Genomic DNA, 288,358 nt, shown 5'->3' on the forward strand with positions numbered 1-288,358 from the left:
CATGAAGCCGCCCGGCGCCATTATTAAATGACGGCTAGTTCGAACCCCGTGATGCGCGGCTACACGCGGCGCGGAGTAGCTAGTTCGGATTAGGCTTCCTAATCTGAACTAGCTGTACACCTCGTTCCGCGCGGCATGGTCGTGGACGAGGTCCACGATGTCCGCACTAGCCCAGGCGGGTGCCCGCCTCTTGCGGTCCCAGGCAAGCTCCCGGGAGCCGCCAGCCTGGTCCCGGGAAGAGGGGGAGGGCTGGGAGGCATCAGGTGGGTGGCTCGATCCGTGCCAGGTGCAGGGTCTGCTGGCTGGGTGCTGGCAGGCTTGCACCCGGCACGGGCACCGTAGCCAGCCCGTGCCCCTTTAAGCGGTCCGGGCCAGGAGGGGGGCAGACGAGTTTCCCTGGTGTTGGCCAGAGTGTCCACCAGGGAAACCTGGGGAGGGCTAGCCTCACACTAGTTCGAATTAAGGGGCTACACACCCCTTAATTCGAACTAGCTAGTTCGAACTAGGCTTAATCCTCATAAAATGAGGTTTTCCTAGTTCGAACTAAGTGCTCCGCTAGTTCGTATTAAATTCGAACTAGCGGAGCGCTAGTGTAGCACCTATTAAAGTTAGTTCGAACTAAAGTCTGTTAGTTCGAACTAACTTTGTAGTGTAGACATACCCTCAGTCTCTCTTGTTGGAGCTGTTCCACTGTGGATAAAATAATGAAATAGTTATTGGGTCAGAGAGAGAGCAAGCATGAGAATGACTCTATTAAAGGGGTGAACAACCTCTGGCTTAGGGGCAATGTTCAGTGTGTGATCCACAAGACATTTTGTTAACCATTGCCTGTGTGCAGAGCTGCCAGATTCTGCTGCTTTCGATCCATGTAGGGTTTTTTTTCCTACCAGTTTGACGAAAAGGACACACATTTAAAGCAAGGGCATCTGAAGTAAAGTGCATGCTGATTTCACACAGCATTGACTATGAGAGCCTCTGCTCCGGTTCAATTGGCACACTGCGCAAATTCTAGGTTTGCAAGTGCAGCTAGCAGAACTAGCCTGTCTCAGGAGACCATCTTGGATATGACCATCTTGCTGTCCACTGAGATAAAGGAGGGCCACTTGGATGGCCCACTCACTAGCCTAAGTTGTCCAACGCTGCTCTATTGTCTGGCGGTTACATCACTTACCAAGGGTGTGGGAACCCCAAGGACCAGTCCTCCTGCTCCAATGAATTGTTATTCCAAAATGAAACAGCTTAGACAGGAAAAACTGCGGTTGCCCCATAAAAGAATAACCCAATGCTTATGGTGCTCACCCGAGAGGGGACAGATTCCTGTTCAACTCCCATATCCCCCCAAAAGTAGAAAATACGTCTCTTTTCATTATAACCAATTGTTTCACATATTCTGCCCCTCTTTGTCCTCAGTGCCTGCCTTGTCATCATTGTCTTCTGAGGCACCAGGCAGGTGGACAATATGAGCTACGGTGCAACAATTGTATAATGTTGACTGTGTAACATGATGCAGTGCTAGAAATATAAACTTTACAGGCTAATGTTTAACACAAGACTTCCCAAGTCCTAAGGCTAGACCGTGATATAACCTCCTGTGAGCATGTGCCTTCCTCTTAGCAATAAAAAGGGGAGGGGGGGTGTAACATGAGTTAAGAGCTAGAAGACAGGAAGTTGCGGAATGGCCACAAGAGAGATGTTTGCTTCCAAAACTTTAAAATACTATCTCCAGAAAGGCACACTGGGGGAAAAAACGTCTATATGAAAGACACTGGGGAGAGCTAGTAAGGATCAACACGCCTCTGTGGGAGATATGCAAAATGCAGAAGCAGTCTGTCAGCATTATACGGCACCACCTGCATAGTAGAACATCCATCCTGAATACATGATGATGGCATAAAGGGGGGGATAATAAAGCTCTTTGGCTGGCTGCAGAGCTGACAGGTTAATGTTTTCTATGGTGTTGTGTGAATGACATGTAATCCATCATGTGAGCACCGGCCCAATTCCCCTGCCGTGATACAAACATGGCCTTCAACTTGCTGAAGAGCTCACATTGTGCTCCTCAGAGCACACAGTTAAAGAGTTTAGTGCACAGTGGGTGTGGACAGGCAGAACCAGCCTCGATTGAAGTGCAGTTTGCTCCCTTGTCAGGATGGGGACAAGAAAGTGAGGCCATTATCAAGCCTAATTCCATCCCATCCCATCCCATCCCTGTCATTGATGATGCATGACTCCTATGGTACTTAGAGGGAGCAGGGCTCCTCCTTACCTTCAGTGCCTGGAATCAGATGTGACCTGTCAGTGCACAAGTTTTCCCAGACACTGTGTGCCCTCCCCTTCCTTCGCTCTGCCCCACACCCACATAAGGGTCAGTAACAATCTGGCCCTTCTTCATTTCCTGAGACCCACACACAATGAGAACATGAATCCACAAAGCATCTGATCTGAATGAATGTTTATTTGTGAGATGAGGCAGGTGAGGTAATATCTTTCATTGGGCCAGCTTCTGTGGGTGAAAGAGAGATGCTTTTGAGTGACACAGAGGTCTTTTTTCAGAGCTTACTTAACATTGCATTATTACTCTTTACTGAAGAGCCATGTGACTTGGTCTCTCCCCTTCCCCCAGTCTGCTATTCTACCCCTTCTTCCCCAACTACAGAAAGCCCATATGGTGCCACAAAAAATAAAATCAAATAAATGTAAACTGTTGCTAACTGTTGGGACTTGTGCCATCCATATGTAACGTGTGATTAAGCCTTGGGACAACATACAGAAAAAATCCAGGTTTTTTAGTTGGAGCCACTTTGTGAGGCCTTACATGGAAGGGGGATAAATTAGACATTCAAGGAATCTCTCAGACTTCAATATGCTGCTTGTGTGACTACAAGGTTCGCAACCGGGCTCTTAACTTGACTCTTTCTACTTCCATCTCCAGCTTCTTTTCCATACAAGTTTATTGTTTCCATAGCTTTTTTATAATTGACTCGTATATCCCTTCTCAAAGATATTTCAATATGGATATTCATTGACCTTTCCTGGCTTTAAATCTACATAGTGAAGAAAACTATCTTAGATAGCTTATGCTGGATCAGTATACAAAATACAAAGAAGAGAATGCTGCCATAGGCCCCAATTCTGCAAACACTCAAATGAGCAGTTCCAGTAAAGTCAAAGACACTACTCATTGAAAAACAGTTAAGAACATGAGAAATTTTGTGCATGTCTAGCATTTATTTTGAATTGTGTGTGTTCTTGCTATAACCATTATTTTGCCTTGCTTAGCTTCTTGATACATGCTGTATCTACAACACAGATTCTGGAGTCTTATTTCCAGATTTTATTTCCTCATACATGCTATATCTACAAAACAGATTCTTGAGACTTATTTCAAGATTTTATTTCCTCAGTGGCTGTTTCCTTCTCTTCTTGACTTGACTGCCATGACCGAGATCTAGCTGTGGTAACCTCTTCCTGGTTTTGAATAGCTGTCCACACCTTACTGTGTGATTTTTTTTTTTTGGCTGGAGTTGAAATGGATCAGGTGCTACTGCAAACAACACAACTGCATGCAATTTTTACAATACTTGTAATGGATTTCTACAGTAGACCTTGAGTTTTCTGATGGATATTCAGCACCAGGAGATAAAGGTGAAGGTAGATGCTAGTCAAAATATTTAATTACATAGCATATCACAATAGCTACTCACCTAATAAAACACATTTCATCAATGATTTATGTAAGTATACAAATCATGTGGATGCTTACTGGACAAATCCTTAGCTGGTGTAAATTCGTGCAGATCCAACTCTGGGTCTGGCTGTTGGCACAGAGAAAGAACAGCACAGCACTCACTGAATGTTGATTATAAAACCTGCAGATCTTGCATATTCGGTGAAACTGGGAATCGTCAATTGCTTGGTGACATTTTTACCTTATGATTGACTTTTTTCCAGACTGAGCTTCATTTCAAAACTATTTGCAAATGGCAATGGTGAGATTTTATGGAAATATTGACCATACCGAGCAATAAAAAGAATACACTGCATATCAGAAATAAAATAGTTGAGGTCCTTTTGGTGTAGCCATACCTGACAATGAAGGAATTGAGGTATCATCTTCTAATTTAATAGGTTGCCACTCTGAAATTAAAAACAACTAATAAAAATAAGCTTCTCCTCTCTTTTCTCCTTTAATTTGTGCTAAGGACCTTCAAGTCTGACATGGGTGGATTGCAGTGAATCAAAATATGTCACTTCTGCGTGTGAGTGTGGCTGTTGCATCTTTATTCTCACTCCACTGGAGCACATGATTGTAAGTCTTTTCCTCTCTATTATGTTATTGAAAAAAGTGTAACTCTCATTACATTGGAATATGGATAATACTAACAAAACTTTGAATGCCCTTGATGCCTTCCTGAAAGGTTAATACTAGTTATTATATTTCTACCTGTATTCATATTTGCATTGAAGGCTCTCTGAGTTTATGCAGCTGGAAAATGTGTTAGAAAACTCTTGAATTCCTCCTGTTAAAGTGAAGTAGCTGAAAACCCATTGAGGAGAAAATAACAAGTGAGAATTTTGCTTTCACTGAGCCGATAAATTTATAACACAGATTAATGTGTAGAGTATTATCTCAAATATTATGATGAATATCCTGTGACTATTCATTTTAAGCAATTTATTAATCTTTTTGGTCATGAAATCTGTCATTGTTAATGAACAGATTTATTTTAATTGGTTTATTATTTATAAATGTTTGACAAATCAGTTGTACATTAATATTAAAGCCAATTAGTTTTTTTGCCAGCTGTTAGTAATTAGCACTCTTGAGTATCTACTAGTTGGAGTTTGCTATTTAAGGTGTGTAATTATCTAACTCAGGTCACATAGTACATTTTTGGCCTCAGACTGGATGGCCTAGTCTATTTGAGGAGGAATAATTGAAGAAGCCACTCTACACTGAATCTTTAAAGAAAAGGGCAGGGATAACTTTATGGAATGATTCAGAACAGAAGAGAATCAAGCATGGGAAATTTTAGGAGACATCTTTTCTGCCCAGATCCCCAAAGGTATTTAGGCTCTTGATTTCCCTTTTTAGGAGACTGAATACCCTTGTGGAACTGGGTCTTCCTGTCCTCTTTTGCAAAGAAAGATCATTCATTTTATTTGGCTTTGTATACGGACCTCAGACTTTAGAATATCTAGGTCTTTTCCTGATTAAACAATACAAAGATTTCAAAAATAACTATTGGGTGTCTTATGGACTTTTACAATAAACTTTCTTTTAAACGTTTGCAGAAATATTTGTGCCGGTGTATAATCCTAGGGTTGTCAGGCACCTGGTTTTGACCAGAACATCTGGTCAAAAAGGGACCCTGGTGGCTCTGTTTGGCACTGCCCACTGGGACATTGAAAGTCCAATCAGTGGTGCAGCTCAGACTTAGGACTAAGACAGGCTCCCTTCCTGCCCTGGCTCAACACGGTTCCCAGTAGTGGCCAGCAGGTCCCTATGGCCCTTAGTTGCATGGGAGGAAGGGACTAGGAGTTTTCATGCACTGACCGGGAACTACAACCCATGGGCGCTGCAAAGGTGTGGTGCCTGTGAGCATGAGGGCAGCAGGAGGAGCTTTCCCAATCACCCATGCACTAGGGACTGCAGAAACCTGGCAGCTGCTTCCTGGAAGCCTTAGTAAGTGCCACAAGGATCTCGCATCCCAACTCTCTGCTCCCACTCAGAACACCCCCTCATCCCCAGCCTTTCAACCTTAGCATACGCCCAGAGCCCTAACCCCCAAATGGAGCCCTTGCCCCACCCCACCGCACCCAACCCGGAATGCTTTCCTACACCTTGAACCTCTTGTTTCTGGCTCCACCTGAACTTTTACTCCCAATCTAGAGCCCATACTCTCTCCTGCACCCTAACCACTGCCCCATGGTGAAAGCCACAGGAGGGGGGGCAATAGAATGAACAGTGGTGGGGCCTCAGAGAAGGGGTGTAGTGTGGATGGTGCTTTGGGAAAGGGATGTTCACTTTTGTGCAATTAGAAAGTTGGCAGCCCTACGTGGTCCTAGAGCATGTCTACACTAGGAAATTATTTCAAAATAACTCCTGAAATAACTATTTCAAAATAGCATGTCCTCACTACAGGGAAAACCTCAAAATTAAGGCAGGTTCCCTTAATATGGACATGCTACTTTGAGTTAGATTCCCAGGAAGCACTGGGGAGTAATTACTTTGACTCTGGGGAACAGTTACTTTGAAATAGCAGCAGCGGCACATCCATATTTCTGCTATTTCAAAATAGTTATTTCAAAATAAGCGTTGTTCCTCATGGAAAGCAGGAGTTATTATTTTGAAATAACAAGCCCTTTATTTCGAAATAACGGGCTTAGTAGTGTGGATGCTCCGCATGTTATTTTGAAATAACTCCCTAGTGTAGACCAGGGCCTAATGAATTTTGTTTTAGTATTGTGGAACGTGGCCCATTCAGTCTACCTCTATTCCACCAATTCTGTCTGGATAAAATATTCTTTTCTTTCTTGTGTATGTCTGACATGTTCTTTTAAACAGCTAGAGATACTAGAGATGAATGTATTTCTGTGCTTGGTAAAATTACATTTCAAGTAGTTGGCTCACCACTTTGTTAAATTTATAAGTGCTTTGAGGGACATGTAACTTTGGCTATATGATGCATGAAACTATTAAGATATATTATTTATATGTGCTAAATTTATTTATTGATTTCTCAATACTTTGTGAAAACCATTCCTGAATTTGCATTATGAATTAAATGAACACATTGAAGATCCGGAGTGAATAGATATGCTTTTTTCTGATTCACGTTCACGTCCAGCTTTGCAAAGCTCACCCGTGGAATTAGTGGAAGATACAGGTATTGAGCACCTCATGAAATTAGTCTCAAGATGAGAAGACAGAAATTAGGCCCCAGATGAGAAGACAGCCTATGTGCTGGAAGCTAAGAATTAACGGCTTTATCTCTCCATACCACATGCCTCTTTGCTCTGTTCATTTTTAGTGCTTTTGAAAACACATATCTGTTTGTTCAAGAACTTCTCCCAGACAGTAAGAGCTTGGACCACCAAATTAGACATATCACTTCCTCTTATTATAACATTAAGCAAGGAAAGGGATTGGGGATTGTCTGTGCCAGGAAAATGGGATGTGTCAGAAATGGGACTGCTTCTTATAAAACCAAAGAGAAGAGATACTCACCAGACAGGTAAAAGGAGCTGGCTGGGGTCATGACCCCTCCCCTTTGACCCCCCACCCCCTGCCCATCTGGGACTACCTCAGCTCAAGCCTGCCAACCCCACGTGCTCTCTAGTGAGAGAGAGGGCTGAAGTGCCTCCCCAGCAGATCTGTATGGGAACATTGCTGGCTGTTCCCCTTCATCAGGGAGCAAGGAGAAAGTGCAGTTTGCTGCATTCTTCACTCTGACTGGGGAGTAGCAGGAGGCAGACAAACCTGAACCTGTCCCAGCCAGGGAACATCCACCCCTCCCCAGCTGTGCCCACTGGAGCTGCAGCAGACATGGAGAGGTGCTTTGCACTTGGCCCAATGTGCTGTGATGATGGAGGTCTGAGGTAGTTCTCTCTCCCTGGGGCAACCTGCATACTAAACCTCGCATCCCCACCTCAGAGCAATGATTTAAATGAAGCATGGATATTTCCATATTATCTTCCAAAGAAAAACCCACCAAAATTAATTGAGTTAAGGACCCGAGCAATGACCTGTACATTTTCCAGTACTTTATAATGAACAGTAGCAATTAGGTACAGTTCTGACTTTTTTATTGCCTCTTGTTGAAACATTCATTGTTTTCCCTGGCTTGGATGCCTATGTTCAATTGTATCAATTCGATAGACTTCCAGAGCCTTTTCCTCAGCTGGCATAATTTGCTCCCCTGAAGCTAATACAACTACCTCACCTTCCACCAGCTGAGAAGGTGGCCTTAATTTAAAATCAAATTAGAATTGATGACAAAGAAGTGCAAGAGCAAAAAATAAATGGTCCACTCACAAGTTAGGCATTTGAAGAATACATCAAGTCAAACTTTTATTAGCAAAGTTGAATTCCATGTATAATGAAAATATCTTTTAAAACCATACATGTACATAGGCATGATACAAACAACAACTACAGTACAAACACCTTTTTCTAAACCTTAATAAATTTACATTAACATTCACCTAGTAAAAAAAAAAAGTGTGAACTGTGTGAACTTAGTACCATGTTTGTCTTGATCTTTTTGCATGAAGTAACAAAATATTGTGTAAAATTTTAAAAATACAGTATGCTTTGGCTCATACCCATAGATTGGTTCCTGCATGAAAGCTAAACAAATTACTGCGGATTACAAGGCTTGATATGATAGTCAAAACTTTTCCATGAAAGATATGGTGCTGAAGTGTAAACATGTACTAATAGTCAGGAGATCAATGGAAAACATTAGGTATATGTTTTATTCTGAAACTCTAAACATTGAGGCTGCATCTAGACTGGCATGATTTTCCGGAAATGCTTTTAACGGAAAAGTTTTCCGTTAAAAGCATTTTCGGAACAGATCATCTAGATTGGCACAGATGCTTTTCCGCAAAAGCACTTTTTGCGGAAAAGTGTCCGTGCCAATCTAAACGCACTTTTCTGCAAAAAAGCCCCGATCTCCATTTTTGTGATAGGGACTTTTTTGCGGAAAACAAATCTGAGCTGTCTACAGTGGCCCTTTCGTGCAAAATCTTTGTGCAAAAGGGACTTTTGCCCGAACGGGAGCAGAATAGTATTTCCACAAGAAGCACTGATTTCTTACAGTAGAAAGTCAGTGCATTTGAGGAAATTCAAGCAGGCAGTGTAGACAGCTGGCAAGTTTTTCTGGAAAAGCGGCTGATTTTCCGGAAAAACTGGCCACTCTAGACACAGCCTGAGCATATGCCTACAAAGCAGTGTTATTCCAAAGTAACTAAGGGTATGTCTACACTACCCCGCTAGTTCGAACTAGCGGGGTAATGTATGCATACCGCACTTGCTAATGAAGCCCGGGATTTGAATTTCCCGGGCTTCATTAGCATAAGCGGGGAGCCGCCATTTTTAAATCCCCGCTGCTTCGAACCCCGTGTAGCGCGGCTACACGGGGCTCGAACTAGGTAGTTCGGACTAGGGTCCTATTCCGAACTACCGGTACTCCTCGTGAAACGAGGTGTACCGGTAGTTCGGAATAGGCACCCTAGTCCGAACTACCTAGTTCGAGCCCCGTGTAGCCGCGCTACACGGGGTTCGAAGCAGCGGGGATTTAAAAATGGCGGCTCCCCGCTTATGCTAATGAAGCCCGGGAAATTCAAATCCCGGGCTTCATTAGCAAGTGCGGTATGCATACATTACCCCGCTAGTTCGAACTAGCGGGGTAGTGTAGACATACCCAAAGAGCTAGACTGCAAGCCATTATTTCAAAATAATGGTGAGCTGGAGAACTTCTTACTCTGACTTCCCTTACTCCTTGTGAAATGAGGGTGACAGGAGTCAAAGGAAGAGTATTCTACCTTTGGCTTCCTGTTGTGTAAACAGCACCAAAAGCTGAATTAAGCTATTTCGACTTCAGCTACTCAATTGACGTAGCTGAAGTTCCATAGCTTAATTTGACCTTTGCCATGCTGTGTAAACGTGCCCTTAAAAAAAAGGTTTTGAGGGCATGATCTTTTGTAAGTTAATGGAATTTCTACCAGCAAGCCCTAACAATGATTACCCTTAATTGACCTATTTTTACATGGTTGTTATTTAAAATAATTGAGATACACTATCTAGAACACATCTAAATATCCTATTTATTTGTATAACTGTGACCGCATGATTGAAATGACAATGAAACGCCTCTTCAGATGTATACAAGGCTTAGAATAAACATACCCAATTAACTAACATTGTTTTCCAAAGCTATGTATAAAATTATTGTCCAAAGTCATTTTGTATAGAAAGATCCATACTGCTGGGAATATTTTTTAATTCACTGAGGAAAAAATCCTTATCCTGCAAACTTTTATTTACATGCGGATCATTGGCTCACATGGTTTGTCCCATTAGGTTGATGGAAGAAGGGGTAATCAAAAAGGCTTGTATGATCAGGCTAAAACAAAGTGACAATCATTGAACATCTGCATCATGTAGGTATGTTGAAAGTTTACCTACAGAAAATATGATCTCCTATGATAGATACTTTTTCTAGTATGTATACTAAACAACCTAGCTACTGTATTTCAATAAATGTATCACTGAAATTACATGATGTGGGTTGCTGAACTGAGAACTATGAGCCAGGAGGTCCCTTTTTGCCCATTTTCCAATGTGTACTGATTGATTAGCAGGGGGAAAGAACATTCCGATTTTAAACAATTTTGCTCTTGGTGAAGGCAGTGGGAGCTTCTCTATTATTTTAACAGGGAGCAAACATACGGTGAAGACATGTACCCAGTAACAAAGACTCCTGTGGAAACCCACAAATGTCAGTAGGAGAATGGACAGAGACAATTTCCTTATCCATGTGGAATGGGCCATATTTCATAAGTAAGGAGTACTAAAGTAAATGTGAATACTACTGGAGGCTTGGAATATCTAATATGAGTAAAGTGTTTGGTCCCTATTACTAGAGAGTTGTTGTGACCCTCCCCACTCCATATTTTGGTTTCCTAAGACTTTGCATTGTAAAAAATGTTTGCAATCTTTTCTGTGAGCAGCTCTATCGCTTGCATTGTTTAAAGAGGGCCTTTGATGAAATTCATGAGGGAGAAACCCCTGGGAGCAGAGACGTGCCTTTTCATTGTCACAGGAAATTCCGTTCAGCTGTGGCTGAGAAATAAGCTTCTGAAAATCACAACTACTCTTCTATGACTTGTGCTGTCAGTAAAATGTGGACAGCATGCCAAAATAATAATAGAATTAACTTTCTAATATAGGCTCGATCCCATGTCATGACCAAAGCAGCAGCAGATAGAACAGGAGTGAGGGGAGAGAGAACCCAACTTTTCTCCTTTCTAAAACCCCTTCCTTCTTCTTCTCCCAGCATTACCACATGAGCAAGGTGTTTCCTTCACCCCCTGAAGGTTGAAAAGATAACAGTTGTTCCATGCTCATTGCAATTGCTTCATTTTCCTTAGCACATGACTCTTTATTTCATGGTGGATATTATTTGATAAAGGGAATATCAATCACTACTGAAAAATATGAGAAATGCTTTTTGTCTTAATTATTGTAGTGCATTTATGGTGCTAATATTGTAACTACCTCTCTCTTTACACTGAAATGTATGAATCTGGCCTGCTAGTGAATGAAGGGAAAAACTGGTTCCAAAACTATAAACTAGCTTGCTGTTTTGCTTTTAAAGAGACATCTCTTTTGGAAACATATTTTAATCTTCTGCACATTCCAGAATATATAGTAGAGATAAAGGTGCCTTAAAACCATCACTGCTAAAAATAATTAATCAAGAGAGATAATGGAGTTATAGAAGAATCTTAGGGAATTTCAGACATTTCAGACATTGGACAGATAACTAAAAAATTCATTGCACGACTTTTTTGTCACAGTGTGATTTTTAGGCCTTGAGGCATGAAGATTTAAAAGTCTGAATAAAAAAAGGTAAAAAAGCGCTCATTCTGACATCATAGAAATGTCATAAGCAACTCTGAGCTAAAAATGAGCAAAGGATATCACCGGATTTTTATTAATTAATTAATTTGGACCCTGTCAGAGGTTCAAAACCTTTACACAGGGGAGTTGTTTAACAGCTATGGGGAGCAGCAGGAGGAGGCAGACTCCTGTAACTGAACTTTTATTTAATATAGTCTAATGCCCTAGTCTGGACCTTTCCCACCTTCACTAGTCAGATTTCTCTCTCAAGACTCTGTGATAGCTGCAGAAGTTGGCACAGCAGTAGGGAAGAAGAGACAAGGTTCTGGCTACTCAATGGACTGCTAAAATCAAACTAGAAAGGCCCATAGTTAGAATTTGGCGTTTGGGCACTTCTTATTCCAGCTTGCTGGATAACACTGGCTAGGGGCTCTCCCTGTCCTACTATGAGCTTCCTTAGATGACAGGAAGAGACAGGGTGAAGAAATTACATTTAATGTTTACAAAATCCAAGGCAATAGAAAAATTTCAATTAGTTTTTTTTTTTAAGAATACAGTATCAAGTGGAATAATGGAGAAAGTAAGGAAACTTGCCCCTGCAGGTCAAACCATGGGCTAGTGCAGAGCTCCTTAAAAGTGAAATGGAGTAGGAACAGATTAGCAACAAATTGACAATTATAAACACAAGTCATCATAAGTCTGGTCAATTTTCATCAGTTTCACATTTAGCTTCTCATGCTCTAGCATCTGTGGATAATCATCCTGTTGGGTAGTTTGTCTCGAGTCCTGAAAAGAGTCAGTTTATGTGACTTAGGACAGGATGTAAGCTTTCAGTTTCCAGACTCCCGTGTGTGAGTACCTCGCCTCCCCCAAAGCTGACCATCCCTTTTCAGTGATTAAGTTGAACTAACTGTACAGGCAGTCCCCAGGTTACATGGATCCGACTTACATAGGATCCCTACTTACAAACGGGGTGAGGCAACCCCGCACTAGCTGCTTCCCCCCAGCAGACCAGGGATACGCGAAGCTAGTGCTCCGCCCCCAGGAGACCAGGGAGACGCGGAGTGGCTTTTCTCAGCAGATACCTCAGCTTGAGAATAAAGGACTGAGGGAAGTGAGGTGTGGGAGAATAAAACTGAGCTCTGGAGAAATGTTTGGCTAGTGTTTCCCCTACAATATGTACCAGTTCCGACTTACATACAAATTCAACTTAAGAACAAACCTACAGTCCCTATCTTGTACGTAACCCGGGGACTGCCTGTATTACAAAGAGTACAAATAGTGAGAAATTTGTCTAATTCCCCAATTTTAGTGATCTGAGGTGCTAGTAACACCTCAAATGGTGTGCTTTTTTAAACCACAGCCATATCATGCTCCTCCAAGTCACATAAGTAGTCCCACTGGCTTTTATTACAAATAGATAGTAGAGAGAATTGACTGAATTAGGATAAAAGATTTAAGGCCAAGTTTTCAAAAGGATTCAGGATTCCCTGGTTGTTGAACACTTTTGAAACTGTAGGCACTTCATTAAAGTATATGAATAGGAGCTTAGCTGAATACAAAATGTGATCCTGTAGGTACTGTATAAAATTAAAACCATTGTTATAATTATTTAACAATGTGCATCATGCAGCTCATAAAGTTGAAATTCTGGGTCATATTCTGCATACCTTAATGGAGCTATTTGCCTAAGGACTACTCGTATGAAAAAGATTTTGCAGGAATTGGCATCTATATAGTAAGAATTCTTTCAGTGGTGACAGAAATGTATTGTAATTGCAGATACAACAAATTAAAAAGAACACAGAACTTTAAGGAACATTTGCATTGAACTGTGGTTAGGAAAGAACTTCTCAAAGTATCAAACAATAATCATCATCATCATTCAGAGACCAAATATAAACAGGACAAAAGTGTACTACGCAGCTTTGCTGAGTTTGTAATGGGAATGACTAGCAAAGAAAGGAGCGACTGCAGATTAAGCCTTCTGTATCAGTAAACAATATAGAAAAGAAACTATTGTAATCCATTTTTAAAAATGTAACAATGCAGAATATGAAAATAAAAATTTAAAAAATCCCTAAATATTCAAGGTTTATTTTTTGGAGAGAGAAGCAATTATTTTAAGTTATCACCCAAAAGAAAGAGGAAAAGCAAATATGACAGTTTTATATCCAACTTGTCCCTCTATTACTACAAAGAAATACAGACTCATGCTAGGATCATTTCTCACTTCAAATTAAAACCAATCTGTATTTTCAGTTATGTAAATATGTATAAGAGACTAAGGTGGATGTCTTTTACTAGACCAACTTCTTCTGAAGAACTCTGCATATTTCAAAAGTTAGTCTGTTTCCTCTACAGAAACTAGTATAAAACAAAGATATTACTTCACCCATCATATGTCTCTCATATCCTGAAACTAACATCACTACAGCAACATTGCAAATAATATATACAAGGCATTCCTGAAATATATGCTAGCATATAAATATACAGACAAAAGGCAGACCAAAATAGTTGTTTAGAAATGCAGCTTTCAAGGAGATTGGGAGTCAGAATCAGGTGGCTGTTTTAGTAGTCTAAAACCCTGGCTGGGATGATTTAGTTGGGATTAGTCCTGCTTTTTGCAGGGGGTTGGACTAGATGGCCTCCTGAGATCTCTTCCAACCCTAGGATTCTGTGACCTGATCCTGGTTCCTTGACACATACAAGAACTGTAGGATAAGCTTAATTAAACTCTGCCAAAGGAAAGCTAGTACGTCTGAACTTTTTAAAGGAAAGAGTGACAGCTATTGGAGAGACGACATAGATACCAGATTGGAAACTATTTCTTTTAAGAACACATTTGAGATCAAATAACATTTGGATAAAGCTGCATCTCTAAGTAATTGCAATCAGCTCTAGCCACTTATTCTAGAATTACTTAAACAGATGTTCTTTTTCTCCGTGAAAATTAAATAATATATTGAATGTATATCTATGGTGTTTTCTTTTTTTTTCTTGGTGTTAATTTTTAAAGTAATTTTTGCCTTCTCCCACCCCCACTATCTGCTGACCTCCACAAGGCTAAGGTCATTATATATTAGGGAATACTGGAGGTAAATATATATACAAAGTGATAAAGCATACAAGAGAAAGTAATACAGAGAAACATGTAGGCTAGCAACTATCTTTATACATATGTAACACTGAGAGGCTATGGTTTTGGTCAGACTGAGTGGTATATATTGTATGTGAGAGTATTATTCACCTTTTCTTTATTACATAAAAACACCCAAACTATCAGGACTGAAAAGTGTCAAAAATCATTTGTTGATAGCAGCGACTAATTCCCATATTAATTGGAGGTTGGGGTCCTCTCCTGACTGATTCATTCTGCAACCTACTGATCACACATGGCAATAGTTGGTTACTAGTAAAGATAAATATGGCAATCTGAAATTAATAATGTATGTTAATATCTTATGCGTGAAGAGGAAAAGTTGCTGTAGAACTTCCAGTGCTTTCGACTGACCCTTTTTCCTTAGATCCAACATAAGCACCAATAAATGAACCATCTTCATTAAACATCCCTTGGTCCCCTTCTCCATAATCTACCAAACTATCAGCACTTTCCGTAGCTTTAATGTCCCCGTTAAGTGACTGCAGGCTGCCTTTGAGTGGCTTCTCATCGCTGTCACTATGAAATAAAGAAAAATCTTCCCAAAATCTAGTTTTGTATTACAACAGCAATTATTCATTTCCTTTATCAAATAAACAGATATATTGAAGAAAGAGGGAACTGGATACATTTTGATTGGGATAGTTTCAGAACATTGCTCACAACACAGTATTCCCTTGTTTCCAAGTCAAGTCAATAAATATGGTGAACCTGGTGTACCCAGCTCTGTGCATTGTTTGCACTTTGCAATTTTTGTTATTTTGAATTTAATGGAATAGGTAAAAAACAAAACAAAAATTGCAAACACTATTGAAAAGAATGCATTGCGAACAGTTTTTGTTTTGCCTTTTTTTCCCCCCCTTCCTGTCCTTTTTTCTTCTCTTGCCATTTAAAATGGAGGCAGGGGCTACGGATCAAAAGGAGGAGGAAGGAGGAAAAAATAAAAGCTGAAAACCAGCTGTACTGATTCATCATTGCATCTTTCTTTGTTCCTTAAAAAGAGGCATTAAGAGTCGGATTTTACAAAGCACAAACCCAGTTGTGGGGTCCATTTGTTTCACCTGGTCTATGGAGTAGAATAGATAGATTGAAGTAAAGGCTGATGTTTGGGGGTATTGGTATTTTATTGTGCCCTGATCTTTGGTGGAAGGGGAGAACACTTATCTATCTTTAAATGATTGGTCTGGTGCTAGGTAAGCACTTTTATTTTTTATGAGTAATAAATACAATAACTAAAAATACACTTGTGCATATCTATCTATTTGACACTTGCTCATACATAATCCACATTCATTCATTGTGACACTATGTTCCCATCTAGGGACACCTGGACTGATGAGCCTATTAGCAGCTTTGGATAAGAGAGTTGGTTCTCTTTTGCTTTCAGATGTAGAAGTGCCAGATTTGACTTCAGTGCTAAAGACCCATCTGGGGCACAGAATTACATAAAGCGGGTAATTGTATATGTGCAAACAGGTAGGCCTCTAGACAGCTGCGCTCCACAAACACTAATCTGTGCACACAATTGCAGTTACTGCACTTGCCATAATGGATGTGGATCTTGACTCATCAATAATATATTGGGCCCAAACTTCAAATATATTGTATCATTTGTATTCAGTAAAAAGAGACCATAATTTCCTTTACACTAGAGTTATTTGGGAAGATTCTTGTGTTTGGCTGCTCTGGCTTCTCACTTAATTCACCACTTAGTATTCCCTGGTCCCATGTAGGGTTTGTGGCGGGATTACACCCACAGATGCAGGGATGTTGGCAAACCACACTCTCATCAGATGCACTTCAGGATTAGGGAGCCACAAAGGACCCACACACTGCATTTGTGCCAAAGGCACCCTAAGCAGATCAGAGCTCTCGGCCTTTACCTTTGCAGCAGAGCTGGTTGAAAGATATCTCCCTTTTTCCATGAAAAGGGGGACACTTATTTTGCAATATTTTTCACAAAGGATCTGTTCCATTTTTCAACTAACTCCATCTTTATAAAATGATGGCACCAATTCTGAGTGTATCCAAGGAAAGTCGTATTTATTAACATGACAGGAAAGCAAAGTCTTGTCTAGGGGAATCTATCAGCATTAGTGCATTGGTTACATTGTAACATCTCTAGCAACAAACTCTTAATATATATGAAAGAATGATTCAATTAAGTATTACAAGATGCCTCGTATTATTTGGAAAAAGCTATTTTTAATAAATGTAAGCTAATCTATATTAATTAAAATCCTTTTTTATTAGACATGCCAAAATAGTAAATAAGACAACACTAAATAACTAAGAAACAGTCAAAAGAGGCAATTTACAATGGGAACCTGTACAAAGCTGCTACAAAAAAAAAGTGCTTGAAACAGAGAAGTTCTAAAGAAAATGGTATCTTCTGACTAAGGTATTCAAGTGGAAATGGCATGGGACATCCCATGAGATCTTGCAATGAGCTTGTCATTGTATATTCTGGAAAGCCCAGCATTTCCTGTCTCAACAAAGCTGGGAATTTGTCACAGAAGTTTCCCATCTGCCACAAGATATAAGTAATATTACCAGAAACTCTTATACTATGAAAAATGGACAAAGAAGTACAGGTAATAGCATTTTTAGCCAAATGTTATGAGTTTAACTGGAATCCCTGAGTCTTTAGACAACTGGGCCATATTCCTGCTCTCATTTATGCCAATGAGATCAATGGAGTTTCACTGACTTACAGTGAAGAAAGTGACATCAGAATATGTCCATGTATATCTATAGGATATTTACGTCTCCTGAAAAGACATTTATGTCCAGTAAAGTAAATAATCTGATGTACATATGCAAACACATAATGGTCAAGACTGACTATACTCAATTATATGGTTCTCTTACAGTGTGTTTAGGAGAACCAATAAACAAATCCAACTTACCATGGCTGCACATAAAAATTGGGTAACTTGTGCACAACTTCACCCAACTATCTCTCAAGATGTGAATGCAATGGCACTGTGTGCTGGTCACCTCCTTGTACTGCAGCCTCAAGAACTCAGCTATCTTCTCCCTCTAGCTCCATTTAAATGCTATATAGAGACTGTCACACATTGCTCTGTTCCAAGTTCAGATATTCAGGATTGGCATAAAACTACACATTTGCCTCTCTCAGACCAATGGGTTGAAGTGTTAAGCATCTCCTCCAAGCTGGGATCAGTATTTTTTAATTCAATTTACATCAATGGGAGCTGAAGTTGGTAGGCACCTCACGGGAGGTGCTCATACTGCCACAAGATTACTTACTATATTTTTGTAAGATACTAACCTATTAGTTTACATTAATCAGTCCCACTCTGTTGAAGTCAGTGGAACTGAAGGTCATTAGAATCACAAAATACAAAGCTCTTGCAAGTATGTTGTCATCCTTCATGGAAAAAAATAACCAAAGAAAAATGGAAAGTGGTTGTAGATGCTATAAAAATCTTCCCAATTGTTGGACCAGAGTTGGGCCCCTAACATAAAAGTTCAACTCTGCCACCCTCCCTTAGCTCAAATTCTTACTAAAGTTATTAGTAACATTGACTGAATAAAGATTCCAGTATCTGGCCCCCAAATTTGTCTTTTCACACTCTGTATACAAGAAATTTTGTTGCTCTTTTCCCCCATATATAATATTTGTATTTCTAGAAAACAGAAGCTGAAATTGGGGGGTAAAAGTTGCTAACCACATGGCGTTCGTACCTTTCTAAATATCTGTCCCATTAGAAGGCATTAAAAATTAAATAAAGATGAAATTATGCAGGAAAAACCCTTATTCTTTGTAAATAATCCACTGTACATATTGGATTTAGCCAGTAATTTTTGTGTTTGAATGCTAATAAGTATGCCAATATGGCTTCACACAAGGATGTATTTTTCATATAACAATGTAAATATAATATAAATTAATAATATAAATATATAATGCAATTAATTAACCTTTTTAGTCTTGAATGCAGCCAATCTTGTAAACTACTGTACTATTTATTACTTATTTGCTATTTTTTATCCTTTTAATTCTCTCTTTTTCTGCAGATGAACCTCCATGTTACAAAAGTCCCAATCAAAATCCATTGGAATCAATGAGAGCCTTTCCATTGACTTCAATGGACTTTGGATCAGGCTCAATATTAACATTATTTTTATAGTGCTAAATGAGTAACAGATGGACAAATAGGGCTACTCCATCAAAAAAATACCTATGTCCAAACTTGGGTGGATTAAAATGTTCTGGATATATCTTTACATTCATATTATCATCCACTCCCATGGGGTTTGCTTTGAAAATGAAAAAAATAGTGTTAGTAGTATGATATAATAAAACACATTCAAGAAATACTTGTGAAGATATTTTTAAAAACATGTTCTGTAGTAGATCATATTTACCTATATTCTCCAAAGATCTCATCTTTTATTGATTGAGCTTCAGGATCTGGATGCAAATCCTCTTTTTCTTTCACTGTACAAATGAAAGAGAATAGATCTGTTTACCAGGATGTTTCCTGTATCATTTTTATTCCTGGCAGGTTCTGTTGGAAAACTTCCCATTCTTATCAAGATCTGGAGGGCAACAACTTTAGTTATATGTTTGCATTGCGCAAAGTAGAATGTTTTCAAGAGGTGTAGAAGAAGGTAGCTGACTAATTCCCAAGAATCTTAGTAAGAGTTTTGCAGCTAACTCCTTGTATGTTGCTATGAAAATGCAGCTCTTACACTTTGTTTCACTAAGACACATTTCTTTCTTTCAAGTAGGAATAAGAGATCCTCTGGAAAAGGCTTTATTTTCCGGAGAATAACGTCTAGACTGGCGCTTTTCTCTGTCTTTTCCCCAAGCCGGAAAAAAGCGGCAGCCATGTTAATGCAAATGCCGTGGGGGATATTTAAATCCCCCGCGGATTTTCCTATTCCAAAGTCTACATTAGCATCCCTTTTCCGGAAGGGATGCCAGTGTAGACACAGCCAAGGTGTGTGGGTTACATATGGACATGCTCTTTTAAGGAATTTTGGTCCCAAATGCCCATTTAAATCAATGGGAAATAGGCATCTTAATTACCTTTATAAAAATCTGGCCCTGTATGTACAAGAAAGGGCCACACTCATGCAACTGGATCCCCTAGCTTGGTTCCCTGCTTTTATGTACTGCTCAGTGAATTAAAAAAAATATCACAACTACTGTGAAAAAACATAGGGTTTTTGTCTATACTTACCAGAGGGTCAATGCTCTGGAGATAGATCATCAAGAGTTTGATTTAGTGGGTCTAATAAAGACCCGCTAAATTGAATGCTGAGAGTGCCCCTGCTGACTATGGTACTCCTTGCAATCACGAGAAGTAACATACATCAACTCCAGCTATGCAACTGTTGTAGCTGTAATTGTGTATCTTACACCAATTTCCTCCACCAGTGTAGATTTGGCCATATAGGGTTGCATTGTAACCCTGCTTGAGTAAGGGGCAATGTACAACATTTTAATATTAGCCTGTGGGTATAATGAAAATTATTGTAGTGTCTAATATTCCCATGGCACTTAAATTTCATTTCCATGTCTCTTCTCATATCTAATATTCCCATTGTTTAATTGTATTAATTGTTTAATACAAAATCTGGAGGAAAGTGGAACGGAGATTTCTAATGGTGCAGCTCGGACAACCAATTAATGCAATGCTGGATGTACTCGGAGGACATTAAAAAAGGCAAAATTCACATCAAATTACTGACAACTGAGTGGGCCTGCCAGGACATAATCTCAAAATTACCATGTGTAAGACACTGGATCAAAAGTGACCATCTATCAACTTGGAGACCCATTCACTTCTATTATACAGATTCAGGGCCTAAACAGAAATTGCTTTCTGAATCACATGTAAAATATCCTCACTAATGAAAATGAAATCCATAGGGACACTCTGGGGCATGAAATCACTTATATTTCTAAGCAGAGAAAAGTTATTCAGATATTAGCCAATGACAAGATTGATAAAAGAACAAAAGAATTGACCAGAAATGTGGAGATCTATTCGATGAGATCCCTCTTTCATCCCTAAAAGGGCCAAGAGTGGTGCAAAAGCTTTCTAAAAGCCCTGGTGCTGCTTTGAAGATAATCGCTAGTGCAATCAGAAGAGAGAACAGCAATAAATCTGCCTCCCAGTGACCCCCTCACAAGACATGGATCATTTTGGGAACAGAACCACCATGTGATGGGCTGTATCACACAGCACCATGGATATCCTGAGTAGTGTAACAGCATTCTAGGGTAGCCAACTTTCTAACTGCACAAAACTGAACACACTTGCCCAATCTCCTGCCCCCCCTTCTCAAGAAACCCAGCCTACTACTCACTCCTTCTCCAATCTCACAATTGTTTGCTCTCCCCTATCCTTACTCACTTTAAATGGGCTGAGGCAATGCCTGGCTTGCAGGAGGGGATGAGGGCTCTGACTGGGGAAAGGCGGTGGGCTCTGTGGTGGGAACAGAAATGATGGGTTCAGAGTATGGGATGGGTCTTAGGGCTGAGGCAAAAGGGGGTGTGGCCTCCTGCAAAGAGCTTGGGTGTGAGAGGAGGCTCAGGGCTGGGGCAGCAGATTGGGGTGTGGGGTTCAGGCTCTAGAAAGAAGTTTCAATGTAGGAGGGAGCTTGGGGCCAGGGCATGGGGTTGGGCTCCAGATGAGCATTTCTTATCAAGGTGGTTTCGTCTGGCCCCTAGAAGCAACTGGCATGTCTGGCTCTTAGATGAAGGTGTGGTTCCCAGGCAATGGGATCAGCAGAGCCAGCATTCAGGGAAAGAGCAGGTGTCACTAGGCCAGACACTTCTGGGAGCTGCACAGAGTCAGGGACTGCCTTAGGCCGGCTACACTACTGACTGCACTTTTAATGGCCTGATTAGTAGTGTTGACCAAAGCCGCCAGGGTCCCTTTTCAACTGGGTGTTCTGGCCAAAACCAGATGCCAGGAAATCTTACATCACACAGGGCAGCATGGGTTGTAACTAAGGTAAGACCTCTGGATGTCTCAGTTAAATGGAGGGATCCTGGAATAGCCCGTAATCAAGAAGTTTCAAAGGTGGCTTAAAGCCATCTTAGCACCACCTTCTCTGAGGTGAGTGTTCTGTGCTGCACCTCCTACAAATAGAGCACAGAATCTCATCAATTGAGTAGAGGTGTATTAATGTATATTTAATTTCACTCAAGGTTATACTTATTAAAAGCCACAAAATACAAACTTTGTATTTCAGTTGGTATAAGTTTGGCCTTTGGGACTGAAGGCAAAATATTGAGGCATATTCACTTTAAGTTATTTGTGTGAAGAATGACAGGTACATAAATATCTTTAAAAGTATTACAGCATCATTTACCTGAGTATTTTCCACCTTTATTTCTTTTGACAAAGCACATAGTTAGCATCAACAAAGTAAGCAAAGCGATGGCACACATCAATCCAATAAACCAGCCTTGGGTGGAGATTCCCTCATAAATACCAGCATACGCTTTGTAAAAAGAGAGATGTAAAAACATGTAACAATAAAACAGAATATTTTAGCCATAAAAAAAATTTAACACTTTTGGAACTAAACCTGAATTGCACCAAACTATTGCTATTTACTGCTTTGCTGATTTCAGTGTAGCATAAATAAAGGATAAATACTAGCTTTAATAAATAATGTTCACATTTAAGGGAAATAAAGTGTGTGCAACACAACAGATATAAAGTAATTCCAAAGCAGTGTTTGATTCAGAGGATTAACGCCAAACAGGAAAGTTGGATAGAAAATTGATAGCCTCTCATGCAAGCAGTTTTGCAACAGATATAGAGTTAAAGGTGTTTAGGATACATGCAAACTGCTCAGCTAGCCACACTGATGAGGTAAAATGTAATAATGCCTACCTAATTAAAATAGCATAGTTGTTAAAACCTGTAAATAATATGTATTAGAAATTATTTGAGTCATTATTTACTATTGGGAAGATAAAATACAAGTCTGAATTTAAAAATTATGGATTCATTCTTGCACCTATTGAAATAAATGGCAAGAGTCTAAGATTTCAGTATTTAACTGTTAAACTCTAATTATACAATGTAACATTTAATATCATTATGTCTTGAAAAATAAAATAAAATAATCTTGTTTTATCACAGTGGAGTTATCCCCCAAAGGGTTTCGTTTCTCACCTCTCTCCCTTGTCTCAATTACATCTTCAAAAATGCTATTGTTATCAACCCAATTCTTAGTCACTAGACGAACTGTATATTCAGTTCCAGGCTCAAGTGCCTCAATGGGGTGAAACTTTTGGGTGGGATTTACTGCTTCTGAAATCTTCCCGATCCCTTTACCTATGAAACGTACATAGTCAAATCACATTGATTAATTCTGTTCATTGAGTAGCAGGATTCCGAAATGCACAGTTACAAATGATTTAAGTAACAAGTGGTAATACGTTACTCTAATACAGCATACATGTTTAGCAATTGCCTTTGGATAGCATATCTTATTTTTTTAAAGGCAGACAAGAAAATAAAGTAGAAAAGCATTTTCTGTGTTTGCTCTTTGATGTTATGCAAGATAAAATCAGCATCAAACTGAAATAATTCTGAGATGTATGGTTTTTTTAAATTTAAGAATGAAAATAAATTGTTCGAATGAGACATATAGGATTATAGACCTGCTTTAACTAATGAATGCTTAATTTAAAAAACACACCTGAATATGATTTTGGTTTATTTAAATGAACTGTTGCTTGATCCATCTCATTAAATTGGAATAAAGGAGATAAGACTAAGGCTACGGTTACCAATTTTGGCTGGACACACTCTTGGAGGTTTCATAACATGATATAATCTTTAGTTGTTGGAGACTCCAGGACAATCCAGGAGAGTTGGCAACACTGAGGCCCCTGCTATCCTGAAGCAGATAATGCTCTTTCTCACAGGAAAAATCATATTGCAATTTATACTCAAATTTTCCTTACTACAATAAATCTCCATGTCCCCATTTATTTGACAATTGTACTAAAACTATAAGTAAGCGCTTCTTTAGGTAAACATGAAGGGTTTTTAAAATTGTATTTCTATATACAATCTTTACGTATTCTAACTGATATTTAATTTATATAGAAAGTATTTTCAATCTTTTTTTTTGGGGGGGGAGGGGGACGGTTCCAACAAAATCTGTCTTGCACTCCTTTTGCTTTCAAAACTCTCACTGACTTGAACAGAATGTTTTTTCTTGGATCCAGGACTGTGGTTTATTAAGTGTACTTTACAAGAAATTCATGCTAATTGCAAAATGAAGCAACTATTATTCACTACACTGAAGAGAGCAGGATTTGCCCCCATCATGGGCTCAGTATAGTATAAGTCATATATGGTATCAGCCTAATCCAAAGTCCATTAATTCTAAAGGCTGTCATTGATGTCAATGGACTTTCAAATCAGGCCTTGGTAGAACAGTTTCCAGGTCTAGTGTTAGACACCAAACTTTGGTGAAAAATATTAAAATATTTGCCTTTTTACTTCTGTTTGTTTCCTTAATTTAACTGATCAACATTCTAAAGCCAGCTAAACAAAGGGATGTTTTTATGGTTATGTATACATACAGCATAACTCAAAAACTGCTTGACCAATTTGTGCTTATAATATGGACAGTAAAGCAATGTGGAATACTGCTGAAACCGGTAAGCAAGCAAACAAAAAGCTCTGAGCGATTAGCCCTTGGTTGATAACTGAAGGAAAAGAAAAAAGAGATTTAAGAATAGAATAGACATGGTTAAAGAATCTGTTGAGGATAAGTTTTCCAAGACAAATATACATACATCACAGTAAGCGGTTAAATTAGTAGGCCACTGGGAATCAGACAGAACATGTTCAATTGGAATAATGCTGATAGAAAAGCACAGCATATTAGCATCACATTATCTAGTGGTAGGTTTTACAAAATGAGCTACATGAAGGTAAGCTATACTTGTTAATCAAACTGCAAATTAAACAAGACATTGCAGGTACATTTTCATTACATTTTGTAAAATCAGGATGTCTTTTGTAAAATCAGAACACTGTGATTCAAAGAAAAGCTAACCATAAAGTAACAAGAAATAAAGCTCTGCTAGGAAAACTGTAACTCTGTTGGTAAATAAACACCATAAAACATTTAAAAGACATCGGCAGACAAGGTAATCATAAACACCAGTTGGTATGCATCATAGGTCTGATCTTGTATCTCTACTCACTGAGAACCTGAGGCAGCAAAGCACTTAAACTTGTCCTTAACTTTAAACATACGAGTTATCCCACTGAAACCATTTATTTAATGCCATGACTCTCATATTTAAAGTTAAAATGCTTTGTGGGATCAGGGACTAGGTGTATAGCTTATAAGGCTGGCCAGATTGGGAACAAAATTGTACATCATGAGTTCTGCAGGACTTTTCATATTTGGCATCACAACGTTGTATAAAGGATTTTCTGTATCCTAATATGTAACATAGGAGTCCAATGGGGACTGTGGGGGTGTGGGTGATTTCTTTCCATGTAAATCTGGTCTGCATTATAAAACTAAATGCTATACATGGCCTATGGAAAAGAAATAAGGTGTAACCAAGGGCATGTCTACACTACAGAGTTATTTCGAAGTAACTCCTGTTATTTTGAAATAACAGGGCGAGCCTCCACACAGCAAGCCCATTATTTCAAGATTATTTCAAAATAATAACCTCTCGTTCTATGAGGAACAACATCTATTTTGAAATTGCTACTTCAAAATAGTGGTAGTGTGGATGCTCAGCTGCTGTTCTTTCAAAATAACTACTCCCCAGAGTCGTTCAAAGTAATTACTTCCCAGTGCTTCCTGGTGCTGTAAGTCAAGATAGCACATCCACATTAAGGGAGCCTGCCTCGGACTAATTTCAAGGCTTCCCTGTACTGTGGAGATGCTATTTTGAAATCGTTATTTGGGGAGTTATTATTTCGAAATAACTTATTTTGAAATAACCTTGTAGTGTGGACATAGCCTGAGGGAAGATTGGTAGAGGAAATAGAACAAAATAATATAAAATTCCCTGGGGTGGGGAGCAGGGCAAAGACATACAAGGAAGGAAATGTTTACTCAATATACTGCAAGGTCAGTAAACTACAGAAATTGGCTTCAGAAAACTGAAAGCAGTTAGGTTAGGTTTTAAGCTACAATACAGTAAAATAAACTTTAGTAATAAAAATTTATCGCCAGCATTTGTCATCTCTCCTCTACTATTTATCATCCATATCATGGGATTCACATGAACATTAAACACTGAACTGCAATTTTACAATATTCCTATTGGATTTAGAGATTTATGAGAACAATGGAACATACTTTCTTTTTTTATTGAAGCCTATAGAATAATGGGAAAACAAGATAAACCTCCCCCAAAGACTTACTATAGTGTTGGTTCTCCAAAAGTTAGCACATCTGTTATGAAGCTTACTTATTAAAAACAAAAAGATTGGCAATCTTGCACCTGAATTATAATTGTAGGTAATATTTTAATTTATAACAACACCTGTCTGAATACATCTGCTTGGAATAAATGGAAATATCCTTTCATCAGGTTTCCTCCACAGAATGGCTATTAAAAACTTATAAATATGCATCATAATTACACTCTACCTTCTGGGCTTTTGTATTCTAGGAGGTAGTTCATGCTGATTGGTAGGGATCTTTTATTTTTTAACTGATAGTTTACAATTAGTGTCATGTCCCTAGAATTCATTAGATGAAAATTATTAGGTCATCCTGCTTAGCTTGACACTCAAACTATCTGTCTTGACTCTTGGGTTGTTGGTCTTTTGAATATTGCACAGAAAAGAGGGTTGCTCATTTTACCTTACTACCATTTGTAGCTGATTTAATTGTAGCAAGAATTCACTAGATAATGTTTAGAATAGCAGTGCCCTGGTTAAGGAAAAGCAGGTATGTACACCGGGGCTTGCAGAGTAGCTCCCAGAATATGTGCAGATCAGCAGTGTGGCTTGCGAGGGCAGGTTTTGTTGATGTGGAGAAAGCTCCTTGAGGAGCTGAATAAATGTTGGGGTGTGGGAGCTGTTAACCAAATTGGTCACCACTCAAGAAATGATTGCATTAGGATGTTATTCTGTTTGGCTAAGAATGCTGTGGTTTTTATCCCTCAAAATATCCTATGGCAAAGGAGAACTGAGTAGTATCTTATTTCATGTGATGACAGGCTACTCCCCTAAGATTAAAATGCATCAATTCAATGTTTTTCAGGTATAATAGAAAACAAGCAAGCATAATAATATACCTTTAATATATATTATAATGTCAGATCAAATATGCCATGTGCCAAACATGACTAAATCCATACCCACAAGCCTCCTAGACAGCTATATTTCTCTGGGACAGTGCATTTTCCAAAACATACAACACAGTATGTAACAGTTGAGTACTAGACTAATGGGAGCTTTAGAAGCCCTAAAAGACATACAAAGGTAGATTTTTTTTCTTTTGAAAATGGAGCACATTGTAGGCTCTGGTTGTTTGGTATTCAATGTAATTTTATAGAGTCTCATTCCATAGTAGAATCACATTTTAAATGTTCCACTTTAAATCTGGGCAACTGTAACTGATATGCCTTGACTATGCTCCCTTTTTTGACAGACTATATAACTTATTTAAATGATACAGCTACAAATTTTATCAGCCTCTTTGCATTGTGAGCACAGTGGGCAAAATAAAAAATGTGTAGCTGGATTCAGCTTAATTTAAATTGAGCTGCCACAGTGTCTACACTGCGGGAGCCTATGGGAGCATATGCTCCCATCAGCATCCCTTACTCCTCACAGAATGAGGAGTACAGGACACCAGTGGGGGGTTGCACCCAATGTTCAATTTAGGGGCCTACTCTAGACCCACTAAACTGAATGCTAGCAGATCGACTTCTGGAGGGTCGATTTTCTCCGTAGTGTAGACAAGCCCTTAGAGTTTATTGAGATTATGCTGTTCTATTTGTTGTGCAATATGCCACTCTTACTTTCAATAGAATCTCTTGCTGCCATTGCAATTGAAACAAAATCCTTTGAAAGAAAAGAAAGCAAACAAGGGGAAAATTCCTATTTGTTTATCATGTTTCTTAGCCACATATTACTGATAGCATTACCAAGATTCTTTTAAAACCTAGAGTTACACATAGTTCTGCAAATTAACAACATCCTAAATGACCAAATGTAGGACTCCTGATCTCAGCAAAGAATAAATGCCAAATGAAGAAGCACTGTATTTTACTAGGCTTAGATAGAATATAAAATACATTTTTAAATTATGTTATCATGGACAAAACTCTGATATCTAAAATTATCTTTTTTTAATTTAGCCATTAATATCATATATCAGTAAACATCTCACACTTCCCTTAATAGTATACGAAACAGGGAGAACAGAAAGGATACTGGAAATAGAGGCCCCTTATTAATATAGTGCCAGATTTTCCATGGCTCTGAAAAGGATACACTGTACAGTAGATTTGGAGGACATATGCAATGTATGGTGGGACTGATTTACGTCAGTGAAAAGGCATTAATTCAACCTTATGACCAGTATAATATACAGTTACCTAAGGGAAAGAATGTGGCAGAATAGCCCAGCCTAAAGGCTTGTTTAAGTGAAATCAAAACTGGTCTGTGATAGTTTTTCTATCAGGTATTGAATCTGGAAGGAGATCGTTACATTCAAGTGGCTTTGATGATGGGAAACAACATGAACTACCAAAGGTGGAATAACAGAATATTTCACACCTTGTTATCTATTGGTATCCTAAGACTTTCCTAAATAATTTCCTGAGCAAGAGCATATGTTATGTGTGGATTTAATTAGACATGGAGTCCTGGATCAAGATTTGGATGCATTAGTCTGGTCTGGGTAGGTTGATTCCTGGAAATAATATTGCACAAACTGCAGGTCTGACTGGAAACTTTCTGAAGTCCAAGGAGAACATGAGAGGGTGTGTATTTATTTGTGTGTGCATGTGTGTGTGTGTGCGCGCACAACTGAGTTCATCATAGGGTAGGCAATCTTTGACAATTTGTATAGGGTGAAAATTGGGAAATTTGTCTTTAGATCTATTCATGGATTTGGAAAGATACTGAAATGCATCACATGAACAACCAGGTCTTTATGCACAAACATTCATTAAGGATAATAAGAATTAAATAATGTGGAAGATGACAAAATGAGATGGGTGTGTCTGTTTCACAGATGAGACTTTAAATGCTCCTTAATGATTAGATCCTGAAATCAGGAGTGGTACATGAACTGGATTAAGAATCTTTTTTTTTTTTTTTTTTTTTTTTTGCCAGGAACTGTGCTTTGGCTTCAGCACCTGAAGAGACTATGCAGGATGAAAGCCAGCTAGGATATGAAGTTACATGGCTACCATATGTTATAAGTGTTAAAAATTATGAGGTCAGGCCATTTCTGCTGATCACATTCGTTTAATCTTTTTCTGTGGTATGTCACCAGCAATTATTGTTGATTAATAGCTAGGAACTTGTTCATTGGTACTGTAGAACTTTCAGAGTTGCTGAGCACAGTATATTTTATTTCAGCTAAATGAGACAGACTGGCTTGTTCTTTTAATTTTCTTGCAAATCACTGGACGTTAAAGCTGTAGGATAGCAAGTAGCCTATAAATGTATTTCACTGTGTAAGTTTATGGAATAATAATGCTATGCATGAGCAAACACACTATTGCTAGCCTTATGCTAATCTTGATTTGTGGGTTACCAAATTCTGCCCTCAAATGACAACATATGGCTTCCATTAATACCTCTCAGAATCCAAAATGGCCATTCCACAGCAGAATATGGTCTTATAATATTATCAAAGACAGGCTTTTGTGTTCTCCAGCGTCCTGTTCATGGTTACTAAAGGCAAATTGCTAGTTTTAATAATATCAGATGAGTTAATTGTTTGGTTGATGTTGCTGCACAGTGACACAAAATAACTAAACCATTTTTGAAGGATCCAGGTTCCAACATTTAAAATTTCACTGACTGTGCTAAGGCAAAGCAGATTTTAAAAGCAAACAATTCCTTCTAATCAGAGAGGAACATGTCAAAACTGGAACAATCTCAATAGATTTACCATTATTACAACCTCTCGTCATTAAATTATACCTCCTGTTAACTTACTCCCTTCAGTTATTGTTAATCCTTCTTCTGTGATTGGTTTCCCACAGCCTTTTATAGTACAGGCCTTCACGTAGAATTTATACTTAGTGCTGGAGCTCAGATTAGAAAACCTCCAGCTGAAAGTTGAAGGGTTTGTAATATTGACATCATTTAGTGGTCCAATCTCATTGGTTTCATTTACTGAAAGAGAAACAATAGAGTTCATTCAGGCATGGAAGCTAAATGTTACCAAAATGTGAGTGTATCAAAACAGCTGATAGAAAAATGTGGTTTATAGTAAGTAGGAAGGATGATATTTTAAATAATTGTATATCTTACTATGCTGATGTATTTGTGAGTCTTCAAATGGGATTTACCATGTCTAAATCAATCAATTGTATGATTGGATATTATGTAATGGAAAAGATTCTGTGATTCTAGAGGTCTCTTTACTGAAAAAAGAGAAAGGCCTGACTGTTAGGGCTATACAAAATGGTGGTCTAGAACCCTCATAAATGCTCATTAATTTAGAATGCTCAAGAATTTTCCTTTTGCTTCCAAATATCAGTCTGGGTTCTTAAACTTTGACAGGCCTGAAGCCATGATGCAAGTTTCTGGGGTGCTTGCAGGAAGTCTAGCAGCTGACTGGTGTATACGTAATGGCCATTTGAACACCCTTACTTGGCCCTCTCCAAAACTGGAAAGCATCCAACCATTACCCTTACCAAAGTACTGCATTACAAAAATAAGAGTGCAGTTTCCTTATGAAGGATAAATACTGAGTGACAAGTTCATAACAAGCATGTCCTTTGGCAACACGTGTTGAACATCCATTCCATTCCAACAGAGTATGATAAATTACCCTACAAACTTACCCCCAGTGTTTGACTGTACTGGTAAATTAAAATTGATAATGCAACACAAACTTTCCTCCCTCAACTTGGTGGCTCCTGGACTATATCTCTTCTATCTCCTTCGCTTCTTTTGCCCCCCACAAGACATGCTTTATTTTTATTTCCTTGATATCCTAGTTACACTCCATTGGACCCACCCAATTGTATGACTCAGCAGTAATTTTCTGACTCTAAAATACAGGGTTTTTACAAATGGGCAGAGCATTTGCTGAAATGAAATCAATAAATAAAATGGATAAATGGTCACAAAAATTTTGCATTATTTGCCCAGCTGTAGCAAGTATGCATGTTTAAAGATTCTAAGCCAATGCACATGAGTCATGCATTATTATCACAAATTATTTCTTCTTTGAAAAATCAGGTGCATTTCTAAAAACAGCTATGTATTTTCTCAGTACTGTTTAACTATTGGGTTAACCGTTTGTGAATTTGAAAACATTTATTACATGATTTCATTAATTTGTAAGAGTCTCTCAATGTACCATGATTGCACGATGAGCTTATCTAGGCAGAAAAAGAAAATGCTGAAAACCTCTTCCCTTGGAAAATGGAATTGGCCTGCCCCCAGCAGGCTAAACTAACATCTGTAATTTTAGAATATTTTTTCTGTGCTGAACAAATTGTGACTTACAGTTGAAAAGGATTACTTTGCAGTTACTATATGTTTTAAATAACATTGTATTTAAAATACTGTTTGATATAAATATGACCTATTTGCTAAAACTCTACATCAAAGCAGAACATGTACTTACTTATCTGGTATTGCAAAATGTAGCCAGTAAGAAAGCCATTTGGTTTTCTTGGAAGTCCCCATGACAGAGTGACAGAATCCTTATCAAATGATAGTATTCTTAGAAAGCGTGGCTGTTCAGGGACTGGAAAACATAGGAACTGACTTAGTTTCAATGAATGTAGGTATTATCTTAGCTGCTCAGACTCCATACACTCCAGTTAGTTTGACACTTCATCCAATATGCACGGTTCTCCATTCTTCGTCAACATATGATAAATGCTTAGACCTGATCCAGCAAGATGCTTGCTGACTATCTCTTGAAAGTTCTCGTTAACTCCCATTTACTGAGTTGATTTGGACTTTTCTATTGGATAATTGCATGAAACTCTTTTTTTTATGCTAGCATAATAATATACATAATATATCGATGAATGTTTGTTTAACTTCCTCCATCCCATTATTTAGTTTTTTCTTACCTCCTTCTGGAGTTTGGAATATGGTTGGAGAGCTTTCAGGTCCAGCTCCTTTTGCATTGAAAGCCAAAACAGCTAAGTGAAATTCACTAAATGGCTCTAGACCAGGAATCATTCCATAATTTCTGTCTCCTGTAAATGTTAGGAAGTGTTTGTCTGGGTGATGTTGTTTTCCATCCATCAAACTCCTTGTTTTCCACCAAATGACCTGTATGAAGAAGGGCAATTCTGTAAGAATATATTGATACAGTGGCTCTATTTCAGGATACTTCCGGTATCCTGTAATTGCTATTCTGCGTCTTGACAAATAGCTACATATCTTTCAAAATAATGGGTGTACTATTCCGATGTTCCTGTAAACTTCATTCCATGAGGGTTAAGAGATGTTTTGGAATACCAGCTTATTTTGAAATTGTTGCAAAATAAGCTATTGCGAAATTAACTTGAAATAAGCTTGTTTTGAGATAAGGGTGCAGTGTAAACACACCTTAACTGATTAAGTTCTGAAGAGATGAACACTGCTATGATATCCCTCGACTTCACAACAACTGTTTTAAGCTGAGACACAGGATTTATCTAACACAGCATGAAAAGGCATCTGATAATTTGAAGAATAAATTATGATAACCTTATGTCCTTTTAAGTGTCCACGAACTCGGTCTCTTGGAATGCTGGACCAGATCGCTTTAACTAGTGTGCTATTCATCACTTCCACCATTACACTTGAAGGAGCAGCATCTGGAACTGTAAATATGTAGGTGTTATATATACTGAGCATACTCCTTGGGAGTTATTTTCAAAGAGTAGCTCTAAATGTATAGATACTGCATGCCCAGCTAGCATGGGTACAAACAGCAGCATAGATAGTGAGGCACTGGTCAGGTGAGTAGAGGGTCCTGCGCATCTAATCATTAGGAAATATCCCTTATATGGGTCTCTACATGCCAAAGAAGCACCTCTGATGCCTACAGTGCTATTTTTAGTACAGTAGCATCCCTGTTGTCCTGCTGGAGCCTTTCCCTACCACAGAAGAAGGCTGCTCTAGCTTCAGGGAGTGCCGGAATCTTTCTCTGCCATAGCTGGACAGTCTCTGGCAGTGGAACGAGTCTATGGCAGCTCCCTGAGTCCTTTCACATTAACAGGAGGGAGGGAGAGTCTTTTGTTGTCCTGTGTAGCTACACAGTGCAGTGAATGTGGATGTAGTCTTCCTTTCACTGAGATGTGTAGTTATATGCATCCCACATGCCATAGCAAAGGTAGGCAATTGAGCAGGCCAGCTGACAGGGGAGACAAAGGCAGCAGTTGCCCAGGGGCCTGGCGATTCAAAGGGGCCCGGAGCTCCCAGCCACCACGGGTGTTCCTATGGCAGTGGCTGGAACCTCAGGCCCCTTTGAATTGCCACCAGAGCACTGCTCTGCATGGTTCTGAGAGCTTGGGGGCGGAGTGTGTCACAATCTAGACAGTGCTAATGGCTGACTGTCCTCGGCCCTGCCCCTTCTGCCAGAGGGCCCAGCCTGTCTGGGGGTGAACACCTGGGGCCACCACACACCTTGACCCTGCATCTGGATGCTGGCCCCACTGCAAGTGACGAAGAGATCACAATTCCCCCAAGCTACTCCGCCTGGTTCAGGTTATAGAGGCTCATGCTTTTAAGGCGAGCTCTACACTATGGCCTTTTTTCGGAAAAAGCTACACAGATTACGCTCCACAATTTGCGTAGCTTTTTCCATTTGCTTTTCCGGAAGAGGCTTTTCTACCATTTGGCCCCGTCTAGACTAGAACGAGGTATGCAGGGTTCCCTGAAAGAGCACGTTTTCTCTTCTGAAAAGTAGAAGAGAAAACGTGTTCCCTGGATGCAGCGGATCAGGTCCATAAAAAGCAAATTGCAAGTGGAATTGAACACAAACAGTGAAATTTTACTTTTTTACTTAACTTTCACTATCTATGGGATGATTTGTTGTCCTGTATTAATATGGAGACCGTGAAAAACCTTGTCCCTCGCCTCACACTCACAATCAGGGAACAAGAGCTCTTACTGCTATGAGACTCTCAGTAGTAAGGGTTTGCTGGCTCAGGCCTTAAATTAGCAAACTATCAGAGAAATTGTAGATACATCTATAAATCTAATACAAAGATTTATCAAAATCATTTTATAATATAGGAACTTTGTAAGTCTTTTAACTTTGTATTATGTCTTTTCATAATGGCTTATAGAAACTTTGTATTAGCCTGATAATGTAGTCTCCTTATAATGCTTCATATTGTAGAAACTTTGTATTAAGTCCTTTCATAATTTGTATTAAGTCTTTTCATATTGTAGAAATGTTATATTAAGTCTTTTTATAATGTAGAAACTTTTTATAATGTTATAGTCCTTAGGAATAATTAAGGTAAAAAAATGCCTTTGTATTACAAGTAGAATAGAACTTTCCCCTTTTACTTGATTGCCCCATTGAATGAATGAGGCATGGAAGGCAAGCACCTCCAAACAACTGCAACTGTTGGAGAGGGGAATAGGATCAGATCCAAGGATACTAAGACCTGTCAAGTGGACAATAAGGCCTGTCAAGTGAGAAAGATCAGACTTACTAAGTCAGAAGCAAGTACCTTGGGAGTCAGAAGCAAGCACCTTCTTTGGAAGAAAATTAAAAAACCCTCTTTGAAGATGAATGTTGTAGCATTGAAGACAACACCCAGAAGAAGGCACCATAAATGACTAACATCGCAGCTAAAGATGACTAATAGATCTGCATGAGAGGGAAGCTACTATAAATGTAAGATGTCTTGCAGGGGACCCCAGGACTCGTCTTGTCAACACTGAAGCATTATCCGGATTAGCAGAAGCCCAGCTCCTGTTCCCCGCATCTAACTCACCTGGCCAGTGAAGTTAAGGGGAGCAACAAGTTGATAACAACAACAAAACCGAGTGTGTTTGCATGTGAATGAGTGTGGTATATCATATGCATATGATACATATATAATGTGTGTGTATATATATATATATATATATATATATATATATATATATATATATATATAATGTGTGTATATAAACCCAATAAATGTGGCATTTTGCCTTATCCTCCTGAAAAAGATCCGGTGTAGTTCTTTAAGCACCACAAAATGAAATACAACAATCATTGCCCATTGAAAGCAGCTACTTTCCAACCAATAATTTAGCTAATTCTAACAGGTCATTCAATGGAATTTCAAAACAAAACCTGAGGGTTAGTTTCTTTCTATCACATCCAGAACAGTTTCTTTGTTAAGCTATTGTTTGATTTTTATGATAATATCATGATGTTTTTTATAGCACCTACTGGGAATAGACATAGACTGAGCTCATGTCAAGAAGGAGCCACAATAGAGAGGCTGGAGGAATGGCCCTGGAGTAACATCTGTAAAACAGTGCCTTTCAGCAATGGCTAATGCACAGCATGATGTATTAAAGACAGATTTTGGTTGTCTGTCCATTTTAATAAGTAATACAATAAACAGTTACGTCAGTTAGCTAATCTCTTAAAGGCTTTTTTTGTAGGCCATTCAAGCTGTCCAAGTTGTTTTCCTAATAGCAAAATAGATGAATGTTTCAGACAGGGGATGCAAACTGCCTGACTTTACATAATAAGGTTAATCTGCAAAATCTGAAAGATGTACAATTTGTAGACACTTCTGACCCTGGCTTGTGAGCTGTCCTCAGCCCTGCTGCTAATGACTAATGCACTGGACATTTGTCATTTGTATCAGGGAATCTTGGCTCCCCATGCTAGCTGGTTACACTGGTATTTATTTATTTATTTGAATGTTTTTAGCCCGCCTCACTATTTAAAATATTTGAGGCGACTTACAAAATGTTTTAAACAAAATACATATATATATATATAAATTTAAAATACGAGACCCCAGAGGGACATAAAACCCTCATTGATTTAAATCCCTAAATCCTAAAAAGATTTGCTGATGTTGCTTAACTGGGTTGCCCACTGCAGAAAATCTTGGTTTGTCATCATTGCATCTGGGGATTATACAATCCTCCCGTGTCTTTTTAAACAACATGGGAGAGAAAAAAAATCACATAGTGTTAAGAGGAATTGGAAGGGATTTCCCAATCATATAGTAGCCAGAAGCATGTTTGTATTAACTCCATCAGCTGTGATGCAGCATTAGTGCTGTCACTTTTGCATTAAATGCTCACTGGAGGAACATGATTACTAACAAGCACTATGGTGTGAGAAATTGGCAGGTACAGGTAGATTGCTAGTATCACAGACTGATGCTCATATTACAAAAGGAATAGCAAACATGATTATGTAAGAAACTGGGGCAAACAAGTTCCTTGAGGGCTTAAAATCTATGAACAGAGATTTATGATACGAGCACACAATGCTTATATCAAGGCAGTCATTTAAGAAGAAAGAACGATGCAGTTTGGACACCGGAAAGTGATGCCTCACTTTGAGAAGTGGCCTCCAATTATGACAGGAACACCATGAGATCCGCAGTTATTTGAAAGATCAAACTAGCACTTACAGAATTAGAATGTGTGTCTAGTAAGTGGAGTTTCTATCAAAAGCAATAATACTGAGTGAAATTTGGGGTGGCTGTGAAGCATACATATTAAGAGCGGCACAAATGGATCCAGTTTGAAAGAGATGATTGTGAAGGTCATTTCATGAGAAAGTACGCTATTCCTAGCACAATACACAATGGATAGCTGTGTCAGTATCATGGACAAAACTATGCTTAAAATATGTAATGTTAAAATATACTAAGATGCTTTCTGCCCATGCAAGGCTCTGATATTACTTGGTAAACGCAACAGATCTAGTGCTGATACATTCTTCAGTATTCAGAGGAGAGCCTTCATGATAGTGACACCTGTGTTCCCTTGTGTGGCTGGTTCATCATGTAAATGGGCATCAAGAAACCAGACCCATCCTCTTTTTTGCCCCTTTTGGATACCCTGCATTTGTTGGGTGCATGGAAGGGGCACGCATCACTTCTTTTTTTGCAACATTCTGCATTCTTTTTCGGCATGCAATGGCTGTATGATATATGTTTTCTGTTTTCATTGTAAAATGCAATTGTAAAATACCTACTAACTGAATATGTGCACCTATCTAGGGATATAAGCGACCAGTCAACTACCCAATAAGAATTGGTTTATTGGGTAGTAGAGTTGACTAGTTGTTTCCACCCACCCATGCTGGCTCTGTATCAGAGGCAGCAAGAGGGGGGGGGGGGAGCAGGAGCCAGTATTGGGGTGAGACAGCTTAAAAACACCATCTCCATGGGAGGGAGCTGGTAGCAAGGGAGGCAGAGGTGCAATGGGAAACAGCATGAGCGGGGACTGCTTGAGTCCCTGTTCACTCCAGGTTCCCGGGGGGATCTTGCTACATTAAAAAGGTAGAGGTGGCAGCAGGGAATCCATGGCGATCAGGGACTCAAGCAGTCCCCACTCATCTGGGGTTCTCCGCTGTGCCACCTCTGCCTTTTAAATGAAGTAAGAGCCACAGGCAGCTCTTACTACATTTAAAAGGCAGAGGCACAGCCGGGATAATCAGTTCCCTGCCCCACTCCTTATCGACTAACCGAGTACTCAATAGAAATTCCATTGACTACTTGATTAGCTGATTAATCAAAACTTAACATCCCTACACCTACCTGTAGGATATTTTACTCCCTACAGATAGAGGTGAATGGGTTAGGACCCAGTCCAGGAAAGTGCATAATTTTAAGCATGTAGATAATCCTTCTGATTTTAATGGGACCATTAAAATACTTAATATTAAACATGTGTTGGATTGGGGCCATCATTAGCTGCACAACTCAAGCAAACTTGTTTTTGTAAGGATAGCTAAACTTTGTGAAATTGAAGACCTCAATAGTAAGGAAACTCACAAAGAAAACTTGTTCCTTTTAGTATTCCAACATGCTGATCAATGTGACATTTAAGCATTTTTCATTACAAGCTGGTCTAATAAAACTTATTATCCACTTATATTGCAATGTGAGAATCATCTACAATATATACTTTTACAAAAATGTTTAAGTTACTTACTGTCCTCTCCTGAATAACCAGTGGTCACATTAGGTTCAGGACCAGATCCAAAATTGTTTACTGCTTGGACTTTGATATCATAAGGCACAAATGTGGGAGTATTCCTCAATGTCAAGGAATGTTTTTTCACAGTTTCCTCATTCCAATCTGTTTCTACTCCCTGCTGTCGCCAGCTGACTTTGTACTCCAGTCCTGGTCCATTTTGCTCCATGGGTTTCAATGGCTACAAAAAGATGTAAAAAATATACTAAGCTGCCTTTGTTGCTATAATCTGCTATAATCATACAAGGCAGCTTCCGCAGGGAATAATTTTGAAGCAGTATCAACATTATTTAGAAAGAAAAAAAATCTTCTCTACCATATTGCTTTTAGGATAGAAAAATGCTAGGGTTCTTAAAACAGCATGGGGGAATGAGAGCTAGATTTTTAACAGGTTAATTATTAAAGCACAGTATAGAATGCAGTCACCAAGTTTTTTTCTCCAGTTTTATGGTAACAAAAATATGTAATCTTCATTAAAAGTAAAGTTCAAATTATGCCAAATATTTATGTGGCACAGCAAGTTGGGTCCTTAAAATTTAGATTATCCTGTACAAACCATAAGTGTGCACAACCACTAGACCCCCCTCACACACACTCTCCACCCAATTAGATCTGGAAACTTAATAGGAAATTGGTATACTCTTTATCCCCCTGCTTGGTTAAGGAAGCTCTTAGTGATGTAACCCTTCTGCCAGGTAGCATCAGCAGCAGCAAAGACTGGGTTCAATATCTAGGTGTTCCTCTTCATCCTTCCAACACTGAACTGGCTCAAGCTCCCCACCCAGTAACCTGGGAAATTCACACAACACCTCTGGGCACTTCTGGGAGACAATGCTTCCCCACTTGCAAGCATAGAGCCTGAGTGTGGAAAAGGAACTTTTAATAAAAGGGGAGAGAAGTAACATGACATTAATTTGGGAAAACACCAGAAATAAAGTTCATAACCAAAACCACGAGTAAATGTAGCAGCGCAATTAGGTTGGGCAATGTCCTTTGCCTTTCAGGCTCTCAAGTCCAGAAATGTAAATGTCCCCTTCATGTGCCCACTCACAGTCATTGTCCTTGGTTAGGGCAGACCAGAGTTCAGAGGTGATCTGCAGAGTTCACCTCCCATCTTGAGGGAAGGAAGGTCACTTGGCATCCATCTGTTCACTGCTCTTTGGTGCTGTTCTGCTGGCCATTTGTCACCTCTCGCTGCCGCTGCTCTGCTAGCTGCTCCTCAAGCCTCTCCATCAGTCACCCCTCACTGCCACTTCTCCATTGCTACCCTGTTGGCTGTTCATGCTGCTTGTCGCATCTTCTACTGGCTTGTGGTGGATTTGGCTTTAGGCCAAACCTAGTGATTTTAGTTCTCTGTGATTTCAGCTTCTCAGTGATTTCAGCTCTTGACCCAAAGTACAATGCAGCCCCCTCCCCCCGCAAAAAAAATCCACCATCCACTGGAATAACTTTAAAAATAATATCTATCATTAGAATGGCATGTGTGTGGGGGGATGAGAAACAGGCTGAACCAGTCTCGCACCTCATGCCTGAAGGACTTGCAGCCTGCTGATTCAAAGTTCTACACCGCCAGGTCAATTCCAGAGTTCTGGCAGAGGAAGCCTTGTTCAGCCGAGATTCTTTACACTGACAGTTTCTCTCCTTTGAACTGAGATACACACAGTCTGACTTTTCTGGGCATATCTTACAATTCCTGCATTTAGTGTTAGCAGTTTGTCACCCTACAACAGCCAAATTGGTAACAATGGGCAAAACACCATTCTAACAGATGAATATATAGCAGGCCTAAACAAATGGAATGAACGGTATTTACATAACCACACCCAGGATTCCTTTCCCATTCCAGACAATTGTAATGGAAGCACTGATTTATACCCTGATTATAGTGATAAACCTCTCCATGGATCATCACCTTGTAGTGGTGGAGAGGCTTGGGTGTTCCAATGATCCCTGAGAGGAATGCTGCTTGGAGTCATGTACTCCCTTAGGATCACTGATGACAGAATGGTCAAGGATAAGGTTCCAGACAAAGTGTGATGCAAGAAGACCTCAAAAGCAGAGCAGATGGAGGACAACTGCACAATGGAATTTAAACTGTTGTATAACATTACTGTGGCTGTCAAGGCAGATGTAGGCTGCAGCAGATAGAGGATCTCCAATCGTTGTGGTGTCCATGCCATTGGTTACAAGCCCTCTATCTGTCAAGGACACTATGGTGTCTGTTGTTCACCAGTCTCCCCACTTTAAAAGGAGTCCCATACAGGTATCTTCCAGTTTTGGGGAAAACAACACCTACGCAAGTCAGAAGTCTGGTGGTGATCAGCAAGTGGTGACAGGAACAGGACAATGAGTTCTGGAAGTTCCTAGTTACAGACCGACACACAGCCGGTGGGTATGTGATTCAGTCATCTTGCTCGAGGACTGAGGCAGGTCCAGAATCTCAGCTGCTCCACCCATGACTGAGCAGTCCTCTTTAGGGCCCACTCTTCTTGCCCCACATGAAAAAGTGCCCTAAAAATAGTCTTGCCCTCTCTTCCTCCTGGCTGGATAGCCACATATAGCAGGATCACCAGCCCAGTGGTTGAAAACATAAGAAACTTTTCAAACTTTGGAACCTGGAATGTACTGTCTGATGGACAACTCAGACAGTGACCGACCAGAGTGACATACAGCTATCATTACTTGTGAACTGAATGGGTTTAACATTGATATTGCTGATTTGTTTGAAACTAAAAGAGCTGATGAAGGACAGGTGAGGGAGGAGAAAGGAGGATTCACTTCTGGAGGGGAAAATCTTTAGATAAACCTCAATTGTATGGAGTAGGCTTTGCTATTAAGAACAAGGTCATAAGGTGCCTCTCTGAACTGCCAGTAAGCATCAATGAGCTGCTTATGACACTCCAATTGAGGCTCAACAAAAACCAACAGGTAACTATTGTGAGCACCTATGTGCCAACAATGGACACTGTTGAGAATGTAAAGGAAGATTTCTACTCTCAGCAGGAAATCATTTTATCAGAAACCCCTATAGAAGATAAGATCATTCTTCTGGGGGTTTTCAATGCATGCGTTGGAAGAGACTCAGACCTGTGGAAAGGAATAATAGAGAAAGAAGGAGCAACTCAAATGGAATCCTGCTTCTGACCAAGTGTGCTGAACATGAACTTACCACACACACCCTTTTTTGACAAAAGGACAAGTTCAAAACATCTTGGAGACACCCACATTCAAAGCACAGCTATCTTCTCAACTATGTCACAGTTCGTGCTCGAGATCATAGTGACATCCTTCTTACAAAAGCAATGACAAGTGCTGATGACTGCTGGACTGATCACCAATTATAATTTCCTTTTTGAATTTTTGAGGCAAATTAGGTAAAAAAATTAAAAAATAATTTGAAATTAAACAAAAAATGTAATTCAATTAAAATATTTTAAAATGTTTTTGAGAGGAAAATTCATTCTGACCTAAACATCAAAATGGTTTTTTTGAAAATTCAAATAAAAACATTTATATTTTTTTCAAGATTCTTTTAAAGTTATCTATTCAACCAAAACAATTTGGCTAAATTCATGGAACTCATGAATGTTTCAGTGTGACAAAAATTTGCATTTTTTGTCAAAAAGGAGTTGCATGTAAAACAATTTTGCCTAGATCTTGATTTTAACAATATATTTTTATAAACTATTTTTAGAATTTAATTGTAATGTATATAAGCAACAAAATATTAATAATTCAAGCATCGTATTTTTTTAACACATAAACATAAAAACCCCTATAGCTCTAATCCAATAAATCATGTGAACTCTATATTTAAGGATTTTGCTGGATTATATCTTAAATTGATTTAATTAGGATAACTATTTAATTACCTGAATTAATAATCAGGGGTCTCAAACTCAGCTGACCTTAGGGTCAGCTCAGTCCCCAAATCCTACTAGCAGGCCAATGGGCACCGCCCTCTGGCATGGCTCCGAGAAGAAGGGGCTCCATAAATTTTCTCCCCATGCTTCTCACAGTCCCTCCTGCCACCCCCAGGCAGTTTAAAAGCCACCAGGTGCCCGAGCTGCTACCACCGACAGTGCAGCAGTGCAAGCGTGGGTTCCTGCTACCAGCTCCTTGCCACTGCCAGCATAGCCCTGTGGCCTGGGGGAAGCATATGTAATACTGTCTGGTCCATAGGTGTAAGCTGTGAAACTATTAACTCATTTTGTGCATCTGACTAGATATCAGTGATGCCAACTCTCCTGATCAGATTACAAGATTCCTGATAATTGGTTTCATTTTTGTTTTCCGTAGAAAGCCCTAGCCACGTTATTAGAAATAAGCCAGATTGGGGAACTTCACTGTCTGATGCCTCATGCACTGCTATCAACTATGACTTAGTATATTAGTATCACTTAGTATCACTCTGACTTAGTATATTATTATGCTTTTTTGTTGGCATCTGGTATCAGAAGAAAATCTCAGCCTTTTTCTTTTTTTAAAAAAAGAAGACTAATATTAAGACTAACAGGAAGACTAAAATATTCAAGGAAGACTTTAGATCTCATGGTTTATGGAGAAATGCTAGAAAACCTGTCCCAAGTTCAGAGGAAGACCTCAAACACTACCTGCCAAATAAAAAGATCCCCAAGACTATTTTTATCTATGGTTTTAAGATGCTAGTCTCTTATTGGGAAGTTGGGGAAGGAGGCTGATTTATGAATTTTTAATGCTTCGGTTTGGCAATATAGTAGTTGCAAGTTAATAGTGTTCCCCCCTATATCCAGGAGTCCAGACAGATACATGAAACTGAGTCCACACTCTGACCCCCTCATAACCTCACAAGGGATGTGATAGTGTGCACAGGCTCATCAGTTAACTCAAGGTTACACACAAGGCCCTCCTCCCACCCTGAGCTGCGGTATCACAGGCGGCAGCACGGGGGAAGAGGAGGTAGATAGCTCCATAGGAGCTGGTGCCCATAAGGAGCTGACTTAAAAGTCGGTTCCCCAAACTCACCGGCTCCCACGGAGCCGACTCCCCCCTGCATGTAAAAATGTAACAGATGAAAATTTCAGCAGTTACACATTTACGAAAAAATAAAATAAAAACCCATCCCTAGTCCCACACTGGAATCCCCCACTAACATCCACACTTCCTCCCCCCACTAACTGCATGGCCTCATGCTGGGATCTCCCATCTCTGCCTGGGGAATCTAAAAATGAAACCTACCAGTCCTGCTCTGCTGCCTGCAGAAGAGTGTCAGTTTGGGTAGCTCCCTGGCCAGTGTGGTTTGCATCTTGGCACAGGCAGCTAGCGCAACTTCCTGGACTAAGCAGCACCCTCTGTGACTGGGATAATGTGGGCACCAGGGGCCAGTGTATTGCTGGGAGCTCTGTGTGAGGGTGAACTCTTGTGTGCCACCCTTTTCTCCCTGCCCTCACCCCTTGGCTAGCAGCTGCATGAGCCTGATTAAATAACTTTGTTAAAATATTTCTCAGGCTGGATAGGGGAGGTGCTCTGGCCACCCACTGGGCCTGTATTACGTACATTTCCTAAATGAAACCTGAACAAAATTTTGAAAATTAATCATGTAATAACACAACATAAAGAAAATTACTACTGCAAAATAAATTCCACTTTAGGGTTAAATCTCAGACCCACTCAACTATTATTTTAATCTTCTTAATGCTGCAAAGCCTTGGCTGAAAATCCTATTGCTAATGCTCATCTGATTTGTTAATCCAAACTAGGCAGATTAACATCATTTTTCAGAATCAGTATGTGTATCTCCTTGGTCATTGTCTGCTAGAAATAAAGCATTTAGTATGTAGAAGGTATAGGAAATCTACTGTAAAGCCTACAAGCAAACTAAATAAACTGTGCATTCACAAAATAGTCTAAATGAACCTTTAGAATCCCCTGTATGTTCATATTTATGTAAACATATCCAATCCCACTCTATTCTCACCTTTTTATTGTTGTGCTACAACTGAATTGTAGATTGTGAGATTTTTGGGGCAGAGATTAAGTTTAGCTAGCAGTAAAAATAATTAACAGCAACATATGGGCTGTGTCTACATTGGCAAGAATTTCCGGAAATGCTTAAAACAGAATACTATTCCGTTTTCAGTTTTTCCGGAAAAGGAGCGTCTACATTGGCAGGCAGTGTTCTGGAATAAGGATTTATGCCCGAGCGGGAGCAGAATAGTTTTTCCAGAATAGTGGCTGATTTTGTACAGTAGAGCATCGTTGCTTTTCCGGAAATTCAAGGGCCAGTGTAGACAGCTCGCAGCTTATTCCGGAAATGCGGCTGATTTTCTGGAATAAGTGGCCCAGTGTAGACGCAGCCATGCTGTCTGTGTTGGTAGCTACCTCTATGTAACCTCTTATAAAAATAGAATTGTGCTCACTGACTATGGAATATTTTGTAGAATGACGTTTCACAATAAAGTAATAGTCAATAGAGGCTTCAATTCTAGGCTACATCCAACCTAAAATGAAAATTCAGATTGCAAAAATCTTTTTTGCTAGAACCAGAGTGGAAAATAATCTTTCCACATACAATGTAAAATGTGTTTTACTCCAATTACACAACATTACTTTTACAATTATTAAAACTTGGGTTGAATTAAAGAAAAACTATATCCCTCTCAAGATAAATTGGCATATAAATTACAAACCGTCTAGAAATCTGAAGGCTGGAATTCTGTCCTCAGTACTTTAACAGATTTCTCTAACACATGCACTAATGACCTTCTCCTGCCCTTGTATTTGGGATGTATTCTCTCCACTATACATTCATGTAATACAGGCCTTCTTACATTTTTCCACAGCATTTGTGACATAGGTGTTAAAAATACATTTTTGAACAGTAAATCAAGGAAAGAAATCCTTGCCACATTGAAGTGAATAGGAACTTTGCCTTTGACATGGCCCTTGGATTTCACCCATGGAGTTCACTAACTATGGAAAGAGAGAGCAAGAAGAAACTCATGAAATCCATATTGAAAATATAGGTACTTTCTTAACATGATCCTAATAACGTCAGTAATGCTTCAGGATCTTCAGCTTGAAAGGAGAAACCATTTCACATACTGTATCAATGATAGGAACTTTTTAAATTACCTCCCATTTCATAACCATTTCATTTGGTTCAGAAGCTTCAACTCGGATGTTATCTGGGTTCTTGTCTGGAGCTAGAACAGTAGAAGGAATACAGTTAGTTTACATCCTCTCTCCTTTATTAATCTCATCTTTCCCCCCTCTCCTGAATGTCCTACATCTTCACAAAACAACCAGGTAGGTGTGAAAAGTGCTAGGTTAATTTCCTTTCTTGAAATGATTTGACTTTGCGCAACTAATCAACATGTAAGCAAAGACCACTTGACTAAACATAATTACTTGGCACAACAGAGTGTTAGTGAACAAATATGTAGTTTACATGATTTGATCTTGAGCAGCCTTGCTGGTTAATTTTAGTAGATATCTCTAAACTGACTTTTTTGGATTTCAGAGCAGCAGATGTAGGGGTATTATTCTGAAGAGACATTTTCCCTGTTGGAGATGGAAAAACAGAAAGTGCATCATTTGTGTATGATGCAGAGCTGAAAAGCTTTGGAAGAAGCTCAGACAAGTAAAAAAAAAAAGAAAAAAAGCTAAAGCAAAAATAAAGCTAAGGCAATGCAAATTATACAATGCTGAATAGCTGGGCTATGCAATACTTTCAGGAACCAGTCATTTTGTGTTCCAATGAGAACTGTGTTGTGAATGAAGATTTGTGACAAGTTCAGAGCTGCTGGGAAGCTCACTATAAATCTTGCTAAAGACCCTATCTAGCAACTGCTTGTATATGAAAGGGCTTTGAGGAACAGAACCAGCTGTAGCCCCAGAAGCATGGTGTCAGACTTAGTTTGCTTTCCTCCAGAGCTTCAGGAGATGCAGCAGAGCACTGCTGCTGTGCCAGACTTGGCAAATATGTGACATATGCTCCCCTTTGCAGGCTACCAGCCTTTCTGGCTGGTGTGGCTCAGCGCTCCGGTGTCTCTGTTTCAGAGATAATAGAGCACAACTTCAGAGAGCCCCATTTGGCTTCACTGGGATGAATCATGGAATAGCTATTGCTCGGTGTTTGCAAAGGTATGAAAATCTGGTCCTGATCACTTGATCACTAAAATGGGCTGATAGAAATCCTCATGGAACAAAGCTGATTGAATGTTATTCTAGAAAATAGACAGAGAACCAAGATGACAGCATGTACCAGTGGGAGGAGTTTCGTAGTGTGCTGATGGTGCGCTAGCCTTGCTTCTTCCAACACCATTAACGGATATAACACGGAACTGGTAATTTATATAAGGGGCCAATGATAAAACAACAGTTGTGTTGTTCCCTGGGATTCTTGTGAGTTCCCGCCACTTCCCAGGCTCCCAACGATTCATTTCAAATTCTACGATGGACTCTGGAAAGAGAAAAATAAAAATGAGAGAAATAATATGAAAAGCATCTCTCTAAATTAAAGCCCCTATAAATTCAATGTCAAGCACAGAACAAATTTATGACAAAGTTGTTTCAAAAATAAAACCAATTAGGTATGTCTATGCCTATTTGCTTATTCTAATAGAAATGACGCATTGTAATGCTCAAACATGTCACTAGAGTCCTTCATACCATAAATGGGACTGTTGTGACTGCTTCCTGCTCTCCAGGATAATCTAACACTTCTGTTTTGTTTTTCTGAGAGAAGTAAATCTTCAGGTGGGTCAGGAACATCTGAGAACAAAAGGAAATAGCAGAAAGATGGTGACTTGTATGTAGGGTAAGATTTCAAAAGTGCTGTGCATTGGCCTAAATGCTCCAACTGAAGGCTTTGGTAAAACTTCCACAAAGTGGATCCTCTGATTTTCTGGTCTCCCTTATAATTGCTGTATTAATTGTGAGGGAAATTTCTATGTACTCTTAGCATAGTAACCAGTGCAATAAATTTCTTTTTTCACAATCAATATAAAGTCTATATCACAATGAGTAAGTCTCAGAGCTGTGTTTAACAGAAAGCTTGGATTTACTGTGATCCAAATCACAGTGATGGGGGAAGAAGAATGAACTTCAGCAGATATTAAACCTACACCCCTACCATGTTAGTGGGAGGAGAACGATCCCTTGTGAAGTCCCCATCCAACCCTGTACTATGTGAGGGGAGAAGGAAGTTCATCACCCACCTTCTCAATTCATTATCTGTCCACAAGTCAGGACAAAAGGCAACTGGGTGCTTAAATGCCTTGGTGGTGGGTGTGAAGTAACGATCTGGCTACATCTCTCCTCCATGGACAATGGAGATGACTTTTAAGCACTCAGCGGTTATTCCAACTCCACTTACAACTCCATCTGTGCCAGAGCTGATTTTCTGACATACAGGAGCTCATAATCTGACTTGTAAAGTTTTAATACAGCACAGACTGAGTTGGATTAACCAGCAGGAGAGCAGGAAAATACCATGGGAGGACAGACATTTTTGCAGAACAACCTACGTTTCTCAACAAATGTATAAGATGCAATAAAAATGATCTACGGTTTGGGATAGCATGTATTTGTGAAAAAATATATAGTGAATGCTTTTAATACAGGTTCATTCTAACTGACTGATGATTATCTTTATCAGTTATTGAGACTTGTTTAGTCAATTTTGCCATTCATTTTATTATATGTATATGACTTGAGGAAAAAGAACAGTTTTTTCATAACAGTACTGTAGTAGAGTATGTTTGTTTCAATTAACATCTAAATACAAACAAAAACCCCACCAAAGAAATCCCAAAAATTCCTATTAAAAACTATGTTCATTATAAAAATATTTTTTAAACCTCAAAGTAGAAATGATTCCATCATTACTCTAATCTATGGCAATGTGACATAGTAATTAAACAAGTTACTTGAGCCCTGTCTTTGACCTTCTTGTGTCTCAATCAAGTTACCTGGATAACTGTCTAAAACTAGGAGTGACACTCCATTTTTTTAAAATACTATATAGGTGACGGCATGGGATTTTTTTTTTAAATGAGGCCGAGCCTTCTTATCATGTTTATAATATGTAAAGAATGCAAGAAAGATTCTTCACCACACACCAGCCCTTCACTTTTCCCCACTTGTATTATCCATTTGAAATAAGAAATACCCAGTATGGTCTCTCTAAGTTTTGCTAGTGATACTCAGAGTCTCAGAGAACATTCATTGCGAGTTCTCAGATCTTATTTGGTGAGATAGTGGTCTTCTATTTTTAACAGAGATATTCTCCAGTATGTCCATTAGTCATTGAAGGGTGTTAACAAAACCAGAGTTTTAAACAGTCCAAATAAAAATTCCTTCCAGCTCAAATTGTGGTACTTTGCTTTTAGTGAAGTTAATTGTCTAGTCACTATAGAGATTTAAAAAACAGAAAAGGCTTGAATTTTTAGTTTGAAAAAACACAGATTGGTTTTTTTTAATCCCCTCGGGATTTTTATATATATCATAATAAAAACAAACAAACAAACAAACAAACAAACAAACAAACAAACAACGATTGTGACTATTTTTTGCCCCTAAGTAGTCCAACTTCAGAAAGGGAATATAGCCCTTCATGCAATTTTCATATGTCGTGTAACAAATAGTCAACAGATATCACTCATCTGCATGATTTTACAATTACTTCATGCATTAATGATAAATATTGGTTTTCAATAGAAAGCAAATTAACAGTATGACATGCCATTTATTTACAGTTTTGTGCTTGTATACTACTGTGTAATTCAAATCCTGTTACACCCTCTGCCAAGAAAATAAATTGATGTAATTTAAACAAAAAATTGCCCTTAAAATAACATTCCTGTTAATATCCAGTTCCTTTAGAGTAAATCTACACTTGCTCCCTATCTTGAGATAGGGATGCAAATGTAGGTGACCAAAATTGCTAATGAAGCGGGGATTTAAATATTCCACACTTCGTTAGCATAATCTCACCTGCGTGCTATTCCAATCACCGAGGGCATGTCTACACTACCCCGCTAGTTCGAACTAGCAGGGTAATGTAGGCATACCGCACTTGCAAATGAAGCCCGGGATTTGAATTTCCCGGGCTTCATTTGCATAAGCGGGGCGTCGCCATTTTTAAAACCCCGCTTGTTCGAACCCCGTACAGCGCGGCTACACGGGGCACGAACTAGGTAGTTCGAACTACCTAGTTTGTGCCCCGTGTAGCCGCGCTGCACGGGGTTCGAACAAGCGGGGTTTTAAAAATGGCGACACCCTGCTTATGCAAATGAAGCCCGGGAAATTCAAATCCCAGCTTCATTTGCAAGTGCGGTATGCCTACATTACCCTGCTAGTTCGAACTAGGAGGGTAGTGTAGACATACCCCATCTGACTCAAACCAGGAAGTGCGCTCCGGGCTGTGTTAGTTCGAATCAAACCCCTTGGATTTTTTTTTTGAGGAGTAATGTTAGTTCGAACCAAGGGGTTTGATTCAAACTAACGCGGCCCGGAGCGCACTTCCTGGTTCGACTCAGCTGGCGATCAGAATAGCGCATGGGCAAGATTATGCTAATGAAGTGCAGGATATTTAAATCCCCGCTTCATTAGCAATTTCGGTCGGCTACATTTGCATCCTTAGTTTAACTAGGGTGCAAGTGTAGGCGTACCGTTAGATAGCTACTTAGGCTTGGATTCTGCAATGGATTGTATGTCCATGCACCAGTTCGCCTACCCAAGACTTCAACAAGTCTTCACATGGGCGGAGCAGCATGCAGTCCATAGCAGGGTCAGAAGAAAAGGCGGCTGGTCCTATGGTTACTGTGCCAGTGTAGGACTTGGGTGAACTGGGTTTCAAGGCTCAGCTCTGCCACTAGCTTCCTGTATGACACTGGGCAGTGCCAGATCTTGGCTCTCTCATCAAGGACACTGGGCAAATAATTTATTCTTTCCATGCCTTAGGCCTGGGTGACATGAAGAACTTGGGTTGAAAAACCCACATCATCAATCATCTCTCAGGAGGTGAATTAATTACACTGATGTGAGAGAACCACTCCAGTTGGCATATATTGTGCTACTGCAGCACTTGACGTGTAAACAAGCCTCTGGTTCCTGTTCTGTAAAATGGGAGGGGCCGGAACTGTAGCCATTCCATATGCTGCTCTGTCCTTCTAGTGGTGGCTGTGTCATGTATAGGGTATGTCTAGACTATAAGCCTCTGGCGACAGAGGCATGTAGATTAGGCTACCTGGCATAGGAAAATGAAGTGGCGATTTAAATAATTGCCGCTTCATTTAAATTTAAATGGATGCCACGCTGAGCCGATCAGCTGTTTGTCGGCTCAGCGCGCTAGTCTGGATGCTCCGCAGTCGACATCAAAGGCATTTGTTGACCGTCCCGTTATGCCTCAAGGGATGAGGTTTACTGGGGTGGTCAACAAATGCCTTTGATGTCGACCGCAGAGCGTCCAGACTAGCGCGCTGAGCCGACAAACAGCTGATCGGCTCAGCGCGGCAGCCATTTAAATTTAAATGAAGTGGCGATTATTTAAATCACCGCCTCATTTTCCTATGCCAGATAGCCTAATCTACATGCCTCTGTCACCAGAGGCATGTAGTCTAGACATTTCTAGAGAATGATAAGTCTGCTGCAGGCGAAAAAGCCTAAAGTTGTCAAATGCAAGGACTGAACCTGGGACTTCAGGCTCTTCAAGCATGCATCTCAAATGTATAAACTAAAAGATTCTATTTGCCATAGCAAATAAAACAATAGCCTTTAGTAACTGACTATAGGTTGAACCTCTCTAATCCAGCACTCTCTGCTACAGCGTGATTTGAATTAGCCAGATATCCACTTATCGTGAGTGTGGTCAAGTTTCCCCCTGGTTCCATAAAGTTTGTTTAAAGCCACCAGTCTTAGCTTCCAGCATTCTGTGCTGTTATTTAGCTCTAATTTACCTCTAAATGTCTTCTAAGGGTATGTCTACACTACCCCGCTAGTTCGAACTAGCGGGGTAATGTATGCATACCGCACTTGCTAATGAAGCCCGGGATTTGAATTTCCCGGGCTTCATTAGCATAAGCGGGGAGCCGCCATTTTTAAATCCCCGCTGCTTCGAACCCCGTGTAGCGCGGCTACACGGGGCTCGAACTAGGTAGTTCGGACTAGGGTCCTATTCCGAACTACCGGTACTCCTCGTGAAACGAGGTGTACCGGTAGTTCGGAATAGGCACCCTAGTCCGAACTACCTAGTTCGAGCCCCGTGTAGCCGCGCTACACGGGGTTCGAAGCAGCGGGGATTTAAAAATGGCGGCTCCCCGCTTATGCTAATGAAGCCCGGGAAATTCAAATCCCGGGCTTCATTAGCAAGTGCGGTATGCATACATTACCCCGCTAGTTCGAACTAGCGGGGTAGTGTAGACATACCCTAAGAGCCTAGTAAGTAGTGGAAGTGTTGGCAATGCTGCTAGACAATACTGACCTCCCATGGTCTAGCAAATTCTCTGGTTCGGCACTGGTCAGGTTCTGAGGGTGCCAGACTTGGGAGGTTCAACCTGCAGTACATAGATAATAGTACTTCCGTACTTTGCAGAGGGTTTTGTGAGGATAACTACATTAAAGATTTCAAGTTCAGTTACTATTGTAGTGGGGAACATAGAAGTACCTTGGACTTTAGATAACAAAACTGCCTCACTATTTTTGCAAGAAAAGTATTCCCAATCCTAACTGCAGGGCTGCCTTGGGTTCATTCAAATAGCAAGGTATATTTATGTATTGATCTTAGTACAAATTTGTAAGACTTCATAGGTTGCCCACTGTAGGACTGCACTGCTCCATGAGATAGTCTAAGTGGCTAGGCCATATGCTGGAGAGCTCTATGCTATTAGAGCCTCCAGGGTTCAGGAGCTCCTTCGGCTGGTGCGACTGCCACTTTCACAAGAGAAAATTATGGATGGCACTGCCAGATCTTGGCTCTCTCAACAAGGACATGATTGTGTGCATTATTGTATCAGAATATTAGGTTTGGGAGCCCACTTTCCAGAGGTGTGGAGGAAGCATAATCCTAACCAAAGCTAATACATGTGGCAGGTGCTCTCCATCTCTGATAATCAGGTCACTGATGCGTGGCTTGATGTGAACTCAGTGTGTAGGAACCCTGGTCTGAATCACAACACTGTTTAACTTTTTCTGCAAAGCTAGGGGAAAAAATGACTTACCAAGGACAATTAATTGGGATTCAGCTGTGACACTGTCCAGAGATGTACTAGCCACACAGGTGTAAGTGCCCTGATCCTCTAATGTCACGCTTGATATGAACAATGTATCCGTTTCAATAATTATCCTTCGGGACAAAACAGAAATTGCATAATCATGAGAGACAGAATTGGAAGGGAAGAATAATATTGACAGGCTTTTTTCCCCCTGAAGACCTGTTCGTGCATGCTGTTGTAACAGTGGCACTTGGAAGAATGCAGTGGTAGGATATGTCTGTTACTTAAAATTATATCTTTGATGCAGACATTATATACTGTACTGTATACATTATATACTGTACTTTAAAATATCGTCATTTGTAGCAATTTAAAGCTTGAACGTTAGCTCATCAGCTGGGATAAATGTCATGGCTTCATAGAACTATGCTGCTCAATAAGAATCTGGCCCTCCTCAGTCTTTTATGCATGTGCATACTCATGTTATGACCTGCAAGGCAGTGATAGGATGTGGGGAAGAGGAAGCGTGTACCTCTTCTGTAACTTAAAAATAAAAGGAATTTAATCCTCAGGAATTGTCCATTCCAAACACTTAACAAGGATTCAGGGCCTGATCCCTGTCCTATCAAATTCAATGGCAAAATTCAAATTCAATGTCTCCATGAAACATAGTTAAGCCCTCATTTGACTCACTCATATGCTTAGAACACCATCACTTAAAACACACTGGTTTTAACATATACTATTTAAACTAAAGTGTCTAGCTATTGCTAATCCAAGTGTGAAAGGCTGGCTCCCCTGATGTGAATGACAAAACACCCAGTGGCTTCAGTGGAGCAGCATTTCACGTTTAGATTAAGTGCAGCCACCTAAGTTTGGTACTTCTCTGTGCATCATACCTGCTAAATGAGACATATAGAGCACTACAGGATAGCAAGTCAATATGAACCTAGCTAGGTATCTTGAGGCATGTCCTACACTAGGAAATTATTTCAAAATAGTTATTTTGGAAGTTATTACTTCCAAAATAAGGTGTTTTGAAATACCATGTCCACAACACAGGGAAGCCTTGAAATTAGTCCGAGGCAGGCTCCATTAATTTGGAGGCACTACCATGACTTAGAGTTCCAAGAAGCACTGGGCAGTAATTATTTTGAATGACTCTGGGGAATAGTTAGTTTGAAATAGCAACAGTGGAGCATCCACACTACCACTCTTTTGAAACAACTATTTCAAAATACGTGTTATTCCTCATGGAAAGCAGGAGTACAGATTTCGAAATAATACATTTTGTAATGTGGACACTCTGCTTGTTATTTCAGAATTAGGGGAGTTATTTTGAAATAACTCCCTAGTGTAGACCAAGGCTTGATTTAAAAAAATCAAAGTTTTAAAATATTTGAAAGAACACTGTTGCGTCCACAAAAAATGTGCTGCATGAACAGCTGTGATAGCCACAGATTTGGCTTAAAGTTATGAAGAAATCATAGATCTAGGACACGAAGTTAACCATGCTACATGTAATACAATATTGCTTCAGAGTCAAAAGAAGGAGAGGCTTTTTCCCCCATAAGGTTACCTGCCATCTTCTGTGCCATTGATTTGAAACTCATCTCCATCCTTCTTCCAGGATAATTTTAAACTTTGTTTCAAGTGTGCATCATATTCAGACTGACATTTCAATAAAACTGAATGTGATTTCAAAATGTGAGGGTTCTCAGGAGTAACGATAAGTTTTGTAGCATCTGGTTGTTCACAGAAAGGTATTTTGATTAGTAATATGCATGTTCGCCAAGCAATTTGAATGCAGAAAATAATCATAGTTTTTCTATAGTCAAAATAAGGAGACATATTTTTTATTTGAAGTTTTGCTAGCAATAAAAGCATCTTCCTTTGAGTTCAGTTCATATGAAAGAGGCTCATACAACCAATCACAAATTTATAGGAAAATATCACAGGTGAATATCCTAGCTAACGGTCTGTGACAGTATATGACAAAATAAATGAGATAGAAAAACCTGACTATGATTTTTATGTTCAATGCTATTTCAAATAGACTTTGGCAAATGACCCAGAGAAAATTACAAGCTAATTAAAGTCAAGTAGGAACAATATCACAGTGATGTTTGTTATTTTAAAATCAGACTGAATGAAGAAATATAAGAGTAAGTAACCAAAAGTAATAGCTATTTTATCATATACAGTGAAAAGTAGCTTTATGAACATTTTATTGCATGTTCCCACATTTATTGACTCAATTTCTAAACAAACATGTCCAGAAAAAAAGAGGGTTTTTTTGTTTTTGTTTTCTCCCCTAATTATAAACACTGCAAATCAGCTTTGGCTCAGAGTCAAACTGTAGTCTTTTCTATTTTAGACAGCTCCTAAAGAAATGGGAAGAACAGTAGGGTGGGATGTTCCCAATGTCTGGTACAGCAAAAACCCAATTTCCCTGCCCTCAAGTCTCAAAAAGAGAAAAAGGCAGCAGGTTTGCAGAAATGCTGCTGGGACCAGGTTACTGGTATAAAAGGAAAAGGACTGAGAGAAGTCCTCCCCAAGGTAGTATGTATTACAATACTGTACAAAGTTTGATCTGCACTGGGCAAGTGATTGCTAGATAGTTCCCAGATAAATTACTTAATAAATCTGTGATCTAGTTAAGCCATATTTCTTCGTGTTCTTGTCATTTTGTTTGCAGTGCCCTGGACAATGTGAGGGTCATGCACAAAATATGCAAGAGTGCATATCTTGTCTTGATTCTTGCACATTTCTTGCATTAAACTTTGCATAGTTGTCCACTGAATTATCCACACATGATACAGGATGCTAGACTGGGTCTTTCTGAATCAAGCACTGTTCATAAGCCATGTAACAAGTTTTGAGGCAATTACAAGAAGCAGAATACACCTCTGTTTGGGAATATATTTTCTCTAAAGCCTTAACAGGTTTCAGGTGCCTATTCATAAAATGAGGAGTTACCTCTGATACCCAGATTGGCAATGATTGCACTTTTTCCAACCGAATTTGTCACCCAACAAGTATACGACCCAGAATCTTCTTTCTTTGTCTCTCTGATCTCCAAAGTGCCATTTTTATATTTTTCGTATTGCGGACCTTCAAGTGGCATTGTGCTGTCATCCCTGAACCTAACAGCATAATAATGGTTACCAATTATTTTCAAGAGTCTTGGAAACCAGGCTTTCACATCAGGAAAAATTTAAATGAGGCAGTTATTGAAAAGGACAAAAATAACACTTCAGGGTTTTGAGTGACTGAATATCTCTAAAGTAAGTCACTTTAGCCACACTATCTCAGTTTACCAGCCTATAGGATATTACAAGATCTTCCTTAAACATATGGTATGGGGTTTTATTAATTTTTATATCAAATAGTGCCTTGAGATCCTTGGATAAAAGACTAGTTCAAGCTTGCAGAACTGATCTTATCTTATTCGTTATTTGTTATTAAATTTAACTCCAAACGTGAGGACTGTGAAAGATTTTCATGTGTTTCTACAGCCAAATAACATGTTTCAGATAAAACCAGTGATTTAAAACAAGCAGCAGACAAATTGTTATAAATGGCTTACCAACTAATGTCAGCAGGAGGGGAAGAAAAAACTTGACAATGCAAGAAAGCACTGTAACCAACAACTGTGGCATAGTCTTCACTGTCTGAGGTTAGCACTAATGGAGCAATATCTGCAAAACAGAATGTTAATCATGTTATTTCTCAGGTCCTTTTTCCAGTCCCCCTCCGCCACTGAATTCAAGTACTTGGACTGGTACAAGAGGGAACTACACAATGAGGAATCATTCCAACTCTGGACCTTCCCGCTGACCTTTCACTGCTTGGTGCAGCTGCAGCTCAGATGCTAATGCAACTACTGTACTGCTGCCAGCTCATGAGGATCAATGCCTGGTGTACTATTTAATGAGAAAACCACTACCATATCTCCCTTTACAGCATGCTCCTTTGTCATAGCTAGTCCTTTTCTTTACACCATCCTCCTTCAACGTAACTAGCCCTTGGCTTCCTTCTCAACCCCCACTATGTAAACAAAGCAAGAAAGCCTGTTGTGAAAGACAACAGCAGGTTAGTTCTCTGACATGCAGCACCTCAGGGCTTACTCCAGTAGCTCTGGGTGAAGGAACTATACTAGCTCTACTGCCTTGGGGACGGATTCCACTAATCATTTCCCAGCACTAGGATTGTTTCTTAAACAAACTAACTGATAATAAAAAATGAAGTTCCAGATTAATGATGTAAAGTTAAGGGCACAATCTACACCATCAACCCTAACTCAGCAATCAGTTATTGTTTTATTTAATGGAAGTCTTTGAGCTAGGCAAAATTCTTAAAATAGAGTCTCCACACAAGCCCTGGTGTGATGACACTAAATATATAAATATTTGTAGCGCCCCCTCCACCAGATTACCTTCTTTAATGCCAATCTGCCTACAGGTTTTGGTGAACAGGTCTGGGTTCTTCTGGATCCCACCACACACTCAGCAGGGTGCATCTTCTTTATTTTTTCCTATGAATTTATTTGGCAGTGCCTCCACTCCCCTCCCTACTTCCTGGCAGGGTCACCAGGGCAGTTTGGGAGGAAAATTCTAACAACAGGGTAATCCCCACTTACTTGCCAAATAGTTGGATACATCAAAAAATAACACAAACACATACAATTTCAACACAATAATTATATTAAACAGGAAACAGTTATAACATAACAGGGTAAAACACTATTTTTAGGTTCACCGGTGCCCACGCTGCTAATACCTGTGACTTGCCCCAGTCACGTGACTTAATGTAGCAAATGTAAGATTAGTGTCTCTTTGGTACACTTACTTTGTTGGGGCTCTTGATTACTTATGACCACAAAATTCTTCTCTGCAGTGGTTTAGCAGTGTGGCTGACTGGGTTCAGTACTTCCCAAAGGACTCACAAGCGGGAGAAGGTGGTAAATCCCTCCACAGGTTTAATATGCAGCAGGTTATAAAATCCCCAAATCCTTACTTCCTGGCTTGAGGACACAGTTCAGGGTGTAGGGGGTCCCCAAAACAAATTCCCTGACTGACTAACTAAAAGATGGTGCACTCACAAACTCCATGAATGATCCTCCGGTTCAGAGATGACTCTGGACTCCTCAGTCACTGCAGAGGGACTGATCTCTGCTAGCAGGGATCCTATTCAGGCAGGAATCAGGCTGCTTCAGTCCCAGGATTTCCCCTCACCACAAAGGGGTGCAGGGCTCAACGTGCAGATTACACAATTGTACTAAAATCCAAACTGTAGTCTCCTAGCCCAGCACCCAGAAATACACACAGCAGGCAGCAGTCCTGCCAGCCCTGAACTAGCAGGAAGATCAGAGCTGACCATGTGGTGATTGGTCTCACCTAGGGAGCTAGAAGTCTAATTCAGCCTGGCTGGGGAAGTTTCCCAACAAACTCTACAAACTGGGAATCATCAGTGGGGAAAGAAAACCCAGCAGCGGGCTCTTGCTTTCAGGTCCCTAGAGGCCAGTCCTCAGGGGGGACCCTGCATGCAGGCCTGGGGCTTACCAGCTTCCCACACAGCCAGTCTTGCTTTTGCCCTGACTGGCTCCAGACTAACTCATAAAAAAACAATGGCCTTTCCCCTTCCCTGAACTTCCTGGGAGGGGCATCTCACTCCTTATTTGTTGCCGGGGGGGACTCTGAGTTTGCGTTGGCTCCCCCTCCCTACCAGGGACAGTTTGCCTCTCCCTGAGCTGCCAGCAGACAGAGCCCCAGGGATCCTGGTTAATCTCCTTGGGGGTTACATATTGTACATGTGATACAAGGCTCTTTCAATCAGACTGCCCAATGAACAGTAACTCTTCAAATTCTTTCCTGATTTAAAGTTCCAAGGAACATGTTAGAATCCTGATATTATCACAGAACAATTGCCAGCTTTGGCAAAACCAAACCATTAACCACTGTGGGCAAACCACACAAACTTTTACTCCCATGATTTATCCTCAAGTAATGATGGGTTAGCAGGATAGGGCCCCTCAGCAGCATCACCCTTTCCATTAACAATCTAATGTTGTCGAAGTACTTACTTAAAACATTAACATTAGCAGTGGCAAGGATGGTGCCATGCTTGTTAGTTGCCTCACACTGATACACTGCACTGTCCTGCACTTGTAGGTTGGTAATGCTGATCTCTCCAGCAGAGACTCTGCCTCTGAAGGTCCTTTCTGAAAGAAATCAAATCATGTCAGTAGGATGAGGAACGTTCATTACTTTAACAAATTCGCAGAGCATCTCTGAGCTGCTTCCATTTCAGATGCAAGCCAATAGGGCAGGTTGCATACTCAGTCTCAGGCTAACAGGTCCCCGATCACCAGAAAGTTGCTGGAAAGCATTGCCCATGTTAGCATTCTTATGGAGTAAAATAAGTGTCCTGGATAGCTTGGCTTGCAGTACAATGCAAGACATTTTACTTTGGATGGAAACAGCATGGCTTATATTTGTATTTGTAGGTGCTGATTTCCAGAAGCACCTGCAGCTTCTAACTATCTGGTTCCCATTCAAAAGAATGTCCAATGCCACTAAGAAACTCTGAGTTTCAGCAATACTATATGTTCTTTACACCAGTGTTCAGTATGATGGGCTTAGACAGGTGTGCTGGGTACTGATGCGGAATGAGAATGGAGGGGGCACACTGCAGATTGGGTCCCTGGGAGAGAAGAGGGCTTCTACTCTTCAGACACATTGTGGTTTCTCTCTGTGTTGGGCACAAAGTAGGTCAGTGGGGTGCTAGTATTGTAGGAGTCTGATCCCAGTTCCTAAAGATAAGAAAAATACACTATCTGGCTGCGGGCTTTAAATAGTAAACTGCCATATTATTGTTGCTTTAATTCTGCTCCCCTACTTATCACTGTGAAGTAGTTGCTTTGCCTACACCAGACAAATCAACTATCATATGATGCATTTGGATCCATGCACCAACTTTTGTGCTGAGTGTACAGTACATGCTAATCTTGTCCAGCTGTCTGAGCAAATTATTTTGTACCCTGTACTTACTATCAATAGGCATCCCATTACGTTTCCACTTTATAGTTGGCTCAGGCTTGCCAGCAGCTTCACACAATAGCAAAACAGATGACTCATTGTTGTAAACACCACTTGTAGGCCTCTTTATCCAGCGGGGAGGTTCTGATAAGAAGGAAAATGACATTTCAGCAGAGGTTATAACTACAGGATGAACGTCTCTAGTCTGACACTCTCTGGTCCTACAACATCTGTGGTCTGGCATGATTTTAGTTAGCCAGATGTCCACTTATCATGGGTGTGGCCAAGTTACCCCCAAACCCATAAAGTTTGTTTATAACCACCAGTCCTGACTCTCAGTATTCTGTGCTGTTATTTAGCTCTAATTTACTCTTAAATGTCTTCTAAGAGCCCAGTAAGCAGTGGAAGTGTTGGTAATGCTGCTAGACAAGATTGACCTCCTGTGGTTAGGAAAATTCTCTGGTTAGGCACCAGTTGGGTCCCCAGGGTGTCAGACTATAGAGGTACGACCTGAATTAGTAATAAACGCTCACAGAGATGCTGCTGTCACTGAGGTCTTCCAGCAGATGGCGCACACAGTCAACTATTGAAGAACAGGTTCTCCTTTAAAGGACAAATCCGTTCTCATTTTATTTTGACTTATAAAATGATTCTGCCAGAGAAATTAAAATGATATATACACATTCTCCACTGTTTACATGGCATTTAATTTCCACAAACACTAAGGAGAGGCTGTGGGAAGTGGACAGTGTTTGACAATGCCCAGCTCTAAGCAAAATGCAGGACAATGTAGCACTTTAAAGACTAACAAGATGGTTTATTAGATGATGAGCTTTCGTGGGCCAGACCCACTTCCTCAGATCAAATAGTGGAAGAAAGTAGTCACAACCATATATACCAAAGGATACAATTTAAAAAAATGAACAAATATGAAAAGGACAAATCACATTGCAGAACAGAAGGGGGATGCGGGGGGGGGGTGGGAAGGGGGAGGAAGGAAGGTAAGTGTCTGTGAATTGCTGATATTAAAGGTAGGGAGAGTGGGATGTTGGTGAGCTCTAAGCACAGAGCTAAATGTTTGCATTTGGAAAGGGTGGTGAAACTGGCAAGGTTGTTTGGTTTCATATTTTCAGAAAAAACCTCTCAATATGGAGCTCCTATTTCTGAAATGAAGAATAAGCATCTCAGCAATGAACCCAAGCCGCAAATATCTCTTCAACCCAAATCCTCCCCTTGGAAGCAAGACCATGTGGCTTCTACTGTCTTCAGTGGGAGCTGGATATAATTGCAGATGGAAGAACCTGCAGTGTTGAGAATATTTTGGTTTCTGAGGGAATGCAGGGGCTGTTCCCATTCTTGTCTCTTTGCATGGGCCAAAGAGGTTTCCTGTGCATCCAACACCTTTGCATCATCCTCGCATTAGCCAGACAACTGGGATCCCAGGGGCCTGGTCTAAAGATCAGTGAAGTAAATGGGAGTCTTTCTATGACTGCAGTGGTCTTGGAATCAGGCCCTAAATGTTTAAGACAGAGCAGTCATCACTCACAAGTCAACAATGCTAAAAGTTGCCCACATGGTGGAACCACAGATGCAGTGCTGCTGTGCCATATTTCCTTGGTCTTAGAACAGGAAGTAAATACTTTGTCTATATTAATAAGGATAATTGAGTGGGTAGCGTAGTGTTTGTTTTGATAGGCTTTTCCTTTTCTTTCTTAAATATGTAAACAATGCTGTGGCATTCACATTACAGAAGGTCAAAGCATCACATCTTGCACATGGAGCAGAAGATGGAGAAGTCTGATAGCCCTTGGTTTTTATGAGAATTTTTTCCCACATGGTATGGACCCAGTCAAAGTTCTGTTTCTTTCATGGATGAGGTAGAAAGTTCCATTGTGACTGAGAAGTGAAGTGGTTAATCGCAGACCTCACCCTGGAGCTTTAGGCATTCTTCTAGATTGATGCTGTGCCCAGGTCACTAAGAATCTTGAAGATAAGGACCAAGACAGAAATGAGATGGTGACAACACTCTAATAAAAAGGTTTCTAAAATGTACCCCAAGATCACCTGTTCTCGATGGAGAATTGCTGGCAGTTCAAAGAGGCTGCCCCCCACGTGGTGCTACCTCCTTATGTCCAGCTGCTCAGAAGAATTAGAGAAGAGCTAAAAATACCCAGCCTAAGTACTTTCCTAATGATATTTTTTTAAGTAAGAAACTGCTAGAATTGCCTCATCAATCTTGTGAGTCTATAGGTGTCCCTGAGACAATCTATATTAAAATATAGTCTACACTGTGAAAACACTAGAGAAGCCCCTCTCTATGAGGAAGCAGTGCTGTGCTGCTTATTAGTATATTAAATGCAATGAATGCAGCATCAAAACACAAATACAGGTAACTTGTATCTGCAAAATCCCACATTTATGCCAGCAAGTTGCTGATGTGTGAGCAAGATGAGGAAAGGCAGAAACTTGAATGGGGAATTCACCCCTTTTAACAGAGCTGTAAATGTGGGCATTGTGATTAAAATTGGTATGTGGTTTGGTGTTGGGCTTTTTTGGAAAATGATGTCCCTTCCCATATTATTATTATTAATTACTATTATTATTGTTACAGTAAAGATTAGACATGCCCAACCAAAATTATGATGCCAGGTACTGTGCTAGTTAAAAACTTCAGAGGCTAGAAGAATTGCAAATGGGGGGTAATTATATGCAATAAATTAAAGTCTTTGAAATCATGACAATTTGTTTTTTTAAAGAACCTAACCCTGCTACAATGGCATTAATAGGGTTTTGTGTCCCCATTCCAATGTTCTAGGCTACATCGCTTTTCAAAGAGAGATTAAAATGTTCAAGCAGTCATACAATTTGCTGGCTGAACATTTTTGTATGCTTTATCATAATTGCTCGCAACTTGGCCCTCACACTATTGTAGGATTAGTAAACGGGCTGCATGCAAATGCCATCACTTAAGAATGCTGTTTCAAAGACTGAGATTGTGTTTTAACATGTTTGAATAACAACAAGAGGAATTGCAGGTCTGACACACTGAGGAATGAGAGTTAGATTCTGATTGATACAAGAGCAACAGGAGAGGGAATGGACAGAACAGCAGTGCTAGTTAATAGCATGGAAAGCAATTTTTTCTCTTCCTGTACACATTCCCAGAGAGAAACCATCACACCTTAGATGCCACAAAGAGGCATGACTTCACCAAGGCCAATAGAGCTACACTCACTTACACCAACTGAGGTGCTGACCCTGTCACGTGCACAGAGAGAGAATGAGACTAAATATGTGGCTCTGTGATGGAAACTCGTGACATTTACTGATTTCTAGGAAAGGAATTCTAGGAAAGGAAAATGTTTGGGCCTAGTTGTGCCTAATATTTTGCATGGGAGGAGACTACTAATAAATTAAATTCCTATTAAAGACAGCAACCTATTTTAGTTATATGCAAGAGAGAGGGGCTTTACCTCTCAGAAAAAGTATTCTCTCTATGGCAAAAGAGTAGTTTTTGGGTACTAGCTGGTTAATGAATAGAAAATTATTCATCACAAAGCTTTTGTCCCTGTAGAGATCTGTGGTCAACATACTGAACAACTTAATTAATGTTATTCCCTTTGTATGCTACTTTTTGAAACTTGTGCGATTGCTTTGATGGCTTCAATTTTTACAGTCGAGAAAACCATGACCAGATTGTTAAAATATTCAGCTACTGCAGAGACGTTCCATACCATCTGGAGTGATTTCTAAGCGTCAGCAACTTTCACAACTGGCACATTTAAAAACTCCAGGCCATGGTGTCCCATTCCTCACCACTTGCAGGAAGAGAATAAATAATATCTTAGTGTGTCACATGACAGGGTATGATGAGTCACATTACGTTACAAAACACTGTGTAGATGCCTGAAAGGATGCTTTTCCTCTCTGGTTTCCTGTCTATGGAGGAGTGAAGAGAGATGGAGAAGTGAAGAGTAAAATCGAGCAGCTGGCTGCTGTAGATGGCTTAATAGCCCACAAGCACATCTCTCTCACTACAGTGCGGGTCTCTCTTTTGCTCATGGCAAGTGAAAAATGTTTTCACCGAGTCTTTCAGTTATGTTTCAGATTCTTCATTCCATAGCTAATTTGGGTGTCTGACCCAAACCAGCAGCCGTTGGCCTGACTGAAATAGTAACATTAACAAATGACAGCATCACTCAGTGTTGTACTCTGTTGGGGAATCTTGAGCCCAGCTCTGTGCCTGGACACAGCAATACAGGGGAGTAATTAAAGATCCACCACATGCTCCAGCATAAGCTCCCCACATCCCTGCTGCATTTAGAGTGATGGAGGGAAGAAGATGCCACCAGGCTGCTACTCCCCCTGCTGAGCAGGTGGTGAGTGGCTGGAGCCAAGTTTCCACCAAGTTAGCCAATGGATACTTGGAGACATAACCTTATGCAAAAAGAGGAATGGTGCACATCCCTGTGCTCCAGAGCACTGGGGAACAAATCACATTGCAACTTTCACACTCTGTTCTGACTCTGTTACTGAAGCAACACAATTACATGCTGCTTGGCAACATTCCCTCTCACCTTTTCCATCCATGTGTGAAATAATTTTTGTATGTGCACCAAGGCATGTGAGGATGAGCACCACAAGTACAAAAAAACCCTAGCTGTGGGCATTCTGCTAATCTGCTGGGCGGCATCTGAATCTCTCCTGAGTGACCACACAAGCATACAGCTTACAGGGAATACTGATGCCTGGTCCTGGGGCTGGATTGCCCTGTTAACTTTGAAGAAGAGGCATTTATCTGCAAATTCACTTTATTACTCCTGCTGGTCTAGGCATTGGTTTCCCTCCAGATGTTTTCTCACTTTTGATTCACAATTGGCAGTGATTTGTACTGTTGTATAGCCCACCTATTGACTATTGTAAGATACTATATTGACTGGTTTTACCACTCAATATCCTTACACTAATAATAATAGACAAGAAAATGTGCAAACTCCATTGATTTCAAACCAAGTTCTGGTCATTGGGATAGAACACTGGACATGTTGGTCTAAAAGCAGGTGCCTCTAGGGACTACACTGAAAGATCTGGGTCTCACAGCCAAAGGCTGAAGCAGATTCATAAAAACCTTCCTGTGGTCCAGCCACTATAGGTCGACATAGACATCCAGAGGAAGCATGGGTGACACTAACAGAGCAATTTTTCACCAATGTATTATTTAATTACTGGAGACAGAAATTTGTGATGGCATCTTATGACCTGGGCTGGTCTTTCTAGCCTTTGCAGAGGAAGAGATACAGTTTGCATATCCAGGCTAATGTACACGGATAGTACAGGAGTAACAACAACATTAATGATTGAGGCTGTCAATAGACTAGTAGGGGGTTACAAAACAGAGGAAGTGTGGAAAAGTGAGTCAATGGCGAGGTCCCTAGCTCTTGCTAGGCAATTTGCTTTTACAGTCAGAATTACAGTCACTTATATTGTCATGTTGTGGTAACTCTGTGAGCATTTTATTAAACTTTCACAAACTGTAATATGTGAAACACTGGCTAAGTGTGAGTGATCGTGTAACCTCTTCTACTTCCATCCGCTAATTAAGTTACTCTTTTATGCTTGTGCTTTTGAGGCTGAAGATCCTGGACACTCCATCCCTGTTAATGAATCCAAGGTAAGTTAATTCAGGGATGAGAGTTGCCAGAGGATGTGGTGAAGGCTAGAACTTTAACAGGGTTCAAAAATGAGCTAGATAGATTCATGGAGGTTAGGTCCATCAATGGCTATTAGCCAGGATGGGTAGGAATGGTGTCCCTGGCCTCTGTTTCTCTGGAAGTGGGTGACAGGGGAGAGATCATGTGAGGATTACCTGTTGTGATCCCTCCCTCTGGGGCATCTGGTAGTAGCCTCTGTTGGCAGACAGGAAACTGGGCTAGATGGGCCTTTGGTCTGACATAGTATGGCCATTCTCATGTTCAAAGGCAGGTGCTCTAGAGAAGATTGGTTGTCAGGAAAAAAGTAGGGAGAGGTGAGGGATGAAAAAGGAGAATGATGTCACTGGGCGCATTGGATGGTAAGGAGTGATTCCAGATGTGTGGGGTAGTGTGAAAGTGGAATTTGTATTTTGAAGATGAGGCCAAGGGATCACAAAGATAAGCAGAATCAGCAGAGTAAAAGATGATCATTGGCATATATTAGAGCAGCAGCAGAGTCCTGCAAGTGAGGTTGAGAAGTTTCAACAGAATGTAAGATGGGCCAAAGAAAGGATCAGAGAGTCATGTGGTAGGAAATAGTGAAGATTGTTCATCTGTGGCATTTTGGGCAACCTGGAGGGGACATAGGTAAGGAAATTGAAGTAATCTAGCTGAGAAATCACTGGCAACTTTCAAATGGTGGCAAATATAATTAAAAGCAGGTAGATTACTCTTTGTGACTGTGTTATATTCCCATTATTGAGGAGAAGACTGGTTCTCCTAATTTCTCTTTCTATCACGGATGCTTTGGATTTAACAGATAGACTTTCCAGCTTAGGAGTTATGTTTGACTAAAGAGTGCAAGATCTGGTCAAAGATATTGCATTTCTCACATTTAAAACTAACTAAATATGTAAATTATACCTCTCATAGTTTCATAGATTTTAAAGCCACCAGGGAATATTAAATTGTCTAATCTGACTTCCTGCATAACACATGCCACAGAATTTAATCCACTAATCTTGCTTCACTAAACCATATCTAATTTATAGTACTGTTTTTGTATATAGTGCCATTTTATCTTCCCGTGCTACAAAATCTTCAGGGCTTGTGAAAAGAGTATCATTTTACAGGAAATGTAAGGTTAAGCCATACAAATATAAAATCAGGGCCAGAGCTTCAGCTGGTATAAATTAATGCAGCTCCATGGACTTCAATGGAATCATGCTGATTTATGCCAGCAGAGATGGTGACACCCCTCTTTGTTTATTATTCAAAATATAAAACCCATTAAAATGTACACGGCACCTTCCACGTGGACGTGAAACTCATGTTTTGCTCTTCCCACAGAGTTGCTTGCTGTGCATTCATACGTTCCTTCATCTGCTGCAGAAACTTGTTCTATCTTCAAAATCTTTCCAAAACTTTCTGTCATTGCTCTATCCTTTGGCAAATCTCTACCAACCTTAATCCAGTTAAGATGCGGAGTTGGGCTAGGAGAAAAATGAAAGATATTGAATTAAAAAACAAGAGATAACATTTCAGTTCAATATAACTACAGAAGGTAGGAATGTTTGCATTTCCCTTTGCAAGATCATGATTCCAGAACTCTCCCAATGGCCCTTCTCTGTGTGTAATGTTTTACCCATTAAAACATCCTAAATGAAGGTTCGATATTGTCCATAGTTTGTACTGCCTGTGGGGGAAAAGGGGCTTGTATACAAAAAAACCCTTTATAGCTGACACTATGCCACAAAACAGGCATGCATTCCTTGTAAACATATTGGCATGAACTGTAGTAGAGGCACTGAAGCTTGTTTTGTTCTGTTCCTCAGGGACTTCTTGTAGACAGACAAGGGGGTAAAGACTTCATTAAAATAACTCTGCCCTGTACTCTGCCTGATTAGACAGGGCTAACTGCCTGTCGCAGATGGCTGAAAAAGCTACTTTATAGGTTTAGAAAGTTAGGAGCGCACTCAAAGCAGAGACACAGAAGTACAGGACAGATTGCTGTCTGAGCATTCCCAGCTGGGTTTCCTGACCCCAGCACCACACATGATGCATAGACACAGTGTCATATCTGCTTACTCTTGTGTCCATCTGTTAAGATGGCAAAATTCCCAGGCACAAGTTACTCAAAGCCCCAGGTACCAAGAAATTATGTTCTTTTATGAATAGCATGGATAATAGTGCAAGTGTCATATTTTCTGCAAGAGAGTTCATCCCTGGTATAGTATTGTAACAACGACAGTAAGGCAACCCCTATGTTTCATCAGCACTTGTGTAGATCATTGTACCAAGTACAGGAGTCGCCTGCCATTTTCAAGATTTGGATAAAACCTTCAGAGATCTCAAAGTGGCAATATAGTTACTGCTGTTAATTATTATTTGATTGACAGGTCCTAGTCTTCAGACTTCAATACTTGTCTCAATCTAGCTAATCTAGTTCCTGATTGACATGGGCTCATTGCATAAAACAGCTACAGGCATGAACTGCAAGGGGAGGCAAACTGGAGGAATATAGTTAGAACCTACTGAAAATTTCCATTATTAGTTTTCCGAAGGAAAATATCTTTTTGATTATCCTTTTTTTTTTAAATTTTGGCATCATTCAATCATGTTTTGATTAGATATGTTAAAACAGTTATTTAACCATTTATCTCTGGGCTCAATGCCAGACTGGTCCCTCAGCCCTGTCTGAGATGGGGTTCCCACCACCTTTCCCACCAGTCTCTGCACAGCCAGAACTGCCACGGTGAATCACGATGGGGGGGGGGGGGGGAGGACAGTTAACCAGTTAAACCTTAAGTATACCAATAAGCTTAATAGTATACTTAATGATTAACCATTTTAACATCCTTTGTTTTGATGCACTACTTAAAATCACAAAAATAGTTTTTAAAAAAATATATTCATTTTGTTTCAGTAAGGATAATGCCCATCCTCCTCCTCCCCATGCCCACATTTTGTAATTCATTACCATCCCAACTCTTTCTTTTAGATTTGAAAGAGGAAGTAATTTTTCTTTTGTGAAAATCTCATTTCAATTAGGGTTTTTTTGTACACAAAAAATAAACATGCCATGGAAAATGTTGAATGAATGGGTAAAGTGTTCATTCCTTTTTGAACATTTTTATGGAGTATACTTTCCTTTCCCCTCCTTGTTTAATTATATTTAGAGTATCGCTAGATTTACAGCCATGAAAAATGCATCATGGACCATGAAATCTTGTCATTTACCCCATACTATGCCAATTTCAGGGGAAGTGTTTCTTGAATTGAGGGTCCTAATCCAAAAGTGTTTTGCAGGGCAGGGTGCAAGATTATTTTAGGAGAGCTGCAGTTTTGCCATCCTTACTTCTGTGCTGCCTTCAGAGCTGGGCAGCTGGAAAGTGGCAGCTGTGGCCAGACTCTCAGTTCTGACAGCAGCCTGCTGACAGCAGCAGTGCAGAAGTAATCATAGCAATTCCATACCATGCCATCCTTCTGCACTGCTGCCTTCAGAGCTGGGTGGCTGGGAGCGACAGCTGCTGACTGATGGCCCAGTTCTGCAGACAATAACACAAAAGTAATGGTGGCAATACCATAGCATGCCACCCTTATTTCTATGCTGCTGCTGTTGGTGGGTTTGCCATCAGAGCTGGGTTATTGACCAGCAGCCACCATTCTCCAGCTGCCCTGCTCTGAAGGCAATTCCCCCACCAGCAGCTACACAGGTGTAAAAATAGCAGTAATGAAACCGTCTCTACAATAACCTTGCAAACACTCCCCATCCCCAACCCTTTTGGGGTCAGGTACCCTACAATTACAACACCATGAAATTTCAGATTTAAATAGCTGAGAACATGAAATATATGATTTAAAAAATCCTATGAGCCTGGAATTGGCCAAAATGGACAGTGAATTGGGTAGAGCCCTAATTATATAGCACATGGGGAAAGTTTTATAAGGAAATTTGAAGAACATGTCCCATACTGTCTTTGTTTGAACCAACATGATCACTTCCTTGCATTCCTGAGCATAACACTTGCACATTTAAACAAATAATCTATCTACTGGATAAAAAGGAAGTTCACAGGCACAGGTAACAATGAACTAGGGCTTGGACGTACTGCAAAAAGGAATTACTTGTAATTAATGCAGTTACTTGGAATTAAGTCAACAGAGATGAGTTGATCACTTGCTCTCAGAAAATGGTAACCAACTGCAAAGTCATAATCTTGTATATCCTAAGGGTGAGTGATGCCCTTTCAAACAAGCATGTACAAGCAAGATGCCCTGAACATATTTGCTCAAGCAGATAAACACTCTGATTTTGAGATTTATATTGGGAGATAATTGTGCATGGATCATTTATCTGTTAACCACGGTGAGAACATAGGGACATGGAGTTCAATAATCAGGGCTCGCTGAACCGCAGCGAGCCCTGCTCGCCAGTGGCGCTATCCGGCAATCTGAGCATGTGCAAATCGTTCTGTGCATGCGCAGATTGCCCGAACCCGACTCTTCCAGGTTGCAATCTACTCGCCATGGATGAGTACCTTGCATTATTTGTCGAGCCCTGTCAATAATACAGGTTGGAAACATGATGATTTCAACACCCATTCAACATGGAGCTCTATCACACAACAGCCAGAAGCAAATGTGTTTTCCCTACTAACTTTAATGGGTAGAGAGGTTTTAGGCTTTACCTTCTAGTTTCTTTACAACAACTTTTTTGGGGTAGAAAGTTGCACGCATAAATACAAGTTGAAAACTGGTGATCAAGAAAGACGGTATAAGTAAACCTAATCCAGTTTTGATGAAAGTGCTTCTGCCTGGCTATCAAACTACCTCTGTCCACTAGGAGGAGTTGGGCTTAGAGGAGTATTCACAGCTAAGCACCACATCATCATCAAGAAGCAACGGGCTTAAACTGCAGCAAAGGAGCTTTAGGTTGAACTTTAGGAAAAACTTCCTGTCAGGGTGGTTAAACACTGGAATAAATTGTCTAGGGAAGTTGTGGAATCTCCATCTCTGGAGATATATAAGAGCAGCTTAGATAGACATCTATCAGGGATGGCCTAGATGGTGCTGTGAGGACAGGGGACTGGACTTGATGACCTCTCAAGGTCCCTTCCAGTTCTCGTGATCTATGATTCTATGATCATGAAGGTTGCACTTCAATCAGGTCTGCTTATATTTTCCCATTTGCCATGCATTTTTCATCCTCTGTGTATGGCAATAAAGATGAAATCTCACTGTCTATCTGTTTGTTGCATCGTGTCTTAGGTTATAAGTTTTTGGGGCCAGAGATGCTCTTTTTGTACAGTGACGAGCACAACAGGAAGGACTAGGGCTCTGTGGCATGATGGTATTACCAATACTAATAAAGATGGGATTTGAGATTTCCATTCAATGCAGAGAGCTAATCCTAGGCCTGGGGACTAGCTATTCCAGCACCCATTGAAATTGGTCCAAACTAAACCCTGAACATTCCCAAATGTGAATCCATATCTAATTTTGCAGGTGGAGCCTTATCTTCATCATGGGAAAAACCAAAACCCTGATTCAAACTCTCCTTATCTTTTACTCAGTTGTTGGACTTGTTTCTGAATGGGCATCATGGAAAGCATGAAACCTTGTAAGAGGGTACTCAAGAAATTGTACTGCAATCTCACTGAAGGTGGAAAAGCCAGGGCTGGCCTTACCATGAGGTGAACTGAGGTGGCCGCCTCAGGTGCCAGACTGTGGGGAGGGGAGGGAAGGGTGCCACTAGGACCCAGAGAATTGAGTTTCCTAAACTCAAAACTCCGGTCATCTGAAGAAGTGGGCTGTGCCCACGAAAGCTCATGATACCATCTACATGTTTGTTAGTCTATAAAGTGCTACCAGACCATGTGTTGTTTTTTAAGTTTATCCTGTACAGGCTAACTTGGCTACCCCCTGAAGCTTCTTTAGATATACTTGTCTATAATCTGTATGTTACTCTCTCGTCAACATAAAACTTTCTCCATTGTAACTCTACACTAGTTTTCAACAAGTATAATGTATTTATAGAGAAACTGCATGAAGTTTTGGTGTAAAATTATACACTTAGTTGGAGATTTTTTAAAAGTACTTCCTTAAATTTTATTCCACAAGTTTGTTAAGTGCGTGCAATACTCACAGCCCTTCAGCAATGCATTCAAGTAGTAGAACTCCTCCTTTGATGACGGTAACTGATGAGCTGCTACCAGATGGTTCGTGTGGTATCAGTATTTTGGGTTTTCTTTCCTTGATGAAATTAGCTACAAAAAAAGATAAATGAAGAGGGTCATTAAGGTGCTGTCCCTGAATCATCCTGTACCCTCTAACCATCTTAAAAATATTGCTTTGGACAGAAGTTTTCTGGAATATTCATTCATTGAGTTATTTTCATTATATTTATACTGGTGGTATTTTTTCTAAAGGCCCTACCCAGGGCTTTGTTTTATTACTTACATTCCAAACACAGGAATAAAATTAAAACCTTCTCTCCCCCAAAACCAGAACCCTGAATCTGCAAACCCCTTAAGAAGATACACAACTCTGCTCTCATGAGCAGTTCATTTTCAGCCAGCTTTCAGGGATGGAGTCATACAATTGTGGGGGCCTCTTTCTCTGGCTGCTACTGTTGGTGTCATAAAGAGGCAGACCTGCCCAGAAGATTTTCAGGGGGAGGCTAGTGCTGAATTATGCTGCTACAAGAGCTCCTGGTTGCTGACGATGCTGGTGGTTGGGGGATAGCAGTCTTAAAGGGGCCAGAGTTATAACTACATCCGTATGACTCCCAGGGTTTGTCTAGACTTATGTTGACATAGAGCGTCTAGACTACATCCAGTTCTGTCGACAAAGCAAGCCGCTTTGTCGACATAACAGTGTGGACGCAAAGGACAGTGTAGATGCAATAATGCCTTCTATTGACAGAACTCTGTCGACAAAAGGCTTTATTCCTTGTAGAATGAGGTTTACATACGTCGACAAAACTGCTGAGTTTTGTCAACGTTATGTCGACATAACTCAAAGGCAGTGTGGACTCAGGTATAGTTTTGTCGACAAAAGTCCACTTTTGTCGACAAAACCCTGTAGTCTAGACACACCCCCAAATTGTATATGGTGAAGGGGTGTGCACTGGGGAGCTGGTCCCCATGAGTAGAACTGAGCCAAACTCCCTTGGGTCAGAGCAGGTGAACCCAATCCATCCATTAAAGTAGTGTGGATACCCCTGTGCCTAGTAAGGATTAACAGAGGGCAAGGCATGGGAGATGGAAGAGAATGATTGGGACAGGCCATGCCTAGGGAAGGGAAGGGAAGGGAAGGGAAGGGAAACAATGGTGCAGTACTGGTGACTCCTATGATGGGGTTCCTGGAGCAAGCATTCCAGGACTCCAGAAAGCAACCCTGGGGCTAGTACTCGAGAGAGGGAGCAAAGCTGTAAAGAACTGGGATGTTTCCAGGAAGAGGAACACCAGGGACTCATGTGAGTCTGGCTCTGAAGCCTGAGAGAAAAGGAGAGTTAAAACTCTGTTATCTGTTGTTTTACTTGCCTATGTTAAGAGATTCCAGTCCCTCCAAACTAAGATCTAAGCCCTATTCCTCCAAGCAACAGCCTAAGAAAAATTCGGCTTCCTGCCTCCAATGCCCTAAGAAGTGTGCCTTATCCTCAACCTCCCTCCCTGGTTCCCAGGCAAATTTAAGACTCTGTTCAGAATGTCCTGCCATGCCTCAAAAAAAAAAATCTCTCCTGAGAATTTGCTGCAGACTCTCTCCTAGATCTCCCCCCTCCCTTTTTCAGGACTGATCAATCTGCTTAGCTACCACTTATCTTCTCTCTGCTTCCTTATTTCCGCGCTGCACCACACACACTGCCCTATGATGGTGAATGAATCTTTCCCTCATCTGTTCTTGGCATCTGAAAGAGTCTTCCTCATACATTTCCCCTCCACTAAATCTATATGGTCTTTGAAATCTCAGCTGATATCAAATCGTTTCTTCTTTGCCAGTTGCAAAGAATTCTCCTTCCCTCTACATTTGCCGAATTTACAATAACCCAGGAAAGCATTTGGAAGTACAGCTTGAAAGCAAGACACTGTTCATAACAAAACTCACTCTTACTCTACTGGGTTTCAGATAACCATTTATGCTAGACTGCCAACAAAAAAAAATCAATTGTTTCTTTGACAATGCAGTTTAACAATTCATATTGTTAAATGGTTATTCAATAACAATTAATAGCCAATATGTCATTAAAATGTTTACTGCTTCTTCAACAGAAACGGTTTACTGACAGTTTCCGAATATATCATTTCTACCTTATAAGCCAGCTTTTTTCATTTTTTTTGCCTTCTTTAATTGCTTTGTGTCTCTTGGTATAGCGTGTACTACATGTACCAATGAGTACATGTTCTGTACACAGATGTTTAAGCCCTGCATATCTGCAGAAATCCACGGACAATTTTTGCAGCTAATGGAGCGGATAAGGACACTTGTGCGGGGCACAGAGAAAGGTGCTGGTCAGAGCTCCCAGTGCAGGCAGCACAGGGGAACAACAGGTTCCCCTTGGTCAATCCAAATGCCCCTCCTTGCAGGAGGGGACTGCCTCAGGGGGATACGCTGCCCACTGTTCCAGTGCTGCTGGCTCTTGCAGCTGAGGCATGCATGGGGAAAGTGACTCATTTCTGGGAGAAGAGGAGGAGAGTGCCAGATTCCAGAAATGCAGCAGGCTGCCCTGTTATGATGAGGGAGGGCTCAGCTTTGCAGGGCTGGAGCTATGGGGGAAGTGGAGCTGGCACCTGGGGCAGGTGGTGGCATGGCCAGGGGCATCTGCCCCTAGACCTCCCAGCCTCTGTGTGCACTGAGCTCACTCCTGGGGTGCTGGAATGCCCCCAGGAGCCTCCTGCAGGGCAGATGGTCTGATGCCAACAACAGTAGAGCTTGGCCTATGGTGTTCAGCTGGGACAGGCCTTGGGGCACAGCACACTCAGGGCCAGGAGCCTGTGGCTGGGGCTGAATGGCAGGTCACAGTCAGGGCTGTCCACCACCAGTTCCTTGTGCAACTTCCCGGCCAGCAGCTTGGACCCCTTACACAGCATCAATGTCCTTACCATGGCCCAGCCTGGCAGTGCAGGCTGCACTGCCAGCTTTCAAGTTCCTGCCTTTCTGTCCTGCTAATCCTGATCCTCAGTCCCTCCTTTCCTGCTGCCTCTTCCTGAAAGACCCCACCCCTTTGCTCATCTGTGCACTCTCCCTCCTCCCCTCCAGATGGCTTGCTGCTGCCAGTTCAGATGAATGTAAAATCTGACTAGCAGATTGGATGAAGGGTTGAGCCTGTGCAGACTCACATTTTTGTATCTGCACAGTACTCTACAAATATTCATGCACATGTGACAAGGTTTTCAGACATGACCAGAAAACTTAGACATGCAGCCTGAGATACCTGAAAAGGGCCTGATTTTCAGAAACTGTCCAGCCTTAGTCCTGTGAAAAATCAAGTTCCTTCCAGGTGTTGTTGCTTGGGTACTCCAAAAACTGAGGCACTCAGAATTACTAATTTTTGAAAAAGATTATTTTAAAATATATTTCCTTTATATTCAATGACTGATAACTGTGTTTTAAGGGGAAATAAAGTATTTGATAGAACTCAGTGGAAAACAGATTTTCCACCTTATGGAAGTATTTCTTTTGAATCCAAACTGTAACAAAAAGCCATAATTGTGAAATTTTTCATGAAGTGAAATACCTCTCCAAAATGCCATTAAGTCACTTGAACTATTTTGTTTCACTAAACTCAGTCCTTTCTTTTTACTGACCATTTAGTGTTCTATTTGGAAAAAAAACCCTGAAGAGGTGGAAATCTTATGATACAATAAAAAAAATAAAAACTTGTAGATCCAGAGATATCAAAATATAACATTTAAATATTTTATTAGTTTTTTTCTTTTTAAAAAATCCTGAAAATCCATCCTTTTTGTCAAAACAGCATTTTCCAACAGAAATCTTTCACCTAAAATCATCCAACACATTCTAGAATTTAGGTTGAGAATCCAGATATATTCTGTTAGCTACACACCCTTCTCAATCCTATCCATATTTTCTGCTATTGTAACATTAAACATGGTAGCATATTTTAACATTAGCTAGTCACCAGAGATGATTTTTTTCCATCTATCTTAGAGCTCCTTCCCTTTTAATCACTGTCTTGATCAGGAAAACTGGCAACTCTGGAAAATAGTTTCTGTCAGGTCCACTTCTCGGAGTTCTTTATTTCACATGGCAAAAGCACTGCAGTAATGTTAAAAATCCCTCGGACCTCAGTCAAGATAGTAAAGACTGAGTAAATACTGATGCATGCTCTGCTTATACTCTGTAGACACATTAAAAGCTTTTCTAAAACAGTAACAGTATTTTATCTAAGCTGATATACTACTTCATATTACTAAAATTTCAGATTACCCAATACAGTGAGTGTTCTCATTGTGAACTCACTCAAAGGCAAAGGAACAGGTGCATTCAACTCACCCTTAGTAACAGCAGCATTAGGTGAGCTTGAGTCATTGGTATGTTTAACTGAAATAAACAAACATGAAAACCAAATGCAAACGAAATAGTTGATATAGATTAAAAGGTCAAACAGAAACAAAACAACTAAAGTAATCACACACACAATGCTTCCTTAAAGGAAATATAAATATATTTTATATGAAACAACCAAAATAAATTAATGCAAATCAACACAGACATTGAATTTCTGTATGTATAAAGAAAACTTTTAAAAGATGTAAAGCTCTGAAAAAGATTCACTAGAAAGTAATTTTATCATAGTTATATCTATAAAATTAGTAGGTTAGTAGCATTAGTTAAAAGATTCTATCCTTAACATTCTTTTCTTTGTCATTTATTGGTCTTCTTCTTGCTCTCATATTCAATGCACTCTGGCCCTGATCCCACAAAGCACTTGCACACGTTAAGTACATACATAGTCCCATTGGTTTGAACAGTAATGTGGATATAACATTTAAATGGTTTCTTGCCCTGAAGCCAAAGTGTTCCAAACCCTGCAGGCTGAAACCTCTCTAATGTGGAGACATTTGAGCATCTATAGAGTTCTGATAGTTTATGTACAATTAATAGCCTAAAACATAGAACCACAGATTATAGAAAAATAGGTTTAGAAGGAACCTGGAGAGGTCATTTAGTCCACCCCAACTTGCTGAGGTAGAATCAAGTATATTTAGATCAGCAGCTCTCAACCTTTCCAATATACTGTACCACTTTCAAGAGTCTTATTTGTCCTGCATACTCGTAAGTTTCATCTCACCTACAAATGATTTACTTACATAAATAAGACAAACAAATAGGTCACAGGTCACTATTACTGAAAAATGTGCTTATTTTCTTATTTTTATCATATTATTATAAAATAAATCAAATGGAATATAAATATGCTTTCATTTCAGTGTACAGTATATAGAGAGTAGTATAAACAAGTCACTGTATGAAATTTTAGTTTCTACTATAGGGATGTAAACATTTGGTTAAAAAGATAATTGTATAACCACTGAAAATCTTAGTGGTTACACAGCTGCACACGCTGCAGGCTCTGAAGTATAAAGCTCAAATAAGTTTTATATTGCAGAGCCTCCAGCGAAGCCTCCCCAGTGTAACCTATAACATTAATCAATAAGCATCAGTTTATCAATTAACTGGTTAATCTCTAATATCCCTAGTACCTAAGTATACTTTCTGAGAGTTTCTCCTAATAGCTAAATCTCCCTTGCTTCAGATTAAGCCAAATGTTTGCCTTATGTTTAGTGGATATGCAGAAAAATAATACACCATCTTCTTTATAAAAGCCTTTAACAAATTTATACTGTTATCGAGTCTCCTCTCAGTCTTCATTTCTCAAGGCTAAACATGCCTAGCTTTTCTTTTTTTAATCTTTCCTCACTGGTCAGGTTTTGTAAAACCTTTGTTATTTTTGTTGATCTCCTCTAGACTCTCTCTAATTTGTCCATGTTTTTTTTTTTCAAGTGTGGCACTCAGAACTGGAAACAGTCCTCTAGCTCAGGGCTCAAGCATTAAGGTACATGGATTTAATATTAATAATTGTTTATCCATTTACCACAAGAAGAAAATATATGATTTTTAAGTTAAATATGGAGGCTTTCAGTTGAGAAGAAAATATCCTTGATATTATAGGAAATGTAAATCCCCAAAAGTCAGATATTAAGGAAACCAAAAGGGTGACTTAAAGGGCACAGCCAATCTAATCTAATATATACAATCAATTTATTTTAATATATTATTCTTGAAAGTGACACTTAAAATTACTGTAACTGAATGAGGCAAGTGAAAGAGCTTCAGCTTGTGTACACTGTCATAGCTCCACTGAGGTCAATGAAGCTTTGATTACCATAGCCTGAGAGAATGTACCCTACTATATTTTTCTTTCTTTTGTTTGACTTTTCAAAAGCACACTGTTTCCTGTACATTCTGTTTATTGAGTCAATTTGTTTCCTTTGTTGTTTGGGCTGCAGTTTGATAAAGCAAAAACTCAGAACTGGAAACAGTCCTCTGAGCAAGACATAATACATATATAAGGAAATGTAATTGTAAAACCATAAAATGGGCAGTAGGACTCAGAATTTTGCCTTCCAGACGAGAAGACTCAGGTGCAGGTGTAGTATGTGAAGCTACCTTTTTCTCATTTTTGGAAAGCAAACAGATTCAAAGAAGCTAGTGTTCTTTTAATCTGCAGGGAAAAAATGGCAGCTACACTGCCAGCCACTCAGAACACAAACACCCCCCTGTTTCTTAGTTGCCCTTTCACTCGGTAAATGCAAAGCTCCTTTCATGCCATATTATGCTAAATTCCTCTGTGCTTTTTACTTCTTACTAGAGGAAGTCATGCCAACAAGATTTCTGCTTGCTCTATATGGGTATGTCTACACTACCCTCCTAGTTCGAACTAGGAGGGTAATGTAGGCATACCGCACTTGCAAATGAAGCCCGGGATTTGAATTTCCCGGGCTTCATTTGCATAAGCGGGGCGCCGCCATTTTTAAAACCCCGCTCGTTCGAACCCCGTGCAGCGTGGTTACACGGGGCACGAACTAGGTAGTTCGAACTAGGCTTCCTAGTTCGAACTACCGTTACTCCTCATTCCACGAGGAGTAACGGTAGTTCGAACTAGGAAGCCTAGTTCGAACTACCTAGTTCGTGCCCCGTGTAGCCACGCTGCACGGGGTTCGAACGAGCGGGGTTTTAAAAATGGCGGCGCCCCGCTTATGCAAATGAAGCCCGGGAAATTCAAATCCCGGGCTTCATTTGCAAGCGCGGTATGCCTACATTACCCCGCTAGTTCGAACTAGCGGGGTAGTGTAGACATACCCTATATGATTACAGACAGTTCTCCACTCCTCCAAGACTATAAAAGTTGATGCTTATGGACCGTACCTTACAAAGTAATGCAATTTGCATGGCTTTTTTCTTAGACAGGTGATTTTGAACTTCGGAGTAGGGGGCGCCATTCGTGACTTCTATTGATTTCTACCTTCTCTGAAGCACTTAGCAAAAGTGGATAGGGATCATCTACTACTATTTTTTCTGTTCTTCTCACAATGGGATGTCATACTTGACTGTTATTTTGGCACTATTGTAATATAGGCAGTCCCTGGGTTACGTACAAGATAGGGACTGTAGGTTTGTTCTTAAGTTGAATCTGTATGTAAGTCGGAACTGGCATCCAGATTCAGCCGCTGTTGAAACTGATCAGTTTCAACAGCGGCTGAATCTGGACGCCAGTTCTGACTTACATACAGATTCAACTTAAGAACCCCAGGCATCCCCAAGTCCGCTGCTGCTGAAACTGATCAGCAGCTGATTCCAGGAAGCCCGGGGCAGGGGCTTCCTGTAGTCAGCCACTGGTAAGTTTCAGCAGTGGCTGACTTGGGGACGCCTGGGGTAGAGCAGCTGGGGTGCTGCTCGGTTGGTCCAGTAGCGCCGCTGCTCCTCGGCGCTACTGGACCAACCCAGCAGCACCCCAGCTGCTCTGCCCCAGGTGTCCTGATTCAGCCGCTGCTGAAACTGATCAGCAGCGGCTGAATCAGGACTCCTGGGACAGAGCAGCTGGGGTGCTGCCGGGTTGGTCCAGTAGCGCCAAGGAGCGGTGCTGCGGGACCAACCGGCAGCACCCCCACCTGCTCTACCACAGGCCCGGGGCTTTGCTCCACGTCTCCCTGGTCTGCTGGGGGGGGGGGGCACTAGCTGTGCCCCCCCCCCAGCAGACCAGGGACATGGGGGCAAAGCTGCAGCGGCGGCGGGGTGCCGCGCCTCTGAGGCTTTGCTCTGGCAAATCCTCAGAGGCGTGGGACTCCTCCGCCTCCTGGCTTTGCTCCAGGTGTCCCTGGTCTGCTGGAGACGGTCCCCAGCAGACCAGGGGCACCGGGAGCAAAGCAGCAGCGGCGGCGGAGTCCCGTGCCTCCCCGGCTTTGCCAGAGCAAAGCCTCAGAGGCGCGGGACCTCTCCGCCTCCCCGGCTTTGCTCCAGGTGTCCCTGGTCTGCTGGAGACGGTACCCAGCAGACCAGGGGCACCCGGAGCAGCTTTTCTCGCCCCGGAGGTCGAGGTGGCGGGACCACTGCACTCTGGGTGGTCCCGCTGCCTGCTAGCTCCGGGGCGAGAAAGCCCCGTTTGTAAGTGCGGATCCGACATAAGTCGGATCTGCATAACTCGGGGACTGCCTGTATACATGATTATTACTGATAGAAGCGAAGGCAGATGGTACCATTGGCTCTCCATAGCTGAGCTCAGGGAAAGACTTGTCAGGTATGAATCAAGAATTCTAAGCTATGGTCTCTTTGACATTCTCTAATATTCAGTCAGCCAAGCAGGAAACTTACTGCACAATAGGACACCTGGACTATTCCCTGATCATGCTAACTGTAGCTCCCTAATGTTGTTCTCCAAAGCCTTACTGCCAAATCGAGGCAAACCCAGCCCCAGGGGGAAGGAGGCAGTATGGGAATGCCTAATGATTATCTACTCAGTGGCTGAGAAGAGAGTTGATTTCCCAATGCATCATGATTAGATTTTATAACAGTGTAGAACAGAAGGACAATAGTGCTTTTGCAGCCCAAGAGCCCAAAAGTTGGATCTAGCTCTCAGAGTAAGGCTTATCATGTAGGAGTAAGCACATTTACATGCATTTTCTTCGGAGAGAATCATGTTAAACACGTGGCAGATATTTTTATTCTGTGACAAGTGGGAGTTAAAAAAAAGTAAAAGACTTACTACGTGTAACCCTCAGTGTCATTGGCATTTTCTGTACAATTGTTCGCAGCCTTGGAAATGCCGCAAAGCAACAATAATCGCTTCGACTGTCATTTTCTTCAACATTTGCAAAGTAAAGATCTCCCTTAAGGCTCATGGAGACTCTTTCGTCTTGCGGAATGTGTTGTAAATCTAGCAAGAAAAAGTAATTATGAGATGGTAATGATATGCAGCCATCCCCCCACATGACTATTTACACTTCCCATCATATGTTTGCTTTTTGATGCAAAAGAGGAACCATAATCACTGTGTCCTTTTACATCCATGGGAATGAGAGGTTATGAAACAAGAACCTAAGTAAACTTTTTACAGAAAAAAAGTCATGAATTCTCTGGAAAGGCAGTTTTGTCCGTATATTTAAATTCTGTAATTACTAAGGATGATGCAGTGAAAATCCCCCAAAGTGATAGTGCTACAAAGGCTGACACCGCTGCCATGAATGCCTGATTTCTAGGTTTCCATTGTACAGAACCGAAACTCATCTTCCCTGTAACTACACCTTGCATGCAAACTCATCTTCCCTGTAACTACACAGCATGCAATTCCTAGACCAGATTGAGATTGTGTCATCTCATTGTCAATCCAGCCAAATACAGATAAGAGCAATTGTATATCTAGTCTGGAATCCTGTGTCTGATGAGACTCTGATTTCACCCTAGGACCTAAACACTATCAAAGTCCATTGGTGTTTGTCATTTACGTCTCCTTGGGCAAGATGATACCCTAAATATGTAAAGAATGTGACAGAATCCCCAAAACAGACAATGATGCAATAACCAGACAATAGAGAAAGATTATTTCTAATCTTGTGAGTGAAAAGTCTGCTATGTGTTGTTTACTGTAACTTACCAATATTCATCCAATAGATATGCAAAGGTGGAATTCCTCTGGGAGGATTACAGTGCAAAACCATAGAATCACCATACTCTACCTCCATTGGTTCAATGTTTTCTTTTGGGAATTTTGGTACACCTATGACAAAAACAAACAGTTTTGATCATTTTCTTTGCCCTCTAGTCCTAATAACCCACCTACCTCATATCCTTCTTTTTTTGCTCTCTGTATTAACTACTATGATGTACATAAAAGCACAAATTGGCTAAGCACATTTTTTTTAAAAGGTATGAAAAGAAGATCCCAAAAACAGAGTTTTTATTACACAAAGAACTCTCTGCTCCTCTGAGGAAGTTGGTTTTGCCCATGAAAGCCCATGATACCATGTATATTTTTTGTCTTTAAAGTGCTACAAGACTACTCATCATCATCGTTCTGAGACTTTTAGACAAAGAACAAAGGAATTGTAATGGAAATCAATGAAATGGTCATGTGAAGGGGAAGTCAGGCATATAATCTGCTTGAATGATTATCGTAGTGCACACTCCTCCTCAATCCTCCACCACTCAGGGGGCATACTGGAGAGGAGTGAGAGCAAGACTGTGTTTTGATGATCCTCTCTGGCATAATGGCTCCCAACAAACTATAAGGCAATGCAAGTGAGAGCAGCATTCAGATGGCTACTATAACTTGTGCAAGGGGCTTGGCCCTCAGCCACTCCCTGAGGGTATGTCTATACTACCCTCCTAGTTCGAACTAGGAGGGTAATGTATGCATACCGCACTTGCTAATGAAGCCCGGGATTTGAATTTCCCGGGCTTCATTAGCATAAGCGGGGAGCCGCCATTTTTAAATCCCCGCTGCTTCGAACCCCGTGCAGCGCGGCTACACGGGGCTTGAACTAGGTAGTTCGGACTAGGTGCCTATTCCGAACTACCGGTACACCTCGTGAAACGAGGAGTACCGGTAGTTCGGAATAGGCACCTAGTCCGAACTACCTAGTTCGAGCCCCGTGTAGCCGCGCTGCACGGGGTTCGAAGCAGCGGGGATTTAAAAATGGCGGCTCCCCGCTTATGCTAATGAAGCCCGGGAAATTCAAATCCCGGGCTTCATTAGCAAGTGCGGTATGCATACATTACCCCGCTAGTTCGAACTAGCGGGGTAGTGTAGACATACCCTGAATTAGAAGCAGTAGAAAAGTAGCTATAGAGTTCTCTTTGCTTCCCCCTTTCTCAGGTATGTAAGCTTTGCTTTGGAATGGCTGCACATGGACCCTACATCATTTTAGCGGTCTGATCTTGCTTTCTTTGAACAGATAAGTGGACCAGGGCTATCCCTAGGCATATGCAGAATATGCAGCTGTGTGCTGCATATTTGGCAGTGCTGTTCTGGCAGCCAGCCCCTGTGGGCTGCCCCTAGTTACCACTTACCAGCTGTTTCCCCTTCTGGCAGAACGGGAAATTGCCGCTTGTTTCTGACCAGCTGCATGGCAACCTCCTGCTCTACTTCTGGCTGGCAGCTCAAGTCACAGACTGGTATCTGCACCTCCTGTATACTCCTCCACCAGCCTCCTTGCCCATCTGCAGCCCTGGCCCTGGTCCCCACAGCCCCAAAGAATAGCCCCATTCCTCCCAGGATGCTCAGACTGCATAGGGCACCATGATTTGTAAGGACAGCTCTAAAGCAGACCTTGTGACAGACATGCACGCCAGCTTATGGATCTGGCTATGATTATTAAATACAGACCAGTTGATCCAATAGCTTAGGACCTGATCCAATGACCAGAATTCACTGAAGTCAATGGAAACCCACAAGAATTGTGTATAAAGGTCAGGAAAAGCAACCACCCCAACTTCAAACCAGCCAGCTGCAAACAGTAACAAAGATCCAGTCTCATGTACGCATCCCCAAAGGCAACAGTATTACATCCACAAGTAAGGTGAGCCAGCTGTGATCCTGGAATGAGCACAGAGAAGCCACAATGCAACAAACAAATTCATTTGTTAAAACGTAACTGCTCTTCAAACAAACCAATCTGAGACTGTTGCAGGGCAGGCGCTGACTCCTGCTTATGTTCAAGGCAAGTTAAAACTGGTTCAAGGTGCAGTTGTGTCAGTTCAGTGTGTCATTAGGCAAAAGTAAAAGAATGAAATAATCGTGGCTCTTAATAGCCACAGGGAAACACTACAAAGTGCCAGTTTTGCACATGAGTCCTTAGCGTGAACTCCAGTACAGAGCAATTGCCTGCTATAAACACTTCTTAAATGTCAAAAAGTGTCTGTGCCACATCCTCTGCTGATGTAAATCAGTATAATCCCACCAAAGTCACTGGAACTGTGGTGATTTACACCAGCTGATAAACTGGCCCTTAATGTAGGAGTTGAGGAACTGAAGGATTATGGAGGATTTTGCATACACATATTGAGAGCGAGATTGAGATTGTGGTTGTGTAGTTGCATAGGGAAGCAACTTGCATCTTAAGCTTGGGTGCAGAGGGAAAAACGGGCTGAGTGCCTCATACCTCCTGCTCCACTGTGAGTAGGTAGCTGGGGAGGAATTAGGAGAGAGAAGGGGGCAAATTATGTGCCCATCCCAACATGTCTGCCAGTAGATGTGGCATATTGTGACTATGAGAAGTTTTTCTGAGTTTCAGTTTCTTCTTACATTTCCTTCTTGTGTGACACTAGCTAGTGAGCTTTGGGAAATGTCTCCATAACAGGCAGAATGCAGGTGGGCAATTTTTCATCTTGTGGCTCTTTTTTTCCCTGACAGTGGATTATCTGTTTCAAACAATTGCAACATGATGTTGATTACTTAAGTAAGAACTGTGTAAGGGAAGATATTACACTGGCCTAAGGGAAGATATTACTCTACAGTACAAGACAAAATGGAAGGAAAGTTCTCATGCCTACCATGGTTCATGAACATTTATACCAGTCTTATCTGGAAAGAGAGATACGCAATTTTTAAAATCTCCAGTTAATAAGTAGAGTAGGGGTCCATAATAAGCAGTAAAATGGTGATCCCATGAATCTCACCCACAGCACAAGGGACAACAGAGGGAATACTACAGAACAACCAATAGCTTCCTCACTACTCAAGTCCTGCCAGGTACACCCTGTCACAATTCCGTGAAGTCATTCTGCCGCTCTACTCTGCACTAGTTAGGCCTCAGCTGGAGTACTGTGTCCAGTTCTGGGCGCCACATTTCAAGAAAGATGTGGAGAAATTGGAAAGGGTACAGAGAAGAGCGACAAGAATGATTAAAGGTCTAGAGAACATGACCTATGAAGCCAGGCTTCATGAACTGGGCTTGTTTAGTTTGGAAAAAAGAAGATTAAGGGGGGACATGATAGCGGTTTTCAAATATCTAAAAGGGTGTCACAAGGAGGAAGGCGAAAATTTGTTCCTCTTGGTTTCTGAGGACAGGACAAGGAGTAATGGGCTTAAAGTGCAGCAGGGGAGGTTTAGATTGGACATTAGGAAAAAATTCCTAACTGTCAGGGTGGTCAAATATTGGAATAAATTGCCAAGGGAGGTGGTGGAATCTCCCTCTCTGGAGATATTTAAGAACAGGTTAGATAGACATCTGTCAGGGATGGTGTAGACGGAGCTTGATCCTGCCTTGAGGGCGGGGGGCTGGACTCGATGACCTCTCGAGGTCCCTTCCAGTCCTATTATTCTATGATTCTATGATTCTATGCTTGAGCCAACCAGTCAGGCAAGCATATGAAATCGAAATTTAGGTAAGCTTCCAATTGATTCTCTTGCTGAGGCACAATCTGTCTTCTCATTTGGAAGGCAAAATTTTCTTACATTCTGTGAAAAGGGAGCTATTAAAAATCCAAGGAAGCTAATAATTGTTACCCCTTTCTGACCCAAGTCACTTCTCACATTTGTGACACTGTGGGTTGTTTTTAATCAAGAGAAACTGTTTATAGCCAGTTATTTCTTTGATGCAATCCAGACACAAGAAGAAAACAATAGGAGTTAGTTCTCTGATTGCAATTCTAAGTCGTTTTCAGCCAGCTCTTAACTTAGAAACTCTTTTATCTGTTCTTCACGGTCACACTTATGAGTTTTTTTTTCTTTCTGGTGAATGCACATGTGCACACCCCTACCTATCACTGTCCTGTCCCTGTGTTTGTTTTCAGCTTTAATCAGCATAGCCAGACCACACCCTGGGATTGCTATGGTGGTACAAGACCCATAGCATTGGTTTCCATTATTTCAGTTATTGGTATATCATGGTATTGAATGGTTCTCACATTTAGCCTGAACAGAAGGTGCTCAATGCACCCATCAACCCAACCAGCTTTGTGATCTATGCAGCCAACAGTACTCAGTGCATAACATTATCATAAGCATAACGTTATCACTAGCTGTGATATTGCTCATAAGTGCATATATGTATGTAACCTTTTTTTCCATTATCCATCATGTTACGTCTTGAGTATTATGTAAGCAATTGCTACTAATTTGTGGCTGATCACAGAATCTATAATAATTGAGTTTAATTGATACATGGTACCAAGTTCTGTACAAGATGTACTGTTTGATGGCAGGTTTTGAAATTGCATGGAGTGATTCATACAGCATGTGGACAATGTGACATTTGAAATCAATTCATCTAATTGCCATGACATCCTCCAAAAAGGTCACGTCAATCTTACATGTAACTCCCCACATTCGGCCATAAAGAGAAGGACCAGAAAATCTTCATAGTTCAAGGTATTCCATCTCATATTTTCATTACACAAGGGAAGAACAAGCTTATATAAGGGCTTCAAAATGACCTGTTGAAATGCCAGCAGATGGATTCTATCTAGGCATAGACAATATATTGACAGGGAGTAAAAAAGGAGTCACAAGATGAAAAATGTCCCATCGCATTCTGCCTGTTATGGAGACATTTCCCCAAGCTCACTGTGATATATTACATACATAGAACAGTCTTAAGAAAGGTTCCTTGCACCACATTTTAACTCCTGCCACAGTAATAATTGGTGTTCTCTAATACCACAGTGTCATTAAACTATGGGCCACATAAAGATAAAAATGATGTTGGCTTGTGCCCAAGTTCTCAACTTGTGACTGATGTTGACCTAAGGAGTGACAGATGCCCTCATACTGTTGTGAACCTGGGTTTATCCAATCCTTAAAGTGGCTTACAATTTAATGACCAAACACTACTGGAAAGATTATAGTTAAATGAATTAACTCAAGATTAGAGTAAAATATTTTAAAACACCACTGAAAAAAGGTGCAGAGGAGAGGAAAAAATTCAACAAATATTTGGGAATCCCTTCTCCTATTTTCCTATTTACAGAAAATTCAAAATCACAATGAAAAAATAAGGAGGAAGTGGGAATTATGTAATTACTTTTTTTTTTTAGTATAAGCAGCAGGCCACAATCAGTTCACTGATTAAAAAAACCCCTGAAGTGACATAGGTCACTTCACTAAACTCCAGTTTTTAGTGGGATTAGTCTAGATTTACTCACACTTACAACAACATTTTTTCAGTAAGGAGTGTGAAACATCCACCTTCTCCCCCAGCGATATATCTATGCTGACAAAATCCCCAGCAATGGAGCAGTTATTTTGTCAGAACAATGCTTCTGTCAACATAGCTAATGCTATACAGAATTGTGGTGTTCCAACACACACACACACACACACACACACACACACACACACACACACACACACACACACACACACACCAGTCCTGTTGGTGTGAGCTGTGTCTAAACTAGGAGCTATGCAGGCATCACTATACTGACATACACGCTATGGTGTAGACAAATCCTCAGGCTATGTCTACACTGCCAGCTTTTGCAGGCCAAGAGTATGCAAATGAAGCACTGATTAGCATTTTGTCGCACTTAATTTGCATAATCTATTCCAAGCTGTTTTTGCACAAGAGGTTTTTGCACAAAAAGGAAATGGCTACCCTGCTTGTTCTTGTGCAAAACCAGCTCGGAATAGATTATGCAAATGAAGCACAACAAAATGCTAATCAGCACTTCATTTGCATAATCTACTCTCACTGGTTTTACATGGTTGTAACTCCATTAACTTTGTGGATTTACACCAGTGTAAAGTGGAAGAGAATTAGTCTCATTGCTTGGTTTTTAGATTTGAAGCCTGTGTGGAGTAGAGGAAGCTAGCATTGGGAAGCTGTGCTAGGAAAGCATAGAATCATAGAATCATAAAATCATAGGACTGGAAGGGACCTCGAGAGGTCATCAAGTCCAGCCCCCCGCCCTCAAGGCAGGACCAAGCTCCGTCTACACCATCCCTGACAGATGTCTATCTAACCTGTTCTTAAATATCTCCAGAGAGGGAGATTCCACCACCTCCCTTGGCAATTCATTCCAATATTTGACCACCCTGACAGTTAGGAATTTTTTCCTAATGTCCAATCTAAACCTCCCCTGCTGCACTTTAAGCCCATTACTCCTTGTCCTGTCTTCAGAAACCAAGAGGAACAAATTTTCTCCTTCCTCCTTGTGACACCCTTTTAGATATTTGAAAACCGCTATCATGTCCCCCCTTAATCTTCTTTTTTCCAAACTAAACAAGCCCAGTTCATGAAGCCTGGCTTCATAGGTCATGTTCTCTAGACCTTTAATCATTCTTGTCGCTCTTCTCTGTACCCTTTCCAATTTCTCCACATCTTTCTTGAAATGTGGCGCCCAGAACTGGACACAGTACTCCAGCTGAGGCCTAACTAGTGCAGAGTAGAGCGGCAGAATGACTTCACGAGTTTTGCTTACAACACACCTGTTGATACAACCTAGAATCATATTTGCTTTTTTTGCAACAGCATCACACTGTTGACTCATATTCAACTTGTGGTCCACTATGACCCCTAGATCCCTTTCCGCCATGCTCCTTCCTAGACAGTCACTTCCCATCTTGTATGTATGGAACTGATTGTTCCTTCCTAAGTGGAGCATGCTGTGAAGAGATTCTCAGATGCAATTCAGCCAATGGAGGAACCACCCTTCTATGCGGGTATAGGAATGTATATATTCCTTACACAGAAGGAATCATTCATTGGCTGACTCATAAACCTGCATAGAAGAACTAATACATTGGCTGACTCCAGTAGATTTATACCTACTTTGCACCAAACTAGCAAGACAGAGTACACACAAACTGTTGTTGCCCAGTCTTGAATAAGAATGGCTCAGAGGACCATGGCCAAGTGATCTCTATTTCCTGACAATCTCCAGTCCCCAGAACTCTCCTTGGCCACTGATAACCAGCAGTAAGCAGAGCCACCATAAGGCTGATTTTCTATATGCCAGGGATCAATCCATTGGCCAGCAAACCAGAGTCACACAAATGGTACTTACAACATCCTTCCACCTGCCCTGCACTAAGCATAGGCTGGAATCTGTCTCAGTGTATCCATTTCACTTCTGGCTTGTCCAGCTTGAAGTTAGTAATTCTCATTCTAGTCTGTCTTTGAAATGTTTACAAAGGATGATTCTGCTTATTTATGGAATGGTTTCTAATTGCCACTTTAAACTGAATAATGTAATGGTTGTCTGTCAGTTTAGTAAGGCATCTTGCTATGGGATAGATGCCAGTCCTTGCCCTACATTGAAAATTTTCTCTACAACCCATTCCCAAGGACTTTTATCCCCATAAATGACTTGGATGGTCAGAATAATCACAATGAACTGATTGGTAAACTGGGTGACAAATCAGATAGGGCACTGGACTGTGTTCTGTTCCTAGCTTGTGTACAACCTGCTGTGTGGTTTTGCTCCATCACTTAGCCACTCTGTTTTCTCATCTGTAAAATGGGGATAATATTGCTCATCAACCTTTGTAAAGTGCTTCAAAGCTAGCTATTAGTTTAAACCAATTCAAAAATTATTTTAGCGTCTTTACCACAGAATAGAGTATGCACATCTATGTGCCTTTTCAGATATCAGATAAAGCTTCCTTTTCCAAGTGGACTTTGCAATCAATAATGTAATACACTCTCAGTGAATTTATTTTTTGGTCAATTTATTTTCATGGTGTACTTTCCTCCTGTAATTTTAAGAAATTAAGGAAAGTAATAAAGATACTGTAAATAAATCTTGTAAATCAAAGAGGCAGTGTTACCTTTTGATCAATTGTAAACAAGGTTTAAATTTCTAGTCCTAATACAATTTCTCCTTTTAGCACTGGGCACATTAAATAACTAAACTAACAGATCTCTAGGTTCAATAGTACAGTGGCTGATAAATAACATGCCCTGCCTCTACTCAGGCTCAAAAAATTCAATAAACAGGCATCGACTAAGGAAAGTTTTATGATTTTGTTTATTTAAGTAGTTCTACTTTTGGAATCAATGGATCATCAAAATATCAGAAGACTTTTTATTACTGAAGGTCACATACTGTAGAAGGGACATAAAACTGAGGTCCTGACCAGTTTGGAAAATTAAAGGCTCCCAGCACTTTTCTTGTGAGTAGTGGTGCCAACACCAGTGCCCTAGCCAGATTTCAAAGCTAATAAATTATGTTCTGCCTAGAGCTTTGAATGGCAATGTTGCTCTTTTTCACCTTGTCTAAAATTGCTGGATGACATTAAACAACTATTGTGTCCCCTCCAGTAATGACTGGATCATTCAGTTCAATTCAACTGAAAACACAAGCTCCTGTCAAACTGTTGTGCACTGCTGATGAGTTACATCCTTTCAGGCAGCTTGCAATTCCTATATATACACACCTGACCTTTGTGGCCAGGTGGTGTCATGAGGCTTATCTGGCTAGCTAGTATATACAGCACACCTCTCAAGACATCCATAAAAAGCTGGTCAATAGACAGGAAGATCCTGGGAGATTCCTCTTGTGGAGTATTTAATTTCAGAATATTCTATCAGGAAAGAATCTTCCTGAAAAGGAAGACGTTCCACAGACTCCACCATAGACTTCACTGATGCTTCTAATTTAATGCAGAAGGTGCTCTGGTATTAAGGGCAGCAGCATAAATGAAAGATAGATAAAGATCAAGATAGAGAGAAAGAAAAATATTTTGTCCATTCAGAGCAAAGATAGAGAGGCTCTTCCCCTGTGCAAAGTGCACCAACAAAAATCAATTTATTTGGATTCTCTGTCCTAGCTCTGGGGCCCCTTCCCAGACTTTTCTCTCTTCTGTGACTAAACAGCTCCAATACTGCCCCGTTACCAGGGTTTTCCTTATTTATGACCACCCTTAGAAAACTTTCCAGGAGCTGTTCCTTGGTACAGAGGAAGGGACCCATGGGCTTTGGCATCTGTCAAGTGCTTTGGCATCCTTTGATAAGAGGAAGCTCTAGAATGCAAAGTACAATGACTCGTGGCACTGAATGAGTACAACCGCAGTTTTAAATACAAAACAAAACAAAATGCCTGCCATGAGTTTTATGAAAAATGCAAAAGAAAAGGCTTTAGAGTGGCATTTATTTTCATAGCCTCCATAGAGAAATAGAGAAAATGAGCAAATCATTTTCTGCCACAGAACACTCAATTCTCCTGAGGATGCCAGTAAAAACAAAACATGCTGACTTATTCTTTAGAGAAAAAGCATGGTGAATGATATTCTGCATGTATCAGTAAATAATAAATGTTCTTAAAATTAATATAGCTGGAAAACTATGTTACCTAGTTCCCTTTAATTTAAAAGTGTTTGGGGGATGTTCTTTAGCATTTGTCATAGAAAACTTAGAAGGTGTTCATGGCTCAGATAGTAATGTCTTGAACTTCTATGCTGTTTACTCAGATTTGGTGATTAATTCCAAGCAAACAGCAGCTAAGACTGCTCTGGTGCAAACTTAGTGAGCGAGTCAGTGAGAGCAACAGAAGTGCTGCATACTTATTGGAGTGATTACAAAGTAGCTAGGAATATGCTGGTCTCCCACATCAGGCTTCCCAGATCATAGCTGTGATTTTTTTTAGATGACCCACTATTCAAAAAGTCTGAAATCAGTTCTGAGTCCCGTGGAAAGTCATCACATCGGGACATTACAACTCAAGGGGATCACAGTTTAGCACACTGTCATTATGCTGTAACATGATGGTGCCTTGACATTATATGACACCACTACCACTTTACAATGTCATTGCAAGCTGCCTGTCAAATTGACTCACAAGTGTGGCAAACAGCTCCACCAGAAGTCTTGTCCAGAAAGATAGTCATTTCTCATACACAAGGATTTAAGGATATTATGATTAAATGCAGAAAAACCCTGAAGGTTTCTCAGGGATCCCTAAGACATATGAAGGATGCCAGGGAAAATATATGTCATTCAGAAAATATCTATATCTTTCAACTTTTTAGGCTGATACCATCATAACACACTACAATAAATACATACAATAGCATGCAGTATATGACATAACCTTCACTTTTCTTATATTGAGATAACATCAAATACTCCCTCCCATCATTACAATTTTGACTAATATCTGCTGGTTATAAAAAAATCAATCAAATAAAGTACCAACAACATTAACCAAAATTATTTCAAAAGTGATGTAGCCAACCTAGCCTATATCAAAATCCTGTTCATTTATGCTAAGAATCACATAGCAGCTTGTATTTGCTCATGTAAGTGCCCGGCACAAGCAGATAAGAAATGTGTCATTTGTTCTATGTCTTAGTATAAGCTAGGGAAAGACCTTCATGGATCAGTACCTGGAATGTTAGTAACACCCCCCACGCCCCAAAAAACATATGGAAGGAACAGAACAGGTTACAGAAGTGGTACAAACTGGCTTGTTAGTGACAACTAATGCTAGCTGAAATGTTAACACCTGCTTTAGGTGAATAGAACACCACTGCATAGCCAACTGTTCTTTAGAGATTGGAATCATATCAACTCTTTTTCCTGTACAATATTAATAAACATGACTGACATTGATTACTTGGTCTTTTCAATATATTTCATACAGACTATGCAATTTATCAACAAATTTATCAATTTTTCAGGATCCTGACCAAAGGAAGAAAAGAGAGTAGTAAAATATACACCTTGGACTTCAAAAAAGCAGATTTTGACTCCCTCAGAGATCTGATGGGCAGAATCCCCTGGGATGTTAACATGAAGGGGAAAGGAGTCCAGGACAGCTGGCAGTATTTTAAAGAAGCCTTACTGAAGGCACAGAAAGAAACCATCCCGATGCATAGCAAGAGAGGCAAACATGGTAGGAGAACAGATTGGCTTACAGGGGAAATCCTTGGGGAACTTAAGCACAAAAAGGAAGCTTACAAAAAGTGGAAACTTGGACAAATGACCAGGGAGGGGTTTAAATGTATAGCTCGAGAATGCCGGGGGGTTATCAGGAAGGCGAAAGTGCAAATGGAATTGCGACTGGTTAAGGATGTGAAGGATAACAAGAAAGATTTCTACAGGCATGTTAACAAGAAGAAGGTGATCAGAGAGGGTGTGCGGCCCCTATTGGATGAAGAAGGTAACCTAGTGACAGATGATGTGGGGAAAGCTGAAGTACTCAATGCTTTCTTTGTCTCTGTATTCGTGGACAAGGTTGGCTCCCAGACTAATGCACTGAGTGATGCAAGATGGGATGAAGATGGACAGCCCTTGGTGAGTAAAGAACAGGTTAGGAACTATTTAGAAAAGCTAAAGGTACGCAAATCCATGGGTCCGGACTTAATGCATCCGAGGGTACTGAGGGAGTTGGCAAATGTCATTGAGGAGCCTTTGGCCATTATCTCTGAAAAGTCGTGGAGATCAGGAGAAATCCAGGATGATTGGAAAAAGGCAAATGTAGTGTCCATCTTCAAAAAAGGGAAGAAGGACGATCCAGGGAACTATAGGCTGGTTAGTCTTACCTCGGTTCCTGGAAAAATCATTGAAGGGATCCTTAAGGAATCCATTTTGAGACACTTGGAAGAGAGGAAAGTGATTAGGAATAGTCAGCATGGATTCACAAAGGGAAAGTCATGCCTGACCAATCTGATTAGCTTCTATGATGAGGTAACTGGCTCTGTGGACGTGGGAAAGTCAGCAGATGTGATATACCTTGACTTTAGCAAGGCTTTTCATACGGTCTTCCACAATATTCTTGCCAGCAGGTTAAGGGAATGTGGATTGGATAAATGGACAGTAAGATGGATAGAAAGATGACTAGAAGGCCAGGCCCAGCAGGTAGTGCTCAAAGGAAGAATGGCTCGATGTCAGGATGGCGGTCGGTTTCTAGCGGAATGCCCCAAGGTTCAGTTCTAGGACCGGTTTTGTTCAATATCTTTATTAATGACCTGGATGAGGGGATGGATTGCACCCTCAGCAAGTTTGCGGATGACACTAAGCTAGGGGGAGAGGTAGATACGCTTAAGGGAAGAGATAGGGTCCAGAGTGACTTAGACAAATTGGAGGATTGGGCCACAAGTAATCTGATGAGGTTCAAAAAGGACAAGTGCAGAGTCCTGCACTTGGGACAGAAGAATCCCAAGCATTGTTACAAGCTGGGGACCAACCAGCTAAGTAGTAGTTCTGCAGAAAAGGACCTGGGGGTTACAGTGGATGAGAAGCTGGATATGAGTCAACAGTGTGCCCTTGTAGCCAAGAAGGCTAATGGCATATTAGGTTGCATTAAGAGGAGCATTGTCAGCAGATCCAGAGATGTCATTATGCCCCTTTATTCAGCTCTGGTGAGGCCACATCTGTAGTATTGTGTTCAGTTCCGGGCCCCCCATTACAAAAAGGATGTGGACGCATTGGAGAGGGTCCAGCAGAGGGCAACCAAAATGATTAGGGGGCTGGAGCATATGACTTATGAGGAGAGGCTGAGGGAGTTGGGTCTGTTTAGTCTGCACAAGCGAAGAGTGAGGAGGGATTTGATAGCAGCCTTCATCTTCCTGAAGTGAGGTTCCAAAGAGGATGGAGAAAGGCTGTTCTCAGTAGTGACAGATGGCAGAACAAGGAGCAATGGTCTCAAGTTGTGGTGGGAGACATCCAGGTTGGATATTAGGAAAAACTATTTCACTGGGAGGGTAGTGAAGCACTGGAATGGGTTACCTAGGGAAGTAGTGGAGTCTCCATCCCTAGAGGTATTTAAGTCTCGGCTTGACAAAGCCCTGGCTGGATTGATTTAGTTGGGATTGGTCCTGCCTAGAGCAGGGGGCTGGACTTGATGACCTTCTGAGGTCTCTTCCAGCTGTATGGTTCTATGATTCTATGAACAAAAAAGAAACACAGAATTTAATTTGAGAAACTTACTTGGAACTATGAGTTCGATTTCTTCAGACATGGCAGTTCCCAGTTCATTTGAAGCATAACAACGATATTTCCCTTGAAAATCAGCTATGATACCCTGATTTTGGATCACAAAGTTTCCTGAATTTTTGAATGTAATTATCCTGGGGTCAGATAGTAGATTGAATGGTTTCTCATCTCTAGTCCAGTTAAAACTGAAAGGTAATACAAACATTAAACACAGGATCTTAGAAAACAATGTGCTGTAGTATAAACATAACAGTAATCAAGGACTCATTTCTGATTCATCACAGGGAATGGCAAAATTCCTTTGACTTTTATGGTATCAGATCAGGTCTCGACAGAAATGTAGCTAGTATTAGCTATTGGGCATATGTCTCGTATTGAACACGTTGTTATGAGATAAGTGGCTTACTCTCCAAATATTAATCCAGTGCTGAAAACAATAAATGAAAGTCAGTCTCAAAATACTGGCCACAATTAAGGGAATTAGAACTTAGTGCTGTTTATTGGAAGGGCTTCATGCAAGTAAATCCTTTCATTGGTTGTGGCTTTTGTACATTTGAAAAATTTAGTTACATCCAATGAGTTTCCTTCAGTTTGGAGCATACACATGAGATGTTTCTAATGGTCTTTGGTTTTGACACAAAAGCTCAATTTTTGTGAGATTTTGATACAAGCTCAATAAATAAAGTTTTACCTACTTTATTTACTCATAACTCAGTTCAAATTGGCTTGAAACTAGACTAGATTCATTCAGAAGTAAAGCTGGCTGAAAATTTCCTAATTGCAATGTTTTTTTAATTGGAGAATGAAGTTTATTGGAATCTAAACATTCTGCATAAGCATGTTCATTTTGAAGAAACTGATGAATCTCTCGTTTTGTTTCAATAGTGTCAAGAACTAACTGAAGTTAAAAGTGTTTAGTTTCCACATTGTATCAAAATAAAAAAAAGTTTCATTTTGATTTTTTATATAATATCAGAAATCTTACCCTGCATTACCCAGGTCCAGCCTGAGGGCAGGCGTAGGGCCTGCATAGGCCTCCCACCAGTGCGCCCCCGACCTAGCCCAGGGCTGAAGGGGGAACCTGGCCCAGGGTCAGAGAGGAATATGAAAGGGATGGGCAGGCCTCCTGATGGCTCCCAGGGACTCTCCTCTCCCCTGATCCAGTGCTGAGGCTCAGGGGCAGAGACTGGGGGCAGGCAGGCCACTTACCTCAGCTGGTGGCAGGCAAGATGGCCCGCTGTGTCCCGAGCTGGCCACTCCCATGGTGATGTGGCTGCCCCCAGTGGTCACTCTGCAGTACAGTTGTTCCCTGCACTCGCTACTCCCAGTGCTGACAGTAAGTATGGTGTCCCTCCGCTCAGCCCCTCCCTTTCCAAATTCCAGGCACATCTCATTTTTCTGATACAACGAAACACTGACCTTGCTTTAAGTTAGGATAAGAGGAAGCTGCCTACCACATTTGGTGGTCCTAGCTCTTATGGTTTAGGAGAAGTCCTTGAAAAAAATGGATCAGCAGACAGATGGACTCATAGACAGAAAGTACAAATCTCTAAATATATGTGTGTGTGTGTGTATGTGTGTGCACATGTGCAGTTGTGTGTACACATGCATCTCTACACATAATATTATATATACTATGTTTTGACATTATTGAAACAAAAGTTTTGATCGTCCCAAATAATTTTTTTTCATTTGAACTTGTGAGAAATGTTGACGTTTTACTTTAATTCAGAATGAGAAAAAAAATGTTCTCAATGAGTATTCAGTTTTCCGACCTGCCCTATTCAGAAGATTAGCAACTCTTGGCAAACTTTTCAGTGAACCCACACTGACCTTTCAGTCAGTAACAAAATGAAAGAGAACAAGTTGTTACCAAACTGCACAGCTCCAGTCTGAAGCATCTTGAAAATGACTGTGTCTTCTTTAATATTAAAATGAAAGTTGTATTAAATTCACCACATTTTAAACTTGGTTTGCTTTGTGGAATAATGAATATCAAAACTCTACAGTCACAATCACACATACAGCTAGTGAATAAATAATTTAATCCACATTGAACACACCTTCAGAAAGTATATTACCAAAACCACAAATGTATATTAAAATAAGTGATGCAAAATATTATCCTGTGCTTATATTTGAGAAAGCTTTTGTGATATTAAGCACATATAAAATATTAAATTCATTTTCAATGTGAGCATTTGATACTTAATGGGTCTGGTATTTTCACTGGGGATAGGAGGCTAAGCAGTGTGAAAAGGAAGTGGATACTGGTACCCTTTGACTTCCATTACACCATTACACTCCTCATATCTTTTGTAATTCTGATGAATCAGCCTTATGTAACTGTGGGGGAAAATCTGAGAAATAAAACCTTTCAAAACAAGAAAAGTCATGTTAATCTCCATTCATAGAGTGAGTGGAAGAGATCAAGCAACAAAAGTTGGGTGGCCTAACAGAGAATACAAAACTTAACCTTTCCCCCAGGTTATGAGCACATTGGAATGCATCATTTTTTTCCTTTCCCTGCAAAGTAAGAACCATGTTTAGACAACGGCTAACAGAGGTAGAAAAGAAAACAAACTTTTGATTAGTCCTCTAGTTTAAAGAAACACCTACATGGGTTGTGGATTTCCTTTTGCTTCACATTTCATTGTAAAGTCTTCATCAAAAGGGTATGCAACTAGGGTCCTTGACTGCTCTGTAATTGTTGGAACCTGTGCAACTGAACAGAGAACATCTGATTAGATCAACTGCTAGTCAAACAAAGCTAAGTGGAGTTCAGATTATTTACAAGGATAATGAGTAGGATGTCAAGGTTGTCAGACCCAAATACATTATCCCTGCAAACATTTTGGAAGTGTCTTTATAAATATTTTCCTGATGATGAAAACACTGTCAACATTGCGAAATGAATGTTTCAGGAGTCTGAGCACCAAAAGAGAGGTTTAGCGGCACTTGACTAAAGCCTTCCAGGAGACATAGGAAGTATATTCCAATGAAGTAATAATATGGCTCTTGCCCTACCCTCCTCATACATTGATCCTTGCCTGGAGGGTGATCCAAAGGCCACTGGAGTCAGTCAATGTTTTTTCATTGATATCAATGGGCTTTGGCTCACACTGCTTTAGAACAGTGATGGCAGCTGCATGAACAGAAAAGATTCTGCTCCGCCATTCCTACGTTCACCCCACAAAGGCATCATAACTTGTTCTCCTGTCTGAAATCATAATGCATCAAGAGGCTGCAATATAGCCGGTGTTTTTGCTTCCATTTCCCTGAATGGCTCTGGCTCATAAAGCCACAAGAGTGATCACAGTCTCTTCCAACATATGCTACAGGTAGCAAAAAGGGGAGGTTGACTTTCTAATGCTCATGTCTGTACAGGAAACCCCCGCCTCACAATGGCCCGAGTTGCGATCCTCCGCACTTATGGCCATTTCTGTAAGTGTGGAAGGGATGGAAACCCCCTGATTTATGTCATCGGTCCGCATTTATGACAGTGTATGACACCTATCATAAATGCAGGTTCAAGTTACGACACCCCTGACTTGCAACACTTCCCCAGGAACCGATCACGTCGCAGGTCGGGGACTGTCTGTATTGAGCTCTAATTTGTCATCTGTGAGTTTGTGAGCAATGTTTTTAAAAGCCAGGTGACTAGAAGATACTTTCCCCTTAATTACTAATCTGTCAAGGAGGCAAATCTGCAGAAAAAGCCAATATGTGCAAAATACATATGAGCTTCAATAAAATGGAAGATGGAGAATTATATACTTCCCATATTATTTTTATTTGAGATATATATATATATATATATATTTCTATTGTTAGTCATAGCTGATCATTATGAAATGATGAGCTGTGACTCAGAATAGAAATATTCCCATAAAAGTCAGTCATTACCTATGTCTTGCTTGCTAGAGCATTAATCTATTTCATGTTGGACTGAATTTAATAATTTTAAGGAGATTAAATTATTAGCCTGATGTGTTTTTTTTCTCTCTCTCTGTATATATACATACCTATACAAGTATCATATATATCACACACATATACATATATTATACACATATACACTACATGGTAAATCATTCTCTCTTTAACATTGGGTCCACTATAGAAAGATTATACCATTTTCATTCATTTGTGGAAGGAATATGCATCATTACTATGCATAAAGCAAACCAATGATGTTTCACTACATTTTCTACGGGATTTAAAGTGCTGAGTAACAGAGACACATAAGAGAGACTGTACTCTGCACTGTAAACTGGGATAACAGATCATCACATTTTTTACACACAGCCAGAATATTTTCTGGTTTCCCTTTTAAGTCAAACTAGCCATGAAGCTCATACATGGCTCAAATACAACGTAGCATCTTGCTGTACCATGTGTTATCAAACGCATTGCATCTCTACTGAGTCCATCCTTTCCCACTAGCTTATAAATATTCATACATAATTCCATTTGATTAACATATAAACATTTAATTCAAACAATTAAGGGATAGATGGTTCCCCAGAGTTTGTGGTTACATTTAGGTGAATGCCCAAGGAACCTGTCACACCCTTGGCTAAAAATCCCATCTGGTACATACTTGAGGGCATGGAATTCTCCTGGCTATCCAAGTACTAGCCACTTCCAAAAGAAAGGGTCACTCACAGTTCTTGCTTGGAGCCACAGTGCCTTAAAACTGCAATGGAATCCTAACAATTTTTTAAACTTCTTATAAGCCCCTCATGGTTGCAGTGTCTGAGACACAGACACTCAACAGTCCTTAGGGGTCCAGACCCCAAAATATATTTGAAGATCAGGCCCTGAATGTCTAGAAAAATAATCCATGTTTCTGAGACAATTCATCTAACAATGTTTACGGGATAAGATTTTTTTCCAAAACAAAACTAGTATGCAATCAGAGTTATTTAGTTGCCTGCATAAAATGTAGTTTGGGGGATAAACCTTCCTCCCTTTGCTCCTTCAGCCAGCGGCACTGATCTCAGTGGGATTGGCCTTTCATGAAGTGCATTACATTTTTTACACATGAACTGAAGAACTAGCCTTGTAAAATATGCCGTTTGATGTGTACCATGGCCAGGCATGGGTAAAGTAGGTGCTCCAGCAAGCAGCATTCAAGTGATGGAAATATTGTCCTGGGATAAAACTCTTCCTAGAGAGCCACACATGTTCTCTTTTGAAAATCTAGTTGCAGGTTGCAAGGCAAATAAATAAATGGATAGGTATAACAGACAAGCTGCAGTAAGACTCATAGCCAAAAAGAGAGAGATTTATGTATAGGAGAGAACTGAAATTTCTGACCCGACTAGAGGGTAGGATCTCAAAGGTCAGTGATGCGCTAACTCGATCAGTTTACTCTAGCGTCTAAAAGGGTCTGAAGAAAATAACTTAAGGTTTTACAATGCATAAATTCCCAGAAGGCCATGGTAAGGCAGAATAAAATTTAAAAGCAAACACCTAAAATGGGGATAGGAAGCAACGTGTTTTTCAGGGGAGGAAGAAAGCAGAGTATTCAGTGAATAGCTTCAGCTCACCTGATAATGGTATTTCAATAGCTGCTGTCAAATTTAATCCAAAAAAAAGCAGATATACGTTGATCCTTTTTGTGCTTAATAATGTCTCCATGCCGCTTCTGAAAACAGGGATTCCAAGCAGAATGAAAGAATGTTTTTCTCCTACCTTCAGTTCAACTCAGATGTAAGGATATGAACTTGCAAATCTAGTTAAGAGGAGAAAGAGCAATATTCATTCACATTATTAACTTGGTTTTAATGAGGTTAGTAAATTAAAGCAATGCTCAAGGGTTCAGAGCTAAAGCAAAAAATGAAGCATATTAAAGGTGTATTAAATTGTACTGTCCCCTCTTTGATTTTGAAAGGTACAACAGTAAAAATATAGCAACAGAAAAATATAAGACAAGTAATTATACCACAGAAATCTGATCACTTTCTGCATTGCTTTTAAGACCAGGGATGGGTATATTTATAATCATTCCAGTTCATAAATTTTTCTAATTGAGAATAGTGCTAGCTGGAAAACAATGTAACAGACATAATGATAGATATTCTGTACTCCAGTGACCCTGCTCACAAATATCATACATTCTTTATCTTTTATTTATGCTTAAAACAGGGTATTTAAATGAACGTGATTAATTAGTGAGAACCATCCTATGAAACCTTCACTTTTCTTTCATAAAACGAATACTGATACAGTATATGCAAGTTTTACACCTCTCCATTATACATCTTACATTTATGTATACATTGTGAGACAAAAATATCAAGAGTCTACCAAAAGGAGAAAATGTTCCTCTCTAATTAGTATTTAATTGCTATTCACAGAGGAGTACAAAGACAGATCTAAAAAGGCAGGGGTATAAAAAAATTCTTACTGTCAGCAGTGTTGTGTTATTTCAGTTAAATATTAACCAAAAAGGCAGATATGTTTTTCAGCTTTCTATGTATTACTATCCGTGGAATGTATAGGATGCCAGTTATCTCTATATGACAGATATCAATGTCAACATTACCTAGACAGGACAATTTTCAGGCAAGAGATGATAAAAAATGAAGTAAAAGCCTGGTCAGATACAAGCAGCATCTGACTGCCAAATGGAAATAAAGACAGACGGCTTGTTTTCCCCTACAGAAGTTTCCTCCGTGTGGAAATAGTTGACTTAATCTGTTTTCCCCCTTACCCAAAGATAGAAAAAGAAATTAAAAACAGTAACTAGTAGAAAATAGTGAAGCAAACAACCAGCCAGCCCTAAAGAGTCCAAGAGGAAAAAAAGGAACAGCTGACTGACCTACAGACAGGAACCCCCTGTAACATCCATCTTTGCTTGCCTGGAACATTCAGGGCACACAGAGCAGTAAAAGCCTTGGAGCAGGAAGTCCGGATATGGCCGGCTGCTGTGACCGTGAATGGGTGTAAAGAGAGATATGCCAATTGCTGACCAAAGGGCTGCCGAGGAGTGCCCTTGACTAAAACCCATATTGATACGAACACACAGCCGTCCGCGGGGAGAGAAATCTCTCGCCCAGTAAAAAAATGTCTAGTATTCACAATTTAGTTATCTCTCTTGCAAGTGTAAATTAAGTTGAAACTTGCTTGTAAGAACTGGTGCCACAAAACGGACCAGTACAATTGGCATCTTAGATAAGAAAGAGGATACGGGCCCCCAGGGGTATATAGATGGGTCCAGCAGCACATTTACTCTGAGAGTCAATCTACCATTTATCTGCTGGTCAGGTTAGGTGTTTGACCTCCTGAGGTTCCATGGGGACGCCCACCTCGTATCCGTCTTTCCTAGAAATTGAGGGACTGGCCCTGGCCTGACATGCTGGGACCGAGAGGCACAGAAGGGGGTAAAACTTGTACCTGGATGTGGTCCTTTGTCTTAAGTGTACACATAGACTTAGAGCTCTTTAAAGATTAAGCTGTCACTTGGTGTTACTTCTATTTTCTATCTTTATTTTCTTTGTAACCATTTTTAAGATCTGTATTTGCTAGCAGTTAAGAAAGAGAGCAATAGCCATTGTAACCATATGCTTTTATAAGTCTTTTTAATAAACCTGTAACTGTTTAAGTTTTAACCCGACTCCTTCAGTTGCTGTAACAGAACCAAGCACAATTTAAAAGAACTTCAGCTGGTCATAAGGGACAGATATAGGAAGAGCTTGGGCATTTTGGATCATGTCACTCCCAGGTGACAGATCCGTTGGGGCATCTCTCAGTCTTTCCCAGACTGCCTGCTGCGAAGGGATCCTGTATCCTAGCAGCTAAAATCTGAGATGTAATAAGCTCTTCCTATAAACTCTGGGGCGTTTGTCAGCCTGGGTATGTCTACACTACAGTGCTAATTCGAACTAACTTAGTTCGAATTAGTTAATTCGAACTAAGCTAATTCGAACTAACGCATCCAGACTAAAAAACTAGTTCGAATTAGCGTTCTTCTAATTCGAACTAGCATGTCCACACAGAGTGGACACTGAACCGGGGTTAAGGATGGCCGGAAGCAGTGCCGGCAGGGCATCAGATGAGGACTTAGAGCGTGGAGCTGCTGTCTCAGGCTAGCCAAGGGCTGTGCTTAAAGGGACCCGACTCCCACCCCAGACAGACAGTTCTCAGGGGTGCCCCGCTTGCAAAGCAGTCCTGGCTTGGATTGCCCAGAGTACCCACACTGGGCACATCACAGCACTCGGTCATCAGACCGGCTGCACTTGCCGCAGGCTGCCATCTGGGGAGAGGAGGCAATTGGGGGACTGCAGGAGAGGTTCCACCCCCAGAAGCCCGCAGAGCCAGCCCAGTCCTCCCCATCGGGGGCTCATACCCCATTCCTCCCTAACCTCCTTCCACTTACCCCTCCCTAGCCCCCCTTCCTGATGTACAAAATAAAGGACAATTGTGTTCAAAAATAGAATCTCTCTTTATTGAACAAAACTGGGGGAGACTGGGAAAAGGAGGTGGGAGAGGGGAAGAGAGAGGCTGGGAGAGGGGAGGGCAACTACAATGATGAGGGGTTTGGAACAGGTCCCATATGAAGAGAGGCTAAACAGACTGGGACTTTTCAGCATAGAAAAGAGGAGATGGAGGGGGGATATGATAGAGGTCTATAAAAGCAGGAGTTGGGTGGAGAGGGTGCATTCAGAAAAGTTCTTCATTAGTTCCCATAATAGAAGTACTAGAGGACACCAAAGGAAAGGAATGGGTATCAGGCTTCAAACTAATAACAGAAAGTTCTTCTTCACAAAGCAAAGAGTCAACCTGTGGAACTCCTTGCTGCAGGAGGCTGTGAAGGCTAGAACTAGAACAGAGTTTAAAGAGAAGTGAGATCAATTCATGGAGGTTGGGTTTATGGAGTGGTATTAGCCAGGGGGTAGGAGTGGTGTCCCTGCCTGAAGTCTGTGGAAGGCTGGAGAGGGATGGCACGAGACAAATGGCTTGGTCACTGTCTTTGGTCCATCCCCTCCAGGGTCCCTAGGGTTGGCCGCTGTCAGCAGACAGGCTACTGGGCTAGATGGACCTTTGGTCTGACCCAGTACGGACATTCTAAGCTCAGGGCTCAGGGTCGGGGGTCTCAGTGGACCACCTTGATTTCATGAAAACCTGCTCCTGGGTGGCGAGGCTGACAGCTCTCCTGCCCTAGACGGCTGCTTTCCTGTGCCTAGTGCGGAGGTCGTGGACTAGGTGGCTGGCTTGAGCCGTGCCAGGTGCAGGGTCTGCTGGCTGGGTGCTGGCAGGCTTGCACCTGGCACGGGCACCGTAGCCAGCCCGTGCCCCTTTAAGGGGTCCGGGGCCAGGAGGGGGGGCAATAGAGTTTCCCTGGTGTTGGCCAGAGTGGCCACCAGGGAAAGCTGGGGAGGGCTAGCCTCCCACTAGTTCGAATTAAGGGGCTACACACCCCTTAATTCGAACTAGTAAGTTCAAACTAGGCGTTAGTCCTCGTAGAATGAGGTTTACCTAGTTCGAACTAAGCGCTCCACTAGTTCGAATTAAGTTCGAACTAGCGGAGCGCTAGTGTAGCGCCTATCAAAGTTAATTTGAACTAACGTCCGTTAGTTCGAATTAACTTTGTAGTGTAGACATACCCCCTGTTGGCTGCCCTCCGCGACGGGACCCCAGTCCTAGTGGTAAAGACACGGATGTTAAACCTTTTCTCGGTAACACACACACACACACACACACACACACACACACACACACACACACACACACACACTGTCCTGACCGTCGGCTGACAAGCATTTGTGGGCAGGTGTCACAAGCCATTAGTTTGTAACAGGGTGGAAATTGTACCAAATTCAGCAGGTTTGTAGGGTTCTGACTCAAAACCAGTTTGAGGGTAGAAATGTCGACTGTTTTTCCCCTCCATAAACCTCTAAACAGAATGCAATCTATCAGTGAAAGCCAGAGGGTTTGAACTCTATTAAAATGAAAGTGAAAACAAGATTTACAAAATACTTGTTCTGAAATTCAGAAGTGCTGTTTCAGAGTTGAAATAATAACTGAGAACTCTCTAATTTATCCATGGTAGGGGAGAGAAAAAGGAAGAGGTTGCCTATTAAATCTCATACCGAAATCCCATCTTACTCTTCTGCAGGAGAGATGCAGAAGACCTTTCAGTGGGTGAGTGTTGTGCACCAGAAGTGCCAACACCCAAGGACCAGAATATCTGTAAGAAGCTGTCCTGAATCCCCCAGAAAGTATGAGAACAGTAATCCAGATTATTCCAGCAGGATTTAAGCACAGCCACTTTTCAATATTTATATGACAAGGGTTTATATTACATCCACTGACTGGTCTTTCCACGGACTTATTCTGTCAGCCCAAATCATTGAGAAGATATGACAAACTACATATTTTAATTCAACATACCACAGAAATGTGTATTTCTTCTCTCAAATGTGGAATTTTAGCTCATATTAAAGTGGCTTTAGCTCAGCAAGGGCATTATTAATTCTTGTGTTAGCAGGTGTAACATTGGATCACTCATTGTCCATTGCAGCTAGGAACAAAATCTTTAAATCAATAGAAAGAGGAGATTCCCATCTTCACATTAGGGCCTGTAGCACAAGTCTTTAGATGGGAGACTCAAAAATATTGGATGTTGAAGTTCAACACCTTATGCACAGAAAGTTATTTTAGCAATATTTGAGAGGTGTATTAAATGCGTTATTTCTGATTTTCATCTCACACTGGTATAAAACCAGTGTAACTCCTTTGAATTCAAAAGAGGTACTCTTCACTTACACATAAGTAGGTGTAAGGGAAGTCAGGGTTATTGTGCATCTCTCTTTGTGGTACTGTTAATCTTGCTGTAGCAATGGTGCAGTGCTTGTCTTTACCCGTGAAGAACACACTTGTTTGAGATTAATGCACAGTTCCAGGCTTGCCATCTGTGCTCATCCCAAACTCAGTCTGATAAGCCCTTTTATACTAGGGATGTGAATGACCAGACAACACACTAGTCAACTACTCTCTTTCCTCCTCTTTGCTGTCTCTATCAAAAAGTGGCAGCAGGGGAGGGAGGAGTGCTTCAAAGTGGCAATGCCACATGAAGCCCAGGGTCTTGCCCTGGGTTCCATGTGGTTCTGCTGCTTTGAAATGCCATGTGGAGCCCAGGGTCAGCTGGGGACTCCCCCACTAACTCCAGGTTCCATGTGATGCAGCCACTTTGAAATGCCGTGTGGAGTCTGATGCTGCGCTCCCCATGGTATTTCAAAGTGGCAGCTCTGCATGGAGCCCGGGGGGTCAGCTGGGGACTCAGAGACCCTAGCTGACCCCCCAGGCTTCATGTAGCGCTGCCTATTTGAAACACCGGGGAGCACAGGGCTAGTGGGGAACTGCTTGAGTCTCCTGTTGGCCCTGTGCTTCTTGCAACGCTTTCGCCTTAGAAATGTAGCAACAGCCCTGGGGATGTTTCTATACTTCAAACGCAGAGGTGCCTTTATTGAATATCGAATAGTCAATGCAAATTTCATCGACAATTTGATTATCCAATTAATCTAAATTTAACATCCCTATTTTATACCTCACATATATCCTGCATATGTAACCCACGCAGCTGCAAAATGTAATTCTCGGTCCTATGTAATGGCATGTAGACCACCTACAGACAGAAAGAATGGCCTTGCTCTATAGCCTTAGCTGTGAGCCAGCTGGTTTTTAGCTCAAGTGGTAGAGGCTCATGCACTAAGCTCCATAAATTCCAGGTTTGGTTCCTCCTGTTGACATTACACATATACAAAGTACGTAGTCATTTTCTAATAGTCACTAGGGTTGTCAAGTTTGACTGAAGCTATTTCAACATGATATAATGTAATTTTCTTTAAATACCCTATTAAAATCTCCTGGATTTCTTTCAGTTGTCACTGGGAGAGCTATGCTGATTCCAGCAGACTCTAGGCCAATTCTGGAGGGACGGCAAACCTAACAATCATGCAATGGCTGCCCATCACTTGTTAATGCAGTGGCCATGTTCCTGCCCTGCTCATCACTGTCTGACTTGTGCCTACAGGTAATACAATTAAGTCCTTAATCATTTCTATTTATAACTAATATATGCCCTGTATTCAACTTCATGGTCAGAGGGACTGCAGATTATGCTGTGACAAGGCACCTCCTTTGCCTTATGAGACTCAGAGATGGGAAGGAAGGAGCTAGAGGGAATTGCAGTAAATCAGTTCCACTCTAAAGAGATTTTATTTCTCACTCAAGTTTACTTTTTAATATAGTAGCCCATTGTCTGTGAGTCTATAACGCTGACGTATATGGCCACGCCCCCTGTCCGTGTACATCAGTGCCCCGCCCCCCTTCCCCTCCCTTGGTGGCTGTTCAGCCCAGAGCTGCGCTGCTTAGCTGGGCCCGGCGGGAGTGCCGCTCAGCTGGGCCCAGGGTGGCAAGCAGCCATTGGGGATCCGTGGTCCACATGCGTGGGGAGCGTGGACCCCAAAGGGCCGCTTGCCGCCGCTTGCTCCCAGCTCAGAGGCGCAGCACACCACAGAGGGAGGGGAAGAGGGGCAGACGCCACGCAGGGAAGGGGAGGGAGTGGGGCTTGCCAGAAGAGGGGTGGGAAGCAGAGCTGGGGGCTGTGGGGCTGGAGGGGAGGATGGGGGGGCCCGGAGGAAGGGGGGAGGGAAGCAGCACTGGTGGGGGGGGAGGTGTCCGCGGGGCCATGGGGCTGGCCAGCAGGAAGAGGGGGTGGGAAACAGATCTGGGGGGGGATCGGGGGCTGTGGGGCTGGATGAAAGGAGGGGGGCAGGAAGCAGACCTGGTGGGGGGGGTGCAGCCACTGGCCACAGCCGGAGTCCTTGTGTACGTCACTGCCCCCCCTTCCTCCTCCCGCCGTGGGGCTGAGTGGTGCACCCCTCAGCCGGGCCGCCGCAAGAGAATGGAAGGGGGGGCGGTGACATACACAGCCCCTCCCCCTGGCTGTGTACGTTACCACCCTGCCCCTCCTCCCCCGCAGCGGCCCGGCTGAGCGTACAGCACTCAGCCGAGCTGCCATGGAGGGAGGGGAAGAGGGTGGGGCGGTGACATACGTGGCCAGAGGGCGGGGTCATGTACGTCACCGCCCCCCTTCCCCTCCCGCTGTGGCACTCAGCTGAGTGCTCCGCCCCTCAGTCAGGCCACCGGGTGAGCCAGTACTGCAGGGGGCTGTTTGGGCTCCCCCGGTGTGGGAGGGGAAGGGACGGCAGTGACGTACATGGCTCCGCGCCCTGGCAATGTATATCACCGCACTGCCCCCTCCCTCGCGGCAGCCCAGCTGAACAGGCAGCACTCAGTCAAGCACCACGATGGGAGGGAAGGAGAAGGGGAAGAGCAAGGGGAAGGGGGGTGGGGAGAGACGGAGGGGAGAGAGACGCAGGAGGAGGAAGAAAAGAGAAAGGGAGAGTGAGAGGTAGGAGGGGGAGAAGAGAAATAAAGAGACGAAGAGAGAGGCAAGAGGCAGAGGAGAGTTGAGAGGGGGGAGGGAGGCAGTAGGAGGAGAGAAAGAGAGGCAGAGACAGAGCGAGAGAGCTCAGGAGAGAAGACCTGAAAATCTCGTCTTATGATGGGCTAATTGGCTAGTTTTTTAACATTTATAAAGTAGGTGGGGCCAGATTAAGCTCTTTGTAGGCCCTAGGTGAATTCATAATTGTAGGCCCTTAAATAAGACTATATAGAAATATATAAGGGAGCACCATGTGAAAAGATCATGTACTTCATTGTAAAATAACAGCCATTTTGTTGTATACTACAGTTGTATACTTAGGATTTACCTGATAGTTAACTGGCTGATAAAGAGAAAAATAAGGTGATGTTGCTGCCACTAGGACTGTAAAATCCATGGAGCAATGCAGTGTGCCGCAGAGCTGATAACCTGGCAACACTGTGTCTCAAGATCGTTCAATATCATTTACAAAATAACAGTACATTGTGTAGCCAGCATCAGCCATTTCTGCCAGAAAGAGTGTTTAGTAGTATCCTAGAGATTCTAAATTAGAGCTGTGAAATGCAAACACTGTAGTAATAAGCAGTGCTCCCTCTAACATTTTCCATCCTTTTGGCACATTGAATTTTCTTATGTGCACCACCAGTACAAACCAAAAACCTTAATATAAATATATATTTTAAACAGCTCTTAGGTACCTAAGACAAAACTTTTAAAACAAGGAGTAGTTAATAAGGAGCAATGCTTATAATGTATATTTAATGTCAAATATAAAGAAAATTAACACTATCCTGGTACTACCTGTGTTTTATCATCCTAACAACTCAAGCTAGTAAATACACCAAAATGTCTATTATCCATACATAGCTCAGCTTTAAGATGCTAAAGCAATCTATGGATCAACTGGAAACAGTTATGCTCTCCTTGCAAATATTAATACAATATTTATTTATACTGGAAAGGAGAGAAAAAGGCATACACTCATCTTTGGGATGCCAACTCTTAATTTGATTAATAGTGCACAAACATAGAACAGTAAAAATAAGTAAAAAAAAAAACAACACAGAAAGCAAATAAAGCCACAAACATGAAAATAGGAAGGAAAGTAAGACATCAGGTGGTTGATGATGGGTGTTTTAAATGAATGTTTAGGATCACTATGCAAGTGAAACAGAGACCCGTAAACATAGTTAAAAGTTATCTTTGTTTGAAACTTTCACACTGTGTGTGTGCCAGCAAATGAAAGAGTAGATGTTCCAGAGCAGCACTTTAACATGTGGCTTCAGACTTTGTAGGCAGATCCATTTTTTTGAAGAGGTTGCAAATACAGTCTTCATCCTACAGCACACCTAGCATCACACCTAGTATGCCCATTGACTCATAAAATTCGGAACTGTATCATACCGAAAAGATCTAGCCTTAATGCCCCTCTCCAAACACATTCTAAAATTGAATGGAAATTGCTAGTCTGAAATCCAACTCTACTTGAAAGGCCAAACAAATAAACAGGTTCCCCTGCAAAGTTCTTCCAGTTTTAACAATTTACCAGTATTAATTGGTAACACAGGATATTTTAAAAAATAAAGATCAGAGTCTCCAGATCTCTACAGCACTCAAACAAAAATCTGTTAAAAAGAATCCTTTTCTTTACGTAATTTAAGCCATTAATTCCTATGTAAACTTTCTTCTGAGCAAGGTATATCCACATAATTCTTATCTACAAAAGGAACTTAATTGCTTTACAATAGAAAATACCAATACAGGTGAAGTCAGATCCTGCATTAAGATCTGCTAATGCAATATCTCTCCACCCTCTTTATTTGTCTGCTCTGGATCTGCCTGATCCAAACAAATTAATTTTTAGTTCAGGGTAACATCTCCAGGCATATTGCATCTTATTAACAAACTCAACTTGGCCAAAAGCAAGCTCTTTATCTTTCCCTCCTGAAAGTAAGTGAAAAATATTTTGGTCTAGTGCTTCTGAGGCGTCACTGTTCTGTGTTTGCTCTACAAGTCTAAGAGTGGGTGCTACATTATTCTTTCCCCCGTAATATCTTCCTGGCATATTTAAGATCTTGTAATTATATCACCAATCAGTTGGTAATTAATACCAATCCCTCCTTACTCCAGCCTCAACACGAAAAGGGAAGATATATTTGACTAAGCTCCGTCTGATGCATTAATGAGACAACGAAGTTTCCACTGCAGCATCCCCATCTCCCACATAGCCACATTCCTCCATACTCCAGCATATCAGCATACCATGCTTGCCTCCCCCCCGCCCTCCTTACCTTGTTACCTTTCTGACATATAACCCTCTTACGTTGGCCAGCCCTTTCCTAGACTGTTCATTAGCTCATTTGATTACAGTGAGGAAGGCAACCTTCCTCTCAGGAAAAGCCTTTCTCCCAGCAGTCACTAGCCCTTCTGCAGCGTATCTTTCATTTCTCCTTCCTCTCTGAAGAGGGGAATTTTAAAGGTCATAGACCAGTGTTTCTTAAACTGTGTTTTGGGCACACCAGTGTGCCACAGAGAACAACAGAGTTCAAAATGGTCACCCTTAAAAGGACTGGAGACTTTTTCCCCTCCGACCCTATTTTTCTTTTTCTTTTTTTTTGCTCAACAAAAGTCCTTGGTGTTCTTCCGTTTTAAAAAGTTTAAGAAACACTGTCATAGACAGCCCTTAATTGAAATAACTTCTTTGCTTTGCCATTCAAGGACTGATATATTTGCCCTCCACCATTGTGTGGTGGCTCTCCAGTCTGAGGGTCACAGTACTTACAAAAATCTGACCAGAAAGGTGCTGCTGGTTGTATGTTACTGATAACAAAGCAGACCAACTTTTACATAGGCCATCTTTTGCATGGAATGCTGTTGAGGTCCAGCAGCCATATAGACAGACTCATTGTCATCTGGGAGAACATTGAAAATGTAGAGAAGCCAAAGTTGCAAAAAGAAGTAGCTGCAGTAGCATGTTGTGAGAGACACATGGAAAGGAGGAGTCCCTTAACTGAACCACACCAAATCTAATTGACCTTCTGGTTAAATCCAAGGAAGATGTGAAGGTCCAGGTGGCTTCCTTTAGCTAGTCCATTAGCCCATCCATGCTACATTTTTAGAGAGAGACAGAAATGTTTAGAGTAGAGGCATGATCTTTTATCGTGTGGTGTGTGTAACTTGTCTTTGCAGATCACTATAATTAATTAGCTCATGTAGCTCTCTCTTTCTCTTTCCCTGTTTTGAATACTAATGCAGAAGAGCTGCATGAACCAGCATTGGGAACGAGTGAGCACATTGAGCACATGATGGAGGGATGATGCTACACTTTCTTGAGGTAATAGCCACTTGCAGCTGTGTCAAGCCCATTGTCATTTTGTTTTGTTTTATGAGGTAAAACCGAGCTGAACTATGATTTAAGCAACTGCATCTTTCACGAGGATTAACCAAGTGATAAGTAGCTGGTGAGATACTAAAGGGGTAGTAAGTGAAACACATCAAGGTTACATCTACACTGCAGGCTTTTTGTGCAAGAAGCTTTTTGCGGAAGAGATCTTCTGCAAAAACGTCTTGAGCAAAAGCGCGTCCACACTACAAAAGCACATTGCAAAAGTGATGTGCTTTTGCACAAGAGAGCGTCCACACTGCACGGACACTCTGGCACAAGAAAGCTCTAATTGCCATTAACAGAATGGCCATCAGAGCACCTGTGCTTTTTCTGATAGTCTCCTTTTGTGCAAGAAACCCCTATTGAGCATCCACACACACTTTTTTGGGTAAGAACTCTTGCGCATAAAGGAGTTATTCCTCACAGAAAGAGGTATACCTACACCGCAAAAAGCCCTCTGTTCTGCTGTTCTACTGTAAAATTTCTTGTGCAAAAACACACTTGAGGTGTGGAAGTTCCACAGGTTTTTGTGCAAAAATGGCCATTCTAGCGCAAAAACTCTGTAGGGTAGCCCAAGAGGCACAGTAACAGTGATATAATTTTCATTGTGCTGTGTATAATCAAACTGCTTCCTGCCCATATATACTAAATTCTGATTTTGGTCTGGGAGTGTGTCAGACTTTCAAGGCTTATCACACTCTCCTGAGACATATAGGAAGAAGAACAGTCAGCAAGACTATCACTATCTTTACACTCACGCATGGGAATAAAAGTGCATAAAGTGTCCCCTGCTACTTTTTCAGAGAAGCTACCCACACTACAGGTTGCAGAGAAGGACACAAAGATGCTGCTTCATGGCCCTGCACAATTTGGATGGGGAGGAGTCAGAGGGGCTTAGAAAAGCGCACAGCTTAAATGTACTGGCTCATGTATCTGAGCCCACATGCTGAATAATGGCCTAGAAGAGGTTACTTCTTTCCCAGAGCAAGCTGGGCAAGACTGGGAGGCAGATTGTGACACTTCAGGTAACAGCAGGATTCCTGGGCTGCTCCTGGAGCAATGCAGTTGTTTCCTCAAGGCAGATTTCAAAAAACATGGCCTAGCCCTGTGAGAGTTTCTCCTTTGGGATGAAGAATATGACTTTGTTCAGCTGCCTACTGACAGCCACTCTTGCACAGTAGCAGGTGTCAAGTCTAAGAAAGGAGCAAGAGTTAAATACCTCAGTATGACAGGCCTAGCTCTTAAAAGCATTTCCTCTCAGACATGCTCTTCTCTATCTTTGCCTGCCCCCTTTCTGCACTGAGCTCTGAACAGTAAGGCAGTGGTCAAGCAGGAGGTTAAGACTCAGTGGGGAAGGGAGACTGATTATTCTCACTAAAACTGACAACTAGACATGGGAGGGCTGACAGGTATTAGGCAATTTGTATGGATGTCACATAGTAGCCAGCCCTGTCATGTCTCAGTACCACAGCTAAGCTAGATATCATCTGCCCTCTCACCTACCCAAATACTTTAAAATCCCTCCTCCTAGCTTAGCAATCCCTGAAAATCTCCAGGTCATAGAACACCCGGAGAAATGCTCCAGCTTATCTACAAGTTTTGTGTAGCAGTGTCTTACCCCACCATAACATGGATCCGATGTTTATGTCATATGCAAATTATTTGTTAATGTGCAGATTAGCTCATTAAATAATTTGCATATCATTTCTCACATATAGCTGCACAATCCTGGCAGCTATGAGCAGGATTTTGGTCACACTTGTGCTGAAGTACAACAGTCTCATGTGGTCTGCTATGTGCTAAGCAAGGATGTGCAAAATCTAGGTTTTGGTAAATGTAACAGGTCAAATCACCAGGTTGGTAAATAGATGAACCCCAAGTGCTTACTTTGGAAATGTGTTCTTTTCAAAGCAGCTTTTCTACAGAGGAGTCTGCACTGAAGGGACTGACTTGGAGGAACAGGAACCCAATATGTTACAAAGGCAAAAGGGCTAAATCCACTGGAACTACTTTTCTTCACAACAAAATAATATACATTCTCTGTATTCTATATGTAGTGGTAGAAATGTAGCCATGTTAGTCTGGTGCAGCTGAAACAAAAAACAGGACTGTGTAGCACTTTAAAGACTAACAAGATCATGTGCTGAAAGTGTCCATCTGCTATGTACATTGGACAAACGTCTCAGACACTTCGCCAAAGGATCAATGCCCACAAAACAGATATCAGACAGGATCACAAAGAAATAACAGTTTCTTGCAATTTCAACCAGAAAGGACATTGTCTCAACGACTTGATTACCTACATCCTGCTTCAAAGACCTTTTAAGACTTCACTTCAAAGAGAATCCTCTGAACTGTCATTCATGCTTAAATTCGACACTTTACACTCAAATTTGAATAAAGACGTTAATTATCTTACCCATTACAAAGATAGCTTCCCCAATTATCACCTCTAATATCATTAGCTCACAGACATTTACCTCCCCACCTCCATCCCCCTTCTGTTCTGAAATTTGATTTGTCCTTTTCATATGTGTTCATTTTTTTAAATTGTATCCTTTGGTATATATGGCTGTGACAACTTTCTTCTACTATTTGATCTGAGGAAGTGGGTCTGGCCCACTGTGACGGAGCACCGGTCCCGGCCGCACCAGAACCGACGGCACCCCGCACTCCTGAGCCCGGGAGGGGCAAGAGGAAGGCCGGCACTGCTGCGTGAGTGCAACCCGCGGCGTCTGGTCGCCCCGGAAACCGCGAGCGTGGACGCTCGCAGATGGCGCCCCGGCTCACGTGCCCCGTCTGCACGGGGATAGCCAGGGACACAGATGGCACCCGGAGGGGATTCCCCTCCCCGGGTGACGTCATCGCTCCGTGCCCGGATGAGAGGGGCGGGGCCAACGGAGGCTGGAATTTTAAAAGATGCCCAGGGAGAGCAAGAGGGGAGAGGATGCTCCGGCCGGGAGAGAGGGAAGTCGGATGCGGAGGGAGCGAGGAGCGGTATCCGCTGGCTCAGGGGAGACCTTTGCCAAGGCGGATCAGACAGTGAGAAGGAGGAAGTGACCCAGGACGGGAACGGCAAGTGGCGTCAGCGCCTTGACCCTACCTGGGCGGTTGGTGAGTTACAGGGGAGCCCCCACCAACCGGGCAGCAACCTAGCGCTGCTGCCTTTAGGGTCCTGGGTCGAGACCCGGAGCGAGGGCAGGCCCGGGTCCCCCTCCTTCCTTACGGGCGTTCCATAGTGCCCCGGGAGACCGAGACTATAGGAGCCCCTGAACAAGCTCCAGACCTTGCATAGTGACATGGAACGGTGGGGATTTGGTTAAAAGGACTCGGGTGAAGGAGAGGGGCAGACAGGTATGCCCCGATGATGACAGGGCTGTAAGCCTGAGGGGCGGCCTGACCCATGACACCCACGAAAGCTCATCACCTATTAAACCATCTTGCTAGTCTTTAAAGTGCTACACAGTCCTGCTTTTTATGCTATATATACTATGCCTTATCCATTTTTCTTGATCTCTCTTTATTTTCTGTTTTTTTTTTCTGCCTGAGGTTTAAAGCAGGTAAATTGAATTCACTTCAGATAATTATCCATAGATACTTACCTGCAGTTATTTATTTATTATGCTGTTCAGTTAAAGTAAATACTGATTGCTTTCAGGATAGTTCATTTGTTTGCTTAATGAGTTGTCCTTAACTTACAGTGAATAAATCTTTCAGCATACAAGTTTTATAAAGGAACCATGCAGTGTCAGGTTCCAGTATTGTATATGACCCTTTTCAAATGCATGTAGTAAAAATATTGGGCAATCAAACAGGAAAAAAAATATTAAATTCCCATTTGTCTCTCAAACCTAGTGAGCAATTTTTGCTGCATGTAATTACTATATTAAAATAACTCATGAATTCTAACAAGAGTGACAGCAAAAAAACTCAGCTTACTGCTCTACAGCTATCAAATGAAATTGCCCTGTACAGCTAAATACATCATCAGCCCAGCAATTTTGTTTCCTTCTAAAATATTTAAGTCTCCATCTCTGAGTAAGTTATGTATAGTACAGCAAATATTAAGGAAACCATTGGATTTCCTAAACCTAATAATTATTAATTTCAGAGATGACCTTTTTGTTAGCTATGTTTAGATGTAATGTTCCAGTAATTTATATGGTAAACAGTTTTTACACAAAAGTTATTGGTAATTAGAAAGTAAAGCTATCAAGAATTCCCCCAGAAATGAGATGGGAGAGTAATTCCTTCCCTCTCTCCCTCCTTTCCTATATCTCACACACCCAAAAAGGAAGGAAGTTGATTATTTAATTATACAACATGTAGAATGATAAGGGAACTATATAACACCATGGCTCAATGAGATATTACTACTCTCTCAGACATGACCACAGACAGAAAAGAGAAAAATACTGCTTCAACCAACATTTGTTCATACTCCCCAAAAAATAGAAGTTTCAGCTCAACAAATTTCAGTTATGGCAAATACAGTATTACAGCTGTGCTGGGAAATCATACACAGGCCTTGCTCACACTATGGCTAGTTATAGAAGATGTTTCTTGTGTCTTTTGCACATCTATTTGTGACCCCATCAATGTAGGGATCCTCTTTCCAGGGCCCTCACTATGATTTTATTCAAATCTCGTATGCTTAAGAAGAATAGTCCCAGAACACACAATAGTCCCCTTGGCTTGAATCTTCAGAGTCCTCCCCTCTTATCACTTGCAAAGTTGTTTCAATGGTTATTTACTCTGTTAAAAATGTACACCTTATTTTCAGTCTAAATTTGTGTAACTTTAACATTCAGCCATTGGATCCTGCTGTATCTTTCTCTGCTATACCAAAGAACACACTATTAAATATTTGTTCTTTGCGTAAGTACTTATACACTATAATCAAGGGACCCTTTAAACATCTCTTTGTTATAATAATTACATTTAGCTCCTTAAGCCATTTACTCTAAAGACATGCTTTCTAATCCTTTAATCATTCCCATAACTCTTTCTCTGAACACTCTTCAATTTATGAACATCTTTTTGAGTTGTGGACACCAGAACAGGACACAGAATTCTAGCCATGGTTACACTTGTGTGAAATACATAAAAATTAACCTCACTACTCCTACTCAAGATTTTACCCTGATTAAGCACTAATCATTTTGGCCATTGAATCACCCTGGAAACTTATGTTCATCTGACTAACCCCCACAATTGCCAAATCTTTTTCAGAGTCACTGCTTCTCAAGATAAAGTACCCCATCTAAGTGTGGCCTACTCTTTTGCTTCCTGGATATATACAGTTACATTTAGTCATAAAATAACATATGGTGTGCTTGCACCCAGATTACCAAACAAGCCAGTTTGCTCTGTGTTACTGACCACTCACCTTTTTTGGTGTTACTTGCAGACTTTAGCAGTGATGATTTTATGTTTTCTTCCTTGCGTAATTTATACAGATGTAAGCAGGGTCACGATAAGCCCTACCCTGACACCTGGTGGTGAACTGTGGCAAGTGGTGCAAAAAGACTTCAGGGGCTGATCTTGTTTGCATAGGCATACCCACCCCACCTAGTATGAGCTCAAAGCAGCCCAAATGGTCACTTTGGATGCTGTGGGATCCCCAGTCTCTCTGTTATTGAGGCAGGGGGGATAAAGTGTTGTTACCCTGATTATGTGAATCAAGGAGAGTGGAACAGTGGAACTGTTTTATGACAGAGGGATTCGCCATCAACTAAGTAGCACTTGCTAGACAAGGGGCATGGGTTCCAAACCCAGTGAAGTGAGAGAAGCTGGGGACAGGTATTTGTACCTGGTGGTGGGGCCCCTGTCTAAGGGCCTGAAACACCAACTGCACCCCCTCCTCTCTCCATTGTGGAATATCAGAGCTAATTTGGATTCCATTAGGGATCTAGTTACAGGCTGCTGAGATGACTTCACTTTGGGCCAATGGTGCACTAGCACTGAGGCCCCCCTACTACGAGCTGAAATTACTAGCGTGCTGAAATCAACTATGAGTTGAAATCACTGAATGCTAAATTCCTGAGCTGCTAGCAGAGCAGTTTGCAGGATGGCTGGCAGAGCAGTTGGTGGGAACGACCCATCAGAGCAGCTGGTGGGAACAACCGGCGGACGGCTGATAGGAGCGGTGGCAGGCGGACTGCAGAGTGGCTGGTGGGAACGACCGGCAGGTGGCCAGTGGAGCAGCTGTGGGAATGACCAGTGGGCAGCCGGTGGAGTGGAACGAGACAGAGAGGCAGAGCAATGCAGTTTGTGGGATGGCTGGAGCAGCTCATGGGACAGCAGGTGGAGTGTGGCAGAGTGATTCATATTAAATGGGGCAGCAGAACCCTGCAGAGAGGCAGGGCCGTTGGCAGACCATGTAAGGTGTATCAACACCCCGCCCCATCCGTTTCACCCAGGTTGGAAGGTAAAAATCCTGCAGGTAAACTTTTGAACCCTGGGGCAGCACTGAGCTGGGACAGAGACTTTTGGGGTGTCAGACTTTGGGTGATTTTTGGGCTGCTGGACTCGAGACTCTTGGGATATTGGATTCTTGGGGACTTGGGTGGTTCTTGGCTGGGGGTGGGTCTTTGCTCATGGTTGGGTCTATGAATCCTAATTGTGGTGTTTTCCCAATTTAATGCTGAAAGTCAGTTACCTCTTGTTATTAAAGATTTGCTGCTATACTGAGGCTCTGTGCTTGCGAGAGGGGAAGAATTGCCTCTTTGAGGCGCCCAAGGGTGTGTGTAAGATTTCCCAGGTCACTGGGTGGGGGCTTGAGCTGGTGTTGCATTACTTTGTTGGGAAGGGACCTCTAGGTACTGAACCCGGCCCTTGCTGCTATTAACTTGGACTTGCAGAAGGGTTACACAAATGTTAAATAGCATTTGGCCAAAGGACTAAACCCTGCAAGACCTCATTAGAAACAGACTAGTTCAATGATGATTACCTATTTACAATTTTGAGATCTATTGTTCAGACAGCTTTTAATCAATTTAAGATATGCCATGTTAATTTTATATCTTTCTATATTTTAATCAATATATATGGTAGCAAATCAAATGCCTTATAGAAGTCTAGATATATTACATCAACACTATTACCATTATCAAAGTTAATATCATGCAAAAGTTATCAAGTTATTTTCCATAAACTCATGTCACTTGGTATAATTTATATTACTCTACTTTAATTCATTAGTAATTGAATCCCATATCACCTTCTCCATTAATTTCCTGGGATTAATGTCAGCCTGACATGCCTGTAATTACCCAGGTCATCTCATTTACTGTCTTTAAGTATTGGCACATGAGCTTTCTTCCAGTCATGTGGCACTTCCACAATGTACCAAGTCTTATTGAAAAATCAACATTAACAACCCAGCAGATTCCTCAACCAGATCATTAATAATTTATTCATTCAAAGTACAAATGAGAAGCTAGACAAATACTGGGGAAGATATTCAAAAGAAGTATAGTAGAGCAGAACATTTGCTTTAATTAAAAGAAGGAGTAATTTAATTTTCTAATGTAGACCAAGGTGTTAAAAAATGGCTAGTGATTCCTTGTGGCCAGTCATAAAGGGGCCTGTTTTCCACAGAGTGGATAACCATCATTTAATGGAAAATTTAAGTTGTGCCAGGATCTACATTAAAAAATTGTACACCATTATTGTCTTTTGAAAATATTGGTCTTAAATTGCCACTCACCTGACTAGCATGCACCCTTCCCATCTGAGAGAAATTCTACCATCAAAGGCCTTTGCCCTCCATCCACCAATGTCCAGTGAAACTGACAAGGTTTGCAACATACTCAGACAACCAATGACTTGGGGACTTTCAGACCAAGGAGAGAGAGCATTCCAAAGGGAAGGGGCTGTCATAGAAAATGCTTTAGAAGCAAACTTCTCTCTTTCATATCATCCCAACTCATTTTGCTGATCTTAGCTCAAGTAGAGTGGCATAGAGAGAAAGAAGGTCTCCAACGTAGGAGGAACCTAAGGGCTATGTTTACACTGGTGGGTTCTTGTGCCAGAAATATGCAAATGAGGCTAAGCGTGGAATATCGCCAAGTCTCATTTGCATACCTAATAAGCTGCCATTTTGCGGAAAAGGCTCTGAAAATAAATGCTGATTATTTTCAGGAATAACAGCATTCCACAAGAGGGTTTTTCTTGCTCAAGAAGGGGCAGAGTAGACAGCACAGTGTGTAGTAAACCTGTGGTACTCTTCACAGGAGGCTGTGAAGGCTAGGACTATAACAGAGTTTAAAGAGAAGCTAGATAATTTCATGGAGGTTGGGTCCATAAAAGGCTATTAGCCAGGGGATAGAAATGGTGTCCCTGGCCTCTGTTTGTCAGAGGCTGGAGAAAGATGGCAGGAGAGAAATCGCTTGATCATTGTCTTCGGACCACCCTCTCTGGGACACCTGGTGCTGGCCACTGTCGGCAGACAGGATGCAGGGCTAGATGGACCTTTGGTCTGATCCAGTACGGCCATTCTTATGTTCTAATCCTAAAACACAGTCTTATTAAAGGTTTACAGTATACTGCAACCTGTGGTTTCAATCTGCTTAAAAGCTGTCTATAGTTGTTGATATTTCACTGTTGTCACTCTTTTGCCTTTATGATTGTGTCTGACAGTCTGATTTAATTTATTTTGGACATCTATGAGCTGAATCACTACACTGCTAAATTACAACATACAAGGGCCCCTTTTAAAGGTTTTTCATGCTTTTTAGACCCCCATGGAGACTGAAAACTAAAAAAAGACTCCAAAAACATGAATTCTAATTGCTTCTAATGGACTGATTTTTCATATTTTCAATAACTGATAATGCATAGTATTTTCATGAGCAACTAGGAAAGAGGAGCCAAAAGAACATTCAACCTTCGTTTTTGCCAAAATAACATTTTTTCTTTATGGGCTCTGTTCAAATCCCACTACAATTCTTTATATCAACTGTAGTTAGGTTTGGATCAGATCTTACATTACAAAGGTTTTTAATATTTCCCCAGCAGCTGAAGTTATGTCTTCAGTGGCAAATCGTCACCTTATTTTCAGCTTGCTTACTTCTTCAGTGGTGCTATGTTCTCTTCTAAGTCAATGATGTTTTTTGTCCCTAAGAACTACAGCATTAGACAACATTCCTAGCAACAGATAGCATGTGGTCACTGCTCACATGATAATTTTATAAAGAAACCGGACAATATTGATTTGGGCCTCTCTGTCTTCTTGACTAAACAATGCTATGTGTATTGCAATTGGATCTGAGTCAATATTGCTAGGAATAATTAATAAGTGTCATTCAATTTGATTTTAAATAAATTCCCCTGCTTTTATGTTTACTTTCCATGAATATACTTGTGAGCAAGGTTAGACAATGAAATGTTTGACAAAGCAGTCCATTTTAACCACATGCTCCATACTCATGAAAGCAAATGTCAAATATTCAATCTTGGACATTCACACTGGAAACCTAATTCTATGGATAAACAACTTTTGACTTACTGGGTCCAGTCACAGTAGTTTGAATTTGAAGCATCAACTAGTAAAAGGTATACACACCATGCATACACATTCAATCCATTCACTTAAACACATACGTGCTTGAACTACAGAGAATGTACTGAACCAGGTCAATGTCATCTAGCAGCATTACCAACATTAAGGGGTAAATTAAAGCTAAACAACAGCATAGAACACTGAGAGCCAGGACTGGTGGCTATAAATAAACTTTATGGCCTCTTGCGGCCCCGGGCAGGCTCCTGGGAGCCGCCAGGCTGGTCCCGGGAAGAGGGGGAGGGCTGGGTGGCATCGGGTGGCTGGCTCATGGGTGTCAGCTGCAGGGTGTACTGGCATGGGTGCTGGCAGCCTTGCAACTGGCACAAACTGTGTAGCCAGCCCGTGGCCCTTCAAGGGCTTCAGGGCCGGGAGGGGGGCAGACAAGTTTGCCTGGTGTTGGCCAGAGTGGCCACCAGGGCAAGCTGGGAAGGGCTAGCCTCCCACTAGTTTGAATTAAGGGTCTACACAGCCCTTAATTCGAACTAGCTAGTTCGAACTAGGCTTAATCCTCATAAAATGAGGTTTACCTAGTTCGAACTAAGCACTCCATTAGTTCGAATTAAGTTCGAATTAACGGAGTGCTAGTGTAGTGCCTATGAAAGTTATTTCGAACTAACGTCTGTTAGTTCGAACTAACTTTGTAGTGTAGACATACCCTTTGTGAATAACTATCTCTAATAGCCACAGGGAGAATTTGGCTGCAAAGCATTTTTATGTTTCAGTATAATTTTACTACTTTAGTCTCTTCCTCAGTGGAGGTAACTATTTATGCCATATACCAGATGACCTACTGTGTCATAACAAGTACTAGATGAAATATTAATGTATTTCACAAGTTTTACCATCATTTCTGTCTGAACTGTCCTAATACAAATCCTGATTTCCATGTGTTTTGCTCTTTTTTTGAAATTGTTCAGAGAATGTTTTATGTTGATATGTTTAAGCGGGGGGCTGGAGCAATTATTATACTTTGTGTATGGGGAGGGGAGAGGGTGCTGAGAGGAACTGAACCAAACTATAAATCCTGTGTACAGTGGAAACCATTTCAAACCAGGGGGTGCTGTAGAACCCCCTGAACCTCCACAGGTTGAACCTCTCTTGTCCAGCACTCTCTGGTCCAGCAACATCCATAGTCTGGCATGATTTTAATTAGCTGGATGTCCACTGATCATGGGTGTCACCAAGTTTTCTGTGGCCCGAGCGCCCACGTGGTCTAGTGTGGAGATCGTGGACCTCATCGAGGTTTGGGGAAGCCTCCAATGTCCACGATCTCCACACTAGCCACAGGAACGTGGCAGTCTATGGCCGCATGGCTGCCAGCCTGGCCGCCAGGGGCCACCAGCGCAGCCAGGAGCAGGTGCGCTGCAAAATCCTGGGCCCCTGGGGTAATTGACCGCTGTTCTTGTTGCACCACAGCCGCAGCACCTGGGCCTGCAGGGCACACCACCCCGCTTGCAGCAGCTGCCCGTGCCGGGGAAGCAGGAGAGCCAGGAACCAGGAGGACTACCAGAGGCGGCACCTCCAGTTCCTGGAGCAACAGTTCCGTCTCCAGGACCACTGGGTCCAGGAGGACCTGAGGCTGTGCCGGAGGAGTTTGGAGGCCCTGGAGGAGTAGGGCCGTGCCCTGCGAGGCCACCTCCAGAGCCTGCTTGACTGCTTCCCAATTCCTCCTGCTCCCCCTGCTCCCCCAGCTCCCCCTCCTGCTCCCGCTCCTGCTTCCTCCACACCCCCCGTCCCTCCTGCCCCACCCTCCACAACCATTCCCCACCGACGCCCCCGGACCCGCAGTGTGGCAAGATGGGAGAGGCAACCGGACTCCTACCCCTGAGCTTTCCTTTCCCTTCCTCCCTTCCCTCCCCTTCCAGCTCCTCCTCCCAGGTTTCCCCCTCCCCTCTCCCACCCTCATTCCTCCCTCCCCCCACCCCAGTTATGTGAAATAAACAGACGTTTTTGTTTGAAAAACAGGTGTCTTTATTTTGCAGTAGGTAGGGAGGGGAAAGGGGAAGGGGGGTAGGGTGGAGGAAGGCCCCAGTGGGGAATGCAAGGGAGAGGTCAGTCCTCCTCCACCACCTGGAAGCTCTCCCGCAGGGCTTCCCGGATCCGGACGGCCCCCCCGCTGGGCTTCCCGGATGGCGGCGGTGCGGGGTTGACCGTAGTGTCCAGCCATGCGGTCAGCCTCAGCCATCCAGGCTGGCAGGAAAGCCTCCCCCTTTCGCTCACACAAATTGTGGAGCACACAGCATGCTGCCACCACGGGAGGGATGTTGTGCTCGGCCAGGTCCAGACGGGTGAGGAGGCATCGAAAGCGGGCTTTCAGTCGCCCAAAGGCCCCCTCCACCACGATGCGGGCTCTGGTCAGCCTGGCATTGAAGGCCTGGCGGGAGGGATTGAGGTGCCCCATGTAGGGCTTCATCAGTCATGGCTGCAGTGGGTAGGCAGCATCCCCCACCAGGCACACGGGCATGTCCACGTCCCCGACCCTGATGTGGCGGTCGGGGAAGAAGGTCCCATCCTGCAGCTGCTGGCACACGGGGGAGTTGTGGTACACATGGGCATCGTGTGCTTTGGCGGACCAGCCCACATTAATGTCCGTGAACTGTCCCCGGTGGTCACACACGGCCTGCAGGATCACGGAAAAGTACCCCTTGCGGTTGACATACCGGGAGGCCTGGTGTTCCAGGGCACGGATGGGGATGTGCGTCCCATCGATGGCCCCCCCCGCAGTTGGGGAAGCCGAGGGCGCAGAATCCCCGGATGACGGCATCCGGGTCGGCGAGGCAGACCACCCTACGGAGCAGCACTCGGTTGATGGCCTTGACCACCTGCAGAGAGAGACACAGCAAAGCGCCAATCAGTGGGGCGCCCGGGTGGCTGGGAGCATTTGTGCCCTGGCAGTGCCCCGCACCCCACTCCCGGAAGCAACCCCCCTGGCGGCATGTAGTACGGCCGGGACAGACCGACCCCTCCAGTGCGGGGCGCGTTCACCTCTTCCCGCCCCCCCTTTGTCCCTGGGGCGGCCCATACCCTCCTTGCAGCCCCCCTCCTCCCCGGCACGGTGGCCGACGAGTGCCATACCTGCATGAGCACCACTCCGACGGTGGATGTCCCCACGCCGAACTGGTTCCCGACGGATCGGTAGCTGTCCGGTGTGGAGAGCTTCCAGAGGGCGATGGCCACCCGCTTCTGGAGGGGGATGGCAGGCCTCATGCGAGTGTCCCTTCTGTGCAGGGCAGGGGTGAGCCACTCGCAGAGCTCCAGGAAGGTGTCCCTCTTCATCCTGAAGTTCTGGGTCCACTGTCGGTCCTCCCAGTGCTCCAGGACGATGCGGTCCCACCAGTCGGTGCTAGTGTCCAGACGCCAGACGCGGCGGGGCACGCCGGTGCCGGGGCACGCCGGTGCCGGGGCGCCGCCACGGCTCCTCCACGGCCCCCAGGGCGGCCAGGTGGAGAGGCAGGGGGCTGACATGCACCAGGAGGTGCCAGGCAGCCTAGAGCCATTGGTGGCAGGCTTGCAGCAGCAAGTCCAGAAAGTGCACCAGAAGGTGCAGGGCGAGCTCTGGCTCCATGTTGCCACCTGCGGCTGCGTCCCCGAAGGGAAGCACCGACACAGACAGGCACAGAGACCAACGTTTTGCTGTCCCTCGGCGAGGTTGGCAAGGAAGCAGGAAAAGCTGAGAACTGGCTGTCTGGGGGGGGTCCCTTTAAGCACGAACCTCAGATAGCCTCAGACAGCAGCCATACAAAGCAACTACTGACCTGATGCCCTGCCAGAACTGGTTTCAGCCGCCCTTAAATGCCCCCTTGCATCCAATAAGTGTGGACGCGCTAGTTCGAATTAGCAAAACGCTAATTCGAACTAGTTTTTAGTTCTAGATGCATTAGTTCGAATTAGCTTAGTTCAAATTAACTAATTAGAACTAAGTTAGTTCGAATTAGCGCTGTAGTGTCAACATACCCAAAAGTACTTAAGTGTGTGCATGAACTTTAGTGACTAAATCATCCCATTTAAATCGAGTCATTGAGTAAATGGGATCCATTTCTCTGTTGCAGCTTCTGATAGAAGTATTTATAGCTGATTTGTAACTGATTAACTCTTCTGTTATGAAGTCCCAGAGGGGTAGTCATGTTAGTCTGTATCTTTAAAACAATGAGTTGTCCTGTGGCATCTTAAGACTAACAAATATATAAAATCATGAACTTCTGATAAAGTGAGTTTTACCCATGAAAGCTCATGATTTCATATATTTGGTAGTGTCTAAAGTGCCATGGGACTACTCTTATGTTATGGTACCAGAAGCCAGTTCAAACAAAGACATAATGTACTGTAATTGTAGGATATTTTAAATTATAGGATGGAGGCACAATGTACATTTTATCTGCACTTACACAAACTACTCCATGGCAAATATATGCATGATTACAAATAAAATTCTCAAATGTAAATTAAATTATACTATACACAGTATATCTGTTGTATCAAATTGTTTTAAAAATATTGAGAATGTTTCTTTTTTGGTGTAGCTGTTGAAATCAGTGCAACCCTCCAGAGAAGAATTTGGCCCAATATATTTAAATTTATGAGAATGGAGTTTTAAATGTTGTTTGAAAAATACAACAGGTGATCGGACAACATTTGTTGAAAAGGAATGTTATCAACCTGGCTTTTTCACATGCTTACAAATAATGAACAGTTAGATTGTGCTGCTGGGGATATCAAGGTAGGATTAATTAGAGCTATGTGAGTGTAACTGAAAGCTCATCAGGCCTTTTAAAACATACATGTGTTCGATTACTCTCTAGCTACTACTTTTTGATTTACAATACAACATCAAGGAAGTGAGCTGACATTATTTCTGGATAAAACTAGTTTTATGTTGATTGAAATTTTCAGCAGTGATTAGCATTTTATCTCATAGGTCAACTGTGAAGTATAATACAAAGCAACGTATCAACAGGGAACAATGATTAGAAATGATGGAATGCCAACAGCACACAGACAATAAAAGCAGTTTGCAGTTTATTTCCGATGGACATGGTTAACAGAATTTCCCAAATGAAACTGATGCAAAATCTCATGATCTGAAAATGAATTTCTGTCAAGGGGATTTTCACTTATTGTCCCCTCCCAGACTCCAGTTTCTCTGCTTTAAAACTCAATACATTTTGTTGTATTGAATTATGATAATGCAACCTTTCCAAGATGAAAAATAAATATATTAAATTCAAGTGACATCCTGCTTTAGTTGGAGCTGTACATGAGTAAGAGGAGCAGGTTTTAAGATGCCACAAAGGTTTTTTTTTTTTTAGCCATTAAGACCCAGCCCCAACAAAATGTTCACTAGGCAGAAAGACATGGAGTATCCCAGTGTCTTCAGACCACTGAAAAACACAGACACCAACTCTGCAGAATGATGCTTCAGGTCTCGAAGCACCCATGTGAAAAAAATGATGAGTGCTCAGCATTCACCAGCAGCCCCACTATCATCATTCCCCCTCCCCCACTAGTGTTTCTTACCTGCCAGCACCAATCAATACCTTCCCCTTCTACCCAGCACTTCCTGCCTAAAGTGGATCAGCTGTTTAGCAGCACACAGGAGGGACTAGGTGGAGGGCAGAGTGTGGAAGGAAGATGCATGACTAGGGTGGAGCCTTGGGGGGAAGAGGTGGAATGAGGGTCCAGCACACCCCAGGAAAAATCAAAATTAGTGCCTGTGAGAAAAAGGGTCTACATATGCATAACTCCTTGCAGGACTGAAGTCAGATTTAATTGTTCATTCAATATAAAACTGGTTTAAGATAGCACACTTTCTCCTCCTATACGCATACATATCATGCACTTTAAGTTCATTACAACATGCATATGGTACTTTATCAAGTAGTAAATGAGAAAAATAAAATAGCAAAGCCCAATATATAAGCTTCCATTTAAAATACATAGTGACTCACAGTAGGGAAGTAATTCTCCTGCCATGAAAATCATTTGCCTCCAGCAATGGTAACCACTTTACAGCACTGAGGTTTCCATTCTGTGTAGTGATTTTCACAGCATGGGGCTTGTGTTCACTGAGGCTATGTCTACACAGCAGTGTTATTTCAGAACAACATCAGTTATTCTGAAATAATGTAGTGTGCGTCTACACAGCAAGCCCATTATTTCAAAATAAAATCAAAATAACAGGCTTCTTAGTCCAATGTTTTTAAACCTCATTGTATGAGAAGTAAGGGAAGTCAGGATGAAGAATGCTCTATTTGAAATAACTGTTGTGTAGACAGCACCAAAAGTCAAAATAAACTATTTCTACTTAAGCTACGCAATTAGCGTTGCTCAAGTTGTGTAGCATATTTCGAGTTTAGCCCTGGTGTGTAGACGTGCCCTGAGAGTCCCCTGCACTTGCAACTAGATGACATTGACTATAAAAAAAAAGGTATTTAATTATAAATTAATTACTTTTTTAAACGTAGAAAATAGCTATTAATTCCCATGTGATCCATTGATATTAGTTGTTTCTGATGTTACAGAAGAAGGAAAATTCATTTGAAAGATGTATCGCTCTCGGGTGGCAGGTTTTGTTTACTGTCTTTTATATCAGTTTTGGGTCTGAATTAACTGTCTTGTGATATGAAAGTAGCTTTTACAACATTTCTTTCACTCTGCCACAAACCACATTTATTTATAAGTAAGCTCAGAACATTCTCCAAGAATTTAGAGAGGAAAATGCTGGTTGTTTCTAGTTTTTAACACATTAAAACAAAGCAGACATTAACATAAAAAATTGGCACAAATTTCCACTTATACATGTACCATTTTTGTATCTAAGGAAAGAGCAGTTACTAGAAAGGAATATCCAACAGGATACTATGTGGATCTACTTTAAATTGCATTCACTCACTCATGACAATTGAAGGTTTTATGACAACAGTCTTGTTTATTTGCTCCTTTCCTCTGATTTTTCCCCTCCCTATTTAATGAAAGATTGCCTTTTCCAGCTTCATAGAGGTTTTAAGAGTGCTTACATTTCCTGATAACTGAAATCCATCAACCTTCCATCATTTCTTATACTAAAAGGCATAGGAGAGATTATTCAACAAAATCAAGTGGAAATTAATAATTTAACAATATAAATAACATAAACAATATTCTAAGGTTGTGTTAAATTTCAGCTATATCCCATTGAGCCAGGAGCTGCACTCCTTATTCTTTCCTTATTAGGATAATCCCATTGAATTTTGTGTGAATGAGGAGCAACACAAAGCTATCATCACTTTACCCTCCCCTATCAACCCTGCCACCAGCCCCAAATAGTATGTCACATCCCAACTCAGGCATTCTTGTTCTCTTTTATGTGTAGATCTCCCATTCACCGCAATGGAATGGGCACATTTGTCTAAGTGGTTTCAACTTCATAGGTAAGGAGTGTTTAATACCTACATGTAACATTGTACTGCCACCTATGTACTGAATGAAGGCTGGATTTCTAGGCTTAGCGTTTTCTTGCTTACGGTTGTAATTTAGATACTTACGTTATTTTCCAAATCAAAGAGCAGCTTAAAAATAAAGGATAGAAATTAAAAATAAAGGATAAGAAATAAAAAAAAAACATACTTATGGGAAGGCATGACACTATTATATTTCATTTTTCTTCTTCTGTGGCATTATGATCTCAGAGGAGGTAGATGAACAAGTGTTATGGTACAACTGACGTCTCAGCAGAGTACAGGTTATGTATAATCTTAGTGGAAAATATTCTATTAAGTAGCATAATATTACAATTTATCAGGCCATCATCTTGTTTCAATAGTTGGTATTAATGGAAATACTTTGTTTTGAGGCTTTCAGGGAAATGGAATAGCTGATAAGATTAAAATTAGTTCTAAACGTGAGTGGTAGTAACTATTTATGTAGGGTTTTTTCAACATTTCAATGTTGAAGGTGTCTTCCAAAAATTACTCTGATTTACCCACTGCCACCAACATTGCTCTGCATGAATACCTTTAACCTCAGAGTAGAATCATAGAACACTCGCACTGTAAGGGACTGTGAGAAGTCATCAAGTCCAGCCCCCTAAACTCACGGCAGCACCGTATCAATGGGTGAAGCTGAAGAAGTCTGGCTGACTTTCATGCAATATGAATACAGTATCTTTCAGAGGAAGGAAAGTGACTTGTTCATTATTCTACTTCTCTAAATAAATAATTTGACTGCATTGCTATCATTCACCCTTTTCCATGAAGAGTGGGAAGTGAAACGTTTTCACTGACTGATTTGTTTTCTTGTGCTATTATCGTGTAGACATGAGTGTATATATGAATATTCACGTACAAAGTTTTTTATACTATTTATTAAATTTACTTTGAGGGTCTCACTCAGACCACTCAACCTCATGAAGGACTGGAAGGAAATCAAAATGCACTACAACAAATGCACATCGGTATATCTCCTTTTTGGAAGCATAAGAATCTTGCGCAACAAGGGGTGTTTGCGCAAAAAGGAAATGTCTACACTGCCTGTTTTTGTGCAAAAACCCGTAGAGCAAAAATGGATAGGAAGAGAATATGCAAATTAAGTGTGAGAAAATGCTAATCCATGCTTCATTTGCATTGCCTCTTCCGGCAAAACTCAAAGTGTGGATGTAGCCTAGGTGAATGCCACTAACAGTGATGCACTTGACTCCAGCTAGAGGTGGGGGTAGGGAGGGGGGAGAATGGAGGAACAGCAGTATGCAAAGCCACTTCTCACCCTCCCTCGGTAGGCAGAGCTGCAGCATGCAGGGGCTTCAGTGGTTGCATTCTTAGAGCCCATTACAACATATGTTCTTTGAGATTTTCTATCTATACTCTCTTTTTCCTCCTTTTATTTAACTGAAGTTATTTAAAAGACAAATCTCTGTTTAAGCAGCTGCTGCCATGACACATCAGCCCAGGCAGCAATTTTAATTAAACATTTGCTGCTGTGCAGGGTATTCTTTCTCTCTCTCTCTCTCTCATTTCCCCGCCCCCTTCTCCCACTTCCCCATCTTCCTTGGAAACAGCATTTGTTCTTGTGAAGATAACAGGTCTATTAAGTGCCCTCTGGTTTTGCCTTAAAGATCTCCCTCTGATGATATGCAGTGTGTCAATTGCTACCCGAGAAACCTATCAACACGGAGGAAAAACAAAACTCATCTGAACTTAATAATGATAAATGCCACTTGCATAATTAAACTTTACTTAATTATTACTACAAATCATTTCTACAGTAATATAAACTTTCACAGCCCTTCACAAACAAAATAAGACGTATTCCTTTCCCCCGGGAACTTACAATATAAAACAAACCAGACAACCAATTCAAGGCAATACATGGAGACATGATAGTGCAGGGAGCAGGATGCTGAAGAGAGGAGCATAAGGATGTGAGAAGAACAAGAGGGCAAGCATTCCTGGGAGAAGTGGATTTCAAATATGATTCCACTCCTGAAAAATGACAAAGGAGAAATAGCTGATGCTCGGGGAAACCAACAGGAATGATGGGCTCCTGGGCAATATGGACGGGGGCATAGCTCTGCACTCTGGAAAGTAGTGGGGCCTCAGGTAAAAGGGATAGAGCTGGGGGAGCCAGCCCTCAGCACCTCCCAGAGATAGGCTGGCATCCCACTCAGAGCTAGCCAGAGCGTGCGACACGGGCGTTCTGGTGGGGATTGTAACGGGATTTGACTGCCATGAGTCCCAGGTCCCTTACAATCACCAGGTTGCAAAGCAATTGTCCTCTTTCTCTCCCCACCCCCCAGTGACAGGCCTGATTTTGCAATAATAAAATTGTTAAGTCTTTAATGAGCCACCAGACTCCTTGTTGTTTAAGCAGAAATAGCTCACTCTTGCTCAGCAGATCAGCTCCCTTTCTGTATTCAAAATCGCATCTGGCTAAGTTGTAGACAAACAGAGATTTGCACTTTCTTGTGTTCCTGTTACGCCTGCAGAACTAACTCAAATACAAGGGTATGTCTACACTACATGGCTCCGTTGACAGAGCCATGTAGATGAGCTTTGTAGACATAGCAAAAGAAGCGGCGATTTAAATAATCACCACTTCATTTACATCAAAATGGCTGCTGCGCTGTGCCGATCAGCTGTTTTTTGGCACAGCGCAGTAGTCTGGACGCTCGGCGGTCAACATCAAAAGCCTTTGGCGACCGCTCCGGTAAACCTCACCCCACAAGGCATAACGGGGCAGTCGACAAAGGCTTTTGATGTCAACCGCTGAGCATCCAGATCACCTCACTGTGCCGACAAACAGCTGATTGGCACAGAGCGGCAGCCATTTTGATGTAAATGAAGCGGCAATTATTTAAATCACCGCTTCATTTTGCTATATCTACAAAGCTCATCTACATGGCTCTGTCAACGAGCCATTTAGTGTAGACATACCCTAAATGACTGAGCTGTAGATTCTAGTCTACCATGTACATTAGCAGAATTGTGTACTATATTTCAGTCAAAGTTATACCTCTGAAGGCAACTTGATTGACCAGGTGTTGATCTGGTCCTAACTTGTCCTGCAGAGCCTTCATTCCTACTGATGCATGGGAGAAAGAAGGAAAAACCTTATCTTGTCTCTTAGGGGTTGGAGAAGATCTTGACTTATCTCTAGACTATAGAGAAGATCAGTCCTCCAGAGGTCGATCTTCTAGTGTTCGATTAAGCAGGTCTAGTGTAGACCCCCCCAAATCAAATGTTGAGGGGAGGCCCCATCGGCATTATGTACTCCTCATTCTGTTCCCATTGGCCTCCCACAGTGTAGATGCTGTGGTGGCTCAGTTTAAGGTAAGACAAATCCAGCTATGCATTTTGCATAACTGGATGGCATACCGTAAGACATTCTGCCTTGTCTAGTGTGGACAAGTTCTTAGAGCCCAGACTGTCTGCAATATGGACAGTTAGGATGTTTTCTTGTATTCTGTTTTTTGGTCTTTTTGCTGGAAGAATGACTAGTTATGGACTCAGAAAACTAGCAATCCATGATTCCATTTATCAGAGGAATCAGAAAGCATGGAAGAGGATATGTGGCACACTGAAGTATGGGAGGTATTCCCAAGCAACAGATCAGCTTTAATGAGCGCATGATTCAGAATGGGAAAAGGAGGTGAAGTTAAAGTGCAAGCCAGATGGCACATAGGAGGAAATGAGAGCAGAGACCACAGAGGTGGCTTCTACTCCATCGGGCTTTGAAACAGCTTTAATTAGATGAGGAAAGACAGGGAGCTGGTGAACAGATCCCCAAAGATGACTGAAGTAGTCAAAATGGCAGGAGAGGCAGTTTAATTTGGAAGCAAAGGGTTGTATAGTCTGCGTGGGGAGAGAGAGAAGCAGTGAGGTCAGATCAGTGGCAGGGGGAGAAGGGACAACATCAATCATTTGGAGTTGAACTAAAAGGAAATTATAAGGCATTGAGAAGCCATGGGCTCAAAGTAACAGGTAAGGCTGATGTATATATATTCAGACTCCATAAAAAACCACAAATGCATACAAAATTCAAACAGACAGAACAGAATCTCAACTACTCCAGGTGTACATCAGCCCATGTCCTTTGACTTCAAAGTAGATTGACACCATTGTGAGAGTCTGATCCAGTACTTCAATAAGACACCTATATTTTTGCATCATAACAACTACCATCTCCCACCAGTAAATGTCATCAGGTGTCAAATCACATTTCAGAATGAAAACTGCATCAGCAAGTAATGAAAATATACTGTTTCATCTATTTATATTGTTTAGAATTAATACTAGTCTTGGTGCATTTAATACTAATTTAGACAAATATTTATACTTTTTTAGACTTACTGGACTTGCCATATAAATAACAATAAAACTATAAATCGCTTTTCATTGGAAAGGATTCTAGCACATGTTAAAAAAGGCACACCATCAAGGTATTTCAGAGAGGTAGCTGAGAGAGTCTGTAACTGGACAAACTTAAAAAACAACGAATAGTATAGCAGCACCTTAAAGATTAACAAAACATGTAGATGGTATCATGAGGGTACAGCCCACTTCATCAGATAACTCCATAACTCCATTCATCTGAAAAAGTGGGTTGTACCCACGAAAGCTCATGATACCTTCTACATGTTTTGTTAGTCTTTAAGGTGCTACCATCAAGGAATAAAATTTAAACATGACAACTGGTTAGCAGCACACAGCAATGATTCACTAAACAGGACAAAGAAAGCAGAACAGATATTGACCTGTCATGGAATTTGGCCAGAACTCTCCTTAATCACCATACTTACAAAGCATGTCACATGTTCCTTAATTACACCCAGTCAGGACCTTGGTCTTAAGTTCATTCAGAAAGATAGTCTTATCTTTGTCCCCAAACTTCTCACTGGAACACTTATTCAGAATTGACTCTCAGGGAAGAATGAGGCCTAGTGAATTGCAAAACCACTTCACGAAACACCTGGGTTTTCCTTATAGATCTGCCATCCAGGCATCAAGCCCAAGGTCACGCAGCTCCTGAAGCTGAGTGGATCACAGCATGAAGTGGTATGGCTGCAAGCCTTCATGCTCTTCATCTGAGCATGTTTTCCAGTTAATGTTTTCTTAATCCTAAAGCACAAAAAAAAGGCTTAAAATATGTGTCAATCATGCTCTCTTCCTACCGTTCTCCTCCTAGCATATTCAACCTCATTGGGAAAATTGCTATTCAGACAACTGACATACTGAATGTAACACTGTCAATGTTTGGAGAAGAAGAATTAAATCTCCTGTGTGAAACAACTACGACAAAACAAAGAATCAGCAGGAGACAGAATAAATGCCTATAAACAAACCTTTACAAAATGTCAGGAAATATCCCATTAACATAGCTTCCCATTTGTTATTGATTTAAAAATGCTTATTTTTGCAGGAAGAAGATCATTAATATTTTGTTGCTTTGAAGTTTTCTTCTGTAACCACTGTGCCATTATTTTATTAGTCTCAAGTATCCATGCATTATCTACACGTGACACCAACATTATGTGATGAAGTCAAGTAAAACTTTGTTTTAATTACATGCCCAAAATTTTTCATAATGTTCTAGAATTAGCAAGTAGTTCACTAAATTATATATCACTTAATCTGCAATTATTACATCTCAGGGAAACAATGCACTTTAAATTACAACAATGATCACATTGCACATCACTGTATATTGCAAACCTGTAGAGTGATTGTTCTGCCTTGAAATTAGCTACCATGTAATCTACTAATTGTTCTTTGTGAAAGATTCAAAGGGCAGGAAAACATTCTCATAAGTTTATTTCAACAGGGCAGTTTTCAAAATTCTGATCTGACTATTTGCTAATTTAAGAGGATTCATTAATGAATGCAATAAAAAACTATTCAAATTATTTAAAAAAAAGAGGCAGTTTACTCGTGTCACACAATTTGCACTAGAAATCACTTCAATTTTTTCTTCGGTACAGAACAGATATTTAAATGGACTAGCTCAATTCAAGGGTGATTAAATCCTAACTTGAAATAGATAGCTTGAAACATTTAAAGGTTAAATTTATAAGCTAAGTAAGGAGATACTACTTTCATGCTGAGAAGTACTATATGGCCAGCCAGCATGAGTAAGATTTTTTTTCTTGAAACATATGTTATTAAAGCTCTTGGTCTGGCACAAAGCTCATTAAACTCCCTGACAATCATTTTGACAAAGCATAAGCTAAGAGCTACTGCATATTCTTCATCTGCTGTCAAAATATTAAGCAAATAGAAGGGGTTTAGAAGGTTTTATATGCAGCAAATGTTGGCGTTAAGAGTATTACTCTAAAGAATAGCTTTATGAACACAATGTAATCAGGAAGATCTCTTATTAATGATCTATTTGATTAGATTGATAGGCACTGCAAAGTGCTATTAACACAACTACTGTATTTCACCTCAGAGGTGGCTGCACTTAAGCATTGGGTAAAGTGATTTCCTACAAACTGTACATAGTCAAGTCAGTTGATTAAGCATTTTGACACTAGCCAAGAAGTAAAGAACAATTAAAACGAGACAGAAAGAAATCTGCTCCAGATTTAAGACAGAGATAATAGAGCAGATTTTCTCTGACGCTGGAATGCCAGTAGGCACAGAAGGTGGCCAGGGCATCAGGAAGCTGTTTCTCAGAGCTAGATTGTCCCTGATGTGACCCAGAACAGCTGGTGCGCTGCTCTAAGATGCACTACTTCTTTAATGTCCATTAAGGAGCTTGGCTATGCCCACCCCACCCACCCACCCACCCACCCACCCACCTGAAATTGAAAAACAATAATGCAGAGATGTGACCTGGAGGAGGCACTCAGAAACACCAGGAGAGAGGTTCCATTCTGAGAAGGGAATTTTTGCTGGAAATTTGCAGCCACAATCCAGCCCTTTTATGTCATCAGAGTGATGCATAGGAGCTGAATCTCAGAAGAGAATTTTCAGCTCTCTGGTTTCTTTTTTCTCCTAAATTAGTTTAAATTCCTTGTTTTATACAGAGCTCTGTGTGTGCAATGTCTTATCATTTCAAACCACGTAAGCCTAAAACAAGGTGTAAAAATAATATGTTGTCACCCATGTTCCCCCTAAACTGCTGCAGCACAGCTTCACAGGTGATTAATCAGCCCCAGCCAGTCAGAGGCTCAGGGCTCCATATGCTGCTTCCCAGCTTGGAGGGAACACTGGTTGTCACTTAAGGCCTTACCAGTCATGCAACTGCTGACTTGGAAAATCAGCAAGAAATAGCACATACATGCCTTGCCCCTTTACTATACATCCCAAAGCAGTGACCAGAAGACAAACAGGATGAGTGACAAATTTGTACAAAAAGTGCACTGATGCCCTAGCGCTACTCAACATGCAGCCCACAGCCCGTTTATTTGCAGCCCACGGTGCGGTTTGGGTTTACATGGGACTTACACATGGTTCGCGGGTGGGATCCTTTGAACATGGCCTCCACTGGAAACACTCTCCACAATGGTGAGGCATCTCCCAGGCAGGGTGAGCATTGAAAGATGCAAGCAGATGAGTTGGCTGGAACAGATGGGTACAGGGTGTCAGCGTTTCTAGCTCCGAGGGAGGAGGTGCTGGAAGTGCTGTGTGAACGAAGCTATTTGCATATATTTGCATATATATTTGCATGTATACGCATCTACAGTTAAGTTGTGGCCCTTGGCATGTGCTGTGAGTATCATTGTGGCTCCCGGGGCTTCCAAAGTTGAATAGTCCTACTCTAGCATATAACAATCTGGAGTGGTTAACACCAGCTCAAGAATATAAAAGCATGCAGGTAGTGAATCAAGCAGTGGAATATGGAAGTAGAACTTTGAAGAGCAGCAAAGCACCTGATGATGTTATTAGAGTCAGGGTCAGCAAGGTGGAATGCATGTCAAGACGCTCTAATCTAATTGGCCAATATAGTGCTTTCTTTTGTAGTGTTCAGAGAAGGCTTCCATGTTTAGTCTGAAGTTCTGGGTATGCCGTTGGGTCCTAGAGCTTCAATTCAGCAAGACTTAAGGCTAGGAACATATTTACATATCTTGTTGAACCAGATTCTTCTCCCCTTGAAATCAACAGCAAAACTCCTGTTGACATCAATGGGAGCTAATAGCAGGCTCTAAAGGATTTTTTCCAGGGTGACCAAGTCTGCCAGATGTGTGATGAGGGAGGCCTGATATTGATAGGCTTAGCCACCCAGTGCTTGCTCTCATAATTAAAATTAAGCTCAACATTGATGACTTGTTTCAGAAGTTTCAGCATAAGAGCCCATCTTCTCTTCAAGCAGAATGTTTGATCAATGAATCCAGTAAGCTGGTTTAGGTGGATCTTTATACATTACAGTTAATCTTGTTTCACACAGTGACTAGCAATAAGATTCCACAGGGAGGATATTTCATAGTGACTTGGGACCCAGTTCCTGCAAGTGCAGCCCTGTGTTGACTTCTCATTCGAGTAACACAAGAGTGGTAGGGAGAGATTCTGCTGGTAGACAGTGCTCAAAATGGGATGCCCACACACAATTGCTGACTAGCAAGATGGGACTAGCTACTAAATTACATTGTTGATTAAGAAAACTTTTCTGAGAATGAGTTGGCTGCAGTTAAGGGGAGCTAATAGCTTTAAAAAATACATAACCGAAGGTCAAATTCCACCCTGCTTTAAGATCTTGCAACTATACTGAAGTCATTTGGAAATTGCAGGGAATGAGATGAAAAGGGAGGTAGAGCACAGTACAACCTAAGATGCTTCTATCTCAAGGCAGTGTTAACATATGCACTTTTCGCTTTGCAACTGTCCTAAATTTTGCAGAGGGGTATGAATACTTACTGTACATTAGTACACACATACACCAATTTTTCTCCAAGTTATTTTTGCTTGTGTACTAGCTGGCTTCATACTACTTCATATCTTCATAAGAAGATACTACTCTTTTTATTAGAAAGACTCATATCACTCCAAAGTCATACAAAACCTCTAGAGAAAAAATACAGTCTTTAGAAATAAGCCTCTGTATTTTAGCCTTGCCCAATTACAAAGATTGTCTTAGTTGACTTTGATACAAAACTCTGGCTAGCTTTAGTGGGAGGGTGACCAGGACAAGTCTTGATGTTTTACAGTTAGTGCTAAAATACAAATCCATCTGTGGAAAAAAAAAACCCTATGGTTGCAATATATGTTTAGCTAGCTCATGCAGGATATGTCATTACAAGGCAAATTAACTCAGAATGTGCAGAAAATCTAATGTCAATTTATACAAAGCATACAATTTTATTTGTATTTCGTGGTTTGGTGAGTAAATGTACTGCTTACTAAAGTGAGAGGATTAATAGTAAGCTTTTAGGCATGCATACATAAAGTCATTGTACAGGCTATCATTTGCACTTGTGAACAAAATTAAGGCTTGATCTCAACTTTCAAAAGATAAAAGGGATACGACACTAATGCATGTTGCTACTTCACCCTAGCCCTCATGTAGTACACAACTGCTATATTGGAGATATGATTTAGTTTATCTGAAATATATGAAAGTTCAAAGAAACTAAAGAATGTATAATCTGGCACATTTTAGCACACACATCATGGCCTGTTCAAGGAAAAAGACTGCTGATCACAGAACAGACATGTAATGTACAATAAGAGAGTTAATTTCTATGAGTTTTCCTGCCAACAGCATATTGTTCTTTATCTGACTGGCAGCTCCTACTATAGCACTAACATAGTATGGGATTCCTTAAACTGCTCTATCCTGATAAGATATTTCACTGATCTCTTCCTATCTAAATGTCAAATATGAATGTTCTTGTAGCAATCTGGGTACAGTCAGGAGAAACTTGACATGTGAGTGAAAAGCACAGCCTGCTTTTTTATAAAACAAAACCCACAACCAAAAAGTGATACATAATTCAATGTGCCATTGTCCTCAGAATAACCTTGTATGCTATTCAAAATGTCAAAACTTTGTTTGATGAAATTCCAAGTTACTGACATTCCAGACCGAACAGAAGACAATTTTGATAAGAAAAAAAAAAGGGTATTTTCACCAAAAGCTCAACAGTAAACCCATTGGGACTTTGCAGGACTGGATGGAGATTTTCCTTGACTAATAAAGAGAAATATAATAATATAATAAATAATATTATATTATTGACTTGTGTTTGAATAAATGATACTTGGATGTTTGTGATTTGTCTCATCGTTAAATAAGTGAGCTCTTGCCTTCTGTGCCATATATTAAAAATACAGAAATAATTCCATTTAAAAAAATAAAGAAAAAAATAGCTCCTCCACTAATCCCTCCCATCAGCTCTCCTCTGGACACCTACAGAAATCTCTTTGCAGTGCTGTTAAATGAATAATTGCTTTCCAGTGAGGAATTGTGAGTGCTCCATTTGTTCAAAGGGGATTGGGAAATTTGCCCCATGTGTTTGTTTCTACCTTAGAAAGAAACTTGATTAGAACTAGTTATATTTTTTTACAGAAAGGGGATGAACAAGTTTTATACTGTTTCATGCTATTAGCTATGTATGACTCTGCCTCTCTACATCTATTGAGTAGTAGCATAAAAATTCTGAATTACTTTTTTTGAATATTCCAATTGTAAAAATACTTTTGAATTCAAATGCGATAGCAAGCAGACAGGCAACAAACAATAACAAAACCCTCAAGCTTTGGGACTGTGCCACTAGCCTCCAGACAAGTTCCTTAATAAAAGAAGAGATAAGAATGTTGACCTCAAAGAAAATGTTCTTGATTTCTTTTCTTTTTGCCTGTAATAACTCCAACTCTTGTTTTCACCCTATCTCAACATGATCTGTAACGAAGGCTGTTGCCTGGTTTTGAAATTCTTCCAAATGCAAAGCATAAATTTTACTAAATGGCAGAAATGATAATGAGATTTCATTAATCTAATTGCTATTTAAACCTAATTCTTCATATTATACATCCAATTCTTCATATCATATTGTACAACTATTCCATTAATGTTCTAGCATGTAAACCATTACAAATCAAAGATAGGAGTAATTGCTTATCTTTATCTGTTTATGTATGCATAGGCATGTAATTTAAAAATAAATTAGCTGGTCAGATATCCAGTTATATTAATACTGCATTGCATCTGAGTAATCTAGTAGGTACGTCTAGACTACATGCCTCTGTCGCCAGAGTAATGTAGATTAGGCTACCAGACATAAGAAAATGAAGCGGCGATTTAAATAATAGCCGCTTCATTTAAATTTACATGGCTGCCATGCTGAGCCGACAAACAGCTGATCAGCTGTTTGTCGGCTCAGCGCGATAGTCTGGACACTCAGGTGTCGACATCAAAGGTATTTGTTGATCACCCAGGTATACCTCCTGGGATGAGGTTTACCTGGGTGGTCGACAAATACCTTTGATGTTGACACCCGCGCGTCCAGACTATCGCGCTGAGCCGACAAACAGCTGATCAGCTGTTTGTCGGCTCAGCGTGGCAGCCATGTAAATTTAAATGAAGCGGCGATTATTTAAATCGCCGCTTCATTTTCCTATGTCTGGTAGCCTAATCTACATGCCTCTGGCGACAGAGGCATGTAGTCTAGACGTACCCTAAGGCTTCATCTAGACCTTGAGCTGGGGTGTGATTCCTTTGCCCGTGTACACATACTCACACTAGTTGAGCTAGTGCAAGTATAAATAGCAGTATGAGGCTGTAACACAGGCAATGGCGAACCATGCCGGATACAAACCTGCCTGTGAAACCAGTGGGCATGGCTCAGCCATGCATCTGCTGCCACTACTAGGTAGCATGGAAATGTATACACAAGCAAGGAAACCACACCCCTGTCATAGTGCAGATGTGCCGTACTGTGCTTTATCAGGCTACATGCTTCCACTTTCTCCATCATTCAGAGTTTAAAAAAAAAATCTAACACTGCAGGATTCTCTTGCAAGAAACTCTGACAGAACTCTAATACTGAACAAGGAATTTTATTAAAATAAGAAAAATCTCTATTATCATCCACAGCCATTTCTGTTTCACTGCATTTTCTTCCTCAAACCATCTCCACCTCCCAGTGTTCTGATACCCTGCCACAGTTAAAAGAAAAAGTACTTATAACTAAAGATCTCATTTCTACATTATGGAATATTAGATGTGAGCATGTAGATTTACAGTGATTCATTGTGTGTTTTACAAATGATATATGATAACTGATTGCAACAAGAGTCGCAACAAACAACATACCAGTCTCGTACTCCCATGACCAAGCTGCAATAGAAGACAATAAAATAAAGCATGAAACATTTGATGCCAGCAATCAGTGGCGTTTAAAAACAAGCAAAACACTGCCATCTCTTTGGATCTTCTCATGAGTCCAAATTTTCTTCCTGGCCTGTTTTCAGGAATGTTAGTGGAATTGCAGAATAAAAGACTCAGTGTTGCATCTAAAATGTTGAAGCTCTTCATTAGAGCTAAAATAAGGTAGCAGTGTGCATGTGGACTGGAGGAGAAGGAGTCCGTGTGAATGAGTGGAGCATAAAAGCCATGTTTTCAAAACCCAAAGTATCTGCACTGATATGAAAATAGATTTAATGTGGGAAAGGATTGAAATATTGTAAACTGATGGCTTTGAAGCAGCCTGGCTCAAATAAAATAGGTTTTTTTTCTCTTTTTATTTCTTAGATTATTATTGCATTTCCATGCAGACACACTAACCAGGACAGTATGAACATATATCATGGTGATATACATTTACCAAAAGAGCTGAGATATTATTTCTACTTAATCAGCCAAATACTACCTCAGGGATATTCCTCATCTAGGAGCCCAGGAATGCCCCACATGCATAAACTGGGAAATCTCAAAAAGGAGTAGATAGACTATTTTTGCCTCTGTATTTGACACCAGTGCAACTGGCTCTGGAATACTATGCCCAGTTGTAGCAACCACAATTCAAGAAGGATGTTGATAAACTGAAGAAGGTTCAGGGAACAGCCACCTGAATGGTTAGAATATTAGAAAATATGTGATACCAACAAGGAACTCATTCTATTTAGCTTAACGAAGATAAGAGTAAGGGGTGACTTATTTTTATAGTTTTTAATTACTTAGATGGAGAACAAATATTTAATAGTGTGCTCTTCAATCTAGTAGAGAAAGGTAGAATATGGTAGAAGAGCTGGAAGTAAAGCTAGAGAAATCCATACTGAGAATAAGGTATAAATGTTTAACTGTGAATGTAATTAAACCTTGAAGCAACCTCCAATGGTCATGGCAGAGTCTCCATCATGGAAAATTTTAAAATCGAGATTGGATTTCCACCACCCCACCCCCACCCCAAGACATCTTCTAGAAATAGATAAGTTCTTTCAAAACAATACAAGTAAGTGAATAAGTCAAAGCTTCCTATAGTATATGCATTATAGTTAACCATCAATCCTCAGTCTTACAGTAGTTTTTATTAGTGCTCACTATTTACAATAATGAGCTATGCAATGCTCTGAAAAGCAGATGATTAGATAAAAGACAGAGGAATGTAGTGTTTGAAAGCATGGACACTGTTGCCTTCAAAATATTTAACTTGTATGCACAGAGAGCAGCTTAGTGTATTTTTACTTTTTTTCTTGTTTAATCTATTGAATACTACAACCAGTCTGGCTAGATATGACTTAACTGTGATAGCAAACATGAAAGTCCAAATCAAAGTATTCAAAGGTCTTACTTTAAATTTTAATAGAGGGGTTTAAATGGTGTTGGAAGAGCTATCTATTACTTTGGAGAAATAATATTTTAGCACATTATAAAAATTTTCAAAGTCACTCTACCACACAGCTTTCTCAAGTACATTTGCAAATTTTAAGGCTCTGCATATTGCCTGTCATACACAAAGATTACAAACCAAAATGATACTGTACCTTAAAATCTCAGAATATTTTCTTCATATTATATTTCATTGTTGATATTTAAAAAGCACTCTTCATGCTATTATTTTTTTTAAAAACAGGTTTGTGATAACTGATATGAGTTACAATAATTTCAAGCCAAAAAAAAGCTAGACTCAGCAGCTATCATACCTCAAGAGTATTGATAATATTAATTCTCCACCTCTAAGAACCCTTACTACTTGATTATTGGTGTATTGCATTTTCTCATGAAATGATATAACTTATTTCAAGAAGTATTGTTATTATGGCTGAGAACTAAGCATAATGTTGTCAATAGCACTACTTGTGGTGGTAAATACTATTTGCTGGTTCAGGACTATGTTGGAAATGTAGACTTCAGTGGATGGTCAATTTACTTGGAAAGAATATATCCTTCATTTGACACAAAAGAAAAGTCTAAGGATATATCAATACTGACAACTTAATTAATTTTACCACTTGATTTACCAGTATGTAGAGAAACACGTCAGACCATTGGGCTAAAGCAATCAATTGCCTAGTTAAGTGTCCACAGTACTGCGTCTAAGTCATTGTATGAAGCCTAATAGTTTTCTCTAGAGTAGTGAAATATTTCACTGCAGCAAGTAATATGTGCAATCTCCCTACATGGAGATCAAAAAACTAATATGAATTCTCTTTTAGTGAGACATGAGGAAAGTGGAGATTGATATACTTAGAAATGCATACAAATGTTGTAAGACCAATGTTTATAATGTGATAGTTCCAGGGCAACAAGTTGGAATTAGATGGATCATTTGAATGATAATGTGATCTTCGTTTATTTAGAGCCAGCTCCTCAGAACCAATGCACCCAGCAGCGCAAAATGAATGAAAAGCTGACCTAAAGTGAGATAATTTTTCTCTCTTAGAATCCGGGAATTACACAAGAGGTGTAAAGCTAGAACAGCTGACTTAACCATTCCCACCATACAAGGATGTTTAGAGGCCAGAGATAAGTCGGGACAGAGCTAGAGTTCATGGTGCTCGAGTTAATCTCCTCAGGGTTGGAGAGCAAAATAGTGGTTGGTATGGAGAGGTTACACAGCATCCCCATCTTCACCTTGCTGCCACTGAAGTTCCAAGTCTCAAAATGTGTATCTTGCATGACATGCAGTCCTGATTGCAAGCAGAATCCTTATGTTATATCAAAGCAAAATGAGAATATACAATGTAAATCAAAACATTTTCAGGAATTAATGTTTAATTATTTCTTGCATGGAACCAATGGACAAATTCCCCCCCTAACTATCCATCTTTGGATCAAAGGATGATGTCTTTACTCAGTTTTTATTCAGCCCTTTCTCTAGAATAATTCCCACTGAACTAATGCTGGACAAAGGGTTAAAAAAATCTGAATTAGAACTTCAAGTTTTTTCCCTTTGTATATGTTTACACGACAGAGGAAGATCAAAGCTGCGCCTGTCGATCTTCCAGGACTTATATCAGCGGGTCTAGTGAAGACAGCTAATTTGAACTGAGAGGGTTGCTCCAATCAATACCAGCAGTCCTGTTTCCATGAGGAGTAAGGGAAGTTGAAGGGAGAGGGTACTCCCTTTGACATCCTACTGTGTGTACAGTGCCAAAAGTCAAGGTAAGCTACTTAGACTTCAGCTATGCAATTAACGTAACTGAAGTTGCATATCTTAAATGCACTTTGTCCTGTAGTGTAGACATACTCTTTGAGTATCTAAGGGAAATAGCCCTCTGTTTATGCACACAAGGTTTACTTGTGTGTAATGTCACCTATTTCAATGGAGTTACTGCTGATTTACAGCAGTATAACTAAGAACACGTATAATACAAGATGTGACAGCTCAAGAAATGAACCACCATGCTATTTTACTCTCAAACTGCCAAGAACTAGTTATGAGTGCATTCTGAGTTAGGTTATTACAAACATAAGACTGATGCATGTGATTATATGTTTTTTGCTTACATCTTGTAGAACCACACGTCAGAATTGTAGGTGGCATTTGATTATGCTGTGTAGTGCAAACCACTATGTACAGACATGAACTGTGTTGTGTATGACACAATGGGGCAATCTGATCTCCTGCACTCACTAGAGACAAACATGAATACTTCAAATTAAAATACATTCACAATCTGGAGGGAAGTATTTAAGATGAAATGTTACATGTAATATGGTTATGATAGATGAAGGACTGAGAAAACTGACCCTAGAGAATTAAAAGGTATGGAAAGTCATTAAGGCACTGCACTGTTTTCCCATCCAAAGCCATGATCATTTCTACCCCATCTACATATAAGTTTAACCCACTGGTTAATATGCAACATGACCCAATCACATAAGACAAACTGGTTATATATGTACATACAAATTATGATATGTCCTATTATGCCAGATTATCTGTTCACTTTCAAATGCCACCAGACTTGCCGCTGGAAGTCCCTTCATATAATTCATTAAATTTAAGATGGGAATAGTTCTCAAAGATATATCGAAGGGCACAGCTCTACAGTTGGAGGAGATTTTACTGATGTGGCCATGTGACACAGTCCTCTACATCTAGACTCCAATGTATGCACAAACTACATGTTCATATATAAGCATATAATTGTTTATGAATGACTTTGATGAGAAAGTAGGGGACTGAATAGACCAGAAATGGTACTTATCAGACCTTTAACTTTTAAATGCAAGTCAGAGAAATGTGATGCAGAAAGAGGGTTTTTCAACTTACTACATATTAATAGCTTACTGCTATTAATAAAAAAAATTAATGTGAGATAGAAAATTGAATATTCATTATTTCCAATCCATTTAATGTTTCATTATACAGTCTATAATGAAATAAGAAATTGGCCTAATAATTCCTGATCACTTGAATGGGTGTGTGAGCAAAAAGGTTTCCAACTAGACCCACAAAAATGTTCTTCTTCGATTGGGTAACTGTATATGGTCACTTGCAAGTACAATTATCCAACATGCATGTATAGTCATCAGACATGCATACACAAATAAATGGGTACACAATTTCCTTTGCTTTCTCGGTGAAACGTGCTTCTATCCTCAAGAATAGTGTAGAAAATGATCTTGGTTTAAATTTTCAAAAGCACCTAGTTGGTATTTAGATTCCTAAGCCACAAGAGGCAAAATCTTCAAAAACACCTAAGGCACAGTCTGTGATTCAGGAAGACTGAATTCAATTCCCTGCTCTGGCACACAGAATTCCTATGTGATCTTAGGATCTTGGGAGCCGATATTATCTCCTAGTGCCTCCGTTTCCTGTTTTCTGCTTGTGTGTAGTAGTGCTTTCTCCCACCTTTTGTTTGTTTTGTTTATCCACACTGATTGCTCTTCAGGGCATGTCCCGTCTCATACTACAGGCATGTCTACACTGAAGTGAGAAGGGATAATTTCTAGCTTAAGGAAATGTACATATGCTAGCTATGATAAAAGTAGCCCTTTTAAAATATCAGTGTGGCCATTGTGGCACAGATGGTGGCTCAAGCTAGCCAACTGAGTCCAATTGCATCCAAGATGCTAGGCATGTACTTGAGCAGGTAGCCTGAGCTACTGTGACCACGCCGATGATCAAGTTATACATCTGCAAGCTGCAGATTATACCTCTCATCTGCAGAGTAGTCATACCCCATGTATATGTACAGTGCCTGACATCATCCTTATACATCAAGACATCATCCTTATCACAGGCACTTAATGCTACAAGTAGATTTTTAAAAAAGATGGTTAATGTCTGTGTGGGGTTTTTTTGGTCAAGACGCAACTGTACAATCATGATAGTGCTGCATTCTGTGGGCACTAAACAGGGAGTAGTTTCTGAAACTGCATGACTGTTCTAGGCCAGTAATAGATATGTAGCCATGTTAGTCCGGTCTAGCTAAAACAAAAGACAAAGTGCTGCATAGTCCTGTCTTTTGTCCTAAGCCAGGAGCCTTGATTTTGGACTGGTTCTCTCCTGCAGCAAATGTGGTTGTAGGTACTTATCAAAAATCACTGAAAAACAAGATGTACATGACCCTCCACTTAGCAACAATAAGTTAGGAGCCTAAGTGGTCACTATGAATCCACAAGTAGCACAGCACTGCTTCACTGAAAGTCTTGAGGGTTCTGATTTCTAAAGGAGACCCATAGTGAGGAGATAGGAGGGAAATGCAGAAAATCAGGTAGATGGCAAGAGTGTGGATTTTCCCTACCTCCCTTGTTCTCTCAGGGTATGTCTACACTACAGCGCTAATTCGAACTAACTTAGTTTGAATTAGTTAATTCGAACTAAGCTAATTCGAACTAGTGCATCTAGAACTAAAAACTAGTTCGAATTAGCGTTTTAGTTCACGGGACAGTCCTCCTGCAGGCTGTGTGTGACCACCGGGGACAGTTCACAGACATTAATGTGGGCTGGTCCGGCAAGGCACATGACGCCAGGGTGTACCGGAACTCCTCCGTGTGCCAGAGGCTGCACGCCGGGACCTTCTTCCCCGACCGCCACATCAGGGTTGGGGACGTGGACATGCCCGTCTGCCTGGTGGGGGATACAGCCTACCCCCTACAGCCCTAGCTCATGAAGCCCTACACGGGGCACCTCAACTCCTCCCGCCAGGCCTTCAATGTGAGGCTGACCAGGGCCCGCATCATCATTGAGGGGGCCTTCAGGCGACTGAAAGCCCGATTTAGGTGCCTCCTCACCCGCTTCGACCTCGCCGAGCACAACATCCCTCCCGTGGTGGCAGCATGTTCTGTGCTGCACAATTTGTGCAAGAGGAAGGGGAAGGCTTTCCTGCCAGCCTGGATGGCTGAGGCTGACCTCGTGGGATGAGGTTTACCGGGGCTGCCGACAAAGGGCTTTGATGTCGGCAGGGGAGTGTCCAGACTAGTGCGCTGAGCGGACAAACAGCTGATCAGCTGTTTGTCGGCTCAGCGCGGCAGCCATGTAAATTTAAATGAAGCCGCGATCATTTAAATCGCGGCTTCATTTGACTTTGCCAAAACAACAAATCTACATGTCTCCGTCGACGGAGCCATATAGTTTAGATGTACCAAGGGGAGCATGATGGTACTCACAGGTGGAGGCCGCCCTGACCTCGGACGACACAGGAGATGTTGTCTGTGGGGTTCCTCGGGGGTGCTGGCTCCTGGGCAGGCTCCTGGCAGGCTCCTGACTCACAGCGTCCTCCGGCTCCTCCTCTTCGGTGTCCAGGACCGGTCCCTCTGCCCCGGGGTCGATGACCACCCGGGGGGCATGGACGGCGTGAGCCCCCAGGATGCGGTCCAGGGCCTGAAAGTGGGGACAGGCCTCTGGGTCGGCCCCTGGCAGGCAGGCCCGGGAGTAAGACTGCCGCGGGTCCTTTATTTTGCAGCGGACCTGCTCCCAGGTCCGCTGGTGGCCTCTGGCGGCCAGGCTGTCAGCCATGCGGCCGTAGACAGCCACGTTCCTGTGGCTAGTGTGGAGATCGTGGACATTGGAGGCTTCCCCCCAAATCTCGATGAGGTCCACGATCTCCGCACTAGACCAAGCGGGCGCCCACCTCTTGTGGCCCCGGGCAGGCTCCTGGGAGCCGCCAGAGTGGCCACCAGGGCAAGCTGGGAAGGGTTAGCCTCCCACTAGTTCGAATTAAGGGTCTACACAGCCATTAATTCGAACTAGCTAATTCGAACTAGGCGTTAGTCCTCGTAGAATGAGGTTTACCTAGTTCGAATTAAGCGCTCCTCTAGTTCGAATTAAGTTTGAACTAGCGGTTTGCCTGTTTAGCGCCTATCAAAGTTAATTCGAACTAACGTCTGTTAGTTCAAATTCACTTTGTAGTGTTGACATACCCTCAGAGCTACAGGACAGTACTCAGACTGACAGACATCTTACTCATGGTTAAGACCCATTCATGTCAACACGGGGATGAGGGTGCAAATGCACAAACACATACACACACACACACAAGTTGCCCCAGCCTCCCTCCGCTGTGTTCCAGCTGGCCGGGAGGAAGGCTGGGGTAGCATGTTACCCAAGCCTCCCCCCTCCAAGTTCCAGCCAGCCGGGGGAAGGCTAGGACTAATTCCCCCACACCCATGCCCCAGGAGCGAGGCCAGAGCAGGGCTGGGTTGCCATGGCAGGAGCAGGGCAGCCATCAGCCCCTTCCTTGTCTTGGGCTGAACTGCCATAGCTGTGCCCCACCCAGCCAAGAGATGATTCTGCCCCAGCCCTCCCAGGCAGCTTTGTGATCCACTGGATGACCACGATCTATGTCTTTGGCATCCTAGATATAGGATATAATTGGGCTATAATTGGGCTTGCCGGAAGTCCCACAGGTTTCAGGTGATTAACACTGCTTGGTAGCAGACTGTTGTTCTTTCATTGCAAAGATTAGGAAACCAGTTAGGAAACCAATATAAAGAAACAGGAGACAAACTGACGAAAGAAATGCATGCGTTAGCTTTTCATCACTAACCGTTTATTTTGAAATGGCTGTATACAGGAAATTTCACTGCAACTGGGCTGATTCCGTCTATTAATATTATTCTAGTTTAAATTAGTATTTATTTTTGAAATTGGTTTTTAGGCACAACTGGAATAACTGGAAAATAAGGGACCATTTTAAATTTAAATGAAAATTATTTAAAAATAAAATCCTTTATAAAAAATGGTCCTTTATATTCCAGTTGTGCTGCTCTTTATTCAAAGCAGATTTAAATATTGCTCTGGGGAGAAAAGGGCAGCAGAAAAATGTATATTGAAAATGTATTAAAAAGATGTTGGTCCACATTTACAAAAAAAAGCACAAGCACCCCCAGAAATTTCTGCATACGGACCTGTCAACAGACCTATTCATGGAGCAAAGTGACAAAGGATTTCACTTTCTGGCTCTCTGAATATAGGAATCTAGATAACAGAGCAATTCCTCACTAATTCCCTCCCCCCAATCCTGAGCTCTGACAATTAAGCAAAGCAAAGATTTTTTGCTGTTCCTCAGTTCTTCAACCTTTTCTCTGCCCTTCTACCCGGACCCCCAGCATCAAAAACGATGCATACTTGATCCAAAGACCATTCAAAAAGCAGAGGTTGTGCTGATAAGCAAGCCTTTTGGGATGTAAATCAATTTCAGATTAGGAAGAATTTTAGTAACTTTGGTTCAGATAATCAAGGTTGTATATAACTGTACTTTCATTCAGTTAGATTTCTTGATCATTTATCATGTGGAATTATCTGGGAGTGTGGATCTATTTTGCATATATCATTAAATACGAGAGCATTTAGTTATAAAAACCTCTGGAGAGAATATTACCAGAGATTATGGACTAATTTGGCCAAAGATGTCCCTTGCGAGTTTCCTTGCTTCAGAGGAGACAGGCATGATAAGCATTAGGCATAATAATACTGTACCAGAATTCAAGAAAACTTTCTACATTTGGATTCTATACTTACTAAACTGGCCTCTAACCTCCAATTTTTTTATTTGTATTAACAGACTATTTAAAGAATGCTTTCTTTTTGGGCTATTGCATAACATTTTGTTAGTGTTTCTTTTAAATTAGTGATAGAAATGTTGCCGTGTTAGTCTGGTGTAGTAGAAACAAAATACAGGACTATGTAGCACTTTAAAGACTAACAAGATGGTTTATTAGGTGATGAGTTTTCGTGGGCCAGACCCACTTCCTCAGATCAAAGATCTTTGGTATATATGATTGTGACAATTTTCTTCCACTATTTGATCTGAGGAAGTGGGTCTGGCCCACGAAAGCTCATCACCTAATAAACCATCTTGTTAGTCTTTAAAGTGCTACATAATCCTGTATTTTCTTTTAAATTAGTTTACATTTTATTTCTTAATGCTTACATCTTTATTTTTTCCCTTAGAAATACTTCTTAATACACGAATAGCATAATTAACATATTTAGACCTAGGTCCTGCAGTCCATACACCAATAAAACTGCAAGAGGTCATACAGGTTTGAGTCTTTAATCTCTTTTTCAAATGGATAGATACCTAGATCATATTTCACTTAATCATATGAGTATTTATATTTATATTTTAAGTGGTTTCAAAATTCACTATCAAAGTGACAACAGCAGCATATTTTAGAGAAAATTCAGCACTGTCTCTGGAAAAAATAGATGTGTAATTATACTTCATAAAAAGGCCAAAGAACATAATCTTCTAGTTTACGAAACCAAGAGGAAAAAAATAATTTTTAGTGTATAAAATCTTTGAGGGTACGTCTACACTACAACGTTAATACGAAATAACTTAGTTTGAATTAGTTAATTCGAACTAAGCTAATTCGAAGTAACACATCTACAACTAAAAACTAGTTCGAATTAGCGTTTTGCTAATTCGAACTAGCGCATCCACATTAAGTGGACCCTGAAGCGGGGTTAAGGATGGCCGGAAGCAGTGCCAGCAGGGCATCAGAGGAGGACATAGAGTGTGGAGATGCTGTCTCAGGCTAGCCGAGGGCTGTGCTTAAAGGGTCCCGAACCCCACCCCGGACAGACAGTTCTCAGGGGTGCCCCGCTTGCAAAGCAGTCCTGGCTTGGAGTGCCCACACTGGGCACATCACAGCACTCGGCCATCAGACTGGCTGCACTTGCCGCAGGCTGCCATCTGGGGAGAGGGGGCAATTGGAGGGCTGCAGGAGAGCTTCCACCCCCAGAAGCCCGCAGAGCCAGCCCAGACCTCCCCATCGGGGGCTCGTGCCCCATTCCTCCCTCACCTCCTTCCACTTACCCTTCCCTAGCCCCTCTTCTTGATGTACAAAATAAAGATAACGTGTCTTCCAAAATGGAATCTGTCTTTATTGAACAAAACTGGGGGAGACTGGGAAAAGGAGGTGGGAGAGGGGAAGAGAGAGGCTGGGAGAGGGGAGGGCAACTAAAATGATCAGGGGTTGGGAACAGGTCCCATATGAAGAGAGGCTAAAGAGACTGGGACTTTTCAGCTTAGAAAAGAGGAGACGGAGGGGGGACAGAATAGAGGTCTCTAAAAGCAGGAGTTGGGTGGAGACGGTGCATACAGAAAATTCTTCATTAGTTCCCATAAAGAAGGACTAGAGGACACCAAAGGAAAGGAATACGTAGCAGGCTTCAAACTAGTAACAGAAAGTTGTTCTTCACAAAGCAAAGAGTCAACCTGTGGAACTTCTTGCTGCAGGAGGTTGTGAAGGCTAGAACTGGAACAGAGTTTAAAGGGAAGTGAGATCAAGTCATGGAGGTTGGGTCCAGGGAGTGGTATTAGCCAGGGGGTAGGAGTGGTGTCCCTGCCCAAGGTTTGTGGAAGGCTGGAGAGGGATGGCACGAGACAAATGGCTTGGTCACTGTCTTCGGTCCATCCCCTCCAGGATCCCTAGGGTTGGCCACTGTCGGCAGACAGGCTACTGGGCTAGATGGACCTTTGGTCTGACCCAGGACGGCCATTGTAAGTTCAGGGCTCAGGGTCGGGGGTCCCAGTGGACCCCCTTGATTCTCTTGTACACCTGCTCCTGGGTGGCCAGGCTGGCAGCTCTCCTGCCCAAGCCCGCCACTTTCCTGTGCCTAGTGCGGAGATCTTGGACGAGGTCCACAATGTCCGCACTAGCCCAGGCGGGTGCCCGCCTCTTGTGGTCCCGGGCAAGCTGCCAGGAGCCGCCAGCCTGGTCCCGGGAAGAGGGGGAGGGGTGGGGGCATCGGGTGGGAGGCTCGATCCGTGCCAGGTGCAGGGTCTTCTGGCTGGGTGCTGGAAGGCTTGCACCTGGCACGGGCACCGTAGCCAGCCCGTGCCCCTTTAAGGGGTCCGGGGCCAGGAGGGGGGCATTAGAGTTTCCCTGGTGTTGGCCAGAGTGGCCACCAGGGAAACCTGGGGAGGGCTAGCCTCCCACTAGTTCAAATTAAGGGGCTACACACCCCTTAATTCGAACTAGCTAGTTCGAACTAGGCTTAATCCTCGTGGAATGAGGATTACCTAGTTCGACTAAGCGCTCCGTTAGTTCGAATTAAATTCGAACTAACGGAGCGCTAGCTTAGCGCCTATGAAAGTTAGTTCGAACTAACGTCCGTTAGTTCCAACTAACTTTGTAGTGTAGACATACCCTGATAGAGTACTATTGAAAATCTAGTTAGATAAACAATCATTTAATATAAAAATAATAAATGATATATAGTATATATTTTCTTTTCAGTGGATGTGTGTCTAGCTGCATTTGTAACATAACTCTACCAAAGTCTTAATTAAATATTTTTCCCTATTATCCTCAGAGAGGAATGTTTCTGGAAATGGAGGCTCAACCCAAATCTTGATATCAGGAACACTAAAGCACACCCTGAGAGCTTTTGTGATCTAGCTAGACATGATCCATTCCTGCGTATCTTAGGGTATGTCTACACTAGCCCCCTAGTTCGAACTAGGGAGACTAATGTAGGCATTCAAAGTTGCAAATGAAGCCCGGGATTTAAATATCCTGGGCTTTATTTGCATCTTCCCACCTGGGCGCCATTTTTAAATCCCCTAGTCCGAACTAACTGCCCGCGGCTAAACACGGCAATCCAATGTTAACTCGAACTAAGTCCTTAGTTCAAGTTAACTGTTACACCTCGTGGAATGAGGTATAACAGTTAATTCAAACTAAGGACTTCGTTTAAGTTAACATCTGACTGACGCGTGTAGCCGCGGGCAGTTAGTTCGGACTAGGGGGATTTAAAAATGGCACCCAGACGGGAAGATGCAAATAAAGCCCGGGATATTTAAATCCCGGGCTTCATTTGCAACTTCAAATGCCTACATTAGCCTCCGTAGTTCAAACTAGGGGGCTCGTGTAGACATATCCCCCAAGTGAAGCTGGTTCACACACTAGCCTTCCACAACCTTCTAAGGAAGGTAGTTGTCAAGACAAAGACAAGGATCCACCTTGTTCAGCAATGGGCAAGCACATGCTGAGGAACATTAGTGTCAGTGTTGTGGACATCAGTGATGGCCCTTGTGTACTGTAGCCAAGTACCATGCACCAACATAGATGTGAAATAGCCATACTCGACTTGTTGATTTTCAACTAAATATGGCACCATTGTTCATCCCTTGGAACCCTCAAATCAATCCCAACATCTTGATTAAACACTGCTCTAACATATTGCAACCCCATCTGTTCACTACAATCCTGGAACTCTTCGGAGCTTAACAAGCTCCCTCACCACTGCTTGAAGTCATGTAAGCCCTTTTGGAAACCAGGTTCCATACGCGTCATCCAATTTCAAAAGAATTCATGTCAGATTTTTCAGGAGAAAACAAAGGGGAAAATACATATTTAGTGTCAAAGAGGACTCTGCATTATTCATCATCATACGTGCACTGACAGATCCAAAATAATTAGTATTACTCACATTAATTAAGTTAGGCAATTCCCCTGCCTAAAAGAGAAACACAAAGAAATGCAAACTAATTATGCACTGATCACACATTCTTCTGTTGATCTGTATCTGTAACCTCAAATTTATCTCTATGAATGTTGCATAAGAAAAATCAATGTCATCCAGGTGCCTAGTTTGCTAGAATGCATCATTATGCTTTACATCTAGTAAGTTGGACTTCACAAAGAGCTATTGCATCTCAAAATGTTAATGCAGAGAAATAGGTGATTGTTTTCCTAGATAGGATTTGAGTCTGTCCACTGAAAATGTCACAGAAACATCCAATCCCTAGGTCCCCTGAACAGTACTAGAGATATACTACATGGTCTAATCGGGAAGATCAAAGATAATTTATAGTGTACTAGAATTACCCAGAATTATTTGGGTCCTTAATTCAAATGAGTTATATTTGTTCATTGAAATCCTTGCTCTGGGGTGGAGCTAGGGATGAGGTGTTCAGTATGCAGACTGCGTTGGGAAGAGAGAACAACCCTCTGTCACTACAGCAGTTGGGGCCAGGTGAGAAGCACCTCCAGGACTACTGCAGATGCAGTGGGCACAGCTGGGGGAGGAGTGCCTGTCCCCTCAGTTGGGGGACAGACACCAGCAGACAAGTTCTGACCTATATAGTAGATAGTGATTAAAATTGCAGCTGGCAAATTAAATGAAACTCATGAAGATTTTCTCTGATAATTTACAGCTAATCCAAACCTTAGAACCTGCAGAAATCACTTCACTTCTTCCTTCTCTTACAGACTCCCCACAATCCCTGCACGCTTTGGGAAGCCAAACATGACCCCAGTGTACACAGAACCTCTCTCACACACAAAACCATTATCATGCACACATCTCTTCCTTCCAGTGCCATACCCTATAATGCCACTCACATTTACCCAGTACATTACTTAATGTCTGAGATCCAAAGAGGGGTATAAACACCAGTCACAAGATTCTGACATAACAGCTACATGAGAGTAGTTTGCACTGCAATATTCAAGGAAATCCACAGAATACCTAAGATTTCCCAGCTGGCATCACGGCATGGCAGTTATGTCTTGGCACGTAGAAAGTTACAGTAAGTATTCTGCAGTATTTTGGCCAGGAGTCAAGCCTCCAGACATGGTCTTGTTCCCAATCTTATGATGCCAAAGGTAAAAGGAATGAGACTTAAGGAGAGGGTGTGAGATGGTGCTAAACTTTAGATCTGGGAGAAAGATACATGGGGGAGGGAAGAGAAGAAATCAGGAAATAAACAGTGAGTGGGAGGTAATCCATAGAGATTAGGTGGAAGGTCAAGCAATTACTGGATAGGATGTGATCCACATATCTGGGGTCTATTCAGAAAATTGGAGGTCTAGTCAGACACTACTTTTGCCCAATCTAGCAAAATAATGCAGAATATTTTGTGTATAAATGTTCTTAGGTTGTCCTCTCTCCAGTTTCCTGTGAAATGAAGTTAAAGAGAAGCTAGATAATTTCATGGAGGTTAGGTCCATAAAAGGCTATTAGCCAGGGGATAAAATGGTGTCCTTGGCCTCTGTTTGTCAGAGGCTGGAGAGGGATGTCAGGAGACAAATCGCTTGATCATTGTCTTCGGTCCACCCTCTCTGGGGCACCTGGTGCTGGCCACTGTCGGTAGACAGGATACTGGGCTAGATGGACCTTTGGTCTGACCCAGTACGGCCATTCTTATGTTCTATGTTCTTATGTTCTTATGTTCTATGTTCTTATGTAGTTGTCATAAGACATGAAAATCTACTGACATCTAACCTTTCAAAAAGACAATTTATCTGGAGATTAAGGCCCTGATTCATCACTTAATGGGTTTTCCATGAAAAAAAATGCATCTGAGGCTATTTGCTTGGCTTGTAGATGCGATTTAATAAATGAAAATATAAAGAATTCTACAATTCCTATTGAAATTCCTTCTTTCCCTCCCTAAATCAGGACCAAATTGGTCACTCTCAAAGAATTTTTTTTCCTGTTCAAACATGTTGGTATAGTTTCTATTATCACATGCCTTGTGTTACACGCTGCATAAAAATCCCAATGACTTGAAGATAAAGCTATATCCACTTAGATTTCTTTAATTATAACAAAGTATGGTGGGTTCTGGTCAATACTCAAATGAATTACCTACAAACAAACCCAAAGATACTGATAGAACTGTTGACACTGATTCAATAGTTGTCGCCCATCCAGCTGAGTCCCTATTGTTAGAGACTTCACAATAACTTGCAATATCCTGAATGAACTTTACTGAATTAAGTTTAACATATCAGGAGCCCACTGTATTAAAATGCAATTGTGTAGTGCATTCAATCTGGAAGCAATTAGGAACTTCAAAGGGCTTTTGGGAAATATACCCATGAAGTCAATCTCCTAGGAAATATCTGGGGAATGTAACAGTACATCTACACAGTAGCGCATAGCTTGAAATAAGTTACGCAATTTGAGCTACATAAAATGTGTAGCTTATTTCAAGATAGCCTATTTCAAAAATTGGCTCTGTCTAAACAGTGCTAATTTCGAAATAGAGCACTATTCAGATGAGTCCCTTAATCCTCATGCAATGAGGTTTACGGGACATCGGAATAACAAGCCTGTTATGTCAAATGTATTTCAAAATAATAGGCTTGCTGTTAAGACACTCAGAATGCTATTTCAGGATAATGGACATTATCTCAAAATAGCATTGCTATGTAAATGTACCCTAAGTTACCCACTTCAAATCCTCCCTTTTCAAGCTAGCAACAGGAGAGGAAGTAAACATAAAGGGTGGAGTAAACATGAGCCTGTGTTTATCAGGTCAGAGCTTGCTTCAGACTATGAAACGGGGCTGGACGAAATGCAATGTTATCCCAAACCAATCTTTTGTTTATTGATAGTCCATACACAGTTGTCAAAAGACACCTTTAATGTCTGTCAAACCACTGAATACCAGGTATTATTTGGCCCTGTAACCTCTTATAACCTAACCCTTTTACTCTTTGTGTCACTACTAGCTTGAAGTGAAAATATCTATCATACTTGCACAAACAGACCAAAAGCCCTATATAAATTCAATTTCTTCAACCTTTCCTCTTCAAACATATTCTCCGGAGTTTATTACTGTGGCTGAGTACGGACTCTTTTTTGTATATTTTATAGAGTGAAGGCACAATATTTATGTGCTTCCTCAGGGCACCATCTTGCTCTCACTGAAGGCAACTGGATGTTGGTCACTAACTTCACTGGGAATGAACTCAGGCTTATTCATTCATTCAAACTCCCTGCTTAGAAAGACAGTTTAGTTGTTTTCAAAGTACGAGAATCACTTCAAATACAAAATGAACCCGAGTGAAGAGAAAATTAAGCTCAAATTAAATTAAATGCCCCTCCCTCCATTTTAATACTTTTTAACAGTACCTGCCCAAGCCTACACACACACACACATACACACTTTAATAGTTTTTGCACACAATAAAAATAAAGTTTCAGGTCTATGAATTTACAGTAAACTACAAGGAGTCCACCAGCTACAGTTCTACATGGAACAAAAAAAATATGTCAAAAGCATTAGCATTACAGAAGGAGATGAATGGCTATGCTTGTCTTCAAGTCAATTTGCTAAAGAAAGCATTTAATAATGACTGGCATCTAGACTTGGTTTCATTGTGAACAGTAGCATACTGTGCAATAAACAAAAAAAGTGTTGGAAGTGCTTTCTTAATGTTGCCATCTTATGCCTCTTAATGTTTCCTGTGTCATAAGAACTATATTACTTACACTATGCAAAATATTATTTTAAATAGTAAAGGATCTTAATCCTACTCCCATTGAAATCAAAAGCAAAACTCTCATTGTATTAGTAAAAGCAGGACTGAGCTCAAAAGCTTTACTGCCCAACCCCTTTAAACCAATAACTAATTGAAAAAAAAAACCCTTGTAGATTTTTGAACAGCCAGACAATCCTTTCTCTCTTCAATTAATTACTTGTGTGGGCTATCAAAAGCAGCAAATTCCTAATAAATAAAATCACTGAAGGAAACTTATTTTCAGATATGATGGCAATTTAAAATAGAACACATTGGGAAGGATTTACAAGGCATTAAACACAATACTTTATTAAAAAGCAAGGGCCAGATTATATTCTCTGTTGCCCCCTGTGAAAATCCAGAATAACTCCTCTGAAGCCAGTTGATTAATAACTGAAACTGTTTTTTGCTTTCTTTCAGATTAGAAGAAAAGTTTTATCATTTACTAAATTAAACTCAAATCTACTCTCTTTCTTGACAGAGGGTATGTCTACACAGATTGCAGCTCATGGGCATGTACCTAAATGATCTTTAATTAAGTAAGCTCGAGCACTGGCACAATGAAGCTACAGCAGTGCTTACTTCATCAGGGACGAGCCCCCACAATGAATTTCCTAGAGTTCCAGGCAAATTTTTATAGCCTGTGCTGAAACATGGACTGCTGTAACTTCATGGCTCTGATACTCACACCAGCTAGATCGAAGTTAGCTCAGCTAGGTCTACACAAACCACAATCACATCCCATGTTGGGCAGCTTTTTCATTCAGCTTGGAAAATGGAGCTAGTGAAGAAGGTAGCAGTTTTCCTGATATGTGGTGTCTTTCCCTGAGCACATGGCTCCAGAATCTTTAGACTGGCTGGCTGTTAATTTCCAGATGCAGTTTAAAGGGTTGGTTCTGACCCATTAAACCTTATGGCTATGTCTACACTCGCAGCTTCTTGCGTGAAAAATATGCAAATGAGGCTAAGCATGGCATATTACCAAGCTTCATCTGCATACCCAATGAGCCGCCATTTTGCAGAAGGAGCCGCCATTTTCTTGTGCCAGAAGGAGCTGTCTATACTGCTCCTTCTTGCGCAAAACCCCCCTCTTGCGCAATGCTGCTACGCTGATTATTTTCAGGAATAAGGGCATTGCACAAGAGGTTTTTTCTTGCACAAGAAGGGGCAGTGTAGACAGCTCCTTCTGCTGCAAGAGCCTCTTCTGCAAAAATGGCAGCTCATTAGGTATGCAAATGAGGCTCGGTGATATTCCACACTTAGCCTCATTTACATATTTCTCACACAAGAAGCCGCGAGTGTAGACATAGCCAATGGGTGTTATCCAACTTACACTCAAAGCAACTTCAGTGAGTTGGATCAGGCTCCAAGGGTGTGTCTACGCAGGTGGGGAGGCTCCCTCCCACTTAGGAAGACAGGTTCACAGAGCTCAAGTCAGTGCACTAAATATAGCTGCAAGACTTGAAAGAACCATCCTACAGCAGCAGGGCTAATGACTAGACAATCAGATAGATCTCTTCCATCCTCTGTCTTCCATGATTTTATGATACCATATTTAAAAAATTAAGCTGCAGTTCAGGTGATAGCTTAGTCTTGCAAGGATCTGAGCTCACGTAGCTAGCCCAAGTCTGTGCTGAAGCTGCATGTACACAGCCAGAGGCTCCAACAGCCTAGGTAAAGTGGTGGGGGAAGCAGCTCTGCACTCCTGCACCCGTCTCAGACAGAAGCAGTGGGGTCCAGGATAGCCTGCCCTCCACGCCACCGCCTCCCAGTCCTCAGTGCTGCCTGGAGCTCATGGTGTGGTACTCTGGTGGTGATTTAAAGGACCAAAGACTTTGGCCACTGCAGCAGCAACAGTGGCCAAGAGCCCTAGGCCCCTTTGACTTGCTAGGCCCCAGGACAACCATCCCCTTTGCTGCCCTCCCCCACCCCAACAGGCCTGTACTGAACTATCACTAGCTCCAGTCCCACTAGCATGCACCCATCTGCCTTGGCAGAGAGGTTTTCTCTCAGCTTCAGCATAGACATATCCTAAATGGCATAGGACCTGGCTAACTGAAAGCTGCAGCTCCTTTGCTATACAGTATTAGGACCCTATCACTTTGGAATTCACTTCCTGCCTTGTCTCAGACTGAGCACAAATTCAATGACTTTTAGAGTAAGCTGCAAATCTTATTTCTTGGGGCAGGTAGTTGGGGAAGGCTTGGGATTCTCTTGGGGAGGTGCATCTTTATTTGCAGGGATTCCTTTTGGGGGAGCTCTGAGATAGGGAAAGTTTGGTGTCACTTGAAAGGGCTTCTGTGGTGTGTAGAAAGTAGGGCTTTTGTGTATTAGTTGGACTGTATTATTAATCACGTTGAGGGCTCTTACAGACTGCTATTGTTCTATGCTAGGTCTGAATCAAACAAAGCAATATTAGCAGTTTTTACATAAATGTGAATGACAATTAAAAGTAATATCAACATACTGCAAAGAACCATCCTATAGCAACAGGGCTAATGACTAGACAATCAGCTAGATCTCGTCCATCCTTTGTCTTGCATGATTTCATGATACCATCTTTTAAAAATTAAGAGGAACTGCAAGACCAAGCACTTTTTATATTATCCTCATGAAGCATTCTTCAAAGAATAACTCTCTCCAACCAGTTCTCCCATAGCCAATGTCCAGGAACAAAGATAGACTCAAATTTGAGACTTAATCATTAACCAAAAATCACATAGTGGGAAATTAATGCTTACTTAATATGAGAGGTTTCATACACATCATCTTCATAAGCCCTATTTGTTCATTAATATTCAAGCAGAGGATTATGAGAGAAACAGTATGTCTTTGTTTTCCAGTATGGCACATTCAAGATACAATGATGAGTGCCTTATTAGTGGGTATATTTTTCCAACACTAACAGAAAGCCAAGATTTCTCTTTATGATGACAGAGAGAGTAGGTCACTGATGATTTCCAGACACTGGAGACTGTCAGATGACTGGTTAACAGAAATTATGATTTCATAGCAGCCTCTTCTGCATTCTCAGCATATGCACATATCTTCTTTGTGCTATTTTTATGATTACACATCTCATGGCTTTCCAACCCATCCCCCTTCTAAATCTACCCAGGAAATAACCCTGATCTCATGTAAAAATACCTGGAGCATCTCTCAGGCACTTATAAATGTTATGCAGGTGATTGTAGAAAACAACCCCATAGAAGAAGCCCAAAAACTATAGCTGGAGGAGTCATAATAGTATCCAAGTTCTTCAATTTAATGAGTTATCACTTAGGGCCAACTCATAATACACATACAGAAGGAAATAATTCACTTCTAAACTATTCAATTGGGTTTTACCTTTCCATATACTAGATAATTTTTGTCTAATTGTAGCCATTATATGTATAGTGCTTTATTTTCTGTAAACTCCATATGGAAGGAGCAAACCACAACTGTTCTGTAAGGGAAGGGTTTTAAAGCACTTTTATTATGGGCTCTCTCTTTGAAGCCATCATTCCCCAAGATGGCTCAACCAGTAATCCACTGACACCCTAAAAATAAATCAACCTCTGCAGAAGAGTGTATAGAAACAAAACTCCTTTGTCACAGGATGAGACTGAAGAAATACACAGAATGAGATATCTATAAAATAATATTTTATACATCCAAGAAGAACCATCACTCCTCTGGGACCCTCCACTATGGGTCTGTGCATTGCCCCTCTTAGCCTTTCTTCCTATACTCCTCCTTTCCCTCCCACCCCTGCAGAGACAATAAAACACACTTTGTTTTGAAAAATTAATCATTTTTTTTATTTGGGGTCAAAGTAACTGGGGCTGGGGAAAGAACCTGGGAGAGAGATGAGGAGAAGCTCAGAGCTAGGGCTGGGACTGGTGCCTGGCTCTGGTGATCTTGTGGCCACAGCGGTAGGGGGAGAGGCAGGGGCAGGAAGCATGCTCACTATCAGGGATTGAACTGCCTAGCACATGGTGCAGCTCTGCTTCGGCATTTCCCGCCAGGTGTCTCGATGAAGCTTGAGGTCATCCTGCAGTCTCCGGTCCAGAATCTGCTCCAGGGACCATAGCGCTGCAAGGCACGCCTGCTGGAACTCGTTCATGAGTTTCCTGCGCTGGGAGGTCCCTTGGGGTTGGGAGGCTCCCTCTCGCAGCTGGTCTGGCTGTGGAGAACAGAGAGGTGGCGAGTCATCCCTGGAGACACTGTGCCTGGAGCTTAGCATCTCTGAGGCAAGACTGAAAGGTGTCAGGTTGAGGTGAAGGTGATGTGCTTGAAGCAAGGCAATGTGTGGTCTAGCTAAGGCACCCTTTTCTGCAGGGGCTCAGTAGTCCAAGGGGGGAACCTCACTACCCCCACATCCCGGGGGATATGTGAAGGTGCTGGGCAGACCGGGATCCTGCCGGTGGAAGGGGGGCCACAGGGTTGTTGGGTTTCCTCCATGCTGCACACATGCTGGGTGCAGCAGTGAAAGCATCCTGCAGGGAGAAAACCTGTATCCTGTCCCCTTCTCCCCCAGCAGGCAGGAGTGTTGCAGGGAGGTGTGTGTGGCAGATGTTCCTGCACCTTGTCGTGCTGCCCCGAGAGTGTGGACATATGTGTGTGTGTGTCTCTGTGTGTGCGTTTGTCTCCATGTCCCCAGCCTCCTTCTAGGGGTGGCTTGTGGTGAGAGGGAGTCTCACCCCAGTGTCAGGAGTGTGGCAGGCCTCTCCAGACACCCTGTGGACAATAGCTGAAGGGTTCTCTGATGCACATGGAGTGCCAATCTGGGGCACACAGCCTCAGGAGGCTGCATGCCCTGGATTGGCACTCCATGTGCTCCAAGGTACACAGGTTGCTGCACGATTCCCAAGCTACAAAGGCCAAGTGGAGAGCACTCCACTGCCCCTCACCACCTGTCACCTGTATCCTGTGTGTGTAGGGAAGGTGATAGCACCCACTTGATGTGCCTTCATCCAACCTCGGATGATGCCTGGGACATGTCCAGAGCATGGAGTACTGGCTCCAAGGTCAGAAGAGTTATTGTGCTGGCCTTGTCCAGCTCTGCCTCCTCACAAGCTATGTCCTCCAGAGGGCAATGACGGATGCTTTGAGTCCTGAGTCCACTACCGGATGGGGTGCAGGTCTGAGAAGTAGGAGGAGGTATGAGGTTCTGCTCCAGAGCAGGGGCTACGCTCTTGGGCCCTGGCAAATGCCTGGCGGAGCTCCTTGACTTGCACATATGCACCTACTCTTGGGTGAGGATGTGCCCCTTAGTGGCCAGGCTGTCGGCCATAGACATCGACGTTCTGGCATCTAATGCGGAAATCCTGGAAGTTGGTCTCAACACCCCCAATCTCAGTAAAGTGTAGGATCTCTGCAGCAGACCAGGAAGGCACGCATGTGTTTTCCTTCTTCTTGCAGGCTCCTGAAGCTGGGAGACTGTTCCCTGGGACCAGCAGAATGCTGGGTGGGAGCAGCAGAATCACTCATTGGCTATGTCTACATTGGCCCCTATTCCGTAATAGGGATGCTAATGTAGCACTTTGGAATAGGCAAATCCACGGGGGATTTAAATATCCCCCGTGCGATTTGCATTTTCATGGCTGCCGCTTTTTTCCGTCTTGTAGATAAGCCGGAGAAAAGCGCCAGTCTGGACGCGATCCTCCGGAAAAATAAGCTCTTTTCTGGAGGATCTCTTATTCCTAACTTTCAACCCTAACCCTAACCCTAACCCTAGACGGCCACTTTCCTGTGCCTAGTGCGGAGATCGTGGACAAGGTCCATGATGTCCGCACTAGGCCAGGCGGGTGCCCGCCTCTTGCGGTCCCGGGCAAGCTCCCGGGAGCCGCCAGCCTGGTCCCGGGAAGAGGGGGAGGGTTGGGGGGCATCGGATGGCTGGCTCGAGCCGTGCCAGGTGCAGGGTCTGCTGGCTGGGTGCTGGCAGGCTTGCACCTGGCACGGGCACCGTAGCCAGCCCGTGCCCCTTTAAGGGGTCCGTGGCCGGGAGGGGGGCAATAGAGTTCCCTGGTGTTGGCCAGAGTGGCCACCAGGGAAAGCTGGGGAGGGCTAGCCTCCCACTAGTTCGAATTAAGGGGCTACACACCCCTTAATTCGAACTAGCTAGTTCGAACTAGGCTTAATCTTCGTAAAATGAGGTTTACCTAGTTCGAACTAAGCGCTCCGCTAGTTCGAATTAAGTTCGAACTAGCGGAGCGCTAATGTAGCGCCTATGAAAGTTAGTTCGAACTAACGTTTGTTAGTTCGAACTAACTCTGTAGTGTAGACATATCCTTAGACTGTTAATTATTGCAAACATGACTTTTTTTATCTAGATCTATTTTTATCAATGTACAATTGTCGCAATTACCACAAGAGAGCAAAATCTTTGTCAGCTTCTAGCAACAGATTATAATTACTACTACTACTATTACTAACCACTTTAAAAGCCTACTATTTGGGGGAGGAGGAAATATACATGGGAACCATGAAATGGAGGAAAATAAGAAATCTGCTTATATAGATATGAAGCCATGTAACTTTGGATAAAATCCTCATTTATTTTGCTGTACATGGAGTTAGGAGCACTGTAGCAAAGCATAAGTGTTTCAAAAGGAAAAACTGAAGACTGGTACTAAAAAGAACTGGCATAATACCGTAGCCTGGGTTGATCACAGTGCACAGGGGCTGGAATTATGAAGACTCAGACTGATGCAGAATGTTTAGTCAGTCATTTCTGGAGAACGTCAGTTCAGCTAACTCAAACAAAAGTAGATGAGGCAGTTAAAATGGATTTTCAAACTGTCAAAAAAACAAAACAATTTCCCATAATTTAAAGATTAAAAAGCTCCTGGAGCCGTATGGAAAATATTGGAAATAATAACAATAATTTCGTTTACAAAGCATGTGTGTTCATATAATCAACTTTCTTGTCTAAGCCTCTTTCTTGTTTATTACTCTCATAATTCAGAGAACATTATAGTATCCCACTTTTCAGACTGTAGTTTGCTCATTTATTGAGCTGTTTAACAACTTGAACCACAAGTTTGGGAACAAACTCAGGCTAGCCCTGAGATAAGTAAGAGTATCAGAGAATTAGAGTATACTTTTAAACAATCCTCTGGAAATGACTTCAGTCAGTCTTTCTGTTGCATAAGAGTTGCAAGTTTTAGCCTCAGGACTTATCTAAAATAATTGTCAATGGCAAATTTATTAGTTAATTCCCTTAACACCACAGAATGCAAATCATCCAGATCAACCAATTTGTATATGTAAATGTTAAGCTTTCCAAGCATTCCCTTTCTTGCTTTTTTGCAATAGTAATGGTTCTTCATTACTTCCTAATTGTACAAGCCTCTTTCCTTTATTCTTCCCTTTAAGGACAGATAAAAAAAAACCCACAAATATTTACAATCTAATGCATAATAAAGCAACGGCGAAGAAGTTTCTGGCCCATTGCCATGTGTATTATTTATATATACACGTGCATGCAATGGGCTGTGTTGGACATACTTGATTAGAGGTGATGCTATCACCCCAGTCTATTCTATATGCATTTGCACACATCCACAGCTTAGAAAAGAGGAGACTAAAGGGGGATATGATAGAGGTCTATAAAAGCATGACTGGTATGGAAAAAGTGAATAAGAAAAAGTTATTTACTTATTCCCATAATATAAGAACTAGGGGTCACCAAATGATGTTAATAGGTAGCAGGTTTTAAAAAAAGGAAATTTGTCTTCACTCAGCATACAGTTAACCAACTCCTTGCCAGAAGATGTGGTGAAGGCTAGAATTTTAACAGGGTTCAAAAAAGAGCTAGACAGTTTCATGGAGGTTAGGTCCATCAATGGCTATCAGACAGGATGGGTAGGAATGGTGTCCCTAGCCTCTGTTTCTCTGCAAATGGGAGACAGGAGAGAAATTACACAAGGATTACCTGTTGTGATCGCTCCCTCTGGAGCATCTGGTATTGGCCACTGTTGACAGGATACTGGGCTAGATGGACCTTTGGTCTGACCCAGTATGGCTGTTCTTATGTTCATACACACACAGAACTCTTCCAATATAATACCCCATTTTCAGTTGCGTAAACCTTTGCAAAAAGTAAATTTGGATTGAAATTTTTCCATCTTGCCTGCCTACCTCAGATTAATTATTATTATTATCATCATCAACATCATCATCATCCTCAAAAAATTCAGCCACAACAGCTCAGTCATTTCCAAGAACAAAGTTAGTGAAAAATGTTGTAAATGTTGTAAATTTTCTTTGAAATACTCCAGCCCCCACATGTTTTAGAGAAGAGAATGGAAAATTGATCACAGTATGGCCTTTGCATCAGGGATGTGCCTTGTGTTATCCCCTAAAAATCCACCCAAATTCTGCCCAAGTTATACATCTTTGAAAATAATCATTCACACTTTCTCAATAGTGACTTGTTAGAGCTTCACAGCTAAAAGCTTCAGAGATGCAACTATCTGGGCATGCTCTGGCTTTTCACCCCTTCTAATGCTGACCATGATACATGCACCATCCCCACAGAGCTATTGAGCATGCTCCAACCCTAGGCTACGTCTACACTGACCCCTTTTCCGGAAGGGGCATGTAAATTTCACCTATCGTAGTAGGGAAATTCGCGGGGGATTTAAATATCCCCCGCGGCATTTAAATAAAAATGTCCGCCGCTTTTTTCCGGCTTTTAAAAAAGCCGGAAAAGAGCGTCTACACTGGCCCCGATCCTCCGGAAAAAGCGCCCTTTTCCGGAGGCTCTTATTCCTACTTCAAAGCGGCGGACATTTTTATTTAAATGCCGCGGGGGATATTTAAATCCCCCGCGGATTTCCCTACTACGATAGGTGAAATTTACATGCCCCTTCCAGAAAAGGGGCCAGTGTAGACGTAGCCCTAGAGTTAAAGTGACCTAGAGAATTCTCCTACAGATTTAACAAGTTGGGCTGGAGCTAAGAACTAGAAACAACAGCATGACACCTGCATCTCCTGTGTTCTTGCTAGTGGTCTGGAAAAAGCGGGAGGAGATTTATCTTCCCTGCACTTGACTCAGATGAGGTTGGATCAGAAGGACTAGAGAAGAGGAAACAAGTAAATTGTGACAAGGAGTCTCGTGATATTGGGAGGATGAAAAGAAACTGACTGGGAGATGGAGGAGGGACACAAACTGGCTGGCAAGTGAACTGGGCCTAGTTGGACAAGAATACTAGGATTGGGGGGCTGATGCAGGTCAGAAAGGCTGGACAAAGAGACAAATTGGGAGACTGGGGGAGGGTCAGCTGGAACCGGAAACTAAAGACATAAATGAACATTAGGAGCCACTTAGCTGGGGGAAGGAAGTAAATCAAATTTGGAGAGAAGATGATATGGAACTGGGATAAGGTGGGCAAGGAGACTGGTGAATGGGTGTTGATGGACAAGTGAAGAAAATCTGAAAAGTAGCTGTAGTACTGGGATAGAACTGCAACAGGATAAGCAAAAGACTGGGGCAAGGAACCGAAAGAACATGTGCAGGATATATTGGTTGGGAGCATATGGAGGAAGACTATGCCTGACAGACAGTGAAGAGGAAAGGGAGAGAGCGCTATCTAACATGGAACCAGGAAGGAGAATTGGTACCGTCTGGGCAAGGAAACTACAGACAAGGAGTTGGTGCAGGAAGGGCACTGGCGCCGGTTCGTCAAGAAGACTGGGTCGGGATGGGAGAGTGGGAATCAAGTGAGAAGGATGGAACAAAAAGCCCAGGTGGGGAAGAGAAAGGACTGATCCAGAGACAGGCTGGAGAAGATAGGACAGAATACATTAAGCTTGGGAGGAAAAAGCCAGAAGAATTTGAGAGCTAATATTATATGACCACATACTGGTTTTCCCCAGTCACACTGGTCTGAACCCCCACCTCATTCAGTGCCTAGGAAGGGCCTGCTCTGGGAATGAATTAGGCATGGGCAGCACATATCACGTGCAGGGGAAGGCATTGCCTTCCCAAATTGCCTGATCAGGCCTCACCCATAGAATCATAGAATCATAGGACTGGAAGGGACCTTGAGAGGTCATCGAGTCCAGCCCCCTGCCCTCAAGGCAGGACCAAGCTCCGTCTACACCATCCCTGACAGATGTCTATCTAACCTGTTCTTAAATATCTCCAGAGAGGGAGATTCCACCACCTCCCTTGGCAATTTATTCCAATATTTGACCACCCTGACAGTTAGGAATTTTTTCCTAATGTCCAATCTAAACCTCCCCTGCTGCACTTTAAGCCCATTACTCCTTGTCCTGTCCTCAGAAACCAAGAGGAACAAATTTTCTCCTTCCTCCTTGTGACACCCTTTTAGATATTTGAAAACCGCTATCATGTCCCCCCTTAATCTTCTTTTTTCCAAACTAAACAAGCCCAGTTCATGAAGCCTGGCTTCATAGGTCATGTTCTCTAAACCTTTAATCATTCTTGTCGCTCTTCTCTGTACCCTTTCCAATTTCTCCACATCTTTCTTGAAATGTGGCGCCCAGAACTGGACACAGTACTCCAGCTGAGGCCTAACTAGTGCAGAGTAGAGCGGCAGAATGACTTCACGAGTTTTGCTTACAACACACCTGTTGATACAACCTAAAATCATATTTGCTTTTTTTGCAACAGCATCACACTGTTGACTCATATTCAACTTGTGGTCCACTGTGACCCCTAGATCCCTTTCTGCCATGCTCCTTCCTAGACAGTCGCTTCCCATCTTGTATGTATGGAACTGATTGTTCCTTCCTAAGTGGAGCACTTTGCATTTCTCTTTATTAAACCTCATCCTGTTTACCTCTGACCATCTCTCCAACTTGCTAAGGTCATTTTGAATTATGTCCCTATCCTCCAAAGAAGTCGCAATCCCACCCAGTTTGGTATCATCTGCAAACTTAATAAGCGTACTCTCTATCCCAATATCTACATCATTGATGAAGATATTGAACAGTACGGGTCCCAAAACAGACCCTTGAGGAACTCCACTTGCTATCCCTTTCCAGCAGGATTTAGAACCGTTAACAACAACTCTCTGACTACGGTTATCCAGCCAATTATGCACCCACCTTATCGTGGCCCTATCCAAGTTATATTTGCCTAGTTTATCAATAAGAATAGTTTATCATGCTCTCCTCTAGTAAGCCCTCTCCTGCCTTCTCCCAAAGGTTTGGACTGGCAGGCTGGGGGCTGCTCTGTACCTCTGGGGCTTCTCTGACAACCTATCAATGGGATTGGACTCAGGCTGGGCTGGAGGCTTTGCTTGGAGGGGTGGCATCATCAGGTGCCAGGAGCAGCTGGATCCACACTGCCCACCTGGCTTTTGGGTGCTCCAGTGCCTGAAGGAGGCAGCATGCTGCCTACCCAGCTCTCAGGAGTTCTGGGACTAGGGGTAGCCATGGCCATGCCTCCTATCTGGCTCTTGGGTGCTCCAGAAACTACTGCTCATGCTGCCCAGCAACCCTGGGCTTTACGGCCAGGAAGCAGGGGCACCCATTCCCCATGGCTATAGGGTAGTATAGTGAAGGAGCCAGTTTCCTGTAGCACCTCTGTCTCGTTCCAGATGCTAGAAGCTTTGTAGCAAATAAGGCAGGGAACGGCCAGAAGAAAGGACATTCTCATGGATAAAACAATTGAATGCTATTCTGGAGAGCTGGATTCTATCCCTGCTTCTGCAGCAGTTAACCAGCGTGATGCTAATCAAGTTATTTAAATGTAAACCAAGTTTTTTGAGGTGGTTACTAATTGTGCGTTCCTCATTTTCTGGATGCCTCAGGTGTGATTTGAAATAGAGCTGAGCATTCACAACTGCACGTGAAATTAGTGGGTTTGAATATAAAGACTGCTACATAATGTAAGTATTTCCTGGAATCTCAAACCCAAAATTAGTGGAGCCTGTTGACCTGAAACTCCCTGTTAATCAGTTCCCATCTGTAAATTAGGGAATATCATCCTCCCTCCGAGATGTGAAAATAAATAAATTAATCCTTTTAAGGAAGTGCTCAATTAATATAGTGATGAGGTCTATAATCTATGAGGAAATCAATAATTCTGTCTTCAGAAAAGGGTTTGAATAGCATGCAGTAAATAAGGGACACAGAGATCAATAAGGATAAAACAAAACATTGAATAATGGCTCAGTAACTGAGTATTGCTCATCCTGACCATTGAGGGAGGAAAAAATAATAAGATCATGTCACTGTGTTATAAAGCAGAGGCACAAGGAATCCAGAGTATGACTGCAAAGGCAGCCTTCATTCCAGCATTTCCTAACTTTTGAGCACTTGACTTTTCAACCTCTATAATGTTTTTAATGAAGCTTTTCTGTTGATACATACACACAAATCTAAAAACTTCATTTCAATTCAACTAATGAAGATTAATTAAGAGCTAAAAAGCATTTCATAAAAGCTTAATGGTGGATGAATTAACTATAATTAATTTGAAAAAGATTTTATTTCAAAGAGTTGTGTTTTTTCACAAATTAAAAGAAAATACAGTGGGAAGTGTTTTGCACCTGTGTGTACTTTTTGTGAAAAGGTTTGTATTGGTTAAAAAACCCATTTTCATAAAAAACATTGATCAAAAAATGGATGCAGCTACAGATAGCTCATTTTTAAGTCTCCTGTCGATGTGTAAATAAAATAGAAAATGTTAATAAACAAATTCACTAAGAAAAAAAAGGTCACGGTCCTAATTAGGAAAAAGTCCTGTTCTAGGAAGGGAGCACAAATACAGCACTAAGAATGATTACTTCTGCCTCCACTATATTCCATAGAATGGCACCTTCCTGAGTTCTATTAAAAAAAAGAGACAAATTCCATTGCCACAGAGCTTAAATGGAAACAGCGGAGGAAGGCTGAGAGGGAGGAAGGAAAGCTTCCCTATACTGTGATTGTTGTGAAATGGCTACACAGCCCTTGTATGCTTCCTTTTCCCTTTGCTACGGAAGCAGAATAAGACCACCTAGTGAAAACACCAAGCCACTTCAACTCTCTGGAGCTGGCGGAAAGTCATTGACAATCAATTGCAATCAAATGTCCCTAGACACTTGTGAGTTAAATAGGAATAGTGGCCAACATGTACAGAATGGAGCTTTCAACTAGAGTGAGGAATTTTCCCAGACTCCAAGAAAATGAAGGGAAGTGGGCGCATCAATGTCCACCTGTCACCCAACCCTCCCACACAGTCACTTGTTACCAACTTCATCCCTAGTCTCTACCCCCATTTTCTCTCTTTACTCTCCATCTCAGTCAACTCAGCAGGATTTTCTCCCATAAAGTGTACCCCCATAAATCAGCTCCGTGGATTGTGACCACAAAGGTACTGTTAAGATGCTTTGTGACTTCATCTGCTCGTGCTTGTCTATTAAGCTTCAGAACAGACCAGGTCAACGCAGAGTCTACAAAGAGTGAAGGTTCTAACAGAGCCCATTATAAAACAAGAGCAGGATCTAGTCTTAACCATGAAAGACCAAATTCTGCTCTACCTGAACCCCATATGTGCTCCAGTCCAGTTGTATGTCTGCCCAGAGCAGAGCATAAATTATAATTTCTGACCGAATATACAGAACAGTGTGATTGTTGTAGGAGAAGAAAGTTAGGTGCATTTATCATGTACACCAGGACCCTTACAGAGTTTCTCTTGCAGAATTGAGGAATATAAATTATATTAGCTGTATTTCTCATTCTAAGTGAAGAGGGAATATCATACCTAATTGCAAAAAAATTGAATGTAAGGGCTTCCATGGCAATTTTTCTTTATTGGACAGTTTGCAATTTTTGGACGTGGATACATTCCTTTATAAACTCACTTTAATATAGATCCAAAGTCTCATAATGAGCTATTTTGATCCAGTTAATTAGCAGCTTCCATCCTCACCACTTTGATTAAAACAAGTATGATTCTAGGGTTGATAAGAGGCAGTAAGCCAAGGCATTTGACTAGCTTTGAGCTCATTAAAAGTGGGGCCGAAATATGCCTGTAGTAAGAAAAAGTCTTGGTTGTCTTATCAGCACTGTCTCTAGTGCAAAATATACCATAAAAAATCACATTACAGCAAAACTGGCTGTCTCTGCTCAGCATAGTGCCAGGTTTGTAATATGGTGGCTGTTTTGCAGCTCAGCTCAGAGATACATTATTAGAGCTTTGTGCTTGAGCTTGCTCAGCACCTGTGTACAAATGCTTTTCTTCAATCGGTTGCCAGTTTCATTTTCTTGATACATTCAAACATTAAAAACACACAAGAACAAGTTTCATCTCTATTTTCAACCCCTCCCTGTATGTAGAATACATAAGCAAGAGCAATAGGTGATGTGTATCTCAAAGCCTGCTTTGATGTATATATTTCATTTATACTCCATTATTTTGTTTGGTGCATAGGTACTTAACTTTGAAGTTTATCTACTTTTACCATTGGCTCATTTGTGGGAAGTTGTATTAGACTTTGATTGGGGCTTTGATTTATTAGAGTCACTGTTTGATCAATCACTTGCCCCATGAGTGTTTGATCTACTTGGTAGCCTTTCCTATTTTCTTAAAATTCTTTGTTATATAACACACACCCTATTTTGTTTGCTTTGTTGTTAGGGTTTCGAGGGCTTAAAGTCTCATTCCACTCAACTTTTTTTCTAAAAATTGATTTTTTTAAAAATTGTCAGACTTATAAACTGCTGTTCTTTGGAATTTTCCATTAGCATAGCCTGCTCTAGATTTCCTTAGGGCAGAAAGCCATTCCAGTGGCGGCAGGGTATGTAATTTGCTTTCTTCATTGAATTTTCCTCTGGTGATTTGTATTGCTGTGGTGCATATTCTTGCTGTTTTTTTCTTGGTTAACCCCAATATATTCAGCATTCCCACATGGTTCTTTAGAGACATGCTTATTTCAGTATCAAAACAAGATTTCAATTTATTGAAAATAATATACAAGCTTTAAGGGCATTTGTTTCATATATTTTGTCAGTTGTATTTTTCTGTTATTTCATTAACATCTATGTATTTGATTTATAGTGTATTAGCAGTCTGCATCTCTGTCGCTCTTTATGTATCTGGTGCTGAACTCTGTACAATGTAGCAGATCTATGGAAAACATACTAAAATGCTATTACTCATAGTTTCCAACCCTAGAAGTGTTCATCTGCTCTGACCTCCTGTATAAAACAGGCTATAGAATGTCCTCAAAATAATTCCGAGAGCAGATCTTTTAGTCAAAATATCCAATCTTGATTTTTATTTTAAATCATAATGGGGAATCCACCAAGACCCATGGCAAGTTTTTCCAATCCCTAATTAGTCTCACTGTTAAAATTTCACACCCTTTGTGTACCCTCATAATGAAATACATCATAATCATTAATATTAATAATACTTAATAAAAATTATATACATGCCATTTGAAAATTGATTTTATACACCCTATTAAAAACTTGATGGCTCAGGAAATTGGTAATGGGATAGTGTCTTTCTTCTCAAGGTCACCAATTCAAACTCAGTTGAGGCAGATAGCGACTGAAAGTTGCTTGGTGGCAGATGTTAGAGATCCTAGTCCAGTTTCTACAGGATGGGTGCTTTCCTCAGCCCAGATTTCATCACCACAATTGGTGCTAACTGTTGTTTTTGTTGAATTTTCAGCATAGAGGCTAAAAACTGAATGGGATAGTGGACCATCCTCAATAGTCCCTTCAGGCTCAGCTTGCTGGGGCAGGTTGGAGAGAGCTTGGACTGATGTGGTCTATTCCATATCTGTTTGGTAGCTCAGAGAGCACGTCACTTCACAACATTATTTTATATGACACGCAACAGCTGCAAAAGAATGTGCCGAATTTTAACTATATATCGGGTAAGCAGACAGATACCACCTTTCATAAACCTGAAACAACTATTTGCTTTCATTCTATCATGTTTGCCAGTAAATAAACCAGGCCACATATTATGTTACATTAGCAGTCAAATAAGCCCTTGTCCTAGAATAAAGCCTCTAGAATGCTGATTGGTATAATGCCCCTGGTCCTAGTACAACATCTTTGAAATATCATGTTCAAATGCACACAAATTTGCCATTGGCTATAGTTCTTGCCTGATTCATATCATCAGTAGGTCAATCTTTTATGCTTTCCCTTAGCTAGCTCTGTAATGCCAAATGAGACCTTTTGTTTTAAAAAAGCAGCCCACTGGGCTAATTTTTTTAATTTATCCAAAAATACATCCTTGAAATTTCTTTTGTTCTTATATTTTGCACACACAAAACCCAATATTGTACGTGCATGATAGGTAGCTGTGCATACATCTATTGTGACAGCACAAATGCTTGTTTGCAAGTGCATATCTGAAAGGTCAACAGGTGTAGGTGATAATGAGTATGAATCATGCGACTTCCAATGTTAGACACTTCCTCCAAAGACACTTCCTCAGTATTCTCTATATGAATCCCAAAGCATCTAGCATAATTAACCTAAACCAATGATGGTTTCTAACTCAAACATCTCCATTCACACAAATCCTGGTAAGAGGTAAAAGTTTCAGAAGTATGTAAGTGACTTAGGAACCTAAGGGTAAAATTTTCAGAAGTAGCTAAAGCCCTGAGACACTGGCTCTCTAAAGGTTAATGAAAATGCAGCTTGAGCACTTTTTATTTTTTTTACACATCACCCAATTGCTAAAGGTGAAATTTGCCTTATGCAAATGATCTGCATAGGGCTTATGCACATTGCAGGTGACTCTGTTAAATTAGGGCACAGACCTGGACAGGTGTGGTTCATACCTGCCTTACTCAAGAGATAATTTGGGAGGTTTCCCTGGAGTAGGGCTACTCAACTTCGAGAGCCCCAGGGGCCACAATGGTATTCACAGCACATGACCAGGGCCACAGCTTAAGTGTGGTTGCATATATATGTAAATATATTCAAATAGCTTATTTCACACCAACAGGTATGAATATAAAGCACTTCCCACAATGCCCCAGAGCTCCTGGCATCTCTTCCCTAGGGCTAGAAAGGCCGACACCCTGTACCCGTCTGTTCCAGCCAGCCCATCCTCTTGCACCTATCAATGCTCACCATGCCTGGGAAACACCTCGCTGTTGTGGAGCATGTTCCCAGTGCAGGCCATGTTCAAAGGATCCCACTCATGGGCTGTATGTTGAACCCCGTGTAAAGCCAAACTGCTATGCAAGCCACATGTGGCCCACATGTGTTGAGTAGCCCTGCCATCTTTTAGGACTATAAAATAGATGACCATAAGCATGCAGCTGGTAGGATATGGCCACTGTCTTCTACAGGTATGAATTTTACCCAAAGGAGATAAAGGCTTCCATCTTCAACATCCTTGTGCTCAAAACCAAGTTTGCGGAGAGATCAGTGTATGATGGGGCAAATAAAATGTTTCAAATACCTTCCAATTCACATGGGGCATCCCCACTGTGTTGCTGTACTGTGGATAAACAATGGCATTGGGCAGAAAATCTAATTTTTCCCCAGCAGGTACTCGGGCATTCAACTAACAGATAGCTCAGTACAGTATTTGGGATTATAATGTAGACTGGGCTGTTTATTCAGAGAGACTCTTCTTGAGTTACAAATACCAAACAGCCCTAGTCATTTCACTATTGATTTAAGGCATCATCAAATCCTAATCTGGACTGAAGATGACTTTTGAGTATGGAAGAATCCTGAATGCCTCATTTAAAGGTCTTTAGCACATGAGATATACCTCACTAAACTCAATTTGCAAAGATGACTGCGTGAAGAACTGACGGAAGGATTTTTCCCTTAATGCCTTCATTCATTTGATGTTACTGATATTATAACCTTGATAATGGCAACTGAAGCCCAATTTGACATAGATCAGTTAGGGTTAGGAATTAATATATAAATGATTTTTCCCATTAAGTATGTAGAAAAGGACATATCAGTATTTCATATTCATAAATTCAGTTGCATGACTCATGCCCTGAATTAAAAACACAAATGAATACTAACTTTTAAACCAGCTATTACAAATGCTTATTAACAATCACCTTTTGAAAGAGATTAGCATCCTGCCTTCTACATAAAAGAAAAATTATTATTATTATACTTTGTTATAATTAATCAAAAACCCAGTTATAATTCTACTAAACTACTATGAACAGGAAAAAAAACCTAAGGAATCAGTCCAAACATATGTATCCCTATGTGGCATGCTTTCTGAGCATATATTAGCATGGGTTCACCCTGTGGTCATGCAGTGCAGGGGGTCACTTGTCAGCTTGTGCATTGAAAACAGTATAAATTCAAGTTGGGATATGTGCATGTAAGAGAGAAAGGCACAATGAAAGATGAGAGGGGAAAAGTGAAGCATTCCTGAACACATTAAGTTTCTGTCATGCTAAACCAAGTTCATTGTTAGACCCAGGTGTATAATTGAACACATGGACAATAAAGTTAGTTATTGAAAATGTTATGTAATGTTATGGCTTTTGCAATTTAATCAACATTATGCTCAGAATTCCTTTCCAGTGTTCCTAATGTCACCTGTTCCAACTTTGTAAATATTTTCTCTTGCTTAGATGAAGCATTCTAGACTTGGTTTCAATTTCATGGTGGACATTAGGTCAAGGTTTAGAAAAATCAGTTAATATATTTTGGGTTCCATTACTCTTTATATATTTTCCAATCATGAAAACTGAAAAAAAAATCTCTTTATTCTCATGCATAACTAAAGGATGACCAGCGTTTACACACTGTCTTTTCCAAGTGGTTAATCCTGAATGGGAACTAATTTGCAGGCTAATTTGCAAACAAAGGAAATGAACTCCACAGCTCATACCCTTTTTTTAAATAGTCTGAATCCAGACAGAGTATTGGAACATACCTAACCTTTGTGAAAGATTCAGATAGCATTCGAAATGATTTTTGCAGCTTGCTCCTATATCTACTGGAATTATTTTGGACTCATGAATGACTCTCTTTTACTTTGCATATTACTTGACATTTGACTGGAGAGAACAACAAAGATTTATCAATGCTGTGAATCAAATGATGAACACTTCTTTTTAAAAATGCCCAAGTTCATGTTACCAGCATATGTGGTATTTTGCAACTTACTGTGCTAGGGAAAGTAAGCTTCAAAGCAGATAAATAAGAATAAAGTTTTCAGCCCTCATTCTCTGTGTTATTGTTTGCATTGGTGAAAGCTAGGCAGCTCAAAGAAAATCCCATAAATGGCATTTCAAAAGAAAGTTAAGGGGTAAATCATCAGCATGACATGTGAGGATTTTGTCACACGGCCCCAAATAAGGTGAATAGGAGTTGCACAGTTAAATCTTCATATACTAAAAAAAAAAAACCAAGCCTAATTTCTTTGTGTGTGAGAGATTTAATTAGTCACAATATAAACCTCAAAACAAAACTATAAAATTTAAATTCAAAGCTAAGAAAGAAAAATACCTTTTGGCAGCATGAATGTTTTCCTTGGTAGTATATCTAGCTGTATTAAGGGTGCTTAAATCCCATAATAATAGGGTACCCTAGAGAAGCCAAGGACATATAAATAATTCTGTGGTTTCAGGACCTTCTCTCATTAAACTATAGTTGTTGGCAATGCCATCACTAAGGACATGCTTTTGACTCCCCTTTCAGTTTGCCCTAGGAGTCCTTTGTAATATCCTAGAGCTACTACTTCAGCTCCAGTCTTCTCAGATGTTTGGAATAATGTGTACGTCACTCATTTGTCTACATGGCAACCATTAGCAGAGTTAAAAGGAGAACTGTAGACTTTCACTGAAGTAACGAAAATAGAAGAATTACACCAAATCATTATAGGCTCAGACAATCAGACTGAAAAATTTAGATTTCAGGGAAAACCCCTATCCCTTGACAAATTGGAAGCCATAATAGGATGCATGTCCTCTGACTTGGTTACATAGTCTTACAAAAGTTGCTAATACTTGTTTGATTAACAAAAAATTGAACTAGATTTTGGCAGCATAAAACTTTCTATTTTGAAATGATAAATCTTTCAAACTCAATGTCAATACCTTCCAACATTTTAAAAATTAAATGCTATTTATGCAAGAGTTTTATACAGAGAGAGAGTGCACATAAGCACACACTACTACGTACAAGCATAGAATATGTCAAAGGCAAATTGTTTCAGTGAACTTTGATCTATTTAATATGCTCCAGAAATAAATATTAGCTATTTATATCTATATCTATATCTATATGAGACACACAAATCTTTAATTAAAATAAGTTGTCTAACCAGTGAATTCAGCTCTGTAGACTCCTGCTGCAATCTGCAGTTTTAAATCTGGATAATTCTCCACATTTTACTGCATCTGGAAATGAACACAAAGTTGTAATATGAATAATAAAAATTACTTAAATGACCAGTCCCAGAAATATAGCAAGTAGACAGTTTATATAGTGACAGAACTTCAGTGTTCTTACTGTTTCATCAGATCACCAAGTTGGTCTCAGACCTCATTCTTTTTTCTCTTCCATTTAACTATATAGGAAGGCTGATTTTCCACATGACAAGAAAGAGCTATAAAATGGCCCAGTACACAGGGAACTGGAAAGGGATTTGGAAGACCTGAATTCCAAATCTCAGCTGTAACACTGACCTGCTCTGTGATCTTTGAAAAAATTCCTTTTTTGTGCATCAGTTTTCCTTATTAACTTGTAACCTGCTTTGTCTATTTAGATTGCAAGCTCTCTGGAGCAAAGTTGGCACAACGGAACCTCAGCTTTCATGATGAGCTAGAGATGTTTTTGCATTTTAAACAACTAATCATACTAAAATACATTACGAAGCATTGGATCAAAATATTACTTTTGGTTTTAATTCCACACTATCACAACAGGTAGCCTGAAGAGTATTATAGAAAAGTAAGAACGAGATAGAAAACACCTCTCATCACATAGTCCACTGTAGTCTCACTGCATTCTGTCAGTAGCCAGAGGAGGTGACTGAACCCAGAGATAAACGCTTTGGCAAAAAATAGTTTCTACTCTTTGATGTACTCTAGTCATCACATTCAGATTTGATACTGCTAGAAAAGTATATTTTTAGGGATGATTAGTTTCAATCAATCTACTGTAGATTTTCCTTTTATCCCCATGCTTCTATCTTTCCATCTATGTAACTTTTGAGGCTATCTACAGTTCAAAAGGGTAAAAAAGAATGGTTTGGTCAACCTGTGATCTTCTGACTATGACAAGGTATAAAAAAGTACATTGCTCCTGTCTCTCTTGCTTTAGTGCAGTAATTGGGAGCAGGCTTAAAAAGTGTTCCATTATAAATAACAAATAAAAGGGGCTGTGGAAGAAGTATATGATCAAGAAAAAAGATAGGTATTATTTCTTTACTACAGTGTACTTTCTTCCATCTTTTTTTCTCCATTTGAATCACACCTTTAATGATCAACTTGTACGTATGTCACACAAACACACTAAATACATATGTGATATTTCTTTGCTATTGTGTCAATCTCTTAGCATTTATACTTCTGGATTCTTTGTGACGGGATATTTCACACATTCGGTCACATTAACCAGTGGAGCCACTACTTTGTATGGGCTTCTCTAGGGCTGCCACGATCAATCTTCCGAAGTTTGATTTAGCAAGTCTAGTTAAGACTTGCTAAATTGAAGTCAGAGCACACTCCTTCCAGCTGCCAGTATTCCTGCTTCTGCAAGGAGTAAGGGAAGCCCACTGGACTTCAGCTACGTAATTAGTTACGTATCTTGATTCAATATTCCCTATGAGCGTAGACCAGGCCTACTGCATTCTGGATCAGGAAGAGTAAGATGGCTTACAACCATCTCTCCCAGGTCCTATATTTTAATCAAGGAGAATAACCACTATATATATTTCAGGCTTTATTTCTATGTGCCATTAAGGAGTAAATGAAGGACATCCTCCCTCTTTTCCCCCCTCCTGGGCTCAAACCTTCACAAGTGATATATTATCAAGAATCTTTGCATAAGTGACAAGATATTCAATAAAATATCTTTAGGGAAAAAAGTGATAAAGGGAAATTCAACTAACCTTTTTTCTTCCTTGGCACTACTTGATAATCTCTTTATCTGATCTTATTCCAATAGAGTTACAGGCAGATTTATTTCCCCACAGACAAAATGTCACCTCTCAACCTCTGGCACACACACACACACACACATTAGTAATTTAAACTGATTACTACATTTTAAATGGTGGTTAGTTCCTTTAATATGTATGGCCAAATTCTAAGTACACACACATACACTTCAGTGAGACATGTCTATCTAGCTGGCCTCATTTGGGCTTTGGAGGTCCCCGACTAAGATCGCAATTTCAATATTTCCAGATGTATTGTGGATTTTAGCTCAAATCCCTGAAAGTCAGTCTGTTGCCTTGTTATTTAAGAGCTTGATCCAGCTCCCCTTCTAGGCAACAGAAGGCTTTTACAACAATAAATAATCATACACAGAACACATGCCTCAATCTGTGCCTGCAAACTGAAGACTGTAATTCTGACACAGAAGACTGACTTGTAGACAAGCCCTTAAATGAGACTTAGTACATGGCAAGCTCAGGTGTAAAATTTACAGGACACTAGCCTTCTGTGACTCAGTTGCTATAGGGACCCTGCTACCAAACACTAGAAAGTTCTATAGTTTGCTATGAGGCACTGCTGTTTGAAACAGGAGTATACCAAAGAATACTATGGAATATATAGTGCATGGTAGGAGGTTCATATGGCAATTTAGTGCACAGCAAGCTATTGTATCATAGATTTACACCCAGGTTGCTGGTTTCAGCCTATTGCTGAAGTCTTTTTTTTTTCTTACCTTACTTATAATTATCAAAGAAGCAGAGGATTTGAATTAAGTAAAGTGTACCTAGACCTATCAGCCTTTAACTCAGAGACATCCATGACAGAGGTTTAGCAAGGCAGATGGCAAAAGGCCAGAAAATGGATTTAAGGAACTCTATAGGAATAATCCCCATAGCAAAAGGAAGGCCTTAACCATTTTTCCCCCCTCTAATCAATTCAGTTAACAGGTAAAAGACATGAAGGAAAAGATGTTGTTAAAGAGCTAATAAAGGCTGCCAAGGGAGGTTCAGGAAAATGACTAACCTCTTTGTGACAAAAACTTATACTACACAGAGGATTCCATCAGAGGTACAGGTTATGTTGCCCATCATCTCCCTTTAGAACCTCACTCCTAGCACCCTGGTTTCCACTTTGAACCATCTGCTTCTGTTGGAGCCACGTTGCCCAATGACTCTACCATTATGCCTACAAGACCACCTGTTGTTGATGTGGGTGAAAGAGACACTGGGTAAATCGATGTTCACAAAGTCAGCATTAACCTTTCTGACACAGCCTATAGACAGTGAGGGAAATAGGACTACGGGAGAAGACAGCAGATGGACTTCTAGTCAGCCTACTCTTACACTACAGTGCCTGTGTGACAGAGCTTCCATGGAGTGGAGGGAAAGGAGCACAGTGATGCTACAGAGGTGGATATTCCCCTTTATCACCTGGGCTCTGCTACATTTTTGTTTCCTCTGATCCCTGATTAAAGAGATTGTAACCTATGATTCATGGGAAAAATGAAACTGTCAATAGCAAGCTTCCTTATGTGTCAGTGCAAGGAAGTAAAGGGGTGTAATGACCTTCCTTACTTGGACTATCTGCATTGCTAATCCGCTCACTGAGAGAAAAGCAAGCCCCAGTATTTACTAACCTAGTAAGTGGGTGGGACCTTGGCTCTGTGCCCTCTGCATATACTTTCTAGTTGCAGAATCATTACAAAGAAGATCATAAGCTGTAACAAGCATAGGGTTGGTCAAGCCATTCGGCCCTGTGCAAAGTGGGTGTAAAAATATAAGAATGGCACCACTGTGCAATCTCTTTGCATAGGCATAAGTGACTATTCAAGATGAAAGACAGTGGGGAATAAGAGTATAGGAGTGTAAAGTTACTCTGGATAATAGTATAGTTATGCTTTATCACCTTCAATGATTCTCCTAAAGGGAAATAACCATCATTATTAATGTAAAATTAGGTTCAATATATGACAATATTTGAGAAAATTTTATTATGCTAAGTGGATTTTGCTTAACGTTCTGATTCTTTTTAATTTGTACAAGGTGCCTATATGCAGAGGCCAAAGACACATCACTCGGCACTTCTCTCCTGTTACAATATACTGAATTTATTTTCATAACCTAAGCAAATGTATGTGATTTTGCTTCTGATCCTGTGCCTCTAAAATACTCACACATGGAGCAATGAGATATTTAGAGACAAGGGATGTGAGATTAGAAACTGATTCTGTAATGGCATGCTTATAATTTGCCTTGTTACTTACAGTAGTGCCTAGGGGCAAAACTGAGATTGGATCCCCACTGTGCTAGCCTTTGTGAAGACATAAAATGATAGGCTCTAACATTTAAAAGGGAAATGACTGCCCGTCAGTGTAAACCAGCATTGCTCCATTGATTTCGATAGAGCTGCCCCACTTGACACCAGCTAAGAATTTGTCCCAAGGATTTTACAAAGGTGTCCATTTTAAGACATCCTCAGGTTTCAGCAGTCTCCAAGGAATCACATCTTCACATTCTCCACCTCTCGCCACCTCACCCTCTCTGTGCATCTAGTAGCACTTGATGGATAATGGGACTGTATAAGATTATTTCATTAGTAAGATGAATTGAGTCCCTGGAAATATTGAAAGGAACTTCTCTAGTTGAGCACTCTTGAGTCAAGAATGCTTTTATTTAACCAGATGTCCTCTTATCATGGGTGTGGCCAACTTTCCCACAGTCTCAAAGTTTGTTTACAGCCTCCTATCGTAGCTCTCAGTGTTCTGTGTTGTTGTTTAGCTCTAATTTAACCCTAAATGTCTTCTAAGAGCCCAGTAAGCAGTGGAATTAATCTCACACAAAAATATTAACCTCCCATGGTTCAGCAAATTACCTGGTTTGGCACTGGTCAGGTCCTGAGGGTGCTGGACTAAAGAGGTTCAACCTATAGTCTGCAAGAGTGCACCTGTGTGCAACAGACTGAATTATGCTTTCCTGTGTCTCTTTTGCCATCAAAATATAGAAATATAATTCTAACACACTTCAGTGCGGCATGATGCTTTCCATAGAAAGGCACCATTGTTATTCCTGTAGAAATGGGCTATGCAGCCAGCATAGACAGACTGCTGTTTTTGTTGCTAAGGAAAATGCATAAATATCTAAATAAAAGCTGCTTTAGTTTAAAAGTCAAGTGCCTATTTTACAGAGGACTAAAGGAGATGATTTGTGAGAAATTTGGTGTTATAGGATTATAGTCTCTTAAATGGGAATAGGACAGTTATTATTATAAGTGTTCATTGTGTGTATCAGTAGCGATGTGGCTGATTCAGAGCTGCAATGACTTTGCAGCTGCAAAGTCCAAGTGATTGCATTTACTGTGCTGCTAGAAAAGGGAATATTACTGGAACAATGTATTCCTTGATGGAAGCTAATGTCTGTTGCACTGTGCTAAAAATGTGTCTTGGTATTTGAACTCTGGTTGCTAAAGAGAAGGGAAATAAAAGGCTTAAATTTTAACTCTCTGTTAAACATTTGATGTGTTAGAACATATTTTAAGTGGAGAAATGCATCTCTTTGATCTGTGGGATTAAATAAAAACTGGAAATAAAATCTCTTTACTCTCAGGTGTGAATATGTTTGTGTTACTAACTGGATTTGCACTGCTACTTTTGCTCCCTGCTTTACAATTGTACCTTATTATTATTGCTATTGCTACTACAATTGTTTCATGTCTTCCAATTTTCCAAAGGGCTAGAGAGATTAGATTTGTTTCCAAGTGAGGGACTGAGCATTTGAGGGTTTTACTCATTTCAGCTGCTTGCTCAGAGTGTGATTCTCTGTTCAAGCTGAATTATGCTTAATGCAGAAATTGAAAAAGGAGGGGAACAAAGGTGGCTATAAGCCATCTTTGTATTTCCCCTATTCTCGGGTGAGCAATGGGGTTGCTTGGCTTCTGCTGTAAGTTACAACAGCCCAGTCTCAATAACATAAATCTAACCACCTATGGTCCGGGGGAGGGGCAATTCCAGTAGCCAGGAATAGCAGGAGTGCAGCATGAAACTGGCCACACCCATTTCCTAAGCTACATCACTGATGGCAATAATTATGTATTATTGGTTTTATGGTTCCTTGAGACTCCTTAAATGCTGTTCCAGTCTACCATGGATAAAGACAGACTCATGTGAGATACATTTCATTGTTGCTGGTATTTGGTCTGCTGTGGAACTTTACTCATGTCTGTGAGATCGTACAAACAAAAAAGCAACATTTCAGGGCAGAGCATCATTGTTCTGAGTTATGTAGCTCCTGACAGCCCCAACACTGCTCTAGGGATGGGGCAGAATGGCACTGGTCCCAAGGGAGCACCGGGAGAAGATAAACTCCTGAAATGCCTTACCACAATCATGGATGACTCTGCATACCATTCCCTTTCTACCAGCTGTAGAGCAGATGGCCCTGTCTCTTTCCTGGGTCTTTGGGAGGCTTCCAGGAACTCATGGAGGAAGTAGTCAACTCCCTCCTTCTTAGCTTTGCACCCAGGAGGCCAGTCACACGGTTGACTTGCATTATGGAAGCAAATGAAGAATCAGCTTTGTCTTACAGCACAATGACGTGAATAGAGGTATGATAGCCAATGATAAGATCAGCTGGCTGCTTAGGCGGCAGTAAATTACTCCTGTAACCCTAAACTCATGTATGCAGCCATGTACACCTGGATCTTCACACTAGATCAGTGGTGGGCAACCTGTGGCCTGTGGGCCACATGTGGCCCATTGGGGTTCCCTCTACAGCCTGGGCTCTTCCTCTCTGCCCCATTCCCCCCATGCCTTTAATGCACTGGGGCACTAGACCCCCCTTCCCTCCCAGCACTTTTGGAGCACTGTGAATGGGGCTCTGAGGGAATGTATAGACTACAACCAGTTCTGTCGAAAAGCAAGCCGCTTTTTCAAAAGAGTGTACGTGCTTTCTTTTGAAAAAGCACAGTTTGCATGCAATAGCATCTTTTTTTCAAAAGAGTACTTTTGAAAAAAGGCGTTATACCTCATAAAATGAGGTTTACCTCCATCAACAAAACTGCCACGTTCTGACTTATTGTCAACAGAACGCAGCAGTAGTGTAGACGCAGGTATAGTTTTGTCAACAAAAGGCAAGTAAGAGTTATGTCTAAGAAATAAGCCTGCATATTAATATAAATGTTTTTGAGTGAGGGTGTAGTCTTAGTAGAAATTGATTTTATTAACCAACTTGGTAAAATAGTGTAATCCTTTCAAAAAGACACTGTCTTTGAAATAACAAAGCATTTTAGTGGTTTTTCCACATAAGATAAATGAACTGGAGGACAGCATTTTGTGATTAGGTCTCTAGTCTTATTAAAAGTCATAAAATTAATATGTGGTTATAAGAAAAACCTACTGATATTATGAATACAGGATATAACATAGCTGCAGTGGTGACATAGCTGCCAATCCAATATTAAAGGTTTTCACATTTTTAATTATGATTATTTCATCTTTAGGTGGGGTAGAGCTAACTTTATAACAATGGAAAATATCCATTTTAATTGACATGCAATATAAAATAGTGATGAATTATTATTCATAATTACAAGTCCACTGATAAAAATGCCTTTTTGAATTTCACTCTTTAAACTTTTTTTATTCTCCTTTTGCACAAAATCACAAATATTGAAAAAATATACTTCATAGTAAAAAAAAGTTATTTTAAGGATCTTTCTTAAAATTTAGGGTTTGGCCATTCATGCAAATAATTAGCAGAAACGAGTCCAAAAATCAGTAGATTTGCTTTCAGCTGAACTCTTAATTTTGAACTCTTTTCCCACTACAAACTGTAGCAGAACAAATTTGATAAGAAGTTCTCAGTCACAGATTTAGCAGTAGTCTTATAATGTGTACCCATTGTATCTGTATTACACTATGCAACATGTTATGATGTTTCTATAAAACTTTTGAAAAAAGGTTTAAAATGAATACCAATAAGAAAATTTTTCTGGCAAATCATTTTCTGACTCCAGTCAATGCTAACAGAAGTTTGTGGATCAAAATAATAGAACAAGTGCATATTTAGGGGTACAGTTGTCTATTTAATTTGCTGTGGAAGGCTCCTTGGTATACAAGGAACCCTTTGATAGGATTCTATCCAAGATCCATTTATTTTTAAATTTCCTGCTGCGGTGAAGGATCCTCTTTCATATCACTGCAGAAGAGTTATTTGGGAACATTGTACATTTTCTGTTGAGAAACCATTGCATTCTGCAAAATTGAAATTTTTGATGGGAAAATTTATATTCTGCTGAAATGTTCAATTTTCATGTATAAAATAAGTTGTGTTTTCATAGAATACTAGGACTGGAAGGGACCTCGAGAGGTCATCGAATCCGGTCCCCTGCCCTCATGGCAGGACCAAATACTGTCTAGACCATCCCTGATAGACATTTATCTAACCTACTCTTAAATATCTCCAGAGATGGAGATTCCACAACCTCCCTGGGCAATTTATTCCAGTGTCTGACTACCCTGAACTTTTTCCTAATGTCCAACCTAAACCTCCCTTGCTACAGTTTTAGCCAATTGCTTCTTGTTGTATCCTCAGAGGCCAAGATGAACACGTTTTCTCCCTCCTCCTTATGACACCCTTTTAAATACCTGAAAACTGCTATCATGTCTACCCTCAATCTTTTCTAAACTAAACAAACACAATTCCTTCAGTCTTCCCTCATAGGTCATGTTCTCTAGACCTTTAATCATTCTCGTTGCTCTTCTCTGGACCCTCTCCAATTTCTCCACATCTTTCTTGAAATGCGGTGCCCAGAATTGGACACAATGCTCCAACTGAGGCCTAACCAGTGCAGAGTAGAGCGGAAGAATGACTTCTCGTGTCTTGCTCACAATACACCTGTTAATGCATCCCAGAATCATGTTTGCTTTCTTTTCAACATCATCCCTCTGCTGACTCATATTCAACTTGTGGTCCACTATAACCCCTAGATCCCTTTCTGCCGTACTCCTTCCCAGACAGTCGCTTCCCATTCTGTATGTATGAAACTGATTGTTCCTTCCTAAGTGGAGCACTTTGCATTTGTCTTTATTAAACTTCATCCTATTTACCTCAGATATGTCCAGCACTGATCTGTGTCTTCCTGAGCAGCCACACCACCTTATATGCCTAATTCCCTCCAAGGATCACGTTCCAGGGCTGGATTACCTATTCTACAATGCACCTCAGTCTCTGCTCTGGTTCAAATAGTGTGATGAATCCTAGAACTCCCATGACCAAGGATCTCTGACCACAAAGGACAATGGTGGCACGGGCCACCCTAAGTACCACTTTTGAAGAACCTCCGTAGCTCAAATGGATGCAGTTCAATGTTAAATGAAGCCTTGTGATGGGGCAGGCGCCGCGTCCGCGCTCCCCCGCACTGAGTCGGGAACCGGGGGGGGGCGAGGCAGGCGCCGTGCCCACAACCCCCCTGCACGGAGCCAGGGTCTGGGACGGAGACCGGCCCGCCGCGGAGGCAGGCGATCGGGGGAGGTCCGGCTGCGAGAGATCCAGGAGACAGGGCGGAGGGAGGGAGGACAAGCGGCCGCGAGGACACTCCGGTGCGGCCGGATGACGTCAGGAGAAGCGGCAAGCAGGACGCCCAGGAGGGCGGGGCCGCAGGCGCTGGGGGAAGACCCGCCCTGCCGCTTGGGTGGGGAATTCAAAAGGGCAAGAGCCCCAGCCAGGAGGACGCCAGGTGCGGTGAGGCGGACAGACCCCCACAAAGGGAGGAGAGCCGAGGTAGCCATAGGCCAGGCCCAAGTTGGGGAGGGGTTATCGCAGATCCAACAGGACCAGGTGAAGGCGGTACTGCAACAGTTCCAGGAAACCTTAACCAGTCGCCCGGGACAGACGCGAGACGTTTACCACGAAATAGTAACAGAGACAGGGAAGATAGTGCGGGACCACCTGTGGCCTGTACCCCGAAAGATGTGGGACACCGTAAAGAGGGAGCTTCAAGCAATGCTGGAATGGGGGGTGATTCGGGAATCCCGCAGCGAGTGGCGGAGCCCAATAGTATTAGTCCCAAAACCAGATGGAACAACCAGGTTCTGTATAGACTTTCAAAAAGTAAATGCCATCTCCCAGTTCGACGCATATCCCATGCCTCGCGTAGATGAGCTACTTAACCGAGTGGGGAAGGCCCAATACCTGTCAACGATAGATCTGACAAAGGGGTACTGGCAGATCCCCCTGTCCCCCGAGGCACAAAAGAAAACGGCGTTCGCCACGCCTTTCGGGCTGTACCAATTCATAAACATGCCTTTCGGCTTACACGGGGCAGCCGCCACCTTCCAGAGACTAATGGACCATATATTGCGGGATCACTATGAGTACGCAGCCGCGTACATAGACGATATCGTCATTTTTAGTAGGTCGTGGGAACAACACCTCGAGCATGTCACGGCAGTGTTGGAGGCGCTCAGGCGAGCAAATCTGACGGCCAACCCGAAGAAGTGCCACTTCGGAAAGAGGGAGGTCTCGTACTTGGGATATACGGTAGGGAGAGGTCAACTTAAACCCCTGCTAAGTAAAATCCAGGCAGTACAGGAGTACCCAATCCCAACGACGAAGAAACAAGTCCGACAGTTTTTAGGGCTCGCCGGGTACTACCGCCGGTTTGTAGCCAACTTTGCGACAGCAGCAGTACCTCTAATGGACCTCACCAGGAAGGGGCAGCCCCAGAACATGAGATGGACAGAACAATGTAACAACGCCTTCGAGAAACTGAAATACGAGCTCACCCATGCCCCGGTATTGATCCAACCCGATTTTAATAAGCCATTCATCCTGCAGACAGACGCTTCGGAGCTAGGGCTAGGGGCGGTGCTGGCCCAAGAGGAGGAGGGGGCGGAACATCCCGTGTTGTACTTAAGTCGTAAGCTATTCCCCCAGGAAAAAATTATGCCACCATTAAAAAGGAAGCCTTGGCCCTCAAGTGGGCCATTGACTCTCTACGATATTTCCTCAGGGTCCGAGTTCACGCTGGTGACCGACCACGCACCCCTCCGGTGAATCCAGGGGATGAAGGATACGAACCCCCGCATACTCCGGTGGTACCTGAGTTTACAACCATATAAATTCAAAGTAAAACACAGGTCGGGTACAGCAAACGGGAATGTCGACTGTTTGTCGCGGGTACCGAAAGGGGGGCCCGGAAGGGAGGTGGGGATGGAAAGGAGTTTAAGGGGGGAGGGATGTGACGGGGCAGGCGCCGCGTCCGTGCTCCCCCGCACTGAGTCAGGAACCGGGGGGGCGAGGCAGGCGCCGTGCCCGCAACCCCCCGCACGGAGCCAGGGTCTGGGACAGAGACCGGCCCGCCGGGGAGGCAGGCGATCGGGGGAGGTCCGGCTGTGAGAGATCCAGGAGACAGGGCGGAGGGAGGGAGGACAAGCGGCCGCGAGGACGCTTGGGCGGGGAATTCAAAAGAGCAAGAGCCCCAGCCAGGAGGATGCCAGGGGCGGTGAGGTGGACAGACCCCCAGAAGGGGAGGAGAGCACAGGAGAACCCAGGCCCACGGACCCTCGGCGGAGGCAGAGACCCAGGGCAGAGCCGCGGTCCCCGCGAGTGGAGGGTTTGGGGGAACTCATCCCCCTCCACTATCCAGGGACTAACGTCCCTGTCTCAGGGCCCTGGGTCAGGGCTCGGAGTGTGGGAGGGCCCGAGCCCCCTTCCCGGCCCCCTCAGGCTCATCGGAGCCTGGGCCGGCAGCGCGTACAGTTAGGACCGCGGGCAGGCGGTCAGTCACGAGACAGGGAGGGCGCCCGAACTTGGGGTGACCTCCGGAGACTTGGTAACAAGCCTAAACAAAACTTCAGCTTGTTTCAATGAGCTGAAATAAAATGTTTTGATTCAGGAATGTTAAAACCCTTTATTTCCGTCATAAATGCTGAAGTGAAACATTTCAACATTTTCCAGTTTTTTGGAACTTTGTTCCATGAAATTTTCTCTTCTTCTATCAATTCAGGATGAAAACAAATGATGAGTTATTGAAACTTCCCATGGGACAGAAATTCCTATTTTCAACAAACTTTACTCTCCATAGTGTACAAGTCACCAATTTACTCTTACCTAAAATGAACTGAAAGTTGATAAATACGGGAAAAACTCTGATATATAGCAAATAGTGTGAATATTTTAAAATGCAGTAACTTGTAATGACTCTCGGGGGAAAAAACCCCAAAGAAGCTAAATATCTAACATCTAATCACTTATTTCAGTCCAAGAGCTTTCATAGAATACTAGAACTGAAAGGGACTTTGAGAGATCATCAAGTCCAGACCCTTGCCCTCACAGCAGAACCAAGCACCATCTAGATCATCCCTATAGATGTCTATCCAACCTAATCTTAAATGTATCCAGTGATGGAGATTCCACAACCTCCATATGCAATTTATTCCAGTGTTTCACCACCCTGACAGTTAGGAAGTGTTTCCTAATGTCTAACCTAAACCTCCCTTGCTGTAATTTAAGCTCATTGTTTCCTGCCCTATCATCAGATGCCAAGGAGAAAAAAGTTTCTCCCTCCTCCTTGTAACGCCCTTTTAGATACTTGAAAACTGCTATCATGTCCTTCTTCCTCCTCCTCCTACCCCCTCCCCAACCCAGTCTTCTCTTTTCTAAACTAAACAAGCCCAGTTCTTTCCGTCTTCCCTCATAGCTCCTGTTTTCTAGACTTTTAATCATTTGTTGTTGCTTTTCTCTGGACATTTTCCATTATTTCCCACAACCTTCTTCTTGAAATGTGGTATCAATATCTGGACAAAATACTCTAATTGAGGCCTAATCAGGGCAGAGTAGAGCAGAAGAAGGACACATTGTTAAAAGTGAAGAGAATCCTGACATGATCAACTTAGCTGTTTAATCAATAGTAGTGTAATTTACCAATTTCAGTGTCTTTGATTTATAATACCAATGAAATAATGCAACACAACATTCTTTTGTTAGTTCAATGCACTTGATCAGATTCTGGCCATTAAACTAATAAGATCAATAATCAGAAATAATAGAGTGTTGCTACTTTATACTATCTAACTCAGTGTTTCTCAACCTTGTTTATAAAGTAGCCCTTTAAAAAAAAAGTTATAAGTACCCCCAGTACCTACAGTTTTCAGACACACAATTTTTTCCTACCATTTCAACACATTTGTTTAAACAATTTAATCGTAGCCAGGAGGATGATGAAATTTTTGGGTGTAAAAAGTACAAAAATAATAAAGCGTTGTAAAACTTACAACAAAAATTCAGTTTTCTCCAAATTTCAGTTGTGTTGACGTACCACCCAGACTTCTCTCGAGTACCCCCAAGAGTAGTCGTACCACTGGTTGAGAAACACTGATCTAACCCACTCGACTATAACTGTAGCAATATAGACGCATGATGTTAAAAACTGTATTGTCACATACGAGAAGGAAATCAGGTTCAATATGTACATATTCATATGGTCATTTAGACTTCTTACTACTAAGCACATGTGTGTGTAGGGGCACATGTAAATTAGGTTTGGGCAAATAAGTATTGTTAAATATGGGGCATGAATTTAATGATCATGGTAAGTGTTCAGCAGTTAAGCCCAATTCTGTGACACATGTACATATAATGGACTTTAAATTTCAGAAAACACTAAGATTTATTGTCTCTCGAGGAAAATTCTCACTGATAGGAATCACCTCTGTCAATATTTACCTCCCAGGTCAATAAATCTTGATAGTCAATAAAAGTCAGTAAGCTCAATTGACAGTTCTAGGGTTCTCAGTGTAAACCTCGGGGTAGGATTTGGCACACTTACTATCTGCTTATTAGTTGGAATAATTTTGCATTTAGAGTCCCCCTGGTATAGAGCACACTTCCGTTTGCTTTCAACAAGAAATCAACCATCAGTCATTTCTACTGTTATTGCTTTGCTAGTACCTTTCCTTGAACTTCTTGGAACATAAAGTATATGCAAATTGAATGGTATGCTTTTTCTTTTATATATCAAAAAGGGGATTCCCTCTGGGCTGGTAATGTACTCACATAATGTTGTAACATACAACTTTATTGTAGATGCTGAAGTACACACACACACACACACACACACACACACACTCCACCCAAGTGCTTATGTATTTATAGTCAAAGTGCTAGGATTTTAGGGAAGAAAAGTTTCAGATAATTCACTCTTGCATTTTGAGGATTGAAGTTACATTTCTATTAGTCACAGCAATCTTCTACAAGTATAGTATAGTTATAGGTAGATATTCTGGTACAGATTCTTAGCTGGCATAAATCAGCTTAACTCCCTTGGACTTCAATGGAGCTATATAGGTTGGACCTCTCTGGTTCAGCACCCTCAGCACCCGACTAGTCCTGGTAAGGGATTTTGCTGGACCGGGGGAAGTCATTTCTGTTCCCCCTGCCACCAGTCTCCCCAGCCCTGGCCTGGTCATAGCCGCTGCCAGCCCTACCAGTCTTCCCAGCTCTCCTAGGTAGCCCAGCTGCAGTACGCTGGGATACTGTCCCCTCTGGGCAAGTTGCTGTTGGCAGCCTGCTGGCCTGAAGGGCTCTCAGGCTCCAGACTTCCACTGGGACTCTCTGGTCCTGGAACATCCATGGTCCTGGAACATCCATGGTCCTGCCAGAGGCTGAGATATTGGGTCTCTAAACTTTTCCCATTTATTTAAAAACAATAACTAAGCAGAACTGTATGAGAGTTTGAACTGCCCTTTCCCACGTCTACAACATGAAAGTAAGTCATATGATCACTATGACAAACCTATTTTTATTTCATCGATGCACAATCCCTTCTTCTATTTACAGTATTTATCAAATTGAAATCTTACAAGAACATATAAAAATTCCTCAGATATTTATTATTCAAGTTATACAACTAGCTCACTTTCACTGTGTCAGCACTAGTTTCACATTCATTGTGTGCTGTTTCTAGTGAAGGTACAATTTGTACTAGTTCATGGACTTAAGCAAAATAAATTGTAAGAACGAATTTTGAATAATTATAGAAAGTGAATTCCAAATGGTATCACTGAGCATAGCAAATTTTCAATGCTGAACTGAAAATGTACATTGGAATATACAATTGTAACAATGTTGTTGATCAGTTACATCACTAATTGATCAGCTTATAGAAACTGTAATATGTAAGTTAGGCAGTGAGTGTGAATTTTAGAATGTTTCCAAAGACACCATTGGCAGGTGATTGACAGAATAAAGATTACTTTATGATGATGACGACATTTACAATAATTCAGAAGAATAAAGACATTTGATATTGTCCATGAACAAATTAAAAATAAGCTTCAAAGAGAAAAAAAGGTGAAATGTGTTGAATAAGTTGTTTCTTGTGAAACATTTGCCCAGCCCCAAGTTTGATGAAGTAATCAGATTCCGTCTTACTTATAACAACATATGCTCATGGAGTTTTACTAGCAAAAAATGTGATACAGTACTTGGTAATGATGGACAACTTCAGCTTTGTACATTTTGAACAGCATCATCTGAAAATCTCTGAAACAGCAATCCAGTGAATGCCATTATATTTCCCATTACCTTTGCAAACATTTTTACTCTATCTATTTCAGCATAGGGGTGAATACATATTTTGTCAACAGGCCCCAATGAAGAAAAAGACTTAAGCACGTGCTTAACTTTAAATATAGGATTATTCATATTCTTAAAATTAAATAACATTGTGAAATATCGTTGATTGCTGCTTTATAAACTAAAATAAAAACCTACATATTTCTACCGATATTATGATTCTACAGGATTATAAGCACATAAAGGGTGTGTCTAGACTACTGATTTTTTTTCAAAAAAAGTGGCCTTTTTGGAAAAAAACTTCACCAGCATCTAGACTGCCGTCACATTCTTTTGAAATGAAATCAAAAGAACGCAGTGTTTTTTCCGAAGTTGGTAAACCTACTTTTACCAGGAAGAATGCCTTTTTTCAAAAGAACTCTTTCAAAAAAAGGTGTTCTTGAACGCAAACAGGGCTTTTTTGAAAAAGCACCTCCAGATTGCCTGGGTACTCTCTTTCAAAAAAGCAGATCTTTTCTTGAAACCCTTGTGGCTGTCTAGACGATCTCTTTCGAAAGAGGCTTGTAGTCTAGACCCAAAGTGTCTGCCCAGAATATACAGTTTAGTCAAAAATCTCTCTACCCAATGGAGGAAAAACTAATATTCAGACTAGCACCAATTCTTTGGAAAGGAATATGCTTTCCAATCACCTGTCCTGATTACAACTGAATGCCCTAAAAGGGAAAATTTAGAAGTAATTATTCTGAGTTTGTGTAATGTCTTCAACGGCAATTAAAAACTCCATATATTTTTGAGAGGCACTCAACTGCAGGTACAGAATACCAGAGCCTCTGGGAATGCCTGTTAGAGCCAATTAAAACCCAATCAACCTTCCATGAAACTGACGTGCCCATTTAACCTTTGTCACTTTACAAGATGGAGATATTTTGCTTCTCTGCAAAAACCTGATTGGGGAAGTGTAACAGATCCATCCATTATGATCATAATACAGATTTAACTATCAAAATGGAAAATGCCCAAATTGATTTTCATCACTGGATTCCACTGTATCAATGAGTCATTGCTGCAAGAAAAATACTTCTACTCTTTAGTCACAGGTACCTATCTTCACATCAGTACAAAAGCAAAAAATGAGAGAAAAAGAATGGTGCATATGCATATTTAACAAACTTCAAAAGGAAGGGTTCATTAGAATAACAGGATAAAAAGCAAGCTGGTCTTGAATGAATGGCTACAGTTTAATAAAACATTATTTCAATTATGGTTTTTTTTTAAAGTAACATTGCAGGCACACATTTGGACTGACAGAGAAATATAGCAAATTATGATAAAAATCAATTACTCAGCAGATAAGCATAGACACTGAATAATGAATTCATTATTATTCATTCTCATTACAATTCTCTCAGATCACAAAGAAAACTATGGAGGATGAGTGTCAGCTTTAAAAATATATTTTCCAAAATAACTGAAAAGATAAATCTAGAATCCTAAACTATTTTTTAGGCTTTATACTATCAATACTGTGTTGGGAATTTAAAAGATCTTAATTATTTTTGTTATTTTTAAACAAACAGATCAACTGAGTTATTAAACTGAATCTTGATTACCTTGGAAATGCCTGTACATTATGATATGGGTTTTTCATTTCAGCTCAATTTTACCAAGCTATGAAAATGCTTGCAAGTCAGAAAAGGTACAGCCAACAAATATTTTCCTAAACCAAGAAATAGGCCATCCTTTTTAAACGATTCCAATCGAGACAACAACAGAACAGGAAAACTGATAATAATATAAATAGATGGCCCGAGAAAAACATTCAGTTGAAGAGTTTGCTAACTGCTACCTATAACATTTCAGACATCTTAAGTGGGAAAAATATACATACTTAAATTTTGTGCATGATTCATAGAATTACACTCATCACAAATCTGCATACCTGGTCACAGTAATTGTGCATGGGCTTTGCCCACAAATTCATTTAAGTATTTAAAAGGTGTGGAAAATCAGACAGATCCTCAGTTAGTAAAAATCACAGTCAATGGAGTAATTACAGCCAGTGGAGCTCTGCCAATTTATTCCAGCTGAGGATCAGACCTTTAAATGTTTACTCTGATTTCACTGCTAATATAGTCCAACATCCATAAAAGAAGAAAACCCTTTCTGTCTTCATGGAGCAATAACAATCATCTCCACCCACGCTAGGATATAAGCGAAAGACTGGAGTTTTCACTATCTGTATGACTCAGTTACAGCTTTCAATACACTTACGCTTTTGCTACTGTGTTCTGTGCTGGTAGTACTAGGAGACTCTGGTATCAGTAACAGATCTGGGAGGGAGTAGTCTTTTTCAACTCCGACATCCAGAAGAATCAATAAAGTCTTTGAAGAAATCTCTCAGGGTCTGACCTTCAGGGTGGCCTCTTTAGGCCCCAAACTATTATAACAAGAGCAGTTCTCCCAGGCAACCTCCTAGTGAAAGATTCAAAAGAAGATTGTTGCCTATTGGAGGCACCAGAATCTTCTATGCAAGTGACTTAAGAATGGAATTAATCAGCCTGTGAAGCTTTTAAACTCAGCTTATCATTCACCCAGAGCTCTACATATATTCTTTGTGACCCTGTGTTCCTCCATCTCCTTTGATCATATTACATTGAAGTAGTCTCTTGTTTAATGCATAAGTAACACCACTTCATGGTAACATCAAAACAAAAGATAACAAAGAACATGAAAGAATATAGAGTCAGCAGCTTGGCCTATCACAACAAATTCAAAAACCTAGTAAAAAGACATGGTATTACAGAACTGTATTTATGCTATTAAAGAGCAGAATTAACAAGGCTAAATACGGCTTTAAGAGCAAACATGATTGGAAACTCTTAACTAGAACTACTGTTGATCATTTCTGTTCTCTATGTTAATTATTACACACTTAGGGGCAGATCTGTTGACCACAGAAGCAATTACTTATCTAAGTGGGGGGAGAGATAGCTCAGTGGTTTGAGCATTGGCCTGCTAAACCTAGGGTTGTGAGTTCAATCCTTGTGGAGGCCATTTGGGGCAAAAATTTGTCAGGGATAGGGATGGTACTTGGTCCTGCTGTGAAGGCAGGGGACTAGACTCAAGGACTTTTCAAGGTCCCTTCCAGTTCTAGGAGATAGGCAATCTCCAATAATTTATAAGTGTACCCACCCATCACACCAACTGATCTAACACATCAATAGTCTAATCCAGGCATGTCCAAAGTCCGGCACACAGGCCAATTGCAGCCCGTGTTCCGGTTTAATATAGCCCCACAGGTAATTTGGCAATATCTATCTTTTATGGCCCCCAACAAATCCATATGTATTGAGATGAATACATTGTAAAATCTCAGTTAATGTCAGTTGGTCTAAATCAGTTATAAATATATTTGGACACAACCTGTATACTTGGTGTTATGTTCCTGTTCATATTTTTTGAACTTAAAAGTTGATAGACAACCTTTATTACCAATAATATGTAATGTACTTTACAATGTTCCTGACATATTTCAGCTTCCTGGATTTTTTTTTTCATCTGGCCTTCAGATATGAAAGGCAGAGTGATTTAACACCTGTTTAGATTTGTCATCCATGTGACGAAATGAAAAGTTTGCCGTTTGCAATAAACTTTGCATAAAATAGTTAATTTGCATTTAATTTTAATGGTTCAAAGAATGTCAGGCAAAATGGCCGGCCCTCACGCATGTTCACTTCATCAAATCTGGCCCTCTTTGAAAAAAGTTTGGACATCCCTGGTCTAATCATACCCAATCCTCAATGTTTTGATTTGAATGGATCAACTCTAAACTCAGTGCCCTGTTTGAAAAAAGGGATTCATGGGTTCTTCTGAATGCAAGCTGCAGAAGGCCCAAATATTACATGACACCTCTTCCTTTTCTTTTGTGGAAGAATCAAAATCATTTCATAACTGATCCCAAGGGTTCATTTGACAAGCTAGAAAGGAATGTAAAGTTCATTTTAACATCATTCAAACTTCTTCGCAGAACACTAATCCCAGTTCAACAGAATAGAGACTTGTTGTATGTGGTTTTGTTTTCCTAAAGATTCCCAAACTTAAACCTGTTTAATCTTTAATTTAAAATCATATGACAGGTATCTGAGATGACATGGACTCTGATATTTATATCTGCTGTTCAGAATTCATCTCTAACTTGGTTTTCTTGGCTGCCTAAACTAATGTTAGTGCATTAAGCCCATTTTGTTCCTTTACAAGGAAGCATATCACTTGTATTCAGTTCTATTATGTAACAAACTACCAGGAGAGAAGTTTAATAACTCAGTGTTAACTCTTCTTTTCCATTTAATTTCCAATAACTACATTTTATTAAGTGATTTACTCATTGTATAAAATCATGAGGTAAAATCATCACCCACAACATTGCTATCAGCTTAAATAGGGCCAGGATTTCACCCCTAGGCTATGTCTACACTCGTGGCTTCTTGTGCAAGAACATCTTGTGCAAGGGTTCTTGTGCAAGAAGTCTTGCGGAAGAAAACGTCCACACTGCCATGTGCGAGCTGTGCTTTTGCACAAGAGCGCCCATGGCAGTGTGGATGCTCTCTTGCACAAGAAAGCTCTGATGGCCATTTTAGCCATAGGGCTTTCTTGCGCAAGAAATCCCTGCAGAGCATCCACACTGCCCTCTTGCACAAGAGCTCCTGTGCAAGAGGGCTTACACCTGTTAAAAAAGAGCGTAGCTCTTGCGCAAGGAGCCCTCTCTTACCTCGCCGTACTGTAAATTTTCTTGCGCAAGAGCGGGCGGGCAGTGTGGATGCTCTGCAGATTCTTGTGCTAGAACGGCCGTACTCGCGCAAGAAGCCGTGAGTGTAGACATAGCCCCAGAGTTTAACAATAGAAAATACCTATTAGATTATCGTGTATCTTGTGGTAGTACCTAAAGATCCAACTGAGAAAAGGGCTCCATTGTGCTAGGCAGCATACATTTATTATTACTGTATTACCATGCAGGTGCTCTCGACACCATTATGTTATATTAACAGATAACTCTGCAGAGTAGGGACTTGAAGACTAAATAGATATGACAAAGTGTGAGGTGAAAATAGAAACACAGAGAAGTGAAGCTACTTGCTTAAAGTCAGTCTACATGGCAGTGATGGAAATAAGTGTCAGATTTCTGGACTCCCAGTCCAACATCCTAACTATTAAATCACATTGACAGCTGGATTATAATGTGCTAAGCATTTTTCACAGAAGGAGGCATGATTCTGGACCTGGAAAATGTTTAATCTAAAAAGTAGAAAGAGAGATATGAAAGACAGAAGAAGAATTTGCAACATGTAAGCAAGATTATAGGGGAGAGGATGGGCACATTTTGTTAGCCCTATACTTGGATTTCATTAATTATTATTATTTTAATATAAACTATGTTTAACTGCCAGCTCACTTGGCCATTTGTAGTACTTGACCCAAGCATCACCCAAAACCTCCAACTGCTTTAGATATTTTCAAATCCACTACAAGCCCAGTTAAACAATCACACCTTGCCCATTACTCCCATCCTCCTTCAACAAAGGAAGCTCTGCCTCTCACTCAGCTCCTCCCTTATGAGAACAGACCTTCCCTGTCTGCACAGATCCTCATAGTGCCCACCTTACCACATCCTATAGAGCCTATAGATAAAGACATTTTAAAAACAGACACTGCTGAAATCATAGGAGATGCTATGAAAGTGAACACCTTTTTCCAACCCCACTCCCCATCTGATAGGTACTTGGGAAACTTATGGCTTTTCCTTGAACCAATTCCCCAATTATGCTCAGTTTCTGCCTATTATTTAGTCCCTTTTCCAGAGCATCCAGCCCATTTCTCCTCCAATGACAGCAATCAGATATACTGATTAGGGATGTAAGCGAATGGTTGACTGTCCAATAAGCAAATGCTTATTGGATAGTCAACTAGTGACTCAACTACTTGCTTTCTGCCCCTCCCCTTGTTGCCTCTATCAGAAAGGAAGCAAGGGGGGGAGAGCAAGATCCGGTGCTGGGGGGAGCCAGCTTTGAAGCCGGTTTCCTCCAGCACCGTCTACGTGGAGAGAAGGGACAGGGATGCAGCAGGGAACTGGCAGCACTTCTGCCTTTGAAATGCAGCAAAAGTAGGATGCTTGCTGCATTTCAAAAGCAGAAGCACTGCGGGGAGCCTACGGTGAGCTGGGGATTCAAATAGTCCCTCGCAGGCCCAACGCTCCCTGCTTTTGAAATGTGCAAGAGCCACAGGAGGGTTCTTGTACATTGAAAGAGCAAAGCACCGCTGGGAGCATGGAGCCAGCTGGGGACTGCTTGAGTCCCCTGCTGGCCATGCTCCCCATGGTGCTTCCACCTTTGAAATGTAGCAAGAGCCGGCAGGGCTCTTGCTACATTTCAAAGGTGAAGGCTCCCTTATCAACTAATCAATTAGTTGATACAAATTACATCAACTATTTGATTAGTTCATTAATCTAAATTTAACATCCTTAGTAGTTATTAGGGTATTTTTATATTACCATGAAGTCTCCCTTTAAAAAAAAAAAAAAACAACTTTCAAAGCACTGCGTTTCACTTTCTAAGGACTTTTCTCCACTTCCTGGAAGATAGACTTTTCTCTTCTTCCTGGAGATTGATCTCCCAAGGTTTGATCTAGCAGGTCTAGTAAGGGCCCACTAAATTGACTACTGATAGTGCCCCCATTGATCCTGGTACTCCATGGGGTCACAAAGAGTAAGGGAAGTCAACGGGAGAGTTTCCCCCATCAACCTCCCACAGCGGGGATGCCACAGAAATTCAAAGTAAGGTACATTCATTCCAGCTATGCTATTCACATACCATTAGGAAACCACACATCACTCTTAATTCAGTCTGGACTGCAACTCATATTATTAACTTCGGTGGAGTTACACTAGTTCACATCAGATGAGGCTACAGCCTGTAACGTCTAGGAACAAGGTTGTATCTTCAAGGGAGAAGCTACATACCTCTGGGGTACAGCTAGATGCCAATGGTGAAATGGAATGAAAGTCTACAATTAATACACAAAATTGGAATTCTATTACACCAATGAGCTCACATTTGTAATCCTTGTGCACTCAAAAATCCTACCATATCAGTAACATATTGTTTTAGGTGGATTCTTCTATACTTCTATTCAGAGCCTGGCTACAGTGTGAGCTGCTATTGAAATTTTGGGAATTTCTGTTTCTCCCAAGATTTTTGTCTTCCACAGTGCTACAGAAGAAGGGAAATCAATTGCGGTGATCCCAGGATCAACATTAGGCTGCACAGCAGCTAAGCTACGCAAGCCCTTGAAAGTGGTTTCCCTGCAAAGGTCTGTTGGCCAACAATGTTTTTCATGCACATATGCAAGAATCCTCTAAATTAGCCAATTTCCTCAGAAATAGTGGAAGAATAAATAGTATGAATAAATCATACCTTATATGCAATCTATGTTTTGACAAAGTGACGTTAATGAGATTTGAGAGCTAAAACTACCTTAAAAATAGAAAGCAGAATTCACAAAAGCAAGACACAAGGCTAATATAAAAATCAATGTTCACTGCACTGGTTGTTGGCAAAATTAGACAATTAATTCTGTGTAAACTAACCTATCAGGAAACCACACTGTGGGGATTCTGATAGCTGTTACTGCAGTACACTATATTAAGGAGAAAGCACTTTAATGAGATCCCTGGAGAGTCTATACAGATTTGGCTCTTATTCTTGAAAAAGAACATTTTACCTCATTTAACTGCCACTATGTTATATCTCATACATACATGAACAAAACAAGCTATTAAAATAATCATCAGTAGCAATCAGTGGGATGCTTCTCAGGATCAAAAAGATATTCTGCCATTGTCAATATATATGGTCCATGAGAAATACCATGTGCATATTAAAAGTCAGAGCAGCAAAACACACACACACACACACACACACGAGAGAGCATAATGAATCAGGACAAAAAAAATCAGATGTTTTCTACATCATAACCTGTAATTTATATTTTAAAAACGTTCTAATTCCTTGCATACTTTGATACATGAATTGGTATAGTATGCCATGTGCAATAAATGCCTTCCCTTGAAATTTAATTTTCCAAGCAGGTGTTACAGTGTTCACTTCAAAATAATCATATTTCAAGTTGACTATATGCTATAAAAATAGCAGAGCGGAATAGCTTGATTGTAATATAGTGATAATACTGCCTCTATATGCAACGTCTCTATAAAATATTCTAGTACCAAATTGCCACTGAAATTAAAGTAAGCAGTACTCTGAGGGTTTAAAAGACTAGACAGTTCAAGCCTTATGTTCTTTGTTTTCATGTGTCTTCCTTCTAAAATGTTAAGTAGTGCCTTGGATTTAGGAGGGAGGGGACTACAAATTAAAAAAATGATTCTGTCCCTTTAAAAAACAGTAATGAAATGGTACTAAGAAACCCATACACTTACTATGGATAATTGTTCAGGTGATTAAGTATTCCATTTGTTCCCCCTGGTCATTCATAATGGGGAAAGGTTAGCTTTGCACTCTTCATTTTCTTTAGAAAATTGGATATGATCCTGATATCCTTACTGACGTTAAGTAGTATGTACTTCGTGAAACGGTCTTTTTAGAGTTAATGGAACAGCTCATAGACTAAGTGAGTATTCAGTGTGAATAACAATATCAGAATCTGGCTCCAGAAAGGCAACCAGAATTCATACCTGTTGAAAGCACACAGCTTGGTGTGTTATAATGCAGTACACACTGAGGATGTGTATTAATGTTGAAGTCAGTTCTCAATATACCAATACACCCACATATGTCTTAAAAGATCCTAACTGATTTCATTACCCTGGACAATAGAGAATTCAAATATTATCTCCAAATTGTAAGAGTTACACTGGTCAACATTTGTTTGTCTGCTAATACGGTCTAATACAAAAGAGAACTTTGGACATCATGTTCTCAAGAGGGTCTCTATATTTCTGGTAAGAGGACTCCGTACTCTGCTCTTTAAATAGTCTCAACATCCTTACCCTATGGACCAAGTATTATTTCAGAAGACTAATTGGTTCACAACCCCTGCTAAGTATCAACCATATCACTTCGAACTGCCATAGGCTAGTATCATCATTAGCTGAGTGACAAGCTCCTTGAGGTTTTTGATTCTTTAATATTCATACTCCCACAGGACAGCAGGCCTATAAAAGGGTTAAAGCTCCCTCTTTAATTCCTTTCTTATCCTGTACCTCTAGAACAGACAAGGGGAAAAGTAGTGACACAAAGGAAATAGAAGATCATGTCCCCCTAAAGGGGAATAGCCAGAATCAGATTATAGAAAATTATAAATAATGGAGAAGTAAAACCAGGTCCTGATCTTCAGCTAACTTTAAAGAGTTAGAATATGCTCCCTTGTTAGTGTAAGTCCATATTACTCTATTGATGTCAATAAAGCTACTGCAGTATCAGTGAGATCAGAATTTGGCCATAATTCTTATTAATATTTATTTGTACCACTGCAAGATTTGAAACCTATGTTGATGCATACTGTACAAATATGTAGCAAGACATGGTACCTGCTTTGAAGAGCAAAAATAAAATGCCCTGATTGCAAGTACCTAAGCATGTACCTAACTTTAAGCACATAAATAGTCAATTGGGAAACCCTGTAGAAACAAAGAGCATAATAGTGACTGGCAAACATCAAACTGGTTCCACATATTTTATTTATTTTTGTATCCTGGGGAGATGTGTCCTAAGGCATAATGTAAGAAAGGGTAGGAAGGGGATCATTTAAAAGGTTCTGGAATGAAATGAATTAAGGTTAGGGTTTCTTAAAGAGGAGACAGTGAAGACAAACAAGGAAAAGGATGGAAGGAAGGCTGGTAAGAAGCACGAATGAGAGGGAGGGTCATAATAGAAATGTTCAATCAAAATAGGAGGTCAATCAAAAATACATCCTGGATTATAACTCAAAAAGCCGGAGTGTAAGGCTGTCACTAGCATGGAAAGGAATAGTAAGGTGCCAGAGCTAAGACTAGTGGTCATTCTTGGTTCGGGAGTTTGCCCTGTCCCTGAGGGTACCTCTACATGGCAGGGTTAAAGTCAGAATAAGCTACGCAACTTCAGCTATATCAATTGCGTAGCTGAAGTCGAAATAGTTTAACTAGGCTTATGGTGCTGTCTATACAACAAGAAGTCAAAAGAAGAACACTCTTCCTTTGAATTCCCTAACTCTTCATAAAATGAGGGTTACTATGAGTTAGAGTAAGAGTCCTCTAGCTCACCATTATTTCGAAATAATGGCTTGCTGTATAGACATACTCTTCGTTATTCTGGAATAACGCTGCTGTGTAGCCTGAGAGTTCTTGCTTTTCCTTTGTGAGCTCACAAGATCCTCTGTCACTTCGAGTACAGATTTGGGGGTTACCGAGGCTACGGTTATAGTCAAGCTACCATCCATTTACCCTGCTAGCTCCCAAGTGTTTCAACTGGAGTGCCTGACTTTTTTTGCCAAACCCAATTATTCAAAAAAAAAGTCTGCCTTAAAAATTTTTGAGATTGAATAATAAAGTTGGGGAGGTCTTAATTGGCTTTGTTGCCTTCGGGCTTCATGTTTTCAGGCTCTCTTTCCTGTGAGGGCTAGACCCTAAATGCACATATTTCCTTGGGCTTTACGTAAAACATCAACTATAACAAGACTTATGATAAAGTTGCAAGAGCTGGAAAAAGTGATACTTTCACCAATAGGAGATAGCATCTAATGAAAACATATCCAAGTTTACTCCTGCCTTGTTTCCCTCCCCATGTTTCTATTTAAGTGTTTCCCAAATGGTGTTCCGCGGAACCCCAGGGTTCCACAAAGGGAAAATAAGGGTTCTGCGAGAAAATTCCATTACAATAACATTTTATGATTTAAAAAGTAATAATTAATATTATGTGACTTTTGTTTTCAAATATGTGCAATTAAACTAAATGTTGATCTCATGATATTGTTTAGTATTTGTTTATTATTATCCTTACTTATTTGTGGTCTACTTTTTCAGCTCCATATATTAGACTGTTATTAGGGGTTCTGCAAAATTCTTTCGAATATAAAAGGGTTCCGTAACCAAATGAAATTGGGAAACACTGTTCTATTTTGTTATCTTTTGAAATTCTGGACTCTGAGCTCATTGTAGCAAAGGCCATTCATGTTTTACTTCTTCATCTAGTGCCTGCTACAATAGGGTCCTGATCTCTGTTTGTGAACTGCTTCCGTAGAGCGTGGAGAACTAAGAAAGAAACATTGTCTATCAGTATGTAGAACAGAGGTTTTTAAGCTATTCTGTACACAAACATAAAAACATCCATGATAGAAGCACAAAAGTATAATTAGAGCTGGCCAAAAGTCTTCAGATGAAATATGCTCTCATTGATAATGTCCTATCAAAAATAGTTCATGAAAAGCTAGAGTTCTAAAGCATTTTCTGTGATTGTAAGATTATTTCACATAAGTTTGTTCTTCACTTAAAATAGCTTTTTGAAATGTTCCGTATACTGAAACCCATGTTTACCAAACACTTCAATAACTATTTAGATAATTGTATTCATAAAAATGTTTATCAAAAAGTTTCACAAAAACCACATAAAATGTATCTACTTTGAATCCTGTGAACAACTCCAAATTCTGAACATGCCTTTTTTTTTTTTTACAAGCTCTAATTTTTATTGTTGGATTTGTTACAGATAAAAACTGATAGCTAACAAAGCTAGCACTGGTAATCAGATAAAAAGAGGACTATCCTTTCTTACATTTTCTTGAGATAAGGGAAAACCTAACTAGATACTAATTCTTATTCGCAATACATCTCCCAAACCCAAAAGGCCAGAAGAATTGTCTTAATATTGCAAATATCCTGGTTATGCCATTTGGAAAGATTTTCAGACAGAATCCACTTTGCTAGTCTTGATTTCTCCTCCCCTCCCCCATTTACAAAAAATCCTACATTTTAAATAGCGTTATAAATCTCTAACATGAAAGATGATGTAGGGAAAATTTCCTATCAGTGGTCACAATCTCAACCTAGTTGAAATCTTAAATTATTGACAAGCTACTTAGAAGCCAGTTTTTGACACAGTTTGCTCTCTTATTCTTATTCTGACACTTTCTTTTTTAAGTCAATCAGTCATCTGCTTCTGGCTGATTCTTTGCCAACTTTCAGGTTTCTTCTTTCAGGCTATGTCTAGACTGCAAGCCTCTTTCGAAAGAGGCTTTTTTGAAAGATACTTTTGAAAAAGCCTTTCGAAAAAGAGCATCTAGACTGCAAGCGGAACTTTCGAAAAAGCAAGCCGCTTTTTCGAAAGAAAGCAGTGAGTGAATCTGGATGCTCTCTTTCTAAAAAGCCCTGTTGGCATTCAAGAATGCCTTTTTTCGAAAGAGCACTTTCGAAAAAACGACGAAGAGTCCTGTGGCACCTTATAGACTAACTGAAGTGTAGGAGCATAAGCTTTCGTGGGCAAAGACCCACTTCGTCAGATGCATGTCATTCTTCCTCGTGAAAAAAGGCATTCTTCCTCGTGAAATGAGGTTTACTGCCATCGAAAGAAAGGCCGCGTTCTTTCGATTTAATTTCGAACGAACGCGGCTGTAGTCTAGACGCAGGTGAAGTTTTTTCGAAAAAAGGCTACTTTTTTCGAAAAAACCCCTGAGTCTGGACACAGCCTCAGTGTGTGTCTAGAAAGAAAGAGAATTCTCCTCCTTTGAGAATATTCTACTTCTAATGAAATACCTGAAATGTTAGAGTCAAGAAATCTAACACAGACCACTGATATCAGATAGTAAAAAAAAAAACAAATACAAAAAAGAAGAAGGAGCAATATCTTCTGTATCCCTGTATCTGTGAATAGTTAGCATTGAGCATGCTCCAGAAAAAGTCCATATGCTATATGAAAGGTTAAGCCTACCTCCTTCCAGTATTTGGTTGGCTTTATTGTTAGCTAACAACATTAACAGAACAGACCCCTCAATCTAATTTTCCTCACCTAATTGTTTCAATAGTTTCCTTCAGGATCTGCCTGTCTCATATTAGTTCCCTCTTAAATAAGGGTTACACCAGCCTTTCCCATCATTAACAAACCATGCCTGCCACAATGAATCAACAGAATTTACCAAGTAGCTTTTGACTAGATTCTCTCTCTAAGCTAACATGGTAGGCAGCATTCCCCATAAGCTGTGCAATTGTGCAACCACTCAGAAGAGAGTCCAATACTACCCAGCTGATTAGAACAGCACCCACAGCTAGATTTGCATTTCTACTGGTGGTTCACATGGCTGGAAAAAAAATCCAGACAAAATCGGAAAAGATTAGAGGGAACATTGATGGTGAGTCAACAGAAGCACTGTGCATCCCTCAGAGACTCTTATCTTCTTACTGGGCCTCTCACTCTATTTAATTTCTTCACATACAATTTTTAAGCTCTTCTATTTCTTAAACACTGTATTTTTTGGAGCTTCTTGCTCTGTGCACTGTGTCTGTTGACAAATACTTCCAATAAGTGTATTTAAGTTCCACTAGATTTTCTATTTTAACAGGTAATATTAATGAAAGTGGCCATAGCAGTGAGCAGTTTAAATAAAGTTACCAACAGTAGGAAAGAGAGGACATTATGCACTGATAAACTCTGCCAGTCTTGTGGTCTAAATTTTGCCTTTGAGATCATGGGGGAAATTATGTTCAAAAATCAGTAACAGAGCCATAAACTACTTGTTCTAATGCCCGTGATAACAGCGGCAGCAATACCCTATCAGTACAGAAAATGATCAGTGAGCAGCACAAGACTTTTTTCCTTGAGTCATGCTGAGAAATCTCTGCGATTTGTAGCTATAGTTTCTAGCTCTTCACATTTACTTTCTAATTTGAAATCATATCCTCCCTGTCAGAACATGCCTGGGGGCAAGCCGCTTATGAAAAAAAAAAAGACAGTTTGAATCTCAGTGTGTCTAGTCTGAGTCATAACATCTGCCACAATGAGCTTCTACTGCCAAATGCAGGAGTGCTCTTTTGTACAGTCCCTCTTATGGAGATGAGAAATCCAAAAGGAAGCAGTCCAACAGACCAAGCATAACTGAACCTCTTTATTATACGGATGCTCAGAAGGGACTTGTCCGCTAGCAACGCCAGAATTGGTGCCATAGTATTTCAGCACTTCTTGGTATTTCTGAACATGATAAAAGGATTAGTGTGTGTGTGTGTATATATATATATATATATATATATATATATATATATATATACACACACACACTCCCTCTCTCTCTCTCTATATGTGTGTGTGTGTGTGTGTGTGTGTGTGTGTGTGTGTGTGTGTGTGTGTGTGTGAATACGAGAGAGAGAGAGAGAGAATAGAAAGGAATATCTAACATTTATGCGCTTCCATATCAAGTTTGTTTGTTTTTGTTGTTGTGTGCAGTAGCTTGGCTTTTGCCTCAAGATCCTGCATATGATTTTAGCTTCCCTTCCTGGAAAGTAATCAGAGTGCTGGCAACATTCTTTGTGACTGAAAGGAAAAAAACAATCTAGAAAATTATATAAACTAAATTGGCCTAAATTTACCTAAGGACTTAGGCACCTGAATCAGGTTCCAGTGAGATTCACAAAACTTCTGCTGAGCTGCACCCAAACTGGTTGGTGACTAAATTCATTCAGCACTGCAAAGACTCCCCAGGTATCCAGGTTTCTTCCTCTGAGCAGGCCTATAGTTGCCTGTGCCTCAGAGCACTACACAAAGGAACAAGCCTCTAACCCACAGAGGAGGCTTGATTTGGTAAGCATGCTCAGCTCTTACTTACCAGATCAAGACCCCATAAGTGAGTTTATGTAGTGGGAAGAGAAAGTCCGCGCAGACTTAAGCACTGTTCCCTATGTGAGGTTTGGGTCTGAGAGCGGGGCTATTGACCAGATCATTCTATATACTTCAGAAAAGTACCACTGAGTAGACAGGTCTGCTTGGGCCTCATTTTAAAGAGAAAGAGAAAGCGAATCTCTCTCAACTTTTAGGACAGTCTTTATCAGTTAGTCATCCTGGATGCAAAAGCCCCACCCAGTGTTCAAGTCTGTCTTCCACCTGAGGGGGAGAAGAGGTTTAAACAGGATTCTACCACCACTCAGGTGAGTGCCATAGCCTCTGAATTACCAGGGTGAGGAAGAGTCTCCTCCATCCCTTCTGTGATGTTATTGTAGTGTAATTAAATGCATTGGGAGTTGGAGGAGAGAGAATGACATGGTAACCTGATACTTACAGCACTCAGCTGGAGGTGGGCAACCCAGAATCCCGTTCCTATATTCAATTTTTTTAAATTATTTAGTCACAGTGGAATAGCTTTAATGAGAGTGATGCAGAAGGCACTCCATAATCGAATATCCTACAGCTCAGGGCTAAGGACATTCACCTAAGAGTTAGCAGATCCCTGTTCAAATACCTTCTCTTGCTCAGAGAAAAGGGGAATTTGAACCAGGTGTCTCCCCATTTATCCCAGGTATCCCTAAACACTTCTCATGAAGGAGGTCCCTAATTGTTCACATCCCACTTTTTTAGGGGGATGGGAAGCAAAAAAACAGCATAATTGTCTAATACCAAGAAAGGGTACATTTTCAGCCCAACTGGCTGGATTAGATAGACCACTGACCTAATAGTGACTAGAAATTATAGACTAGAAATAGAATGGAGTACAGAAGGATAGTGAAACATGACAGAATGCAAAGATTTCTGTAACAGGCAAACAGTAGAACCATTAGTTTAAAAAGAAAAACCTTCCATCACATGATTAATATAAAATAATGAATCATATAGGCAATGTATAGTGACTAAGCACAAACCCCTCAGTTTCCTTAAATCAGGAAGCCTCCTATTGTGCTCACTTTTCTGAATTCCATTTTCAGATACCTGTGCACCTACCTGAGGCTTCATGTGTGTGCTAATGTTCTTTTATGAATCAAACTCTATGGCTGTGTCTAGACTGGCCAGTTTTTCCGGAAAATCAGCCGCTTTTCCAGAAAAACTTGCCAGCTGTCTACACTGGCCACTTGAATTTCCGCAAAAGCACTGACTTCCTACTGTAATAAATCAGTGCTTTTTGCAGAAATACTATGCTGCTCCCATTCGGGCAAAAGTCCGTTTTGCACAAAACTTTTGTGCAAAAGGGCCAGCGTAGACAGCTGAGATTTGTTTTGCGCAAAAAAGCCCCAATCGCGAAAATGGCCATCAGGGCTTTTTTGCGCAAAAGCACGTCTAGATTGGCCACGGATGCTTTTCCGCAAAAAGTGCTCTTGCAGAAAAGCGTCCGTGCCAATCTAGATGCTCTTTTCCAAAAATGCTTTTAACGGAAAACTTTTCCATTAAAAGCATTTCCGGAAAATCATGCCAGTCTAGACGTAGCCAATGTGTTGCTTCTGTTTTCCAACTACATTTCTTGTCCTGTAAAATAGTGTACTTCAAATCAAAAGAGCCACACACATAGAACTGTTAAGCTACTTAATAAAAGTATTAGTCTAATATAGATATTGCTGTGTTTTGATAGGTCAGTAGTCTATCCAATGCATATATCGTCTCCATTGCTGGTCATTACTGACTAATTCAGAGGAAAGTGTAAGAAACCTTGCAATTGGCAGTTATGGAATAATCTGCCAGAGGGAAATTTCTTCCCAACTCCGCATTAGTTGAAGCTGATTTATGCTCTAAGAATGAGGACTTTAGAGGACTATTTTAAACTAGCCAATTAGCCCGTCATAAGACGGGATTTCAGGTCTCTCCTCCTCGTCGGTCTTCACTCCTGAGCCTCCAGTCTCTCGCTCTGTCTCTCTCTCTCTCTCCTCCTCCTACCGCCTCCCCCCATCTGTCTCTCAGCTCTCCTCCGCCTCCTGCCTCTCTCTCTGTCTCTCTCTTTCTCTTCTCCTCCCTCTCCTGCCTCTCACTCTGGGGACTGTGGAGCCCAAATGGTCACTTGCGCCACTTGCTCCCACGCGGTGGCCCGGCTGACAAGTGCAGAAGTCAGCCGAGCGCCACTGTGGGAGGCGAAGCGGTGACATTCATAGCCAGGGGGCGGGGCCTGGAGCCACTGTCATGCCGCACATCACCGCCCCACCCTCCTTCGCCTCCTGCCATGGCGCTCAACTGACTTTTGTGCCACTCAGCAGGGCTGCCGTGGGGGAGCCAAATGGCCACTTGCTCCGCTTGCTCCCCCGTAGCGGCCCGGCTGAGCAGCACAGAAGTCAGCCAAGCTTCATGACGGGAGGCGAAGAGGGGCGTGAAGGGGGGCGGGGCGGTGACATACACAGTTGATCCCCACCCCCTGGCCATGTAGGTCACCGCCCCACCCCCCTTCGCCTCCCACCGGGGTGCTTGGCTGACTTCTGCACTGCTCAGCGGAGTCACCATGGGGAAGCAAGCGGCACTAGTGGCCATTTTGACCCTGCACTCCCCGTGCAGCATCCCTGTGCTGCATGGGGACCGTGGTGCCCAAACAGCCGCTTGCGCCGCTTGCTCCCCCGCGGCGGCCTGGCTGAGCGGCGCAGAAGTCAGCCGAGTGCCACTGCAGGAGGCGAAGGACATGACTCAGGCAACAGCACCGCCCAGAGGGAACAGCTAGGGAGGCAACAGCTCCGCCCAGAGGGAACAGTCAGCATTTCAGCGTAACAGAGTTACAGACACTGGACTACTATATATATGATTCCTTTAACTATTTTCAATTGTATATAGAGTCAGGAAAACCTACAAGACCCAATGGCACAATTGAAATTTCTTAAACTTCATCTTCAGAAATATCTGTCAAATTGATTACACTTCTAACATATTATAGGCAATTGTACAAACTAGTGCACTTTATTTCTGAAAGATTAAATTGACCCAACAGTTCTGGATCCCTGGAAATATGTCCATACAGCAGAAGCACTGATTTTATTTTTTAACAGCAATACCTATAGTCTAATGTACAGTATCAGCACAGTGCATACTGGTATCCAGAAAACTAGTTAATATGCTGCTTGAAAGGGTTAAAGAAGAAAGGGTTAAAGAAGAACAGAAAGAATTATGGCATTATATGTATTAATTATAGGCCCTCATTTGGAATACTGAGTTGTGTTTACCTTAGCACCATACTAATCGATTAGAAATAAAGAAGGCCTAAAGAAGGATGGCAAAATATGACAGTATGCAGAGATTTCTCTATGAGGCAAACAATAGAAGTAAGGCCATTAATTGAAAAAGGAAAACCTTCAGTCACATTAATAATACAAAATAATAAATTGTATAGACAAAGTCACATGGGAACTCTGTTTACACAGTGAAATTAAAAGATAGCAAATTTTAAGTAGGAAAAGAAAGCCACGCTAATTAACCCGCTGCATTCACTACCACAAAACATAACTAAGACAAGATCATAAACAGCTTAAAAAGTATTAGACCTTTATATATGGATAATAAAAATACCCTCACTAGATCATATAAAAACATAAAAGAGTTATAATCCATGTGTTTCATAAGCCAAAATTAACGACGTACACCAATAGCTAAATGGCTGGAGTTAAGAAGAACATTCTCTACAGACATATTATTGCATAACAGTCCATTACACTGTCTTTGAGTCACCTTGTATTGGTTACTTAAAATAGGACACAGGGATAAATGGACCTTTATCCAGATCCATTATGGTGTTTCCTACCTTTACATTCCCAAAGCAATTCACAATTCAATGAGTTTAAACCCCGGTAGTGCAGCTTTGTGCTAAATAATGCCTTCCATGCAGACTTAGGCACTGTTACCTGTGAGAATTTGGGGTCCGAGAGTGGGGATATTGACCAGATCATTCCATAGACTTCAAAAAAGTACCACTGAGTAGAGGTTTGCTTGGGCCTCATTTTAAAGCCTCTCTCACACCAAACTCAGCCCAAGCACACCTGATCTCACCCCAAGAGAACTGAGACATTTTCAGGTTCACTCCAAACCCAAGTCAACGTTTGTGGGGCTCAGCCTGCTAGAGTCTTCAAGCCCCCACATCTCTTGCTCTGGCCAATGGAGCCACTGAAGCAACCACTGCCTGCGCCATGCCCACCTCCCGCTGCCTCGCCATACTGCATGCACTATGGAATGAGAGGTTCTGCAGCTTTTTATCAGGCTCACTCTGCAGCCCACAATAAAGTGGCACCAGCTGGCAGGAGTGGAGCAGCCTTTACCACACAGACCCCATGACAGGAGGATGAGCTCAGACACTAACCCATCCCCAAGAGAGCTGGGTTGTTTTCAGATCTGATCCTTGTAGTCAGTTCCCATCAGCTTCCAGTTGGCTTGCAAGGCTCTACACAGAATATTTACCTGCCAGCTGATCAGATATCAGAGAAGATCAGGAATGTTTGTCGTAATGTTTCTTCCCACCCAAAAAAACCGAACAACATGCTGCTCCTGTAATAACACAATAGAATAGCAGAATATTATGAGTCCAGGATCTAGCATAGTACTGAAAGTTACCACTACACAATACCATGAGTATTAAAGTACATTTAGCCTATGTCTACACTGGCAGCTTCTTGTGCAAGAACATCTTGGTCTTGTGCAAGCAAATGTCCACACTGCCATGTGCGAGATGTGCTTTTGTGCAATAGCATTCATGGCAGTGTGGACGCTCTCTTGCGCAAGAAAGCTCCGATGGCCATTTTAGCCATAGGGCTTTCTTGCACAAGAAACCCCTGTCGCACGTCCACACTGCCCTCTTGTGCAAGAGCTCTTGCGCAAGAGGACTTACACCTGTTAGAAAAGAGCACAGTTCTTGCGCAAGAAGCCCTCTCTTACCACACTTTACTGTAAATCTTCTTGTGCAAGAGTGAGTGGGCAGTGTGGACACTCTGCGGAAGAACAGCCCTTCTTGCGCAATAACCCTCCAGTGTAGACATAGCCTTATACCAGTGGTCCCCAAAGCAGTGTCCGTGGGTGCCATGGCGCCCGCCGGGCCATTTCTGTGCGCCCGCCAAGCGATCGGGGCTGGCCCTGCCCCCAGGCACATGGCGCATGGGCGGAGCCAGCCCCTGGATGCATTGCTGGCGCCAGCCCCGGGCACGCAGCATATGGTCAGTGCCAGCCCCGGGCGCGCAGCGGTTAGGCGGCCCCACTCCTGGGTGCGTGGCACGAGATCTGCTGGGACTCGACTATAAGGATGAAGAAGGACTCCTTCCTTGAGCTCTGAGTGTCTCACCCCTGCTCTGTGGTGACGGGACACGCACATGAGGCCCGCCATTCCTCTCCAGAAGCCTGTGGCCATCGCCCTCAGGAAGCTCTCCATGCCGGATAGCTGCCGATCTGTGGCCAACCAGTTTGGCGTGGGGAGATCCACCGTTGGAGAAGTTCTCATTCAGGTATGGCAGTCTCCGATCATTGTGCTGGAGGGGGGGGCGGGGCGGGAGGCAAGGAGGTGATGGGCTGCCCCAGGGAAAAGGGGGGGAGGTAGTGCAAGTTCCCTCTACGGGAAGGTTTGGTCTGTCCCACCCACACTATGGGCTGCCTGCGGTGGCCAGGATTGCAGGGGGGTTGCTCCTGGGAGCGGGGCATGGGGAAGTGGCGGAGAAGGAGCACTCTCAGCCACCCTGGCACCCCAGTGACTCTCGGTGGTTTTATGTGTCCCTCTGCAGGTGATCAAGGCCATCAACAGAGTGATGCTGTGCAGAGTCATCCTCCTCACTAATGTGGACACAGTGATTGAGGGGTTTGGCACCCTGGGCTTCTCCAACTGTGGGGGGGTAATCGATGGGCTGCACATCCCCATCGGTGCCCCGGTCCGCCAGGCCTCCCTCTACATCAACCGGAAAGGATACTTCTTGGTCATCCTGCAGGCTGTGTCTGACCACCTGGGCCAGTTCGTGGACATCAACGTGGGTTGGTCCAGCAAAGCACACAACGCGCAGGTTTACCACAACTCCTCTATGTGCTACAGGCTGCATGTCGGGACTTTCTTCCAACCGCCACATCATGGTCGGGGACGTAGACGTGCCTGTGAGCCTGATGGGGGATGCGGCCTATCCACTACAACCCTGGCTGATGAAGCCCTACACAGGACACCTCAACCCATCCTGACAGGTCTTTAATGCTCAGCTCAGCAGGGCCTGCATCATGGTGGAGGGGGTGTTTGGTGGTTGAAGGCCCGTTTTAGATGCCTCCTCACTCACCTGGACCTATCAGAGCAGAATATTCCACACATGGTGGCAGCATGTTCTGTGCTGCATAATTTGCGTGAGAGAAAGGGGGAGGCTTTCCGGTCGGGCTGGATGGCAGAGGCCAACCACTTGACTGGCCTGTACGCGCAGCCCCGCACAGCTGCCAGCCAGGAGGCCCATCAGGGGGCTGTCCATCTAGGAGATCTTCCATTCTGAGGAGAACTAAAATCTCCCTGGTGTGCCCCACTGGGGGCTTGTGCCTCATTTCACCCTCACATCCTTTCACTGACCCCTCTCTAACCCCCCTTCCCATTAAATAAAGACACGTGTTGACAAAAACAAACTCTGTTTATTGAACATAACTGGGGTGGGGGGCAAATGAGGGTAGGAGAGAAGAGGGGGAAACCTAGGAGGGAGCTGGAAGGGGGAGGTGAGGGGAGGAAGGGGGAGGAGAAGTTCAGGGTTGGGGATCTTGCTGGTCCACCTGTCTCCCAGCACTGTGGGTGCAGGGGCCTCGGCGTTCCCGGGGGAAGAGTGGGTATGGAGGGTGGGGGGGGAGCAGGAGTGGGAGGAGGAGGAGTGGTAGCTGGGGCGGCAGCTGAGGCTGGAGCGGCAGAAGGTAGCAATCTCTGCACCAGGGTCTGCAGGTGGTCAAAGATGGCACCGCCTTGGGCAAGCAGTTCCCGTCAGCTCTCCCGCCACAGCTGCAGGTCTTCATGCACCCAGCGGTCGAAGGTGCAGTGCTGGCCTTGCAGAATCCCCATGTGCTGCCGCTGGTACACCTCCTGGTTACGGGTCAGCCTGCTGGCCTGGGTGCGGGAGACTGTCCTGGGTGGGGCGGTGTGCCCTGCACTCGCAGCTGCTGCGGCTCTGGAGAAACAAGAGAAGTGGTCAGTTCTCCCAGGGGACACAGTGGGTGAAGCCCAGCCCCCCTCTGCGTGACAAGCACGGCAGGTCTCCACATCATCAGAGATGATGTGCTTGTATACAGGCCATGTTTGGCATGTCCTGCTACCCCCGGAAGTGTGAGCTGGCCTGGGACTGCCCCTATGCTGTATCTAGAGTGGGGGTAGGTGGGGAGGGGAGATGTGCCCTGCCTCTGCATAGAGGGGGCTCGTGAAGGGAGGGCATCATGCAGTGTCCCTCCCTGGGGTCAGGAGCACACCATGTGCCGTCATACATACACACATGTGGGTAACAGGCCAAGGCCCCTGTGTGACAGCCAGCCAAGGCCACATGCCCAGGGTGGCATGGCACATGCACAGGTTGCTGCCTGCTCCATGGTCAGCAAGGCCCACATGCGTGGTCCCTGGTCTCCCTCTCACACACATCCCCGCCGCCCCGCATAAGGGGACAGTGATGGCACTCACATGTCGAGGCCTCCCCGGCCTCGGATGACACCAGCGACAGGCTTGTTGGGACAGCTCGGGGGTCCTGGGTACGGGGCACGCTCCCTCCAGACTCCTGCGGCTCCTGGCCATCGTCCTCCTCCTCCTCCTCCTCTGTCGTGTCATGAGCAGGGCCCTCTGCCCCAGGTTCGATGACCACCTGGGGGGCACAGATCATCTGACCCCCCAGGATACGGTCTAGGGCATCATAATAGGGGTAGGGATCTGGGTCTGCCTCTGGTTGGGAGCTGGCCCCTAAGGCCCTGTCATAGGCCTGCCACAGCTGTTTGATTTTCATGCGCACCTGCTCCTGCGTGCGCCTGTGGCCTTTGGTGGCCAGGCTATCAGCCATCCGCCTGTAGACAGCCACGTTCCTGCATCTAGTGTGGAGATCGTGGGCATTGGAGGCCTCTCCCCAAACTTCAATGAGGTCCACGATCTTCGCACTAGACAAGGAAGGCGCCCGCCTTTTGTGGCCCCTGGCAGGCTCCTGGGAGCTGCCGGACTGCTCCTAGGGAGCGGTGTAGGGCTGGGTGCCACTGGGTTGCTGGCTCATGCTGGGCCACATGCACAGACTGCTGGCTCTGTGCTGGCAGGCTTGCAGCTGGAACAGGCACTGTGGCCAGAGTCTACCTCTTTAAGGGCTCCAGGGCTGTGAGGTAGCAGGACAGTTTTCCTGGTTTGGCCCAGAGTAGCCACCAGTGCATGCTGGGAAGGGCTGGAGGCCCCCTATTTCAAAATAAGCATCTACACAGCGCTTATTTCGATTTAGCTATTTCAAATATGGCGTTAATCCTCATGGAATGAGGTTTACCAAATTTGAAATAACCGCTCCGCTATTTCGAATTAATTTTGAAATAGAGGTATGGCTGTGTAGACACTAAGAAAGGGTATGTCTACACTACCCCACTAGTTCGAACTAGCAGGGTAATGTAGGCATACCGCACTTGCAAATGAAGCCCGGGATTTGAATTTCCTGGACTTCATTTGCATAAGCGGGGAGCCGCCATTTTTAAAACCCCGCTGGTTCGAACCCCGTGCAGCGCGGCTACACGGGGCTCGAACTAGGTAGTTCGGACTAGGATTCCTATTCCGAACTACCGGTGTAACGAGGTGTACCGGTAGTTCGGAATAGGAATCCTAGTCCGAACTACCTAGTTCGAGCCCCGTGTAGCCGCGCTGCATGGGGTTCAAACCAGCGGGGTTTTAAAAATGGCGGCTCCCCGCTTATGCAAATGAAGCCCAGGAAATTCAAATCCCGGGCTTCACTTGTAAGTGCGGTATGCCTACATTACCCTCCTAGTTCGAACTAGGAGGGTAGTATAGACATACCCAAAGTTATTTTGAAATAACTTTCCTGTGTAGACATGCCCTGAGCGTTATGTACATTTATGTCCATATGTCCATTTCATAAAGCATGGGGGAGGGGCAGTGAACCCTCAAACAGGGCCCTGGGAGATTCTGCTATTTACCTCTCTCCACTGTGAACATGAATCATTTCTTCATACCTGTTGTTTCCTTTAGCCAGTTGTTGATCCCATGAAAGGACCTTCCCTAATATCCCATCATCCTCTCCCAAAAGGAATAAAACACTGAGATGAAGGACATGAATTGTGCAACCAGAATGCACTCCTGCATCCTGCAGTAAACTTGGTTTTCATTAATTATTTATACTGACTTTATAGGGCATTTATTGACACTGTACCTGACTCAGGCAGAAAAAGAAAGGATGAGTTGCACATGAAAGGATGAGTTTAAAGCACTGAATTTTATTTTTGTACCTAATGTTCTAGGAACCATTCTATCTCATGGACTGAGTTTAGAGTTTTGAATTAAAAGATGCATAAAACTCTAAATAGCAAGGTGTTAGGCTATTGATTAGGCATGAAAGAAATTTCCATGTTCATTGTTTATTCCAGAAAGTGTATAGTATTTATACAAAAAAAAATTGTTTCTGTGATACAGGTTGGACTTTCCTGGTCTGGCAAGCTCAGGACCTGACCGGTCCTAGATAAAGGATTTTACTGGATTTTACTGGACCTGGGGAAGTCATTTCTGGAGCCCCTGCTGCCTAGCCTGCTGGCTGTCTTCTCGCCTCCTGTTAGACCCATTTCCCTACTATCCCCACTGGGCAGCCATTGCTGCTCTGGCTCTGGGACCGGCAGGGCTCCAGTCCCCACAAGGTAGTTGCACACCGCACTGGGGCTCTGGGACCACCCACTGAGCAAAACAGCTACCAACCCCATCAGGCAGCCACACGCATGTCTCCTAACCCTGCTGGGCAGATCTACTGCTCTGCCGGCCCCAAAGGGATCTTTGACACTGGTGCTCCACCAGGACTTTCTGGTCCTGCAACATCCGTGCCGGACTACGGATGTTGCTGGACCAGAGAATCCCAGTTAAGAGTAGTATTTGTATAAGGCTAAAACATTTGATTGTATTATGCCCCTTTAAAAGTAGGCTTAGCATACATTTTGAAGGAAGTCAGGCTCCTAGAAGAATGGTTTTGTTTCCCTTTCTTTTCATAATTTAGGCTCTCCCTTGCCTTGTGAATACAGGCAGTCCCCAAGTTACGCAGATCTGACTTATGTCGGATCCGCAGTTACAAACGGGGCTTTTCTCGCCCCGGAGGATGGGAGCGGCGGGACGCCCAGATGCGCTGCGGTCCGCTGCCCCCGTCCTCCAGGGTGAGAAAAGCTGCTCCCCGTCTCCCTGGTCTGCAGGGAGACGGGGAGCAAAGCCTTAGAGCACGCCCGCAGCGGGACAGCCCGGGCGCACTTGAGCCATCCCCCTGTGGGCGTGCTCCACAACTTTGCTCCCCGTCTCCTGACCAGCAGACCAGAGAGATGGGGAGCAAAGCCTCAGAGCACGCCCGCAGTGGAACAGCCACGGCGTGCCTGGGCTGTCCCGCTGCGGGCATGCTCCAAGGCTTTGCTCCCCGTCTCCCTGGTCTGCTGGGGGGGTGGGTGCAGCTAGTGCCCCCCCCCCTCCCAGCAGACCAGGCTTTTCTTGCCTACCCCTGGGATAGAGCAGCTGGGGGCTGCTGGGTTGGTCCTGCAGCGCCGCTCCGGACCAACCCGGCAGCACCCCAGCTGCTCTGCCCCAGGCGTCCCCAAGTCAGCCGCTGCTGAAACTGACCAGCGGCTGACTACAGGAAGCCTGAGGCAGAGTTGCTCTGCCCCAGGCTTCCTGGAATCAGCCGCTGATCAGTTTCAGCAGCAGCTGACTTGGGGATGCCTGGGTTTCTTAAGTTGAATCTGTATGTAAGTCAGAACTGGCGTCCAGATTCAGCCGCGGTTGAAACTGATCAGTTTCAGCAGCGGATGATGCCAGTTCCGACTTACATACAGATTCAACTTAAGAACAAACCTACAGTCCCTATCTTGTACGTAACCCGGGGACTGCCTGTACACAGATGTTTCAGTATATTCTGATACAGAAGGTCAGGAATGAAAGGAAAGCTAAACATGATGTTTGTTCCCTGCATGCTCCCCATCAAATACATCCACGTATTTATGATGCATAGAGAATTAAATTTTCATCTTGATGTGCAGTAGGAAGACATGAGGTTTCCCTGCATAGTAATGATGATGCAGACTCACATACTGACAATGAAAACTTGCTGTACGAGGAAGATAATTAGATACAAGTCTTACATGCTCTCACTGACATAAATCAGAGAGATACCCTGGATTTAAATGGCTGCAGGACTGGACTTTACAAGTTACTTTTTGTGTGTGCCAGTGTAGCTATGCTTCTTTATTAAAACTATGTGCTGTATTAGAACTGAAATTGATTTTGATTTCCAGCAGTTCCTGAGGATGAAACAGGAAATGAAGCTCAACATTCCAACTGCAGTGCCTCCCAGCAGTAGGTGTGCTCGGTTTGGGGTAGGTATTACAATAAATGTACCTGCCAACAGGGATGTTGGGATTCAATAGCATAATCACAGATACAATCCCAGACTGAAGTAAAAGTCTAAGTGAAAACTGACTCAACTGATGGATTGAATGTGTTTACCACAAATGTAGTAAAGCCTCAACTTCTCTTGCTTTCAGGGAGTCCCATGAATACTGGGATAGGTCCTGGCTTTGTAATATCTATGGAAGAGCAATTTAATCCTAGCCATTTTAATGGGTCACACAACTGTGGTGCATACTTCTAAAATTTAAGTGCAGCCCCGGCAGCGCTCTAAAGTGGAAGTGTGGCCACAGCTCTCCCAGAGCTATATGTAAACCACATCCATGAGGGGAGTAGCTAACAGCACTGGGAGAGCCCATTTACACTGGCACTTTATAGCACTGTAACATGCTACACTTGGGAGTGTTTTCATACAACCCTAAGCCAAAAACTTGCAGTGTAGTGGCAATGTAGACTAACACCGAAAAAACAGATTATTCCCTTCTAGTTTTTTTATACTACTTTGTCAAAATATAATACAGCTTTAAACCACAATAGAATGGACATACTCTTGGGGTCATATCCAAGCCCTCGTGATAATGGGAGTTTGGCTATTGACTCAATGAGGCCAGAATTTCATCCTTGAGGTACATATACAATGGAAGCTTCAGGGGGTAGCTGAGTTAGTCTGTACAGGATAAACTTAAAAAACACCACATGGTCTGGTAGCACTTTATAGACACAAAACATGTAGATGGTATCATGACCTTTTGTGGGCTCAGCCCACTTCTTCAGATGACTCGGGTCATCTGAAGAAGTGGGCTGTGCCCACGGAGTCATCTGAAGAAGTGGGCTGTGCCCACGAAAGCTCATGATACCATCTACATGTTTTGTGTCTATAAAGTGCTACCATATACAATGGAATAAAGGAACCAGGGCTCATACCACAGGGTTAATAGCTCCCATGTAAATATTCAGGCTGAGGCTGTAGCCCAAGCTTTGGGACTCACCTGAGTCCAAATGTCTGCACAGCAATTTTACAGCCCCCTTTTTTTTTTTTTTTTTTTTTTTTACAGCTGACCCAGGTTTTCTATGAGTGTTTAGCTGGAGATGTACCTTTAGTTTCCATGTATATGTATGGAAAGAAGTCATATAGATAAGTTACTGTTAAATTATGCCTACCATGCTTACTACTTTCATCTCCAGTGGTGCTAGAAATAGGGATTCTGCCGCATCCTTTGGCTTGAAGTAATAACAACAAACACCAAATGCATTGTTTTCATCATCAGGACCCCGACTATAAAAATTGTTCTAGCACCACCGGATCTCCTGTATGTGTCTGATAAAATAAGCTTATTTTATATAAATATAGAACTGTGAACAAGTATCCAGTTAGACAGATGGGGGGAAGTAATTATAATTAGAATTGCAATTTAAATGAATGACTTTTTAAGGGTTATTCCTAACCACAATCACCAAATGCAGTAAACATCAAAGCAACGATGTTCTAGGCAGTCTCTTCAGCTCCATGGACTTGGGATAAATAACCTGCATACAGGGAGAAGAGTATTTTCAGTAGCAGAAATTCTTCTTAGCAGAGAACTTTAGCTAAAATATAGTTTGGACCATGTTCGGGTCAAAATGCAAGACTCATGTGCTCAAGTACTTTGCTGAGGCGGGTAAAGAAAATATAGCCCTTTCAAAACATGCTTTGGGAGGAAGGGATGTTGTGAATGCACTGCTCACATGTCATGTACCATTTAGACAGGACAGTGGATCAGAATTATCCATCATAAATTCTTGGAAGAATTTTTAGAATTGTCATTCTATCAGAAGCAACCCACCTGAAAAATTCAGAATGAAAGTCTCTCCGTTTTGTTAGCATTTATAAGTTAGCCACTCATTTATTCAATACGTTTAGCTTACAAAAAATACATTTCAGTCTCTGAGGGCCAAATCCTGCTCTCTTGCAAGTAAAATTCTTCATTAAAGCTAACACTTTTGGGTAAATATATTTGGAAATTGCAATAAAAACTCAAAGTGAAGTGTTTTAGAGATGCAATTAACCTGTAACAATACAACATGCAGGAGACAAGCTGCATGATTGCATTTTAAAAAGTGCACTTTCAAGCTGTAGGAAATACACCTCAGGAGGCCAATTCTTTTCTCTCCTTTTAAAGTGGCATGGAAGCACAACATGCAGCATTTGAAACTACTACTTATGTGTTAACTGACAGCAAGCCTGGCCGTGAAATAGTGGTACTACTGCAAAAGTAAGAGGGGAAAACAAGATATAGCTGATTGGGAGAAAGGAGCAGAGTGAAAGGAGGGTTAACCCAATCCTGCAACTTATTCAAGCAGTCGAACAAGAGTAATCTCTGTGTCTTTGGCTGGAATTGAGTAGATTGTAAGATTTGACCCGTGGAATGTGCATTTTGAACCAACTAGCTTTTAATGATAATTTCTAATTAGCGATATTTGGGATGGGATTTTCATAAGCTCCTAAATCAGTTGGGAGCACCAGTCCCATAAAAAAGCTACTGAATGTCAATGGGACTGGTACCATAAATCAACTTGGTGCTTCTGAAAAATCTCATAACCGTCTTGCATTTTACAACAAAAGCCCAAATCTTCAAGCGTTTGGTCTTGGACTTCCATGTTATGTGCACATCTACTTCTTACTCCAGAGGTCAGCAGTGAAATTCATACCTTCAACATGGAAGGAATCACTGTGTCCCCCCAAAAATCGTATTTTTATCCATCTCTAAGAGATTAGTAGTTACAAATGGACTTATTCCATAATCGTGTGACCCTGTATAGCCTCCTGCTCCCAGAGGAAGGAGCAAGCACCAGCAGCTACAATCTCTGAGCAATCAATGAAAGGCAAATAAAAAAGGAAGCCAGAGCTGCAGAGATGTGGATGTGCATGGAACAGAGGAATTTCATCCTCTTTACTATGTACAATTCCCAGGCAGAGAGACATTGGAGGAGAGAAGAAACAGGTTGCCAGAAGAGACCATAACAAAAAGGTACAGCTCACCTTTTCTTCTTTCCTTTCTAACAAACTTAGATAGAAAGAGCTACTACGCAAACTCTTCAACACTGGCCTGATTTCTGCAATTCAGGTATTTATTTGGAAGGTACCTGGTAGAAGCCCCAGGACCACAAACTATTTTCTCCTCAGTTCTCAGCTGTTTTTATATCAAGTGACTATCATTCCTTTTCCTCCCTGGAAGGAATAACCTAGCCAAAAAGAACAGTTACTGATTTGATGTTAGGTGGAAGGAAGAGCCCAGAGACTGTGTGCCAGGAAACATTCTGAAAGTTTGAGAACCTTAATTGGATGGTATCCAGGGCTGTTTTTCAGCCACAAGCACCTTTTCACGGTTGAATAAGTTGCTCCCCCTTTGTTCTGCCAATTGCTGTTTAATTCTGTGTCTAGTTGTTCCTTGTTATAACACCAGCCCTCTGGCAGGATTCTTAATCATCTCTAACCTCTTGGGTGGTAAAAAGCCTGAGAGGTCATGAGGCTGGTAGCCCTAGTAAAGAACAGTCTCTATTTTGAGATTAGCTCTGTCAGAAGTTTAGCTGCCTGTGTTTTTCAGGATTTACTAACCCTTCTGCTGGGTTGGTAGGAGAACCCAGGGCCACTCCCATCCCTGGGTCCCCACCCTGGATAAAGCCATCAGAACTGGTTTCTCCCAACCCATTACTGCTTTCCACCTCTCTTGAAGGCAGTTTTCCAGACACACATTCCATGATCCTCCTTTTTCTAGAAGTACAGTTACTTAGGCAGTTTTCTGCCAGTCCATCACTGAAGGAGCCTGCTTTCTGTCATTCCTCAGCTTCTCTGGTAGTCACCCTCCCTTCTGACCTGCCTTTTTAACCTCCTCAGCTGTTGTAGGGCCACCCATCAGCCCCAGTTGAGAGACCAGCTCATTCCGCTGTTAACCTTTTAGCAGATGGGACACCATGGGGTTTGTATACTGCAGGACAAAAGGCAATATACCCTTGGTTCTAATATGAGAGCAGTATTATTCATGTGCCCTAGCCTCTTCGGCAGTGAGCCACATTTACTGGGCAAATATCATGAAAGCTAGGATTTTTCAAATACTGTATTAAAAGTGTCACAAAGTCATTCAAACACACGATTCAGCTACTATAATCACACATTATTCGGCTTAATCAATATGCTGGGAAATAGGAAAGTGCACTTTCATCATTTAGACTAAAAGTATCATGAACACCAGAGTCAATATATTTCTCACAGGCCTAAAACAGTTTCTCAACAAAAGCCTTGGTGATTCTATCTGAATCTATGCAAAATCCTAGTAACATCCAGAAAGCTTTATGAAGGTTGTACTGGATGGAACAGCTTGCAAGATGGGGCCCTGAGTTATGCTGATTTATATTGGCACAGCTGTAATGCTATATAATGGATATAAATGTAACAGTAATTCTCATTTGGTAGATACCATTTGTAATGTATGGCTTCCTTCCTCCAGTTCTCCCTCCTCAGTTTTAAACCCAATCTCCTGTATTTGATGCATGGGGTGGAAAGAGAGAAACAAACATTTGTAAGCCATACCAACAGGGCAGAGCACAAAACAATTCTCAACAAATACTGAAACTCCATACAAGTCCATTCTTAACTATGTTGAATGTTTTGTATAGTTATCCAAAGGAAACAAGGGAAATAAATTGGAGACTTGAGGTCAGCAACATTTTTTATCATGCACATTCATATAACATACATAGGCAATTTACAGCCACCAGTTACATGAATAAGGCATTTGTGCATGCAGATGGGTCTAAGTAAGTGCAAGCACAAATTAGGTGCAAAAAAGAACAAACAAAAATTCCTTTTGTCTTCAGGATTCAGCTTCATGGGAGAGAAATAAAAAACAATCAAATCTTAAATGATGCTCAAATGTCAGACAACACTAGTATTAAAGACAGAAATGCTCGTAATGGGCTTTCCTAGATTGTAAGTCATACTTTTTCCAAGTAAGTAGCAGGAATCAGGATGGCCTGCAGCAGAGCCAGTCTCCCAGCAACCTAAGGAATACAGCAGGCTGCTTGATTGGATTCACTGCCAGATAGATTGGAAGAGTCTGCAAACTACCTCTCAAGCTACAGTTCAGCAGCTACTCGAAGCATATTACAGCCTATGGCTATGATAAAGTCTCTGCCTGTTCGTACCTGACCCTGATCCAGTTTTACCTCACTAAAGAGAGCCTGGTTCTGACCAGGGGCTCAGATTTCTGACTTGGCTCTGGCACCTGGCCTCTGTCTCCATCGTGGACACTAGCCTCTGAAATCCCTGGCTAACAAAGCATGCTACAAGCATCAAGTAAACAGTCCATGTTCCAGTCACTGACAATATGGGCTAAATGCCTTAAGTAGTACTGTACCTTCCTTTCTTCCTTTAGTTAGTGGGGTTATTCTTAATTCCTTAAGGTAATGTATAAAAATCCTTTACTCATTTGGTAGTCACAAAACAATACATTAGGCATTGTGTGTCAATTCCTTTAATAGGCCATATTCCATTACCGTACCCAGCCTATTTGGCTGCATCACATTGTTGACAATGACATCAAATGTATAACTTTGTGCATGATCAGCGCATCCCATGAGGGATAGGAATTGTTCCAGTGAAGGAAAGATAACAGAGTCAGAAGAACAGACAGTAGTTCCCTACATAAACAAGGAACTCTCTGTATATAGGGCTGTCATGTTTTGAGGGGATATTCCCCCCATAACAATAAAGATAGGAAGCCTTAAGGAGTTAAAAGTATCCATATCCATCCACATAAGACTACTATGATTTCATTTGGGATTTTGTGGGGTTTTTTCACTGCTTTGGGGCTTTACATTGTTGCAGCAATTTTTTTAGGATTATTTTAACAGTGGTTTAATTGTCAGATTTTAGTTCTGTCAGTTCACCCTTTAAATTCTCATGGACCTTGATGAGAGCACTAGCAGCAGAAAGATGACAGGATCCAATCCAATGACTTTTGAAGTGCATTCACACCTCACTTGTTTGGAAACATGACCACGTGTACATATAGGGTGTGTCTAGATTACATGGCTCCGTCGACAGAGCCATGTAGATGAGTTTAGTCGGCAAAGGGAAATGAAGCAGCAATTTAAATAATCTCCGCTTCATTTACATCAAAATGGCCGCCGCGCTGAGCCGGTTAGCTGTTTGTCGGTACAGCGCGGCAGTCTAGACGGGGATCTGCCAACCCCAGAACCCTTCATTGGCAGATCCTTTATGCCTCATGAAACGGCAATTATTTAAATTGCCGCTTCATTTCCCTTTGCCCACTAAACTCATATACATGGCTCCGTCGATGGAGCCATATAGTCTAGACACACCCACATAGTTTGTAATACACCCTTCCAAGAATGGTTTTATTAATGCTTATTTACACACTCCAGGTCAAATGCTGGTTAATCATGGAAGTGGACCCAAAACAAATGAACATTAATCATATTATTTATACTGTGAAAGCATCCAATCATGGATAAGGACCCCACTGTGCTAGGTACCAGAATAAAAGATAATTCTTGCCCCTACAGGCTTTCAGTCTAAGGTCAGGTCTACACTAGGGGGCAAAGTCGAAGTAAGGCACCCAACTCCAGCTATGTGAATAGTGTAACTGGAGTTGACATACCTTAGTTTGACTTATCATGCTGTCCCCCTTGTGTGGGGAGAGAGTGGAAGGGAGCAACTCTCTTGTCAACTTCCCTTACTCCTCATGACCCAGTGGATACCAAGTCAACAGAAGCATGATCAGTGGTTGATTTACTGGGTCCTTACTAGACCCGCTAAATCAACCTCAGGGAGATCCATCTCTGCAGGGTAGACCCCCTGCTAAATGGAGAAAAGGCCTAAGCAAAAGCAACATTATTTGTAGCCACCATTGTCCCTGCCTCTCACCCCAATACATGTCCACATGGATTATTTTTTACTAAGAGCAAGAATGATCAGCAGGGATGCTCAGAACTCACAGTGATAACAGTGACCTAAGTATACAAATAAGAGGAATATGCAATTCACATTTAGATCAATGGACACATTCACATAGACATAAGCACTAGCATCCTAAATTCCATGCTGGAAAATTTCTGTATGATTCCAGCCGGAGGCCACATGGCAAGCTCTGCAGAGGTTTCGATTTTAGCCTGAATCGGAACAGAAACTGTCTGCACAGCATTCTACTACAGGTTGCCAGGTTTCAGACTCCACCTAGAATTATGGGAGTTTTTGACACCAAGCAAGCAATAGTAGTGCACTGTCTTAAAGACACTCAAAATCTGAGCTGATATTTTTTGAAATGTTATTGAGAAGAACTATATCATGGTGTTATTGAGAGTAAAGCAATTTTTAGTTAACTGAATGATACATTTTAAAAATAGGTTATATCTTTGTCACCTGCAGTAAATTAGACTGTTTTATTTTCTTTCATTTTGCTTTGGACAACCCAATACACAAAATGTGGCTTTAAAAAAGTTCACAATTTCTGCTAAATAGCCCAGCAAAGGTCTCCAGTCTGATGAACTATAGGAAGTGCCAAACTGCCCAGATATAATTCAGATAATCATCAAACTGCATGTTCCATGTTATGTTCCATTTACTCATAATGAAGTATGATGTAACTCAACATGACCTAGCAGGACCTCACATTTCAAGACAGCATGACAAAAAGCATTCAGTGGATGAGTTTCTTTGTTGGGATTATGCTCCCCACTGATGGTTTCCTTTCAACAGATGTCTAAGTGAGAAAGGACAAATATTTAATTGCAAGTTATTATAAAACACTGAGAAAGTCAAATTCTCAATTTCCAAGTAACAATGGTAATAATTTTTTTGTCCCTTTCCCCCTTTTTCATATACATTCTGATACTCAGCTTCAGTACTAGAATAAGGGACATCATTCTGAGTAACAATCTGAATTGGGTATGGTGAGGCTTTGTACTGGCAAAAAAACATTCTTTAACTAAAAACAGAATTTTCTAGTTTACTGGATAAATACCAGAAGAAATTTGTGGAATCATGTTGGGTTGCTAAGCAACCAATAGTTCCAGTGTCACTTGTTTGTGATCAATTCAAGTCATTCATCAGGCTCTGAAGCACCATGCTAAGGAATTCCAACAAATTTGTTACTTGGGAAAGCCACAGAGACTTCCTGCAACACAATAACACTTTCATTCTTAGAAGATAAACTTAGATGTTCTTTTGATGAAATGTGATATGTTAATTCATTATTCTTAACATACTACTAATGGGCAAAGCTTTAATTAACTACACCATTGTAACACATGCAAGATAAAATGGAGTAATTAGTGCTGCTTAGAGTAGTCACTATCTTCTCCCACTGGGAAAAAGAAGAAGGAAGCTTCCTTATCATGCAAACAGTTGTCCACAAAAATCACTATAGTAATGTACAGCTAGCTTTTGTTGATGTCTTTTTCCAGTGATATGTGATAAATTACACTTTTAATGGCAAACAAAATGGCTGCAATCCAAGGTACACTAGGCAGACATAAAATACTGTGAATAATACAATCTTTCATTTAAAAGGAATGCTTATCTCTGAGCTTTCTGGAATAACTATTATGCCTTCACTCATTAAGTTTAATTACAAATGTGGCACATAGTAAATGCCCATAATAATTACATTCTCTATAGACAGAGGCAGTGAGTTAAGGATAAAACTGTAATCAAAATGCACATAATTGAAAATGCAGTATCCTTACTGTCTTATTTCAGTCCCTGGTTCAGAATTCCTTATAGTTTGATTGTTTAAAATGTTGCACTGTATTAACAATTTCAGTTAATGTAAGTACTATGCTTATATTATTGTTAAAATTTCTACACAACCAATTTGCTTATAATTTTTTTGGTCATGGATATTTCCCAGAATTTTCATGCAAATCCTGTGTTTATTTTCTCTTCTGCATAAATTATTTTGTCTCTTGCCTTCTTCTCGTTATCACAGGACCTGGTCTCGTAATCAACTTACTCAGGCAAAACTGCCATTGACAAGCAAAGAACCCTTGCTTGAGAAAGTAATGAAGAAGCTGGGTTCACAAGCCTTTTCAATTCCATTAAAAACAATTTGCCCTTCTGAGAGCAAATCATTCAGTAATTTTGCAGACACCATTAAAGGTTATATTAGGACATCCATATATCACATTAAAATCATCCCTAAAATGAATATTCTATATTTTGCTTTTACAAGATGGTAACCAAATTTGGAAACAATTTTGTTAAGTAAATAAAATCTGTATGCAAAGGATCATGGCTGATAATGTGCCAATGATCACATGAATAGTTCCTATAATGCTATTGACATTACTGTTTCCAAATTTAATCACCATATTTTAAAGAAGCATATAGAATACTAATTTTAAGGATGATTTTTATTGTATAAAACACTGTCTCTCTCATTGGGTATCACCAGGTATGAGTTCATAATATTTGTTCAAAAGTGCTCCTTGGTGCTTATGAAGTTCTTCCTAATACCATTAACATTTACTTTTTACAACATAATTTATCAGATCAAATAACACTCTAGAGTCACACAAAATGAGATTACTCAAATCATTTGTGAAATTTCCAAACAATAGGAAAACCTATGCTTGTATATGACTTATGCATGCAAAATGTACTGCATTTACAGACATTAATTTACAATTTCTCTGTCCATCTGGCTAAAACACGTCAGTCAAAAACATGAACCAAATCATCTTAGTGAGGAGCTGTGTGTGAAAAGGCAACTTCTGTTTCCTGGTGCAAAGGCTTGTGTAGGCTGTTTGTTCTACTACATTGCATAGAAGCCCATTGAAATTACACAAACAGAAAATTTAAGTGGAACCACTTAAAACTGGGGTTAGCAAAATTATACACAGATGTATCTTTTGATTAAAAATGTGGATTGTAGAATGAGTATATCATTAAATTACCATGTACCACCAATACCTATAAACGATTGAATTTCTCCCTACTTTTAGTGAATTCATCTACATTTTATTGCAAAGATAATTACACAACTCTAATGAAAGATGATAAATATTTATAAGAAAAAGAGATGACTACCTGTATTGAAAAAACAACCACCCGCCAAAAAAGGAGAATGTGAAAATATAATCCCCAAAGGAACCCAACTGAGATTGGCAAACTTGAACTTTCACAAAGCGAGATGAAATTCAGAAGAAACAGTCCTAAAACTATCATCTCAAGCCATCTGTGATTGTGAGCTTGGATACAAACCCACTTCTTTTCTTCCTCTGCTGAAAGTTCCCCCTTGTGTTTTCTAGCACTGAAGACCAAACTTTAGCCGGGCCGCAGTTTTACACAGTGTGTCACAACATGCACTTAAAACATAAAAACCACACACCCTGCAGCCAGACTGCCTGAACAATGGACGGACCATCTCAAAATGCCTCTGACTCAGGAAACGCGTGAAGCAGCAACTCGCTGGTCGCTTGCTCCCTAAGACACGTGTGAGGCGGGGACCTCTCTCCCAGCGCCCCTGGGAAGCGAAGTCGGACAGCGACACGATTCCGAAGCCTAAAGCCCTGCCGCCTACCCCGCTGCATAGCTGGACTGAGCGGCGCTCCCTCGCTACACCGAGCGGCTGCGCTTGGCATCCCGCTCCCAGGCAGAGCCCTTCCAAAGCGGGGACCAGCTACGACTAGGCTGGGCGTTCACTCCAGCCCAGCCGCTCTGTTGCGGGCAGCGCCCGCTTGACGCACACAGGCTTGGGTCCGTGCAACCGGCCGCTCCCCGCGCCTCAACTTCCCCCCCCCCTCCACCGCCTTGTCTTCCCCCTGCAGCGCATCGCGTGCTCCCCCGGGCAGCCAACTGGGAGATGCCCCTCACCCAGCCCGCTTCCCACCTGCTACCCCCGCCCCGCCACACCCCGCCCCAGCCAATACCTTGCAGCCTGGGCGGGCTGGGTCCACCTCAGGGCGTCCCTCGCTGGGAAGAGCCGGGAGTTTGCAGGGGAAAGGGGAGGCTGGAGCTGCGCTCCGTGGGCAGCAGCTTCCCCCCCCCCCCCCGCCACTTGCGGCAGCGTCCCAGCCCGCGAGCCCAATTCCCCGCCTCGCCGTCCGTCCCCCCCCACCACCCCCCACCGGAGAACCGCTCGGGAAGGAAGGAGGCTCCCTCCGTGACTGGCATCAATATCTCCTCCGGCGGAGCTTCCCGGGAGCCATGGCAACGGGCCCCGAAACCTCCCCAATCTGCCCCAGCCTCTCGCGCACGCGGCTGTTGGGGGGGGGGGGGAGCAGCCTGTGCTCTTCCCCCCCAGCCGCCGCCACCATACAAGCCCCCCCCCCCCCACTGGAGACGGTGCAGAGGCGCGGGGGGGGGGGCAGCCTGCAAATCCCCAGCCCACGCCCCTTTCCCGCAGCTGGGAGCTATCGTCCCCCCCCCCACTGAGGCAGCAGCAAATCCCAGCCTTGCAGGGGGGGGCAGAAATTCCCCCCTACCCCCCTGACTGGGCTGCGAGGTGGCCGAAGCCCCCAGCCCTGCCCCCCATGCAGGCGGGGAGCTCTCACCTGACGGAGCCGCTCCCCGGGCGCAGCAGCTGGCGTGGGGGGAGCAGAGCGAGGTGGGGTCGCGGTGGCTCGCCCGCTGGGGGTCCCGTCCGCTGGCAGAAGCTCGCCCTTCTCTGGCCCGGCGGGCTGTGGCTAAGTGCCTGCCTCCTTTCCGTGCTGCCAGAGGGCGAGGAGCGCTGGGTGCCGTCCCAGCATGTTCACACTTTCCACTCCCTCCTCCCTGGGCTGGGGAGCGCCCGGCTCCTTCAGCCTCCGCGTCTGGTGAGCGGCGGGCCGGGAACAGCCAGTCCATGCTCTCCAGGGCAGGTTTTACACAGGGGGCGCTGCCAAAGGACACGGCCGGTTTGGGGGTCATTACTGCAAGCCCGGGGGCAGCAGTACCCCTACTCCACTGCCCCAGGGAGAGAAGAATGTAGAACCGCGGTGCGGTGGAGATGCCAGAGGACCCCTCTAACAGTCAGGAGTCCAAAGCGACAAGGGATCCTTTGGACCCAGGTGAAGGACTTACCTGAGATGCAGTGACTCTGGGTAGATTCCCTACTCTTGGCCTCAAGGGGGTCATCCCTCTTCAATAACTGTATCCATGGGTGGCACAGCTGATAAACCCAGTTTAACTATAACTGAAATAAAAAGGACAAAAGTCAAGAGGAGAAAAACAATGGCTGAATAATAGGAGGGGGCACCCTACTGGCAAGACCCTTAAATAATGGAGTGAGGTGCCAAGAGAGGTGGTGTAAGTAGAGCCCACTAAGTTAATTAAATCAATGGGACTGACTAAAACACCAGACTCCTTCCTTGCATCTAAGTCAAATCTTTCCATTTTCCCCTAGAGACAAAACTTTATGCTCTCCCCATACAAGGCCGGTGCTGTCAGCAATTATTACCATAGCAGATTAGTTAAATTAGAGCCTTCTGAAAGTTAATTAATCCCACACCATTTGAAACTCCTTTCAGCATAGTTTTTTCTCCACTGCCTTTTACCATTCTTTTCCCCACCTAGTCAAATGAATTTCTTTTGCATTAGTGAGCATTAGGAATCTCTGTAACATGCTGAACTACTGGAAAGGTTGGCTTTTACTTCTACATATTTTCCTTGAATAACCTATTTATTCCATGGAGTAACACTGAATTTTCCCCTGGGTGAGGCTGGGAGGTGAAGACACAGAATCATCAATTTGTCAACCATATTCTTAACAGATTTTTACCCAGGAAATAAGGAGGAAGGATTTTTGTGCGTGCTTGGACTTCTCCTACTATTTCCTACTTCACTGCTGCCTCGAAAATGCGACCTTTCCGGTCACTTCTCCCCACCCCCCATCACACACACCTTTGTCTGATGCAATGAAGAAAAATTATCATGAACACATGTTGAAATCATAAAACCATGCAGATTGGAGCTAGCATTCCTGGGGATTATTACTCCCGGGGTTACAGATTTTTAAATAGTAACAATTAGAAAGTGTTAATATACCAGGGTACCACTGTTGTTCACCTCAGAAAAAACTGTTTAGATGAGATTATTTTGGGACAGGAAGTGAAATAAATGGCACATAGGGTTAGGAAGGATGTTATAAAGCAAATGAGGTACCAGTAATAGGAGAGAAATGCTGCAAGATAATAGGAAAAATAGTATAATCTAATATATTCTGTTTAAGGAAACTGCAAAAGTCTATTTTGAGTCAGTGTTATGGTTTACATTTCAATCACGTAAAACCAACCAAGATACAGACAGAATTTTCCCAATAATTGTAACACAGCCAACTTGTGACTAAATAAGTGTTGCTGAAGTGTATGACCACATGCAAAGGGAGGGAGGACTACTATTCTGTGCAAGGGAGCTATGTTTTGGTTGCTTGTAAAGTCACAATATTGAATTTCTGGATTTGTCTGCAACTAGGGCCTTGCCTAAAGTCCAGCAAAGGAAATAGGAGTCTTTCCACCATCTAAAGCAGATAACGAATTTGGCTTTCACAGCTAAATCCTGAGTATCTTTGCTGGTTATGAGTATAAACATAGTGGGAAGAAATGATGCATTTACATGACACTACTCTCCAAAGCTGCTGAGAACTCATGCAGCGAGCCTTCACACCTTTATGCAGAAGAAACTTTTACAAACTATTGTGAATGGATCAATGGTGTTAGTAAAGCAATCTTCTATCAGCCTTACTCCATGAACAATGAATGCACCGTGAATCTGTGTGGACCAGTTGTCAGCACTAGGCTCAAATAGCAAACTGTACTCATTATCACTCATTTCCTCTCTCTCTCTCTCTCTCTCTCTCTCTCTCTCTCTCTCTCTCTCTCACACACACACACACACACAGAGCATAAAGGAGTGGGTTCATTCTCTGATTTCTCAGAGCTTCCCTTGCATAGCTGTTTAATCTAGTCCCAACTTTGCTGTATTAACTCATAATTTCACTGAGGGTGTGTCTAGACTACAGGGTTTTGTCGAAAAAAGGGGACTTTTGTCGACAAAAATACCTGCTCCTACACTACCACTGAGTTCTGTCAACATAATGTTTTGGCAGTTTTGTCGACGGCGGTAAACCTCATTTACAAGGAATAACGCCTTTTGTTAACAGAGTTCTGTTAACAGAAGGCGTTATTGCATCTATACTGTCCTTTGCATCTACTCTCTCATGTCAACAAAGCGGCTTGCTTTGTCAACAGAACTGGATGTAGTCTAGATGCTCTTTGTCAACAGAAGCTTTGTCGACAGTATCTGTCGACAAAGCCTCTGTCAACAAAAGCCTGTAGTCTAGGGTACGTCTAGACTACAGAGTTTTGTCGACAGAAGTTTTGTCGACAGATACTGTCGACAAAGCTTCTGTCGACAAAGAGCGTCTACACTACATTCAGTTCTGTCAACAAAGCAAGCTGCTTTGTCGACATGGCAGTGTAGACGCAAGGACAGTTTACATTCAATAACACCTTCTGTCGACAGAACTCTGTCGACAGAAGGTGTTATGCCTCGTAAAATGAGGTTTACCAGCGTCGACAAAACTGCTGAGTTCTGTCGACGTTATGTCGACAGAACTCAGCGGTAGTGTAGACACAGGTATAGTTTTGTCGACAAAAGTCCACTTTTGTCGACAAAACTCTGTAGTCTAGACACACCCAAGATGTACCCTCATGAGAAGACTGACTCCTTTGCTTATTTTTGCGAGTTTCAACCTATGTTTCCCTTGCCTATAGGAAAAAAACAGATAGATATATGTAAAAAAGAAAATCAAGAATACTTCAGCTAAATAAATAATTGACTTGCAGTTAGAATGCAAAATATGTCATTATTAATACTAAGATAAGGCACTAGTGAAAACTTTTTTAAGTGAAAGCCACCATTTTTCTTAGATGTGGTTTAAATATATGTATTCTATCATACTTCAGATTTCAGTAGATAGTGAAAATGAATAAATGTTACACTGCACTCAAATTATTCTTAATATTGGAGGAAAAGAAAGACTCATGAGGGAGACAAAGACAGTTCAGTAACACAAGTTCTTCTAAACAGCTGGTTCCTCTCTTCCAGAAATGCTTGTCTGAAAATAAAAGATGTGTTTGATAATATTATCCATTTGGTTAGGGAGAGGCAGATGGGTACATTTGCCAAACCTATGAAATCTGGGTGCCTAAATACAGGCTGTTGTTACATTCATACTAAAAATGTAAAGAAAGGTGGCTTGAATTTCACAGTTGCTGAATATTTGCCCATTGATTACATTTAAAATCCCAGGACATATTAAATATGGATTATCTTCCCAAATCAATTGCCAGAATGAAAGGTTGGTAATTTTTTCAAAGAAAGCTGGAGCTCTAAAGGACTGAGTTATATCTCACTTTATTAAAAATAACTTATTACATGAAACTAATATTTATCATTCAGAAAGGCCATTTTCAAATTCATATAGGAAGGCCAGAGGTTAAAACCTGGATCTTCAGTTTCACAGTCTGAGTGCTGGGCACTTGAAGCAAAAGAACAGCAGTATAATGTCTTCTTTGGAGGAAGACTCATTCTGCCCATAATTGTCAATACACACACAACTGCCACGTATAGTTGTTAAGAAAGATGATGTATTTCTGAGTACAAACAATTTCAGAAACATTTGGTATATGAGTAGATAGGAACACCAACAACTGAATGCATTTTGTTACTGATAACATAGCCACAATTTGATGTAATTCTAGAAGTATTACTCCCAAAAGCAACATTTCTGAGAATCACATTTGGGGATGGAGAAGTTTATCTGCTGGCTTAAGTAACATCATGCCTACAAACATTTTATGAGAATGACTTTTTTTTTCCTGGAAGTTGTATTTCAGCCTGGCATTTCAGAGTATCAAATGAATTATAGATGTTTGTGAGTAACCAATGAAGTGCAGTTAATAGTATTCATTATACCAATTCAAATTATTATTATTGATCTTATTAAAAACATTATAGAACCAATCAAAATCTTCTAGGAAGTCTGTTAACACATCCCCATTCACTGAGAGCTTTTAATCTTAAAAGAAAAAGCACAGACAGATGAAGGAAGAGGGAAAGTGGTACAATATACTGCAAAGAGGACAAAGGGATTACTGGTGCACATCTCATTAGTTCCTTTTAAAAAATAAATATGTACTAATATAAAGTGCTCATCTTTATCTTTGAAAGGCAGAAAGTTACAAGGGTCTTGATTGGCATAGTGAAAGTTACAGTAAAGCATAATGAAAAGTATTTACTTCCTGTTTCATAATAAGAATAAGGGGAAAATAAATGAAATTAAGGGACAGCAATTTTAAAACAAATAGAAGGACATCCCATTGTTCACATTTACAATCAGCTCCTGGAATTCAGTCTTCGGAGGTCATTAAGTCAAACACTGTGGCTTTTTAAAACTGGGGTTTTTTAAAGGCTGGATAATTTTATGACTGCTAATAACATTTGTATCCATGAAAGCTAAGACAATAACGAGGGTAATCAAATCTCATGCTTCAGAGCATAAATTGATTATTTGAGGGGGTCATGAGGGTTTTTTTAAACCACTATGTACAAGATTGCACAATTGACCAGGTGCGTAACAAAAGGGTTTTGCTATGGTTGCTAGACCAATATTCTGATCTATCTGACAAACCTGGCCTCTCTTCTTAAGTTCTAGTCCTACTATTGACTTCTATTCAAAAAAGATTTTTATTTATAGGCACACCATCAACTTAAAATCCAGTCTATTTAAAAATGAGTTAAGAGTAGTTTCAGGTGATACTGCACCTACCTTTGGGTCTAGTTTTTTTGTTTTGTTGTTGTTGTTTTTTTAATTACAGTCACATTCATACATTTACAAATGTTTCATGTTTTATGAAAAACCCACACAAACAAATGAGGCGAAGGTTAATTACCTGACTACATAGGGGAAAACAATAAAGTTGGCAAAATGTGATTATATAAAGTATTGCCCAATGCATAACGTTTTGTTAAAGAAACAATTAACTGCTTTAGACATCTTGTCCGGTTCTAGTGATCACTTGTAACAATAGCAGTTAGAAAGAAGTGTGACTTTTAAGCTGATGGTATCTCTTTAATTAGAAGACTTACATCTCAAGTAAAATTCATTTTCTCAGACAACTTAGTGATGGCACTAGAATTCTCTGTAAGGCTCCTCTTGGCATTAATTAAAAAATCTCCATCTGTAATTTTTAGAATGTTACATTACTTGCTTTAGAGGGTTAAATGAGACTTAACATTCTGGGAGGTGTAGGAGGGAGGTTTGTACTGAGTAATAGTGACATTCCCCACAAAACACTTCAATGCAAAATTGTACGGTACAGTAATTCCACAGCATGGGTTCCAAGTACATGCATGTGCTGAAAAGGTAGACTTGCTGTCTCAGTGTAGTTAGTCCCTCCATGCTATACTCCTTCCCCTTTTGGTGCATTGCCCAGTTATTTAATTGGTGTTTGTCAGCTTTTAGAATGGAACTTCAGAACCCAGGGTCGGAAATGGAAATACAGATTCCTGGCATCTGTGTGCCAGAACAGAGTGTGCCCATTCATATGTCTCAGAATGGACCAGGTTTACTTTATAAAGAAAAGCCATTCTGGAATGACACAAGTTAAAAACACACACACACAAAACACTATCTGGAAAATTGTCTTTGTTCTCTGTTGCCATTTTATAACTTCAGAGAAATCAGGTAGATTTTTTTTCAAATTTTAAATAACAAAACCTTCCCCAATGCTGTATTCTTATGTGATTCCATTCTGAAAACAATTCGGGTAGCTTCCTCCCAAAAAAGCTTTCATACCTTTACAGCAATAGTATGAATGCTACCAGTAGAATGTTAACTTGTGATGGCCAAATAGTATTATCATGTTGAAACCACAGCACATTTGCACAAATGTAGTGTTAGATACAGCACAAAATTGGCATTTTATATTGTTTTATAATAAGATTCTAGTTCAGAGGAACAATTAAGTACAGCACTTTTTCATGCTGATCAGGCTAATTAGATCAGCCTGAGAACACTCCTTTCAGATCCAGATTTTACTACCATTACATGGCTAAGAACAGATCATTAAAATTATAGTTCACTCACTCCTTTCTGGTTAGAATTCAAAATATCCAAAATTAGCACCTGAAAACAAACGGTTACAAATAAAAGTATAATACTTAAAATATAACATTTCAAAAGCAATTTAAAATATAAAAGAATGTTAATAATACCAGTATGTCAGAAACAGCAAAGAAAAATTAGTCTGCTATTCTAATTTGAAACCTCAAAAGAACACTGAAGCTAATATTTCAGGGTTTCATAAATGAGAATAATAAATATCACTAAATACTATTGAAAAATATTTTGTACCTGGAAGATTCCTATTGAGAAACACTGATTATTTCAAAGGCATAAGTGTCACTGTTATATCTTAAACACTTTATCAGATGATAGAAGATTTAATAATGCCCTTCATATGGCATTTTCAGGAGACCCAATCCAACTTACAATGAAGTAAATGGAAAAGCTCTAGTGACTGTAATTGGCCCTAAATGAATTCCACTCTTAAAAAAACAATCAACATTCCACCACACACACACTGTAAAAAAAAAACCTAGGATGTAGGGAACATGTATTTGAAAAGTTGAAATACAAATCTTTTATGATAAAGGTAAAACAGAGTTCTGAATAGAAGTGTTCCATTATGAAACTTACAGAATGATCTGACATTTAAATAATATCTTTCATCATAAAATATTCCTGATAGGATAGCTTTATAAACAGTGTGTATGCACTGGAGCAAAAAATGTAACACTGCTTCTTCTACCGCCAAAAAACTTGAGCCCTCTGTAAGGAGAAAACACTACTCCAAGGAGTAAGTAAGGAGTTCTTCACTTTCTCAATTTTTTTTAATCTAATCAACATTATCAGGGAATTTTACATAGTCCAAAAATAATCCTCATCTGGAAATCTGGCAAAGGTTCCAGAGATCTTAGTCTTGTGAAGAGGTGCCATTGGATATGTCATAACCACATGAAGTTAGGACCTAGTTTAAAAATTTTATCCAAGGCAGAATCGCACTGAGGCATTAGGGCGACTATTATACCCTCAACATCATTTCCTCTGTGCTGTCAAGGCAGTTGCCCACTCTGGCACGACGAATGCAGAAGTGGGGGCCTGCAAGAGCATTCCAAAACCTTGCCTCTACAGGCTCTGGTACAAAAACTTCCCCCCAAAATACTAATACCCAGATTTTGGGGAATCTGCTGCCACCATCAAGTGCTTTTGAAAGCACAAACAGGAGTGGACACTTAAAACCAACCAACCCAGGGGTACCCCAAGCTCTTTTTCCCCCCAAAAAGCTTGAAAAAGTAAAGAGAAAAACAAGTTGCCATCTGTGGTAGTCGATCCCTCAGTCAGGCATGCCGATACACACAGACAGACTTTCTAGGACACAAAAATCAACCAGTATCGGCTAATTGGAAAAAAGAACAAACTTTTATTATCAAAACAAAATTACAGTTGCACGCATAGTGAATTGGCTAGATGGAAAAGGCCACCATTTGATATAGATACTCAGGGAAAGTCTCTGGGCTGAAGACTTAGGGTGTGTCTAAACTACATGCCTCCATTGACGGAGGCATGTAGATTAGACAGATTGGCTAAGGGAAATGAAGCCGCGATTTAAATAATCGCAGCTTCATTTACATTTACATGGCTGCTGCGCTGAGCCGACAAACAGCTAATCAGCTGTTTGTCGGCTCAGCGCACTAGTCTGGACCTCCCGCGCCGACCTGAAAGCCCTTTATCAACCTTCCCATTATGCCTCGTAGGATGAGGTTTACTGGGGAGGTCGATAAAGGGCTTTTATGTCGGCAGGGGAGCATCCAGACTAGCGCGCTGAGCCGACAAACAGCTGATCAGCTTTGTGTCGGCTCAGCGCGGCAGCCATGTAAATTTAAATGAAGCCTCAATTATTTAAATCTCGGCTTCATTTCTCTTTTTTGAATAAACTAATCTACATGCCTCCGTCAACGGAGGCATGTAGTTTAGACATACCCTTGTTACGAAAGGGGAAAAAAAATCCACTTAAGCTCAGACATTACTTCCACATCCCCAAACAAGGAAAAGGAATCCTTTCTTGTGACATGAGTATGTCATTGATCATATGCATATGATAGATAAAAAGAACAGAGCTATGGAGATTTATGATGCATCACCTTCCTGAATATGGAAAGTTAGAAGCCCGACAAAATATAAGGGACAAAACTTATTGAGATTACTCCTATACTTTTACACGGTGTTCCGGGGGAGGCAGTGTGTGTGTGTGTGTGTGTGTGTGTGTACCAGGTATGACTGTTAGGGATTTTGGCTGAGATATTGAAAGGGGCCTAAGGGGATAAGACTTTCAACTCCAATTGAACTTCAAGGATATGGGTGCCTTTTTCATTAAGGCCCTTTGAAAATCCCAGCCTCCAGCTATTGCTTTGGTGCATGATGCAGATGAGGCCTTTGACAGGATCAAACAACATTATTCAATTTAAGTTCTCAGAAAATTTAGATTCAGTCCGGTAGAAAACTTTCCCACTTGCACTAATCTTAGTGATTGTTCTCATGATGTAACTCTTGTGAATAAAACAGGAGCCAAAAAATAAAGGCATCTCCACCAGTAAACAGAGTTTAAGGTCTATCTCTGAAAAGATGATATTTCCTTCTTCCAAATAGTCCATTCTCTTTAATTTAATTCCATTTCTACTGGATCCAAATGATCCCTTTTCCTCTATATTTGGGATTCCTTCTGAATTGGAATAATTCATACTTAACAGTTACATACGAAAGACCAGACCTGTAGCATACCATACTCATGTCTACCTTTCTATATACACAAAAAATATTATATATTTGGGAGAAATTCCACTCAGGATTACTTGTATTATAGTGTGATCCAAATTCAAGACCAATATGCAAAGATGGTTTTCAGCTATCGTTGTCAATGTGGAATAGGGTCGTAACTGTCAAAAGGAACATAAAACCTAGAATTATTACCAATGAAGACCCCTGCTAAGCATTACAGACAACTGATCAAGATAATTACTACTTTTTTTTATATAGGAAATGAAACAGCTTTGCTGATCTCATTAGATCTGAAAAATTGAAATAAGTACAAACAAATACATTTAAAAAAAAGATAGATGTCTGGACAAATGTGATCAGCTATACCATTTAGTTTTCCGATTCTTCCCTATCACAAAGTGGCTTGATTTTTTTTTAAAAACTAGCTATATTCTAGTTTGGATAAGAGTAGATAGGATATTGACTGAACCGTCTGAAGTTCTTGCATTCACAAATCTACTTTCCCTGACCTCCATATCCAGGATGTCAAGAGCATAGCTAAATTCAATCTAGACAACTTGCTTTTAGCTACTACCTGGAACAATCCATGCTTTCCAATTAAATTCCAGATCTCTTTCAAAGGCTTCCAAGTAGATGGATATATAGATAGATATAAAAAGTTTAATGATCTTCAGGAAACTGGCAGCCTTCAAAAATCTATATAAAAGTATAAAATGTCTTTATCATGCTGTACAATGTATCAACCATTATACAAGGTTATTAAAACAAGTGGGGAATAGGCAGTTCTCATGTAGCAAAGAATACATATAAATGGCTTAATTTTTTTCAGAGTCCTTTGGCTCCAGAGAAATTGGAAGAACTATGAATTGGGAAAACATTTAGCAAAAAGCCAAGTCTATTTCCAAGTTTTTACTAACATGATTTTAGCAATTCTGAATTGATATTATTCGAGCTCAGAGAAACCCCTTAAAGTAAAACCTACAGCCACCCAGCTTAAACCCCGCTAGTGGATCATTGACAGTCTACAACCTATCCTGGAAAATGATCCCTCACTCTCACAGACCTTTGGAGAGAGGCCAATCCTCACTCACAGCTAGCTCCCCAACCCGAAGCAAATATTTACCAGCAGCCACACACTACACCACAGACACAGTTATCGAGGAACCTTTCTCTTCAACAAACCTCATTGCTGTCCACGTATCTATACAAAAGACACCATCACAGGACCTCACCACACAAGCCATACTATTAGGGGCTCATATAAGTGCACATCCACGAATGTGATATATGCATTAAGTGCCAACAATGTCCCTCTGACAAGTACATTGGCCAAACTGGACAGTCTGTGCAACAAAGGTTAAATGGACACAAATCAAACATCAGGAATTGTAACATACATAAACCTGTAGTGGAACATTTTAACCTCCCAGGACGTTCAATAATGGATTTAAAAATAGCCATTCTTCTTGAAAAATAATTTTATCACCCAATTACACAGGGAGACAGCTGAACTGGAGTTCATTTACAAGTTCAACACTATCAACCTGGGGCTTGAATAAAGATATTAATTTGTTAACATACTATAAAGGCAATTTTCCCTGCCTTTGATATTCACATTTCCACATCAAATGCTATGAACAGGACCCCACTCCCCAGCCTGACTTAATTAGCTTAATTAACATTCTTTTATTCTGAGAGATATGGCTTGACATCTCTCTTGGAATAAAAGAATGTGGCCCACACTTAGGCTATGTCTACACTAACAGGTTATTTCAAAATAATTTATTTTGAAATAGTAACTCCCAAAATAACTATTTCAAAATAGTGTGTCCACACTACAGGGAAGCCTCAAAATTAATGAGGCAGTATCCCTTAATATAGACATGCTATCTTGACTTAGAGCCACAGGAAGCACTGGGGTGTAATTAGTTTGAATGATTCTGAGGAATAGTTATTTTGAAAAAATCAGCAGCTGAGCATCCACACTAACCCTATTTCAAAATAGCAATAGGCATTAGAATGAGTTATTATTTTGCTATAGAAAGTCCATTATTTTTTAAATAATTTTGAAATTACAGGTTAGCTGTGTGGATGCTCACCTTGTTATTTCAAAATAAGGAGCATTATTTCAAAATAACTCTGCAGTGTAGACATTCCCTTATAGATAAACACCTAGGTAAGGGGTTATTTGATCACAGTCTATAAAAACGTATATGGGGTACACACTTTTGATAATACAAAGGCACTTCAGTCTAGCAAAGATATAACAAGATCCAATGGCTCGAATTAGGACAAGAAACAGTGGGCTTAAATTGCAACAAGGGAGATTTAGGTTGGACATCAGGAAAAACTTCCTGACTGTCATTGTGGTTAAGCACCGGAATCATCTGCCTAAGGAGGTTGTGAGGGTCTCTGACATTAAAGATATTTAAGAAAAGGTAAGATAAACACCTGTCGGAGATGGTCTAGATGGTGCTTGGTTCTGCCATGAGTAAAGGGACTGGATTTGATGACCTCTTGAGGTCCCTTCCAGGTCTAGCATTCTATGATCCTATGAGTCTATACATTGAGATATATGTAGGCTAGAAATGAGGTGCACATTTTACACAGTGAGAGTAATTAACCCCTGGAACAATTTACTAGGGTGAATTTTTTCATCACTGGCAATATTCAAATTAAGAATAGCAATTTTTCTGGTTCAAACAGGAAGTAATTTTAAAAAGTCCTTTGGCCTATGTTAACCAGGAAGACAAACTACAGTTAACTTCCAATAATCCTTTTGGGACCTAGGTGGTGCCGGATTATCGGATATGCCGGATTATCAGGAGGTACTATAAACTGTTTATATATATACTGTATACATTATATACTGTATATAAAGTGTTCTTAACCCTTTTTATTGTACATACTGTATACAGTATACTATGATGTTTTAGTTTTTTTAACCCTTTTTTACCCTTTTTGCTCGGTTCAGCTGCCACCGCCGTTGCCTTATGGCTCGTTTTTTGCCGAAGCTCACTCACTAGGCTCTTGCCATTGTGATGCTGGACTATCAGGAGTGCTATACAATTGGATGCCGGACTATTAGAGTTTTACTGTAGTTGATCACAATGATTCCTTCTGCCTCCATAGTGTATGAACCTACAAAGCAGATTTCTGTTATACTGATAGTAGGTATAATGCAATGACCAGTATGAAAAAGGTCTAAAGTGTCTCTTATGTATGCAGACCCTTTGTTGCAGGGTTTGACAATGGTATTAGAGAGAAATAGCTGGAAAAATCTAAAAGTATTTGGGCTCTTGTGAATGAGCTATATTCCAAAATGATTTAAAGCTATGGGCCAGATCCTTAGCCAGTCTACATGATCATAGCTCCAATAAATTCTCCTCAAAGTTAATGTAGCTATAATAATTTACTCCAACTGAGGAGTACCCTATAGACTTTTTCAACAGCTTTTCTAATTTCACTCTCTCAGTCCTTCTGCGATTTGCTTTCTTGCTGTGTTCCGATGTATTTCCCTGACTGTGCTTTTGTAAAATATATTACTGTACTGAATGGTAGAATGGACTGTATACTTTTAAAATGTCATGCTTCATTTATGAGTTAAAAGTATTTCATAAGAAAAATGAATAGAGATGTAATGGCAAAAAAAGAAATAGTACTTCTACATTCGGCTGCACGTTCCTCTGCTAGGTATTCATTGTGATGGCTGACAAAACCAACCTCTTAAAAGGGCTGTGAACACAGCCTGGCATATGCTCCACACTTGATGAATTGCACACATCCATTGTATGACCAATAAAGAAAGGAATTCCCATGCCAACATTCAAACTCTCGACGGGAATGCAAGAAAGCAATAACTCTGCTCTGATGACAGTGAGCACCAACATAAAATAGGAACCTTTCCTAAAAGCAATTGTCTATACATGGGTTATACTCTCCTGTACAAAGCTACGTGGTCACCCTTACCATTTCTTATTCTTTTTGCCTTTTCTTGGAGTACACATCCTTTGCTAATGTTATAGGATTCCCTTGCCATGATGTACTTAAATATGTCCAAGAGCTTTGGTTTTAACATGTGCCAGTTAGACTGTTTTCAGAGCACAGTTAAAATACAGAACCATTAAGAATTTTGGTTTTACCCACACAATCACAACCCTTTCCAGAATAAACAAACCTCCTGCATGGTTTGGTGGTTATATTATCCTCCCATTTTGCAGAAAGCATCACAGTTTCTCTCCCCGCTGCAGTCAGTAGATGTAATCTTGTATATTTGTTGAAGATGGATGGCTTTGTTTTCAACCCTGATTCCCAAGAGATTGGATTCAAGTGAAAATACAGAGACAGGAATGTTAACTGCAGCAATTGCAGTAAGACCGAAGCCCTATGGAAACAGGTACAAGTCATTAGAAAAGAATCTTCCACAAGATAACCTGTTTATTCCAGGGGGAAGGAGGGAAGGAAAGACAAAGAGCGATTACACTATATAAAATTGCAGCTGGCTTGAGTCCTTGTTAAAGTTGGGTATCTATAAGTGAAGAAGCACTTCCATTTAAACCATACACGGGTTTCAACCTGAGCAGTTTCTGAGAATACAGGGGCAATTAACTGCAAATGAATCCACCAGAGTGCATCAGAGCCAACAGCGCTCTGCACAGATGCAGAGATCAGCCATGACCTTGCAATGGCTGCATTCTGATGGACCACTGAATGTATAAAAAGCTTCACTGAGGTCTGTTCCAGATGAGTGCCTTGGCTTACATCTGGCCCTATATTTCGGTTTTTTAATGATATTCAATCTGCTGAGGCCACTAACGTCCTCATTAAGGCACTAGACTTTGACTCTGAAATGTTCAAGAGCCATCGTCATCAACTTGATCTAAAGCAGGAACCATCTACAGTGAGCACAGACCTATTAGTTCCAGATTTCATCTGACAGCATCATTAAAATAATAGTGCAGCCATGGTAGCAGGGAGAGTGGCAAGCAGTGGCAGGGGCTAGCCATCCCCTTCCCAGCTCCACACACACAAGGTTCAGCCTATGATGCTGTTACTGCTTCCTGTGCTGCCATAACTACACAACTGGTTTTAGAATGCTAGCGCCAATGAAAGTTTGCATGAATACATCTTTGCCAGTTAGGACTCAGGCCCCTAGCTCGTGGTATAGACATTCCCTTAAGACTGACCATCCCTTCCCTAACAATTTACAGTGTAAATAAGCAAGAAGGCCATGGGGTGAAGTGGTTTGCCCCAAAGCATACAGTAGTTTAGTGGTAGAGCTGGGAATAGAAGACAGACATAGTAAATCCCAAGTCACTGGCCCATAAGGGTATGTCTACACTGCACAGCTATCTTGAAATAAGCTATTCCAGAATAATTATTTCGAAATAGCATGTCTACACTACAGGGATGCCTCAAAATTAGTCCAAGGCAGGCTTCCCTAATGTAGACATGCTATCTCAATTTAGAGCCCCAGGAGAAATAACTTAGAATGGCCCTGGTGATGGGGATATTTCGAAATAGCAGAAGTGGAGCATCTACACACACCTTATTTTGAAATAGCTATTTCAGAATAGATGCTATTCCTCGTAGAATGAGATTTACAGATTTCAGAATAAGCCATCCATTATTTCAAAATTATTTTGAAATAATGGAATGTCTGTGTAGACACTCGCATTATTTCAAAATATCGCTAGTTATCTCAAAATAACAGTCCATGTAGATGCACCCTAAGGTAATATCTCCCATGCTGTCAGATATAATACAAGTAAAAGATAAATTTAAAATACTTATATCTAATATAGCTACATTTTCTATCCTCATATCGCATGGGTAGTTTGGCTCACCTATTGATTCAAATATCACATAGAGTCTAAATGATGCCAGTGGAAGTGTTTCTGTTTACTTCAATGGGCTCAAAGAGAGCACCTGAGAACAGACCAAGAAACCCAATGAATCAAGTGTTTTTATTTTTCATGTCATTTTACTTCAGTTTTGGTGAATTAGAAACTTGTAAATATATATCTGAGAATGCAATGAGTGTGTGTATCAGAACAGTTTCCTATGTCCTGAAATTCAAGAAGTTTTCACTAGAAACCTCTAAATAAGAAATGGAGTTATGGACATTTTCATTGGTTCATACAAGTTTGTATGGAATACTCAAGGGATGAGAAGTAGACTAATAACCACATAGGAAAATGCCATCAGTGTTTGCTCACCAGTGAACATCCTTTAAACCTAAAATTCACCAGCAAACTGTTTGAGGCTATCAAGATAGAGGAATACATTTACAAAAGCATCAATGGACACTTCCTGGACACACACATTCTAATGTTGAACCTCTATGGGCCTAGGAGTGGTTGAAACAAGGCTAATTTTGAATATGATTGTATATCAATTTGAACATGTCAGAAGGTTCTTATGAGTATCAGTAATGATGAATAAAATACTATCCATTTACACAGTCTAATAAAAGAAATAAAATGACTGCATTATAAATATCAGGTGCGCTCTTTAAAATATCTTTGCAGTGTACATTATTACAATATCACAGCCTTTTATATTACAAAATTGATACAGATTAAATAATAGTATGCATTCCCTGTTTCTTTGGTTTATAGAAAGTCTGCACATCTGGGAATATGCGGTTAATCTGCATCCAGTTGTAGATCAACCTACCATCCCCAAGAGAGTTAACTTTAATGTCCCCAGCAAAGTATTACCTCTAGCATTCGGGAGAAGACAAGGTTACCTAGATGCTATGTGAGAGGCATACATTTCCAGTAACTTTCTGCATTGACAAACCTGCTGCTCCACTGAGATGCATGCAAGCCATTGTAATAAGTTCTGGAATGCAATAGAGAAATGAATGAAATATATTCAGAGTACATGCTACTGAAAAAGCAAGTGAGGCCAAACTATGGCTTGAATTGTGATGAAGTGGACAAGGAATGATTATAGGTATTTATTCTGATGAGATTAGTAGCTTGGATTGTGACCTAGGTAGTGAATAAAATGAATAGTTATACTAGCACCTTCTTTTTCTCATGTAGGCATGATGATGAATAATGGTCCTTAATTACCAAAGCCCTTTTCACCTGAACTGCATAAAATACTCTTCTCCCCTAGGAACTACAGATCCCTAAAAGGGCAAAGTCAAGTGGGGCAGGAAGGAAAGCAAGGGAAGGAGACTGTGCGCCAATTTCTGACACATATACTGGAGTACATCAGGAATAACTGAAGTGAAGTGACACCTGTGTAAAACGGAGACAAGTGTGATCAGAATCAGGCTTATGTTTGCCACATAAATGAACACATCCTTTTTGTTTCAAGAGGGACATGAATATCCATTTAAATATGCCCATGAACAAACCCAATTATTCAAGTGCCAATTTGCATGAATTTATTTTACACAAAACATTATTAGTTAGTTATTAACTATATATATCATTTTATATATATATAGTTATTATATTGCAATAATGACCATAAGCCAGAGTGACTCTTAGGACTCTGTTATTCAAGGCCAGTGAGGCCCAAACTTTACTTCTTGTGCTCCTCCCATTACCAGTAATGGAATGGGACCATGCCCTCAACCCAGGCAGGGACAGAGTCACACCGGAGCTATGGATGGAGCCAGAGTTGTGCCTAGGAGTGCGGATGTGAGTGTGGAGGAGGTATACTAAGTGTCAAACCATGGTCTGGGAGAGAGGCTATGGCTAGAGAAGGGGGACAGGAGCTGCAGCTGGAGATGGGGTCTGGGTGGTACTCCTTTTCTGCCCTCTGTGGGGGCTAGACTGAGTCCTGCCACAACCTCCTTCAGACATTTTTTGAGTCCCTGCCCCACAGTTTTGAGGGCACTGAACAGAGCTTAGGAAGACAAATTATTTGCCCCAAGAAGACTTTGTCATTTAGAGTTTGTCTCTCACCATCAGGAGTTGGTCCAACAAAAGATATGACCTTTCCCTCACCTTGTCTCTCTTGTCCTGGGTCTGCCACATCTACAACTACACAGAATATACTCTAAAAAAGACATGTATCATACAAGAGTGGGGAAAAGAGAGACAACATAGAAAGGGATCGAGATGGCCAAGGCATATTACAGAGTAGCTATGGGCCATTTTAAAAATATATTTGTTTTTCACATATTATGTTATCAAAAATGTACAATAAAGTAGAGGTGGAGAGGGAGGGAGAATGGGGAAAGAGGTAGCACTGAAAGGAAGACAAATGAAGCATATGAGAATCATCAGTAAAATGGATGATGAGTGTATGGAGGATGTGAAGGTGAACATCACTGGTACAGCACAGCAGTGGCAGGATGAGATGTCCAGCACCATCCTGTCACTGAGCCTCACACCATGTTAGTAAAATGGGAGTGCCAGTAGTTCATCCTGCAGACCAATTAAATTCTGTAGAGATTGCTAATCAGAGTGTCAGGTACTGTCAGTTCAGGGGGTGGTTTTGTTATATGAACAAATCTCTCCATGATGAACCATTCTTGAAGACTGATTTCAACTCCCTTGGTGTCCTGGAGAGCTAAGGTTGATAAAAAGCTCTCAGGGTTGGACTCTCAGGAGTGTCTGAACTCTGGCCACAAAACACAGCCATGTGGTTTTCTACCACAGGTCTACTCTCAATCCTAATGACATAAGATGAAGCAGTTTTGGCTTCTAATGCTTTTTCCTGGCCCCAGGAAACCTTGAGTATGTATCCAACCAGGGGGATGAGAAGCTAAAAGTATCGTCCTGGCTATGCCAGTTTTATGACACCTGGAAACACACCTATGCCATTGGATCCCCAGCTAACGTTAGAGGTATCTATGGGTACCTCGTGAAACCAGGTTTACCTGTGCCGATCAAGAAAGGCTTCTTTGTCGGCACGGCGCGTCCAGACTGCCCCGATCTGCCAACAAACAGCTGATCGGCAGAGCGGGGCAGCCATTTAAATTTAAATGAAGCCGCGATTATTTTAATCGCGGCTTCATTTCCCTCTGCCGATCTGGCTAATCTACATGCCTCCGTTGACGGAGGCATGTAGTTTAGACACACCCTATATTACATAGCAATATTTGAATATATATATAATGCCTTTAATAAGTAATAAGATTTTCATATTTTAACAATAGATTTCAGGTAGGTTTTCAAAACAACTGTTTATTTATTTATATCCATTTCTGTGACGTTCCTCAGCACAGCATCTACGTGCCTCACTCTGTATGATAGAGGCCAGATGTAGGGAACTAGAGAACACCTCTTCCTCTGAGGTACAAAGTGCCTTGTATCCCCCCATTCCCTCCCACTTGGTCACATTGACATTGGTGAGACTAGGAATTATGGGTTCACAGTAGGGCCTAGGAGCTGCTCCCACTTTGGAGGCTCTACCAAATAGATAAGCCTCTTGTTCATTAGATTTCTAATCCAGGAGAAGCAAATCTAGGTACCTCCAAAAGGCTGGGAATTTAGTGGTTTCCTGTGAATATAGAGTTAGACAAAGCCTTTGAATCATAAAATGATACCCCAGTACCTACTCCTGCTTCTATCCCTAACCTACAAGTAGCCCTTTACATACCTAAAAGAGGAAATTAAGAACATCTTCATATAAAATAAAAATATAAAATAAAACCCTGCCCAAGCAGATTTGACCCCCAAAACCTTGGATAGTATGAAGATCACTAGGGGTTTCACTGTAGCTATTTAATATGTGTGACAGGCCCACAACTGGATCCACAAAGGGTCTGAGGCACTGTAATGCTCAGTATCACCAGGACTAACTTTTAGGGGGCTAGAAAATCACAGAAACACCGCCTGCCCATGTAGCCTCAGTGAGCTGCCCACATTTCTTATACAGTTAATGGGGAGAGAGGCACTTAAAATCCACAAAAGTCAATCTGCTAGGCTTGAATTTCAGTGCAGGATGAGTAGAATGCAATATTCTCAAGTTTGAGTCCACCTTTTTGCCTCTAATCTGAGAAGGAAAACCTGAACACATTTTCCCATCAATGCAATCTTGTGTTTGCCCCTGAAAAGTAACACTGTCCTATCTTAAATCTGAATTGAGCTGGAGGATCAGTCATGTTCAAAGCCTGTTTCACAGGACAGCCTGCACCTTGAAGAAAAGATTAGCATGCAAGAGCAAGATTGTACTAATTGCAGAAATTAGTTTTCAACAGCTGGTATCTTGGAGGAAGAGAATGAATAAAAATAGAGTGAAGTAAGGCAAATGAGTACTGAGGCGGGGAGGGGAGAAGCAAAAGCCAGGAGGAGAAAATAGAGTTGTGTCAGGGTGAGGACAACAGAGATAAGGCTTTTAAAAATATGTAAACGGTGCAGATTTTTGTATTTGTCCTTTCATTCAGGGATTGTATGAGTTGTGAGGTACTTGGATATTGATAAAGCTTAGCTGGAGCCAAAGGAGAAAATAGGTGTTTCCTCTGCAGTACATGAAGGAAATAACATCCAATTACAAAAACAAAGTTTTGGCTCTCCTCCTCCCTCGGTTTCCCACTCAATCCCTCTTACCAGGAATCATTATTTTTCAGACTTTTTAGTTTTAATTTCAGTCTCAGTTTTTCTTCAGGCTGAAGAAGACAAGAGATTGTCTGGGACAGCAACAGTCTAGCTAAGATGACATTTCTGCCCCAACTTTTTCTCTATTAATGGTAACCCATACTTACAATGCATACTGCTCAATCTCTCAGTTGGCTAAAGTAGGACTCACCAACAGTTAGGTTTTGTCTGTCTATCTCGCTGTCTCCATTTACCGAGGGGACCCTGGGCTAAACCTTTTGCATCCAGCAGCTCTAAATGCAGAAGAAATTCCACTTCCACCAGGACAGCAAGTTGTGGGCATCAAAGCAGAACAGCTTGGGAGACCCCAAGTTCTCAGAAACAGCTCACTGGGGACAAGACAGCCATCTATCAGTGAAAGCCATCAGGGGAATTCATTACTACAGCAACTCTTTAAACCAGGATTCTTCCATTCTAGTACCTGCTTTTGTCAATCTGGTTTTGCAGCAGCCTGTGTTTTCCATGGCTAGCCCTCCAGTTAGGTCACCCTTTAAGTTAAGTCCCCTTCTGGGATATGGAAAGTCCCCGTAAAATCTAAATGAACAGTTCTTTTATTTGTCTTGGTCTACACTTACATTCCCTGTTTTGGTTCCTTCTCCTGGGCTCTTCAGAGTCAGTGGTTGCCCCTTAAACTGACCACTGCCTGCCAAGCTTTCTCTCTGGAGGCTCTTTTCTTTCTTGCAGGTTTCCTATGGCCTCTACTCACCAGAGATTTTAGCAGCTCTTTTCTTCCTCTGGATCTCCCACAGAACACTTTAAGCCCTCTTCCTCATGTAACCTTCTGATCTCTAGTTTCCTAATCTTAACTGTATCTTCTCTAGCCTGTTTATGAGGTCCAGTTGTTCACTGGACTCCATTACTCCAACCTCCTCAGGGTAACAAGCAGCTAATCATGACACAGATGGGGTTAACTGAACAGTTCTCAATTGTTCAATACCTGCTGGCCCAGAAAGGCACAGGTTTCCAGTTACAGGCACCAAATGGATAAACATATAATAAATTCTGCTTGGGGAAAATATGATTTAAATCCAGCTAGTAATTGATTTAAATGACTAGTTAGGAGCAGTTGTCAAAACACATTCAACAGCTAATAAAGGTGGACAAAGACACACTGTCCCCTAGCATGAGGGCTTGTCTCCATGTACTGTGGAGATCTATGCTGCAGAGATAGATCTCCCAGGGTTTGATTTAACGGGTCTAGTAAGGACTCACTAAATCAACTGCTGATGGTGCCTCCATTGACTCCAGTACTTCACTGGGTCATGAGGAGTAAGGGAAATTGATGGGAAAATTTCTCTTAATGATCTCCTGCAGTGGGGACCGTGCAGAAACTTAACCTAAGATGCACAAACTCCAGCTACACTTTTCACATAGCAGGAGTTGCATATCTTAGGTCAACTTTCTCCCTTAGCTTTGGCCTGACATGAGTTACAACTCAGTGCACCATATTTGAGCTGATTCTAACCAGGAGTGGAAAAGGATGAGGTGATAAAGGAAACTCAAGCAGGCTCCCTTCTCCTGCAAAAGGATTGCTTGCCCCATAAACCAGGGTCTGGACTTAAGAGTTAAGCAGCAGCCCCAGTTTATGTAAAGATTTTCTATTTTATATGTGCATGCACATGCCTATTATTGATCAACTGGCCAATTAGCCCGTCATAAAACGGGATTTTCAGGTCTCTCCTCCACATCGGTCTTCTCTCCTGAGCCTCCAGTCTCTCGCTCTATCTCTCTCTCTCTCTCTCCTACTACTACTGCCTCCCCATCTCTCTTTTTCAGCTCTCCTCCGCCTCCTGCCTCTCTCTCTGTCTCTCTCTTTCTCTTCTCCTCCCCCTCCTGCTTCTCACTCTGGGCCATTTGGGCTCCCTACTCCCTGTGCAGCATGGGGAGCATGGAGCCCAAACGGTCGCTTGCACCACTTGCTCCCATGTGGCAGCCTGGCTGAGCGGCGCAGAAGTCAGCCGAGTGCCACAGTGGGAGGCGAAGGGGGGTGGGGCACTGACGTACATGGCCAGCCCCCGCCCCATGGCCATGTATGTCATTGCCCCGCCCCCTTCTCCTCCCACCGTGGCACTCATCTGACTTCTGCACCGCTCAGCCAGACCGCTGCAGGGGAACAAGAGGCGCAAGCGGCTGTTTGGGCCCTGCACTCCCCATGTAGCACAGGCCACCCAGAGGGAACAGCCAGCATTTCATCATTACAGACTCACAGACATTGGGCTACTATATACATGATATGAAATCAAAATAGGTAAAGACGACAGAGTTAAGTTCAAATAAACTTCTCATATTCTGAGAAGGTTTATATGTATGTGTGCACCACAGAATAGTGATGAAATAAGGATTACCACAGAGAACTGTACAATGTTGCTTGAATTACTTTCTACATCCTGATTCTAACCTGTTCATCACATTAGCTTTCACATTTCTGGTGCTGCTGAGAAGAGTAAAAGCAGCTCACATCTAAATGAGAAACAACTTTATTGAAATATTCATGACTACCCTTGATTCCATCAGAGTGTTATATTTGAAGGATTTGTGGGTGGGGGTAAAGCTGGAATTTGGTGCTAATAGACTAGAGGGCATTACATGAAAATATTGGGAAGATAACATGTTATTGTGGAGGAAGAGGTGTTGTTTCTTATAATCGCTTATTTACATAGACGAATAGACTTTGAATACGGATTATTATAATTTCTGAATTCCTAATTGAAACAAGGTACTGTAGTTAACTTAGTAATGGCTTAATTTTGAACCTTTTTTATCATCCCTAAATGTGAATCCAAATTTAAACATGGGGAGGGGGGCACATAGAATGTATGTAGAAAATAATAATGGCATTGTCTCACATAAGAAGCTTATGTAAATGTAGCAGAGAAAATTCCATTTACAGCAAAGCTTTCAAATACCCAATAAATGATGGAAAAAGCTTTCTTTTAATCTGGGTTTGCATTGTGGGATTTTACCTCGCCACTATTCAAAAGACAGCATTATTCAGCGAAATAAGAGCTTTGTTAGCACCTTTCCTAAGCCCCACGTCTGCAAATCTGTATCTATATTCTTATAAAGATTTTCATTATTCAGCCACTGACAATTCGCTAACTATAACTGTAAAACAACAGCTTTAAATACAATATAGACACAGGTCATTTTTAGATTAAAGCAGAGGGAAAAAAAGTCTGTGTTACATTGGCTCAAAAAGACAGCATGGTCTCAGACAGGATCAGCTTACCTGTGCTCTATTCCTAGCTTTGCCTCTGGCCTGCTTATGTGATCTCAGGCAAATTATTTCTCTCTGTGCTTCTATTTCTGCTCTCATCCTTTGTCATCCTTTGTCTTTGGGCAGGGACTGGTTGATACTAGGTGTCTAAACAGTGGTGTTTAGGATGGCACCTGATTTTAGTTCTTATGCTAATACAAATAATAATTAGGTGTGGCAAGTTTCATATGGATGGATGACAGAATGGTGAGAAAATTGAACATTTCTTTGCTCAGGATAATCATTTTAATTCTACTGCTGGTGAGATCTCTCTCAATTATACATGAATCCATCTGTGCAGCCAAGAGAGCAGGAATCAACCCTAATTCTTCCCAGCCTGCGGGCAGGGTCTATTGTGCAGCTAATTCAGAGGCAAGGGGGAGGGTTTCTAGAGCTATATTGGTCAAATGGATGGTGGTTGTGGCACTTTTCCTTTATGAACAAACCATGCAAAGAACACAAAGATTTTGTTAGCCATATGACAAATGGGTTGTTTGCAGAAGTAAAATACCGGCAGAAAATGTGACAAACCCACGCATAGAACCAAACCAGTCTATATTGTTTCAACAAGTTTTAAGGGATGAATTTAGTAACTTAAGGGAAACTATAGACTATAAAGTCAGAAGGGACCATTATGACCATTTAGCTGTATCTCACAATAGCACAAAGGGCCAGATTCTCAGTCCCTGCTAGCCCTCCTTTACACCGTTACAGATGTATAAAGCTTTCATAGGACAGCGATGATGGATTCACGCACCACACTTCCATCAGGGTACAGGACAGGGATCGATGTTAGTCTGAGAACACATCCAGCTTATTGTCTTCTTTTGAGACACTATTTGTTTGTGCAATTTAGAGCAAACTTCAGGCTGCTCTAAGGCTATGTCTAGACTGCAGGCTTCTTTCAAAAGAGGCTCTTTCGAAAGCATCTTTCGAAAGAGCCTCTTTCGAAAGATCGCGTCTAGACAGCAGGCGGATCTTTCGATAGAGGAAATCCGCTTTTTCGAAAGAGAGCACCCAGCGAGTCTGGATGCTCTCTTTCGAAGACGGCCTCTTTACATTGAAGAACGCCTTCCTTCGAAAGAGGAACTTTCGAAGGAAGGCATTCTTCCTCGTGAAACGAGGTTTACCGCCATCGAAAGAAAAGCCGCTTTCTTTCGAAATAATTTCGAAAGAACGCGGCTTGAGTCTGGACGCAGGGGAAGTTTTTTCGGGAAAAAACCCCTGAGTCTGGACACGGCCTATGATGAGATGGGTAGGGTGGATTTCAGCTCTCAGGAACAAAGAAAAGGGAAAGTGGTTTCAAGTCACCTATGATCAGAAACACACACAATTTTCCCAGGTGGTTTAAGTACTTTTGTTGGCACCCCTAGAGATCAAGCTCATTGTGTCGATGCACATTAGCCAAATTCATAAGTAGTCAATGGGTTTCAATATTTTATCTGGTCAGTTTTATTTTTATATCATCTTATCACTGAATGTGCCCCTTTCTCTATCCTAAATAGGTCAGTTTTAGTTACAAACCTCTTTTAACATCATTACCCAACACCATTATAAATTCTAGTCAACACAGATGGTCAATGTTTATTACCTCTCCCTCATTTAATCAACAAGGTGCACATTGGCACATAAGTCATATTTTTTATTCATTAAAACCTGGTTTTAGGGTTTTTTTTAAATGTCTGGTATAAAACCACAATGACTTCAGTAGAGTCATACAGGAATTAATGTGGACTATTAGGAGCCGTGTGCTTGTTTCTGGCAAGACAATTTTGTCCATAATGTTCACAAAATGCAGACATTAATTAAAAGATTCCATTGAGCTGAGAAGACAGAGAAATATACTAACTAAATCTCAGAAATGTTAAAAATAAATGTTAAAATCCTGATAGGATGAAATGTCTCAAATACAGAGCTAACAGCCCTATTTCATAGCATGTATACAAACACACCATAATGTATGCTAAAAGAGATGCTCTGTGAGATTTTATTTCAAACCTACTGTCTGAAGGCCAAAAGGTCAGTTTCAAGTTTCCAGCTCTTCCCTCTATTAATGGCAGACTGAATTATGCTGCTCTTCTCTAGGGCTATATTAGGAAACACGGATGTTCCTTGTTATATTTTACCATTGAAATCATCTCAAATGGTGGAGTTTGTTTGGTTTTTTTTTGCCAGAGTGCTAATATGTACCAGTTTCCAGGATATTTTTCTCTTGGGCCTGGTCCATACTGAAGGAGAAAGTCAACTTAAGATATGCAACTCCAGCTACGTTAATTACGTAGCTGGAGTTAAATATCTTAAATCATGTTTTGGCACCATCCGCATGGAGGGAGGTCTACCTCTCAACAGCTTTTCTGACTCCTCATGAGTAGCAGGACTACCAGCACTGACAGGAGCACCCTATCAGTTCAAATTAGTGAGCCTTCACTAGGGCTGGACAGCATCGATCTTCTCCATAGTGTAGACAAACACTTTCTGTCCAATTGTAATATTGGTCACATTTCCCTCAATGGATCCTATTGCCCCCTCCTGAAAGATGGTAGAAAGGAAGAGATAGAAGAAAGTTCATTGGAGAAGAAAGAAAAATAATGAAAATACTAAAATGGAAAGTGGAAAGCAAACCTCACACAACAACACAGAAAAGAACACTAATTACAAGAAAGCAGACGGAAGGGGAAAGAAAGAGATGCAGGAAAAGGCAGGCCTGGGTCTCTTACATGTGGCTCTGACACTGTAACCTTGTGAGTCCTTAGATTAGATCAATAGACTTGGGGCAAAGGATTCATGGACAAAAAGTTGAGATGGCTTATGGAGCAAAAGTGACAAGTGAACTAGGCAGGTCACCACAACGGAGTGCGAGGAGCTCAAGCCTGAGCAGGAGAGGAATAATAACCTTAGACATTTTCTTTCCAAGATAATGAATTAAAATAATTTTCTCACTGTGCAGGTGAAAACGAAGGACTGATACCTCAGGCATGACAAACAAGTCTTGTGCATCCCATTGGGAAGCTGGGGCTGTTGCTTTTTTCAGAGGTCTCATTATTTTAGCCCTGAGATGTCTGACTTTTCACCTATCACTGATCTGTTACTTGTACTAGGCATTGGGCCAATGTAATTTTGAGAGGAGAGTATCACAGATGGGACAAAGAAGGAAGGGAAACATGCAGGCTGGTTATAAAACTAAGCAAAACTACAGTAGCTGTGGAAGCTGCTCAGATCTTTGGAAAGTTAGAAGTCAGAAGCTGATTGTGGGCAGAGCATATAGAAGATGGTCAAAAGTGCATGATAAATACAATTTAACATTCAGTTCTTCAGATGAGTACAGGATTCCACTTTGTAATCATATTGGCCTGCAGTTAAACACAGCTGTGATTTCTAGAAGAGCCTAAGAAAGTTATTTATGATTATTATCTGTATTTTTGTAGTTCCTAGAGGCGCAAATCATGGGGCAGGGCCCCATTGTTAGGTTCCCAAACTCCATTGACTGTACATGGGAGTAGGACATCTAACTCCGCTGGGCACATTTGAAAATCATCCTACATGGATATGACTACAATATGCTCCTCTATGCCTAATTCCACTGTGGACCAGATGCACCAGTCCTAAAAGGAGTTTTCTTTTAGAGATGCAGCATGTTTTTTATCTACGTATCAGTACAGTCTACTGAAGACAAATCACTGCACTGGTCCCTAACTTACAAAAAAAATCAATCCATACGTCTCAGATGAGAAGCCTTGTTTTTAATAGCCCTGGGCCTTTTAATCCCAGCAGCAGTTATGTGGAGAACCAAGACCCAGCCTTAAGACCATTTTGAACAAAATCTCTTATTGACTTTTGAAGTTATTTTGGATACACAACAAATGCACAATCAGGCGCAGAATGTACAACATTTTAATCAACAGAGATCCCTAAGTATTTCATTTGCCATAGCTCTATAATGCACTCACAGTGTTGACAATTGACATTCGGCTATTCCTCATACATTTGACCCTCCTTACTACGGGTGAATTATCATAATAACTGAAAGTAACTCCCTTCTCACTCTCACCTTTCATTCACCTCAGTGGCATGATGATTCCTGCTTCACTTTTGCATGAATGAAAAGGGGACTCAGGCCCATTTTCTTCAGTTATGCTTTTCCTATCCATTCACTTGTTCTCACCAAGATTTTCAGAAGCAAATAGTAATTCGGGAAGAGGGCTTACCAGGAGTCACTTTTGAAGGACCTAATTTTCAGAGAGTGATTGTTCACAATGAGGTGACTCCAAAGTATCTCAAGCTTGGAATCCCAAAATTAAGGTACCCCCAAATCACTAGTCACTTTTTAAAAATCTTCACCTCCGTTGCCTTTAGATACAAAACCATTGTCATCATTTCCTTTCATCAGGTATGGTTTTTAAAGCATTAACTATAAAACCATTTTGTTGTTTTTATATATAAACTGCTAAGCCGCTTTTGGAGTATTTCCAGCTTTTTCATTTTCATTCATTCTGATGCACATATTTAAACAGTTTCCACTACTTCAGCTTTCTTGGCGAAGCAGAAATATTCATCATACTTGTTAAAGTTTAGATTACCCCGTAGCAAAGCAATTTATCATAACCATACATGAATGACTTTCCTGATTATTAAAATACTGTTACAGTGAAAACTGTTCAGAGTATACCACACTCCATCTAATTTATTCTTGTTGTTATTTGACCTGAAGCACAGTAAAAGTACAGAATAATACATATGATTTGGAAAGTGAAGTAGTCAGGATGGTGCAGTTGGCATTACCTCTTTCTGAGAAATTTGAGTGTGACCTGTTCTCATTTGCAGGTATGGAGCAGGGTCAATTTTTTGCTACTGATATCAAATGGGCATGAAAACTATATTTTAATTGAGAATTAATCCATTTAAGATGTGGATTAGCGGTGCCATATTCCTTTAAGTAAAAGCAGGCAAGCTGAGGAGGCCAGCTGCTGTGATGTTCCCGGTGGGGAATCCATCCTCAGTAAATATACTTGATGAACACAGATTTTTCCCTTTGCTGCTCACACTCATACCCATCTGTTAGGATGGCATTGTGCTTGCAGACAAGTTGGTTGCATCCTGGCCTTCGGGTACAAATGCAAAACTATGATGGTCTTAAAGGAGCAACATGCATAATATCACAATTGCTAATTCTACGGCAGAATGTCCTTCCTCTGCACATTACTGAAGTTGCCACGTGGAGGATCATATTTGGTGTCACCTAGATCATCTCCCCACCCATTCTAGCCTGGTCTAAGGAGGTTGTAAAATGACAGAAGGCACAAATCTTGCATACTTTGTAAACTCCCTGCTATTTTGTTAGTGTGGTGCAAATAAATAATAAACTATGTATATTGATACTACAGTTAACCTCAATTTGATAATGTAGCTCCTGAATCTGTTTTAGACCAGAGCTTCATGGCAGAATGAGAACTACAGAAAACAACAAAGTTCTCAAGCTTCAAAGGAGTAGCTAAGTTAGTCTGTAACAGGAAAAACTTAAAAAAACACTAATAGTCTAGTAGCACCTTAAAGATTAACAAAACATGTAGATGGTATCATGAGCTTTCATGGGCACAACCCACTTCTTCAGATGACAGCTCATGATACCATCTATATTTTTGTTAGTTTTTAAGGTGCTGCTAGACTATTTGTTGTTTTTTAAGTTTTTAATGAAGTTCTCAGAAGCCAAGATGGTGAAAATGGAACTTCTGTCTAAACCAAAGCATTTCTTTCTTTCACAGTATATACTTTTGCAGGATAGAAAACCATCCTTCTTACCTTACCAAATTCACAGTTCATTTTGGTCAATTTCATAGTCATAAGATTTTTTAAATCATACATTTCATTATTGTAACTATTTAAATCTGAAATTTCATGGTGTTATAGTTTTGGGATCTTGAATCGTAAAGGAGTTATGGAGGAGGAGGGTTACAAAGTTATTGTGTGTGTGTTGGGGGGCGGTGGAAGGATTATGATATTGCTACCCTCACTTAAGTGCTACTGCTGAGCAAGGCAGCTGGAGAGTGGTGGCTACTGGCTGGGATCTCATTTCTTAAGGCTGAGCCACTGCCAGCAGCAACACAGAAGGATCACATGATGTGGCATACTTACATGCCTTCAGATTTGGGTGCCTGGATAATAGCTCTTCAGCCACACAGTTGTGAAAGCATTGAGGAAGGAATGGTGGCAATTCCATAGCCTCCTCCCCCCCCCCCCCCCCAAAAAAAAACTTGTGACCTCCCTGTAGTTCCCTTTTAGGTTAGAACCACTATTTTGAGAAACACTAGCTGAAACAAAAGACAGACTAACACGGCTGCATCTCTATCACTATTCTACATTGAGAAACACTAGTCTCCCCTGTTGAAATCAGTATAAAATGGGGTAACAACACACACAAAAATAGATTCCATGGGGAAAGAGCAGATTGTATGGGCCCTACTTATTGCACATCTATCTTTACATGTTTTGTAACTAGAATTGGAAAGCACACAATAGTAACCTGATTTCTTATTATCTCACTTACCTGAAATGTAAACTAGGTACAGGTGGTCAAACATGAGGTTGGGGAAGATGCCATGTAATGGGACATGGCTGTTAGACAGCATGTTTCACTAATAGATCTCTGAGCATTTTGCAAAGGAGGTAAACATCATGATGTATATTTTACAGATGGGAAACCAAGACATAGGGAAGTGAATCGACTTGTCAAGATCTCCCTGCAGGTTAGTACAGAACCTAACTTTTTTCAGTCTGAGTCTAGTATAGGATGAATATCTCAAGCTTGGCACCCTTGTGACCTGACCAGTGCGGAACTAGAGAATTTGCCAAACCACAGGAGGTCTAGCAGGATTACCAACACTGCTTGCTAGGTTTTTAGAAGACATTTATGGGTAAATTAGAGCTAAATAACAGCATAGAACAAAGAGAGCCAGAACTGGTGGCTATAAAGAAATTTTGGGAGACTGTGGAAAACTTGGCCACACCCATGATAAGAGGACATTCGGCTAACTAAAACCATGCATGTTGTTGGACCAGAGAGTTCCGGACTAGATAGTTTCAATCTGTTCTGTATCCAGTAGGTGATGCTGCCTCTCTCGAGCATAAAAGGCTAGATAAACCAACAAAGGCACAGAACAATAATTAGGATTAATGAATGTAGGATTCCCATATTTGATCAGAGCAGTACGTCATTTCATCCAGTACTCTGGTTCTGACATTGGCCAGTGCCAGATATTTCAAAGGAAGGTGCAAGTAACCCTGCAATGGGCAATTACAAAATAACCTACCCATAGAGAAAGTGTATTTCTGACCTCCATTAATTAGAGGTTGGTTTATGCCCTGAGTCATGAAGGTTTAAAAACCTTGACCCAATCTCATGAGAACCTGGGAGATACATGGAGATACTAAATTGTTTTGACAGACTTGGGGGTGAGCGGGGGGGTGTCAATTGGAGTGTAACTCATAGAGTGTAAACCAAGGTGATCTGAAATTTAAAAAAAACAAGGTACACACTAAACCACAGAAATAGAGCTGCCTAGATTTTCATATCTCAAGTGTAAATGAAAACTAATAATTTGACTGGAATTATGAAAATTATTCAGTGCACTGCATGGATGGATATGCACACATGATATTTGATGTTCCTTTTAGCTTCCATTTAGCTAGAGCTCAATGCAGACTTTGGGGGAAGGGAGAGGGAGAGTGTTTCATTATATAGAATAATTTCCCTAGGACTTAGAGTTTGGATTTAAGAGTAACATTTATTAGATCTAGGTATTCTCCTAGATATAGTTGGATTTAATAGACAAATGCAATGAGATTTTAACCATTCATAAGGGATGATGCAAATTTACACTCTCCTAGTTTAAATTAAAATTTAAGAATTATTACACACATCTTTATCAATGCTGGTCATATGATTTTTCTTTTAGGAAAGAAGCTTACATACCAGTTTTTTAAACTGGTAGTAATTTATTAGTGTTGAGTCATAAACTCTTGAAAATAGGGATTCATAATTAAAATGCTGATAGAACACAATCTGTAGAAGCTGCAATCGGTTCTTCTGGAAAACTATTTTTTTATGTGAATGCTCTTCTGCTCTTTCAGGACATCTTGTGAGATTAGAGCATGGCAAAACTGAAATGCTTTTAACAATACAAGACCACAAATCTCATTATGGCTGCCCCTTTCCTTCATTGCAATTACATTTTTTTCTCTCTGCTTGCTTCCTTTGTATCGATAAATCATTTAATCATTGCTTGAATGAATGTGAAATAAGATTTTAGCCAAAACATTTATATTTTCAATCAGAATCACTATGTTTTAGATGATGTCCACTTCCTCCCCCCACTCTCACCGCCCTTTTGCAAATGGAACTAAGGCACATTATACACTATTGTTTGTTGAAAGCAAAGCATCTGTCTAGTCAGGTTATAGGTTTTACTTCTTCCTAACGAGTTGAAATTCTTCTGTCTTTTCATCTATGTTATCTTAAATTGCAGAAGATGGCATTTTGGTTGCCATACAGCAAACATCTCCACTAGCAAATAGATTTTTCTAAAGCTATAGTGACCAATGGCAAATAAAGTGTGGTTCTTAAGTAATGTCAAAATGTTGTCTTATAGTTACAATGCTGGCTACTTTGATTTATACGGCCCTCCTCTTGCAATACAATCCAGCATTCTATTTGCCCTTTTCATTGCAGTTGCACATTAAGCTGAATGCTTTAGAGATTTTCTACAACTCCCAGATCTCTTTCCTAATCAGTATTCAGCAGCATCTTTCCTTTTAGCAGATGCGCTATTTTTTCCCTTTGTTCCAAGATTCATTGTTCTACATTTATCTGCATTAGCTGCAGTTGCTATTTATTAGTCCAGATGCAGAAATGATGCAAAGAACATGTTTGTGTGAGTGTATATGTGTGTGTGTGGTTTTGATTGCACTGAATCAACAGACTGTTTACATGATAACCAGGATACAGGATTTATGAACAGTTCCTTGGAACTAGAGATGATTCTCACTCTGCATATCAAAAAAGGAAGAATTCTGGAGCAGTAGAAGTGAGCCTGTTTTGATAGTCCTAAACACTCCATTTTCTCTGCTTTACAGAAGATAAAAATATACAGGGCATATCCTTAGCTGATGTGAAGCACTCCATTGACTTCTGATTTACGCCAGCACGATTTTGGCCCATTATTTCTTTGCTGGTGAATATATGTTTTTTTCAAGTGTTTCAATTTAAATCCTGGCTCATAAGAGTTATTTTTTTGAAATGGGAAAAAATGAAGTCGGAAATGTGGGGGAAAATATGGTCAGAATATACAATAATCATAAGGAAATGGAGAATGTGATGTTTAACTATTCAAAATATTGACAGTACAAATAGGTGGCAACAATAAAGTGAATTATAGCTAGAATCCTGTGCACACTCTAGAGAAAGGAAAATAAAATTTAACAAACCATACTAGTTCACTGGTCTATGAAATCCTGTATCTTTCTTTCAGGAAGGGTGAATAGATAATACTTTAGAGGAAAATGACACATCCCTTCATAATGCACGTAGGGATATGTGAAATACAATTATAAAGGGGAAGTGGCACAAGATAATGATTTAAAATTTTAGGAAAGCAAGACAGAACAGTCTTAAATTTAACAGAAAGGAGAGTACCATTGGCTAAAAATGCAGTCACCATGGAACTGAATAACTTGGGGGATTATTAGTGGTCTAGAACTTTTCACTGCTAGGTCACCAGTTACTCAATGGTGGGTAAATTTTCTTACCCTAGAGGAACTGTTGATGGCCTTTGTGAAATGAGTTGATGGTCTGAGGCTAGTTTCTAGTGGATGGGGATGTCATAATTAAACACTGACTGGTCTTGTTGTCCCAGCAGGAACATAGAGGACAGAGACTGAACGACCTCTTGTCACAATGGGTGGCTCAGTCAGAAGAGCATTGAGAGGCATTGACAAGGAGAGGTTCTAGAAATGAAGCAAACCTACTCATGTGGTATGACTTCAGGAACCAGGGGTGTGTGTGTGAGAGAGAGAGAGAGAGAGAGAGAGAATAGCATTTAGAATCCTTAGTTGAGGGGGAAAGGTCTCACTGTAATATACATTATAGAGAAAAGTAAAGCTAAATTTCATTGCCTGCCCCAGAATGCTCATGATGTAGAATTTTAACAACAAATTACTGATAGTCAGCCACAAGGGATGGGGTTAGAGCCCAGCTAGCAGTAAAATTGTGTGCCTCTATAGAAGGATATGGTGTTTCTGAAACTTTATATGTTCACTTAAATAAAATACATACTACATATAAAGCAGGAGGCTTGCTTTTGTACCACAATATATTGCCATGACGTATCACCCAGGCCTACATCGGCAGAAATTAGGTGGGTTCCATGGCAGTTGAAAGGATGGTTGCTCAAGAGTGCGTCTGTCACACAAAGCAGGGGTCTGGAAGGAGTATTCCATTTGGAGTCCAAAGGATTATGGAAACTTCTACCCAAACCTGCAGCACTTGGACCACTGTTGAAGAGCTAATTAATGGCTCTTTCACAGTCTATTTCTGTAAGAAACATATCATGCCCTCCAAGAAAGAAGTCAGAAAAGTAGGAAAGGTAAAGATGGTGCCTTAATTCAGACCCATCAGGCAAAGGCATGACCATAAAGGTAAGCTGTGTGTCATGTTCTGAAAACTAACATATATGGGCACTAACGGACTGTGAGAAAGGGGGAGTTCCATACTCAGAGATCCTGATCTCAGAATAGAAACCTCTATTGTTAAATAAATGAGAATAGTAACACTAATCTGGCAGAGTTACTCCAGATTTATACCGGTGAGTGCAAAATTTGAACCCAAAAGTCCTGACCAAGCATTGAGAACACACAACCAAGGAGTGTCATGAAAGTGGCTCTCCAAAGTGTAGCTGCTGCAAAGTCATTAGGGAGAAAATGTACCCTAACATAGCTGGGCTTCAAACGACATAGAGTGTTACAGATTAGTTAGAAACTCAAGGCTAAACAGACAAATGATGCAGTGTGTGATAAACATATATAACATATGGATAGAGAACCCCTATGTTACATACATAGGCTGCCATGTACTCTACTAGCTACAGCTTCTGAGAGAACTTCAAGACTAGTTCCAATTAGGGCACTTTGTAGTCATCCATTCTAGAGGCAAAGGCCTGGATAACAGCGGCTAGGTCTTCCTCAGTAAAGTTATGGTGAAATTAATAAACTGCTGAATTCAGTGACTAAACTAGAGCTGAGGTGCATTTCAGATAACTAATTCAGATAGACCAGAATTAGCAATTTCAGATAAGCATTTGCAAAAACCAAATTTGTGCATCTAGTGGTGCAACTTACATTAGTGCAAGGGTGACCAGACAATAAGTGTGAAAAATCAGGGTAGGATGGAGAGGGACCTATATAAGACAAACTCTCAAATATTGGGACTGCCCCTATAATATCAGGATATCTGGTCACTCTAATTAGTGCAACCAAAACACAAAAGTAGAGATGTAATGGAAATACAGATCCACTCAGATTTAGGCAAACAAATTTAAATAAAGAGAAAATTAAGATGAAATGAAAAATTGAATAGTTTTCTGAAACGTTCTCCCACCATACATATTCTCACTTCCAGTATTTGCTTTCCGTACTGAAAATGTTTCTGTAAGATTTATCTCCTAGGACTGATAAAACCACTGCAAATGCCATTTTGTGCAGTGCTGAATCAACTACAACAGAAAGAAGGGTCTGTTTCACTAATCTGAAATATCTCTGTAGTATTCCAGCAGTGTGAGGTTATGACTGCTAAGCAGGGGCAGGAGAAATAGAGAGCTGAGTTGGAAGGAATTCAAACAAAGCCAAACAACCTGTTCACAGAACTAAAAAAGGCAAAGGGAAGTGTAAAGGAAAAGAAGCCAGTTCCAATGTCCACAGAGTGAACTGGAATCATTCCACTGACTTTAGTGGGCTTTGGTAGAGTCATTCACAACCTTTTGAAAGTCAAAGTCAAAACTATTTGCAACTTACTTGTATTTCTTATTATAGTAAGACTTAAAAAAGTGTCAGTGCTAAGCCTAGATCATTTCATTGTGTGTGTATGTTTCAAGAGGCTGGTAGAAAATACCTGACCTTGAAAGGTACAGATGCCCGGAGAGTAGGGGAGTGAAACAATGGGAAACTATCACCTGCACAGATAGGAAAGAAACAGAGCTACTGCTACTGCATTTGACCTCACAGACTTTGAAGGTTTGGGCAGCCCCAATATTATTCTGGAAAATTCATTCTCTTTGGATTAGATTGTATTAAAATGTTCAAAGCCCCACTCCTGTCGTGACCCCACTCCAGTCCTCTTCGAAACTCTACAACCCACCAGTAGTATCTCTTCTCTTTCCAGCCTCTCAGACACTTGAAATTGCACTAGAGATAATCATCTCCTTTGGTCATCATGTAACCCACTCACCTTCTGAGTGTGGTTCACTGTTCCATCTAGTGGCACTTAGACCACTAGAATGAGTTTGCTCCACACCCTTAGCTGCAAGGAAGCTGGCTTTTAGCTCAAGTGGCAGAGGCTCACACACTAAGCTCCAGAGATAGCAGGTTCAATTCTGCCTATCAGTGTTACAGTCACTAAGGGTATGTCTACACTACCCTCCTAGTTCGAACTAGGAGGGTAATGTAGACATACCGCACTTGCAAATGAAGCCCGGGATTTGAATTTCCCGGGCTTCATTAGCATAAGCGGGGAGCCGCCATTTTTAAAACCCCGCTGGTTCAAACCCCGTGCAACACGAATCCCGGGCTTCATTTGCAAGTGCGGTATGCCTACATTACCCCGCTAGTTCGAACTAGCGGGGTAGTGTAGACATACCCATAGGTTTTCTATACATATTTTGACTTGGGAGCTGCTGGTCATTTTAGCACTTGCTCTTTGTTACTGGCAGTGTTATTATTTACACAATGTTATACAGATGCCTGTCAAGAGATGTGCATGTACAAATGAACAACATTCATGGCCACAATCAGTCTCTGCTCTTTGAGGTATCCCTTTGAATAGTATAGTTATTGCCCCCCTTTACAATTGGATTCATGCTTCCTACCCCTCTAAGTTGATATACACAAATGGCTGCACACCGAGAAAGCAATTATCCATGGCCCTTGCATGTGTCTTGCAAGGGGATGGGGGAATGGACCAAAAGGAACTTAGGGTAAGTCTACACTAAAGCGTTATTTTGAAATATCTTATTTCAAAATAGTTAATTCGAAATAAGTTATTTCGAAATAACGCATCTACACACAAAATGTATTTTGAAATAGCGTTTTGCTATTTCAAATAACGCGTCCACACTGAGTGGACTCTGAATCGCATTTAAGGCTGACCGGAAACAGGTCTGGCAGGGCATCAGGTCATGAGTTACTTTGTGTGGCTGCTGCCTGAGGCTATCTGAGGCTTGTGTTTAAAGGGACCCCTTCTGGACAGCCGGTTCTCAGGTTTCCCTGCTTGCTTGCCTACCTCAATGAGGGACAGCAAAGCATTTTGTCTCTGCGTACTCTGGTTGCCCTCACTTGGAACACCACAGCACTCTGCAACATGGACCTGGAGCCACCCCCAGGCACTCTGGTGCTTCTTGTGGATGCGTTGCTGTGAGCCTGACCTCTGCAGGCTGCCTTCCGGGAGGTCCATCGGGGATCTGTCAGTATCCAGGAGACCCTGCAGGAGAGCTTCCACTCTGAGGAGCATTAAGAGCCTCCTTGGTCTGCTCCAGTGGGGGCTTGTGCCTCATTCCTTCCTCACGTCCTTCCACTTAATACTCCCTAACCCCCCTTCCTGATGGCAAATAAAATACATGTATTTTCATGAACACAAACGCTCTTTATTTAACAAAACTGGGTGGGGGGAATGAAACTCTGGTGAGACTAGGGAAAGGAGGTGGGAGAGGGGAGGGGGAAACCTGGGAGGAGGGAGCTGGAAGGGGGAAGCAAGGGGAAGAAGTGGGAGGGGAAGCTCTGGGCTCAGGGTTGGGGGTCTCGCTGGAACAACTTGATTTTCATACAAACCTGCTCCTGGGTTCGCATGTGACCTTTGGTGGCCAGGCGAGCAGCTATCCTGCCATAGACGGCTGTGTTCCTCCATCTAGTGTGGAGATCATGGATGTTAGGGGCATCCCACCCAAAACTGAATAAGGTCCATGATCTCCACCCTGGACCAGGAAGGCGCCCCCCTTCTCCAGGCCCTGGCAGGCTCCTGGGAGCTGGCAGACTTTTCCTGGGGAGCTGTGAAGTCTGGCTGCCAGTGACTTGCTGGCTCATGTTTTGGAGCCACTGGGTCAGGGGCAGTGACAGCTGGCTCTGGGCTGGCAGGCTTGGAGCTGGCACAGACACTATGACCAGAGTCAACCACTTTAAGGGCTCTGGGGAGGGGGAAGGGAGAGGAATGTTCTTGGTTGAGGCTGGAGTGGCCACCAGGGCACCCTGGAAAGGCTGGAGGCCCCCTATTTCGATATAAGTGTACTTATATAAGAGCACTTATTTCGAAACAGCTATTTTGAATTTGGTGTTATTTCTCGTGGAATGAGGTTTGCCAAATTTGAAATAAGAGCTCCACTATTTCGAATTAATTTCGAAATAGTGGTTTGGCTGTGTAGATGCCAGTCAAGTTTTTTTGAAATAATGGCTGTTACTTTGAAATAACTTTGCTGGTTAGATATATCCTCAGTGATTTCCCCTACCCACTGATGTACCCTCACCAGGGTCAGGAACAATCTGTTCTCTTCTGCCTATTTGTATCTTTTTCTCTCACAAAGAAATCTAAAGAGCTGCATATATTCAAGAGTTGAAGTTGCAAGGAGACACTGCAAAAAGAGAACCCATTGCAATGCATGGAACATTCATCTGCTGCAGATTGCTGCAAGGCATGTGGCCAGAAACATTTAAATAATGCCATTTATTTTCATGAGTTTGGGATAAACCACAGAACTCATCTATTATCAAGCAAAGTGAAGTGATGTTAGGTCATGCCAAGCAAGTCGATATAAATTGCTCATTGCCCTCCTATCATGAACACTTTTGGACATGGGTTTACATACCGAAGCAGGAGCAGGGAATATTCAGACTAGATGTTGTGAAATGTATTGGGACTTCAACCTTCCATACACGTGGACTGTTGTTATAGAAAGATCATTTCTGCATTTTTTTGTTTTTTGTTGTTTTGGGGTTGTTGGTTTTTTTTTTGAAGTTATAAGGGATTTTGTTTTGGTTTGTTTTTTCACAATGTAAGCCAAGAATATGTCAGTAACATATGACAGTGCCCTATTATATTGTATCTTGCTCATAATGAGGAAATTATTCTCACTTATAGGAAGAATAGCAGGTTTTATTTTGAGGTTTGGGGTTCTTATATTAATATGGTTACGTATGGAGATGCCTCCATTTCTGTACACACACGTATGCATGCACACACAGAAGGTGAAACAGCTCTGGCTCACACTGCACATAAGATGGCTGTTATGAAGATGAACAAGAAATTCATGGGTTTCCCTAAAACAAACAGTCTAAGAATGTCATCTTTTCCCATTCTGCTTTCATCTTTTTCCTACCTACTTTGTGGCAGTGCACACACTGATTGATACAAAGACCCACATAACTGGAGACTACCCACATAACTGGAGATAGAAGAAGTCTTTTAGGTGACTTGAACCAGAGCTAAATTGTTTAATTTTGTTTAGAAATTTAGCAAACACCAATTCGTTGCTAATGCTAGACACAGATATTTATTAATATTATTAATATGTAAGGGTACATCTACACTTGCTCCCTAGTTCAAACTAGGGATGCAAATGTAGGCGACCAAAATTGCTAATGAAGCGGGAATTCAAATATCCCACACTTCATTAGCATGATCTCGCCGGCGTGTTACTCTGCTCAACAACTGATTCGAACCAGGAAGTGTGCACCAGGATGTGTTAGTTTGAACCAAACCCCTTGTTTCGAACTAACGTTACTCCTCATTTTTTTAAAGTTTTCTCATTTTTTGAGGAGTAACGTTAGTTCGAACCAAGGGGCTTAGTTCGAACTAACGCGTCCCAGCGTGCACTTCCTGGTTTGAATCAGCTGTTGATCAGAGTAACGCGCCGGCAAGATCATGCTAATGAAGAGCGGGATATTTAAATCCCCACTTCATTAGCAATTTTGGTCGCCAACATTTGCATCCCTAGTTCGAACTACAGATCAAGTGTAGACGTACCCTTAAGGGATTCAGTATTTTTCCATATTTCTTTCCAAATGTCCATCTTGCTAACGAACACTGACAAAATGATAGTTTATAAGAAGAAAAAGATGAGGTAAAATTAAAAGCTATTCTAAGTGCCGAATTCAGAGGGAAACCAAGGATGCAGTAGATTGACTAGACCAGGAATTGACAAGCCAGGATACCTGGAAAAAATAGTGTCTGGTACCTTTTTTTGTATATATAGTTTGGATGCAACAGTACACAAAGCAGGATGAATTGATATATTAAATGATCCATCTTGTCTTATTATGGTTTTATTTGACATGATAAATGACTTTACAACATGCTATTCTGCATTTAAAAATCAGATTGCAATAAATTATCACCGTATCTATTTGCTTTAAAAAAAAACCCCACATGGCTGCAACCCCATTCTGGAAAAAAAGAAAAATATGTGTTTCCTAATCATTGGGAGCAGGTTGTCAACATGAGCCATGGGAGGCTGACATATTTCTGGATGATAGAAGGTTTTCTCAGCAGTATAAGCTAAACACTTGACCACTCTCCTTGAAAATCTTATTGATATGTGTTAGCATTCAAATGCAGCTCCATCCCTCTCTGAACATGATGAGACAGTCAAAGCCTGTAGACATCACTGGAGAATTTTTAAGGCACAAAGTTAATGGGAGTTATCTAATTAACTTCCTCTGTGCATAGGTGCTGACTCAGTGGGTGCTCCAGGATTGGAGCATCCACAGGGAAAAAAAAGTGAACACAGAGCACCCACCAGCTCTAAGCTCTTCCTTCTCTTCCCCTCCCCCCATGTCTCGTGCATACTGGTGACCCATGCTTACTAAATCCTTTCCTTCCCTTCGAGAGCTTCGTGAATGCCACAAACAACTGATTTGCAGTGTTTGAGCTCAGGAAGGGAGGAGGAGGAAGAGCAGGAGAGAGAAGGTTGGGGGTGGAGCAGGGGCAGGAAGACATGAGATGGGGGGGCAGTTGGGGAAAGTGTTGAAGTGGAGGGTGCCATCACCCCCTAGCAGGAAGAAAGTCAGCACCTATGCCCCCTGTGCCTGGGAATCTCCACAATACTTATTATATCCCCAGCAAATCTACCTAAACATACAGGGCTTACTCCTGAATCTCATACTAGTCCTTTGCACCAGGCCTCCAACACAAGGAAGCTTCTCAGCTGAGTAACCGAAGTAAGAGTTCCACAAACATAAAGATGGCCATTACACTTCCCTCACCATTGATGGCTTTGCCGACAGGAAGGGGGTATAGCTAAAGACACTGTACTTCCACAGTGCCTGGTGGATGGAAGGCCCCTGGCAATCATAGCCTGACGGGCATAGTTTCGAGCAGCCCTGGAGATGCTCTAAATGATTGGCCTTGGGGAAACTGTAAACTATTCCCAGGTAAAGCCAGGCCACAATCCCCCAAAATTATGAACCATTCACCATTTCATTTGCCAATTGTAAGTGTGGCTGAGAGCAAAGCCATAATTTTTTCCATTTGGGAACTTGTAAGGGGGGATGGGAGGAAGATTTATAAGTGACACTGATAGCCATGTTAACATTGATTGTTATAAATTGTGTAGCTAACAAGAGACATAACGTAAACAAACGTAGGACCAAATTATTCCTACTAGATTCAGTATCTAACATACAATCGTCCCCCGCCCAGTTTAAAGACAGTTATATTTGAGATAGCTTTTATAAATTATAGAACTTAATGGATGTTATGGGTTTTTACCCCCTCAGAGAATTTCTGCAAAATTCAATTATTTTTGGAGCCTGCTTGAGTTTATCTCTCACTGTTATGATGAATTACCTATTGTACAAGTAGACTTAAAAACAATGTGAAAAATCAATTGTTTGACAAAAGGAAAGACAAAGAAGAGCAAAGACTGGCACATACCATCTTTTCATTGTGTTTAAAAAATGAAGTCATTTCAGTCACTGATGGCTCCACATTTTGTAGCAGCATCTGATAAAATTAAAACAGTTGGAATATTCCACGCAGGCAGATTTTGCCACTAGTGCAATTAGACACCAAGAAATTGTCATTAATTTAATGAACTCAGTCTTTTAAACCGTTAGATTTTAAAGCTCGGAGCATCCATTATCACAAGAATGAAATGGTTTTGTTTAAAATATATGTATCCTATGCCAGCCTTGAACAATTTGTATGCAAACCTTTTCAGAGGCAGTTATCTCTGCCTAGATGTGAATGTGGTATTTAGGATTACAGCCCATCTAAAGTAAGGATAATATTATGGCATGAATAATAGCAGTAGTAATAACAATAAATATTATTGACATGGCATTTTAAGTAATGCCTGTTAGAACAAAGCCTTTTATGACTCAAATCTGTTTAGAAAAGGAATCTGAGCCAGTGTCCTTCTACAAAGCCATGGGTGGCAGTTTGAAGCCAACTTGTTTAAGCCATGAATTTACAAACATATTACTTCAGACACTTGCAGCTTGAGTAGCATGTATATTGATTGGGGGGAAATATCACTAGCCTGAAGCTACCAGTAAAGATGGTTGCACTGCAGAATAGTTAAATTCCATTCACAATCATTCTCATGTTAATTTCATGGGGTACATCTACGCAGCAACATTATTTTGAAATAACTAGTGTTATTTTGAAATAATTTAGTCCGCATCTACACAACAGGTACTTATTTTGAAATCATGTTGCAATACTGTCAAGCTGGAGGACTTCTTACTCCAACTCCTGTAACTCTCATTGTACAAGGAGCAAGGGAAGTCAGAGGAAGAGTGTCCTAATTTGAAATAAATGCTGCGTAAACATCCCCAATTTCAAAATAAGTTATTTTGAAATAAGCTACGCAATTGACATAGCTCAATTTGCGTAGCTTATTTCGAGTTAAGCCATGCTGTGTTGACACACCCATGCTAAACAAATAAAAAAAATGTACTGGGCATTTAGTTTGCAATGATGCAGTCTAACACACAGAATACTCTCTTCCTTACATGATCAGATGTCACATTTGACTGGTGCCCAAGGGATAAGTAGATCCAAACAGAGTCCATAAAAGTTCTCAACAACAATATTCCAAAGGACAGGTTGAACCTCACTAGTCTGGCACCCTCGAGACCTGACCAGTGATAGACCAGAGAATTTGCCAGATCATGGGAGGTCAATGTTGTCTAGCAGCTTTACCTGCACCTCCACTGCTGACTGGATTCTTAGAAGATATTTAGGGGTAAACTAAAGCTAAATAATAGCACAATCACTGGAGGCAGGGCTGATGGTTATAAACAAACTTTATGGGACCACAGGAAACTTGGCCACACCTTGACCAATCAATGTTAACATGGCTATCAGTGTCACTTATGAACATCCAGCTAACTAAAATCATGCCAGACCACAGATGCTGCTGCACTACAGAGTGCTGGACTAGAGAGGTTCAACCTGTATTCAAATGATTGGAGAGCAAATATTCCAGATCTTTGACTGTGATGCCTCCATTGCTTTGTGCCTTGTGCAGCTATGGATATTTGTTCTTTGGATATTGTCAGGAGGAGATGAACAGCTAACGCAACACTCTCCATTTTCTACCTCAGCTAGAAATCTCATTGAAAAGGTTTTCACACATCTGACATAGCTAGATATCTAAAAGCTTTCTTGCCACAAGCTTTTTGATAATTTTACCTGAAAATAAAAGATTAAACCTAGGGTAATACTTGATTATTTGTGCCAATGCTGTTTCCTTGTGCAATAGCCACACAGATGTTTCTTTAAGAGATGAAGGGCAATCTTCTTTCCTTCAAGGAAATGTTGACAATTCACTGTTGTGGATCCAGTACTTTCCAATAGGCCTCCACCAGCTGGCAAAGACATTGATCCTGAATGTAGCGTGTCCCACAAACCATTTCCAGTATCTCTGGTACCTCACAGTGACACTGAATGAAACCCGAGCAGCAAAACCTTAACATCAGTACCATTAAGATTTTGTTTTTCCACCACTGTATCAGACAGTGATGATTGTACACTGCTTTCCACAATGGGTCACCAATACTGACTGAGGCCTGGGGATGCCACTGAAAAATAAATATTACATAATGCAGAATAATCGGCCTCTTCCTATGAATAAAGCATGCAAGACTACATTCACAGTGTGGCATGATTTTGCCTACATTTTGGGGTGCTGAACATCGTTTAAGCTGAAGGATTTGGCCAAAAATGTGTAATTGTTTCAAAAATGTAACCTGATGGTTCCAATGTCTTCCTTCCTATTCCATTTTAAACTTTCCTATTTGTTGAGATATTTTCAAACGAGGAACTGTGAGCAAATGTAACTCCATGGAATTTGTATCAGTAAAGCAAACAATGACATTGTGCTTTAAAAGTAACTAGGGGTCCATTCTGGAAACCCTTCCTTGCATGAGTGGTCTTACTGAATAAGAGCTGCAGAATTGGGCCCCTAATTACTTAGTATGTACCTCTGAAGGGCATTATAAAGCCACTAGATTCTGCCTCAGAGCTCCATTGGAGTCCATTATGAACTTCTTGCTTTATAAAAGACTTTGCTATAACTCATGAAACACTTACTATCGCTCCCAAGAACAGCTATACAGAAATCTCTGTGTTTTCACAGTTTGCTTCATCCCTACAGAGGTGATTTAAAAGCCACTGCTGAGAGCCTACTGTTCAGATTCAACTTCATTGTAAAGCTTTTCCAGATGTAAACCTCCATAGTATTGTTCAAACTGGTAAGGCTACAAAGGGGGCAAGCACAGAGCTGCTTCCACATCCACTGAAGTCAATAAAAGTTTTGCTACTGACGTCACTTTACGAAGGATTGGGCCCATCCCACATGTTGTAATGTAGATCAGGAATGTGAACAACTGGCAGACTATCTGATAAGCAAATGCCCCCCTTCTGGGACAATATTAAGAGAGCCAAACCTGTAGGAGTATGGCCCCAATAGTCGATCTCCCCACACTGAACTGGTTCCCAATGGAGCAGTAGCTGTCTGGCATTGTGAGCTTCCAAATGTCAATGGCGACTCGCTTCTGGAGTGGGATGGTGGGTTGCATGTGGGTGTCACATTGTCAGAGGGCAGGAGCGAGCCACTAGCAGAGCTCCAGGAGGGTGTCCTTCCGCATGCAGAAGTTCTGGAGCCAGTGCAAAGGCAAGCAGAGCATATGGTGTGTGTTTGCTGTTCCTCAAGGAGGTAGGCAGAGGTGAAGAATACAGCTAAATGGGTGGTTAATCAGTCCCGCCCTGTCAGTCACCTCCCTGCACGGAGCCCTGAGCCTCTGATTGGGTGGGGCTGCGCTGGGTGAAGCTGTGCTGCCCCGCAGCTTAGAGGGAACACTGGTGAAGAGCCTGATACATAGCTGTAGAGGGAAGCCTCTTTAAGCACAAGTCTCAGATAGTCTCAGAAAGCAGCTAGAAGAAGTGACTGCTGTCCTGATGCCCTGCCCGGAGTATTTCCTGGGGGGGGGGGGAGCACTTTAAATGCAATTTAGACTCCAATGAGTGTGAATGTGATGTATTGCTATAGACCTGCACTATTTTGATGGAGATTTGTAGTGTGGATACATTATTTTGAAATAGTTATTTCGGGAGTTATTATTCCCAAATACCTTATTCTGAAATAACGCTGACGTGTAGACGTGCCCTAAGATTCTAACTACAGCTGTATGTTTACAATCTTGTTTCTAATGTATTGGGAAGAGTTTGATATAAGTAAAAAAAATCCTTCTTCCAAGGTTTAGATTCTTAGAGAAGCTAGGAATCGCCTGTCAGATTACACTGGGACATTTAGCAGGGTGTTACATGTATACATCTGCAAACCCATGAATATCTGCTTTATATCTGCAGGTATCTTCATTTACACATGTCAATGTGGATATCTGTGGCTCATTTTGCAGATGTGGATGTGGATATGAATTTTGTATCTGTGCTGAGCTCTAGTTACAAGTAGAGTTCGGTGGCTTTTTCTGATGACTTCTTTGTGATAAAAATGCAGATTTGGGTCCACTGAAACATAAGTTTATGTCAAATTCCCTGAATTGTTTAGGCAAAAAAAAAAGAATGTTTTTCTCAACATTTTGTAAATGTAAAATTTTGATTTTTTTTAATTCAGATTTTTTTTAAATGTTACTTCCATTAAAAAGAAATGGGTTAAAATTAAAAACTGAAATGCATCATTTTGTTTAACCCCAAACAAATTTTATTTCTCTTTTTCAGTTTAGCCAGTGAACTGAAAAATCAGTTATTCATACAGTTCTAGTTACTAGCAAATTTTCCCTTTCAGTAATCCCACTGCTTAAATGGATTCACACTGCTAAAGTAATTGCAGTCATAGAAAAGTCCCATTACTTTATTACCAGTAGGATTGTGGGTAATATTGATAAATTGCTTTAATGTACACTATTTAACAGCATCTTTCCTAAAAGCTGTTAACAATGGAAAATATGGCCTAGTGACTTAAGAACCTCAGTCCCACTTTCAACAGTAACTAAGGATTTAGGAAACCAAGTCTGATTTTGGGCTGAGTGCCTAAGCCCTCTTTGAAAAATGAGACTTAGGCTCCTATGCCACTTAGGGGCAGATTTTTTTAAAGGCACCTAAATATGCAGATAGTCGTCAGTAAGATTTTCAAATGTGATTGATTTAAATGAGAACTATATACCTATGCACTTCTGAAAATCCCACGAGAGATCTATCCGCATCTTTAGGTGCCTAAATTCCTTTAAAAATCTAGTGCTTAGAAACGTTTGAAAATGTAGCCCTAGAGATAATACAATACACAGAATAATAGAAGCTTTCCCCAGCACTATGGCCCAGAAAGAGAACATAGCTATGCTTTCACAGCCAAAGAAAGATGTGCTTTGTCCATGGTATAAAACACACACACAAACATACACACGCTATCCAAGTGTAGAAAGGTAATGGAGCCAAGTACTGATAATGTTTACTGCAAGGTTAGGACAATTAGGGAAGGAGTACAAAGATGACATCACTTAGCTCCCTCTCAGTGAACACAACATGGTAGGTTGGATTAAGGTACACCTCCAGCTACGCAAAATATGTAGCTGGATTCAGTTTACCTTAAGCTGAGCAGTTGTGGCATCTACACTACAGGAGGCCAACAGGAGCTCACACTCAAGTCAGCTTCCCTTACTCATTCACAGATCAAGGAGGACGGGACTCCAGCTGGGGCTATTCTCAGCGTTTGATTTTGGGGTCTATACTAGACCCGCTAAATTGAACACTAGAAGATTGATCTCTGAATCTTTTTAGTGTAGACATGCCCCAAATGTCTTGTCTCTACTTGGGGTTGTATAGCAAGAAAATTCTCACACGTGTTTTCTTGCTGTAAACAAGCAAAACCAAAGCCCTTTATAAAAACTTAAAAAACCATGGATAGTCTAGCACAGTGTTTCTCAAACTGTGCTCCGCGGAGCCCCAGTGCTGTGCAAGACAGCTCCAGGGGCCCCGTGAGGTTGACAAACTGGAAACATCAATAGGTACAACACATACAATCAGTGGACTGCTAGGGCTCTGCATAAGTACAACACATACAATCAGTGGATCGCTGGGGCTCTACATAAATTTTTACGCATGTAAAGGGCTCCGGAGCCCAAAAAGTTTGAGAATCGTTGCTCTAGCAGCACCTTAAAGACTAACAAAACTCGTAGACATTATCATGAGTTTTTGTAGGCACAACCCACTTCTTCAGATGAATGGAGTATTCAAAGTCGAGATCCAAGAATAAATAAGGAAAGTCAGGTGGGAATAGGAAGGGGGAGAAAGAAAAAAAAAGAGAAAAAATAGTGGCTGACAAGAACAATTTGCACCTCTATAGGTACCCATTGTTAGGTTGGTTGGTTAAGTCAGTAGCATGTGGAAGGCAGCGTGAGAGACAGCCAATATCTTTATACATTCCTCTCTGATAGGAATCAAACTTGTAAATGAAGATAAGTTCCAACCCTTCCCTGTGTATTTGGCTTGTGGAATTGGCCTGAAACCCTTTATGTCAGTTTGAAACAGCCTGAAATTGCAATGCATGACTATCTGATAATGTTATCAGATTCCTCAAAAAGAGAGGTGAGTTGTACAGGGTAGACAAGCATTTAAGTAGCATTTATACACCTATACTCATAAGAAAACCTCTTAGTAGCATCAGTTTGGTAGGCTCATTAAGAATAACTAAGAAAGAGACATTTGAATTGCATACGTTTTGATGAAATACCACCTGAAAAATGCTAACATGCTAGTTTATTTTGGGTGGGACTTCTTTAAAAATCAAAGAAATCTTAGATTACTACAGGAAATCCTCAAAGGGCAGTTGGTGTATGTGTTATTCAGTAAGAAATAATCATAGAAGATTACTGTTGGAAGAGACCTCAGGTGGTCATATAGTCTAACCACCTGCTCAAAGTAAGACCAACCCCAGCTAAAAGATCTCAGCCAGAACTGGGAGTTCGGCCTAGAAAAATCTCTAAGGATGTTAATTCTACCACTTCCCTAGGTAATCCATTTCAGTGCTTCACCATCTTCCTAGTGAAATAGGTTTTTCCCCTCATTTCAACCTGGATCCCTCCCACTGCAACTTGAGACCATTGCTTCTTGTTCTGTTTTCTGCCACCATTAAGAACAGCCTAGCTCCTTTCTCTTTGGAATCCCTCTTGAGGTAGCTGAAGACTTTTATCAAACCCCTCTCCCCCATTCTTCTCTTCTGCAGACTAAGGGAATATCTTAACTACATCTTTCGAAAGAGGGATGTAAATTAGGCAGATCAAAAGTGCAAATGAAGCAGGGATTTAAATATCCCATGCTTCATTTGCATAATCGTGTTACAGCGTTCTTTCGAAAAAAGGGTATTTTGAAAGTGAAACTGCAGTCTAGACACGGTTCTTTCAAGAAAAAAACCCCTCCTCAGGAATACAGGATCTTTAAAAAAAGGTTTTTTTTTCCCCTAAAGAACCGTGTCTAGACAGCGGTTTCACTTTTTAAATATTAAATCACCACTTCATTTGCACTTTTGATCTGCCTAATTTACATCTTAGGGTTATAGTTTAGACACAGCCTAAATAAGTCCAGTTCTCTGAGACTCTCCTCATAAGTCATGTGCCCTCTTCCCACCATTATTTTCATTGGCAATGAAAATGATTGCCCTCTGCTTGACTCTCACCAGTTTGTCCACATCCTTGCTGTAGTATGTGTGTGTGGGGGGGGAGGCTAAAATTAGCCACAATACTCCAGATGTGGCCTCACCAGTGCCAAAGAGAGGCCAATAAACACTTCTCAGGATCAGCTGGCAATAGTTCTACGAATGCAGCCCAGTATGCTGTGAGCCTTCTTGGCTATAAGGATGCACTGTTTACTCATGTCCAGCTTCTTGTCCACTGTAAACCCAAGGTCCTTTTCTGAAGAATTGCTGCTTAGATAGCTGGTCTCCAGCCAGTAGCAGCACATGGGATTCTTCTGTCCTGACTGCAGGATTCTGCACTTCTCCTTGTTGTACTTCATCAGATTCCTTTGGGCTCTATCCTCCAATTTGTCTAGGTCATTTTGGACCCTCTCCCTCCTCTCCAGTGTGTCTACCTCTCACCCCAGCTTAGTGTCATCCTCAATGTACTGAGGGTACAATCCCTGCAGTCATCCAGCTCATTAATGAATATGTTGAACAAAAACAGCCCTAGGACTGACCTCCGGGGGGATTCCACTTGATACTGGCTGCCAACTAGGCATCAAGCTGTTGATCACTACTGCATTTTTAAATTCCTCCCTAGTCATCTAACCAAGTTGCCACTTCTCATAAGCTTCCTTTTTGTGTTTAGGTTCACTGACGAATTCTTTGTGAAGCCCATACTTACTAGCCCCTTCCTGTAACACGAGTATTAAAACAGTAGACATAATTTATGGGGGCAAGCAGATGCATTGCAATTCATCCATGTTAACACTTGGGTTCAATGCCTTAATGGCCTGAAATAGGAGAGATCAAGAGCTATTATGCTTGCGTGGATGAGGACACTGTCATCATTCAGTATCATTCCCCTACACTGCCAGGGGCATACACATTTCCATACAGCTGGTGACATTAATTAAGGTTGCCTTTTAGGAAATCCCTCAAGGGTCCCATACTAGTCCCATAATTAAGTACTGTCTAAGCATAAACATGCAATCCAGTGCAGTTTTAAAGTCAGTGAGCCAGATCATCATCTCAGCTACACTGAGATAATAAGAGAGTCAAGAAAAGGAAGAAATCAAACCTACAGAACACCAGCAGAATAGGAAAAATCCCACCCTTTCAGTGCCATTGTGCCTATTGTACACAGCACTGACCTACAAACATTTCAGCACTATCATTTAACTGAGTTTGGTTTTAAATAAAGCGCCGATACACAGGGAAATCCTGACCCTACTGACATCAGTGGGGAAGCTCCAATTGAATTCAAAGGGGCCAGGAGTCCACCCACCGATTCTTTAGAGTGAAGTCATTTTGCAGAATCAGAAGGCTCTCTCTTCTCTTTGCATTTCTAGTGTCATTCCCTCTGTCCTTGTGAAGATTTTCTGGTGCCCCCGCCCCCCTTTGTTGCCTCAGCAGCGCTCATTAAATGTCACAGACACAGGGTTTTAGTGAAAATGCAGTAAGAGCCCATGGAGAAGGCTCCCCTGTCCTGCCCTTTGCTGTTCTCATAAATAACATGAGAAAATAAAAGGAGGAAGGGGGTAAATCTGCCTTTCCAAGGAGGCTGCCCTTAGCACCACCTTCATCCTCCCAGCCTCTCTCAAAGCTTTTTACTTAAAATACCAGCATGACAGACCTTTGTCATTTTGCTGGTACACAGGCGTTGTAGGGCTGCCTTAACTGGCCAGATGAGGATTCCTCTGGCATGATGACATAAAGTCAACTCTAGGCCAGCCTCGTTCAGCCCCACACTGTGTTGGAGGGTACATCCATGGGGGTAGAGGTCATGATCGGAGGGCTGCAGCCCTCTACTGAGCTCTGGCTAGTGTAATGGCAGCAAGGGGGCTGATGTAGGCTAAGTCTGCTCAGTTTATGCTGGGTACCACACCAGTCTTCAGACAGCCTGAGGATCAGGATAGCAAAGCAGCATACAACCCCTTTTGCCCTTCCCCTCACCTCTTATCTCTGGCGAGCTGTGCTCATCTGGAGCTGAACACTGGAGCTGTTAATTGCCTATTTTATGAACCTTTCTGCTTTGTGTCTAACTCTCTGGCTCAATGGGCTGCACAACCTGCTCACATCAAAGAGAAAATCATACACTGCACGAGATGGCAATCCCTGGCTTTTACTCTGAAGGCAGCTACCATTTTAGTTCCAGCCCCCCTGTGTTACTTCCCGTTCTTGGAAAGCTTGCTCTGCCACCAGGCCTGTACCTGGCACCTAACCAAGCCTGCTACATTTGGGAAATGCCCCCAGAGACTCACAAACAGTTTGCTGCAGCTGTGATTTTACACACATGTTTCTCACTGAGATAAAGTGGACGTGCAATGTGTTCTTCGGTGAAATTTCAGTGAATTGTGGCTAATTCCAAAAGGATCAAAGGGAATGTCTGCTCGTTTTCTTATCACAGCCCCATTGCAAGACACCTTCTCTGTCTTCCTATATTTGAAAATCCAGATCAAAACTGCCTTCCTTAAACTCTCCAGGGACCGGTTCCAGTCATCTTCACAGATCTTGTGCCCACACCACTTCCTGTTGAAGGCAATGGCAAAACTCCCATTGATTTCAATGGAACAAGATGAGGGGCTTTTCCATTAGCTGTGAAACATGATTGCAACCATATAAACCATTGAAAATTCACCAGGTCCCTTGATTCATTACAAATCTGAAAATCATGTTTTATCCCCCTAAAGATGTTTTCTAAATTTGGCAAATGGGCCCACTGTTAGGCAAATCTAGCCCTGTTTGTGTGTGTTTCTGTTGAAACGTACAGCTTTGCATGGTTCAAATGCAAAACAACATGAAACTCATCTGAGGATTTGGGTGTTTGCTTGAAGAGGACTTTCTAAAATCAAAGACATTATATATGAAATCAAAATAGGATTTTTTGGTGTATAGCTCATGCACTGAGAGTATTCACTGTTTTCGGTAACAAATCCAGTAATGGAAATAGAAAACATAATTATAAGATTAATCTTACAAATTTCATAACTTTCTATTCAAGGTATTCATACAGATCCCCTGACCTTAGTGTCTGAGCACTTCATAAATGACACCAAACTATATCAATGGCTAAGGGAACTGGATGGGACTGGCAGTGAAAGAGGGACAGTCCCTGTAGTAAGACAGAGGGAGACACTCATCAAGACAATTAAATAGGTGCTCCCCCTATGAGTCTATGGAACCCATTGGCCAACTGGGGGAGAGATATGTTGATTGGCCAGCATCCTCCAGCTTCCCAGATATATCCCAGAGCAAGGACTGAAAACTCTTTCAACTCTGTTCCAGCAGCTCAATCAAACTAGGAATGGGAACCTAATCTGACAGATGCTGCAGGTCTAGCTGTTTGCCTGTTTGGGGAGTCAAGGAAGAACTTATTCTTCCATATGCCTATTGAGACCCTTCCTCACAGCACCTTCACACCACAGCAAATGTTTTACCATCCAAAAATGCGAAATGATCAAAAGTAAAATGTTATGTGGAAATGTATCATTTCAATAAGACCTTATTTTGAAAAAGTCAGCAGAATGGAGCATTCTGATAAAAACTAAAACGGAGCATTTTGACCCTTTCTTAATGGAACATTTCAATTTTGCATTTCAAAAAGACATTTGTTTCATATATATAACTTTAGAGGATTAGTGCATCCGTTTGCGAGTCCATCTATCCATCTGTTAGTCTGTTTGTTCAGGAACTCCTCCTAAACAACAAGAGCTAGGACCACCAAATTAGGTATGCAGCTTCTTCTGATCCTAACTTAAACCAAGGAGCAGAGAGGGTTATGCTCCACAATGACCACTGCAGGCAGTGAGTGCAGGGAACAGTTATAGAGCAGAATGGCCACAGGGGAGCAGCTGCACCAGGAAGAGAGTGGTCAGCAGAGGCTGAGGCTCTCCATATTGCCAGCTACCTGCCACAGGTAAGTGGCTCCCCAACCCCAGACCCCTTCATCCTGGATCTTGGCTGCAGTACTAGATGGCGGTGGGTGAGGAAAGAGATCTGCTGGCCAGTGGCTCCACCATGGTGCCCCTTCCCCCTTGGCAGCACTGCCAGGGCCGAGCTGCATAGTCTTGTTCTGAGAGGAGCCACTGACTGGGGCTGGGCAGCACAGCCTGCTCCCATCCCAGGAGGAGCCACTGGCCAGGACTGGGCAACGCAGTCCCATCTCCCCCACCCCAGGAGGAGCCTGTAGCCAGGGCCAGGCAGCACAGCTCTGGCCTCCATCCCAGAGGAGCCTCGGACAGCACTGAGCACCCCATAGGAGCAGCTGTCACCAGAGCAGCACTGCCCTCCCTACCATGGGTAGCTCCAATGAGTCCCCCAGGCCTGACTCCTACCCTCCCACCCTCTCCCCTGAGCCCACACAAGGACACGAGCAATGCCGGGTAAATCCTCCAGTGTGTATGTACATTATATATGTGAAATACAGACTTTAAAATGTCAAAAATCAAGAAAAATATCTTGAAATTTAAAGAAAAAGCCAACATTTTAGAATTTCTCTGAAATGGAAAATCTAGTTCCCAAGCAGCTGTACCCCTTAAGCTTTGTTCCATCTTTCCTCTTAAAAAGAAGTCTACATGAGTAGCTACAATATGAAACCACCAAGCTTCAGACCTCTCTCAAGACACTTACCTTTAACTTCCCCTCATCCACCTCTTTCCTTTTTTTCCATCCTTCCCCACGTTTCCACTCTACATTTGCTCTGACAGGCCAGATTTATGATGGACTACCTTCCACAGGAGCATTAGGGAAAAAGAAAAGGCAAAAGCAAGCCCACTCTGCCTTTTTGACTAGACATGAACAGAAAGCAGCCCTAATTTTGCCTGCAAAGCACCGGAGTGCTGGTCCAGCAGCATTCTGTACCCCAAATATGGATATAACTGGGTATGAGAGGGACATATGCACTAGTTAGTAGGGGCATGTCTACATAGCAGGGCAAAAGTTGAATTAAGATATGCAATTTCAGCCATGTCAATTTCGTAGCTGAAGTTGATATAGCTTAATTTGGCTTTTTCGCATTGTCAACACAGCAGGAAGATGAAGGAAGAATACTCTTCCTTCAACTTCCCTTACTCCTTGTGAAATGAGGGTTACAGGAGTTGGAGTAAGAAGTCATCCAGCTTGCCATTATTTCAAAATAATGCATATTATTTTGCATTATTATTGTAGATGCATATTTTGTTATTTTGGAATAATAACACCAGTTATTCCAAAATAACTCTGCTGTGTAGACATGCCCTAGATGAAGAACTGGGCCAGGGAAAGTGATTGGATTCCAATAGCACAGGCTTAGTGAGTGCTGAAAGCAAGGGTTTCCTGGTAGGCTCCTGAGATGGACTGTGCCTATCTTAACTTCTACGCACAGCACAACTCCTGGGTCCTTCCAGTGGAATACTGTCTCTCCCTGTCAGGATAACATTTCAACTGTAGTACTGTGCCAACTTGTGGCCACCACACTTTGGAAATGATGTGAAGAAACTGGGGAAAGTCCAGAGAAGAGCAACAAGCACTTCTTATTTTGTCAAAATAATGTCTCTCTGGAGGACTTCTTACTCCAACTCCTCGTAAAATGAGGGTTACAAGAGTAAGGGAAGTCAGAGGAAGAGTGCTCTTTCTTGGAGTTCCTGCTTTGAAGACAGCATCAATTGATGTAGCTGAAGTTGTGTAGCTTATTTCAGCTTTAGCTCTTCTTCATGGACATGCCCTCAATGTCCTTTTGAGATCTACATTGCTGTGATTCTATGATCCCTGCGCATCTCAGGCTGTAAGGATGAAATCCTGGGTATTTAATTCACAGTGTGTTTTGCTTTTGATGTCAATAGGGCCATGATTTCACCTGAAATACTGTAATAAATACTTAAATGACATTAAGACTAGTATTCCACTTATGCATATTACAATCATGGTGGCAATAATAATTCTTAGTTGGTGACGAAAGAAAACCACAGAAACAAGAAAAAAAAGTTCAAAAAAAGTTCAAGTCCATCTTGTGCTTTTGTATTTCTTTGTTACCCTCTGACACTTCCTCACACTGCAGTACTGCATAGCTCACATAGAAATGAACTTAAAACAGAAACTATTTCCAAACCCAAGCTGATTCAACGTGAGAAGCAACCAAGGGTTAGCTGTCTTTTGTTACTTCAAGCTGTCTTTTGTTACTACCCTAATAACACAGAGACCATGCACATCCATAGCCCAGCTAGCTTCATTAATTCCTTGGGCTATTCATGAAACAAAGTTCCCATCCTGATAATATTTCAGGTTTTTTCCCTCAGCCAAAAAAGCATAGAAAAAAAAACCTCACAGTAACTAAGACAAATAGGCACTGCTTAATCATTTGGATTCTCCCAAGCTATGTCCAGACTGCAGGCTTCTTTTGGAAGAAGCTTTTCCAGAAGAGATCTTCTGGAAAAACTTCTGCTGAAAGAGAGCGTCCACACTGCCAAAGTGCATTGAAATAGCGATCTGCTTTTTCGAAAACAGTGTCCACACTGAATGGATGCTATCTTGCATTTCAGCTGTGATTATTATGGATGGAGTAGCCACCAGGGCACCTGTGCTTTTTCCTCTTTCCTCTTCTTTAGAAAGAACTCCCTATTTCCCATTCACACATGCCTTTTTCTGAAAGAGCTCTTTTAGAAAAGACTTCTTCCTCGTAGAATGTCAGAAAAACCCTTCTGTTCTTTTGATTTTCTTTCGGAAGAACCCGACTACAGTGTAGACATAAGTGAAGTTTTTTTTGGAAAAATGGCCGTTTTTCTGAAAAAACTGTAGTGTAGACATACCCCCAGTGCAGCAGTGTATTTAATGCAGATTGTGTTGTGATAAGGATATATTTGGAGGACTAGATTAAAAGACAATATATCTATAAACTAAGCTGAGTATTTAAATGCAGGGAAAAAAATGAAGGCTAAGAACTGTGTGGAAAGTGCATCAAGAATACTAATTGAACATTGTCCCTTCTTTCAGGAATGTTAAAGATATTGAGGTCTAGTAAGGTATGTCTTCAGTAAGCAATACACTCTCTAAGGGGAGGTTCCTGATTATTTACTTTGAAATGGAAACAAATAGTTAAGATTTCATTGCCACAAGCAAAATTAGCCACTGGTTGGACCATAACTTTTAATGCTAGTTTAGAAATACTGGGGTTTTTCTGCCTTTAACCTTGGCACTAATCCTCAAAGGTATTTAGACACATAACTCCCATTAATTTGTATGGGAATTCACATGTAAATACCTTGGAGAATCTGTGTTCTAAGGTCACAATTTACTCCTCTGCACTGTGAATGTTAAACAGTGTCATTCTGCATTGCAAGCCTCTCTCTCTTCTAGATCCTTCAGCCCCTGGGGATGAGGTGGTAAAGGTGGATTTAAACCCCATCCTAGGAAAACAAGGTGCCATTTCTGTCCCTACTACAATTTAGAGCAGCATCAGGGCTGATCAAAATTGTATGCAGCTGTACACATTCCAAGGGGCCATTCTGGCCACTAGGGTCCAAAAGCCCACGGCATCGTTCTGGCCAAGCTTTCTTTTCTTCAGCCTGTACTCCCAGCAGGAGACCAAAAGGGCACAACTTGGGGATTTCTTATATACTAAGGGACTCCTCAAAAAGCCAGTTAAACCATCTTTATGGCCTGTGAGTTTGAGTGCTACAAAGGGACCGTAACAGGGCCAAGACTCTGGCTCTCTGTCAGTCTCCTCACTGATCAACTTCTGTCACGTATAGTATGGGTTATGAATCATAACGAAGAATGCAATACTTAGCCTGTGGTCAATGTGAGATACCAGAGATGCTCAGGGTCAGATTTCTGAGAACATATAGCAGCTTCCACTGTGACAATCATGGCCGGATCTCAAAAGTGCTCAGCACACAAAATGCTGAGCAACTTGGGAAATCTGGCAACTTATTTTGGTACCTAGTTGGGAAAGGAGTGCCTTCCAAAACCTGACTCTCCTTCTGGGTCCTGAGCCTTTCTGTAAATTCTGTACCTATCTCCTCCCAGTTAGTGACCCTGAAGCATTTAAAAACATTTGAGTGCTGTTGTGGCCTCAATTGTGACTTATATGTTCTATGTGTGTATTCCCAACCACATTAACTACTTACTGAGAGAAAGAAAACTTACCCTTTAAAAGCCAGATCATGGAGAGTTAGAACACTTTCCTTCTGGTTTGCACATTTGCACTAGAACTGGTAAATAAGTCCAAAAATCTTTATTACTCTTGATGATGCACAAACCAAAAAGAACCACTCTTGTCTTTTGAATTTGCAATGCCTCTTGTTAGACAAAATATTCTTTTCACTGGGTCTGATTTCAATCAGATGATGAGACAAAAAAAAACATTAGGACATTTTTATAGAGTCAATGTTCAGCGTAAGCAGCTCAAACCGCCTCTCATTAAAGTCAATGGTAAAAAGGTCTATCAGAGTGTGATGAGGTCCCCAGTGTTGTTCACAAGGTCACACAGGAATCTGTAACAAAAGCATGAATAGATCTGTCTAACTCTCACTCTTGTGTATCAACCAAAAAATGTCCTGCCTCCTCTTAAAGATCATCAAATGAATTTAGAGGAATGAGAGCCCAGG

At 41.5% G+C, this 288,358-nt stretch overlaps 1 protein-coding gene across 12 annotated transcripts; it reads right to left on the bottom strand.

Annotated features, from left to right (window-relative positions):
* Positions 1-8,061: 8,061 nt before the first annotated feature.
* CHL1 (cell adhesion molecule L1 like) lies at positions 8,062-231,403 on the bottom strand. Of its 12 annotated transcripts, XM_089781240.1 has the most exons (29): positions 231,185-231,403; positions 177,713-177,788; positions 100,056-100,240; positions 97,120-97,225; positions 94,495-94,685; positions 81,279-81,401; positions 80,391-80,561; positions 75,620-75,667; positions 71,250-71,370; positions 66,410-66,594; positions 59,424-59,555; positions 58,457-58,594; positions 55,961-56,072; positions 55,351-55,517; positions 53,951-54,116; positions 52,378-52,502; positions 46,829-46,930; positions 46,422-46,619; positions 45,290-45,360; positions 38,135-38,357; positions 32,702-32,817; positions 32,077-32,281; positions 31,620-31,742; positions 29,960-30,154; positions 22,970-23,131; positions 22,155-22,286; positions 19,191-19,263; positions 9,428-15,314; positions 8,062-8,992 (listed from the first exon to the last, which is right to left on the bottom strand). In XM_089781240.1, exons 3-28 carry the CDS (start codon positions 100,144-100,146, stop codon positions 15,098-15,100), a joined length of 3,693 nt encoding a protein of 1,230 aa, XP_089637366.1. In that variant the 5' UTR covers positions 100,147-100,240; positions 177,713-177,788; positions 231,185-231,403; the 3' UTR covers positions 8,062-8,992; positions 9,428-15,097. The 12 variants fall into 12 exon arrangements, with proteins under 12 accessions (XP_089637366.1, XP_089637369.1, XP_089637373.1 ...); XM_089781243.1 differs by lacking the exons at positions 177,713-177,788; positions 231,185-231,403 and adding an exon at positions 101,330-101,740 and having other exon boundaries at positions 29,975-30,154; XM_089781247.1 differs by lacking the exons at positions 177,713-177,788; positions 231,185-231,403 and adding an exon at positions 101,330-101,740 and having other exon boundaries at positions 9,428-12,418.
* Positions 231,404-288,358: the final 56,955 nt, after the last annotated feature.

This window comes from Pelodiscus sinensis, chromosome 11 (assembly GCF_052426305.1).
Source record: "Pelodiscus sinensis isolate ZL-2025 chromosome 11, ASM5242630v1, whole genome shotgun sequence".
NCBI lineage: Eukaryota > Metazoa > Chordata > Testudines > Trionychidae > Pelodiscus > Pelodiscus sinensis.

Excerpts from the sequence above, each read along its gene's own strand:
- CHL1 (XM_089781240.1), bottom strand. The coding sequence starts at position 100,146 with ATGGAGACATTATTAAGCACAAAAAGGATCAACGTATATCTGCTTTTT. Across the intron at positions 59,556-66,409 it reads GTTTCACGTCCACGTGGAAG|AACCTCCCCGCTGGATAAAG; the intron begins GTGCCGTGTACA and ends CCTTCTTATCAG. Across the intron at positions 32,818-38,134 it reads TGGTTATTCAGGAGAGGACA|TTCCAGATGCTGCTCCTTCA; the intron begins GTAAGTAACTTA and ends ACATATTTACAG.